This window comes from Salmo salar, chromosome 14 (assembly GCF_965601325.2).
Source record: "Salmo salar chromosome 14, fSalSal1, whole genome shotgun sequence".
In the NCBI taxonomy this organism is placed as follows: Eukaryota; Metazoa; Chordata; class Actinopteri; order Salmoniformes; family Salmonidae; genus Salmo; species Salmo salar.
This window is the reverse complement of record NC_138304.1, coordinates 32395469-32661406: the sequence shown is the minus strand read 5'-3', so window position 1 is coordinate 32661406 and position 265938 is coordinate 32395469. Positions and strand designations below refer to the sequence as shown.

Here is a 265938-nt window from a genome sequence, read left to right as displayed (position 1 = left end):
TTGTACAAAAAAAAAACGTATCAGCGATTGGATCATCTCTAACCAATTAGAGTATCAAAGCCAATGACAAATTTTCAAACCGCCGCTTTACCCACGTGTGTTCTGGCTCTGGCCAACCCATCAGGTTCTGGACCAATCAGAACGGTTTGAATGTGTTTGCGTTCTAGAAATCCTCGGAGAGGGACTCAAATCCAGACTCATTTCGGAGAAGAAACGTTTGTGGGTGCGGCGTTTGGCCAGAGCAATGAATTTGGGTAGAAAGGCAGATATCTCACATCTTCACATCTCACATTTACTGGAAGGAGATTCTTATTCTCCACACATGACTAGGCAAATTGGACAGTGAGTACAGTCTCAGTGGCAGCAGGCACACTGTGTCCTTGAGTTATTTCTGTGTACAGGAGTTTGGTGGCACCTTAATTGGGGAGGATGGACTTGTGGCAATGGCTGGAGTGGAGTTAGCGGAATGGGATCAAGTACATCAAACCCATGGTTTCCATGTGTTTGATGCCATTCCATGCCATTCCATTTATTATGACCCGTCCTCCCCCTTAGCCATTACTATGAACCGTCCTCCCTTCAGTAGCCTCCACTGTTTCTGTGGTATTATTATGTTGCTCCTTTTTACCAGCGACACTCTGGGAGCAGTTACGTCAACTGTGTTGCAATAAAGGCTGTCTACTCTAAAATGACAGTCTATGGGAGAATCTCAATTGGTTTTGCTCGCCTCCTCTCCTTCGTCTTCTCCTCGCCACTTTGAAAAAAGGTTAAAGGTAATCGAGTAGTGGAGGCGAGGAGAGGAAACGTATGTATGAAATGAGACTCTCCTTATCCACTAATCAGGTAAATTACGTTTACAAGGGTGGAATCCCAAAATGTGTTTAGTGATGAAAACCAATCAAGCTAGTTGTGCAAGACATTTTCTAGATAAAAGGATAAGTAGTGTTTGGTTTTCAACTGTGTGCATGCTTTTCTCCTTCCAGAAAACAACAGCTGATTCAAATGGGCTGTGGCGGATATTAAAACACTTCCGCGGTAGTTATCGAAAGGATACTCTTGTGCATCCTCTGCAGAAGTAGGTAAATGAGGAGGGGAGCATACTCCTTGGTTCGCCTACTAACGAGGAGAGGATGGGACTTCTGCCCAATGGAGAATTTCCCTGGCTTTAGACTTCTACCATAGAGCCTTAGAAGGCTCAGTGTCCACTATGACTAATGCTCTACACTCCACTCACCATGAAACTAGACGTAATAGCTACCCCAAGGTGTTGCAGCAACATTGTCAGTTCATATTGAAAATCCCTCTTGGGATCAGAACAGGCTTTTGAAACAAATTCACAACGCTGCAACAAACTGCCACCCTGCTATTTCAGCTCAGTGCCACCAGCGTTGCCTGCCTCTCATGTAGCTGGGTGGTAGGGAATCAAAGGTGACAATGTGATATGTTTTCACAGTGTGACACTCCAGCTTATCCCATGATTAGCGCCACATTGCCGCTAGGAGTGCTGCTTGGATCTCAGATAGTATATTAGGGAGATCAACACTTTAGGTATGATAATGGGAGACTTAAACACCCAGCTCCTTATGATGCTGTTTCAAGGTAGCAGCTGGTATGTATGCTTAGCCATTATCACCCCTAATGGTTTAGATGGGAAGGTGAAACAGGAGGGCCCATTGCTCTGTCCTTGGGGGCCCCGGAGTCTAAGATTCAGTGTTGTTCCATTATGGCACCTATGTATGTTTCACTCCTACATATTCTGTGATTCTGTAGAGCAACAGGAGACTGCATAATCATTTAGGAAGTTGCTTATTTTTTATGCATTACTGATAATTGTTTAATTATGGCAAGCTGAATCCTATTGTTCTGTCCAGGGCCTGTGGGTCCTAGTGTGCAGAGGGCCAGGGAGTGCTTTTTTAAGAGAGGGAAATGGAATGGTCTGGTTCACTGCCCACACTGATCCCAGGGGCTTCCGCTCGTTTTCTTTCCATCATGACCAGTGTATCAGGGGCATTCCCCTTTCCAGGTACTCTACCCGAAAAACTAAAAGAGGTCATACTCCCAGAAACTCTGGCAATGAAGTAGTGGAGACGGTGTTGAGTCCTACTCTTCTCCCTCTACAATACTGCATACTAGAATATGGGATTCTGAGAGTGTTCCAAATTCTGCTGTCAGTTGATTGGTTTTTGTATTCCTTCCAGGGAAAGGGGATTAACCAAGATGTCATTTATATTCAGATATATTTTGCACGAATGAGCTGTAAATTATAGTTGACTGAATCATGGCCAAGTATTTGAATATTAACCATTGCAAGATACACACTGCAGCGGTTATTTGAGAAGCCACATGCTGTTCTCCTCTCTGTCAGGGGACGAGGCTCTCGATGACTGGATTTGAATCCATTTGTAAGCACATGTTAAAGGCCCAATGCAACTGTTTTTATATCATTATCAAATAATTTATGGGTAACAATTAAGTACCTTACTGTAATAGATTTCCATTAAAATGGGCAAAAATAGCTTTTTACCAAGAGTGCCGAGGGGAAACTGAAAACTAGCTGCTATTGACAGAGAGGTTTGGAACTCTCTTTGTTATTGTTCTATTAACCAATTTACCATGGAAAGCCAAAACTCGCACCCATGCAAACCTGTTTATTAAAAGATCCTGTGTAGATTGTATTTTAAACTAGCAACTATCAGAAAAAAATACTAATAAAACATGTTCACACTTTTGTGTTAGTTTCATCAGCTGTTGTACAATATGATACAAATAATAGGAAAACTGAATTTTCACTGTGCTGGGCCTTTAGAAGCTTTATATAGGAAACAGGGCTGTGGAGTGTGGAGATTGGGAGACATGCTCGAGGGCAGAGGCTAGGAGCTCTGTGGCTATGTGGGGCACTGCTGTGTGTCTTTGAGGAAGAGTCTGAATCTGATTTGCCTCAGTACACCTCCAGCTGGGGACTAGGCCTATGTTAAATCAATGAGCTACCTTTATATGTGCAAGGCTGAAGTTTATAGTGCCTCTCTAACTGCTTCTACTGGTTCTGCTACTGGTAATGCTGCTACCAACATCCTCCACTTATACCCAGGACAATCATCATGAATGAGGATGGTTATGATTGGATAGTCCTCTGTTCATATAGGTAAGCCCATAGCCAGTAGATCCAGCGACATATTCTATTTCTGGTTAGTGCTCATGGTATTGTCTTGAAATAGTATTTTCTTTCTGAATGAATTAACTCAGCAAGAAATACTTTTCCAGTTCCAAAGACAAACAGGATGCCTATTCCTTTTTCCATTCATCCGCAGTTACTCCAAATAAAGAAAAACCCAATGCTTTCACAGCAAGGCTCAGAATATCTTCAGGTTTGAATCCCAATTTAAAATGCTGCCGGTTGCTGCGGGGTTCATGGAAGCCTGTATGCTGCGGCCTTAGACCCTGGGTAGGGAGCCTCTGACGGAGAAAATGAAACAACTATCCTCACTGATGGTTGGTGGCTGTTGCCTTGAACTGCAAAAACATGTTAGTGAACCAAAACAAGTGCCTCCGAGTTGGAGGAGAAAGAAAAATCGATAATTTATCATTCAAATGAAATGAGGTCCGGCAGATGGTGAGAGAGGGGCCGTGGTCTTGTGGCAGAAACCTCCTGCTCTCTACCTCTGTGATATGCTCCGCCCGCGACTAAATAAAAAAGTTCAAAGGGAATCAACGATTGTGACGGATCCTATTAGCATATTCACAATGAGGGACTTTTAAAGAAGTGAAAAGAAATATGCCACACTGGAACAAATCAATGTATGCTGTGTACACACAATGCAGCTGGCTGCTTCACCAACGGGATGTTTCATTTCCACTTCACAGGAAGTAAAGGAAGAAGGCCCGGTGAGGAACATTCTAGACTGTCTCATGTATGAATATATTTGTAATTCAAGATATACAGACATACAGAGAGCTATTCCTTCCAGTTCATTTTTCATTTGGTCTCCAATAATGTTCAGTTGCAGAGCATTGACTTGGAATTAAGGCCCCAGAGAACAAAAATACATGTCATATTACACAACATACATTTTACAAACGGAATGGGTTCTGTGTGACACAATGACCCCATTCATCCATTGTATGGACACAAGTGCATAATGAAGCTGAGAGTTTGAGACACATCTCATATACCACGTGCCAGAGCACTGTTAAATACAGACATGGGTGAATCTAACATAAAATCCAGGCTGGCCTTGTAAAAGTGCAGAGAGCTCTTAAGCTTCCCTCCAGACTCGTAAGACCTCTGCACCTGTCCAGGGGTCATTCATGTGTGGTGCTGTAGCTATGGGCACCAAGCAACACGTAGTCTATTCAACTGATCTCATACTGTCTGTCTACCTTTGTTTGGTTTCCCCTTACTTCTCTAATGATTTTTTCATTCTTTCTACAGGTAGATCTCTTCCTTTTCCTTTTGGTCTTCTCCAGTGGAGCCTATATACAGCTCTACTCCATCTCTGATTTGAAATATTGGATAGAGAAAGGGTCTGTTCCCCCAGGCAGGGACTGTATTTAAGAAACTGAAATCTGAGTGAAGTTCCCTGTGGTGCTGTTCTTTGGACCACAACTGGTCACAAATCTGGCATCGGTTGCTGCCTCTGAACACAACTACAGAGGAGCACTCTACCCGTTAAAATACAAGAGCAATCTGGTTAAGGATGGAATGCAATAAAGTATAAAAAACTCCAATTTGAATTTACGCAAAGAGCCTCAGAACGTCTAAGAACCTAAAAACAGATATATAGGAACAACTGGGTAAGAGGAAGTGTTTATTTATGGAATATGAGGAAACAATAGCTGACAGATCTATCCTGTTAGAAGGTTGTGCATGATCCCATAATCATAGAAACATTTTCTTTATAATAGAATCCTTAAAATGAATTATTGCAGTTGTAAAAAATATAAACAATTTATTGTGATTATCATACACATAATTCAATTGCAACCAAACAATGACTTTCTCGCCAACCATTGGATTGTTCTAGAAAAATTGAAGAGATTTCTGAAATAACATTTCATTCTTGTTCATTAATTAATCGTGCATTGAGTACTAACTCCCTTAAATTAATTGCCATTTATTTACAAATAATTACTAATTATTAATCTGCTTATTACCAACTAACAGAACATAATGGAATGCATCCCCCTCTCCATACTCCATTTTCCCATTAACAAAAAGACAACAGTTGAATAGACAATCATGTATTTATGCCTGTTAAACAGGAACACTTGAATCTGACTTGGCACCACATTCTGTCTTTGTTCTACGCAGTATGAGAAATAGCCCTTCAAATAGTGAAGAGAAGACCACTACAGAAGAAAAATACCGTAGCTGGGAAAACACCCAACCCAAACTCTCTTGGCAACAATCCCTTTTTTTTTTATATTATTGAAGTCTTTTTTTAGGATTAATGACAACTCTGTTCTAAAACAAAGAAAGAGAGAGAAGGAAAGAGAAAGAAAGAGAGATACTTTATTATTTTTCCATGGATCAGAGAGAGGGAATAAGGGAGGGCTAATGGACATTGAGGTAAAGAATCCAGCAATGACAATAGTGGAAGTATTCACTCTCTTGGCTGGAGAGCAGATAAGCTGCTTAAGAAGTCAAAACTGGCCTTAGTTTGAGTTTCATCCAACTGCCTCATGATCATGATCCAGGAGGGAACAACTGTGATATTGAGCCACCTACCGAACCTAGCACAGACCGCGGTCCACCGCGGCGGGCCCACCCGGGCTAAATTTAAGAGGTGCTTTCCAGTGTTGCCTTGTAAATTCTTCCCTCCTACTTTACATACTCCACAGTGTTCTGGTGGTGTAAAATGGGACAGGAAGCAGGGACCACCATGTGCTTAAGACAAGACATACAGCACATACCTTTACTTAAAGCAGGTTATTTTCCTATCCCCATTTGTTTTGACTTGTGGACTAAAATAGAATAGAAGTGCCAAAGTGACATTGATGAGGCCACTGGGCCTGTGGTGGGGAGGGAGAGGGCTCAGGCTCCAAGCCCAGGCAGGCCCACCCTGGCTGGGATGGGTGAGGAAGACCACCCTGGGTGACTGGCCCAATTTACGGTTACAGCAACAGTCTCACCCCCACCAGCTGATTGCAGGGCAGCAGGAGGTGGCGGGGGTGAGGGTGACAGACACAGGGAGGGTGTGATCCAATGTCACCCTGCTCACCTGCTCTCTGCAGGTGTCTGGCAATGCAATGTACAAAGCTTTGTGCTGTACGGCTGGGGTATGTTCAACAATACCCACCCTGCTGGTATCAAGGGGATCACAGCGGGATGGCAAATTATAAAATATTAACAACAATGACAACAATGACAACAGTAACAATAGTGATAATTAGGGCCGGTAGACTTTGACATGACTAGGAAAAACTCAGGACGCTAGATAAAGTATAATAATAATAATAATCATCATAATAATAATAATAATAATCATAATTGTTATAATAATAATAATAATAATAATAATAATAATAATAATAATAATAATAATAATAATAATAATAATAATAATAATAATAATAACAATAGTTATTATTATTATGACTTCTTATGACCTCTTATGACTGCTTAAGCAGCTTATCTGACCTGGAGCATGTTGTTATATAATCATAATAATAATAATTATCATTATCATAACATGCTCCAGGTCATGTTTCTGAATTATATGACATTGCGTTGGGCCATCAAAAATGGGAGAAGAACAACAAGAACTAACAAGAAGCACCCCTCAGTCTGAATAAAAGAAATGAAATTGAGACCAGACGAGGCCAAAGATGAGACATAATCCACAGCAGATTCTCCCTCTCACTGAATAAGGTATTGTGGAGCGGCTCTTCAGTATCCCAGCAGCCCCTCCACCTGTACTGTTAACAAGCTCCTTCTGTGACTGGGGGGAAAATAATTCATCAGCTCAAACAAGGTGGGGGTAACCTCCCTCCCTTATTCCCTCCCTCCCACTCCGGGAGAGGCACTGGCATGCTGAGCTTCACTGGAGGACCAGGGTCAAAAAACACTGGGAAGCAAAATGGCCCCTTCTCCTATAGTTCATTTTTTAACCAGGCAGGCCTCTGCAGCACAACTCAGTGTGCACGCATGGCAAGCCAAAATAGATAATGAGGAAGTCAGTCTAGAAAAAAACCCATCACCTTTACCAAGACCAAGCTGTTCTGGAGCACTGGTCCAGCATTCACATTCCGCAGCAACCCGGAGTGATTTACTGCAACAACAAAAAAGACAGGTCTTCCAGAAAAGACATTTAGCTACCACAGCTGGTTAACACCAACTGCTTGTGACTGTTGATGAGTAATGACATCTCTTTGTATTAGAGACTTTGCTCAAGCGTGTCCAAATGATGGAACACTCCTTTGAATTATTTTTCAAGATGCACTATATAATCCATTTCATAATTTCTTCCTGCAAGATAAAAAAAGAAAACAATGTGATGTATTTTCTTTCTTCCAGTGGGGTCGAGCATTTGGTGTTATCACATTTCCTGGTTGGTCGGCAGAAACAGAGCAAGTCTCAGTCCATTCCTCCTCAGCACAGCTCTGTGTGCTGCTCCCTAACAGTAGACCGAGGGTCCATACAAACCCAATTAAGAATCAATTTCAGCCAGTGTTAGACAGTCTGGCGCCTGGAGAGGGGTAAATGCTTTTGATATGAACATTTTATCGTTGTCTCACAGTCTTCCATTGTCTAAGAGTCTGGCATGTGTAAAGTATCTGTCATGAGGCCTTACGTCTGAGAACTACCGCACTAACACCAAGTCAAATAGCCCAGCCTGCCTCCCTGCCTCCCTGCCTCCCTGCCTCCCTGCCTCCCTGCCTCCCTGCCTCCAGTCCACACATGGTATGCATAGGAAAGGGAAGCCAGAAATACAACAGTGGAGAAATATTGATATGCTAAGCGATATATATGTATATCCGTTTGAAGGCACAAGACACACAATAGTCAAGCACAATGAGGTTTTGACAGAAGGGATATAGTGAGTGGCATATTTATTCAACTCATTTTCTAACTGTCAATGCTGCCCTGAGAGAGAGATGTCATGACATGTCTTTTGTTGTTGACACAAGCCATATTTGTTCCGTTTTTATTTCTTCACAAATAAAGTCAAATGAAATGGAGAAAACAGCCAGCACTAAACAAATAGGGAAATAACTGGGCTGACCAGTGAAACCCCATGGACACCTTGGTAAATACTATTGCAGCTTTCATAAATGACAATAAAAATGCACTCAGGTTGATTTGAAACGATCACATTTGCCATCTGGCATTTTTGAACGCCATATATCTGGATTGGATTTATACAGGCTTTTCCAATGAGCTAAAAGTGCTTCACGTCGTCAAGGGAGAATCACCTCATCTGCTACCGGTATACAATATGCAATCATATAGACCTACATGCAATACATGCCTACAGTGAGCTGTTTATATCCACTCATGTTATTAATTTGTCTGTCACTTGATATGGAGCTCCACACATAGGAAAAGAAAGGAAATTACATTACACCAAATGACGGTTCTGCAGTTCCAACAAAAATATGGTCTTATTCCACAAAAAAAAGACAAATAATTACTAAATTACCATGTAATAATATGTTAATACAATAGTGTTACTATAGTACTGAGTGTTATTATGCAGGTATAAGGGAAATTGAAAGTGTTCCCTAAACATTAGCCAAGTTCTTCTCAACTCCACAATGTACACCAATGGAGTTAAGCGGAGACGACTGAGGTCGGACTGTACTTCCGACTGCATCGAGTCACTGTCAGTCGAAACTTGTAAAAAATGTCATTATTAAACCCTTGCCGTGTGCCTATGTTTGTCCACTGTAGCTACGTACATTTTTTTGCATGCTGAAATCTCTACTTTTGAATAAAACTTTTGTCAAATACAACCACTAACTGTTTACTAGTACCGACTGACAGTGACTCGATGTAGTCGGAGGAAAACTGTGCCCACAGTCATCGCAAACCAACTCCACCAAGATGTACATATCGTGGAGTTGAGAAAACCAGCTACCTAAACATTGGCATTTGCTGAAGAAGAGAGCATCACATTACAACAGACTAGTCTACCGGTACCAATGAGGCATTTGTTAAAATAAATTCAAAGACAGAATCTAAAGCGGGGGTCACTCCACCAATTGGTTGCCTTTTGAGTAGTGTAACTTGGTGAAAAAAATGTTTTGTTTCTGTCATATGACATTCTGTCATAAAGAGCAGATGTTTGACTTGTTTTCCCATCTCAAGAGGTTAAATAAAAAATGACTATAGTAACTGGCTATTAAGTGAGAAGTAAAGTAACAGGGTTGATGATTCCATTTTAAATCAGCCATGAATCCCCTTTTGACAGGAGGAATGGAAACTTGTTGTGTGCAACAAGTTGAATGCAAGCTTCACCATTTTTGTTTTTACATTGTTAATACATTTCTAGCCTGTCTATCTACGGGTAACAGGGTTGACGTGTTATACTCGACAAACTCAGCTTTCCACCACATAACACCAGAAAATGGCCAAAAAGAGTAGAACCAGCTCACCTGCACAAGATTGATGTTCAAAGTTTCTCTTGAAAAAAATATTTAAAAAGGAATAGTTTCAGCATATTAAAATGAGAGTTCAGTTCAAGTAACAGGGTTGACCTTAAAATGAAGGACAGTTTTTTTATTTTCTTAAAATGAATCACTAATCATTTTATATAAATAATAATCACCAGAAATGACTTTGTCAAAACAACACAGAAGAAACATTTTTGTTTCTAGTTTTGGATTATTATTTGTGTACTTGTTTAACATTATTGCTGCACTGTAAGGAGCTAGTGAGACAAGTATTTAGCTGCACCTGCTATAACATCTGCCAAACTGTGTAAATTACCAATAAACTTTGATTTGATTTGATAATAACTAAAACTTCACAATGATGGTGAAAACTTGGAGAAATGTTGGAGATTAGTGGGTTAAAATCTTCCTAGAAGTCACAGAAGGTGCACAGAGGGACATGTCAAAATGCTGAATTTTTCCACTTTAGCAAGTCTTTATTCATAATAACATTTATAGCATTTTTTTATGTGGTCTATATTAAAGGGCCCTTCATTGAATATAATTGGGTTTTATATTCTACATCTGTGCACAATTTCTACTTCAAATATCGAAGGGACGCAAAAGGCACTCATTTCATGGAACAACCCAGCACACATACCCTGAAATGTGTTCAACTAAAAAACAACTATCTGGGTCTCTGCACACTTCTAACAAGTAGGGGAAAGAACATACTGATTCCTAGCAGTTGAGATGAGAGCCTGCACATACAGTAGATGACTCACTGAACCTAAACTCCGTTGACAGCCCCCATTGTACAGTTCTATTTGTGCTCCTATACTCAAGATTGAGAAATGTAATGCAGGTCTTTTACAGGAGCAGAGCAACCACACAAAAGCTAAATGTACAGCTCCTATGAAAGGCTGAGTAACAGACAGGGCTCCAAGCTGTGCCTTGTGCTCACATGAGAACGAGCGGGAGATGAGAGCCATAAGCCAGCATAAAAGGTGGTCAGTCAGTGGAGGACATTGAAGTTGTTGGCGTTGTTATTGATTAAACTATTAGAGGCCTTGTAGATAGAGTAAGTCAAGTGAAATATAGAGTAAGTCAACAAAACCAATAGAGAAACAAGGATATGAATAAAATCGGATGCCCATAAATTGTCAAATATTTGTGGCCCCTAGCATACAGATTTATATTTGAGGATGTGTAAAAAGTCTCTGCAGAATGATTGAACCAATATTTTTTTAAGAAACAATTTTGTATTCATTTCCTCATAAACATTTGCATGTGTTATAAGGGGTCTCAGGACAGTCTCCGGGAAATACAAGGGAGGTGCAGGATGGATTTGTGGGCTATTTAAGCTATTTTTGTCCATATTAAATGTTTTAGGTTTCATTACATTCTACAAGAAAAGTATAAAATGACAGAGATACATAAATCCATATTTTACCAGCCTTGTATACTTCAGTCAGCACTTTTTCTGAATTTCTCTTTAGTCATTTCTCTTATTCTATTTTCATAAAAAAAAGCTTATTAGCATTTCAAATGACTGAATCGTTTTAAGTCATGAGAAACATATTGTACGTCTCCATGTTTGGTGGTTGGTTTTATGATTTATTGTGTCTGAGCGTGTCATGGCTAAACTGTATGGTATGCTTCTGAACTCCAGGTGCTAAAATTAGAGACAGTCCCAGACACCAGAGCTCCGCCTTGAGCTGCCTTGATATTCTGCTACTTCTTTCTGATGACTAATAGCAATATTCTGACAATTAACTATGAACAGTAACACATGAAGAAAAGGGTACCTACTTTGACTTTGTGTGTGTGTGGGGGGGGGGGGGGGGGGTGCGTGCATGCGAAAAAGAAAGATAGAGAGAGCGAGACAGACAGACAGACACACACAGACAGAGAAATGCTTATTTTGTCGAAGCCCATATCAGTACAGGCTAATGCACATCTCAACAGAGTGGGGTGAACTGGGGGGTCAGTCACTGTTGAATGGAATAATTAGACACTGTAAATCAAAAAAAAATCTTCCTTTCTTTCTATTTTTCTTTCTTTCAGTGGCAGGAGGAGCATCTGTTTCCATTTGACTGTCTCTGCATTTTCTTGGGGAGAAAGAAAAAAAGAGAGATCAGACTCACAACAACAGAACCTTAACCCTCTCTGACACCATCACACTCTCCTGAACCAAGTCACATAACAGCACAGGAACAGAGTGGATTTACATTACTAAAATATGTCGAGTGAGATCTATTTCTCTTCAATATCAGATTTGCAAGTTTTCGATTTACACTAGCATAGGATGTGCAGCTATTAGCATACCGTAAATATCATAATACATAGACAAACAAAATAAGGATAGCAATTCAAACTGTACAGGAGCTTCTCATCTTAACCATGTTGCACATAGTGTGCTACACACTTGATTAATGCAGTGATTCACAAATGTGTGGATATTTTAAAAGCATTTAATTTTCAATTTGGCTAAGAGAGCAAAAATGATGTCTACAGGTAATTAAGGTAATTCTTGTAGGGACATGGTGTGGGAGAGCTGTTGTCTACACTGTACCTCTCAGAGGGGGGTATATGGTGTAGATGTCTCCCACACTACCTTCAGAAGTAGTGTGGGAGATATTTTTTAAAGAGAGATTTGAATTTAGATCCCTCTCTTTACATTACACAAGTATCTCCCCTGGACCAAGTTTGTGTTGTCAAAGTACTGTAGTGGTAAGAAACCCATAAAAAACACCTAGCAAGGACAGTAACATCGCAATGTCTGCAAGCCAAGTTTTTACCACAGAATATCATCTAAACTATTACATAGCATTGACGAGCTAACCACCTCCATCTCAGACTTCATCAGGAAATGCTTTATCAGGAAATTCATGGCCAACGTTGCTCCACAGCGAAGGTTCGCTGCTTCCCCAATCAAAAGCCCTGTATTAACACTGAGGTTGCCACTAAACTAAAGAACTGAGCTACCGCACACAGGGCTATTGCAGCCAATCCAGAGGCTACAGCTGAGGACACGTACGCATACAACAAGTCCCATTTCATATGTACAATGCATTCAGAAAGTATTCAGACCCCTTCCTTTTTCCACATTTTGTTAAAATTTGTATTTGTTTTATTTCACCTTTATTTAACCAGGTAGGCCAGTTGAGAACAAGTTCTCATTTACAACTGCGACCTGGCCAAGATAAAGCAAAGCAGTGCGACACAAACAACATAGAGATACACTTTAGATAAACAAACGTACAGTCAATAACACAATAGAAAAGTCTATATACAGTGTGTGCAAATGTGGTAAGATTAGGGAGGTAAGGCAAAAAATAGGCCATAGTGGAGAAATAATTAACATTTAGCAATTAAACACTGGAATGATAGATGTGCAGAAGATGAATGTGCAAGTAGAGATACTGGGGTGCAAAGGAGCAAAAGAATAAGTAACAATATGGGGATGAGGTAGTTGGGTGGGCTATTTGCAGATGGGCTATGTACAGGTGCAATGATCGGTAAGCTGCTCTGACAGCTGATGCTTAAAGTTAGTGAGGGAGATATAAGTCTCCAACTTCAGTGATTTTTGCAATTCGTTCCAGTCATTGGCAGCTGAGAACTGGAAGGAGAAGGCGGCCAAAGGAGTAATTGGCTTTGGGGGTGACCAGTGAAATATACCTGCTGGAGCGCGTGCTATGGGTGGGTGCTGCTATGGTGACCAGTGAGCTGAGATAAGGCGGGGCTTTACCTAGCAAAGACTTATAGATGACCTGGAGCCAATGGGTTTGGCGACGAATATGAAGCGAGGGCCAGCCAACGAGAGCGTACAGGTCACAGTGGTGGGTAGTATATGGGGCTTTGGTGACAAAACGGATGGCACTGTGATAGACTACATCCAATTTGCTGAGTAGTGTTGGAGGCTTTTTTGTAAATGACATCACCGAAGTCAAGGATCGGTAGGATAGTCAGTTTTACGAGGGTATGTTTGGCAGCATGAGTGAATGATGCTTTGTTGCTAAATAGGAAGCTGATTCTAGATTTAAATTTGGATTGGAGATGTTTGATGTGAGTCTGTAAGGAGAGTTTACAGTCTAACCAGACACCTAGGTATTTGTAGTTGTCCACATATTTTAAGTCAGAACCGTCCAGAGTAGTGATGCTAGACGGGTGGGCGGGTGGGCTCGGGCAGCGATCGGTTGAAGAGCATGCATTTAGTTTTACTTGCATTTAAGAGCAGTTGGAGGCTACGGAAGGAGTGTTGTATGGCATTGAAGCTAGTTTGGAGGTTTGTTAACACAGTGTCCAAAGAAGGGACAGAAGTATACAGAATGGTGTCGTCTGCGTAAAGGTGGATCAGAGAATCACCAGCAGCAAGAGTGACATCATTGATGTATACAGAGAAAAGAGTCGGCCGGAGAATTGAACCCTGTGGCACCCCCATAGAGACCGCCAAAGGTCCGTACAACAGGCCCTCTGATTTGACACGCTGAACTCTGAGAAGTAGTTGGTGAACCAGGCGAGGCAGTCAGTTGAGAAACCAAGGCTGTTGAGTCTGCCAATAAAAATGCGGTGATTGGCAGAGTCGAAGCCTTGGCCAGGTCAATGAATACAGCTGCACGGTATTGTCTTTTATCGATGGAGGTTATGATATCGTTTAGGACCTTGAGCGTGGCTGAGGTGCACCCATGACCAGCTCTGAAACCAGATTGCATAGCAGAGAAGGTATGGTGGGATTCGAAATGGTCGGTGATCTGTTTGTTAATTTGGCTTTCGAAGACATTAGAAAGGCAGGGTAGGATAGATATAGGTCTGTAACAGTTTGTAATGTGTTGTTAGCTCTGTAACAACACATTACATACAGCCTTATTCTAAAATGGAATAAATACATGTTTTTCCTCATCAATCTATAGTCAATACCCCGTAATGACAAAGCAAAAACAGGTTTTTAGAAATGTTATCAAATTTATATATATAAAAAAACACTTCAACTGTGAGAGACGGAATCTAAAACAAAAATCCAGAAAATCACATTGTATGATTTTTAAGTAATTAATTTGCATTTTATTGCATGACATAAGTATTTGATACATCAGAAAAGCAGAACTTAATATTTGGTACAGAAACTTTTGTTTGCAATTACAGAGATCATACGTTTCCTGTTGTTCTTGACCAGGTTTGCATACACTGCAGCAGGGATTTTGGCCCACTCCTCCATACAGACCTTCTCCAGATCCTTCAGGTTTCGGGCTGTCGCTGGGCAATACGGACTTTCAGCTCCCTCCAAAGATTATCTATTGGGTTCAGGTCTGGAGACTGGCTAGGTCACTCCAGGACCTTGAGATGCTTCTTACAGAGCCACTCCTTAGTTGCCCTGGCTGTGTGTTTCGGGTCGTTGTCATGCTGGAAGATCCAGCCACGACCCATCATCAATGCTCTTACTGAGGGAAGGAGGTTGTTGGCCAAGATCTCGCGATACATGGCCCCATCCATCCTCCCCTCAATACGGTGCAGTCGTCCTGTCCCCTTTGCAGAAAAGCATTCCCAAAGAATGATGTTTCCACCTCCATGCTTCATGGTTGGGATGGTGTTCTTGGGGTTGTACTCATCCTTCTTCTTCCCCCAAACACGGCGAGTGGAGTTTAGACCAAAAAGCTCTATTTTTGTCTCATCAGACCACATGACCTTCTCCCATTCCTCCTCTGGATCATCCAGATGGTTATTGGCAAACTTCAGACGGGCCTGGACATGCGCTGGCTTGAGCAGGGGGACCTTGCGTGGGCTGCAGGATTTGAATCCATGACGGCGTAGTGTGTTACTAATGGTTTTCTTTGAGACTGTGGTCCCAGCTCTCTTCAGGTCATTGACCAGGTCCTGCAGTGTAGTTCTGGGCTGATCCCTCACCTTCCTCATGATCATTGATGCCCAACGAGGTGAGATCTTGCATGGAGCCCCAGACCGAGGGTGATTGACCGTCATCTTGAACTTCTTCCATTTTCTAATAATTGCGCCAACAGTTGTTGCCTTCTCACCAAGCTGCTTGCCTATTGTCCTGTAGCCCATCCCAGCCTAGTGCAGGTCTACAATTTTATCCCTGATGTCCTTACACAGCTCTCTGGTCTTGGCCATTGTGGAGAGGTTGGAGTCTGTTTGATTGAGTGTGTGGACAGGTGTCTTTTATACAGGTAATGAGTTCAAACAGGTGCAGTTAATACAGGTAATGAGTGGAGAACAGGAGGGCTTCTTAAAGAAAAACTAACAGGTCTGTGATAGCCGGAATTCTTACTGGTTGGTAGGTGATCAAATACTTATGTCATGCAATAAAATGCAAATGAATTACTTAAAAATCATACAATGTGATTTTCTGGATTTTTGTTTTAGATTCCGTCTCTCACAGTTGAAGTGTACCTATGATAAAAATGACAGACCTCTACATGCTTTGTAAGTAGGAAAACCTGCAAAATCGGCAGTGTATCAAATACTTGTTCTCCCCACTGTATATATATTTATACTCCAGACTCTAACATTGCTTGTCCTAATATGTCTATATTTCTTAATTCCATTCTTTTACTTTTAGATTTGTGTGTATTGTTGCATATTGTTAGATGTTACTGCAATGCTGGTCCTAGGAGCACAAGCATTTTACTACACCTGCAATAAAATCTGCTGAATACTGTATGTTTATGCATTCAATAAAATGTGATTTGATTTGATGACCTCCGCAGAGCCATCAAACAGGCAAAATGACAATATGGGAACAAGGTCGAATCCTATTACACTGGCTCCGATGCTTGACGCATGTGGCAGGAGCTACAGTCCATTACGGATTACAAAGGTAGACCTAGCTGTGATGTATCTAACAATGCCTCTCTTCCAGACAAACAATGCATTTTATGCACGTTTTGACAAAAACAACACCAAGCCGTGCACGAGGGCACCAACCTCCAAGAGGACTGGGTGATCTCGCTCTCCGAGGCTGACGTGTGTAAGGATTTTAATCTGGTCAACACTTGCAAAGCAGCAGGGCCGGATGGTATTCCAGGGCGTGTGTCACGTCCTGGCCAGTAAAAGGGGTTATTTGTCATTGAAGTTGGTCAGGGCGTGGCAGGGGGTGTTTGTTTTGTGTGGTTGGGTATTGTGGGTTTAGGTTCTAGTTTTCTTATTTCTATGTTTATCTAGCTTTTCTAGTTGTATGTGAGTTTTGTCAATGACCTCCAATTAGAGGCAGCTGGTTGTTGTTGTCTCTAATTGGAGGCCATATTTAGTTTTGTTTGTTTTCACTGGGTTTTGTGGGTGGTTGTTTCTAGTATAGTCTATGCACCTTACTGGACTGTTTTCGTCATTTGTTTTTTGTATTGATTAAGTGTTTTCTTTAATAAATAAGGGGATGAGCACTATACCTGCTGCGTTTTGGTCCCCTTTCAACAACGAGTGTTACAGAACCACCCACCAAAGAAAGACCAAGCAGCGGAGGAAGGAGCAGCAAGAGAGCTATTTGGAGTCCTGGACATGGGAGGAGATCCTGGATGGTAAAGGACCATGGAGGCAGGCTGGGGAGTACCAGCGCCCGAAGGAGGAGCTGGAGGAAGCTAAGAGGGAACGACGGAGGTATGAGGCATTATATCCTCCATTTCAGGAGGTGAGGAGGCAGCCCCCCCCCCCAAAAAAATGTGGGGGCATACGGGAGTTAGGCTGAGTCAGGGGGGAGCCCTGACCTAACTTCCCGGGCGTACAGGTGAGAGCCGTGGAGCAAAGAGGAGCCAGTCAAGGAATCAAGCGCGGAGCTTGACGCGAGATTCCGGAGAAAGGTATTGGCGGAAAGGGCACAAAGGAGCACCTGTGTTTACTATGGGGAGCGACGGAGCAAGCAAGCACCATGTTTTGCAGAGATACGCACGGTATCACCAATGCGCAGCAACTGACCGGTGCACTTGGTGAAAGCTCCTCACAGGTGTCATGCTAGAGCCAGCATCGAGCCAGAACCGGTGATGCAAGTTGCAAGCATCAGACTGCCGATGAGGGTTCATGGCCCAGTGTATCCTGTTCCTGCTCCTCGTACTCTTCCTCCAGTGTGTCTGCCCAGTCCAGTACGTCTTGTTCCTGCTCTCCGCACTAGCCTTGAGGTGCGTGTTACTAGTCTGGCGCCTCCAAAGCCAGCCCCACGCATCAGGCCTTCAGTGCGCCTGCCCAGCCCAGTACGTCCTGTTCCTGCTCCTCGCACTAGCCCTGTGGTGCGTGTTACTAGTCTGGCGCTTCTAAAGCCAGCCCCACGCATCAGGCCTCCAGTGCGTCTGCCCAGTCTGGTACGTCCTGTTCCTGCTCCTCGCACTAGCCCTGTGGTGCGTGTTACTAGTCTGGTGCCTCCAAAGCCAGCCCCACGCATCAGGCCTCCAGTGCGTCTGCCCAGTCTGGTACGTCCTGTTCCTGCTCCTCGCACTAGCCCTGTGGTGCGTGTTACTAGTCTGGTGCCTCCAAAGCCAGCCCCACGCATCAGGCCTCCAGTGCGCAGTCCCAGTCCAGAGCTTCCAGCGACAGTTCCCCGTCTAGAGCTTCCGGCGACAGTTCCAAGTCTAGAGCTTCCGGCGACAGTTCCCCGTCCAGAGCTTCCGGCGACAGTCCCCCGTCCAGAGCTTCCGGCGACAGTCCCCCGTCCAGAGCTTCCGGCGACAGTCCCCCGTCCAGAGCATCCGGCGACAGTCCCCCATCCAGAGCTTCTGGCGACAGTCCCCTGTCCAGAGCTTCCGGCGACAGTTCCCCGTCTAGAGCTTCCGGCGACAGTTCCCTGTCCAGAGCTTCCGGTGACAGTTCCCCGTCCAGTGCTTCCGGCGATGTCCTACAGTCCGGAACCGACAGAGACGTCCTATAGTCCGGAACCGACAGAGATGGCCTACAGTCCGGAACCGACAGAGACGGCCTACAGTCCGGAACCGACAGAGACGGCCTACCGTCCTGAACCGACAGAGACGACCTACAGTCCGGAACCGGCAGAGACGGCCTACAGTCCGGAGCCTGCAGAGACGGCCTAGAGTCCGGAGCCTGCAGAGACGCTCCTCAGCCCTGAGCCTCCAGCGACGCTCCTCAGCTAGGAGCCTCCAGCGACGCCCCTCAGCCAGGAGCCTCCAGAGACGCTCCCCAGCCCGGAGCCTCCAGCGACGCTCCTCAGCCATGAGCCTCCAGCAACGCCCCTCAGCCAGGGGCCTCCAGCGACGCCTCTCAGCCCGGGGTCTCCAGCGATGCCTCTCAGCCAGGGGCCTCCAGCGACGCTCCCCAGTCAGGAGCCTCCAGAGACGCTCCCCAGCCCGGAGCCTCCAGCGACGCTCCTCAGCCAGGGGCCTCCAGCGACGCCCCTCAGCCAGGTGTCTCCAGCGACGCCTCTCAGCCCGGGGCCTCCAGCGACGCCTCTCAGCGGGGGCTTCCAGTGACGCCTCTCAGTCCGGGGCCTCCAGCGATGCCGCGCAGCCCAGAGTCTGCTGAACGGGGGCTATGGCCAGAACCAGAGCCACCTCTGTGGTGGGAGGATTGGGAAGGGGGGGGGGGGGGTGAAGCACAGGAACCGTCGTTGATGGTGGCCACCCTCACTTCCCTCCCTTTAGGTTTGGGGTTGATTTTATGGGTTTTGTTTTGAGGTGCATTTGGGGTCTGCAGCTTTGGGAGGGGCGTACTGTCACGTCCTGGCCAGTAAAAGGGGTTATTTGTCATTGTAGTTGGTCAGGGCGTGGCAGGGGTGTTTGTTTTGTGTGGTTGGGTATTGTGGGTTTAGGTTCTAGTTTTCTTATTTCTATGTTTATCTAGCTTTTCTAGTTCTATGTGAGTTTTGTCAATGACCTCCAATTAGAGGCAGCTGGTTGTTGTTGTCTCTAATTGGAGGCCATATTTAGTTGTGTTTGTTTTCACTGGGTTTTCTGGGTGGTTGTTTCTAGTATAGTCTATGCACCTTACTGGACTGTTTTCGTCGTTCGTTTTGTATAGATTAAGTGTTTTCTTTAATAAATAAGAGGATGAGCACTTTACCCGCTGTGTTTTGGTCCCCCTTCAACGACGAGTGTTACAGCGTGTTCTCAGAGCATGCGCAGACCAGAAGGCAGGCATCTTCACGGTCATTTTCAACCTCTCCTTGTCCCAGTCTGTAATCCCCACATTCCTGACCACCATCATTTCTGTTCCAAAGGACAGTAAGACTACTTGCCACAATGACTTCCGCCCTGTAGCATTAAGATAATAATGAAATGCTTTGAAAGGCTTGTCATGCCACATATCACCTCCATCCTCCCAGACACCTTCGAACCACTCCAATTTGCATACCATCCCAACTGATCTACAGACAATGCAATCTCATCTGCACTCCACACTGTCCTCTCTCACCTGGACAAGAGGAGTACCTATATAAGAATGCTGTTCATCGACTACAGCTCAGTGTTCAACACCATAGTGCCCTTCAAGCTTGTCACCAAGCTCAGGACCCTGCGACTGAACACCTCCCTCTGCAACTGGATCCTGGACTTCCTGACGCGCCGTGGTGAGAGTAGGCAACAACACCTCCGCCACACTGATCCTCAACACGGGGGCCCCCCAGGGGTGTGTGCTTAGCCCCCTCCTGTACTCCCAGGGTCAAGAGCTTTAAGTTCCTCTTGTGTCCACATCACTGAGGACTTAACATGGTCCTCTTACAGCAGAACAGTCATGACGAAGGCACAGCAACGCCTCTTCTCCCTCAGGAGGCTGAAACAATTTGACATGGCCCCTCAGATCCTCAGGAACATATACAGCTGCACCATTGAGAGCATCTTGACTGTTTGTATCACCATCTGGTATGGCAACTGCACCGCCCGCGACCGGAAGGCCCTACAGAGGGTGCTGCGGATGTCCCAGCACATCACTGGGGGCCCGAAAAATTGCCAGAGACTCCAGCCACTCAGTACGTGGACTGTTCTCTATGCTCTCGTCCGGCAGTCAGTACCGGTACATCAAGGCTCAGACAAACAGACTCCGAAACAGCTTCTCTATCCCCTGGCCATAAGACTGTTAATGGCTAACAACTACTGCTCTCCCTCTCCCACAGACTTTCCACACTGACTCTATGTCTATCCACAGGTCTCTACCCACTCAGACACAACCAGTGCTGCTGCTAAAATGATTATTGATTAGATGTGTTACTCCATTTCACTGCTGTCCATTGATTATTGATTGCCATTAGTATTTATCTATTTATCCTGCTACTGGTCACCATTACTCCTGTTTACATGTACAGTATATATTACCATTAGTATATTACCATACGTATTTATATATTCTTGCTACCAGTCACTTTTCATCCCTGTTTATATGCATATCCTACTACCAGTCACTTTTTATGTATAAACCCACCTCAACCACTCCAGCACATTGAATAAGGTACTGGCACTGACCTGTACTGTATAAACTTGCATTCTCGTGTTTCTAACTCACATCATAGTTCTTGGTTTTTATTTGTTATTCTATGTTCTATTATTATCTATATTATTATTATCATTATCGCTGCATTGTTGGAAAGAGTTCTCAAGGTATGGATTTCACTGTACTGTTTTACACCTGTTGTAAGCTGTGCACGCGGCGAATAAACTTTGAAACTTGAAACTATTTTATTTGTTTACTCCGTCTTAGCTTAAAAAAAATGTACATGTTGATAGACTGGATAAATAACCACTTTTTATATTCAAAGTCCAAAATTATGGCACAGGTTATTATATTAATAAAGATCAGGGACATATTCAATGATCAGGGACTATAATGTTAAATGATTGAAGTACAGCCCACAAGTTTGAAAGATAAAATGTTTTCCCCCAGTTTATTTGCATGGCATATTTATTATGTCAGTCTTCAGAACATTTCACGTAGGTCCAAAACTCTCTTGGATGATAGAGGGAAGGAAAAGTTCTGTGAGCCAAGGAAGAAGATCTTGAGAGTGGACAAGTCTGGATCCATGTTGCTTGTCAGATTTCATCCGATCTGGACTCAAGGCCTGGATTCTACTTCTATGCTTGATCTAACTTCTGTCATCTTGGGCTGCCTGGCTGGCTGCAGTCAGAGGAAGTCCTGTGGGGATAGATGTGGAGGACAAATAGAAATGGGTTTCAGAAAAGGAGAGTATGGCAGTATAGCTGTGCTCTTTTGAAACACAAAAGAGGGTGTTGTAGAGTCACTTCCTTGCAAGTACCGCAATTCAGTTGATGATTTAAATTGAGTCAGATCTACGATTGAACATTTGATTTTGAATGAGGAACTTTTTGCCCTGTATCGTGAATAAAAATGACTATCTCAAACAAGAAGGTGAATATAATCATCACACAATCTAGTGATACAATAACATCTTCCCTGACATAGCTTTCCATTAATCTTGAAAGACTTCTCGTTTTGATCCAAAATGGGATTGCCATTCAGGTGGTTTATCCTGGAGCTCTATGGCAACGTGTTTGGTGCCGCATGACAATAATTCAACTAAAAGAGAAGCACACATAATAGACTGAAAAGGAAATATGTTGTGAATCCGAGGGGCACATGGAACTGGCTTCATCTGAGTGTTTGTTGTCTGAATGGAACAAGCATTTATCGAATGCCAGGGCAAATCCCTCAAACCTACTTTTAGACTCAATTTAGGTCTTTTTCCCTCTCACTTCAGATTGCCTTACAATTGTCGGGCTTTTGATCATAATGAGTAAAACCACAGAATAATGACTCAAGACATATTTACCACAACACTCTCCAGTACTCCCTTATTAACTGTGTTACAGTTGGTTGAAACAGTCCACAATCCTGCATGAGGTTTTGTCCATAATGTGAACAACGCATTGGGGGAGGGGGACACACACATCCATGGGAAGTGAAATCAAAGAAAATATGTAGGGGTGGAGGAATGGGAGACAGTGAGACATGGGACTTTTGGGGGGTATTGTTTTCAGACAGTCACACAAAAAGTCAGAAGACTTGAGCATAGCATCTGAAGATTCATCATCAGATTATTTCTCAGATGAAATATGAAATATTGTATATGTAGTCCCCCTCTTCTTATAGGCTACATGAGTGTTGAAAGTTCAAATCAAATCATCAAATTCCTCTCAATGTGCTCTGTTTCTTATTCACTTTAGGACAAAAACAAATGATAACGGATCTCCGAGGTGATCATATTGTGCAACATAAGCAGTGGGAAGGGAAAGACTGTCTTAGTGCTTCAATATGATACAGTATTCTGTTACTGTTGGTTTCTTCCTTGCACTCATTCTGTGGCTTCATTACTGAGGAAAACAGGGAAACCTGACAATCATGAGAAAGACTCCAGGGTGAGTTGATGCATATGTATGGGTGGGAGCTGAGCTATTCTTCACAGGCTTGCACCAAATAAAGAAACAGTTATACTGAAACGTCGTGTTGAGTAAGGGCAACAACATACGGCTACAGTGTAACAGCAAGAATAAGCATTTTCTGCCAGCACCATAAGTGTTCTGAAAATACAGGGAAGTGGCTACTTGTGTGTCTTTTGGACATATACAGTATGGCATTGATCACAAGCCCCTGAATAATAAAACACACAAATATTTCAGGCACTTTGCAGGTCAGTTCAAATAAAGTATTGTGTTTATACTTTCATTAGTACTCTATACATAAACATTACTTTTCTAAATAGGAATATGTGCCAGCGGATTACCATCATTAGCCTACATCTGTTTTGTCTTACTGCGCTATTCTTTATTATGTAAAATTATGCTGTGGAAAACATGAGAGCTCCTCACTAATCCTCTCACTTTCCACCTGGTGAATTTGACCCAAATTCGCATTTCCCCTGTGCGGCCAGGAGACCGGCTTTTTATTAAAGCCACGTGTAACAGAGCCCACTGACCTGGCAATGTACTTTGGCTAGGGGGAGAAAAAGAGAGGAAATTCATCTTCATTCAGGACAATAACTTTTCTTCAAACTTTGCTGTTATGTTTTTTTTATTTTTTTTGTTAGAAAGTAGACTCCATTTTTTGAGGGGTAATAATGTATTCTGTGTCAACATGCACTAGTAACAGAGTCTGTAATTCTGTTATTTCATTTCACAATGTTTAAACAAAGATTATTTCTATAAATAGTGGAAAGTAATGGTCCAGAAACTGACACTGGTATTAATAATAGTGTGATATTATGTTCAAAGGGAAACAGCCTGGGAATTCTGGGAAACTGAAAAAAATGACCATAAACTTGCCCTCCAGTGCATCCATTGTTGTCTATAACGACGACAAGACATATACAGTTCACATTTGATGTTCCCACATAAAAAGGCTATAATAAAACAACAGGAAATTACAATTTCTTGCCTGTAATCCAATATGACATGTTGTCATCAGAGGACTTGCTTTGGGAGTTATGCACAGCAGTGACATTGTGTTCATGTTGACAGGGTATACAGACACAGCTGGGAAAACTATATAAACAGGTAGATAAACAGTTCCTATTGGCCCGGGGATTACTAGAGGGATGCTGTTTGGTTTGTGTTCAAGTTGGATGTGTTTAGATGTTATGGCTTCATGTGCTGGGTGGATTGCTTATGTTTTTCCATCAGCAGTGGCCCCATATAATCTTATTACCTTCCCCCTCTGTCCAGATTATTCATCAGGTCCAGTTGGAATTAATCTTGTAATAACATAGCTGCATTTTACCTTTTATTTTTTGTCTTTAGTAGTGACAACTTCTGTTGTGAGAATGAGTGCGAACTATTTATCCCATGTAAGCTATTAGCTGATACTGAGTGCCATAATAGCCCACTTTGCAATGAATTACATATTTAACAGAGCCCTATATGAAACACTGTGTTTAGAGGAATTTAGAAATATGTATTTGACTGTGCCTATTATTTGCACACACTGTATACAGATGTTTTATTTACATTTACATTTAAGTCATTTAGCAGACGCTCTTATCCAGAGCGACTTACAAAATGGTGCATTCACCTTATGATATCCAGTGGAACAACCACTTTACAATAGTGCATCTAAATCTTTTAAGGGGGGGGGGGGGGGGGGGGGGTTAGAAGGATTACTTTATCCTATCCTAGGTATTCCTTAAAGAGGTGGGGTTTCAGGTGTCTCCGGAAGGTGGTGATTGACTCCGCTGTCATGGCGTCGTGAGGGAGCTTGTTCCACCATTGGGGTGCCAGAGCAGCGAACAGTTTTGACTGGGCTGAGCGGGAACAGTGCTTCCTCAGAGGTAGGGGGGCCAGCAGGCCAGTGGTGGATGAACGCAGTGCCCTTGTTTGGGTGTAGGGCCTGATCAGAGCCTGAAGGTATGGAGGTGCCGTTCCCTTCACAGCTCCGTAGGCAATCACCATGGTCTTGTAGCGGATGCGAGCTTCAACTGGAAGCCAGTGGAGAGAGCGGAGGAGCGGGGTGACGTGAGAGAACTTGGGAAGGTTGAACACCAGACGGGCTGCGGCGTTCTGGATGAGTTGTAGGGGTTTAATGGCACAGGCAGGGAGCCCAGCCAACAGCGAGTTGCAGTAATCCAGACGGGAGATGACAAGTGCCTGGATTAGGACCTGCGCCGCTTCCTGTGTGAGGCAGGGTCGTACTCTGCGAATGTTGTAGAGCATGGACCTACAGGATCAGGTCACCGCCTTGATGTTAGTGGAGAACGACAGGGTGTTGTCCAGGATCACGCCAAGGTTCTTAGCACTCTGGGAGGAGGACACAAGGGAGTTGTCAACCGTGATGGCGAGATCATGGAACGGGCAGTCCTTCCCCGGGAGGAAGAGCAGCTCCGTCTTGCCGAGGTTCAGCTTGAGCTGGTGATCCGTCATCCACACTGATATGTCTGACAGACATGCAGAGATGCGATTCGCCGCCTGGTTATCAGAAGGGGGAAAGGAGAAGATTAATTGTGTGTCGTCTGCATAGCAATGATAGGAGAGACCATGTGAGGATATGACAGAGCCAAGTGACTTGGTGTATAGCGAGAATAGGAGAGGGCCTAGAACAGAGCCCTGGGGGACACCAGTGGTGAGAGCGCATGGTGCGGAGACAGATTCTCGCCACGCCACCTGGTAGGAGCGACCTGTCAGGTAGGACGCAATCCAAGCGTGGGCCGCGCCGGAGATGCCCAACTCGGAGAGGGTGGAGAGGAGGATCTGATGGTTCACAGTATCAAAGGCAGCAGATAGGTCTAGAAGGATGAGAGCAGAGGAGAGAGAGTTAGCTTTAGCAGTGCGGAGAGCCTCCGTGACACAGAGAAGAGCAGTCTCAGTTGAATGCCCAGTCTTGAAACCTGACTGATTAGGATCAAGAAGGTCATTCTGAGAGAGATAGCAGGAGAGCTGGCCAAGGACGGCACGTTCAAGAGTTTTGGAGAGAAAAGAAAGAAGGGATACTGGTCTGTAGTTGTTGACATCGGAGGGATCGAGTGTAGGTTTTTTCAGAAGGGGTGCAACTCTCGCTCTCTTGAAGACGGAAGGGACGTAGCCAGCGGTCAAGGATGAGTTGATGAGCGAGGTGAGGAAGGGGAGAAGGTCTCCGGAAATGGTCTGGAGAAGAGAGGAGGGGATAGGGTCAAGTGGGCAGGTTGTTGGGCGGCCGGCCGTCACAAGACGCGAGATTTCATCTGGAGAGAGAGGGGAGAAAGAGGTCAAAGCACAGGGTAGGGCAGTGTGAGCAGGACCAGCGGTGTCGTTTGACTTAGCAAACGAGGATCGGATATCGTCAACCTTCTTTTCAAAATGGTTGACGAAGTCATCCGCAGAGAGGGAGGAAGGGGGGGAGGGGGAGGAGGATTCAGGAGGGAGGAGAAGGTAGCAAAGAGCTTCCTAGGGTTAGAGGCAGATGCTTGGAATTTAGAGTGGTAGAAAGTGGCTTTAGCAGCAGAGACAGAAGAGGAGAATGTAGAGAGGAGTGAGTGAAAGGATGCCAGGTCCGCAGGGAGGCGAGTTTTCCTCCATTTCCGCTCGGCTGCCCGGAGCCTTGTTCTGTGAGCTCGTAGTGAGTCGTCGAGCCACGGAGCAGGAGGGGAGGACCGAGCCGGCCTGGAGGATAGGGGACAGAGAAAATCAAAGGATGCAGAAAGGGAGGAGAGGAGGGTTGAGGAGGCAGAATCAGGAGATAGGTTGGAGAAGGTTTGAGCAGAGGGAAGAGATGATAGGATGGAAGAGGAGAGAGTAGCGGGAGAGAGAGAGCGAAGGTTGGGACGGCGCAATACCATCCGAGTAGGGGCAGAGTGAGAAGTGTTGGATGAGAGCAAGAGGGAAAAGGATACAAGGTAGTGGTCGGAGATTTGGAGGGGAGTTGCAATGAGATTAGTGGAAGAACAGCATCTAGTAAAGATGAGGTCAAGCGTATTGCCTGCCTTGTGAGTAGGGGGGGAAGGTGAGAGGGTGAGGTCAAAAGAGGAGAGGAGTGGAAAGAAGGAGGCAGAGAGGAATGAGTCAAAGGTAGACGTGGGGAGGTTAAAGTCACCCAGAACTGTGAGAGGTGAGCCATCCTCAGGAAAGGAACTTATCAAGGCGTCAAGCTCATTGATGAACTCTCCAAGGGAACCTGGAGGGCGATAAATGATAAGGATGTTAAGCTTGAAAGGGCTGGTAACTGTGACAGCATGGAATTCAAATGAGGAGATAGACAGATGGGTCAGGGGAGAAAGAGAGAATGTCCACTTGGGAGAGATGAGGATTCCAGTGCCACCACCCCGCTGGCTCGATGCTCTAGGGGTATGCGAGAACACGTGGGCATTTTATATTGTGTTATTGACTGTACGTTTGTTTATCACATGTGTAACTCTGTGTTGTTGTCACGTCCTGACCAGTAAAAGGGGTTATTTGTTATTGGGCGTGGTAGGGGGTTTGTTTTGTGTGGTTCAGGTTTTTTGGTTTATATTCTACATTTTCTATTTCTATGTGTTTATCTAGTTTTTCTATTTCTGTGTTGGGGTTTTGGTAGGACCTCCAATTAGAGGAAGCTGGTTGTCGTTGCCTCTAATTGGAGGCCATATTTAGTTGGGGTTTGTTTCACTTGTGTTTTGTGGGTGGTTGTTTCCTGTATAGTCTGTGCACCTTACGGGACTGTTTTCGTTATTTGTTTTGTTTAAATGTCTTCTCTTCAATAAGAAGATGATCAATATACCCGCTGCATTTTGGTCCACTCCTTACGACGCCCGTGACAGAACCACCCACCAAAGAAGGACCAAGCAGTGGAGGAAGGAGCAGAAGGAGAGCTACTTGGAGTCATGGACATGGGAGGAGATCCTAGATGGAAAGGGACCTTGGAGGCAGGCTGGGGAGTACCGGCGACCGAAGGAAGAATTGGAGGCAGCAAAGGCAGAATGATGGAGGTATGAGGCATTATATCCTCCATTTCAGGAGGAGAGGAGACACACGGGTAGTTTGGCTGGGCCAGGGGTGAGCCCTAAGCCAACTCCCCATGCTTATTATGGGGAGCGTTTAGCGTGGAGAGCACCGTGCTATGCGGAAGTGCGCACGGTCTCGCCAATCCGCAAGCACAGTTCGGTGCGGTTGATACCAGCCCCCCGCAAGTGTCGTGCTAGAGTAGGCATCCAGCCAGGAAGGAGTATGCCTGGTGAGCACATCTGGCCACCAGTGAGTCTCCTAGGCCCAGGCTACCCTGTGCCTGCTCTACGCACGGCAGCCATCATTCCTCAGCACAGCCCAGTTCACCCTCCAAAGCCAGCCCCACGCATCAGGCCTCTAGTGCGCCTGCCCAGTCCAGTACGTCCTGTTGCTGCTCCTCGCACTAGCCCTGTGGTGCGGGTTACTAGTCTGGCGCCTCCTAAGCCAGCCCCACGCATCAGGCCTTCAGTGCGCAATCCCCGTCCAGAGCTTCCGACGACAGTTCCCCGTCCAGAGCTTCCGACGACAGTTCCCCGTCCAGAGCTTCCGGCGACAGTTCCCCGTCCAGAGCTTCCGGCGACAGTTCCCCGTCCAGAGCTTCCGACGACAGTTCCCCGTCCAGAGCTTCCGGCGACAGTTCCCCGTCCAGAGCTTCCGGCGACAGTTCCCCGTCCAGAGCTTCCGGCGACAGTTCCCCGTCCAGAGCTTCCGGCGACAGTTCCCCGTCCAGAGCTTCCGGCGACAGTTCCCCGTCCAGAGCTTCCGGCGATGTCCTACAGTCCGGAGCCCTGCAGAGACGGCCCACAGTCCGGAGCCCTGCAGCGACGGCCCACAGTCCGGAGCCCTGCAGCGACGGCCCACAGTCCGGAGCCCTGCAGCGACGCACCACAGTCCGGAGCCCTGCAGCGACGCACCACAGTCCGGAGCCCTGCAGCGACGCACCACAGTCCGGAGCCCTGCAGCGACGCACCACAGTCCGGAGCCCTGCAGCGACGCACCACAGTCCGGAGCCCTGCAGCGACGCACCACAGTCCGGAGCCCTGCAGCGACGCACCACAGTCCGGAGCCCTGCAGCGACGCACCACAGTCCGGAGCCCTGCAGCGACGCACCACAGTCCGGAGCCCTGCAGCGACGCACCTCCGCCCGAGGTCTCCAGCGACGCACCTCAGCCCAGAGCATTCAGCAGTGGTCTACAGCCCTGAGCCTTCAGCGGGGGTGGGCAGGTTAGAATGGGGACTAAGGCCGGAGCCAGAGCCACCTCCGTAGTTGGAGGATTGGGGGGGGGGTGTAGCACGGGAGCCGTCGTTGACAGTGGCCACCCTCCCTTCCCTCTAAATTGGGGTTAATTTTTGTGGGGTTTTTGTTTTCAGGTTCATTTGGGGTCTGCACCTTTTGGGGGGGGGGGTACTGTCACATCCTGACCAGTAAAAGGGGTTATTTGTTATTGTAGTTTGGTCACGGCGTGGCAGGGGGTGTTTGTTTTGGGTGGTTCGGGTTTTTTGGTTTATGTTCTAAATTTTCTATTTCTATGTGTTTATCTAGTTTTTCTATGTTGGGGTTTTGGTAGGACCTCCAATTAGAGGCAGCTGGTTGTTGTTTCCTCTAATTGGAGGCCATATTTAGTTGGGGTTTGTTTCACTTGTGTTTTATGGGTGGTTGTTTCCTGTATAGTCTGTGCACCTTACGGGACTGTTTTCGTCTTTTGTTTAAATGTCTTCTCTTCAATAAAAATAAGAAGATGATCAATATACCCGCTGCATTTTGGTCCACTCCTTACGACGCCCGTGACAGTTGTTGTTTTTGTCGCACTGCTTTGCTTTATCTTGGCCAGGTCGCAGTTGTAAATGAGAACGTGTTCTCAACTGGCCTACCTGGTTAAATAAAGGTGAAATATTTAAATATATATATTATCAATATCCAGGTACCAGGTCCATCCCATCCTTTGGGGGCCATATTCCTTCTACTGTACAGGCAGGTCCTATACAGAACTGCTAAGAGCACCAGTCCCTGCCTTCTGTAAGTCCACGCCAGGTTTTAGGCTGGCCCATTGAAAGCCAGCTGCTGCAGAGAAGAGAACCGGCTCACGGTTTCTTCTCTTGTTTGTATGGGGAGTTCGACTGGCTCTAGCTCAGCGGTGTGTAGATAGAGCAGCGAAGAGATTGACTGGAGCACAAGCCCGACGCACAGACAGACCTGAGACCCCCGAACTGAAGTCTCATTCTAGAATGTTTCAGCATTGTTTTAGGCGACTTTCAGAATACATTCACATCATCGTAGAAGACGACTGCCTGCATTTTTTTTTTAGGATATGAGCTGATTTGCTTCTCATTCGCATCGTTTACTCTAGCCTAAAATTACAGCCGTGCAGTTTTTGAATTCATTGCGTCCCCTCGAAAGGAAAATGTGGATGCGTGAGAGAGGGATATGGAAGAAACCTATTGATTAGGCCCAATAGTTCCGAACATCACCTCGCTATGGAAGAGTTCGTCAGGTCCTTGGGGTCGCATGGACTTGGAGAGCGAGAGATACCTGCCACAAGAAACAACACGATCTGTCCCTCGTAAGGGGAGCATGCATCGGAACCACGGACGTCTTTGTGTTGCCCGCTGCGTATACCGAGTTTGAGGGTGGCCTATAGCCTGCTGAAGGGGTAACCACTCTCTCTGTGTTACTTCGGTGCCGAACTGCAATATTTGTCAATCACCATTTTGGACTATCAGCCCCCAAATGTAAGTATTCCAACATTGGTCTAACACGCCGTCCTGCCGCCTGGGCGCTAGTTAGGTTACTTGCGATGAGGGTGTCGGTTGTTTTTTTTTTAGGCTGAGTTGAGAAAATACACTTCATTCCTAACGAAAATGTCACTAACGGACATTTTACCGAATTTCACTCCATTTTAAGAACACTTACAGATTGGTCTATAGTTGTGATGTCAATGCCAAGCAATCTGTTAAAATTAGGTCTATCTGCTACTGCTTGGTATTCCAGCCTAAAGATTTTACAATCTGAAATGATTGCATTTTAACAGACATCAGTGGTTCTTACATTAAGCGACTCTGGGCCTTGGGATATTGGAAAAGTTGCATGAGGTTTATCCAGATGTGGACTTCTTCGGCGGCCATCGTTGCTCTGAATTCAGTGAATTTGGTTTATTCAAACTACTGTGCTTTTAAAAATCTAGTTAGCCTATAATGAATGGATGGATGGTTTGAGGGCTAGCCCTACTACCTGAAATTTATTATTATTATTATTATTATTATTATAGGTTTAATTCTGTTGGTCTCTGAATGAGGCGTTGTTGTCCTGGCTTTGGTAATTAGTCTAGATGTCACCTGTGTAGATAAGGTTTTGTGTTAGCACTGGAAAAGAGACAAGTAGCATAGTCATCTTGGATTAGGAAGAAAATAAAAATGTATGTGCAGTAAGGTGGTTTGGCAAATTCTTTGTCTAGGTAACACGCTGTCAGGTACAGAAGTGGAGCGATAGACTGTCAAATAAATGTAACATCTCCCATTACCCCATTACACACAGCCTAATCCCGAGGACACAACGACCTAAGTAGCTGCAAGTCAGTTGCTATCTTCGTCTTCCTCTCCATTCTGCGGCTGTAAAATGAGATCATTTCACAGAACATGTATAATTCACAGATATCTAAGCCAGCCATGTGTGATGGGACACACAACAAAAGCCCCAGATAGCATATGGTAGCAAAATGTGTAGAATTGCAGAAAATTAGCATTAAAACTGCAAAATTCTATCTCACCCTCATGGCAAACTGAACAAAAGCACGAGACAAGCTATAAAACTGCACATTTTTTTTCTCTGCCCCATGGCAAAAGAGTAGAATAGCAGGAAATAAGCTTTAAAACTGCAAAATTTGTCCTAGCCTCATGACAACATGTGTAGAATTGCATTAAATCAGTCCTCACACACTTACCGTGCACTAATTCCATAGATTAGCTCATCGTTTAGAGCTGGGCAGGTGATCTAATAAGAGAAGGGAGAATATAAAGTCCTCATTATCTTTCATGGAGGATTCCGTTTATGAATCATCATAAGTCAACATAAACGAGGCCAAATGCCAAAGCAAGCACCCTAACAAGCATATTGGGCTCTATGGGACGCAATAAGCAAATAGCATAGGATTCCAAGCGGAGCATACATCTGGCAAAGAGCTTGACCAGTCATTATAAGTTCATTAGTTTATTAGTGATTAGTCTAGCTCTAGCTAGCCTATATATCACAGAGGTGAGGCAGAATACCTTACCTGTAGACAGACACACCACTCGACTCACTACAGGAGGGTACGCTTGTGTGTTGGCCCATTCCATTTTCTACGCTGGTGATGTAGTCTATTTAACTAGGTCAAATCAGAATTGGAAATGCAGTTGAGAAAATGTAAGCATTTTTAACAAGGTTATTGGAGAAAATGGGCTACTGGTAGGGCCTATAGGCTCCCGAGTGGCGCAGCGGTCTAAGACTACAGACCCTGGTTTGATTCCAGGCTGTATTACACAACCAGTCCCATAGGGCGGCGCACAATTGGCCCAGCGTAGTCTGGGTTAGGGTTTGGCCGGGGTAGGCCATCATTGTAAATAAGAATATGTTCTTAACTGACTTGCCTAGTTAAATAAAGGTGTAAACATAATATTATTATTTTTACAAGTGATGGTAAAATCTAAATCCTAACTCATTTGTTTTAAATACCTGTCTAAGAACCGGAGGAGTAACTTTCATCCATTTCATGTCAGTGTTGGGATGGGCTTGGGGAATTCATTGGGACAAATGTTCTGTTGTCCCTCCCATGCCCACCCCCCTACTCCTCCACTCCCCTGCCCCAGATGCTCTCTCTGTGGGTTGGTCCATTTGTTGAAGCCCGGAGTCTCCAGGGGAAGTGCCATCTCACATCAGCTCGGGTGCAAATGGCTTCAATGTAGGCCTGTGCTAGTGTGATTTCTAGCATTTTTTTGTTGTTGTAACTGTCGATTTACATATCAAAGTGGCTGCATTTCAATGGAGAGAACTTGAGCTACCAGCCCCCATCCCCCAACCAGTTTTGTCCTGAGAGGGGAAGGGTGCTGCTGCACTATAGAATAGGAATGCTGTTGTTCATTGCAGACCACTGCAAATGTTTTTTTGACAGTTATTTAATGCAGCATCAATATTCTGTGCGTATGTGTTTGTGTGAAAGAGTGCTTATGTTGGATTGCAAATGCAGATTTAGTTGGGATTGACAGAGTTGGTAGGCTGCCATAATTCAAACCAAAATCCCCGAAGTAATACCCTTTACAGACAGACTTTACAGTATGTTTCCTGTAAAAAAAAAAAAAAAAAAAAAATGTTTTTTTTAGAGTCCAATTCATACAGTCCAATTTTAACACATTCTTGCCGGGATAAGTCGTTTCTATCTCCAGTGCACATGCTGGCACATTTTGGAGTGGGAGCAGACGTGGGTGGATGTCTATTTGAAAAAATCCATTGAATATACACCATCACAAAGAAATCCATTATTCATTTGTTTTGGACAGGTCGTAAGAAACATTGTAAGACTAATAAAATCCATTTTCAAAAGAATAGAAGGGCATATTTTGAGTTTAATTATGTTACTGGTCTGTGCAGCCTATATGCTACATGGTAGCGCCATGTACATGAAATCAAAAGTTATTTTGTTAATTAAACAGACGACACACTTTGGCTACCCCGATCACAGTCAACACACATATTTTATAGTAGGCTAAGAATATAATGAAAAAAATAAAAATACACTTGAAAAATATTTTGCACACATGGCAACGTGTGGAACTGATGTCATATAAAAAGTAATATTTTTAAACAGAGTCCAAGGCAAGCCTATGCTTTTTGAATACAGGTTTCATCTCTTTCCTACCCTCACTCCGCTTTGTTAGGGAGCAGGAATAGGATCTTACATTGAGGGTATGGTCATCATGATACCAATAGAAAATAATAGCAATCTGTATTTTCAAAAGCATGTGAGTCTCGTGTTCATATTTCACAACCTCCGCAGGCTATTTGAGTTGTCCTGAACGCGATCCAGCAAAAAATGAAGCCTACACTTGATTTAGGCTACGTTATTGCATGCTTAATGTTTCTGATCAGTGATGGATGAACACATGAATGATGAGCTGATCTACCTCCACTTATTTGCCCAGCCAGAGAATTAACCAAATGTACAAATGGAGATTCAGTGAAACAAAATCCCATTGATTGATTAAGACCCATCACAGGCTTTTGGTAGGGACTAGGCCTGGGCTACTAAGTGACTTGCAAGTGAAGAGTGAAATAATCCACTTGTTAAGCTACATAACATGCTGGCAATAATTGTTTTTTTTAAGAAAAGAGCCAAATAGACAAGATGATCATGAGCAGCATTCACCTCAACTTGGCTAACATTTCCATAGCCTAACTAATATCTTAACGGAGATTCAGTGAAAATAAAAATCTGACATGAATTGATTTATCACGACGAGTCTCCACGCTTGTCTAAAAGCAGCGTAGAGGCTTTGTCGCCGGCAATACCTTTTTCATATTTAAAGAAAAGTTGTCAAAAGGTTGTCTGGATGCTGAAGTTCATGGAAAAACGTCTTGGTTTGAAAGGTGTCTGAGTGGAGAAATGTGAGAACTGCTTGTTGTAGTCTCCACTTGGGGGTTCTGGTGGGAGCTTATTTTAATACGTAGACTTTTTTTTTTACATGTAATTTTTTTAAATTATAGGATCTAAGATTAAAATCTTTACAGCGCACTTTTTGTTTGCTATTGTCTCTCACATTAGAAGTATACAGTAGGCCTATACTTGGGATGACCACAAAACATGATCAAAACCAGCTCTTTTATAAAGATAACTCAAGAAGAAACTACACAATAGGCCTATATGCTTCAAGTAGAATCTTGTGTAATTATAGTATTGTAAAATAAAATTATAAGCAAAAAGATCAATGGATTAAGCAATGTTCTTGAATTTCTATTTGAGTTATTGGTTATTTACAAAATCAAAATAGATTTCTGGAGGCCTCTTCGAAAGCTTTGTGTGAAGCACTGTTTTGAGCAACCAATGGCCTCTTGTTTTTCTGTCATAAAGATGATGTTTATTTTCCATGCAATGCAGCTGTTGCTCTGCTGTGAAAGAATGCCTTGCTGAGTTTATTTAGATTTATTTCCTTTAATGTCTTGTCAAACATGGCCTAATAGGGATGTCGAACACAATGAAATCGTGAGGAATCAGATGGACACACAAACCATTCCTTCCTTACAAACGGATGACAATTTATGTCAAGAAAGAGGAAAAGCCTCTTCCCTTCCTCATTCTTTTCATTTTATTTCTATTTTTTCTGAAATGTACATCGCTCACATCCATTAGTTGAAGCCCAGGTTGCTGTAACGCAGGGGTCCGGCCTAAAGGACAGGTCAATGGTGATGGTCTCTGATGGTCTGTTGGCACCCGATTCCTTATATAGTGTACTGCTTTTGACCAGGGCTCTGGTCAGATGTAGTGCACTATATAGGGAGCCATTTGGGACAAAAGCCCCAGAGGCAGTGGATGTAAATGCCAGGGGTAGCGTTCTCCCAAGGGTTAGTGGCCCTGATCATCCTGCTTCTTGGTAATAAAGTGAACGCAGCTCTCCTCGGCCCGCCACGGCCCGCCACAACCTAGACGACACATAATGAAAAGAGATGCCTGCTTCCTGTGCTCACGCACAATCACATCAGAGAAAGAGTGAGAGAGGACACAGAGGGAGAGAGAGAAGCTCACCTGCCATCCTCAATCACAAGGGGCCGGTTTGACAGCTGTCTTTTTCTGTTTTCTGACACACTCACTGTCAAAAGTTAGGAACAAACAGATGGAGAAGGAGAGAATGGGAGGAAGAGAAGGAAAGAGGGATACGTAAGGAGGAAGAGGTGGGTGATGGGTTTGTTTGATTTGGTAGTTAATTGCAAATGTTCATCGTAGCTTTTTCATCATCTGTCTTCCTCCTTTTTTATAGCAACTGAGATAAATGGATGGAGACTGGAACAAATGACATTGTGTTAGGTTGTGTTAGCTGACCTGCTCGATTAATGTATGCCTTTGGTATTTCTGAGGGGTAAAAATCTCCCTCACCACCCTCTGTGCTTTAAATGACAGTTAACTTTCCCCCACTGCTTCTCAAATGGATGTTTAATGATCAACAGAGGCCCTGGAGCTGAGCTATAGAGCAGAGCAGCTCTAGATATGTTCTCACCAAACATCTCCCTCCCTACCTACCCTCCATAGCCCCTACAACACAGAACGCTTTTCCTTCTGTTAAGAAAGCAAACCCCCTCGGTGTTGTTAAAGCCCACATGGTCTGGAAGGGAGCGGAGGGGCTGCTAGTGTTTTGAGTGATGGATGATCTCTGGGTCTTTTGGGTCCGTGTTTAACTCTTTGGAGTGTGTAAAGCTGGCCCAGTGGGAGATGTGTCGCTGGGGTGTGATGGATGGCCGGGGGTCCTTAGGCTTCATCTATCAGGAGATTAGCAATGACCTGTGAGTTGTCTGGACCGCCCCCCGAGATGCTCTGTGATGCTCTACCACCACTGGACTGGAGGGCATTAGCGTAAGAGGACACTGCTCTGGGACTGTCTCAGGGGAGGAGACAGACTATGTGCTTTATTTGGTGGTCTTCAATACCTTCAGGAAGCGTGGAGCTTATAGCGCTCAGGTGCTATGCTTTTGTCTTGGTCGGGTGGGTCACGCTGAGGCAGATCTGAGGCTTGCTATGAATTTAGTATTTTGCCATCCATGATTTCTAGAAATGGCAAGTTTGGAATCCACACTTGGAGTCATGTTTCTCTTTCCTTTTTGGAAGATTGTTCATTTGAGTGGACTGGAAATGAATGTGTCTTCTCCAAGGACTACCGTACATCCTCTCAGGCTTTAACGAGTTTCATAACTGTAGATTAGTCTGTTTCAGTCTCTTTTTTTAAAATATGAAAATGTATGTCTAAATCAATCATTTCTCCCATCACATCAAGATTTGTTATTTTAATATTTGCATTGGCGAGTAAGACAAAGAATCTACTTATCTCAGATAGCCATTCACACTCTATCAATCAAACCAATGTTGTGCCATTGAATTAATCTCTGGGGCCTGTACTTGTGATAGACTGAATTCATCTGTAAAATCATTTCAGAGAAGGACTTGAGCAAATAGCTGTCGGACGAGAATATTTTAACAGGCGCCAGGGGCTTTCTGTTCAACGACACACCACCTTAATCCAAATTCAGCTAGAATGATATTTGGGGTTAGTTTGTTGAGAATTAAGTTTTTTTAATGGTATTTTAATTGTTGTGCTTTGCTCACACATTGCATAATAGTAGAAACCACATTTGTATTCTCTGTAGGTTGAGTGGAAGCTTATTTACTTTGTGTGTGCATTGTCTAAGTCCCAAACATAAATGTCACCTCCCACGATATTGCTGGCATTTGGCGTGATTCGTTTTTTCATCAGAAGACTGTTATTGACAATTTTCAAAGAGACTGTTTTCCACCCAAAAACAATGCTTTCAGAGAGACAGCATCCACCCCCCCCCCTTCAAAAAGAGAGAGAGAGGGATTTTAATTAGAGTCATAAGCAGCCTGTCTTCTCTCTGCTAAACACAACTACTATCAAACATGTTAAAGGAAACAAATAATTACTTTGTTGATAGCTAGAGTAATGAGAAGGGGGGAAAAAAGAAGGAAATGTTTTTGGGGCAATAGGCTGAATTTAAATATTGCATTTCATGTGATTGTAAACAGGCTTTGTGGAGTAGATAATATACTTGATGTATATCATATTTGGCTCATGGACTTGCTGCATATGATGTGCCATGTCTAACCCTAGCCTATAGGGCTGGCAATTGCCAGGGACCTCACAATAGCATATTGTCATGATACTTAGGTGCTGATACTTTATGTTTTGTGATTCTTACGATTCTGTATGTGTTGAGATTTGATACTGTGATTTTATTGCGATTCGATGTTCCAAACATATTGCTCAATATATGTCTGCTGCAGAGGGACAAGACAGAGCCATGAGAATGAGTTTTGATCAGTCATGGAAATAAAAGTGCTGAAAACAAATTCTCACCATTTAAAAAGAAGACTGAAGACAGGCAATGAAGGAAAAATTATGCGTGTACAGCCAACTAGAGCAAAATAATATTGTGATATTGTCAAAAGGATACGATATATTGTCAAAAATAATATCCTGATATGTAACTGTTTGTGTACATGAAGAAACATGAAAAGATGTCTTTGAAGTTTAGCATACCATTCAATGTGCCTACAGGAAACCTGAGCTGAATATAAAACTCAAACCCTTTCCAATGCTTGTAGATAGTGCTGTAGATTGAACAGGGCTTATTTTCAGTGTGCAGGTTTGTGTCCTGCGTTCCAGGACCTTTGTTAGGACATTTTAATTACAGCCGAGCTTGGGTGTAACTGATCTAGGCTTGGAGGGATTTCTCTGTCATTGAGAAAGGCCTATTTGTTAATACAGGCCAGTGAATGCTTCCACCTGCGCTTACATAGAGCCTATACTTCCACTGTTACATAGAGCCTATACTTCCACTGTTACATAGAGCCTATACTTCCACTGTTACATAGAGCCTGTACTTCCACTGTTACATAGAGCCTGTACTTCCACTGTTACATAGAGCCTGTACTTCCACGGTTACATAGAGCCTGTACTTCCACGGTTACATAGAGCCTGTACTTCCACGGTTACATAGAGCCTGTACTTCCACGGTTACATAGAGCCTGTACTTCCACGGTTACATAGAGCCTGTACTTCCACGGTTACATAGAGCCTATACATAGAGCCTGTACTTCCACGGTTACATAGAGCCTATACTTCCACGGTTACATAGAGCCTATACATAGAGCCTGTACTTCCACGGTTACATAGAGCCTGTACTTCCACGGTTACATAGAGCCTGTACTTCCACGGTTACATAGAGCCTGTACTTCCACGGTTACATAGAGCCTGTACTTCGACTGTTACATAGGGCCTGTACTTCGACTGTTACATAGGGCCTGTACTTCGACTGTTACATAGGGCCTGTACTTCGACTGTTACATAGGGCCTGTACTTCGACTGTTACATAGGGCCTGTACTTCGACTGTTACATAGGGCCTGTACTTCGACTGTTACATAGGGCCTGTACTTCGACTGTTACATAGGGCCTGTACTTCCACGGTTACATAGATCCTGTACTTCCACTCTTATGGTGCAAAATGAAAGAGACAGCAATGCAGTGGATTGATTGTTCATTCACTTACTGTGCCGTTTATTTAGTATAATTTATTTACACCTCTGAGGGGTAGCTAGCTTAGCCTGGTTAAACCAGACGCAATTCTGTGTAGCGTTCCATCTGTTTAAACCAGGCTATAGCTAGCTGACACAGTAGAGTACCTTCACTGTCTGTGCCTATATTAAGCAAGGCAGATTCTGTACTTGATGTGTAATGGTTAAATTGGCCTCAGAGGAGTAGTCTAGCTAGCTAAGCTAACACATCAGAAAACCTTTGGAAGGGAGACTACTTCTCCCACTTCAGTTGCCGCAGCAACGTCACATCTGTTGCGAACTCCCTCCCTCTGTCGCCACCTGCAGTGTCCTTCTCTTTCGTCCTCTTATGGAGCACTTCTTCACTGTTTCTGTGTTGTCACCCACCGTTTTAAATATTTTATCAGGCTGTTAGATAATGCTTCCAGATGACGGTGAATTATTGATGGCCTTGTACCTATGAGTAGGACAGGGCAGGCTTTTAACTCTCTGAGCTGCCTTTCTGCCGCTGCTGACCTGGCCAGGTCTCTTCAGAGGTAACTAAGGGACACTACACAAACACCCAAAGGAATGATGTAGGCCTGCTGGAGAAGGAGGAGGAGGAAAACCCTGAGGAGGTGCCCTGAGAATGAAAAGAGGGCAGGGCGTCTTCTGCTTCAGTACTGGTCTAGGGCTCTGCTTCAGTCTTCTACTCTAGTACTGGGCTAGGGCTAGGGCGCTGCTTCAGTATTCTACTCTAGTACTGGGCTAGGGCTCTGCTTCAGTCTTCTGCTCCAGTACTGGTCCAGGGCTCTGCTTCAGTCTTCTACTCTAGTACTGGGCTAGGGCTCTGCTTCAGTCTTCTACTCTAGTACTGGGCTAGGGCTCTGCTTCAGTCTTCTGCTCCAGTACTGGGCTAGGGCTCTGCTTCAGTCTTCTACTCCAGTACTGGGCTAGGGCTCTGCTTCAGTCTTCTACTCTAGTACTGGGCTAGGGCTCTGCTTCAGTCTTCTACTCTAGTACTGGGCTAGGGCTCTGCTTCAGTCTTCTACTCTAGTACTGGGCTAGGGCTCTGCTTCAGTCTTCTACTCCAGTACTGGGCTAGGGCTCTGCTTCAGTCTTCTACTCCAGTACTGGGCTAGGGCTCTGCTTCAGTCTTCTACTCCAGTACTGGGCTAGGGCTCTGCTTCAGTCTTCTACTCCAGTACTGGGCTAGGGCTCTGCTTCAGTCTTCTACTCCAGTACTGGGCTAGGGCTCTGCTTCAGTCTTCTACTCTAGTACTGGGCTAGGGCTCTGCTTCAGTCTTCTACTCTAGTACTGGGCTAGGGCTCTGCTTCAGTCTTCTACTCCAGTACTGGGCTAGGGCTCTGCTGCAGAATAAGGGAAATGCCGCTGTAGCTCTCTTGCCTTGTTTAAAGCATTGAGAAGAATGGCTGTTTTGTTTGACTCTTATTTCTTGGTTTTGTCAGTGGTCTGAATGGAGGACAGAAACAACTGCTTCTGTTTCTTTTTTTACATCTGTCAGAATATTTCAATGTTCAAAAGTGTGTGTGTGTGTGTGTGTGTGTGTGTGTGTGTGTTTGAACCTCAACCTACTGTTGAAAATATCCATAAGAATCAGGGCTGGTTTAAGTATGACCTAGCCCTCTTGTAGGAATCTCGGTGAAAGCGATAAGCAAATGATTAGCCAACAGACAACAGGGTAAACGGGTCAAACCCGTTTCTTTTCCCCCTAGGAAATGAAAATGTTTTATACAGAAGGGTTCAGGGTTGGCAATGAAATGCAGTAGTTGTAACTATCCCCTCCCCCAGTGAAACTGCTTGGTATTCAATAGATGGATTTGCAGGTTTTGCAGTAACATACTCCTTTTGTTTGCTTGCCATATTGTGTTTACCATACATTGTGCGTGTGTTGAACCAATTTGTGTGTGTCTGTGTGGATGTTCTCTGTCTATCCTTGTGTGTGGATGTTCTCTGTCTAGCGACCTCCTTCCTATTTGTAACTGTGCACATTTGCGCTCCTCTCTTACGTCACATTCTGCCTCACTGAGGGTGTAGATTGAGTGGTGGAGGCTCAGGTGTTCTGCTGCAGAGCATGGATGTCCACAGCAGCATGTCATATGGTTCACATTGGTAGTTGTGAAGTTCCTACCACATTACCTGCAGGGGAATCTAGCCGTTCCTGTCCTTCAGCCAAGATTCCCACCCTGTTTTAACGTTTTAACATTCAGGGAATGATCACAAACGTTTTATGGTGCTTATTTTTGACTTAATGTAAATATGAGTGCGAGTGAGGTTGCCAAGCCAACCACAATTTCCCTTGTAAATGGTTGAGTGTTTGAGTTTGAGTGAGCCGAGGGTGGGTAGGTGAGGGTCTGTGTCTGTGTGTGCGCCCGCATGCATGCGTTTGTGCATGTTCGTTAATGCCTGTGTGTGTGTGTGTGTGTGATGAACCAGTGTGGATAAAGAGCATGTCGTGGAGTGAGAGAACCAGAACAAGGCGTAGAGGAGGAGTGTCTTTCAGTGTGAAGATATGAAGGACTGACTGATTGAAAAGAGGAGCTCTGTGTGACATGTCAGAGGATGAGATGCTGTTCTCTAACTGACCCTCACTGTTTAACTCACTGTGTAAAGGTCAGCCTATTCATCTCACTGCCAAGCTCTGCGGTGTTACTGAGCTGGGAGGAGTGGGAGAGCGACTGTAGTATTGCTTAATGAAACTGACATTTTAAAAGCTTCTCCCCATTCTGATTATTTTGATTCTGAGTCCTCTTCGGAAAGAGAGGGGTGTATTGGTTCATTTGAACCTGATTCTTTTGCTTCTGAGTCCTCTTCGGAAAGAGAGGGGTGTATTGGTTCATTTGAACCTGATTCTTTTGATTCTGAGTCCTCTTCGGAAAGAGAGGGGTGTATTGGTTCATTTGAACCTGATTCTTTTGATTCTGATTTGTAATTTTTCTTCTTGAAATTCACAGATTACTCAGAATACATTTTGGTTCATTAAGCCCAGGTAACCTTTTCTAAATTGGTCTTGTTGAGACGCTATAGGCTAAAGATGGGGAATGTTTTGAACAGGAACGTTTCACTATAACATAAGACAATGTCATGTCCAAAGCGGTTGTGAACTTTCAAATTAGGCCACTATACTTCTGATGGGTAGAATTAACATAGTAGTGATGGTTGAAAGGATGAGGATAGTGTTGACTGACTTTTTACTTAACCCTTCCCACACTTGTTTCTGCTCATTCAATACAATTCATACTTCTCTCTGCCTTTCTTGCATCAATTTCTCACTCCTATTTCTGCCTATTCATTTCCATTCTTTCGCTTTCTGCTAACCTCAATGACAGACCTAGTTGTGTTCTCTTTTGTAGTCGATCTTCTGAAGGCTACCTCACTCCGTCCTCTCAATTTCACAATACATTCTCTCTCTCTCTGTGTGTGTGTGTGTGTGTGTGTCCGTTGACACTCTATCTATAATTTCAATCTCTGTTGGCAGAGGGTCTTGATACGCACCAACCATCGTTGAGCCTATGAATACCATGCAGCTTGCTACCGGTTGTTGCTTGCCCCATTCCCTCCTTCATGCCCCATCCCAAAATATATGATCAGCTCCACGGTGATGAACCCTTCTCCCACCTGACTGCCATGCCTGACTTGCGCCTGTCTCCATCACTGGCAGCCATGGCAAGTGCTCTGTCTGCACCACTGACAGAGCCAAGGAAGTGACATCATGTCCCGTAAGAGAGGAGTTGGAGAGGAGAGCCATGACAGACGGGGGTCTATCATGACAGTGTTACTGAGGAGCATTGAGGTGTTGGGGTGCAACGGATCTGGGGGACTTGTTTTCTCAGTTCCTGTAGATTCCAACTACACCCTAACCCAGACCCCCTGCTCCCCTCTTACCATCTTCTCATGTTTGATATTCCCCCTCACGTGTTGGTCTTTTTGTTCTGAATGTAGGCCATGTGCGGGGGTAGGTGGGTGGGGTGAACCGTTCCCCAAATGAGTTAGTCAGAGAGGGCTGAAGAACTAAAGCATTATGCCTGCGAGGTTCAGACTGGAACACAGACAAAACACACAGCTAGGCCACATCTTTATTTCAACTTGGAGCGTTGAGCTTACACCAGTCCAGGACTACTTACTTGCTCTAGTTGTGTCCCAATCTCACTTGATATGTATATATGCACTCTTTATTTCTCTCCTCGTCCCTGGCACTGACAATTGAAAATAAATTAACATTCCTGGGGCTTTATTTAGTCCTTGGTTAAGCCTGTTGAAAATACTGGAGGGTGAACCCAGCAGGTCAAGCCATACTCACAAGCTGTCAATCCTTCCCAGTGACCCTCCCGCCCCTTTTCTTTCTCCTCCCTTCCCATTCTTCTCTCCCTCTCCTCTCTCTTGCTCTCCCATCCATTCAGTTCCTCCCTTCTTACAAAAGCTTGGACTCCCATTCTCTCTCTAGTCTATTCTTTCGCCGGTCGCCTCTCCAGCTTGAGAGAGGCAGCCACAAGCTTTGTCTCTTTACATTCCTTCAGCCTGCTGCTGCACCAATTAGCCTCGTATTTCATGTTAGGACATGTGGCCTGTTTCTTTCCATCCGTTTATTCTAATATTATTTTAATTGCTTTCCTTCCACTTTTAAATATTTGCTTATTTTTTCTGTCATTCCTCTGAAATATGAAACATTTGTTTGCAATGTGGTGTTTTTTTTTTCAATCCTCCGGACTGATACATTTGTCTCCTCGCTTTTCTCACTGTGTATGGGTGGAGAAAGAGAAACAGATGTTCTAAATGTTTACATGTAATTTTCCATCCCCTGTGATGGATTCTTGGTGTCTGGGATGATATACTGTTAATAGAAAGAGTGAAAGCAGGGAGAGGGAAGATTCATATCCATTGTTCCTTATAGGGGAAAAATTAGCACTTAAAGTACAGATGAGGAGTTAATCATTTGAAATGATTCTAGAAGATTTCAGGATTATTAAACCGTCAAGCCATAAGATTTAATGTAGCTGGTGACAGTAAGTCATAACTTTGTTCTGTGCACTATTATTACTATAACAGCTGCCACGGCGATGGTGGTATTGGAACCCGATGTGAATATTCCTTCCTGGTCGAGTAACCTGAATAATTTGAGAGTTTAGGACTATAAGGTTCTATCTAATAAATAAAAATGATAGAAAAATAGTTATTGACAACCTTGTTCTGTTTTCTATCTATATAATACTCTGAATAACCCAATTCATGTTGTTAAGCTCAAAAGAATACAATATAAAATTGCTGACACCATTGAAATTTTAAAGCCAATTTTCAGAATCATCTTTTTGAAGATGATTTAGTTTAGTCCCAATCTCTGGAGTTCCTTGCTGTTCTGAGGAGCTGTGCTGTAGAGAATTTCTCCACAAACACACACAGTCTCTGATGGGTTAACTATGCCTCACTTACCTCTTTTCTGCTAGAGGAGGCCTCCGCCCCACCACCCACCACAATCTCCCCTTCTCTGATGTAAAATTATGATACGTCTGTCAGCACTCGTGAAAAGCGTCTTCATGTTAATCGGCTAATCCTTTTATCTCAAGTCGGACCAAATCCAGTCCAGAAACCCCGCAAACAAAACGGCTGTTTAGGGCTGGGGGGATGAGGGGTGAGATGAGCGCAGCGGCCGGCTCCTCTGCCAGCTTAAAGGAGAAAGGGAACATGTTACTCAGCGGGGCGACGGTGCGGGTGGCTCTGGGTACTACTGAGCAGGAGGAGAAAGGGGCCCCGGGGCAGACGAGCCTCGAGGGAAGGAACCCCAGGCCCCTCACCCCCTGGTGTCTGGTGGGGATCAGCGGCTGAGCCAGCCGAGCAGGGCAGAGAGGTTAGTGGGTAGGGGGTATGGGGCAGGGCATTACAGCCTCACTCCCTCCCACCCCTGCCCCCACGACTCATATTTGGGGAAGATGAATGTGTATAATGCTAGTGTGTGTGGGGGGGGGGGGGGGGGGATTTCAATGGAAACCAGGGTGACAGGCCAGGCCTCACAGCCCTCAGACACCTGGGAATCAGGTATTATTAGCAAGGCTCACTCTGTTTTGGGCAGCTGTGAGAGGAAGTAGCGCTTTACCGCTGCTCCGCTATGCTCTTGTCTGATCTAGTGGTCTACTGCAGCTAGATAAGTCATTTCCCGACAAATACAATCAAATGATTCTGAATGCACCACCTGACTTCTAACTGATAAATGATCATAGCCTTGTGTGTGTTAGCTTGGCGCCACACAGTATAACAGTTAGTGGTAAATTTGACCTCAAAGCAGGATCAATGACCTTTGGGCCTGTAGACTGTGCACTCTGCTCCACGAGGACTCTGCTCCATTCCGTTAGCCTGTTTTAAACGGGAGTCTCCAGCCACCTATAGAGACATTTTAAAGAATGAATCCAATATGGAGATTTAACTTATGACTCTGTAAGCCAATGCAGATAGAAGCTCCCAAAACAATGTTTTGTGCGTGTGTGCTTTCACGTTGCCAGAAATATCTTAGCTGGGTATTAGTGGGGCCTAGAGAGCGATCAGAGCAGAGTGCTCCGCTGCTCAAATTTAGGTTCATTATAAAATAATCAGGGAAGTTGACGAGTGGCTCTGGAGAGGAGGAGTACACACAGAAAAGCGAATTATCCTCTTTTGGTGTCCTCCACTCTTTAAAGTGTGAAATGCAGTGTACTGTGTGGATGATGACATGGTGTTTATATGGACATGGTCACATTTTGGATGTTAAACATACACTATATGACCAAAAGTATGTGGACACCTGCTCGTCGAACATCTCATTCCAAAATCATGTGCAATAATATGGAGTTGGTCCCCCCCTTTGCTGCTATAACAGCCTCTACTCTTTTGGGAAGGCTTTCCACTAGATGTTGGAACATTGCTCTGGGGACTTGCTTCCATTCAGCCTCAAGACCATTAGTGGGGTCGAGCACTGATGTTGGGCGATTAGGCCTGGCTCGCAGTCAGCATTCCAATTCATCCCAAAGGTGTTCGTTGGGGTTGAGGTCAGGGCTCTGTGCAGGCTAGTCAAGTTCTTCCACACTGATCTCAATCAAACCAGTTTGGAAATGGGACAGATGAGGACAGATGATTTTTAGCTTGTGTGGCCTACCACTTTGCGGCTGAGCCGTTGTTGCCCCGAGACGTTCCCACTTCACAATAACAGCACTTACAGTTGACCGGGGCAGGTCTAGCAGGGCAGACATTTTACGAACTGACTTGTTGGGAAGGTGGCATCCTATGATGGTGTCACTGAGCTCTTCAGCAAAGCCATTCTACTGTCAATGTTTGTCGATGGAGATTGCATGGCTGTGTGCTCAATTTTATAAACCTGTCAGCAACGGGTGTGGCTGAAATAGCCGAATCCACTCATTTTGAAGGGGTGTCCACATACTTTTGTATATATAGTGTAGATGGGTACATCATGGCCTAGGTTAAGTCATCTGTACCCGATGGATGTCTTCTTGCTGTGTTTGGTTTGTTTATGTGCAGGTCAAGGTGTGTATGTATGTGTGCGTGCATGCGTCTGTGTGTGTACTAACGTGTATATTTGACATGTCATCGATCCGGAGTATTTGACTTGTGTTCTAACAAGTCTCTCCTTCTGGTGCATTGAGGGCATTTTAGGGAGTGGAGCCTAACCTTAGCTGAGGCGGACAAAGCCGTGTGGACTGTTTGTGGCTGCCCTCAAGATAAGGAGGAAGCAGACAAAAGTACCTCACAAAGGAGCTGTGTCTCTAATGGTTTGCTGTGTGAGTCTTTGTGAGTGTGTTGCCTGAGCAACAGGGTCCTCTCCTGTGGGGATAAGGCAGTAGAACTCTGGGGAGGGAGGGAGAGAAGGAGGGAAGGGGGTAGTAGTGAGTGGAGGGAGGAATGCGGTGTGAAGGCAGTCAGTGTAAACATGTAGCCTGTAGCCCAGGGATGAGTGTTCCGTCATGCTCTCCTCTACCCAAGAGTATTTCCTGTCAGAAGTGAAAAATAAACACATATTCAGACTTGATAGACTAAGTATACCAAACATTAGGAACACCTAGGGCTGTTGCTATGACTGTATTACCGCCACACCAGTGGTCACGAAGTCCGTTTAGTCGCGGTAATTAGTCTTCTCCAAGTTCTGATGCTGCTGATGGTCGTTTAGTAGCCTACCGACATTTTGAACTGCCTGGTACTCAGCACTCTATTGTTCCTCTAATCACTCTGACATCAATGCAAATGTATTTGAAATCTAATCCATCGCTCCATGAGAACCCATGTGCTCATGTTGCGCCACATTTCTATAGGTTCTGCAATTGCATGAGAAAACCGAGTGATGGCCACTACTAAAAAGAGGAGGATCCTATCAGCTTTCTATAGGCTAAGCCTACTATATTTATTTCTCAACTTTCCTAATATTAAGCGCATTGCTTCTCTTTACAATAGGAGTATAGCCTACCTGGCTGGCATGAAAATAAACCACTGGAAAAGCGTCCTCTATTCGCTATTTAAGCGCATAGGTTACATATTTTTTTTCCTGCTGCCCCTGTTTCGATACAGGTACATGATAATGGTCCATTCTAAATCATAACAAATGTCACACATATTTGTTATATTTAGTATACATTATTTAGTATATGTAAAGACAAGATTAAATCAAGAATAGTCTGATGGGTGACAATATTAGCCTATCACTTGTGAATTATATGGAGAGACTACTGGAGTGTGTACAGCCTGCGCAGAAAACAAAGCAGAGCTCATGCCTTTCAAGCAACTTTTTTTCATATCATCATTAGAGTCTCATCATGCAGCCTTACACTGTATTAAACATCAAAACATATAGCCCAGTGTTTGTAGAACAACTAAAGTTACATTAATACCTCTAATTGAACCATATAGGAGAACCTATTTCTTTGTTAACCGCTCAGCGCAGAATAGCGCACTCCCTCAAATCATTTGGGGGAAATATTTTTATTTTATTTTATAAAACTTTGTTCAATTGTATTCTTCATACTATAAAATATAAAAGAATGCAGTGTAATTCTAAGCAAATCAGCCATTTGGCCCACAGCCATTTGGCATCGCCAGATCAGGACCAAACATAAGGACAGTCAGAGTATGCTATTATTTTCTTCTGAAATAGACTACATGTTCTTCATATCATGCTTCTTTAGACCTGTCTAAAATAAATCATAGATTTGTTGTGAAGGTGTAGGCTATATTACATGGATTTATTATAATTATTTTAATGGCTTGTAGGCTATGTGTGGAAGCCAAGAGATACTAAATGTGTTTGTTAATTAACGGTCAATTACAGTGAGACTGACAGTTATTTGCTTGACAATCACCGGCTGATGAAATTTCGTGACCGCCACAGCCCTAGGAACACCTTCCTAATATTGAGCCCTCAGAACAGGTTCAATTTGTCGGGGCATGGACTCTACAAGGTGTCGTTCCACAGGGATGCTGGCCCATGTTGACTCCAATGCCTCCCACGGTTGTGTGTAGTTGGCTGAATGTCCTTTGGGTTGTGGACCATTCTTGATACACGTGAAACAGTTGAGCGTGAAAAAACCAGCAGCGTTGCAGTTCATGACACAAGCCGTTGTGCCTGGCACCTACTACCATACCCAGTTCAAAGGCACTTCAATATTTTCTTGTCCGTTTACCCTCTGAATGACACACATACATAATCCAGGTCTCAATTCTCTCAAGGCTTAAAAATCCTTCTTTAACCTGTCTCCTCCCCTTCATCTACACTGATTGAAGTGGATTTAACAAGTGATATCATTAAGGGATCCTAGCTTTCACCTGGATTCACCTAGTCAGTCTGTCTGTGAAAGAGCAGGTGTTCTTTATGTTTTGTACACTGATTTTGTCATACCCATCCTTTTGCCTACTGAATATCTCACTGGTTTGATGTTTGTTTTGGCAGACCCAATATATCAGACCCAATATATCAGACCCAATATATCCAAAGAGACGTACAGTTATCAGGCATTTTCAGTATACTTATGTTGCACCATGATTATTCATCATTTGCACTGTTTTAATATTTATGTTAATGTATCTCCCAATCTTATCAATCCCATCTTTAAAGATGGCAGCTGTGATGACATAGCCTTTGTGATGATGATGACGTTTTCGACTTGTAGCAGTAGTACACAGTTTCCCTCCTCCTCACCCTGCTCTTCCTCTCTGTATTTTCAGATGACAAGATGACTGGAGAGGCTTCTCCTAGAACCACGGATCGCTGACTACTCCCAGACTCCTCTTTTTCTATTCTATATCCTAAAGCCACAGTCGTTTGCTAGCAGGCATCTGGAGCGGCTTCAGTACTCAGCAACGATGGCTCCTGCAGCATGGAGGTGTCTAGTTCTCCATGGTCTACTGCTCACCCTCATTCATCTCCATTGTTCAGAAGGTAAGTCCTTACGTGTGTTTGCGCTTGTGTGGAATACTATGTATTTTTCAAATGTGGTTCATGAAAGTGTTTATTTGGCTCATTTTTCCGTCTTCTAATGGGAGCGAAGAGTTGTTGTTATATATTGAATTCACTTCAAGACTTTTTTTTATCTTTAAAAGTTCACAATAGCACTGGAACTGAGTTTTATAGCTGAATATTTGAGTGCAGTGCACCCAGGCCTTTGTGCTTCAGAAAACATTAAAAAAAAACTATATTGATTGGCTGATTCCGTTAAGTACCTGCATCTTGAAGCTTCAATTGAAGGAGCTGGCATTTTGCCAAATAGAAGACTTTTGGAAGGGACCACCAGTGTTTTATTTTCTCTACCCAAAGCCATCTCATTAGTTTTTTAGTTTCATTTCATTGTCTTACTTTAGATTAGCACGTTTGGCTGTAATTACAAGTTCTGTTACCAAACTACTCCCTCTCATCACAGGCATTGATGTCGGTTTGTTAGTATGTCGGCTTAATGACAATCATTACATGTCTGCTCTGTTTCACTCTCATTGTACTCAAGTCACATGCTAGCGTGCCAAACATTGATTACAGCCAAACGTCGAAGAATATCAACTCAGGTGGTTTCTTTTAAATTACATTTCTCTCTTTTCTCATGTTTTTATTTCACACTTGCATAGATTTCACTTGTCTTTTGGTTTTATATTTAAATCTGACTGTGTGAGGTGATTAACTGAAAAGAGATGGAACAGTCGAGCCAGGCGTAACATTCAGAAAGAGATACACTCACTTTGTAGATTTATAGCAATTGTAGACCATACGAAATAAATCGCAGGGTCTTTTTCCCAGAAAAAATGAAAAAAGTACCTCCTGAAATGTTTGAAGAATGGGCCTCTGATTTGAGCTTGGAGATGGTCTGTGCTGAACGGTCCTGGTGATTTTCTTTCGGGGGAGGATTTCCTGCTTTGGTATGCAGAAAGTCAAGGTTTGGGGTTTCACTTGACAGAGGCGTGGGCTCTCAGGCCTATGAATACATATTTGCCCATTCATCAAAGAAGGAATGTGTCTGTTTTCAGAGCGAAAGCCAATGTCAGATCCATCCACATGCCACTCACCATTACACCCCCACCCCCCCACCCTCCGTGTGTGTATGGCATTTTGAACCATGAACCTCATTTCCATGAATGTCCATCCCACAAAAAGGCCCCGCTCTTAATAATGACTTCCTAGTGTCATGATGTGATCATGTACACCCATGAACATTCCTCTTGCTTTGAAAATCCTTAATGACATACTTGAGCAGAAAATGATTTTTTTTTTCTCTCGTCTCTGGGTTATTGAATGCTCATGCTGGGTTTTTGTTACAAGAGAAATGGAGTCAGCACAAACACTCTGTCTCCTCATTCCATCGGTGTTGATTAACGTTGGCAAAAAATGCAATTTGGTGGGTCTTTTTAAAACCACCCAACATATTTTGTACCTTAATATGGCAAGTAGTTATGAATAAAAATGATGTTTTAGTGTTAAGGGAGAAAATATATTATGAATGGCAGTCCCATTCGTATTAGCATAATAGGGATATAATTGGATGCAGAGATAATCAGATCATCGAAAATTATGGTTCAGCGCATATGATATTTATATTAAAATGTATCTCTGTTTCCCTCTATTTATCCACAATATTTTATTAATGTGTTTTCTGTTCTGTATTTGCACAGCTTTTTCAAATGATCCTGTCTGGCTATATACTGACTAAGTACACTACTGTATATGCAAAAGTATATGGACACCCCTTCAAATTAGTGGATTCGGCTATTTCAGTCACACCCGCTGCTGATTGGTGTGTAAAATCAAGCACACAGGCATGCAATCTTCCATAGACAAACATTGGCAGTAGAATTGCCTTACTGAAGAGCTCAGTGACTTTCAATGTGGCACCATCAGTTCGGCAAATTTCTGCCCTGCTAGAGCTGCCCTGGTCAACTGTAAGTGCTGTTATTGTGAAGTGAAAATGTCTAGGCGCAACAACAGCTCAGCTGCAAAGTGGTACGCCACACAAGTTCACAGAACAGGACGCCGAGTGCTTAAGCGCGTAGTGCTTAAAAATGGTCTGTCCTCGGTTGCAACACTCACTACCGAGTTCCAAACTGCCTCTGGAAGCAACGTCAGCACAATAACTGTTTGGCGGGAGCTTCATGAAATGGGTTTCCATGGCCGAGCAGCTGCACACAAGCCAAAGATCACCATGCGCAATGCCAAGCGTTGGCTGGAGTGGTGTGAAGCTCGCCATCATTGGACACTGGAGTAGTGGAAACTTGTTCTCTGGAGTGATGAATCACGCTTCACGAATTGGCAGTCTGACAGACAAATCTGGGTTTGGCGGATGCCAGGAGAACGCTACATGCCCCAATGCATAGTGCCAACTGTAAAGTTTGGTGGAGGAGAAATAGGGGTCTGGGGCTGTTTTTTGTGGTTCGGGCTCGGCCTCTCAGTTCCAGTGAAGGGAAATCTTAACGCTACAGCATACAGTGACATTCTAGACGATTCTGTGCCTCCGACTTTGTGGCAACAGTTTGGGGAAGGCCCTTGCCTGTTTCAGCATGACAATGCCCCTGTGCACAAAGAGAGGTCCATACAGAAGTGGTTTGCTGAGATCAGTTTGGAAGAACTTGACTGGCCTGCACAGAGCCCTGACCTCAACCCCATCGAACACCTTTGGGATGAATTGGAAAGCTGACTGCGAGCCAGGCCTAATCACCCAACATCATCAATGCCGACCTCACAATGCTCTTGTGGCTGAATGGAAGAAAGTCTATGCAGCAATGTTCCAACATCTAGTGGAAAGCCTTCCCAGAAAAGTGGAGGCTGTTCTAGAAGCAAAGGTGGGACCAGCTCCATATTACTGCTCATGATTTAGGAATGAGATGTTCGACGAGCAGGTGTCCACATAGTTTTTGGTCATGTAGTGCATATCATTCCTGGAGCAGCAAACTGGGAGGGTATCATGTTAGTCAAGGGTGGTTTTAGACCGCCCAGGCTGTAGATATGAAGATAGAAGTTGACAACTAGATTCAGAGCAAGACAAGCAGCCAACCCTAGAAAGGTAGGGCCAGGGCGCACATGCTCCTGCATGCCAAGTTCCTCTCACAATGGTAGTTATAATGAACTTAAAAAGAAAAGAAGCCAAGATTTCGGGGGATTATATCCTGCGGTTTATTTTGTGTAGAAATTTTGTAGACCTTGTTGTGTTGTTAATTCCAGGAGTAGAATAGGTCCCTCAACCGAAACATCCAAACATGTATAAAACAGGAAGATGAATCGGATGAAGTAATTTATCTTCTTTCTGTGTCATCTCTCAGTGTAGACAAGGATCAAGTATAACTTAGGAAACACTGTTTTGCTTTGTACCCAACAAGTGTTTGGATGTTGCAGGCGATATATTTCAGATGTTGTTTCTACCCCAAGTTGTTATGTACTTGTCAAGCATATTAAAATGCTCTAGAGGAAAGGTGTCAATGTTTTGTCTATTTAAATACCAGCCTTTAAGAAAAGTTTCTGAGGACTAAAGCAGACAGTCGTCTAATTATTTTTGACATGGTTTACTCATCTGACACTTATTCATAGTTTGAATTATATACCAACTTTTTCAGTCAGTGAAAATGGCCAAAATGTAGTCACTCTTAAAGGGATACTTTGGGATTTTGGCATTGAGGCCCTTTATTTACTTCCCCAGAGTCAGAGGAACTCATGGATACCGTCTCTGCGTCCAGTATGAAGGAAGTTAGAGGTGGTTTCGGGAGCCAATGCTAACTAGTGTTCATGCAATGACTGGAAGTCTATGCTATCTGCTAGCAGATACCATCGACTTCCAGTCATTGCGCTAATTAGTAATTGTGCTAGTTAGCGACTTCTTTCAAACTTCACACAGAGACATAAAAATGGTATCCACGAGTTCATCTGACTCTGGGGAAGGACATAAAGGGCCTCATTGCCAAAATCCTGAATAATCTCTTTAATAGATATGAAGGGCTGAAATGTTTTAACTTGAACTATTTGCACATCATTTGCAATGTCCCATGCATTAGACTATTGCTTTCAATAGCAGATCTTGCCTGAAAGCGATTATATTATTCTATCAACTCCCATCTATCAAGTCCCAACTCACCAAAATGATTGGTCACAAGCCATAAGTAAGTAAGCTTGGCTGTGTATTGATGGAATGGTCTCCCATGTGTCACACTGGTATTTTCAGTCGTCAGAGCAGAATGAATGGAGAGAAAGCATCGTGTCTCGTTTCTCCACACTGGCCTCCAGCTATAAACGTCCAGTCTGTCATCTGACTGATATGCTTGGTTTGGTGTTTTTATAATTCATATCTGAACGGTAGGGGTCTATGACAGAGCTATCATGAATTATCAGTTGAGCCCTGGTAGATTCACAGATGACTGAGACTGCGTTCTCAGTGTTGTGAACATCCACACAGAATGCCCTCAGATTTATCGCTTTCTCATGGCGCATTCTGGCCCAAATGGAAGTCTTCCGTGAAACAAGACGGGTGTTATTGTTTGGACTTTCCATCTGGCCGTGATAGAGGCATTGGGGAGGCATGGGGGTGTCGCTGAGAGACACTCTTAACCATCACATTCTTAATATGTTTATTAAACTACAGTCATTATAATTCAGTCAATATTGGTAACATCATACAGTATATAACAATCCTTTACCTCACAATGCTTTCTCACCATGTTCATATTCATGAAATGTGGCTTTTTGAACGTAACCTCTTAGAATTTTTCATGAATAAGAATGTGCAATTTTAATAATAACCAAAGATTCAAACGACAGAGAAACTGGGTAAACTTAGCTACTATTTCACCAAAACATGGAATTAAAATGAGACTACATTGAATAGGATCTGTATTTCATTGAAGAATATCACCCTAGATGGGGTAACCCTAAGTTAAGAGCAGGAGTGATGTCTTGGGTCTTCCTGGGTCTTGGTAAATCAAAAGCAGCAACAAGAATGTTCCCATCTGTCCGTATGTACAACGAGGATTTAAGAGCGCAGGCCTTTGGGAGAGGAGAAGCCTAGTCTGCTTTTATTGTGTATTTAGATGTGATTGTAAACCTCCCTGTTCTATGCCCCGATGATGAACAGACACTCAATCTAATAGGGTCGGAGCTAAGGCGCCTGACAGGTTGATTTAATTTGCTTTGCATGCCCCTAAATCTTGTTTGCTGGCAGCAACACAACCCAGCTTCACAGCCTCACCGTCTCAGGTGGATATAAACACACGGGACCAGATACCCTGCCTTACTTTTTCCACTCCAGACGTGAGATCTACAGTTCGAGTCAACGGAAGTTCCTCAGACTCAAACAACCCAACTCAAATAATGGAGGTGGCCAACTAATATTGTTCTCTACAGTAGAGAGGAGTTTCAGTTGAATTGAAAACCCCTGCCTGAATGTAAACTCTTGGAGTCGGATTTCACGAGTCACTTCTTCCTAGGGCTTACAGATGTCATGACAAAGTAATGCATTTAATCCAGAGGGGAAACATAAGGCTTTTAAGTGAAATCAAACGATCAGAGTATTCCTGTAACAACACGTAGGTTGTCTTTATATATTCGCAAAACAGCGTTGAGACTTGAGAATAAGACGATTGAAGGTAATAGCAACGTCAGATTTCATTACAGTATAATTTCCAGTTCATATGGTAATATTTACATAGAGATGAATTCAAGCCAAGAGTATGTCACAGTGAATCAACAATATACACAAAATATAGGAAATACTAGACAACAAATAAGAAAAAAAGTTATTACAGGTGAGACCAAAGAATAGCAATGATCAATGCAAACAATGCAATCAAAGTCCTATTGCGCCATCACTATTTCCACCTGTGCTATTTAATATTTTAAATGGGCATTATCAGACTTTTTCTCCTTCATCATGACATAGATTTTGAGCTTTAATGTGTCCGGGGGAGTTTAGTTCAGAAAAACATCCTGTTTCTAAAAGAATATTCTCTTGTTATAGGAAGAAAGGATCTTGCTGGTATCAAAGGGAAAGTAGACTATAATTATATTGTATCCATAGAGACTGTGAAAATTGTCCAGACATTATCCCTATTTAGAGGAATTTGTTGTTGACATTGACATTTTTACACTGTAGCCGTTTTTGAAAGGAGTTGATTATTTTTTTTGGGGGGGGGGGGGGGGCAGCGTTGAATATGATTTACACCCCCAGATGGTGATTATTCCAAAAAATGATATGGGGAAAAGGGAAAAATGTAAACGGTGTGAAGTCATTAAAGTGAATTATGATCATATGTTTGTGGGCTGAATTTCTATCAGTTGTGCACTTATCTGTTCTAACCAGTGCAGGATAGGTAAGTATACATATCGATTACTATTCATTTGTCACTGGGTTGTTTCCATTCATGTTTTAGCTGCAGTAGCACATTTGTTTTGTGTGCTTCTGTCTGTCTGCTAGGTCTGTCTACTATTGATGGTGAATGAACACCACTCTGCTTGTAGCAGCATTGTATTAGTAGTCCCCCAAGGCTAGGGAGGCTGTGCCATAGAGCATGACCACACTTTTCTGTCCAGGAATGAAATGTAACCTCACTGTGGGTCACCTGCAAACAAACGGGCAGTTGGACGATTTGCAGGTATAAACAGCCCAAGATAAGAAACCCTTCTGCTGTGCAGGAAATGTATTATGTGTGGTAAGAGGGGGAAAAGTCCCCCGAATCAGGGGACCGAGAAATAGAGAGACCGAGAGCGAGGCACAAAGAGCGTTTTTGTTTGCCTGGTACGTTATCAGTATTGACCTGTTCTTGTAGCATACTCCCCCGTTGAGTGTGCAGGGCTGCCAGCTCACAATGGCTCCTCATCCAAGAGGAGGAGGAAAGCATGGAACCAGGAAGCTGTCTGTCACCGAGGTCTCCCCATCTGGTCAATCTCTTATCAGTGGCCAGGCTGCTTGTTGCTCGGATTGACCGGTGGAGGGGGCAAGGTCATCCCAGTCATCACACTAGTCAATCAAGGGTCAGTTAGTGTTCCAATGTTACTGCACTGGAATGTGTCTGGATTCTGTCATTCACTTCCTTGACCAAGCTCTATAAGGGACACCTAATATGACTGTATATGGGATCCTGATATGTCTAACATGGTTGTACTGTATGTCTGGAGGTGAATGGAACACGGTTGTACTGTATGTCTGGAGGTGAATGGAACACGGTTGTACTGTATGTCTGGAGGTGAATGGAACACGGTTGTACTGTATGTCTGGAGGTGAATGGAACACGGTTGTACTGTATGTCTGGAGGTGAATGGAACACGGTTGTACTGTATGTCTGGAGGTGAATGGAACACGGTTGTACTGTATGTCTGGAGGTGAATGGAACACGGTTGTACTGTATGTCTGGAGGTGAATGGAACACGGTTGTACTGTATGTCTGGAGGTGAATGGAACACGGTTGTACTGTATGTCTGGAGGTGAATGGAACACGGTTGTACTGTATGTCTGGAGGTGAATGGAACCTTCACTGTAATGATAAGTTAACACATGCTAGAGTATCTGTTATCATGAATATATTATGTACGACTTTCACGGCTGTGGTTTTGTTTGTGTAATAGGTGTGTGTGTGTATATTCCCCTATCATCTGTGTCTTCTAGCCCTGTAGCCTCCTGGTGCTGGTTAGTTACCAGTCAGCCCTACTGTTTCAGCCTCATTATTCAGAACCGCTTTAATCCCTGTTCCAGTCACCACTTCTCCTGACTCTGTCTGTGCCGTACTGAGGGAGCCTCCTGGGCCAGGCTCAAAACGCACATACACACACACACTGAGGGAGCCTCCTGGGCCAGGCTCAAAACACACACACACACTGAGGGAGCCTCCTGGGCCAGGCTCAAAACACGCATACACACACACACACTGAGGGAGCCTCCTGGGCCAGGCTCAAAACACGCATACACACACACACACACTGAGGGAGCCTCCTGGGCCAGGCTCAAAACACGCATACACACACACACACACTGAGGGAGCCTCCTGGGCCAGGCTCAAAACACGCATACACACACACACACACTGAGGGAGCCTCCTGGGCCAGGCTCAAAACACGCATACACACACACACACACTGAGGGAGCCTCCTGGGCCAGGCTCAAAACACGCATACACACACACACACACTGAGGAAGCCTCCTGGGCCAGGCTCAAAACACGCATACACACACACACACACTGAGGAAGCCTCCTGGGCCAGGCTCAAAACACGCATACACACACACACACTGAGGGAGCCTCCTGGGCCAGGCTCAAAACACGCATACACACACACACACACTGAGGGAGCCTCCTGGGCCAGGCTCAAAACACGCATACACACACACACACTGAGGGAGCCTCCTGGGCCAGGCTCAAAACACGCATACACACACACACACTGAGGGAGCCTCCTGGGCCAGGCTCAAAACACGCATACACACACACACTGAGGGAGGCTCCTGGGCCAGGCTCAAAACACGCATACACACACACACTGAGGAGCCTCCTGGGCCAGGCTCAAAACACACATACACACATGCAGGGCCATGTGATGAGGAGGGGACCCCCCCTTAGGGAAGCACCTGACTGGTTCCGGGACTTGAAGCAGAAAGCCCAGCTGGGGTTTAAGTGTGAGGGGTTAGGAATAGGGCTTTGAGAACATTTAAGCATACAGCACAATCATTCAGGGGAGATAAAGTGCCAAGCTTGCTACACAGGGGAGATTTTCCTTCCATATTCTCCTCTTTCTGTGTGTTTCATCAACTCCTGTGCAAAAAAAAACATGCAACAATATTCTTGGCGTCTTGCAACAGTGAACTAATTCTGTCAACGTGGTGATCTCCCGTGTGTGTGTGTGTGTGTGTGTGTAGGTTTTTCATCTGAAGTACAGCCTTGAGTGGTTTTTAACGTTTAACCCTACAGTCTATGATTTAAGCCTTGTGACACTTATCTTTGCAAAGGGAGCCATTTCTTTTTTCTTTACTAAAACTAAGGTGTTTGGTTTGCCAAGCACTAATAATCTAACAGCTGTTTGCTCTGGATGCAGATGTTTTTCTAAGACATCTTTTTAACATGGTGTCATCCCTGTCAGTATGAGCTATATTAATGGGTGACCCTGAGAGGATTATATGCATTAGCTATGTAAGGATGTTGCTCTTCGTTCTTAATGGCTTCCTTTTAACGTGTCTTAATTTAAACCCCTTGAGTCGATTTTTGTGCCTGTGTGTAAATCTAATTGCCATAAATTTTGATGGGGATTTTTTATTATCTTTAAACTAGAGATAATCTGCATCAGTGGTTGAGCTACAGCAGTGTTTGTCAGACCATCCTGAAAATCAGTCTTTTCATGAAAACGTCTGTAGCGTCCAAACCATTTGGGCTACAAATCCCTCTATGGAAAGGTCCAAACCATTTGGGCTACAAATCCCTCTGGAAAGATGACTCTCATGAACACGATGGATTTCTCCGTTTTGCTCTACGACAAGCGTCACGGTACTCGTCTGAAGTCGGTACAGCTGATCTGCCAACTTCTGTCTGTAGCGTCTGAAAGTTTGGGCTACACACTAATATGACGACACCATCGAAAGGTAAATCTCTCACCAACACGTACATGACGGATGTTTTGGATGCCCACAAGCCTCACAATTCTCATTCAAAGGTAGCCCGGCACCAGTTCAAAAAATGTGTGGATGTATATGGAAGTAGTTCAGTGTCCAAAAAGGGGTTAAATATGTGTAAAAACAAATATATATAAATAAATAAATAGGAATGACACTTCAAAACAAACTTCGTTTAGATTTTATTTTTGGACTATCTGTTTTGTATGAATATGTTATTCAATCCGTTTCTATGGCTTTTAGCAGTATGCATTCGGAAAGTATTCAGACTACTTGACTTTTTCCACATTTTGTTACATTACAGCCTTATTCTAAAATTGATGCATTTTTTTCTCTCTCATCAATCTACTCACAATACCCCGTTAATGCAAAGCAAAAACAGGTTTTTAGTCATTTTTGCAAATGTATTAAAAATAAATAAACTTCAATCAAATTTACATAAGTATTCAAACCCTTTACTCAGTACTTTGTTGAAGCACTTTTGGCATTAATTACAGCCTAGAGTCTTCTTGGGTATGATGCTACAGGCTTGGGGTGTTTCTCCCATTATTCTCTGCAGATCCTCAAGCTCTGTCAGGTTGGATGGGGAGCGTCGCTGCAAAGCTATTTTCAGGTCTCTCCAGAGATGTTTGAATCCGGGCTCTGGCTGGGGCACTCAAGGACATTCAGAGACTGTCCTGAAGCCACTCCTTCGTTGTCTTGGCTGTGTGCTTAAGGTCGTTGTCCTGTTGGAAGGTGAACCTTGTCCCCAGTCTGAGGTCCTGAGCACTCTGGAGCAGAGTTTCATCAAGGATCTCTCTGTACTTTGCTCCGCTCATCTATCCCTCGATCCTGACTAGTCTCCCAGTCCCTGCCGCTGAAAAACATCCCCACAAAATTATGCTACCCCCACCGCTTCACTGTAGGGATGGTGCCAGGTTTCCTCCAGATGTGATGCTTGGCATTCAGGCCAAAGAGTTCAATCTTGTTTTCATCAGACCAGAGAATCTTGTTTCTCATAGTCAGAGTCCTTTAGGTGCCTTTTGGCAAATTCCAAGTGGGTTGTCATGTGACTTTTACTGGGGAGTGGCTTCCGTCTGGCCACTCTACCAAAAAGGCCTGATTGGTGGAGTGCTGCAGAGATGATTGTCCTTCTGGAAAGTTCTCTCCATTCTCCACAGAGGAACTCTGTCAGAGTGACCATTGGGTTCTTGGTCACCTCCCTGACCCTCCGTTCTCCCTGACCCTCCCTTCTCCCCCAATTGCCCAGTTTGGCCTGGCAGCCAGCTCTAGGAAGAATCTTGGTGGTTCCAAACTTCTTCCATTTAAGAATGATGGAGGCCACTGTGTTCTTGGGGACCTTCAATGTTGCATAAATGTTTTGGTATCTTCCCCCAGATCTGTGCCTCGACACAATCCTGTCTCCGAGCTCTACGGACAATTCCTCCAACCTCATGGCTTGGTTTTTGCTCTGACATGTGGAAAAATTAAAGGGGTCTGAATACTTTCCGAATGCACTCTGTTTTTTAATACAAACAGGGGTCCTAAATTCTAAATGTAATAGCAAAATGTTCCATGGTATGACCATCTTAAAACTGGTCATGAACTGTCATGTTTTTTCATTGCTAACTTGAAGACAACACAGGTTACTAAATGGCGCTTGTTGTAAAAAATGAGGACAATAGGAACATCAGTCACCATTGCATCACATTTTAGGTTGGGTTTTAAAGGAGACTTCACCATGACAGAGAAAAGAGGGATGGCACCTGAGTGTCTGTCATGACAGGATCTACCTCACACTATCTCCTGCTGAATGGGCCCACCTGAGTGCCTGTCATGACAGGATCTACCTCACACAATCTCCTGCTGAATGGGCCCACCTGAGTGTCTGTCATGACAGGATCTACCTCACACTATCTCCTGCTGAATGGGCCCACCTGAGTGTCTGTCATGACAGGATCTACCTCACACTATCTCCTGCTGAATGGGCCCACCTGAGTGTCTGTCATGACAGGATCTACCTCACACTATCTCCTGCTGAATGGGCCCACCTGAGTATCACGCTTTAGTCTCGTGATATGACAAATCCTTCCCCTTTAGTTCTCCAGATGGAGACACGCATCAAAATGCTATCCATGTAATGCTCGCCTGTACTGTTTTCTGAGAAAAAAATGAACAGAAAACAGTCTAGGATAGGGGTCAGCAACAGGTGGCCTGCGGCCAAAACTGACCCGCAGGTGATTTATTTTAGCCCCGATGTCAAGACTAAAATCACCAGGAATACAGCAAAAAAATGTATTTAGTTTAAGAAAACTATTCCCACTAATAAAAATAGATGTTCTCTATGAAATTGTTAGTTTCAAACCCAATCTCTTTTTGGGCTTATTTGTGGTAAATGTGAGGTATACTAATAATTTTGTTCCGGCCCCCAAACTATCCTCTACGACAAAATGCATCCCGTGGCTGAATCTAGTCGACTACTGCTGGTCTAGGAGATGAACTGGAGAGAACGGCCAACACCATTGTATTTTATCCATATTAAAGAGAGAAAAAGCACATTACTAAGAGCATGGATCTCACCACAAATGAACTGACTGGCTTATACAGTTCTATTTTAGAATGCTTATGGTACAGTATCTCAGAACCTGGGGGTGTTTGATAGCAGTTGTCTGTCTGGGAAGTAGCCTTTGGGGTTTGCTCTGTGGTCTTGTCGGACATTGTCTTTAGAAACGATTCCCAGCAAGGTGGAACAGAGACAGGGTGGGGTGAGTGTCATGGAGATGGTGCCATATCTTTTTGTCGATTGTAATTTGGTGGTTGTAATTGTTACGCACGCCTCTCGGAAGAGGGAACGCAACACCCTGCTACAACTCAACTCTCTGTGGTGTAAAAGAGGTATGGACTGTAGGTGTGAGTAAGGATGACAAAAGGCAGAGAATACCGTTTACAGGGAATTTATTTCTTCGCATGGGGGAAAAGGGGCTGGACGGAACCAAAACAAAGAAAGTAAATATCAAAGCCCCCTCTCTTACCTTAACCTGCCTACCAACTACTTAACTAGCACCACCTGGTGCACTAACCAAAATACAGGGGATGGTCCGCCCAGGTCTTTCCTAGTGTGCGTAGACAAACTACTACGGGTTATGTATGCCCGCGGGCCTCTTGCCTAAACACTCCCTAGGTGCCTTCCCCTTCCCCCCTGGGAACAAATGAAACAGAATAACACCACTAAGTTCAATAATCAAAACACTGCATCCTATTGACACACAGACAACCAATCAGCTCCCTCAGCAACAACGAACACAATACATACCATAATTCTTAGAAACAACCAACATGCTATAGCCATTAGCCTCCTCTCTCAGCAATCCTCTCTCCTTCTGAGCAACAGAACACTGGCTTATATAGCTTTAGGTTGGCTTGGTAATTGGAGACAGCTGCGTCCTGATGAGGGGGCGGGGTCAGCTCTCCAATCAGCAATGGGGCCGACCAATCAGCTGCTTGGAGAACTTCAGGAAGCCATTACCTGAAACACACTCACAAATACACAAACTACAACACAGAAACTGGGGAACGTAACAGTAATGAAATGTGGGCCTGTCGTAAAGTGGTCAAGTCTTAACTGCCTGTTTTTCAAGCAGACTTGTTATTTTTTTGCAACTCCCCAAGTCATCTTCCTCATCTCCCACCTCACTCCCAGGTGTTTTAATGTGTGTCTTCATGTTACATAGTATTTGTGAGATTGTATCAAACAGCAGACAGTTGCAGTAGATTTCATTTATTTTGTGATGCAGAGGGTTTTAAACAGAGAGACTTGTATGATCTCTTAACAAAATAATACTTTTCGGCTTGAGTTTTAGAATGTCGTGGACATATTTACAATTAGAGACTAGTTATGTTTTGTTTAATAAATGCAATTGCCTTTTTGAAGTCACCGTTATTTTCTTCAATGTATTTTATTTAGAAATTATTCTAGTCTATTGTTTTTAAATTATTTCCTTGGCCTGCAATCAATAAGTTCCATTGAGCAATTGAACAGATTAGAAATACTGCGGAGAACAGAAAGGGAAAAAATAGGCGAAACCTTGTTACCGCTTTGTTCTCACATGTTAAGTATTCAAATATGCTTTAGATTCTCCCCGCCCCCCCTTCTTAATTCCGGATATTGGATTATGGAGGCATCCAGCTCAGTTGGGAAGGAATGCTTGGCTTTGGAAGATCCCCTCTTTTTTCCAGAGATGTGGCTACCAGTAATATTGAAGAATAAAACGACAAAAAAGACAGGCATTTTTGAAGGACTCACGCTGTGTCCGCGGTGGGGCCACTCTTATTCCTAAAGGGCTACTCCCGCCTTTATCATGTGGAGAAAGTGTCCCTGTCAAGCCTGGGCCCAGAACAATGGGGGCCAGCCTGGGGCAGGAACAGGCCATTTGCATGTAGCTGTTTGCCGTTTCCACGACAACAAAGACTAATCAAAGAGGCCTTAATGGAGGATGACAAGTGTCAACCAACTCCTAGCTGTGTTCTGTCTGTCTGTCTGTCTGTCTGTCTGTGAAAGCTCTCGCGGCCCTCGCCGTTTGTCTGTATCGCCCACCCCCAAAAAACTGGCCTATATTATTTTTTTTTATTATTATTATTTATTTTTTCCCCCAGACTGATCAAACAATCCGGTATTTTCCTCCCCGTTTTTTCTTGCGGCTCCTCTGTCTGAGAGGAGAGGAAGGGAGTTTGGGGAGTAAAACCTCAATATAGATTTCTGCCTAAAAAGACATACCCAAAGTCATTATTTGTCATGAGATGGCCGTTAACAATAACTAGTAATGCTGCATAGTTCTAGAAAGGTTTGGAACTCACCTTTTTGGTAAAAATAGTTATACATTTCTGAGGTGTACTCACTTTTAAAGACAAAAGCTCAAGTACATACAGTGCCTACATACAGTGCAGAAAGTATTCACACCCCTTGACTTTTTCCACATTTTGTGTTACAGCCTACGTTTTCAAATGGATTAAATAAAATAAAAAAGCAGACATTGAGTATCCCTTTGAGCATGGGGAAGTTATTAATTACAATTTGGATGGTGTATCAATGCACCCAGTCACGACAAAGATACAGGCGTCCTCAGTTGCTGGAGAGGAAGGCATCATCAGTTACCGGAGAGGAAGGAAACCCCTCAGGGATTTCACCATGAGGCCAATGGTGGCTTTAAAATAGTTAGAGTTTAATGGCTGTGATAGGAGAAAACTGAGGATGGATCAACAACATTGTAGTTACTCCACAATACTAACCTAATTGACAGAGTGAAAAGAAGGAAGCCTGTCCAGAATAAATATTATTCCAAAACATGCATCCTGTTTGTAATAAGGCACTAAAGTAAAACTGAAAAACATTTAATGAAATTAACTTTATGTCCTGAATACAAAGTGTTATGTTTGGGGCAAATCCAGCACAACACATCATTGAGTACCATTCTTCATATTTATAAGAATGGTGGTGGCTGCATCATGTTATGGGTATGCTTATCATCGGCAAGGACTATGGAGTTTTTTTTAGGATTAAAATAAATGGAATAGAGCTAAGCACAGGCAAAATCCTAGAGGACACTGGGAGACAAATTCACCTTTCAGCAGGACAATAACAAGGTCAAATATACACTGGAGTTGCTTACCAAGATGACATTGAATGTTCCTGAGTGGCCTAGTTAGTTTTGACTAAAATCAGTTTGAAAATGTCATGACTTGAAAATGGCTGTTTAGCAATGATCAACAACCAACTTGACAGAGCTTGAAGAATTAAAAAAAAATAATGTGCAAATACTGTACAATCCATGTGTGCAAAGCTCTTAGACGTATCGAAAAAGACTCACAGCTATAATCGCTGCCAAAGGTGCTTCTAAAACGTATTGACTCGGGTGTGAATACTTATATAAATTATATATTTCTGTATTTCATTTTCAATAAATTTGCTAATATTTCTAAAACCATGTTTTCACTGTCATTATGGGGTATTTTGTGTAGATGGGTTTAAAAAAATCGACTCAATTTTGAATTCAGGCTGTAACACAACAAAATGTGGAATAAGTCAATGCATATGAATACTTTCTGAAGTAGTACAAATATTATGAATATATATATATTATATATATAAAAATCCTATTCAACAAAAGTGCAAGAATAGGGCTTAAAATGAGTGAAAAGCTTTATAAATATAGTACCAATCAAATTATAAATGACTTACTGTAAGATTTCACCTTATAACTGTAAAATAAATATGATCATATTTAGTGACAAAACAAATTTGGCCCCATTTTATATAACAGATGACAAGCCTCCTGAGTGACACAGAGACGCCATTCAAATGTCTTTAGACTCGTTATAACTTCAGCTTTATGCACAAAGGGATTTTAGAATTTTGTGTTTTCATGTTGAGAGCACTAATTTTGGCAGAGAATATCACAGTGAGATCAGACCATGATTGCTGAAATCGCTGGACTGGCCCCTTTAATATGCCGTGTCTGGGCTCAGTTACTCAGAGGGAGAGCAATTTGATTCTTTGTCTGGATAGGCCAGAAAATGTGACGTGTCACTCTCTATGCAAATGTTGAGTATGCAACCTGACACTTCAAGTCAGCTCCGCTGACAGTGGTAGCGGGAAGCAGACAGAGGGTGCTTACTGGCACTATAAACAAAATGATTTGATGGTCAATGCGGCATCTCCATTGGCCGTACAGTATATATGACGATGCGGCCTCCCCAGAAGTCAGGGCATTCATACTTCTTGCACTTCGCAAAGCAGTTGTGAAGGTTGTTATCAAGGAAGTGAATTTGTGTTTATACAGGATGTACCGCCCCACCTACCGTCAACCAATCATGTCAATGTGGAGCTACAGTTGAAGTTGGAAATTTACATACACTTAGGTTGGAGTTATTAAAACACATTTTTCAACCAGTCCACAAATTTCTTGTTAACAAACTATAGTTTTGGCAAGTCGGTTAGGACATCTACTTTATGCATGATACCAAGTAATTTTTTCAATAATTGTTTACAGACATATTATTTCACTTATATTTCAGAAGTTTACATACACGAAGTTGACAGTGCCTTTTAAACAGCTTGGAATATTCCAGAAAATGTCATGGCTTTAGAAGCTTCTGATAGGCTAATTTACATAATTTGAGTCAATTGGAGGTGTACCTGTGGATGCATTTCAAGGCCTACCTTCAAACTCAGTGCCTCTTTGCTTGACCATGGGAAAATCAAAAGAAATCAGCCAAGACCTGATTTTGAAAGAATTGTAGACCTCCAAGTCTGGTTCATCCTTGGGAGCAATTTCCAAATGCCTGAAGGTACTACGTTCATTGGTACAAACAATAGTACGCAAGTATAAACACCATGGGACCACGCAGCCATCATACTGCTCAGGAAGGAGATGTGTTCCATCTCCAAGAGATTAACGTATTTTGGTGCGAAAAGTGCAAATCAATCCCAGAACAACAGCAAAGGACCTTTTGAAGATGCTGGAGGAAACGGGTACAAAGTATCTATATCCACAATAAAACGAGTCCTATATTGACATAACCTGAAAGGCCTCTCAGCAAGGAAGAAGCCACTGCTCCAAAACCGCCATAAAAAGCCAGACTACGGTTTGCAACTGCACATGGGGACAAAGATCGTACTTTTTGGAGAAATGTCCTCTGGTCTGACGAAACAAAAATAGTACTGTTTGGCCATAATGACCATCGTTATGTTTGGAGTAAAAAGGGGGAGGCTTGCAAGCCATAGAACACCATCCCAACCGTGAAGCACGGGGGTGGCAGCATCATGTTGTGGGGGTGCTTTGCTGCGGGAGAGACTGGTGCTCTTCACAAAATAGATGGCATCATGAGGAGGAAAATGATGTGGCTATATTGAAGCAACATCTCAAGACATCAGTCAGGAAGTTGAGGCTTGGTCGCAAATGGGTTTTCCAAATGGACAATGACCCCAAGCATACTTCCAAAGTTGTGGTAAAATGGCTTAAGGACAACAAAGTCAAGGTATTGGAGTGGCCATCACAAAGCCCTGACCTCAATCCCATAGAAAATGTGTGGGGAGAACTGAAAAAGTGTGTGCGAGCAAGGCGGCCTACAAACTTGACTCAGTTACACCAGCTCTGTCAGGAGGAATGGGCCAAAATTCACCCAACTTATTGTGGAAGGCTACCTGAAACGTTTGATCCAAGTTCAACAATTTAAAGGCAATGCTACCAAATACTCTCAATTGGTATGTAAACTTCTGACCCACTGGGAATGTGATGAAATAAATCGTTCTCTCTACCGTTATTCAGACATTTCACATTCTTAAAATAAAGTGTCGATCCTAACTGACCCAAGACAGGGAATTTTTACTAGGACTAAATGTCAGGAATTGTGCAAACCTGAGTTTAAATGTATTTGGCTAAGGTGTATGTAAACTTCTGATTTCAACTGTATATGGAGCCCTCAGCATTGTTAAAGAGTTTGGGAGGCACACGGCATTACCGTACAGAGGTTGATTTGGCCTCCGGAGGCTCTGCATTACATCACACCTTCCATACGGATCCTCCAGACTGCATTGCCGTATCAAGCATAAATCGGCATTAAGGCACTGAATCCTGCGAAGTTCACAGAGCGCTTTGTGAACTAAAATGTCAGTTGGAACAAGTCCAGAATGGCTTAAAGTCCTCTAAATAGGGGACTTAACATCAGAGGTTCTAAGGTTGTATTGGATAGGCCTTTTAAAGGACAGAACAATGCTAAGAAATTAAGGGGTTAGGATAAGGGCCTAAACATGACTGTGACTGTATACTGTGTGTCATCTCTGCTGCTCTAAACTGCTCCCCAGTTGGCCAAAACCCCAATTCTATAGAATTTTTTTCTCTCTCTCTTTTATTCTCTGGGTTTTAAAAGCATGAAGGTGATGGCAGCGCGCCACAGACTGGGCCTGTATTCTGCACCTATCTGAGCCATAGTGCCACTTACAATTTCAAGGGTATTGATAGAAAACAAAATATGTATTATGGAAGGGATTGTTGCCATTGAATTGTAGGGTGCGGACCGAAAAGAAGAGAAGAGGGACTCCACACTCTCAGAATGCAACACATTGTGAGCCAGTATTGGCCCCGCCTGGCTGCTCAGTGCTCAGCAGCTCAATAGCAGGCTTACCGTTGGCTGGTCAGGGGGAGGAATCTGAAAAGCCTACTTTTCCCCCCCAAGTCAGTCAGTCACTGACCAGAATGCTTGATAAGGCGTTGTGTCAACAGGGCCAGGAGTAAGGGATCACAGTCAATTATGGGACAGAGTAGACTTGCACAATGGTTGCCATGGCGATTCGATTGAGCATTCTATATTTAAGTGATAATGCCAGAGAAGCCGGTATTTGGAGTATTTAATGGCATGGGTGTTGTTTGTCGAAGGCCGGCAAACCGTGGCAATATGTCCTCCAAACACCGGCTTCGAGGCCATTATCACTTAAATATAGAATGCTCAATGGAATCTCCATGGCAACCGCTGTGCAAGTCTATACAATATGTAACCAACATATTCAAATAATGATTGACATATTTTCACACAAAAAATATTTTGATTAATTTATTCATACTGTTTCATCCTTCCACGAGATATAGTCCCGACACAAGTCTAAGGTTGCTACCCAAGCCGGCTGGTTGTTCGTTCTATCGGTTTGGTTACCATGGACGCGACCCAGTCGCTCAGTCTTTGTGTTCTGTATCTATATATGTGACCCAGTCGTTCGTTCTAAATGTTCCATTGCCATACTGGCTGGCAACGTTCTTATTCCTTGCTTGCTAGCTAGCCAACTACAGCTAACTTCATCAGGTCAAACATTGCAGCCAGAATAACAGCAAAGTAGCTGCATTTGATTTTAAGCTGTTTTCTAGTGACATTTATTTGGATACATCCATAGCAATGAGCTAATGATGCATGATTTCGCCTGGCATAGAAAATGTGCTCTCTCTTGTCATGAGACTGCTGTTCAGAGGAGCTAGCCAACAACACAGGTAACACAATCACTTCAAACTGAAGACAGCAAACTTGCTGCATTTCATTTAGTTTGGCCTGTTTTCTATTGACATTTCTTTGTATAAATCCAAAAACATTATGCCAGCTGATTCATGATTTCGACTGGCTGAGAAAAGCTGCCTGTCTGTATCGACACATTCATTACTATGGGCCGGCCTCCCAAGTGACGCAGTGGTCTATAGCACTGCGTCACAGCGCTAGCTGTGCCACTAGAGATTTTGGGTTCGAGTCCAGGCTCTGTCGCAGCCGGCCACGACCAGGAGACCCATGGGGCGGCGCACAATTGGCCCAGCGTCGTCCGAGTTGGGGGAGGGTTTGACTGGCAGGGATGTCCTTGTCCCATCAGTGCATGTTGACACGGTCGCCAGGTGTACGGTGTTTCCTCCGACACGTTGGTGCGGCTGGCTTCAAGGTTAAGTGGGCATTCTGTCAAGAAGCAGTGCGGCTTGGTTGGGTTGTGTTTTGGAGGACGCACGGTTCTCAACCTTTGCCTCCCCCGAGTCCATACGGGAATCGCAGCAATGAGACGAGACTAACTACCAATTGGATACCATGAAATTGGGGAGAAAATACTATTAGACAGCTGGAGATCAAATTTCAACATTGAAGCAATTTTACAAATGTCAGATACAGACAGCAAGGTTTATACAAAATTACGCTGTTAAATCAAATGCTAGTCTAAAATAAATGTGAGATTATGTCTAGATGCTTTTTATAGTGGAGATCAAGTTTATAAATTGCTTGGCTGGGCTGATGAGACAGTGGATTGCGCAGTGAGAACAGTAAATAGGCATTTTGACGTCATAGATTTAGCCGGTGGTAACTTGTGGAATAGACACTGGCTGGAATGCGGTTGTAACCAATCAGCATCCAGGATTAGACCCACCTGTTGTATAAAATATATTATTGACTGGATTTACTGGCCTGCTGGATGCAGCCGTAGGAGGATTTAATGTTAGTCTGAAGGACCAATAAAGAGGGAGGTAGACTTGCTTCGTTCTTTTTTACACACAGATAATGTGCTATCGATTTTCCCTCCCGTCTTCTGAACTGTTCTGAACTGCAGCTGGCTGCCCAACGTGCTTGTGTCCTGTGGCAGTTATTTTCCTACCACTGCAAAGTTGAAGCAGAGCAGTCAAACAAAGCTACATGGAGCCATGAGATAAAAAGCCTTTCACACTTCCTCAACACATCATGCACACAATTTTTTTTCCTCCCCCTGTGCAAACCGCTCTGCCTCATTTTTACTTTTAATAAGAGTGATGTTCCTTAAAATGGCTGTTGTGAAGTACAACTGATCCCCAACTGTTCACTTCATTGTATTGCGAACGCTTGGCTCTAATGATGATTGAAGGAACATGATGTGCAGTTCTCAAACAGAAGCAAATAATGTTTTTATTACATTATTTTCCCCTATAGGAAAACAAAATTATTTTCTCAAAATATTACGTTTTGGGAAAGATTTGTCATGATACGTGTCCAATTACCAGGAAGTAAGACGGTCATTTAATGAGATCCATGCTATCTGAAGAGAGCCAGGGGACACAACAATTTGTCCTTGTGGGCTCCCTGACAGTCAAGATACTCCCCTTAATTGATATATTGTTGCCCTATGACCAGATGTATCTATACAGTACCAGGGAGGAGGAGGAGGAGGAGGAGGAGGAGGCAAGCGAGCCCCAGGCTTAATCAATTGCTAGGCCTCAATTGATAGCAGCTGTGTGTGATCAGACCATATAGTGCCCTGATAGATAGCCTATAGCAAGCTGGTGGACAGAAGGGAAGGGAGGGGAAATACAGTGAAGGGGATAGCTAGCTACAGTCTGCTCAAAGGAGGGTTTCTCCATTGAGAAACTCTAAAACCCCATGAAATGCATTATTTATGTCTGCTTTCTGTAGCCAGTGTGATAAAGCTGTCACTCCCTCCATGAGGAATGGCCGCGGAACCTGTTCATTAGTCTTTGTGGTAAAGTTGAAGCCGCACGGTCTGTGTTTCATCATTCACGATTCTGGACAGTTTTCTCATGAAATAAAGGGTATATGTATAATTACAGTGGTTGTCGCAGTTAGTTGGACTAGATGGAATGAACATACAACCCTCAATGGCATGTACAGTACCAGTCAAAAGTTTGGACACAGCTACTTAAGGGTGGGTTCTTGGAATTATCTCAAATATAAAATATTTGATTTAACACTTTTTTGCTTAGTACATGATTCCATATGTGTTATTTCATAGTTTTGATGTCATCACTATTATTCTACAATGTAAAAAATAAAGAAAAACCCTTGAATGAGTTGGTGTGTCCAAACTTTTGACTGGTACTGTATATATTTAATTAATTTGGAATTCCGGCTGTAACACAACAAATGTTGAATAAGTCAAGGGGTATCAATACTTTTTGAAAGCACTAAAATACAGTGCATTCGTAAAGTATTCAGACCCCTTGACTTTTTCCACATTTCGTTACGTTACAGCCTGATTCTAAAATGTATTAAATTAAGTTTTCCTCATCGATCTACAAACAATACCCCATGGCTTTTTCATTGCAACTCTGCCTAGAAGGCCAGCATCCCGGGGGTCGCCTCTTCACTGTTGACGTTGAGACTGGTGTTTTGCGGGTACTATTTAATGAAGCTGCCAGTTGAGGTCTGTTTCTCAAACTAGACACTAACGTACTTTTCCTCTTGCTCAGTTGTGCACCGGGGCTTCCCACTCTTTCTATTCTGGTTAGAGCCAGTTTGCGCTGCTCTGTGAAGGGAGTAGTATACAGCGTTGTACGAGATCTTCAGTTTCTTTTCAATTTCTCACATGGAATAGCCTTCATTTCTCAGAACAAGAATAGACTGACGAGTTTCAGAAGAAAGATCTTTGTTTCTGGCCATGTAATCAAACAAATGCTGATGCTCCAGATACTCAACTAGTCTAAAGAAGGCCAGTTTTATTGCTTCTTTAATCAGCTCCACAGTTTTCAGCTGTGATCTCATGTAATTGCAAAACGGTTTTCTAATAATCAATTAGCCTTTTTAAAATGACAAACTTGGATTAGCTAACACAACGTGCCATTGGGAGTGATGGTTGCTGATAATGGGCCTCTGTGCGCCTATGTAGATATTCCATGAAAAATCAGCCCTTTCCAGCTATAATAGTCATTTACAACATTAACAATGTCTACACTTTATAAGTTACCCCAAACTTTTGAACGGATGTGTGTGTGTGTGCGCGTGTGTGTGTGTACATATATCTCTGAAGTAGTCTTGTATGAAAACCCATAGCATTATTTTCTAAAGTGGTTAATACATAAGGCATTTTCTTATTGAGAGCTGGTTGGTGCCTCCAAGGCATCTCGTAGCTTACCGGTGCTTTATATCCATGTTTGTATTCAAACCTTGCTCGACACTCGTCAGTGTTTGTCTGTGACATTTGTGGACTGACACAGAATACCATTATAATAGAACAAGGCAAGGCACCACTACAGGCTAGATTATGACAAGCAGACAGACAGATGTTTGAGCCAAGGTCGGTGTCTCAGGGTAGTAAGAATTTCCAGCCAAAATCACTTCAACTTTGAGCCATTCGTTCAAACAATTGCTAATTGTGTCAGGCCCTGGGTGTCAAAAGTGTGTGTGTGTGTGTGTGTCGGTGCAATTAGCAGGCGTGTGCAAGCGAACCTGGTGTGGTTTGTGTTATTACATGACAATGCCAAGGAGCCAATGAGAGTGCTGAGAAGGTAACATGCTGAATGGAGAGACTAATTAGGAGAGTAGTGCAGTGGCAGAAAACACAAATGGCAGCTGGCCACTTGGGGAGGCACACTGTTGCCACGGACAACAGTGAATATTGACAGTTCACGCAGTGCTACTGCCTCAAACTTAGTTCTTTAGTGGAACACCAGTTGAATTTCTGGAACTTGAGGACTTTTCTTTGTGATTGCTTCAAACTAAACTGTAACCTGTGACAGTATGTGCTTCAACGCTTGAATACATAATTCATGGATTTCATTAGGGATGCACCGATATGAGATTTTTGCCCGGTATCCGATATTGTACTTGCCAAAAAAAAAAAATACAATATCGATAACCGATATTTCAAATCTTAGAAGCCTTTTTAAGCATTCTAGTGCAGTTAAATAGTTGAAACACACACACACAGATCAAAAAATTATTTTGTTGGCATTTACATACAGTTGAAGTCGAAAGTTTACATACTCGTTAGCCAAATGCATTTGAACTCAGTTTTTCACAATTCCTGACATTTAATCCTAGTAAAAATTCCCGGTCTTAGGTCAGTTAGGATCACCACTTTATTTTAAGAATGTGAAATGTCAGAATAATAGTAGAGGGAATTATTTATTTCAGCTTTTATTTCTTTCATCACATTCCCAGTGGGTCAGAAGTTTACATGCACTCAATTAGTATTTGGTAGTATTGCCTTTAAATTGTTTAACTTGGGTCAAACGTTTTGGGTAGCCTTCCACAAGCTTCCCAAAATAAGTTACTTTGGCCGATTCCTCCTGACAGAGCTGGTGTAAATGAGTCAGGTTTGTAGGCCTCCTTGCTCGCTTTTTCAGTTCTGCCCACAAATTCTGAGGTCAGGGCTTTGTGATGCCCACACCAATACCTTGACTTTGTTGTCCTTAAGCCATTTTGCCACAACTTTGGAAATATGCTTGGGGTCATTGTCCATTTGGAAGACCCATTTACGACCAAGCTTGAACTTCCTGACTGATGTCTTGATGTTGCTTCAATATATCCACATAATTTTCCTCCTCATAATGCCATTTATTTTGTGAAGTGCACCAGTCCCTCCTGCAGCAAAGCACCCCCACAACATGATGCTGCCACCCCCGTGCTTCACGATGGTCATTATGACCAAACAGTTCTATTTTTGTTTCATCAGACCAGAGGACATTTCTCCAAAAAGTACGATATTTGTCCCCATGTGCAGTTGCAACCCATAGTCTGGCTTTTTATGGCAGTTTTGGAGCAATGGCTTCTTCCTTGCTGAGCGGCCTTTTAGGTTATGTCGATATAGGACACGCTTTACTGTGGATATAGATACTTTTGTACCTGTTTCCTCCAGCATTTTCACAAGGTCCTTTGCTGTTGTTCTGGGATTGATTTACACTTTTCGCACCAAAGTACGTTCATCTCTAGGAGATAGAACGTGTCTCCTTCCTGAGCGGTATGACGGCTGCGTGGTCCCATGGTGTTTATACTTTCGTATTATTGTTTGTACTGATGAACCTAGTACCTTCAGGCATTTGGAAATTGCTCCCAAGGATGAACCAGACTTGTGGAGGTCAGCAATATTTTTCTGAGGTCTTGGCTGATTTGTTTTGATTTTCCCATGATGTCAAGCAAAGGGGCACTGAGTTTGAAGGTAGGCCTTGAAATACATCCACAGGACTCAAATTATGTCAATTAGCCTATCAGAAGCTTCTAAAGCCATGACATCATTTTCTGGAATTTTCCAAGCTGTTTAAAGGTACAGTCAACTTAACCTCTATGGGCTAGGCGGGACGAATTCATCCCACCTACGTAACAGCCACTTGTATCCAGTGGCGCGATTTTTGAATCGTTTGAAATACTATTACTTCAATTTCTCAAACATATGACTATTTTACAGCTATTTAAAGACAAGACTCTCCTTTATCTAACCACACTGTCCGATTTCAAAAAGGCTTTACAACGAAAGCAAAACATTAGATTATGTCAGGAGAGTGCCCAGCCAGAAATAATCAGACACCCATTTTTCAAGCTAGCATATAATGTCACATAAACCCAAAGCCACAGCTAAATGCAGCACTAACCTTTTATGATCTTCATCAGATGACACACCTAGGACATTATGTTATACAATACATGCATGTCTGTTCAATCAAGTTCATATTTATATCAAAAAACAGCTTTTTACATTAGCATGTGACGTTCAGAACTAGCATACCCCCCGCAAACTTCCGGTGAATTTACTAACAATTTTACTAAATTACTCACGATAAACGTTCACAAAAAGCATAACAATTATTTTAAGAATTATAGATACATTACTCCTCTATGCACTCGATATGTCCGATTTTAAAATAGCTTTTCAGATGAAGCACATTTTGCAATATTCTAAGTACATAGCCCAGCCATCAAGGGCTAGCTATTTAGACACCCGGCAAGATTAGCCTTCACCAATATCAGATTTACTATTATAAAAGTTTGATTACCTTTTGTTGTCTTCGTCAGAATGCACTCCCAGGACTTCTACTTCAATAACAAATGTAGGTTTGGTCCCATATAATCCATCTTTATATCCAAATAGTGTCGTTTTGTTTGTGCGTTCTAGACACTATCAGAATGGTAATCCACGGTCGTGCGCATGGCGCAGAACGTGACAAAAAAAATTCTAAATATTCCATTACCGTACTTCGAAGCATGTCAACCGCTGTTTAAAATCAATTTTTATGCAATTTATCTCGTAGAAAAGCGATAATATTCCGACCGGGAATCTGCAATAAGCTAAACAGCCTAATGAATATACACCACGGGGGCTAATCGCGCACGCGCCTCATTCCATTGTCACCTAATGGGACACTTGGATAAGGTGATAATCTGTTTCAGCCAGAGGCTGCCTCGTCATCCTTCAGGATTTTCCCGGCTTCTGAGAGCCTATTGGAGCCCTGGGAATTGTCACGTTACAGCTAAGATCCTTACTCTTCAATAAACAGATGCAAGACGCACGACTCCTTGTCAGACAGGCCACTTCCTGCATGAAACCTTGTCAGGTTTTTGCCTGCCATAGGAGTTCTGTTATACTCACAGACACCATTCAAACAGTTTTAGAAACTTTAGGGTGTTTTCTATCCAAACCTGAACAATAATATGCATATTCTAGCTTCTGAGTTGGTGTAGGAGGCAGTTAAAAATGGGCACATATTTTTTCCAAAATTCTCAATACTGCCCCCTAGCCCAAACAGGTTAATGTATGTAAACTTCTGACCCACTGGAATTGTGATATAGTAAATTATAAGTGAAATAATCTGTCTGTAAACAATTGTTGGAAAAATTACTTGTGTCATGCACGAAGTAGATGTCCCATCCGACTTGTCAAAACTATAGTTTGTTAACAAGAAATTAGTGGAGTGGTTGAAAAACGAGTTTTAATCACTCCAACCTAAGTGTATGTAAACTTCCGACTTCAACTGTATGTCCCCATTACCAGTAAAACATAATCAAAACCTATTTATTTCACTTGCTGTGCTGTTTCGTTGTTCATTTGTTCAGTCTCATCCAGGATTTTATCATACATGTCAAGCAGTAACCTTTCAGCTCTGTCTATCTGTGGCCTCTCTTCCTCGGTGTGCACTGTCACTGTGTTCATTTCCAACTTGTCCAGCTGTGTCTGTAACATTTCACGTTAACCCTGTTTCTTGTCTGCGTCGAAGTAGTGGTCCTTGTACCTAGTATCGAGCATGGAGGCAACACAGTAGATGCTCAGAGAGATAGCCACCGAATCGCTTGTTTACAACCTCTAGGAGGGTACTTTTCCAAGTTAACCCGCCATTCTGTGTTGGCAATTTTGTTGAGCAGGTGTTTCAATGCCATGACAGGGTATCACGTCTGCTGCAGACACAGTTGAGCTTATTTCTACAGTCAGTTGTTTAAATGGAGCTAGGAGTGTTCATGTTTACACGTTTCAAACATGTTCTCAAATGCCATTGAAATGGCAGCAGCGGTATGAGAATAAGCACATTCTTGAGCATGCAATTCAGCTTTCCTCAGTAGGAAATCCTTGTGGACCCACTGTGCTGTCAGACTCATAATGGTCATGGGGCTGACATCGCTGGTCCAAATGTCAGTCGTGAAGCTAATAGCAGTGACGCTCATAGCAAGTAGCTCATGGATGTGAGTTTCAACAATACTGTGTAACTCTGGTAGTGTGTACCGGTGCTCGACCAGTCGGCGAAAGCCAACATCATCCACGACAGAGAACGGTTGATTGTCAAGAGCAATGAATTCTATTATCTTGGGGTTAATGGATTTCGCCTTTGAGTTGTCTCGCTGAAATGTTCTTACTCTTTCAAATGACTGCTGGACTTGATGACTGGTCGACCCACAGCAGACATTGTGGGCTAGGTTAGGAATGCTGTGTTGCAAGTGTAGCGCAATGTTTTTTTGTGGTGTCATTACGTCGTCTACCTACGTTATATAGGTGTGCACGTCAGCTTTGACATCAGTTTTTGGCGTTAAACTAGACATCATGCCGATGTTGGCATGTTTAGCTAATATCGGCCGATTTCCGATATGCTTACCGATATATCGTGCATCCCTAGATTTCATTGTTGATGACCTTTTTTGATTTTCTCTTTTCTTTTTCTAAATATATCTATTTGTACTTTCAAGGTATTTTGGCTTGAGGTTTTATTGTTTTTAGGTAAAAAAGCAAGGTTGAAAATCCTTTTCAATATAATTTGTTGATGAGGATGCAAACATTTAGATAAATAGTACATTTTCCCCAAAGCACCACTATTTGGCTGGTGTTCACATCTGCTGAGCTCCATGTATAGATTCCTTCTCCTCTGTGGACTCCAAACAGTCCCCTCTTCGATCGTTGGCACGGTAAAATTGATTAAATTACACTCCATGCTGCTGCTGGTAGATTCAGGCTATTTTCTGCCTGTTGCTCTACTGATAGAAAAACAGAACACATAAACCAAATATCTAATGAGGGAGCTTGTGCCCCATTGTCGAAACAAACCATTCAAACTCAGTTGAACTATGGTCCTGGAGGAGGACGTGAGAGAGGGATTTTATGTATTTATAGTTTTGTGTTTAGGTGTATTAGAATTTGTTCCCTGGGTTGTTACATTGACTTTTAGACGATGACTATATAACTTCAGATATCCTACGACTTTGATGTGATATCTTTGACAGAAAACGAGACCGTAGAGAAATTGGTAGTTATAGTTTTTGTACTAATGTCTTAATTTTTCTTTCTCTCTCTCCCTCCATCCCTCCCATCCTTCCTCTCTCCCAGGATTCAGTCGTGCCGCTCTGCCGTTTGGCCTGGTCAGAAGAGAGCTCTCTTGCGAGGGCTACGCCATTGATCTCCGCTGCCCCGGTGCTGATGTCATCATGATCGAGACGGCCAACTATGGCCGCACGGACGACAAGATCTGCGACGCCGACCCGTTCCAGATGGAGAACATCAACTGCTACCTCCCCGATGCCTACAAGATCATATCACAAAGGTAAGAGTCAACTGTTACCTCACCCAAGGCCTAGAATATTGTATTTCAAAGGTTTTAGAACAGAGGTCTCGTTACACAAATACAACCTGGAGTTAGTTATGGATGTGTGGTGGCACGATATTCTAGAGTCCAGTCTAGTAATTCTGGATCCACAACTTGCGAATCAAAACAAGTGGTTTTGGTTTGGGTGGTAACCCTAATAAACTAGCATTTTTGTCACCTTCTCAACTTGCGGACAAAAAAACAGACAGTTTACCCACACCTCCCTGTCTTTCAATAATCAGATGGTTTTTGGGGGGTATTGTTGTGAAACTCTAGACTTTAAAAACTGGACAGGGGGTCATTAGTAGCAACCCTAGACCATATGGTCTATGCATTCCTGCACCAGTACCACTGCAGCTGCACAATCAGCCAGCCAGCCAGCCGGTCCGTCTCAAAAGGACCCAAAGAGTCACATGAACATTGGGCTTTTTTCCCCCAACATTGACATGGCCCAGCCCCCCGCCCTTAGCAATACCCCTTCCCCCTTATAATACCATTTATATTAGTAACACTCTCCCAGGGCATTTAGCTACAGTACAGTCACTAGGCTGCATTCATCACTTTAACTCTGCTGTTGTGCCGGCCCCAGCCCGGCGGTGTGTATTTAAGGACCCCATGTCGTACGGACCGGATGTTGGAGCAGCGTTAAGGGGCAGGAGGCAGCAGGATCAGGTGCACAATAGTGTCCAGTTTATTAACAGTGAAAGGTGGTTCCAGTTGAATGACAAAATTCTATTAATATTTACATAATCTACAAAGGTATTTACAAAATGAACAGACGCTCAAAATACCGGTTGGAATCTAAATGAAATCAGGCCTACCCGGTCAAACCATCTATACTGTAGCCGGTTGGGGAATACCAGACTATGGACGGCCTCCCCACACAGCTTACATACTAGAGCTAGAACATTACACTAGCTCACAGGTTGAACAGGTACCTTTATACCTATAGCCCTTCACTATGGACCATACCATTAACCATGGAGCTCTTTACCCAAATATGGCATATTAAATCATGTAACAGACATCTTCATTGTACCATCATTTTCATATTCCGTCTAAATAAACATCTTAAACATTCCTGGCTTATCCTCAAAGCAGGTATACTTTCCATTAATGAATACACATTTTCATAACAATAGTTCTGCAGGCGGCAAAAACGATTACTTATACAGCCGTGCACAAGTGCGCTCCCATTACGCAAGGACAGGGCCGGTTCTTTCCGTTCTGCCACCCTAGGTGAGACTAAAAAATGCTGCCTCCACAAAACTAGAATAGTCCCAGTAAGCAAAATGACATTGAAAAGACGTATTTTTCTGGCATTTAAGTTATGTTCAGTTTAGGTTCTGAAGGAAAGGTGAAAATAAGCATTTTCTGTAGGTTTAAAATACATTTTTTCCAGGACGTTGAAAAGGAATTTTTCCCAGGTGTTAAAAAATACCTTTTTTCCAGACGTTGAAATCAGGTTCTTTTTCGGTTCTGAATCAAAGTTGAAAATTTGTATTTTCCAGATGTTGAAATCAGGCTTGTATTTGGTTTGAATGAAAGTTGAAAAGATGTCATTTATAAATGTCTGTTTGTCCAAAATCAAGGACGATCCAGACTGGACAAAATCTGAACCAAACATAGATGTCTATGATTGTTTCAGATTTGGTCCGGACCAAAAACCAATGTCCATGGATGTGGAAATCAAGGCCGGTCCGGACTGCACCAAAAAAATACGCCCAAAAAGCATCGGCCCGTGCTTACAGAGGTGTAGCCTACAGTGTTGCCTGAAATATTATTTTATGAATGGCCATCTACAGTGGGGGAAAAGTACTTGATCCCCTGCTGATTTTGTATGTTTGCCCACTGATAAAGAAAGGATCAGTCTATAATTTTAATGGTAGGTTTATTTGAACAGTGAGAGACAGAATAACAACAAAAATATCCAGAAAAACGCATTCCAGCATGACAATGACCCAAAACACACGGCCAAGGCAACAAAATAGTGGCTCAAGAAGAAGCACATTAAGGTCCTGGAGTGGCCTAGCCAGTCTCCAGACCTTATTCCCATAGAAAATCTGTGGAGGGAGCTGAAGGTTCGAGTTGCCAAACGTCAGCCTCGAAACCTTAATGACTTGAAGATCTGCAAAGAGGAGTGGGACAAAATCCCTCCTGAGATGTGTGCAAACCTGGTGGCCAACTACAATAAACGTCTGACCTCTGTGATTGCCAACAAGGGTTTTGCCACCAAGTACTAAGTCATGTTTTGCAGAGGGGTCAAATACTTATTTCCCTCATTAAAATGCAAATCATTTTATAACATTTTTGACATGCGTTTTTCTGGATTTCTTTGTTTTTATTCTGTCTCTCACTGTTCGAATAAACCTACCATTAAAATTATAGACTGATAATTTCTTTGTCAGTGGGCAAATGTGCAAAATCAGCAGGGGATCAAATACTTTTTTCCCCCACTGTATGTGGTATGCCTACCATTTGTAAAACACCCCAAAAAGATGTCCGGTCTGGCAGGACAAAAAAAAGACGTCCAAAAGACGTCGGCTCATGCTTACCGGGGTGTAGCCTACCATGTCGGCCCACAATGGAATTTCATGAATGCCCATCCATGTGGTAGGCCCACCATTTGTAAAGCAGGCTGTTGCATTGGCTTTATTAGTCCTGATTCCTGTGACTAATCAATTTGGCTATTTAAGCTCTGAATATTGCTCCCCAACGTTATCAGGAGTTATCGTGAGCCTATTTGAAATGTGTCTACAGAGCAGGAAATGCAGAAGTATTTTCTTTTTCGATATGATCAGCTTGTCAAAAAATGTACAGATACAAACTTTAAACCACTGATTATGACATTGGGGTGAAACTCCTGGATAACGGTTGTGATTTCCTATGTCGCATGCTGGCTGAAACAATGGAGATATGGTGAGGGAAAAAAGTATTTGATCCCCTGCTGATTTTCTACATTTGCCCACTTACAAAGAAATGATCAGTCTATAATTTTAATGGTAGGTTTATTTGAACAGTGAGAGACAGAATAACAACACAAAAATCCAGAAAAACGCATGTCAAAAATGTTATAAATTAATTTGCATTTTAATGAGGGAAATAAGCATTTGACCCCTTCTCAATCAGAAACATTTCTGGCTCCCAGGTTTCTTTTATACAGGTAACGAGCTGAGATTAGGAGCACACTCTTAAAGGGAGTGCTCCTAATCTCAGCTTGTTACCTGTATAAAAGACACCTGTCCACAGAAGCAATCAATCAATCAGATTCCAAACTCTCCACCATAGCCAAGACCAAAGAGCTCTCCAAGGATGTCAGGGACAAGATTGTAGACCTACACAAGGCTGGAATGGGCTACAAGACCATTGCCAAGCAGCTTGGTGAGAAGGTGACAACAGTTGGTGCGATTATTCGCAAATGGAAGAAACACAAAAGAACTGTCAATCTCCCTTGGCCTGGGGCTCCATGCAAGATCTCACCTCGTGGAGTTGCAATGATCATGAGAACAGTGAGGAATCAGCCCAGAACTACACGGGAGGATCTTGTCAATGATCTCAAGGCAGCTGGGACCATAGTCACCAAGAAAACAATTGGTAACACACTACGCCGTGAAGGACTGAAATCCTGCAGCGCCCGCAATGTACCCCTGCTCAAGCAAGCACATATACATGCCCAACTGAAGTTTGCCAATGAACATCTGAATGATTCAGAGGACCTCTGGGTGAAAGTGTTGTGGTCAGATGAGACCAAAATGGAGCTCTTTGGCATCAACTCAACTCGCCGTGTTTGGAGGAGGAGGAATGCTGCCTATGACCCCAAGAACACTATCCCCACCGTCAAACATGGAGGTGGAAACATTATGCTTTGGGGGTGTTTTTCTGCTAAGGGGACAGGACAACTTTACCGCATCAAAGGGACGATGGACGGGGCCATGTACCGTCAAATCTTGGGTGAGAACCTCCTTCCCTCAGCCAGGGCATTGAAAATGGGTCGTGGATGTGTATTCTAGCATGACAATGACCCAAAACACACGGCCAAGGCAACAAAGGAGTGGCTCAAGAAGAAGCACATTAAGGTCCTGGAGTGGCCTAGCCAGTCTCCAGGCCTTAATCCCATAGAAAATCTGTGGAGGGAGCTGAAGGTTCGAGTTGCCAAACGTCAGCCTCAAAACCTTAATGACTTGGAGAAGATCTGCAAAGAGGAGTGGGACAAAATCCCTCCTGAGACGTGTGCAGACCTGGTGGCCAACTACAAGAAACGTCTGACCTCTGTGATTGCCAACAAGGGTTTTGCCTCCAAGTACTAAGTCATGTTTTGCAGAGGGGTCAAATACTTATTTCCCTCATTAAAATGCAAATCATTTTATAACATTTTTGACATGCGTTTTTCTGGATTTTTTTGTTGTTGTTATTCTGTCTCTCACTGTTCAAATAAACCTACCATTAAAATTATAGACTGATCATTTATTTGTCAGTGGGCAAACGTACAAAATCAGTAGGGGATCAAATACTGTTTTCCCTCACTGTAAATACACCTCATAAGAAGAGAAAAATGATGGTGGGGATTTGTCTGTGACCATGGATGCCACTATGGGTTTAGTAAGTATTTGAAGAATTAAAAATAACCTATCAAGCAATTGGTCATAAACAAAAAACACACAAATATGATGATTAACAAAAATATGATATGTGAAAATAATCACTGTTTCAAAGGAGAGAAATTAGTGTTAACACATGAGTCATGTCTATAAATTAACTTCTTTGGTTTCATAATTTCTGGTGTCATTGGAGGAAAAAAAACATAAAACGGTAGCAAGCTAGCTTACAGATTAATTGCAAGGAAAGGTCTGTAGGGGTTTTCACACCCTTTCCCAGTCATCACTTTTTCTCCCCTCAGAGTAGGACAGGGTAATAGCCCTGGGCGGGGGATAATGACATTTTTCATAATTAATATTTTCTGACGGAGGGGAGTCTGCATCCCCAAAAACCTCCTGTAATGTCATTGTGATGGTGATGATGATGAGGATGATCTGCCTGCTGCTATTGTAGAATAGATGATTCAAGGGAGACATAATGGGAGAATTGATTAGCCTACCGACCGTACATAAGTTGGACGTAATTGTCCAATATTTCAATGCTAATCACATACTTGTATGCAGGCAGTAATAGGCAGCGAGTGGCTGGTTAATAAACTCTTAGCATTTTACGTATGTGTTTCTTATCTGTACGTAATTATAACTACACATGGATTTCCTACAAGGTTACTGGTTTGCTGCAGGGAAGTTTTATGACAGGTCTGATAACAACCTAATTTCTACTTTGGCTGTCACACTGAAAGCTCTCCTTTTCGGATTTTGAGGGACAGCTAGGCTTTCTGCTTCAGCTGTGATTCTGTGAGAGATCTGTCCAACTTGCACGACTTTGCATTTGACGGTCTCAAATATTTATCACTAAACGGTGTGCAATTCTTTCAGCTTTTTTTTGTAATGGATAACTGTTTCCATCTAGCACATAACGTTATGAGAGCCACATGCTTCTTAGAGCTTGGTGAGAGCGTGGTTGTCCTCTGGTTATTCTGCATACAACCATCCCACAACTTTCTGGGAAGGGGGCAGAATAGTTGCTTGGCTTTGGAACAGTCTCTGCACATAGCAGGACTGATCACCGACGACGATGAGGCAGCCTTTAGGTAGGAGTTCAGATACGTGGCAGTGTGGTACCAGGACAACAACCTCTCCCTCAACATTAGTAAGACAAAGGAGCTGATCGTGAACCACAGGAAACGGAGGGGCGAGCAAGTTCCTCTGTGTCCACATCACTAAGGAATTGACATGGTCCACGCACACCTAAACAGTTTAGAACGGGGCACGAAAGGGCCTCTTCCCCTCAGGAGGCTGAAAAGGTTTGGCATGGACCCTCAGAACCTCAAAGTTCTACAGCTGCACAATTTGAGAGCATCTTGACTGGCTGCATCACCGCTTGGTACGGCAACTGGCAAGGCACCCGACTGCAAGGTGCTACAGAGGGTGGTGATTATTTCCCAGTACATCACTGGGGCTGAGCTCCCTGCCATCCAGGACCTCTATACCAGGCGGTGTCAGAGGAAGTAAAAAATGGTCAGACTCCAGCCACCCAAGCCATAGACTCTTCTCTCTGCTACCGCACGGCAAGCAGTACCAGTCCACCAAGTCTGGAACCAACAGGACCCTGGAAAGCTTCTACCCCCAAGCCATACGACTGCTAAACAAGACAGCTAAATAGCTAATCAAATGGCTACCCAGACTACCTGCATTGACCCCTTTTTTAAAATGACTCTCTTGCACCGACTCTACCCACACACTCACACATACTTAGACTGACACCCCTAACACATACATACACGCGCGTGCGCACACACACACACACACACACACACATAACATGCGCACACATGCATATTGACGACACACCCACACACAAAGCCATATGACTTTGTTCCTCCTGTCACTTTTTATATTTGTTATATTTTTGCTGCATTTGACTAAGTCTACACATGGTGTTTACGAACAATCAGAACGTTATATAAGAACGTATACATTCCATTCTTAGCATCAACAATTTTTTTATTTATTTATTTTATTTCACCTTGATTTAACCAGGTAGGCCAGTTGAGAACAAGTTCTCATTTACAACTGCGACCTGGCCAAGATAAAGCAAAGCAGTGTGACACAAACAACAACACAGAGTTACACATGGAATAAACAAACGTACAGTCAATAACACAATAGAAAAGGCTATATGCAGTGTGTGCAAATGAAGTAAGATTAGGGAGGTAAGGCAATAAATAGGACGTAGTGGCGAAACAATTAGAATTTCGCAAATAAACACTGGAGTGATAGATGTGCAGAAGATGAATGTGGGTGCAAAGGAGCAAAAAATATATAAATAAAATAAATAACAATATGGGGATTATGTAGTTGGATGGGCAATTTACAGATGGGCTATGTACAGGTGCAATGATCTGTAAGCTGTTCTGCCCCTGAACAAGGCAGTTAACCCACTGTTTCTAGGCCATCATTGAAAATAAGAATTTGTTCTTAACTGACTTGCCTAGTTAAATAAAGCTAGTGAGGGAGATATGAGTCTCCAGCCTCAGTGAGTTTTGCAATTCGTTCCAGTCATTGGCAGCAGAGAACTGGAAGGAAAGGCGGCCAAAGGAGGAATTGGCTTTGGGGGTGACCAGTGAAATATACCTGCTTTAGCGCATGCTATGGGTGGGTGCTGCTATGGTGACCAGTGAGCTGAGATAAGGCGGGGCTTTACCTAGCAAAGATTTATAGATGACCTGGAGCCAGTGGCTTTGGTGACAAAACGGATGGCACTGTGATAGACTGCATCCAATTTGCTGAGTAGAGCGTTGAAGGCTATTTTGCAAATGACATCGCCAAAGTCGAGGATTGGTAGGATGGTCAGTTTTATGAGGGTATGTTTGGCAGCATGAGTGAGGGATGCTTTGTTGCAAAATTGGAAGCCGATTCTAGATGTAATTTTGAATTGGAGATGCTTAATGTGAGTCTGTAAGGAGAGTTTACAGTCTAACCAGACACCTAGGTATTTGTAGTTGTCCACATATTCTAAGTCAGAACCGTCCAGCGTAGTGATGCTAGACGGGCGGGCGGTTGGGTTCGGGCAGCGATCGGTTGAAGAGCATGCATTTAGTTTTACTTGCATTTATGAGCAGTTGGAGGCCACGGAAGGAGTGTTGTATGGCATTGAAGCTCGTCTAGAGGCTAGTTAACAGTATCCAAAGAAGGGCCAGATGTATACAGAATGTGTCGTCTGTGTAGAGGTGGATCAGAGAATCACCAGCCGCAAGAGCGACATCATTGATGTATACAGAGAAAAGAGTCGGCCCGAGAATTGAACCCTGTGGAACACCCATAGAGACTGCCTGAGGTCCGGACAACAGGACATCCGATTTGACACACTGAACTCTATCTGAGAAGTAGTTGGTGAACCAGGCGAGGCAGTTATTTGCGAAACCAAGGCTGTTGAGTCTGCCGATAAGAATGCAGTGATTGACAGTCAAAAGCCTTGGCTAGGTCGATGAATACGGCTGCACAGTATTGTCTTTTGTCGATTCCGGTTATGATATCGTTTAGGACCTTGAGCGTGGCTGAGGTGCACCCATGACCTGCTCGGAAACCAGATTGCATAGCGGAGAAGGTACGGTGGGATTCGAAATGGTCGGTGATCTGTTTGTTAACTTGGCTTTCGAAGACTTTAGAAAGGCAGGGTAGGATAGATATAGGTCTGTAACAGTTTGGGTCTAGTGTCTCCCTCTTTGAAGAGGGGGATCACCGTGGCAGCTCTCCAATCTTTGAGGAGCTCAGACGATTCGAATGAGAGGTTGAACAGGCTAGTAATAGGGGTTGCAACAATTGCGGCAGATCATTTTAGAAAGAGAGGGTCCACATTGTCTAGCCCAGCTGATTTGTAGGGGTCCAGATTTTGCAGCTCTTTCAGAACATCAGCTCTCTGGATTTGGGTGAAGGAGAAATGAGGGAGGCTTGGGCAATTTGCTGTGGGGGGTGCAGAGTTGTTGACCGGGAAAGGGGTAGCCAGGTGGAAAGCATGGCCAGCCGTAGAAAAATACTTGTTGAAATTCTCGATTATCGTAGATTTATCGGTGGTGACAGTGTTTCCTAGCCTCAGTGCAGTGGGTAGCTGGGAGGTGGTGCTCTTTTTCTCCATGGACTTTACATTGTCCCAGAACTTTTTGGAGTTTGTGCTACAGGATGAAAATTTCAGTTTGAAAAGCTAGCCTTTGCTTTTCTAACTGCCTGTATATATTGGTTCCTAACCTCCCTGAAAAGTTGCATATCGCGGGGGCTATTCGATGCTAATGCGGTACACCACAGGATGTTTTTGTGCTGGTCAAGGTCAGTCAGGTCTGGAGTGAACCAAGGGCTATAACAAAACTCTCTCTATCCTTTCTTTAAGTGTGTTCAGGTGTGTTAGCCGCCCCCAATAATTGACCACACCTGATCTTAATGAGTGCTTGATTCCTTTGAAATGGGGTCTGTTTAAATAGACCAAAATGAGCATCTTTGTATGCGTAAAAAAACATGGCATGCTAGCTCCATCCTGGTGACGCAGTGGACTAATTCCATAGATGGAGAACAAAAGACTATAGGTTAGAATCTCACTGATGCCATGTCAAAATAAATGTTTGCATGGATAATGCCTATGGAAATGTCCAATCTGTGCTTGGAGTTTAAAAAAAGTTATTAAGTCTTATTGAAACATTCAGTTAAAGTATTAAGGAAGTTATTCAAAACCTCAAAATAACCTATCATTTCTGTTCATAGAGGGTTAATAAAAATAAATGATTTTCACTTCTGTTCTTAGAACGTCAAAAAAACGTTCCGTTTTACCGGTCATGAAACGTATGGCTTCGTTTCCACAACCAATGTGAAACCAAAAACATACGTTCTCACAACAAAAGTGCTAGCTGGGATGCCGCTGTGGCTGCTGTTGATGCTATGCCTTCTCAATCCCTCAGCCTCGAGAGCTTGATTGAAGTGAGGCCAATTTCATCCTATATTTACACAAAATCAGTTATTCTATTCCCCTTTCTCCCCCTCCATCTTTCACTCACAAAACACACACAGTTGTAACAGTTTTAAGAGTAGTACATAAAACTTCATAGCCAAGGTCATTTCAAGTTATGAGTTATTTGCCTAACTCCCATAGCAAAGGCTAGGGAGTCTCCCATAACAAATACATGGGCAACACTTGATAAACAGTACGTGGTTTTCACTTGATGAGACTTATGTGTTTCCTGTGACCCACTAGAAACAGTCATTTCAGCCAATTACCCTCTGCAGCCGCCTGTTGTGCACATTTTAATTGCTCTTTGTGTGGGTGAGTGGTGCTTAGTGGCTGGAACTGATAAGGTTGATATTCTCATCTCATATACATGAACATCCCATAATATACTCCCTACCTGTCTTCAGCTCAACTCCTCATAATTCTTCCACACTATGTCTATATTCATCTTTATATCTATTTACTGTGTGTGTGAGTGTCTCCTTATATCTATTTACTGTGTGTGTGTGTGTTTCTCTTTATCTATTTACTGTGTGTGTGTGTGTGTTTCTCTTTATATCTATTTACTGTGTGTGTGTGTGTGTGTGTGTGTGTGTTTCTCTTTATCTATTTACTGTGTGTGTGTGTGTGTTTCTCTTTATATCTATTTACTGTGTGTGTGTGTGTGTGTGTGTGTGTGTGTGTGTGTGTTTCTCTTTATATCTATTTACTGTGTGTGTGTGTGTGTGTGTGTGTGTGTGTGTGTGTGTGTCTTTATCTATTCACTGTGTGTGTGTGTCTGTGTGTGTTTCTCTTTATATCTATTTACTGTGTGTGTGTGTGTGTGTTTCTCTTTATATATATTTACTGTGTGTGTGTGTGTGTGTGTGTGTGTTTCTCTTTATATCTATTTACTGTGTGTGTGTGTGTGTGTGTGTGTTTCTCTTTATATATATTTACTGTGTGTGTGTGTGTGTGTGTGTTTCTCTTGATCTATTTACTGTTTCTCTCTTTTATTTATCTCCCTCTATTTATTCTCTTCTTCCTCCCTCAACTTGTTAATAGCATCAACAGTACAGTATATTTACTGCCCTGCTCGGATTAATATGATTTTCATATCCTTCACCACAGCAATACTGCAAACTGGATTTGAATGAGTGTGTGGATAGAAGAGGGAAGTGGCTATGTATTATTCATGTGTTTCTCTCATTCTAATACCACTCTGGGGATGTTATAGTAGTTTGTGTCATTGCTGAAATGTTTGTGATCCATCTTTTCCCAGGTGCAACAACCGTACTCAGTGTGTGGTTCTGACTGGCTCTGATGTCTTCCCTGATCCTTGTCCTGGCACTTACAAGTACCTAGAGGTCCAGTATGAATGTGTCCCATATAGTAAGTATTCAGCTTTTAATGATGCAGTGCAACTATATGGTTTTTCTTAAATGTGTAGGTAGGTTTATTAGATCCTTTTACTTATTAAGTGGGGTCCTGTAGGAGGGGGGGATATGTGTTATCTGTGTGTAAAAGTATGTTTTCCATCTATTATAAAACAATGAAAAGCTGATCTTTTAAATGAAATAGTAAATGTATTTATTTAAAAAAAATCTGACTCTTGTTGCTGTTACAGTATGTAATTCACTGAAGATTTATTTTCATGAAATAATATTTTGCTTTGACCTCTTCTTCCTTTCTCATCTAACTTTCCTTCCCCTCTTGTATCTTTTCTGTATTAACCTCTATGCTCTCTCTCCTTCTAAGTTTCAGTCTTTCTTGTTCCTTAGTTGTCTCGCTAGGATCTTTCCCCTCTTCCGTTTGTTGCTTCACTGCTTTAATGAAGGAACTCAATATTGGGTTGCTCGTCATCAGCCATTGTTCACTTGCAATTGTATTTTTTGGCTCATTAGGGAAATTGTGCCTGTAACATTAGCAAGTAATGTTCTGTGTGTGGGCGAAGCAGACTACGGAATTTAGATTTGTGTCTAAAGTTTTTGAGTAAATACTGCCCTAGACAATACTGCCAAAAATAACCCTTTTGCTGTTTCTCTAAGAATGTTATCTGATTTTAAACTGAATGAATAGGGATTTCAGAAACAGTACAATGTTTCTTTATGTCAAACAATTCACTTGGACAGTAATTCGGCCTGTTTATTACTGATGCAATCAGTGACTAGGCAAAACAAATATTATTTTGATGGCTAGAAAAGCATGGAATCGTGATCGGTTGAACAATTTGTGTATTTTGTCTCCAGCCCTAACCTGTATGCTTTCATATTATAGGTCCTGATAATCTCCCTATTTTTTCCGTTTTTTCTTGTTCCCCCAAAACAGCCATCTCTTGGTCCTCTATCGATCATATCCTGTAACCTTCTCTACTCATGTAGCCTACCTGGTAGTTGACTCACGATAACCTCTCTCCCTCTTGCACTCTTTCTTGTTTGCTTTCTTTCTTTTTCAATGCCTAAAATAGAAGTGGAACAAAAAGGTAAATGAGTGGTCCAGTCCTCCCTCTGTCCCAGCCCCACCCTTCCCCAGCTCCCTGTAATGTGGTGTTCAATACAACCCTCCCTCTTGTCTCCTCCCTCCTGATTGCCTCTTGTCAAAACGCCTGCCCCAAACCCCCATAGGGTGTTGATTGCAACTCTGGGAGACAATTTGAATTTCAAAGCTGATTTGTAAAAGCAGTCTTGAGTTTTGAAAGATGGGGCCCGTTCAGATTCACTAGACCTGTTACCAGTACTGGTCTCATACGTCACCAGATATTACATCTCCCTGCACACCTCTAGTACCGTAAATCTCACAATAGACAGTTTGGAAGAATGCTATGAAGGCAGTTTCTCATCTAAACCATTATACATTTCAATAATACAACACGATACAGATACACCAATTCATAAGCATGTGAAGACATTTTAAGAGGGTTATTTTCCCATTTAAATTCAAATTACAGAACGAGTCTGACACAACAACATAACTAGGCTACCACCAAGCCTAACTATAAAAAACTATTAGCTAGAGCTCTCAAATACAGAAGTGCATAAATGTTATCATACAGTATCATATGCATTGTACAGAGCTCGGTAGCGAGCTAAACAAATAATGCTATGCATCAGGTAGCCTAGCAGTGAGAGCATTGGGCCAGTGACCGAAAGGTCACTAGTTCAAATCTCTGAGCCGACAAGGTTAAAAATCTGTCTGTGCCCTTGAGCAAGGCACTTAAACCTAATTGCGCCCGGGTCACTGTTGATAATGGCTGACCCTCGACGTGATCCCAAACCCAACAAAACCCCAACAGCAGAGGTAAAGACATCTTCTGTTGTTGTCCTGTCTTCTCTCCAAACCCTACCCTCATCTTACCCCAGCTTCGCTGCCACCTCCTCCATCCAGAATGTTGTTTTGGTTCTCTCCACAAGTCTTATCCCTTATCCTTTTGTCTTCTGTGTGCTTTTTCAGTAAGCATGTGCAGTTTTGCCATTTACACAATTGTCAGTGTCACTGTTTGATGCCAGGTAGAAGTTGCAATTAAAACAAGGGTTCCAGTATACACTTCATCCCTACCTCTTCCATCCTTTACATGTCTTGCATTTACAGGGTTTATCCTCCTTTGGTTTGACTTTTTGGATTTGTTTGGTCCCACACAGTTAACGTGTACGGCAGACAAACTCTATAAAGAAGCAAGTCCTTTACTCACTCTTGCACATCATTCTCTTGGCTTCACCTTTTGATTTTTCATTCTATTCACAAGCAATAGCACTAAACACTAGTTAAATGACTGTCACTCATCTTTGTCCCACACTACTTGGACAGCAGCGAAAACTATACAATATACACACTACATACCGTGATGAAATATCTGTTTATACTCTGCATATCTTTTACTTAAACCCATCTTTCTGTTTCTCTGTCCCTCACTAGTTTTCATTTGTCCCGGGACCCTGAAGGAGGTGGGGGAGCCCACGTTTGTGTTTGAGGTGGAGCAACAGGCGGGGGCGTGGTCTAAAGACCCCCTGCAGGCAGGAGACAAGGTCTTCTTCATGCCCTGGACGCCGTACCGCACTGACACCCTTATTGAGTATGCCTCCCTGGAGGACTTAAAAAATGGCCGCCAGACTACGACCTATAAACTCCCACATCGTGTCGACGGCACGGGCTTCGTGGCCTACGACGGGGCCATCTTCTTCAACAAGGAGCGCACGCGTAACATTGTGAAATTTGATCTCCGCACGCGCATCAAGAGTGGTGAGGCAATTGTGGCCAACGCCAACTATCACGACACCTCGCCATACCGCTGGGGCGGCAAGACGGACATAGACCTCGCCGTCGACGAGCGGGGGTTGTGGGTGATCTACGCAACGGAGCAAAACAACGGACGAATCGTGGTGTCACAGCTCAACCCTTACACGCTCCGCTTCGAGGCCACCTGGGAGACGGCGTACGACAAGAGATCCGCCTCCAATGCCTTCATGGTGTGTGGCGTGCTGCACGTGGTGCGGTCCACCTACGAGGAGAACGAGAGCGAGACGGCCAAGAGCCACATCGACTACATCTACAACACCAAGCTGAGCCAGGGAGAGTACACGGACATCCTGTTCCCCAACCAGTACCAGTACATCGCTGCTGTGGATTACAACCCCAGAGATAACCAGCTGTACGTGTGGAATAACTTTTACATCCTGCGCTACGACCTGGAGTTTGACGCTGAGAAAGACCCTGCTGACGGTAAGCCTCAGTCACAGTATGGCCTGTTTCAGATGAATCCTGATCTGAGATCTGTATGTGTACATTGAATTTTCACACAAACCTCCCATTGAGATCAAAACAGGATTACTGTAAAAAGACTGAGTTACAAGCACATATTTCAGGTTGGGATTCAGTCCTTTGTGTTGTATATTCGTCAGGTGCTGAATATATTCCTGTGTGTGTGTGTTGAGTGTGTGTTGCTGCATGGGAAGTCACAGATGACTGATTTTTAATTTTGAACACAATTCAAGTGTGATTCAGAGAATAGGAGATTGTGTTTGTCCTGGGGAAAGACCTAATTTGTAAATAGAAAATTACAGATTCACCTTGGAACGAGGTATAACTCCCTCAGGAGCCTTCGTACTCTGGCACAAGGCATCAGCTATAAAGCCTTGCTTCCTTTATTACCATAAGGCCAGCTCAAGAACTACCTCTCCACTTGAAGCTTGGACCCTATCAAATGTTCTAATCTCAGGTCTTATCCCAGTCCTTTATGAACAGTGGCCTTGTGAACTTCCCTTTTAATGCCCCGGAATGGGATTCTGAAATATTGCATACAGTATGACAGAAGGTTATCCCACTTTCCTTGCCTTGCCTTTGGAGCCGATACGGACATCTGTTGCCATGGCTACCCCATCAACCGTGCGTTGACGGCCCCTCATTTACCCTAGATTGAGACAATCTCCATAATATTATGGCCTGGCGGTCGGCGTTAAAACGCAGAGTCAAAGTGCTAGGTGGCGGTAACACCGGCGAATCATGGCCGGATTACACGGTTAGAAGAATGACTTGAGCGCTGTTGAAAAGAAAAAAAGAGAAAGATATCAATAACGGCTGATGGTCCTGTCAAACGCTGTGGGGTTTTAAATGAATCTGTGAAGTGTCTGAGGGGAGACGGACGTGCATGTCATCAGTCAGGGCCCTTACATCACAGTGTCTGATAATGGGTGTAATTACCTGCCTGTAGCCTCCTTATCCCTGAGAGCTAGGCTAAGTCCCTGCTAACGCTCTGCACAACAAGGAACTATCAACTCTATACCATGATGCTGTGACGTGTTGGGGTGTAGCCTCCTCCTTATACCTAAAAGCTAGGCTAATTCACTGCTAACTAATGTGCGTACTAACACACTTGCTGTGAGGAAAGACAAGTAACTATCAACTATAGGCTACCATGACGTGTTGGGGTGCAACCTCCTTATCGCTGAGAGCTAGGCTAAGTCCCTGCTAAGTCACTTTGGGGGAACATGGTACCACACTGCCATTGGGGTTTCAAGTTGTTCCACAGTGCTGCTCCCTGCACAAGAGTAAGTTCTGACTGAGTTCTCACATTTTCGCTGATTTAAAGAAAATTCATATTGAAAATAAAGCGATATCCAGTTAGTTGGCATTCCAGTGTATAGCTAGGTTAACATTTTACATTTACATTTTAGTCATTTAGCAGACGCTCTTATCCAGAGTGACTTACAGTATGAACGCATACATTTCATACATTTTTTATTTTTTTGGCGTACCGTTAAGGATTTCTCCCGAAGGAAATGTGATCCCTCACCTGTGTGTGCAAGAGCAATTTCGCCATGAACACCATATGTTCCTGCACTCTGATCACCTGTCAACGCGCCAGGCAGGCAGGCAGGCAGGCAGGCAGGCAGGCAGGCAGGCAGGCAGGCAGGCAGGCAGAAGCCTTGAGCTCGTGACGGTCTTAGAGGTTCAGTCTCTGTGTGCCCAACCCAACCAAAGCATTCAATTAAGACATGTAGAATAGATAGACACAGATACTAGAATTTTAAGTTGTTTCTCCATTGCCGAATTGGCATGTATTTGCATGCAAACGGCCTCTTCTGGCTGCTCAGGATAAGATGTATGTAAATGTAATTAACAAGTGAATTATCATAATTCCCCTTCATGCCTAATAACAGCCACACAGAGAGGAGAGAAGTCAGCATGGCAGTGCATTTCCAATCAAGGGGCTTTACTCTGTTCTGCTCTCAGCTAATGCTTCAGCAAACGCAAATGCCAGAGACAGACACTAGGGCTGTCCCCGACCTAATATAAATCTTTGTCAACTGAAAGTCGTCTGTTCTTTCGACCAATCGATTGGTCAAAATGTTAAAATGTGTATTTTTCCCTCTATAGACACACCCTATGTGTTTTGATAAAATCAACTGTATATGCATTGAGCTTGTCTGATGCTTTAAGCTCACTATTTGATGAAACAAGACACAAATGACTCGAGAGGGAGCCAGAGATCAAGACCAGAAGATTCAAACCTTAACCTGTCCCGACCATCCTCCTGCCGCTCCTGCTGGCTTTTGCAGATTCTGCCATTACTCTCCTGAGTTGCCAGTAATGGGCTACACTAGGAGTCGGCAAACTTTCTCATGTGGAATGCCAATTTATCTTACCATTTCTACCGATCTGCGTGCCGGTTATGGTTTTCATATGAACATTTTTGTGGAACAGTTTTATTTCATTTATAATAACGTCTTCATATCTCAATATCATTGTCAAGTGGTTAATCAAAATTCTATTCAAATCTAAATGAAAATGATAAACCTAAAAAGTAAATTCTATTGCCATTGCCAACTATGTAAAAATAGCCTACATAAAGCCAACAAATAAAAACAATGCAGCCTGCATGTAGAAAATATCCCGATTTTGAAAATAAATATCCTGTAAATCACATTGGCTACACATGGCCTGTCTGCAACCAACTTGAAACATTGTATCAACTATTAACTTGGGTCCATCCAGTCGCAACATCCAGTTGCAACATATAGTTTCCTGGGCCAGTGAGCTCGGGACAGACATCCCTGTAGGCAGTTTGCGCAAGGAATAAGTAGTATTCAGGTAGGCCTATTTTATGACGTTTCCAATGGATCAGAGCATTACATTTTTCCTTTTCACCATGAGTGGTTATGGAAAGGGAGAGAGCTGGAAAGATTTTTTAAATACATTGAGGAATTGTCATTGTCAATGGATGTAAAAAATAGACTTAATTTGCTTGCTGTTTGAGGTAAAGAAAACATTACATTGAGAAGCTCCACAGCTCATTAATGGTGCTGCATTAAGCCAATCCGGAATACTATCAGATCCCCAAATGGTAGATTAGGAATTAACGGTAAATTTACTACTAGTGATACATGTAATGGGGAATTGATAGACACTAACAATTCACACAATGAAGTTATGGAACAATGAATGTGCACAAACTGTCGGGAGAGGGCACATTCTGGAGAGAGACGTGCATTGTGCAACCACACTCCCCTTCTTCTTGGACTGTACCTCCGCAATGGATTAGTCTCTGCCTCCGCAATGGATTAGTTCACTGAGATGGGCGCGAATAAAACAGGTGTCTCCTGTGCTATGAAAAAAAATTAAAATATATATGTATATATATAAATATAAATAAATATAAATACAATAGCTTTTTTTTAAAACACCTGTTTAAAAAAAAATAATATATACTCAACAACAAAATCTCGGCCGAATAATTGGGGTCAGCCCTAACAGACACACAAACTCACTGGCTTAACTGCGAAATATGTAATGATGAAAGCCACACAGTAGCCTACATAGTTGTTGATTTTACACATTAGTTTAAGAACCCTTGCTACAGTTCTGCTACTGGAATTGAAACTTGAATGCATACAGCTACAATGTATTTGCATTCATAACTGCCCTCTGTAGATCATTAAGTTAAGTTTTATGAGAACAAAAGCCCTTAGCTGCTCATAGAGAGAGGGAAATGGAGAAGCATGGCTATGCCAGCAACAAGATTCCACTGGTCTTTTGTGAATGGCACAGGCAGGCACATGAAAGAAATTGGTTCATGTTTATTAGGTTGCTCAGATCTACACCTTTAACTGCCCTGACTATACAGCTATTAGGATTTATTGCGTCTCTCAGAGAGAGTATAGATGGGGATTAAACAACCTGTTCTACAGGGTGATCTAATGGTGCTAAAAGAACATCTCACTGATACTGAGAAGCACTTGAGGCGCAGAGAGAAAATTTATTTTGTCCATTAAGATTCATGGGGCCCCACAGTTAAAGTTCCTTGACGAACCGAATTGCTACAATTCTCTGCTTTTTGCAGAGAACAGTAATCAGTACAATACCACCAATGTGTCTTCATCTATGCCAACAGCCTACAGGGCCTTCAGAAAGTACTCATACCCCTTGACTTTTTCCACATTTTGTTGTGTTAATCAGTGGAATTCAAATGGTTTTAATTGTCATTTTTTTGTCAATGATCTACACAAAATACTCTGTCAAAGTGGAAGATAAACTTGTTTTTTTTTATTCATGGAAAATAAACCACTAATACATTTTGATAAGATAAGTATTCAACATGTTAGAATTACCTTTGGCAGTGATTACAGCTGGGAGTCTTTCTAGGTATGTCTCTAAGAGCTTTGCAAACCTGGTTTGTACAATATTTGCCCATTATTCATTTTAAATTCTTCAAGCTCTATCAAGTTAGTCGTTGCTAGACAGCCATTTTCAAGTCTTGCTATAGATTTTCAAGCTGATTTAAGTCAAAACTGTGACTAGGCCACTCAGGAACATTCAATGTTGTCTTGGTAATTAACAGTGTATATTTGGTGTTGCGTTTTAGGTTATCCTCTTACATCTAGACGTTCCGCTAGCGGAACACCTGCTCCAATATCCAATGATAGGCGTGGCACGAATGACAAATTCCTCAAAAATACAAAAACTTCAATTTTTCAAACATATGACTATTTCACAGCATTTTAAATACAAGACTCTCCTTTATCTAACCATACTGTCCGATTTCAAAAAGGCTTTACAGCGAAAGCAAAACATTAGATTATGTCAGCAGAGTACCCAGCCAGAAATAATCAGACACCCATTTTTCAAGCTAGCATATGTCACAAAAAACAAAACCACAGCTAAATGCAGCACTAACCTTTGATGATCTTCATCAGATGACACACCTAGGACATTATGTTATACAATACATGCATGTTTTGTTCAATCAAGTTCATATTTATATCAAAAACCAGCTTTTTACATTAGCATGTGACGTTCAGAACTAGCAAACCTCCGATGAATTTACTAAATTACTCACGATAAACGTTCACACAAAACATAACAATTATTTTAAGAATTATAGATACAGAACTCCTTTGTGCAATCGAGGTGTCCGATTTCAAAATAGCTTTTCGGTGAAAGCACATTTTGCAATATTCTGAGTAGATAGCCCAGCCATCACGGCTAGCTATTTAGACACCCACCAAGTTTAGCCCTGACCAAACTCCGATTTACTATTAGAAATGTTTGATTACCTTTGGTGTTCTTCGTCAGAATGCACTCCCAGGACTGCTACTTCAATAACAAATGTTGGTTTGGTTCAAAATAATCCATTGTTATATCCAAATAGCGGCGTTTTGTTCGTGCGTTCAAGACACTATCCGAAGTGTAAATAAGGGTCACGAGCATGGCGCATTTCGTGACAAAAGATTTCTAAATATTCCATTACCGTACTTCGAAGCATGTCAACCGCTGTTTAAAATCAATTTTTATGCCATTTTTCTCGTAAAAAAGCGTAATATTCCGACCGGGAATCTGCGTTTAGGTAAACAGACGAAAGAAAATAAAGCATGGGGTCGACTCGGGCACGAGCCTGAGTCTCACAGTACTGTGACCAGCCACTATCCAAACGCGCTACTTTTTTTCAGGTTTTGGCCTGCCAAATGAGTTCTGTTATACTCACAGACACCATTCAAACAGTTTTAGAAACTTTGGAGTGTTTTCTATCCAAAGCTAATAATTATATGCATATTCTAGTTTCTGGGCAGGAGTAATAATCAGATTAAATCGGGTACGTTTTTTTATCCGGCCGTGAAAATACTGCCCCCTAGCCATAACAGGTTATTGTCCTGCTGGAAGGTGGATTTGTCTCTCAGTGTCTGGTGGAAAGCAGGCTGAACCAGGTTTTTCTCTAGGACTGTGCTTAGCTCTATTCCTTTTCTTTTTATAAAACAAAACTCCCTAGTCCTTGCCGATGACAAGTATATTCATTACATGATGCAGCCACCACCATGCTGGAAAGTATGACGAGTGGTACTCTGTTGTGTTGGATTTGCCCCAAACATAACGCTTGGTATTCAGGACAAACAATGTATTTATTTGCCACTTTTTATTTTGCAGTATTACTTTAGTGCCTTATTGCAAACAGGATGTATGTTTTGGAATATTTTTTATTCCAGGGAGGAAGCCTTCTTTTCACTCTGTCATTTAGGTTAGTATAGTGGAATAACTACAATGTTTTTGATCCATCCTCAGTTTTCTCCTATCACAGCCATTAAACTCTGTAACTGTTTTAAAGTCACCATAGGCCCCATGGTGAAATCCCTGAGAGGTCTTCTTCCTCTCCGGCAACTGAGTTAGGAAGGACGCCTGTATCTTTGTAGTTACTGGGTATATTGATGCACAATCCAAAGTGTAATTAATAACTTCACCATGCTTAAAGGGATATTCAATGTCTTTATTTTTTATTTTTATGCCATCTACCAGTATGTGCCCATCTTTGCAAGGTATTGGAAAACCTCCCTGGTCTTTGTCGTTGAATCTGTGCTTGAAATTCCCTACTCTACTGAGGGACCTTAAAGAAAATTGCATGTGTGGGGTACAGAGATGAGGTAGTCATAAATAAAATCATGTTAAACACCATTATTATACACCGAGTGAGTCCATGCAACTTATTATCTGACTTGTTAGACATATTTTTTCTCCTGAAGTTATTTAAGCTTGCCTAACAAAGGGGTTGAACAAAGAGGTTGAATACTTATTGACTCAAGACATTTTGGCTTTACATTTTTTATTTATTAGTAAACATTTCTGAAAACATAATTCCACTTTGACATTATGGGGTATTCTGTGTAGAGCAGTGATGCAAAATCTACATTTCATCCATTTTCAATTCAGGCTGTAACACAACAAAATGTGGAAAAAGTCTAAACACACTTTCTGAAGGCACTGTTTATATATACACTACCGTTCAAAAGTTTGGGGTCACATGGAAATGTCCTTATTTTTTGTACATTAAAATAACATAACATTTATCAGAAATGCGGTGTAGACATTGTTAATGTTGTAAATGACTATTGTAGCTGGAAACAGCTGATTTTTTAAATTGGAATATCTACATAGGTGTACAGACGCCCATTATCAGCAACCATCACTCCTGTGTTCCAATGGCACGTTGTGTTAGCTAATCCAAGTTTATAATTTTAAAAGGCTAATTGATCATTAGAAAACCCTTTTGCAATTATGTTAGCACAGCTGAAAACTGTCGTGCTGGTATAGAAGCAATAAAACTGGCCTTCTTTATAATATTTGAGTATCTGGAGCATCAGCATCAGCAGTTCGATTACAGACTCAAAATGACCAGAAACAAAGAACTTTCTTCTGAAACTCGTCAGTCTATTCTTGTTCTGAGAAATGAAGGCTATTCCATGAGAGAAATTGCCAAGAAATTGAAGATCTGGTACAACGCTGTGTACTACACCCTTTACAGAACAGCGCAAACTGGCTCTAACCAGAATAGAACGAGGAGTGGGAGGCCCCGGTGTACAACTGAGTAAGAGGACAAGTACATTAGAGTGTCTTGTTTGAGAAACAGATGCCTCACAAGTCCTCAACTGGCAACTTCATTAAATAGTACCCGCTAAAACACCAGTCTCAACGTCAACAGTGAAGAGGCAACTCCGGGATGCTGGCCTTCTAGGCAGAGTTCCTCTGTCCAGTGTCTGTGTTCTTTTGTCCATCTTAATCTTTTCTTTTTATTGTCCAGTTTGAGATATGGCTTTTTCTTTGCAACTCTGCCTAGAAGGCCAGCATCCCGCAGTCGTCTCTTCACTGTTGACGTTGAGACTGGTGTTTTGCGGATACTATTTACTGAAGCTGCCACAAAAAAGTTAGCTTTTCTTTCAAAAACAAGGACATTTCTAAGTGACCCCAAACTTTAGTGTGTGTGTGGCAGTGCAGTGCAGTGAGAAAAAAGTATATATACAATACCAGTCAAAAGTTTGGACACACCTACTCATTCAAGGGTTTTTCTTTATTTTTACTATTTTCTACATTGTAGAATAATAATGAAGACATCACAACTATGAAATAACATATATGGAATCATATAGTAACCAAAAAAGTGTTAAACAAATCTTCAAAGTAGCCACCCTTTGCCTTGATGACAGCTTTGCACTCTTGGCATTCTTTCAACCAGCTTCACCTGGAATGCTTTTCCAACAGCCTTGAAGGAGTTCACACATATTCTGAGCACTTGTTGGCTGCTTTTCCTTCACTCTGCAGTCCAACTCATCTCAAACCATCTCAATTGGGTTGAGGTCAGGTGATTGTGGAGGCCAGGTCTTCTGATGCAGCACTCCATCATTCTCCTTTTTGGTTAACTGCTCTTACACAGCCTGGAGGTGTGTTGTGTCATTGTCCTGTAAAATAACAAATTATAGGACTATAAGCGCAAACCAGATGGGATGGCATATTGCTGCAGAACGCTGTGGTAGCCATGATGGCTTATTTGGACTCATTGGACCAAACGACAGATTTCCACCGGTCTAATGTCCATTGCTCGTGTTTCTTGGCCTAAACAAAGCTCTTCTTTTTATTGGTGTCCTTTAGTAGTGGTTTCTTTGCAGCAATTTGACCATGAAGGCCTGAATCACAAAGTCCCCTCTGAACAGTTGATGTTGAGATGTGTCTGTTGCTTGAATTCTGTGAAGCATTTATTTGGACAGCAATTTCTGAGGGCGGTAACTCTAATGAACTTATCCTTTGCAGTAGAGGTAACACTGGGTCTTCGTTTCCTGTGGAGGTCCTCATGAGAGCCAGTTTCATCATAGCGCTTGACTTGAAGAAACGTTCAAAGTTCTTGAAATTTTCCCGAGTGACTGACCTTCATGTCTTAAAGTAATGATGGACTATCATTTCTCTTTGCTTATTTGAGCTGTTATTGCCATAATATGGAATTAGCCTTATTGGTAAAAGACCATCTTCCACCCCTACAATGTCACAACACAACTAATTGGCTCAAACGCATTAAGAAGGAAAGAAATTCCACAAATTAGCTTTTAACAAGGCACACCTGTTAATTGAAATGCATTCCAGGTGACTACCTCATTAAGCTGGTTGAGAGAATGCCAAGAGTGTGCGAAGCTGTCATCAAGGCAAAGGGTGGCTTCTTGGAATTATCTCAAATATAAAATATATTTGATTTGTTTAACACTTTTTTTTTTGCTTAGTACAAGATTCCATGTGTTATTTCATAGTGTTGATGTCTTCACTTCGCTAAGGTAACTGAGCTAAATGACTATCGCCCCGTAGCACTCACTTCCGTCATCATGATGTGCTTTGAGAGACTAGTCAAGGACCATATCACCTCCACCCTACCTGACACCCTAGACCCACTCCAATTTGCTTACCGCCCCAATAGGTCCACAGACGAAGCAATCGCAATCACACTGCACACTGCCCTACCCCATCTGGACAAGAGGAATACCTATGTAAGAATGCTGTTCGTCGACTGCATTTAACACCATAGTACCCTCCAAACTCGTCATTAAGCTCGAGACCCTGGGTCTCAACCCCGCCCTGTGCAACTGGGTCCTAGACTTCCTGACGGGCCGCCCCCAGGTGGTCAAGGTAGGAAACAACATCTCCACCCCGCTGATCCTCAACACTGGGGCCCCACAAGGGTGCGTTTTCAGCCCTCTCCTGTACTCCCTGTTCACCCATGATTGCGTGGCCATGCACGCGTCCAACTCAATCATCAAGTTTGCAGACGACACTACAGTGGTAGGCTTGATTACCAACTACAACGAGACGGCCTACAGGGAGGAGGTGAGGGCCCTCGGAGTGTGGTGTCAGGAAAATAACCTCACACTCAACGTCAACAAAACAAAGGAGATGATTGTGGACTTCAGGAAACAGCAGAGGGAGCACCCCCCTATCCACATCGAAGGGACACTAGTGGAGAGGGTGGAAAGTTTTAAGTTCCTGGGCGTACACATCACAGACAAACTGAAATGGTCCACCCACACAGACAGTGTGGTGAAGAAGGCGCAACAGCGCCTCTTCAACCTCAGGAGGCTGAAAAAATTTGGCTTGTCACCAAAAACACTCACAAACTTTTACAGATGCACAATCGAGAGCATCCTGTCAGGCTGTATCACTGCCTGGTACGGCAACTGCTCCGCCCACAACCGTAAGGCTCTCCAGAGGGTAGTGAGGTCTGCACAACGCATCACCGGGTGCAAACTACATGCCCTCCAGGACACCTACAGCATCCGATGTCACAGGAAGGCCAAAAAGATCAAGGACAACAACCACCCGAGCCACTGCCTGTTCACCCTGCTATCATCTGGAAGGCGAGGTCAGTACAGGTGCTTCAAAGCGGGGACCGAGAGACTGAAAAACAGCTTCTATCTCAAGGCCATCAGACTGTTAAACAGCCATCACTAACATTGAGTGGCTGCTGCCAACATACTGACTCAAATCTATAGTCACTTTAATATTTAAAAATTGGATGTAATAAATGTATCACTAGTCACTTTAAACAATGCCACTTTATATAATGTTTACATACCCTACATTACTCATCTCATATGTATACACTGTACTCGATACCATCTACTGCATCTTGCCTATGCCGTTCGGCCATTGCGCATCCATGTTTTTATGTACACATTCTTATTCATTCCTTTACACTTGTGTGTATAAAGTAGTTGTTGTGAAATTGTTAGATTACTTGTTAGATATTACTGCATGGTCGGAACTAGAAGCACAAGCATTTCGCTACACTCGCATTAACATCTGCTAACCATGTGTATGTGACAAATAAAATTTGATTTGATTTCGATTTTCACTATTATTCTACAATGTCGAAAAATAAAGAAAAGCCCTTGATTGAGTAGGTGTGTCAACTTTTGACTGGTACTGTGTGTGTGTGTGTGTGTGTGTGTGTGTGTGTGTGTGTGTGTGTGTGTGTGTGTGTGTGTGTGTGTGTGTGTGTGTGTGTGTGTGTGTGTGTGTGTGTGTGTGTGTGTGTGTGTGTGTGTATTAGTTGAAGTCGGAAGTTTACACACACTTAGGTTGGGGTCATTAAATCTCATTTTTCAACCACTCCACAAATGACTTGTTAACAAACTATAGTTTTGGCAGGTCGGTTAGGACATCTACTTTGTGCATGACACAAGTAATTTTTCCAACAATTGTTTACAGACAGATTATTTCACTTATAATTCATTCACTGTATCACAATTCCAGTGGGTCAGAACTTTACATACACTAAGTTGACAGTGTCTTTAAACAGCTTGGAAAATTCCAGAAAAACATGTTATGGCTTTAGAAGCTTCTGATAGGCTAATTGACATAATTTGAGTCAATTGGAGGTGTGCCTGTGGATACATTTCAAGGCCTACCTTCAAACTCAGTGCCTCTTTGCTTGACATCATGGGAAAATCAAAAGAAATCAGCCAAGACCTCAGAAAAAAAATTGTATCTCCACAAGTCTGATTCATCCTTGGGAGCAATTTCCAAATAACTGAAGGTACCACGTTCGTCTGTACAAACAATAGTGCGCAAGTATAAACACCATGGGACCACGCAGTCGTCATACCGCTGAGGAAGGCGACACATTCTGTCTCCTAGAGATGAACGTACTTTGGTGCAAAAAGTGCAAGTCAATCCCAGAACAACAGCAAAGGACCTTGTGAAGATGCTGGAGGAAACGGGTGCAGAAGTATCTATATCCACAGTAAAACGAGTCCTATATTGACATAACCTGAAATGCTGCTCAGCAAGGAAGAAGCCACTGCTCCAAAACCGCCATAAAAAAGCCAGACTACGGTTTGCAACTGCACATGGGGACAAATATCGTACTTTTTGGAGAAATTTCTCTGGTCTGATGAAACAAAAATATAACTATTTGGCCATAATGACCATCGTTATGTTTGAAGGAAAAGGGGGAAGGCTTGCAAGCCAAAGAACACCATTCCAACTGTGAAGCACGGGGGTGGCAGCATCATGTTGTGGGGTGCTTTGCTGCAGGAGGGACTGGTGCACTTCACAAAATAGATGGCATCACGAGGAGGAAAATGATGTGGATGTATTGAAGCAACTTCTCAAGACATCAGTCAGGAAGTTAAAGCATGGTCGCAAATGGGTCTTCCAAATGGACAATGACCCCAAGCATACTTCCAAAGTTGTGGCAAAATGGCTTAAGGACAACAAAGTCAAGATATTGGAGTGGCCATCACAAAGCCCTAACCTCAATCCCATAGAAAATTTGTGGGCAGAACTGAAAAAGCGTGTGTGAGCAAGGAGGCCTATGAACCTGACTCAGTTACACCAGCTCTGTCAGGGGGAATGGGCCAAAATTCACCCAACTTATTGTGGGAAGCTTGTGGAAGGCTACCCAAAACGTTTGACCGAAGTTAAACAATTTAAAGGAAATGCTACCAAATACTAATTGAGTGTATGTAAACTTCTGACCCATTGGGAATGTGATGAAAGAAATAAAAGCTGAAATAAATCATTATCTCTACTATTATTCTGACATTTCACATTCTTAAAATAAAGTGGTGGTCATAACTGACCTAAGACAGGGAATTTTTACTAGGATTAAATGTCAGGAATTGTGAAATACTGAGTTTTAAATGTATTTGGCTAAGGTTTATGTAAACTTCTGACTTCGTGTGTGTGTGGGTGTGTGTGTGTGTGTGTGTGTGTGTGTGTGTGTGTGTGTGTGTGTGTGTGTGTGTGTGTGTGTGTTTCAAAATGTTTATGTAGGATTTTTATATATAGTTTTATTTTGATACTTCTTTTGTATTACTATGTAAAAAAAAAAAACATGTTTTGTATTTGATACCTGTCTAATTCCTCAAAGATATATTGAAAACTCTCCAAGGATTCATTTGAATTCACTACAGGGATATGAGTGTTAAAACGCAAAGGTTCTCAACACACAGACACCACACCAGTGATCAATATTTTGAAGGTTCCACCTCCTAAGAAGAAGACTCACTATTTAAGAGATTGTCTTGCTCCGACGTGCCAATAAAATGCATCCTGTTGTGTCGCCCATTACAACATTTGTATTGATTCTTAGAAGGTATTGTCTGAGATGCCTCAAAGACATCGACTTGGGTCTCGGTCCAGTGAATTCAAAAGACTAATCAGGGGAGACTATAATTGCCAGGAGCATTTCAAAGTAACGAAGGGAGAACATTAATTTGCTTTTGAGGTAGCATTGATCTGAGAAGCATTAAATTTGAGCGTTAAATTCATGGCTTCAATGAGAGGAGCAGTGCCGCTGGAGAAATGTAGGGTTAAGCCACATGGAGAGATCCGACAACACAGGCAGAAGAAAGGCCATGCCGCTGCATACAGATGCAGGATCTTAATTTGAGCCAGTTTGCTTCAGCTGGAAAATAATCCTGCAGCAACAGGAAATGTTTATTATTATGTGGATTATAATTAATTACAATTTTTGTAGGGGGTTCAGAAGCCTATTTAAACCTCGAGTACACTAGTTTTTACATTTCCTGCATTGCAGGAAAGTTCTCCTGCAACAGGGTAATCAAATGAAGATCCTACATTTGTACATGGACTTGGAAAAGGCTCGTAAGGGAGATTCTAATGGCTTAAATCTTATTCTGCCTTACAAAGCTTGCTAATATCATATCGACATTCGGCTCATTCGAGATGGCTGCTTATAAAACTCAGTTATGCATATTGATTTGGATGTTTTTTAAACATTGAAGTGTGGCATGATGAAGAAGCACTTGCTGGGCTCATTAATACATTGTATCGTGACAGACACACAGTGAGGCTTTGGGGATTGAGCTTTATACTCTTAGAAGTGCAGAAACAAAGGGAATATTTACCCAGATCTCATGGTTTGGTCCATGCCACTTGGTGAATCAGGAGGAATTAACACATCAGCAAGGAGATTCATGCTGACCAGGGTCAAGGTGTTTGTGTCCTGGATCAATGTGCCAGGCGTATGGTTGGAACAACTCCATTTGTTCCACTTGTTGGCATGGCACAAATCTTCATGAGTCTGACTTCATGATTAGTGGATTGTAATATTTTGACTTGTTCAAGTGGACATAGCTACCAGCTACACAGGACTGATGTTCACATACGCGCCTCACATAGGTTCAAGCAGAGCAGGGTGAGAGTGCATAAAAACAAATTAATGCAATATTCATGTCTTCTGGGTGTTGTTGTTTCTGTATCATTAGCTACTGGCGTAGGGATCTTCAAAAAAGCAACACCAAAACTGTGGCTCACAAGTACTGCTGTTTACTTCCTTTAAGTTTAAGATATTCAGACACACTCACCCTCACACCATTCCTTATTCATGGGGTTGCAGTGTAGGATGGTGGTGCGTTGGCGTGACGTCCAACAGTTTGGTACAGGCTGTATTTTCTTCTTATTGCAGTCCACGTAGGTGGCCAGATTCACACTTAGACAAACACTGTGTGAATTAAGATAATGTCATAACGCCCTCAAGTTGGAAGTTAGGAGGAGTCTGAGTTGTGGAAGTTCACTGAGACTTAGTTTAATTATTTGGTTATATTGTTACGCTGATATAGTGGCACTCAGTATTTTACATTTTCGTTCAGTTGGTCGACTATTTAATCAACCATTTCATTTCAACAATCATTGATTTCAAAACAAACCTTAAATTGTGGTAAAGACTGAAATAACTTGTTTCTGCAGAAGTCAGAAGATGTCTGATTCTTCCAGACCACAGACACACTGATGGTGATAGCCCATTATTATGTTGTTTCCCTGTCAAACTTTCTTAGATAACCTTCACGTCGTTTTCCCAATTCTTCAGAGATAATGGCAAACATGTCTACACTCCAGAGCCATGGGAAATGTGGCTTTTATGAGGGGGGAACTAGGCCTTTAACAGAAATAGCTATCTTAGACAAACAGCATAGCTATGCCTCTGATCATCTTATCATGGTTTATTTCATTATTATTTCATTTTTGGAAAGATGTTCAAATATGGAACTTTATCTTCATTTATCATCTTAAATTTTGGTGAAGAGTATTGCTTATGCTTAATTAACCCTTTCCTCCATCCTCAAAGATCCCTTCTATTTGCGATGGATTCTGTCTAGTTCATTCTATTTAGTTGTATCTAGTTCGGACACGTTTTTCAGTGGACAGTATTCCCTTTGCTTTCCCAGTGTCCTGCACTCGATTCCATTCTATCTAGTTACTTCTATTCAGTTTTCAGAACTTCCTAATAAAAATAAATTCTAGTGCTGCTCAGCCTCTGAGCACCTCATGTTATTTATAACAGATTAAACATATGCCACCCAGAGTGTCCTAGGCTTCTGCCTCCCACCAAGAGAGACTTTAAAGGCCCAGTGCAGTCAAAAACGTGATTTCCTGTGTTTTATATTTTTCACACTATATCCCTATTCGCACGGGACTAGTATTAGTCATAGAGAATGATCGAGGCCTCTAGTGGCCAAAAGGCCATATTAGCAAGGGGGCTCCATTGAGGGCTTCCACCATTTTAATGTAGTCAACTGGGTGGGACTTCCAAATTCATTGGTTGATCCCTCCTGGTGACCCTGTTTGGAGTCATGTCCAAGCGTGTCATCAGGAGGGATAAGCCAATCGTGAAGAACAAATTGTACTACTTCAAAATGGAGATTGCAACGATTAGTCCTCTATCTATCTCTATGGTATTACTAGAGAACTTTTATGTAATTATTACCCCAGAATGTCTGCTATTTCAGAGGATGATTTGGATGGGATAAATTCTTTACAAACTGACAGTTTTTTAAATAAATTGACAGTTACTACAGAAGCCTGGAGGTTTTTATTCTAGGCCTGGAGATATTTCAACATGTCCAGGTGATAACAGGATACACTGTTAACTCCAGCTTGGCTCCCAAGTTTCTAAACCACACCAAACCATCTTTGGTATACTGTCGCCATAATATTTGAATTGAAGAAGTGTGATCATATTTTTGCGATCCGCAGTAGAAGACGTCCTTAATTTCCCCGGCCTGCAGATGTGAACTAAACAGTGCACTTGTACTTGAGATGTGTTTTTAGGCTATGGATGAGAAAGTGAACTTGTAATTTCCCCAAATGAAGCTCAGTTGTAAATGCTGCTTAGCGATCTATTAACCGCAAGGGTTGCATTAAATAGGCGCAATATGTTTTACTGCCGCATTTGCCGATGTTCAATTCATTGGCACAAAACTTAGAAACGAAAGCATTCACTGTGAAAGTTAAAACATGTATGCCCTTCATACACTATATATAAACTTTTGTGGACACACCTTCAAATTAGTACATTCGGCTAGTTCAGCCACACCCGTTGTTGACGGGTGTATAAAATCGATGACAGAGCCATGCAGTCTCCATAGACAAACATTGGCAGTAGAATGGCCTTACTGAAGCGCTCAGTGACTTTCAACGTGTCACTGTCATAGGATGCCATCTTTCCAACTAGTCAGTTTGTCAAATTTCTGCCCTGCTAGAGCGGCCCCATAAATGCTGTTATTGTGAACTGGAAATGTATCGGAGTAACAATGGCTCAGCCGCAAAGTGGAAGGCCAAACAAGCTCAGACCACTGAGTGCTGAAGCGCGTATATCGTAAAAATCGTCTGTCCTTGGTTGCAACACTCACTACCGAGTTCCAAACTGCCTCTGGAAACAACGTCAGCACAAGAACTGTTATGGCAACAGTTTGGGGAAGGCCCTTTCCTGTTTCAGCATAACAATGCCCCCGTGCACAAAGCAAGCTCCATACAAAAATGGTTTGTCGAGATCGTGTGGAAGAACTTGACTTAAAAAATACAGATCTGGTGATTTGTGCACATAATTACATAACTCTATCTCCCCCAGTAAAATGAATCCTATATGAATTGGGCTTATGCGGTTGGAATTATACTGTGAAATGTGAAAATTATGATAATGCCCTTTTAGTGTAAGAGCTGTTTGGGAGGGAGTTTTGGCCTGCCTGTTGACATCAGCAGGCGGTAAATTAGTTAATATAAGAATGAGTTCCAAACCTCTCTGCCAGTAACAGCTAGTTTTCAGTTTTCCCCTCCCCACTCAGACCACAGGAAGGTACTTAATTGTTACCCAGAAATGATTTGATATGGAGAGAAAAAGAGCTGCATTGAACCTTTAGGCTTTTGAGTGAAATGACAGCTAATTGAGATGGCCCCTCTTTGGGCTGAGTGCTAGCAGAGGACACACGGCTTTCAACCGCCATTGGTGAAATGGCTCATCATAATCAAAGGAAAATTGTAGTGTGTGGCCAGGCGGTGGATGGAGACATCAAGAGAAATGTAACAGGAAAATGGGCCTCTTTGACAAGTGGTTTAGAATCTATTTCTTTAGTTGTTGTTTTTTTCTCCATTTTTTTCCCCTTCATCTGTCTATCGCTATAGAAAGGAGGTAGTCAGGGGTTCACACTCAGGCACTTCCAAATTACAACTAAACCAGAATTCCAGTGCACATCAATAGCTCTAATAGTCTCTAGAGCGTACATTAGACTGGTGCACAGAGAATAGTGACACTGCGGTATGAGTGTTTTTCTCAGTATGCTGGTATTTTGCAGTTTCCGTAAGCATTTAGTTTCTCACAGCCACTTGGGATAGGGACAGAAAGAGTGGTAGAGAGAGTTAGAGACACCGACAGAGAGACCGGAAGTTACACTGAACAAAATTATAAACGCAACATGTAAAGTGTTGGTCCCATGTGTCATGAGCGGGGGGAAAAAATCCCCAAAATGTTCCATACACACAAATTTTGTGCACAAATTAGTTTACATCCGTGTTAGTGAGCATTTCTCCTTTGCTAAAATAATCCCTCCACCTGACAGGTATAACATATCAAGAAGCTGATTAAACAGCATGATCATTACACAGGTGCAGCTTGTGCTGTGGACAATAAAAGGCCACTTAAAAATGTGCAGTTTTGTCTCACAACACAATGTCACAGTTTTGAGGGAGCATGCATTTGGCATGCATATTGCAGGAATGTCCACCAGAGCTGTTGCCAGAGAATTGAATGTTCATTTCTCTACCATAAGCTGCCTTCAACGTAGTTTTAGAGAATTTGACAGTACGACCAACCGGCCTCACAACCACAGACCAGGTATAACCACACCAGCCCAGTATTTCTGTCTGTAATAAAGCCCTTTCTGGGGGGAAAACTAATTCTGATTGGCTTAGCCTGGCTCCCCAGTGGGTGTGCCTAGATGTCAAGTGGATGGGCCTATGCCTTCCGAGGCCCACCCTTAGCTGCACCCCTGCCTAGTCATGTGAAATCCATAGATTAGGGCCTAATGAATTTATTTTAAGTGACTGATATCCTTATATGAACTGTAACTCAGTAAAATCGATGAAATTGTTGCATGTTGCCTTTATATTTTTGTTCACTATATAAGCTCCTCAACATCTGTTCTCACAACAATAAACTGGACATATGTCAGTACCATTTGCATAGTTACTTAGTGCTCAGAAATGTGTGAACGAGCAATTGAGTGCGTGGCTGACAGACAGACGGACGCACAATGAAGGAATGACTACGGCCCAATTAAACACTGCTTCTGCCATGGGAGAAAAGGTCATTGAGTGAAATGTCATAACACAACAACACTGCAACACGGCTGACTGATCCTGCCTGACATTTCTAAATAGAAATGTGTCGCTGCCTGGGACCCTTTTTTACCCTCCGTCATGCTAGATTTAATGTATTGTTGGTAATGCACTTTCAGCTCTTTCTTTCCCTTCCTTAACACAGACAGACACAGATAGGACATTGTTATGAACTTCAATATTCCACTGAAACAGAAACACAAAACAAAGACAACGAGTCTCCTGGTGGCCTGATTGGCTCCGGAGCCCAGACGCTAAATGTGGGCATTGTCACCATTCAGGTGGGGAGGGAATGGAGACGTGTGTCTGATGATGAAGCGTCAGGTAGCATGGTATTGCCTGTTCCCTGGGCCTCTGAAGACGGCACTGCGGGACTCTCAGAGTAGCAGACCTCCTTGTGGGAAGCCACCTCTTATCAGTCCTAGCAATCGTGTGGCCGTGATGTATAATCAGTCAGGCAAGAGTCAGCCAGTGTAGTCATCATGCTCATACGCAGGCTGTACGCATATACTGTTTTCTTTTTATTCTTTTATATCTGTGTTCTTATTTTCTTTCATTCACTCTACTGTACATTCACAGTGCTGTGACCACACAAATGGGTAGACACTGTAGAAAAGGCCTAGAGACCACACACACACACACACACACACACACACACACACACACACACACACACACACACACACACACACACACAGATGTTCTTTATAGCTGTGCATTGAATATAGCAGCTGAGCATTATAGCTGATGTATGGTTTTTGCCCAGAGCATTCCAGTTTAGTTTTCTTACGCTGGCTTTATCAAGGGGAGAGATGAAAGGGAGGAGAAAATAGTCAAATGCAGGCAGGCTTTGTCTTCCTTGTTGACATTAATCAGCCTAAGGTACTGACTCTCCCTCAAGAAGGACATCACTGCCAAGCAGAGCCAGGCCAGGCAGATGCTGCTCCACTACCTGTCCTCCTGTTATTGTCTAGATTGGGTAAAGGTGAAAATAGCTGAGATAGTGTATTGTTTACAGGTTTCCTCCTCCTAACAGAACAGAGAGAGGAGGAGTAGTGTGGACTAATACCTGAGTGCTGCTGTCGACTCTCCAGTAGACGTGACTCAGTAGAGCATAGAGCAGCCATCCCTCCAAGCGGTGTGGAACTAAAACACTGAAACTACCTTGAACTTTCCCTGCTGACTGTTGTATCTGATGTATGTCTGAAAGGTATAAAGGGAGTTCAAGGTAAGGCTGGGTTTTATTAAAGCTATAACCTCCACTTTTCTCTCTGTGCTCTTCTTCTCCTAGTACCAACTATAGAAGACGTCTCCCTCTCCTCTGCCCTGCCTGAGACCACCACTATCATCACCACCACCATGGCCATAGTCAGGGTCCCAGTTAACACCACAGTTCCAGCAGACCCCAGGGATGGGAGAGAGAGAGAGGCGGGTAAACCAGCAGAGGACCCCCATGGTACAGCTGACCCCACCACCCCAGAGATCCCTCCCACCCCCAGGCGCTTCTGTGAGGGAGCGATGAGGAGGGGTATCTCCTGGCCCCAGACACACACTGGAGCCACAGTGGAAAGACCCTGCCCCAAAGGAACCAGAGGTACTATCAGGGACCGGGAGGGAGGGAGGGAGGGAGGGAGGGAGGGAGGGTGTGTATGTTCCTCTGTATGAAAATGTTAGTGTGTTTACACATTGTCTTTCATACAGCCTTCCATACATTAGACAAGGTGCCAAGATGTAATGTTCATTACCTACAATATGCTAATAGTGCCAAATAGTAAATAATTCCATGACGGAACTGTCAAAACAGACAATATAGGAAGACAAAGGAACAGTAGGTGGCATGAGGGGGATGACTTATCATTGTTATTTCAATAATATGGAAAGGGACTATGGCAACACTGTTCATTGTTGACAAGAATGCAGTAATATATATGATACAGAGCATTTTATTAATTGACAACCCGCAGTTAGACTATAAGGACCCAGACAGTGATTCCTACAGTATACAGCTGAAATGTATGAGAATCTCTCACTGTGTAGTGTTCACTCAGTTAGACATCACAAAGCTGGCAATCTTCCTAGTTCCTACTGGTCAGCCATGTTTCACATCATACCTTGTTGTTTACCATGGCTCTCCTCAGTCACTTGTTTGTCCTGCTTGACAGAAGCCAGCTAAGTAAGAGGACAGGAGCAGCAGCAGGACAAAGAGTTGTCCTGGCTCTGTTTCATGTATTTCTATTGAACCTTTATTTAAACAGGCTATTCTCATTGTCACACAATCTGGTTTGCAGGGGATATAACCGTGTATTCAAGATGGCCGTGTTCAGCAACATCACAAAAAGTTACACAAATAAATGCACACATACTGTTCAATACACAATAAAAACAGACAATAGAGGGTTGTGTAAGTGTTGTTTGTTGTGTGTTTCTCCAGGCATCGCCTCCTACCTCTGCACGGTAGCAGGGGGGACCTGGAACCCAAAGGGACCCGACCTCAGCAACTGTACCTCCCACTGGGTCGCTCAAGTGGCACAAAAGGTTGGTCAGCATTGTGCTCCCATGGCTCCTGGGTGGCAGGCAGGGAAGGAACAAAACACCAATTTTTCTCTACTTCTTTATCTGAAAGGGAAAAGTGTATCTGTATTTGTATTAGCATCTTGTTGGTTGCTACACTAAAGACGTGGTTTGCCCATACATTCTGTATTCCACTGAATGACTTCTAGATGTGAACAGAAATACACGTCCAATGCACTTTTCTCCGTAAAGAAATTCTCTGCCACTTTGAATTGCTCTCTGTAGCCTATAGCTTGCAGCATTAATATTGATTTGCGTTTTAATCAGTATATGATACATTACTTGTATACTGGTCTGACACTGTGATGCCTATCATCCAGAGACGTTGCACCAATGACCCTGAGCCTTTTCCTGCTGTGCTGTTTTCTTCCTTTCTTCACATTAAATCAGCAGTATCCATTGTTATCACATAGTTAACATACCACATTCCAGGTACAGATGTAGGATCTTCATTTGACCTGTATTGTCGCAGCTAAATAATCCTGCAGAAACAGGATTTTAACGTTTAGTCCAAAGTGTTGCATGATTGGTGGTTAGGCTATTATCTGGTCAAAATGAGGCTACATGGAAAGTGGAATACTGTTAATATGACTGTGTGTTAGTGCAGGTTTTCAGTGAATTTATGCAGTCAAGAAGCTCATCTGCATTTCCTCCAGGGCAGGAAAAGTTGCAGCAACAAAAGAGTGATCAAATTCAGATCTTACATCTGTATTTAGTAAGAAACAAGTAATTAAAAGCTTAAACAGTCCATTTATATTTACGTTTTTTTCTCCAACTCTAGATCCGTAGTGGGGAGAACGCGGCTAACCTAGCCAATGAGCTGGCCCACCACACACAGGGCCCGGTGTTCGCCGGTGACGTCAGCTCATCAGTGCGTCTCATGGAGCAGCTGGTTGACATCCTGGATGCTCAGCTCCAGGAGCTACGGCCTAGCGAAAAGGACTCGGCCGGGCGGAGCTTCAACAAGGTAATATAAAATAATACAGTGTCTTCGGAAAGTATTCAGACCCCTTGACTTTTTCCACATTTTGTTACGTTACAGCCTTATTCTAAAATGTATTAAATTGTTTTTTTCCTCCATCAATCTACACACAATACTCCATAAACAGTTTTTGAAATGTTATTTATACAACAACAAAAAACTTAAATATACATTTACATAAGTATTCAGGCCCTTTACTCAGTACTTTGTTGAAGCACCTTTGCCAGCAATTACAGCATCGAGTCTTCTTGGATATGCTGCTACAAGCTTGGCAGATCTGTATTTGGGGAGTTTCTCCCATTATTCTCTGCAGATCCTCTCAAGCTATGTCAGGTTGGATGGGGAGTGTCGCTGCACAGCTATTTTCAGGTCTCTCCAGAGATTCGGGTTCAAGTCCGGGCTCTGACATTCTTGTCCCGAAGCCACACCTGCGTTGTCTTGGCTGTGTGCTTAGGGTCATTGTCCTGTTGGAAGGTGAACCTTCGCCCTAATCTGAGGTCCTGAGCGCTCTGGAGCAGGTTTTCATCAAGGACACTCAAGGATATTCAGAGACTTGTCCTGAAGCCATTCCAGCATTGTCTTGACTGTGTGCTTAGGGTCATTGTCCTGTTGGAAGGTGAACCTTCGCCCCAATCTGAGGTCCTGAGCACTCTGGAGAAGGTTTTCATCAAGTATCTCTCTGTTCTTTGCTCTGTTCATCATTCCCTTGATCCTGACTAGTCTCCCTCTCCGTGCCACTGAAAACATCCCCACAGCATGATGCTGCCACCACAATGCTTCACTGTAGGGATGGTGCCAGGTTTCCTCCAGACGTGACGCTTGTCAATCAGGCCAATCTTGGTTTCATCAGTTCAATCTTGGTTTCATCAGACCAGACAATCTTGTTGTCTGGTCTGAGTGTCCTTTAGGTACGTTTTGGCCAACTCCAAGCGGGCTGTCATGTGCCTTTTACTTAGGAGTGGCTTCCGTCTGGCCACTCTACCATAAAGGCCTGATTGATGGAGTGCTGCAGAGATGGTTGTCCTTCTGGAAGGTTCTCCCATCTCCACAGAGGAACTCTGGAGCTATGTCATAGTGACCATTGGATTCTTGGTCATCTCCCTGACCCAAGCCCCCCCCCCGATTTAAAAAAAAAAAAAAAAAAAAAAAAAGAACTATTATTTCACCTTTATTTAACCAGGTAGGCTGGTTGAGAACACGTTTTCATTTGCAACTGCGACCTGGCCAAGATAAAGCAAAGCAGTTCAACACATACAACAACACAGAGTTACACGTGGAATAAACAAACATACAGTAGAAAAAGTCTATATATAGCATGTGCAAATGAGGTAGGATAAGGGAGGTAAGACAATAAATAGGCCATGGTGGCGAAGTAATTACAATATAGCAATTAAACACTGGAATGGTAGATGTGCAGAAGATGAATGTGCATGTAGAGATACTGGGGTGCAAAGGAGCAAAATAAATAAATACAGTATGGGGATGAGGTAGTTGGATGGGCTATTTACAGATGCAGTGATCTGTGAGCTGCTCTGACAGCTGGTGCTTAAAGCTAGTGAGGGAGATATGAGTCTCCAGCTTCTTATGATTTTTGCAGTTCGTTCCAGTCATTGGCAGCAGTGAACTGGAAGGAAAGGCGGCCAAAGGAAGAATTGGCTTTGGGGGTGACCAGTGAGATATACCTGCTGGAGCTTGGCTGTAGCGCGTGCTACGGGTGGGTGTTGCTATGGTGACCAGTGAGCTGAGATAAGGCGGGGCTTTACCTAGCAGAGACTTGTAGATGACCTGGAGCCAGTGGGTTTGGCGACGAGTATGAAGCGAGGGCCAGCCAACGAGACTGTACAGGTCGCAGTGGTGGGTAGTATATGGGGTTTGGTGACAAAACGGATGGCACTGTGATAGACTGCATCCAATTTGTTGAGTAGGGTGTTGGAGGCTATTTTGTAAATGACATCGCCGAAGTCGAGGATCGGTAGGATGGTCAGTTTTACGAGGGTATGTTTGGCAGCATGAGTGAAGGAGGCTTTGCTGTGAAATTGGAAGCCGATTCTAGATTTAATTTTGGATTGGAGATGCTTAATGTGAGTCTGTAAGGAGAGTTTACAGTCTAACCAGACACCTAGGTATTTGTAGTTGTCCACATATTCTAAGTCAGAACCGTCCAGAGTAGTGATGCTGGACGGGCGGGCAGGTGCGGGCAGCGATCGGTTGAAGAGCATGCATTTAGTTTTACTTGCATTTAAGAGCAGATGGAGGCTACGAAAGGAGTGTTGTATGGCATTGAAGCTCGTCTGGAGGTTAGTTAACACAGTGTCCAAAGAAGGGCCAGATGTATACAGAATGGTGTTGTCTGCGTAGAGGTGGATCAGAGAATCACCAGCAGCAAGAGCGACATCATTGATGTATACAGAGAAGAGAGTCACCCCGAGAATTGAACCCTGTGGCACCCCCATAGAGACTGCCAGAGGTCCGGACAACAGGCCCTTCGATTTGACACACTGAACTCTATCAGAGAGGTAGTTGGTGAACCAGGCGAGGCAATCACTTGAGAAACCAAGGCTGTTGAGTCGACCGATAAGAATGCGGTGATTGATAGAGTCAAAAGCCTTGGCCAGGTCGATGAAGACGGCTGCACAGTAATGTCTCTTATCGATGGTGGTTATGATATCATTTAGGACCTTGAGCGTGGCTGAGGTGCACCCATGACCAGCTCGGAAACCAGATTGCATAGCGGAGAAGGTACGGTGGGATTCAAAATGGTCGGTGATCTGTTTGTTAACTTGGCTTTCGAAGACCTTAGAAAGGCAGGATAGGATAGATATAGGTCTGTAACAGTTTGGATCTAGAGTGTCTCCCGCTTTGAAGAGGGGGATGACCGCGGCAGCTTTCCAATCTATGGGAATCTCAGACGATACGAAAGAGAGGTTGAACAGGCTAGTAATAGTGGTTGCAACAATTTCTGCATTTTTGCTCAGATTGCTTAGTTTGGCCAGGCGGCCAGCTCTAGGAAGAGTCTTGGTGGTTCCAAACTTCTTCCATTTAGGAATGATGGAGGCCACTGTGTTCTTGGGGAGCTTCAATGCTGCAGAAATGTTTTGGTACCCTTCCCCAGATCTGTGCCTCGCCACAGTCCTGTCTCTGAGCTCTACGGACAGTTCCTTCGACCTCATGGCTTGGTTTTTGCTCTGATATGCACTGTCAACTGTGGGACCTTATATAGACAGGTGTGTGCCTTTCCAAATCATGTCCAATCAATTGAATTTTCCACAGATGGACTCCAATCAAATTGTAGAAACATCTCAAGGGTGATCAGTGGAAACAGGATGCACCTGAACTCAATTTCAAGTCTCATAGCGAAGGGTCTGAATACTTTTGGCTTATAGTTTGTAGATTGATGAGATTTTTATTTGATTTAATCCATTATAGAATAAGGCTGTAACGTAACAAAATGTGGAAAAAGTGAAGGGGTCTGAATGCTTTCTGAATGCACTGTATGTGACCCCAGGTAGGCTAGTTAATACGAGTGCCATATACTGTATGAACATGCGTGTATATATCTGGGTAGGTAGTATTCCCTCCTCTCCTGCCCCTCCCGTTGCCCCCCTCAAGGTAGTCTCACTGCAGAAAGTTCATTCTAATCAAGCCTAAATATCAGATTTTGAGTGATGTCACATTTTTTTTGTTTCTTCGTACCAAGCTAAATTATCTAATGGCATCGGCAGATCATTCTGTTAATTTAACCTTAAGAAGGCTTTATACAAGTCATTTATATTTTTTAAATGTAATTTTCAAGATATTTTACCTTAAGTTACTTGTATAAAGCCAGTTTAAGGTTAAAATAAACAAATTGATCTGCCAATGACATTAGATAATTTAGCTTGGTACGAAGAAACATATAAAAAGTGAATTATAAGTCACTCATTTAACCCCAATCCCCACCCACCCCTCCACAACCAGACGTCTTTCTCCAGGTGAGGTGGAGGAGGGAGTGAGGAAAGGCAGCCCCAGCCCTAAGGGGGAGCTGTGGCCGAGGGGAGAGAGGGAGCTTATTCTTCCAGCCCTAGCCCCACCTTTTCCTAGAAATTACTGGGTTCTGAAATGCAGCTTTCTCACCTGGCAGCTCTAAGAGCTAATGGATAGCAGCCCCCCGCTAGCCAACACAAAGAATAACTCTCCTCTCTACCACCAGACAGGCAAGAACAGAGCTACCTTCCCTCCTCCAGAGCACTTACCATGTCTCTCTGAGTGAACGGCCCAAGCAGGAATATTAAGGCCTAACTGCCACAGTCATAGAAATGAATGACATTTTACAGTGCTATTCAGAACGCAAAGGTGAAAGCAAAGTGGATTTGGACCAAAAGGCACGTGCGTACTTTTTTCTTTGTTACCTTTGTAGCTAGTCATAGACTGAAACTTTCTGTCTATGTTCTGACTGTACTGTCTTACAACAGCACAATGCTACACTGCTTCAACCACGACTTAGCTAGCTGTGGGAAGAATGAATCTGTCTCTTTTGACTGAGACCGAGACAGACCAACAAAGGCTCTAAATAAAACCCAGAGCTGGCAGACTGTTATAACCTCAGTGCCATGGAATCCAAATGACCCCCTCTGGCTTTGTTTATTGTCTCAATGCTTTATAAAGCATCGTTAATGCAAAGCATAGGAATTTAATCTTAGCAATTCCCCTTCTACAACGCTATGCTGTGCAGCTTTGTCTCTGCCAGCCAAAACCTTGTAGTTACGTAAGCTAGATACATATTCAGATACAGCTTCCGAAACACATCTAGAATGTGCTACATAATATATTGTGAGCTTCTTATTTCATCTACTTAACATAAGGTTTATATATTATAATTTCCTTCCTGATTCGAGTTGGGTAAGTGGTGTATTTTAGGATATGTGTTTTCTAAAGACACAGACTAACCTCTTTCTTTCCCCTAAGCTTTTTGTTCCTAATAGTGTTTCTCTTGTTCTTGATCTTCTCTTTGTGTTAAAAAGCTTCAAAAGAGAGAGAGGACCTGCAGGGCATATATGAAGGTAGTGTATACGTGCTGGTTCCCCATAGACACCTTTACCTCTTAAAGTATCCACAATATGCTCAGTAGCATTGGTGTTGCTATGCCTGTGGCTGTCTGTCCGTCTGTGATTATCTGTTGGCTTGTCTGTATGCACAACGTGTCCACCTGTCTCTCTGGTTGTCCATCTGCCAGCCTGTCTATCTGCCTGTGTGTCTATTAGCCTGTCGGTATGCCCATCCATCTCTCTACCTCTCAACTCACCTGTCTGTTTGTCTATCTGCCTGCCTGTCTGTCAGTCAATATGTCTTGGCGTATCTTTATCTCTCCTTCTATCACTTATCTCGCTCTCCATCCCCCTCTCTCTCAATCCCTCTCTCCATCCCTCCCTCCATCTCCTGTCTGCTCCTTGTGCGTTGTATGAGTAATTGCCTTCCCACGGCCGTAATTGTACCTCCCTGTCACCCATAAGTGTGATCAAAGTGGCAGTGTACCCAGTTTTTCACTTGCTTACACTTTACCATTCTCAGCGTCTCCATGTTCTTCCTCTCGCTGACATTTTTGTGTTTGTCTGATGGATTCATGTTCAGTCCCATGAATGTGTTTGTGTTCATATCGGATGTTGAGTCTTTTAATTCCTTTCTCTCTCCATGTCGTTTTCCTTTGCTCCGAGCTTATAATCTGAGAGCAGAGTGGGCCTGTCTTGTACGGCACAAACCAGCCTTCTCAGATCTCTTGTGTCTCTCTCATCAGTCTCTGTTAGGGCTGTTTTCCTGAGGTTTCTTTTACTGTGAAAAATTGGGAATGTCTCTGTCAACTTGATTTAAGGCTGTCTTCTTTATGCATCAACATCATCAATAGACAATGTTAGTGAAGTCAGCAGCACCACCACCACCCAATAATGTCCTGTTCGCTGTGGGGCATCTTGGGTAACACCCTTGTGATTGTTGCTTTGTGCGACCTCCACCCAGGCGAGAATAAAAGAGGACTCAATCAGAACAGTTTTTATTTTTTTATTTTAACACTCACAAATTAGAGACATGAATTTGTTTCATTTTTTGTTCCTCCTTCACGCCTACAAGGGGGGTTCTCACCAGGAGGGAGGACTGTTGAGTGTTTCTCTGTTTGTCTGGGGTGTAATGGTCCTAGGCCTGTAATCACTACTGCTACTCTGACGCTACCCTCTCCTCTCTCTGACCCCCCTTTCCTCTCCTCTCTGACTCTCTTCCTCTCTCCTCTCTCCTATCCTCCCTATCCCATCTCTAACCTCTCCTCTCTGACTCTCTTCCTCTCTCCTCTCTCCTATCCTCCCTATCACCTCTCTGACTCCCCCATCACACTCCAATTATGGACACACCAATAGTGTTTGCCGGCCGAGAGTAATTATCTCCTCTGAACAGCTAGCGTCCCACCTCGACAACAGCCAGTGAAATTGCAGGGCGCCAAATTCAAACAACAGAAATCTCATAATTTAAATTCATCAAACATACAACTATTATACACCATTTTAAAGATAAACTTCTTGTTAATCCAGCCAGAGTGTCTGATTTCAAAAAGGCTTTATGGCGAAAGCATACCATACGATTATGTTAGGTCAGCGCCTAGTCACAAAAAAGCATACAGCCATTTTCCAGCCAAAGAGAGGAGTCACAAAAAGCAGAAATAGAGATAAAATGAATTACTAACCTTTGATGATCTTCATCAGATGGCACTCATAGGACTTCATGTTACACAATACATGTATGTTTTGTTCGATAAAGTTCATATTTATATAAAAAAAATCTCAGTTTACATTGGCGTGTTATGCTCAGTAATGTTTTGCCTACAAAACATCTGGTGATTTTGCAGAGAGCCACATCAATTTACAGAAATACTCATCATAAACTTTGATGAAAGATACAAGTGTTCTCCTTAATGCAACCGCTGTGTCAGATTAAAAAAAATCTTTATGGTGAAAGCACACCATGCGATAATCTGAGTACAGCGCTCAGCCACCAAAACAAGCCATACAAATACCCGCCATGTTGTGGAGTCAACAAAAGTCAGAAATAGTGTTATAAATATTCACTTACCTTTGATGATCTTCATCGGAATGCACTCCCAGGAATCCCAGTTCCACAATAAATGTTTGTTTTGTTCAATAAAGTTAATCTTTATGTCCAAATACCTCCTTTTTGTTCGCGCGTTTAGTTCACTAATCCAAATGCACAAGGCGCGGTCACTAAGTCCAGACGAAAAGTCAAAAAAGTTCCATTACAGTTCGTAGAAACATGTCAAATGATGTATATAATCAATCTTTAGGATGTTTTTATCATAAATCTTCAATAATATTCCAACCGGACAATTCCTTTGTCTTTAGAAAGGAAAGGGAACGGAGCTCACACTCACGGCTGCGCGCGATCAACAACTAAAGGCTTTCAGCTGAGGCAGTTACTGTGACTGGTCTTATTTGCTCCACTTTCACAATAGAAGTCTGAAACAACGTTCTAAAGACTGTTGACATCTAGTGAAAGCCTTAGGAAGTGCAATCTGACCAAATTTACACTGTATATTGGATAGGCAATCACTTGAAAACTACAACCTCAAATTTCCCACTTCTTGGTTGGATTTTTCTCAGGTTTTCGCCTGCCATATGAGGTATGTTATACTCACAGACATCATTCAAACAGTTTTAGAAACTTCAGTGTTTTCCATCCAAATCTACTAATAATATCCATATCCTAGCTTCTGGGCCTGAGTAGCAGGCAGTTTACTCTGGGCACGCTTTTCATCTGGACGTGACAATACTGCCCCCTATCCCAAAGAAGTTAACAGAGGCTCTATCTATCCCATCTGAAGGGTCAGCACTCGCCCATATGGAGACACAGACAGACACTTTAGGTATCCGATTCAGAGCTGGACTGTACGCTTATCATAGCTCTAGGTAATAATGGTAGCTATGCTGTGTGGTCTGTTTACATGTTGTGGTGGATGGTTAATCATCAGTCTGGTTTGATAGCGAGGGACTACCGGGTTTAATCAATGATGTATATAAACCCTGGATTGCTGATGCAATGTATTGGTACTCCCCAGTAGGAGCAGTCCTCCATAGGAATGAATGGAATTCTACGATATTTCAATTAAATGTTTCAAGGACAAAATTACATGTATTTAAGTATTTTTTGTTGTTGTACTGGGGACACCAATATTAGTAATGTAAAAAAAATCTACTTCAAAAAAACTGTTTAGCTCACTTAAAACAATTTAGAAGTATGCATTAACCTGTTGAGGACAGACGTTCCGCTAGCAGAACCCCGTTCCGCCTGCGGAACCCCTAGCCAACAGCCAATGGCATCGCACGGCGCGAAATACAAAACCAACTAAAATACCACAATTCAATTTTCTCAAAGAATCAACTATTTTACACCATTTTAAAGATACGACTCTCGTTAATCTAACCACATTGTCTGATTTCAAAAAGGCTTTACAGCGAAAGCAAAACATTAGATTATGTTAGGAGAGTACATAGACAAATAACCACACAGCCATTTTCTAAGCAAGCATATATGTCACAAAAACCCAAACCACAGCTAAATGCAGCACTAACCTTTGATGATCTTCATCAGATGACACTCCTAGGACATTATGTTATACAATACATGCATGTTTTGTTCAATCAAGTTCATATTTATATAAAAAACCAGCTTTTTACATTAGCATGTGATGTTCAGAACGAGCATACCCACCGAAAACTTCCGGTGAATTTACTAAATTACTCATGATAAACGTTGACAAAATACATAACAATTATTTTAAGAATTATAGATACAGAACTCCTTTATGCAATTGCTATGTCCGATTTTAAAATAGCTTTTTGGCGAAAGCACATTTTGCAATATTCTGAGTACATAGCTCGGCCATCACAGGCTAGCTAATTTGACACCCACCAAGTTTGGGGCTCACTAAACTCAGAATTACTATTAGAAAAATTGGATTACCTTTGCTGTTCTTCGTCAGAATGCACTCCCAGGACTTCTACTTCAACAACAAATGTTGCTTTGGTTCCAAATAATCCATAGTTATATCCAAATACCTCCGTTTTGTTTGTGCGTTCAGGTCACTATCCGAAGGGTAACGCGCGAGCGCATTTCGTGACAAAAATTTTCAAAAATATTCCATTACTGTACTTAGAAGCATGTCAAACGCTGTTTAAAATCAATTTTTATGCCATTTTCCTCGTAAAATAGCGATAATATTCCAACCAGGCAACGTTGTATTCATTCAAAGGCTGAAAGAAAAAAAATTGAGAAGTCTCGTGAACGCGCATCTCAGTCTCACTGTCCCCAGGCTGACCACTTACAAACTCTGCTGTTGTACTTTGCCCAGAGACAGCAGATACCCCATTCCACTTTCTGGCGGCTTTAGAGAGCCAATGGAAGCCTTAGAAAGTGTCACGTTACAGCACAGATGCTGTAATGTCGATAGAGATGCAACAGAAGGACAACAAATTGTCAGACAGGGCACTTCCTGTATGGAGTCTTCTCAGGTTTTGGCCTGCCATATGAGTTCTGTTATACTCACAGACACCATTCAAACAGTTTTAGAAACTTTAGAGTGTTTTCTATCCAAATCTACTAATTATATGCATATTCTAGTTTCTGGGCAGGAGTAGTAACCAGATTAAATCGGGTACGTTTTTTATCCGGCCGTGAAAATACTGCCCCCTATCCCAAAGAAGTTAAGGTGTCTGTAATAAAATAAATGTGGCAAAAACGAATATAGATATTAGTAAATGCATTTTTATAGCTTCCAATTATAATTTTTTACAATGGTGGGGGAGTGGTAAGATGGAGGCACGGGGCTTCAACACAGCGCCCGCATTAGTCATCTAGTGTATGTATAAATTATTGGGTTTAATCCCCCCAATGGTTAATCCAGGCAACAGGGTAATTGTGCCTATGGTCAATTTGTGTGTGTGTGTGTGTGTGGATGATAATCACAGCTTTACACTAATTGGTACAGTGAGTGACTTTTTTATTTCCTAATTACCACTATAGTGTAGCCTGGACCTCTGCTGTGGTTAATGGCACCTGTGGTTAAATTGTCTCTGGTTTATTGGGCCATGGGTTGATATGGATTTGTGGGGTAATTATGCCAATGGCTATGTTTATCTGTGGGGCTAGCCTAGCATTTCTGTGTGGCTATGGATATGCTAAGCTACATAAGAGTCGTCAGTGGGGCTAGCGTTAGCGATGCTGTGTGGATGTAGATATGCTAAAATACATGGGAGTCATCAGTGGGGCTAGCGTTAGCGCTGCTGTGTGGATATGCTAAGCTACATGGGAGTCATGAACTCTCCTGCACAGGGTCACAGGGACTTCCATTTTGATCAAAATATGATACTTTTTCTAGAAGGTTTGGAATGTTTTGCTTACTTACTGCTTATCAGCTAAGCAGGAAATGAAAAGATTGCCATTGAAAACAAGCAGAATTATCCCCTTCTTTACTTCGACTGCTACCCAAGAAACAAATGCATTCCGTTTTTTGATACCATTTTCCCCTGAAGGAAGGAAAAACTGCACATTTCAAGGCCATTATCACCAGATCCTGTTATGGAATATATTCATTGTTAGGGAAGAGGAAGATAATTGTTCTTTGGGAAAAGTAAGATGTTTAAGAACAGGAACTAAGAGAGCAGTATTGAGAAAGAACTGCTCCATTCATTTGAAAAACATTTGGTTTGTGTTCCAACTTCCCCTCTGGCACAGTTTTGTTATTCAAAAGAAAATAAATGGGGAGACAACTTCCTTTAGTTTATATTCTGTGACCGCCATGCCATCTTTAAGTGATGTTTTAATTTAAATGTATCTTTCATATCATCCTATAATGCCAGTGACCTTATTTATTAAATTGTTTAGTTGTTGATGTTGATTTGCTTGTCCTTGCTTGCCATCTGCATAATATGCCTTCCTTGCCCCCTTTCTGCTGCAGACAGTTGTAGAATTTATGAGGTATAAAAAGCAACAAACTCTGACATTTGTTTCCACGGATACAGGCCATTGTGGATACGGTTGACAACCTCCTGAGGCTGGAAGCCCTGAAGTCCTGGGAAGACATGAATTCCACGGAGCAAACGCACGCTGCCACCATGTTACTGGATACCCTGGAGGAAGGAGCCTTCGTCCTTGCCGACAACCTGATTGAGCCCGCTGTAGTCAAAGTGCCTGCAGACAATATCAGTATGTTTATTTTCTTCTCTCTACCCTCCCTGCCCGTCACTCATAAAAAGGAAAAACGAGACAGACACGTCTGCCAGTTACAATCCACAGTTTAATTATTATTTTAATTGAACTGTGGGCCTGTCTTGGAAGAAAATTACTTTGACCTCAGTAGTAAAATGTGCTTTTTTATAACAGTTTGTTATGTCCAAGGAAGTGGAAGTTAACATTCACAACCATTCTGTAGAAAGATACTGATGTTAGTTTCCGTGGGCTTCTCATTCTAGACACAGAAAAAGAACCTGGACAGCTATTCCTCCAGGAGAAAGGCAAAGTGGTTTTTAAAAAGACCACATTTAGTTGAAGTCACAGTAGGAGGTTTGATGTCTCGCTCAGCGCCAGGCAAGCTAATATGTTCTCACAGGCAGTTTATTAGCAATGTGATCTCATTCATTTAAGTCAGCTTTGTGCAGTGAACTGTCATTTTCCCACACAAGTCTCTTTGTTCCATGGTTATGAGTTCCCCGCTCGCCTTGCAAGATGAGCTGTCCAGTCTCCTCATGGAAAATCTAAGAAATCAATTGAATAATTTCATATTCTATATGGTAGCTATATCCTGTAACCCTGCCTTAACCATGAATACTTGCATAGTTTATGTGCTTTTAGCACACAAGGCCTCAACAACAGATTTCTTCAAGCTCCCGCCTTTGTGTGTGTGTGTGTGTGTGTGTGTGTGTGTGTGTGTGTGTGTGTGTGTGTGTGTGTGTGTGTGTGTGTGTGAGAGAGAGAGACCGAGAGAGAGACCGAGACCAAAGGGGGAAGAAAATGTTGTTGTTTTTTATCTGCAGCAGGTTGTATGGTGGTGTGATCTCTCTCTTTCTCCCTGAGGAACTCTGTAGACCGGGGTTACAGGGAGCAGCTTAGTGCATATATTTTTTTAATAGTAAATAGCGCTGGATGGGATATTGATTGGATTCTGTAGCAGGAACACTGGACATGGCTGCTCTCTTGTTTCACCCTTCCCAACCTTTTATATCAGAGCTCTATTAAACACTGTGTGTTGCTATTGAAACCAATGATGTATATAAACCCTTAATTGCTGATTCTATGTATTGGCTATTGAGATGCTTTAAAGCCACCGGTCGCCATAGGAATTAATGGAATTCTACAATATTTAAATGAAATGTTTCAAGGACAAAATTACAAATATTTAAGTATTTTTGTTGTTGTAGTGGGGACAGTAACATTAGTAATGTCAAAGAATTATACTTTAAGATTTTTTTATGTATATACAGTACCAGTCAAAAGTTTGGACACACCTACTCATTCAAGGGTTTCTCTTTATTTTTACTATTTTCTATTTTTATTTTATTTTCTAATAGTGAAGACATCAAAACTATGAAATAACACATATGGAATCATGTAGTAACCAAAAAAGTGTTAAACAAATCAAAATGTTTTATATTTAAGATTCTTCAAAGTAGCCACCATTTGCCTTGGTGACAGCTTTGCACACTCTTGGCATTCTCTCAACCAGCTTCACCTGGAATGCTTTTCCAACAGTCTTGAAGGAGTTCCCACATATGCTAAGCACTTGTTGTCTGCCTTTCCTGATGGGATGGCGTATCGCTTTTGAATGCTGTGGTAGTAATGCTGGTTAAGTGGGCCTTGAATTCTAAATAAATCACTGACATTGTCACCAGCAAAGCACCATCCCACCTCCTCCTCCATACTTCACGGTGGGAACCACATCCGTTCACCTAATCTTCGTCTCACAAAGACACAGTGGATGGAACCAAAAATCTCAAATTTGGGCTTATCAGACCAAAGGACAGATTTCCACCAGTCTAATGTCAATTGCTGATGATTCTTGGCCCAAGCAAGTCTCTTCTTATTATTGGTGTCCTTTAGTAGTGGTTTCTTTGCAGCAATTCGACCTTGAAGGCCTGATTTCACGCAGTCTCCTCTGAATAGTTTCTGTTGAGATGTCTGTTACTTGAACTCTGTGAAGCATTTATTTGGACTGCAATTTCTGAGGCTGGTAACTCTAATGAACTTATCCCCTGCAGCAGAGGTAACCCTGGGTCTTCCTTTCCTGTGGCGGTCCTCATGAGAGCCAGTTTCATCATAGCGCTTGATGGTTTTTGCGACTGCACTTGAAGAGACTTTCAAAGTTTTTGACATCTTCGGTATTGACTGACCCGCATGTCTTAAAGTAATGATGCACTGTCATTTTTTCTTTGTTTTTTTAGCTGTTCTTGCCATAATATGGACTTGGTCTTTTACCATATAGGGCTATCTTCTGTATAACACCCCTACCTTGTCACAACACAGCTGATTGGCTCAAACACATTAAGAAAGAAAGAAATTCCACAAATTAACTTTTAACAAGGCACACCTGTTAACTGAGATGCATTCCAGGGGACCTCCGCATGAAGCTGGTTAAGAGAATGCCAGGAGTGTGTAAAGCTGTCACTAAGGTGGCTACTTTGAAGAATCTCAAATATAAAATATATTTTGATTTGTATAACACTTTCTTAATGTGATTCTATATGTGTTATTTCATAGTTTTGATGTTGTCACTATTATTCTACAATGTAGAAAATAGTACAACAAATTAAGAAAAACTCTGGAATGAGTAGGTGTGTCACAACTTTTGACTGGTACTGTATATGTTTATGTTTAGCTCACATAATATAATTAAAAGTATGCATTAAGATGTCTGTAAAATAATAAGCATGGCAAAAAACTAATGTAGACATTAATGAATGCATTTCTATAGCTTCCAAAATATTTTTTACAATGGTGGGGAGTGCCAAGATGGAGGTACGGTGGCTTCAACACAGCACCCCTTATCAGTCATCTAGTTTATCTATAAATCATTGATTGAAACGTGGTCTATCAGTAATGTATACCACCAACATTCCCTAATCCTTTTTCCCTCCTCCCCCTCTACCTCCCCCTCTCCTTGTCCTTCTCCAGTGCTGGATGTGTATGTGCTCAGTACAGACGGCCAGGTGCAGGACTTCAGGTTCCCCCAGACCAGCAAGGGTGGAGCCTCCATTCAGCTGTCTGCAAACACAGTCAAAGTCAACAGTAAAAATGGTAACTAGGGGGGAATGAATGAATAAATGAATGTGATCATGCTGAAGGAGAATTGTCATTCACTGAGAAAGTGGCTGAAGGATAGAAATGAGTAGCAATTTTATACGTTCACAATACCACCGTAAATCTTATTCTGTGTTTTTTTCCCAGGTGTGGCCAAGCTGGTGTTTGTCCTCTACAAGCACCTGGGCCAGTTCCTCAGTACAGAGAACGCCACGCTCCGAGGAGGCGGACGTAACCTCTCAGACCTGACCGTCAACTCGCACATCCTGGCCGCCTCCATCACCAAGGAGTCCAGCCGTGTGTTCGTGTCTGACCCCGTCATCTTCACCCTGGAGCACCTTGACGTGAGTTCCCCTTCCCCTGAGAAAGCTCTGGAGCCCTAGTGTCATTCTGCGGTGTTGTTCAGTGCAGGGGGAAATAGTGGGAAAGGAAATGGAAGTGTGGTCTTTAGTAGTTGGAGGATCAAAGCCAATGTCATAAGATACAGCTGCACTTTGAGCACGCTGTAAAATATCAATACCTGTGTACATCTGGACCTCCCACGGTTATACGTTTGTTAGTTTACATAGAAAATGCTACCATGTTTATGCCATGGTATTCTGCAATTGTTTATAATATACTGAAATTGTTTATAATTGCACTTGGCATGACAGACAAATAAATCAAAATCATATCAAGTTTTATTGGTCTCTTACCCAGATTAGTAGATCTGCACTGTTCCTACACACACTCACTATATAAATATATAAATAAATATATAAATTACTGAGTTACAGTTCTTTAGCCTGCTGTTGATTGCCTTTTGATGGAAAATTACAGTATCTATATATCTATATATATATCTATATATATATATATATATATATATATATATATAGGTAGGAAGCATATGTACTCTAAAGTAATGTGTTAGTTTGTTTAACAATGCTTAGAATGTTGTTGTTTGTGGTATTTAAAAGGTTTCCTCGTGTTGCTTATTGAGAACTTCTACAACCCTAACTGTTAACTAGTTGTTTGAAACAATGTTCTTATTTCTTAATGTCCTGCTGTGTAGAAGGAGCACTACTACAACCCCAACTGCTCCTTCTGGAACTACTCTGAGAGGAGTATGATAGGCTACTGGTCCACTCAGGGCTGTAAGCTCCTGGACACCAACAAGAGCCACACCACCTGTTCCTGTAGTCACCTGACCAACTTCGCCATCCTAATGGCCCATAGAGGGAACGTGGTGAGTGGCCCTCAATGGGTTCTATCATGCCATGGGGGTTGGACTCCACTGGATGGATGTAATATGTATGCATGTTCCCATCTAGGGAACATGGTGAGTGGCTGGTTCAAACCAACCCCTAGCTAGCCACTATCCCCCTAGACACTTGTGTAGATCAGAGAGGATTGTATACAGTACCAGTCAAAAGTTTGGACACACCTACTCATTCAAGGGTTTTTCTTTATTTTTACTATTTTCTACATTGTAGAATAATAGTGAAGACATCAAAACTATGAAATAACACATATGGAATCATGTAGTAACCAAAAAATTGTTAAACAAATCAAAATGCATTTTAGATTTTAGATTCTTCAAAGTATCTACCCTTTGCCTTGATGACAGCTTTGCACACTCTTGGCATTCTCTCAACCACCCCTACCTTGTCACAACACGACCGATTGGCTCAAACACATAAAGGAGGAAAGAAATTACACAAATTAACAAGGCAGACCTGTTAATTGAAATGCATTCAAGGGGACCACCTCATGAAGCTGGTTGAGAGAATGCCAAGAGTGTGCAAAGCTGTCGTTATGGCAAAGGGTGGCCACTTTGAATAATCTAAATATAAAATATATTTTGATTTGTTTGAACACTTTTTTTGTTACTACATGATTCCATATGTGTTATTTCATAGTTTTGATGTCTTCACTATTATTCTACAATGTAGAAAATTGTGAAAATAAACCCTTGAATGAGTAGGTGTGTCTAAACTTTTGACTGAAACTGTATGTGTAAGAAATATGGTGGAATGTCCATAATGTAACCATATTGTGGATACCCATCCAATCCTATTAGATATACATACGTCTCTAGGGCAGGGATGGGCAACTAACGACCCTTGTAGGCCCGCCGGTCAATACAAAAAACTATTTCATTCAGTCGGGGTCTCAAATTACTGTTGAGAGTTAGAATAGTAGAATACAGGTGTGATTTTGTAATTTGGTAGCGCGTCAAAGTTTTTCTTTTTCTATATTAAGAGTTGCAAACATTTCGCTCAACCCTATGGCAAAGTGTGTAGAAATGCAGGAAATTAGCTGTAAAACTGCACATTTTTGTCTCCGCCCCATGGCAAAATGAGTAGAATTGCATGAGATTAGTTATAAAATTGCAAACCCTTTTCTCCGCCACATGACAATGTGTAGAATTGCCAGCAAAATGTTTCTTAAGGCCCCCAAAAGGCTTGGACCGCCTCTGACTGCAAGTGTGGGTATGGATGTGGGTACCCAGACCCGTGAGCCACTGTGGCCCCTCATGATGAGTTGATTTTTTTATGGCCCCCACCCCCATCAAAGTAGCCCATCCCTGCTCTAGGGGGTAGGGGCTAGGGGTTGATTTGGGATTTAAGGATATTAGTGAATCTGCCACATCCCCCTCATTCTATATACTGTACAGTATGTATGTGGGGGGGTTTGTTGGAGGGGTGGGAGTTGAGGTGAGGAATGTGGTTAGTTAATGTATGTGGAGAGAAACGGAAGGAGGCTGTCACTTACTTTGCCGTGAGCAAAAAAGCAAGAGATCGCAGGCATAAGATACTGTAGTGAGAGATAGCTGAAACATTATTGGAAATAAATTACATTTTACCTATGGTCCGTGACTAATAGCCTTCACGCACATGCACGTCTGCTGGAATCACACACAGGGAAACGTACACGGCGGCCCTGCGTCAAGCTTCTTTCATTTGCATTTCCACTCAACGACATGAAGTAGGTGAGATCCATTTGCAAGCAAAATGCAATTACAATCCAATTTATGATAAATATAATGTGCTGCAAGCATCTACCCAGTAATAAACGTGGAACATAAGTTTGTGGTTTATATAATAACATGTCCCGACTCATGAACTCTTCCCTTCGCAAACCCCGAACCTTACAACCCTTCACCACAAGGAGAAACCAGAGTCCCTGAGCTAGGTCTTCCCGTCACACCAGCCCTACACCTCAACTACAACTCCTCCTGGCCTGCCCTCAGTACAATGACTCATGTCACAGAACGGATTACCTCATGTTCAGACCACTGTCCCTGAGTGATATTCTGTATGGTGAAGGCTTCTATTTTTTGCATATGGTTGTAGCCTACGTTGAAATGTGTTCATTTTCATGGGTTGTGACACACACTTTAATCAGCCCTTCACAGAGTGATCCCACACTATATTTTATGTCATCCCTTCACAGAGCGATTCCCCCAATATATGTTATAACATGTCGCGCCTTGGTGGCACAGAGGTTTGTGACCGCTTACTAAGGACTTTACATTGGCAGGGCATGTCATCTGTTTCCTACAATAGATGTTGAGTTTTCAAACCCTCAGTGAGCCAGGCCATTCATGTTATGTCAAGGTTCATTGATGGGGACATGAAGTCATGTTTTATGTTTTCCCGGCAGGCTATTGGGTCTAAACTCTCCCTCCTGTGTTGCCTCGTGTTTCTGATTGGTTCAGCTAGATGTTGAGTTAAATCCCTTTAGAAATATCTGTATATGTCATGAAATCATATTAGCTCCATGATCTTACATGGTACATTATGTCATGGTACATTTTACCAGGTTATTGGGTTTACTTAAGATTATATAGCGTATGCTGATAAATGTTGGGAACGGCATTTGTTTAAAGTGGCCTGAGAAAGGAAGGTGGCGGTGGTACTGTACTAGATAGCGTTGTCTCTGTCTTCCTACTCATTGTATTCCTTAAACATTTGAATAAGATAAAAAGGTCTTCACAACAAAAAAAGCTTATTAGGTCTAACCACCCCCTGTGTTTTAGGTACACCCGGAAGGTTGTTGGTTCTAACCCCATTGTCATGTTAGGTCTTAGATCCAGAAAGTTATTGGTTCTAACAGTTTGTGTCTCTCTGTCCTGTCCTCCAGGCAGAGGGGAGTGTCCATGAGCTGCTGCTGACGGTGATAACCCGGATGGGAATCGCTGTGTCGCTGGTGTGTCTGGCCGTCAGCCTCTTCACCTTCTGCTTCTTCAGGGGTCTTCAGAGCGACCGCAACACCATCCACAAGAACCTCTGCCTCAACCTTTTCATTGCTGAGCTGGTCTTTCTTGTGGGCATCAATATGACTGAACCCAAGGTAAGGAGTGCGGGTGCCCCCAGAGTGTACACATGGATCAGAGTGGGCTTCAATGCACAGTTATTTTGGCTAACTATCATTGTGTTCCCAGGGAATATGTTCCAGTTATCTATGCCTACTTTAACTTCCCTTGTCTCAATGCAGCTTCAATGCCACTGTCCCTTTACCGCTGTATGTGTAACCTTTAAATGTGTCCCCATCCCAGCTGGTGTGTTCCATCATTGCGGTCGTTCTTCATTTCTTCTTCCTCGCGGCGTTTGCCTGGATGTGCCTGGAGGGCGTGCAGCTCTACCTCATGCTTGTTGAGGTGTTTGAGAGTGAGTTCTCCCGCAGGAAGTACTATTACGCCTCAGGATACCTCTTTCCCGCCGTGGTGGTGGGAATCTCGGCCGCCATCGACTACCGCAGCTACGGGACACCGAGAGCGTAAGTAACATCTTATCTCATCTGTAGAACTTTTCTTTGTGTACGTGTGTCCAGTAACCGTCAGGGGCAGGGTACGAAAAGTCATGTCAAGAAAGAAAGAAATAAAGATAGATACCCTCTTCAGATGTTGACCTTGGGGTGGAATCGTTGCACAATAGATACTGTTCAATGATCCCGCAGTTTTTTCTTCCTTTCTTGGTGCAGAGAGCATCAGGTCTCCCAGGCCAGCCAGCTGCACATCAAGACTCCCTTTCTTCGCACATAGATAGATAGATATATTGCTAATGAGAGCTACATCACAGGCCCCAGTCTCCCACTGCCTCTCCCTCTGCCTCCTGGCAAATGTACACCCTGTCATAGAGGAAAGCTGTGAGCAAAACCACTACATTAATGAGTTGTCTGGCTGGTTGGTTGCTCTGGTCTGGTGTGTTCTCTGTGTGCACATGAGCTATTTTCTCTCTCTTGACCTTAATTCTTTAAACTTTTCTTCTCCAGCGGCCTTTATCCATGAAACAAGCCATATGATTTGTCGTAGGCTTTTCTTTTTCCAGAGGGAGTTATGTAAATTGGGTATTCTTTTTACATTTGGGGCTGTAGTGCAGCGCTCCCTGCATTTGAATGAGCATATTATCTGATAATACATACAGTAGCTTCAGCACAAATGTTGTTGGAACTATTTGTGCGTACGTTTTGACTGTGTTTAGAGTCAAAAGTATAGCCAGACTGCTCTCTCAATTGTAGACATTGGCAGACTCTGAAGTCAGGAATGCAATACCAGTACTGTTGTATGGCTCACAGCCAGAATGTGTTCAAGGTCTGGTTCTCTCTGTGGTCCAGAAGGACAATCACTATTCTATTGCTGTAGTAACTATACCAGCATGTCATCTATCTAGTCTAGAAGCCAGGCTGGCTACTGATCAGTAGGATACATTGTGACAAATGCTGCTGTGTTTTTAGAGTGTAGAAAATGCAGAGATGTCACAGTGGGGGAGACAGAATAGATAATTTGCTCTTGAGGGATGTCGATCACCTGATCACATGATGTGTTCCATTGCAGCTGCTGGCTGAGGGTGGATAACCACTTCATTTGGAGCTTCATAGGACCTGTCACCTTCATTATCATGGTAAGCCACATTATACTTTATGGGATGTGTGTGTGTGTGTCTAAAATCAGGTATATGTGCATTATCCATACAGTATGGGCTTGAGTGTCTGTGTCTCTGCCTGCGTCTGTTACTATGTTGGTGTCTGTGTCTCTGTCTGCGTCTGTTACTATGTTGGTGTCTGTGTCTCTGTCTGCGTCTGTTACTATGTTGGTGTCTGTGTCTCTGTCTGTGTCTGTTACTATGTTGGTGTCTGTGTCTCTGTCTGTGTCTGTTACTATGTTGGTGTCTGTGTCTCTGTCTGCGTCTGTTACTATGTTGGTGTCTCTGCCTGCGTCTGTTACTATGTTGGTGTCTGTGTCTCTGCCTGCGTCTGTTACTATGTTGGTGTCTGTGTCTCTGTCTGCGTCTGTTACTATGTTGGTGTCTCTGCCTGCGTCTGTTACTATGTTGGTGTCTGTGTCTCTGTCTGCGTCTGTTACTATGTTGGTGTCTGTCTCTGCCTGCGTCTGTTACTATGTTGGTGTCTGTGTCTCTGTCTGCGTCTGTTACTATGTTGGTGTCTGTCTCTGCCTGCGTCTGTTACTATGTTGGTGTCTGTGTCTCTGTCTGCGTCTGTTACTATGTTGGTGTCTGTGTCTCTGCCTGCGTCTGTTACTATGTTGGTATAGTCTGTTACATTTATGTGTTTTCCACAAAGTAATGTGAATGGGGGAAAAGTTAATGGATTTCTTTGTTTTTCTGTCTCGCCTGGTCACTTAGCTATTGCTTTTGCTGATCAAGTTGCATGAAAGGAAAGTGGTCCATTATAGCTGACATGAGGACATCAGCAGTCATTCAGCTGTAAAACCCTGTGAAATTTGTCTAGTCTAGTGAGCAGCAGCATTCATCAGCTTAGCTGTTTGTTTGGTGGAAATAGTTGAGGATTGAGGAAGCAGTTCTCGCCTTCATACACTGTCAGTTGTCTGAGGAGGTGGAGAGACAATCTCAGGCATGAAGGTCATTTGCTCAGGGTTGAACATGGAAATAATGAGTGGGTGGGCCAGACAGCCATTACCCATAACCCCCTGGCCCTCCCGAGGATCATGACACGTCCCCAGCCAATCCCGTCATATGGACATCTCCATCCTTACCTCTAAATATTTCATGCAGGCCGCATGGAGTTCACACCCATGCATGCACATACAGTACCAGTCAAAAGTTTGGACACCTACTCATTCAGGGGGTTTTCTTTATTTTGACTATTTTCTACATTGTAGAATAATAGTGAAGACATCATAACTAAACCCAAGCTGTACTCATAATCATGGCAGAGGCTACTTCCTCGTTGGTGATCTCTTTTCCTTGGGAGAATAACCCAGGACTTTGGCACAGTTTGACGTAGTCTCCACCTACAACAATCTGACTAGAAGACCTGAGACACTAACTTGTCATGTTGGATGTATACTAATGTCTCTGTAATGAGATTTGTGTATTTGTGTGTCTTCCCTGTGGCTCAGTTGGTAGAGCATGGTGTTTGCAACGCCAGGCTTGTGGGTTCGATTCCCACGGGGGGCCAGTATGGGAAAAAAAAATGCATTCACTACTGTAAGTCGCTCTGGATAAGAGCGTCTGCTAAATGACTAAAATGTAAATAACACATATGGAATCATGTAGTAACCAAAAAAAGTGTTAAACAAATCAAAATGTATTTTAGATTCTTCAAAGTAGCCACCTTTTGCCATTATGACAGCTTTGCACACTCTTGGCATCCTCTCAACCAGCTTCACCTGGAATGCTTATCCAACAGTCTTAAAGGAGTTCCAACATATGCTGAGCACTTGTTGGCTGCTTTTCCTTCACTCTGCATTCCAACTCATCCCAAACATCTCAATTGGGTTGAGGTCGGGTGAATGTGGAGGCCAGGTCATCTGATACAGCACTCCATCATTCTCCTTCTTGGTCAAATATCCTATACATAGCCTGGAGGTGTGTTGGGTCGTTGTCCTGTAGAAAAACAAATTATAGTCCCACTAAGAGCAAACCAGATATGATGGTGTATTGCTGCGGAATCTGTGGTAGCCATGCTGGTTAAGTGTGCCTTGAATTCTAAATAAATCACTGACAGTGTCACCAGCAAAGCACCCCCACTCCATCACACCTCCTCCTCCATGCTTCATGGTGGGAACCACACATGCAGAGATCATCCGTTCACCTACTTTGCATCTCACAAAGACACGGCGGTTGGAACCAAAAATCTCAAATTTGGACTCATCAGACCAAACTACAGATTTCCACCAGTCTAATGTCCATTGCTGGTGTTTCTTGGCCCAAGCAAGTCTCTTCTTCTTATTGGTGTCCTTTAGTAGTGGTTTCTTTGCAGCAATTCGACCTTGAATTCCTGATTCACGCAGTCTCCTATGAACAGTTGATGTTGAGATGTGTCTGTTACTTGAACTCTGTGAAGCATTTATTTGGGCTGCAATTTCTGAGGCTGGTAACTCTAATGAACTTATCCTCTGCAGCAGAGGTAACTCTGGGTCTTCTTTTCCTGTGGCAGTCCTCATGAGAGCCAGTTTCATCATAGCGCTTGATGGTTTTTGCGACTGCACTTGAAGAAAGTTCTTGACATTTTCCAGATTGACTGACCTTCATGTCTTAAAGTAATGATGTGCTGTCGCTTCTCTTTGCATATTTAAGCTGTTCTTGCCATAATATGGACTTGGTCTTTTACTAAATAGGGCTAGCTTCTGTATACCACCCCTACCTTGTCACAACACAACTAATTGGCTCAAACACATTAAGAAGGAAATAAATTCCACTAATTAACTTTTAACAAGGCACACCTGTTAATTGAAATGCATTCCAGGTAACTACATCCTGAAGCTGTTTGAGAGAACGCCAAGAGTGTGCAAAGCTGCTTTGAAGAATCTCAAATATAAAATATATTCTGATTTGTTTAACACTTTTTTGGTTACTACATAATTCCATATGTGTTATTTCATTGTTTTGATGGCTTCACTATTATTCTACAATGTAGTAAATGGTGAAAATAAAGAAAAACCCTGGAATCAGTAGGTGTGTCCAAACTTTTGACTGGTACCGCACTATTGTATTATTCGCACAGAAAACATGTGTACATACTGTGTTTATACAACACATACACACGCACATACTGTGCATAGATACATAAGGCAAAGGGTGTTGTGGTTTTGGTGGTGTGTTTTGTGAGGAGGTAATGGGTAGTACAGAGCTAGTTGGTAGTGCAGAGCAGAGAGTCTGTAGAGGGTGGGGTGCGGGGAGAAGCAAGGACGTGCAGTTCAGTGCCTGCCTGCCTCTCTGTCTGCCTGCCTACCTCTCTGTCTGCCTGCCTACCTCTCTGTCTGCCTGCCTACCTCTCTGTCTGCCTGCCTGCCTCTCTGTCTGCCTGCCTGCCTCTCTGTCTGTTTGCCTGCCTGCCTCTGTCTGCCTGCCTGCCTGCCTGCCTCTCTGTCTGCCTGCCTGCCTACCTCTCTGTCTGCCTGCCTGCCTGCCTACCTCTCTGTCTGCCTGCCTGCCTACCTCTCTGTCTGCCTGCCTGCCTTCCTCTCTGTCTGCCTGCCTGCCTTCCTCTCTGTCTGCCTGCCTGCCTACCTCTCTGTCTGCCTGCCTGCCTACCTCTCTGTCTGCCTGCCTGCCTGCCTCTCTGTCTGTCTGCCTGCCTGCCTGCCTCTCTGTCTGCCTGCCTGCCTGCCTGCCTCTCTGTCTGCCTGCCTGCCTGCCTCTCTGTCTGCCTGCCTGCCTCTCTGTCTGCCTGCCTGCCTCTGTCTGCCTGCCTGCCTCTGTCTGCCTGCCTGCCTCTCTGTCTGCCTGCCTGCCTCTCTGTCTGCCTGCCTGCCTCTCTGTCTGCCTGCCTGCCTCTCTGTCTGCCTGCCTTAGGGCTGTGACGGTCATGGAACTTTATTTGACGGTAATTGGCCAGCCAAATGACCGTGGTGACCTCAATAACCATTTATTGAAAAAAATTACGCATATTTTCTGCTCTCTGCTCCTGATTGCATTTGCTGCCATAGAAATAGAATGAATAGAATGGGCTTCCCCTTTCAAGTCAATGATGGATTAATGAGTGGACTGGCAGCTAGTAAATGATATGCTAAAATGTGTGCTGTGATTTGTTGATTCAACTCAACTGACATTACAAAAAATGCCATGTAAAAAAAATATATTTTTTAAACGATTATGACAGTTATTATTTTCATTACGCTCTTCATCCATAAGTCGGTTACACGGTTATACGGTAGTTGTGCCAGCCCTAAGCTGCCTCTGCCTGCTTCTCTGCCTGACTGCCTGTCTCATCAGATCTGTGTCATCACTGGCGGCTGTGTTAAATGCATCTCCAACCACTAGACTCATGCAGACCTAAATCGGCCTTGGTGGCTAGGAGACAAAACATCACTTTGATCTAAAATCCCTTCTGTCTTTTCTTCTATCCCTCTCTCTGTCTCTCCCTCTATCCCTCTGTCGCTTCCTCAATCCCTCTCTCTGTCTCTCCCTCTATCCCTCTGTCGCTTCCTCTATCCCTCTCTCTGTCTCTACCTCTATCCCTCTCTCTGTCTCTCCCTCTATCCCTCTCTCTGTCGCTTCCTCTATCCCTCTCTGTCTCTACCTCTATCCCTCTCTCTGTCGCTTCCTCTATCCCTCTCTCTGTCTCTCCCTCTATCCCTCTCTCTGTCTCTCCCTCTATCCCTCTCTCTGTCTCTCCCTCTATCCCTCTCACTGTCTCTACCTCTATCCCTCTCTCTGTCGCTACCTCTATCCCTCTCTCTGTCGCTACCTCTATCCCTCTCTCTGTCGCTACCTCTATCCCTCTCTCTGTCGCTTCCTCTATCCCTCTCTCTGTCGCTTCCTCAATCCCTCTCTCTGTCTCTACCTCTATCCCTCTCTCTGTCGCTTCCTCTATCCCTCTCTCTGTCTCTCCCTCTATCCCTCTCTCTGTCGCTTCCTCTATCCCTCTCTCTGTCTCTCCCTCCATCCCTCTCTCTGTCTCTCCCTCTATCCCTCTCTCTGTCTCTCCCTCCATCCCTCTCTCTGTCGCTTCCTCTATCCCTCTCTCTGTCTCTACCTCTATCCCTCTCTCTGTCGCTTCCTCTATCCCTCTCTCTGTCTCTACCTCTATCCCTCTCTCTGTCGCTTCCTCTATCCCTCTCTCTGTCTCTACCTCTATCCCTCTCTCTGTCTCTACCTCTATCCCTCTCTCTGTCGCTTCCTCTATCCCTCTCTCTGTCTCTACCTCTATCCCTCTCTCTGTCGCTTCCTCTATCCCTCTCTCTCTCTCCCTCTATCCCTCTCTCTGTCGCTTCCTCTATCCCTCTCTGTCTCTACCTCTATCCCTCTCTCTGTCGCTTCCTCTATCCCTCTCTCTGTCTCTCCCTCTATCCCTCTCTCTGTCTCTCCCTCTATCCCTCTCTCTGTCTCTCCCTCTATCCCTCTCTCTGTCTCTCCCTCTATCCCTCTCTCTGTCTCTACCTCTATCCCTCTCTCTGTCTCTACCTCTATCCCTCTCACTGTCTCTACCTCTATCCCTCTCTCTGTCTCTACCTCTATCCCTCTCTCTGTCGCTTCCTCTATCCCTCTCTCTGTCGCTTCCTCTATCCCTCTCTCTGTCTCTACCTCTATCCCTCTCTCTGTCTCTACCTCTCCCTCTCTCTGTCTCTACCTCTATCCCTCTCTCTGTCTCTACCTCTATCCCTCTCTCTGTCTCTACCTCTATCCCTCTCTCTGTCTCTACCTCTATCCCTCTCTCTGTCTCTACCTCTATCCCTCTCACTGTCTCTACCTCTATCCCTCTCTCTGTCTCTACCTCTATCCCTCTCTCTGTCTCTACCTCTATCCCTCTCTCTGTCTCTACCTCTATCCCTCTCACTGTCTCTACCTCTATCCCTCTCTCTGTCTCTACCTCTATCCCTCTCTCTGTCTCTACCTCTATCCCTCTCTCTGTCTCTACCTCTATCCCTCTCACTGTCTCTACCTCTATCCCTCTCTCTGTCTCTACCTCTATCCCTCTCTCTGTCTCTACCTCTATCCCTCTCTCTGTCTCTACCTCTCCCTCTCTCTGTCTCTACCTCTATCCCTCTCACTGTCTCTACCTCTATCCCTCTCTCTGTCTCTACCTCTATCCCTCTCTCTGTCGCTTCCTCTATCCCTCTCTCTGTCGCTTCCTCTATCCCTCTCTCTGTCGCTTCCTCTATCCCTCTCTCTGTCTCTACCTCTATCCCTCTCTCTGTCTCTACCTCTCCCTCTCTCTGTCTCTACCTCTATCCCTCTCTCTGTCTCTACCTCTCTCTGTCTCTCCCTCTCGCTGACTCTCCCTCTCTCTGACTCTGCCCTCTCTCTGTCTCTCCCTCTCTGTCTCTCCCTCTCTGTCTCTCCCTCTCTGTCTCTCCCTCTCTGTCTCTCCCTCTCTCTGACTCTGCCCTCTCTCTGACTCTGCCCTCTCTCTGTCTCTGTCTCTCGCTGACTCTCCCTCTCTCTGACTCTGCCCTCTCTCTGTCTCTCCCTCTCTGTCTCTCCCTCTCTCTGTCTCTCCCTCTCTGTCTCTCCCTCTCTCTGTCTCTCCCTCTCTGTCTCTCCCTCTCTCTGTCTCTCCCTCTCTGACTCTGCCCTCTCTCTGTCTCTGTCTCTCTCTGACTCTGCCCTCTCTCTGACTCTGCCCTCTCTCTGTCTCTCCCTCTCTCTGTCTCTCCCTCTCTGTCTCTCCCTCTCTCTGTCTCTGCCCTCTCCCTCTTTCACCCCACGTTATTGGTTTCTATTTGAAAAGGATGTATATAGCTACGGCTCTATATTGGTCTGGTGTATTCATGTTTTAGAGTGAGATTATATACTGAACAGCTTTCATAAAATTCAGCCCACAAGTGTATTGTATTTGATCATCTTGGGACAGTATCTCTGCTAGATCAGAATTGCTTTGTGTTCCTTCCCACCCAGGCAGTTTTTGTCATTTATTTCCTTTCATAGAGAATGTTGTAATAACTGACAATGCTAAATATATAGAATATTTACTGAACAATTGTTTTCAGTGAGGTTTTAATGTCCCATATCCCCTCCCTTCCCCTGGTGGCGGTGAGCCTATCTGTGCTTACAGACAAACATCCTGAAGTCATGGAAACCTTTCTGAATGTATAGCTTAGAATATGGAGCTGTTTTTCCTGGCTCCAGACCTTTGTTTCTAAAATATGGTGTTCTGGTCTCTCTCTCGTTCTCTGTTCTGTTTAGGCTGTATTAGATGAACATTCCCATGCTGTGATGAGTAATAACACGTGTTTGGCACCAGTCTGCTTGGCCTGAGGTGTTGTGCGTTACGTCAGCCATAGGAGTGGGAAGGGGCATTCGAGGCACTTTATCATAGCCAGTGTTAGTGGAGCTGGAGACCAACGCTTAGCTACAACCTCTATATTCTCACTTTTGGGAGTCTGTTTTAAAGATTGAAAGTTTCATATCCCTCTTGGTATAACATAATAATGTTGTGTTATTATTATATGATCTCAGTGAGTCACTAAACACGTAGACAACACGCTGCTTGTTAAATGTATTTGCCTATTTGTGTACGAACCACCCTGGTCTGGTCTAAGTTACCATGAAATGTAGGCGACGTGCATTGCTGCTCATACCAGGAAATGAATTCCGTGCTCCAGTCTGGTGTGTTAACCTTGCTGTGCCTCTGTTTTGACAGCTCAATCTCATCTTCCTGGTGGTGACCATGTACAAGATGGTGAAGCACTCCACTTCTATGAAACCCGACTCGACCCGACTGGGCGGTATCAGGTGAGAGGGGGTTCTGAGGTCACTCTGGAGATGATGTGAAGGCTGATACTACTGGTTTTGTGTCAGCTCCGTTTAAAGTGAGAAACCAGTGTGATGCTGCTGTCCTGTTCCCAGCCATGGCCTTTCTTGTGTGGTATTGAATGGTTTATTTGGTGTATTTGACCTTAGAATTACATCTCAATAACCCATAACTGGAGTGGACAGATATTTTCCTTTCAGATTTGATTTTTATCCTCAGGTGTTCTTTTCTGGGGGCTAGTGTTTATGAGGGCAGTGTTTGCGCTATGCGGGTGTTACATTGCCTCTTTCATTTCTTCATAACTGCATCCCTGAACTCTTGTATCAGTTGCTCCCGTGGTCGATTACAGGTTCCCCTGGAACACTGGCTTAAACATGTAGCTCTTAGATTTACGGGTGGGGTGGAGGAACTGCGCTGGCGTTGTACCCACATCTTTATTCAAACAGCCAGTTATTCCAGGGAATTGGATAAAAGAAAAGTCTAAGCTTTTAATAGCAGAGAAATCGTTGAATTGACCTCTATCAAGCTGTCCTGGTTAAGAATGTAGTTTAAAGAGGGTCTGCTTTCAAAGATAGCAGGCTCATTCAAACAAATCATTCAAAGGATGCAAAACTCATTAAACTGTCATTAATTGGAGTCCACCTCTAATCGACCAATTATTTACTCCTACAAAGTTAGATTTTGTAACTTTCCACAAGACTTTGAAATAATAAGTCAGTTGAGTTTTGAAAAGCATAAAGAGCCAGCATACCCACGCCCAAAATACCATCAAATAATGAACAATGTACACAGTGACACAAAAGCGCAACTAATCTGTAGCATCTCTCTCTATTTCGGGTTTGTATTGTCTTTTGTCTCTCTGAAAGTCAAAGACGTGGTGTCTGGTTTTCACTAGTCTCCTTTTCTCTCTTTTTCTCTCTTCCATGGTAGCTCAGTCCTTTTCTGCTGTATATCGATGGCTCCCTTTGCCAGCCGTCTCCATTGGAACTTACCGTTGGCTATCTGATTCTCTTTGGGCTTTCCTGGAACCTCATGTGAGAAACATGCTGTGTTTGCTGTTTCTGTTTAGCCAACCAACCCTGAGAAGAAACAGGGAAACATAGTTAGAATGTGTCAGAGGATCTCGGTTCATTCCAAATCTACGTATCAACATTTATGGCTTGTACTCTAATTACACTGAAAAAAATATATAAACGCAACATGTAAAGTGTTGGTTTCATGAGCTGAAATAAAAGATCCCCGAATTGTTCCATATGCACAAAAATATTATTTCTCTAAAATGTTGTGCACAAATTTGTTTACATCCCTGTTAGTGAGCATTTCTCCTTTGCCAAGATAATCCATCCTCCTGACAGGTGTGGAATATTAAGAAGCTGATTAAACAGCATGATCATTAAACAGGTGCACCTTGTGCTGGGGACAATAAAAGCCAACTCGAAAATGTGCAGTTTTGTCACACAACACAATTCTACAGACGTCTCAACTTTTGAGGGATCGTGCAATTGGCATGCTGACTGCAGGAATGTCCACCAGAGCTGTTGCCAGAGAATCTTAATTTCTCTACCAGAAGCCGCCTCCAACATCGTTTTAGAGAATTCGGCTGTACATCCAACCGGCCTCACAACCGCCGACCACGTGTATAGCGACGTGTTGTCGAGCGGTTTGCTGATGTCAATGTTGTGAACAGAGTGCCCCATGGTGGAGTTATGGTATGGGCAGGTATAAGCTACAGACAACGAACACAATTGCATTTTATCGATGGCAATTTGAATGCACAGAGATACTGTGACAAGATCCTGAGGCCCATGGTCATGCCATTCATCCACCGCCATCACCTCATGTTTCACCATGATAATTCACGGCCCGTGTCGCAAGGATCTGTACACAATTCCTGGAAGCTGACAATTTCCCAGTTCTTCCAAGGCCTGCATACTCACCAGACATGTCAACCATTGAGCATGTTTGGGATGCTCTGGATCAACGTGTACTACAGCCTGTTCCAGTTCCCACCAATATACAGCAACTTCGCACAGCCATTGAAGAGGAGTGGGACAACATTCCACAGGCCACAATCAACAACCTGAAGAACTCTATGCGAAAGAGATGTCGAGCTGCATAAAGCAAATAGTGGTCGGTTTTCTGATCCACGCCCCTACTTTAAAAAAAAAAGTTATCTGTGACCAACAGATGCATATCTGTATTCCCAGTCATGTGAAATCCATAGGTTAGGGCCTAGTTTATTCATTTAAATTGACTGATTTCCTGATGTGAACTGTAACTCAGTAAAATGTTTGGAATTGTTGCATGCTGCGTTTCTATTTTTGCTCAGTGTATAAACATGTCCAGAAGGAGGAATACTAACATGGCCTCCTTCTCTCCCCACAGAACAAATCCTTAGGAACCAAACAGAGAGCAACTTCAAATGAATGAAAGATGAAATCAAGGCAGTTGCTTCCGTTATTATTAATGATTGTGATCAATATTGTTTGTGTGTTTCAGATCCTGGGTGCTTGGAGCTTTCGCCCTGCTCTTTCTCCTGGGTCTGACCTGGTCCTTTGGTCTGTTCTTCCTCAACGAGTCCTCCGTTGTCATGGCGTACCTCTTCACCATCTTCAACACTCTGCAAGGGATGTTCATCTTTATCTTCCACTGCCTCCTCCAGAAAAAGGTAAGGATTTAATACATATGGCCTATATAAAGATAATGCTGCAGACTCTAATAAGCACTGTATTTTGTACGTCCATGTTTGAATATAAGACAAGCTTTCCTCACCAGAAGTGGGAAATAACCTTTTTAATGACTAGTTTCCCAAAGAAATAAGATGACTGAATGTATCGATGTGTACTTAAGTCCAAGGCAAAATATATGCTTTTCATTTCAATGTCTGCCGTCTCTTGACATTTAAGAGTATCTCTGATATTAGCAACGCTTCTATGTCATATTTTCCCCCCTGAAATGTATGAGATTTGAATGTGTCATCATGGCGGACGCGATAGCCCTATCTCCAGAGACACGCCATTTGAACTGCTGCTGTTGGCTTGGTGGCATTTGATAAAGATATGAATTTTGTGGCTTTGTAGGAAAGCCTTCCTCTCTCTATCTCTCTCTGGAGTAGACTGTCACTGTTGTGGTGTCTCTGAGCTCACTGTGTCTCTGTCGCTCTGCCCTGATCTTGTGCCCGCTGCAGGTCCGTAAAGAGTACAGCAAATGCTTCCGTCAGTCCCAGTGCTGCGGAGGTCTGCCTTCTGAAGGGTCCCACAGCTCGGCCAAGACAGCCACGTCTCGATCCACCGCACGCTACTCCTCCGCCACACAGGTACAGTACATACTAGGTACGGTACAGCAGCTGGAAGTTGGATTATATCTACCTTTTTTTCTATCCTTTCTTTCTTTGGAGAGGGAAACGAGGTTTCTTTTTCTAGTCTTTCTCCTGTTGCATGCTAGCACGCCAAGGACCAGCATGAACACTTGAATATACCTTCTCTCAACCCTTTCTTTTTTTATTGAGAGCAGTACTGTTGTACACTTCAGTAACTGTATTTGCCCAGAGAGAAATGGTTTTGCGGCATAGGAGGGAAAGGCCAGTTGTGGTCTTTCTCTCCTGTTGCAAGCTAACACATAGAAGGAAGAGTCGGTATTGAGTTAAAGGTGGTCGTTCTGATCCTCTTGTGTGAAACTGCCTTCTCTCTTTCCACTGAGGGTGAAAGGGAGAGCCTACGCCTTGTTCTCCTGCTGCATGCTAGCATGTAGAGAGAACAGGGAAGGATACCGGCTTTGGAAATTGAAGTTGCGTCCGAAATGGCACCCTATTCGCTATTTTGTGTACTACTTTTGACCAGAGTCCTATGGGCCCTGGTCAAAAGTAGTGCACTATATAGGGAATAGGGTGTCATTTCGCATGCATCCATTTTGTTTTGGAGGTAGTTCTTGTAATCCATTGTGTTTGCTTGCTGCCTTCACAGAGCATTTTTCTTGTGGTCTTTTTCTGTTGCATGATAGCATGTAAAGGGAAGTGACATCAGTGTTTAAGGTTATTCTAATATGTGTGTTGTTGTTTACCTCCTCCAGAGTCGTATCAGGAGGATGTGGAACGACACAGTGAGGAAGCAGTCAGAATCCTCCTTCATCTCCGGAGACATCAACAGCACCTCCACCCTCAACCACCAGGGTAAGACTCTGGCCCCTCTATCTCTATCTACACATGTTATGTTCTCTCTGTTAGGGGCCCTTGAATAGACAACAAGTGCCTGAATAAATATGGCAGATGCTGATTTTATTTTTATGTATTTAACCTTTTATTTAACAAGTCAATGATGATGCTCTTCATTCAAGGAGGCAGCTTTTTGGTAAAATGATAAATGTTTACTCAATATTGCTAGTGTCTGTCCTTATTACAGAAAAACCCATAAACAACAAATGAAATACATGTTATTCAGCAGCAAGTAAACAAATACACGCTAAAGAAATGTTTTACGACGACTCAAAGTTCACGTCAATGTGTCTTTTGGTGGTCGATCTGCACAGCTGCTACTTGTTGGATGAGAGAAGTGTTACATAGCTACTTAGTCTGGCTTCAAGTGGTAGTGATGAGAAGCTGGTGTCGTGTGTGTGTTCAACTCTGGGCGACCCTGACTGGCTGGCTGCAGGGGCTTTGCTGGCTGTGCACTGACTCATCCTCACCCTGGCCTGGTCTCCTGATGATTTTCAGCCATGAGACGGAGAGAATGAGCGAGCGAGAGAATGAGCGAGCGAGAGAATGAGCGAGCGAGAGAATGAGCGAGCGAGAGAATGAGCGAGCGAGAGAGAGAGAGACTTGAGAGAGCAAGACAGACAGACAGAGGGGGAGATGGAGAGAGACTGACAGAGAGAATAAGAAAGAGGAGAGGTAGAGAGAGAGGGGGGAAAGAGAGACAGAGGAAGAGAGTGAGGGAGAGGTCACAGAGGTTTAACATGATACAGCTCAGACTTGCACTGTGAAATAGATTTGAACTTCTATCCCCCTTATCAGTGTCAGCATTAAGCTCTCTTACTCACCACTGATAAGAAATGAGATATTGTTTTCAATGACTGGACATTGCTATTATACATGATACTTATAGATGCATTACGTACACTTCCATTATGTGGAAGCACAGTGATGTCAGTAGATACCGGTGTGCAGTCCCCTCCTGATCAGTTTGATTGTATAGTCTATACGGTCCACTGACTCCAGACTGTAAAGTGGCTGCTTACAATGACTTGTTTTACATGGCTACTGTAATCATACCAGAAGAGATGGAGTCCCGCACACTGTTAAAAATAAACAGAAGAAGGAATAATCCAAAACTGAGGCTTGAATGCAAAATAAATATGTTTATAAAAACATAATGGTGACCAGAAAATAATCTATTCCAGTATACTTATTTTGATTCCTAGGCACCTGGAACAGACTATTCAGTAGTAAAGATCTTCCGAGTGCAGATGGCCTCGTTACTGTAATCATACTGAGTATTTTGACTCCCACTTTAGAATGTAATCCCTACAGTAGTATTTATTTATTAGTCAAATATTTGTTTAACAGAGAAAGTACTTGACAATGTGGTTAGTACATGTTTGCTTCTGGTGGTACAGAATGTGGCTTTGTTTATAGCGACTTACTTGTTGCGGACAATATTGCTTGCTGTTCTGTGAAATGAAATCTGGAGAATACGATGTTTAGACACGATTTAAACATCAACTACCCAACTACTCAGCCTGTTGTATTTACTGAAGAAGCACACTGCTGCAACCCCTATACTGATGGTACTTTTTCCTCTGGCCTCTCCTCTTCCCTTATTTACTCTCCTGCCTTGTCTTTTTAATATAATAAAATATAATCAGATACTTCTGTTTCTACTCCCTCACTCACATCCTCTCTCCTGCTCTCACTCTGCCTCCCTCTCTCACACAGTCTCCCTCTCTCACACAGTCTCCCTCTCTCACACAGTCTCCCTCTCTCACACAGTCTCCCTCTCTCACACAGTCTCCCTCTCTCACTCTCACACAGTCTCCCTCTCTCACTCTCACACAGTCTCCCTCTCTCACTCTCACACAGTCTCTCACTCTCACACAGTCTCCCTCTCTCACTCTCACACAGTCTCACTCTCTCACTCTGTCCCCCTTTCTCTCCCACCGTTCTTACAGGGTTGACTGACAACTACCTCTTAACATACCCTCTCTCCCTTTTTCTCCTCTCTTTCTCACTATCCTGCCTCGTCTTTCTTTCCTCCCTCCCTCACTCTTTCCTTCCTTCTTACAGGAATGACTGGCAACTACCTCCTAACTAACCCTCTGCTCCGAGCCCACGACCCTAACAACCCCTATAACAACCTGCTGGCTGAGACGGTGGTGTGCAACGCCCCCTCCCCTCCGGCATTTCACCCACCAGGTGCATGGTGACCTCTAACCTTTCTCCCTATGTTGATCTTTCTTTCTCTGTGTCTGAAATGGAACCATATTCCCTACCTTGATAAGTTTGACTCAATATAGGGAATAGGGTGCCTTGTGGACACACTTTGTTTTGTTTTAGTGTGTGTTTGAAACTAATTGTAATAGCAGTTGTTTGTGGGGTTGTGGCCCCTACACAGCATGTGTTGAGAAGTCTTGCTGTCGATTGTGGGGTTGCCCTTCCTCTCCTCTCATTACCGCAGATCTTTATTTCATTGTTATCTAGTATACACGCTGTGCTTTGTAACACCCAACCAGATGCGGTTGAGAAAGGTCAGTGCTCTCTTATCAAGACTACTCCAACAGTCATTTATTGGAAATCAGATGCATTTATTCAGTTTATATACTGCTCAAAAAAAATAAAGGGAACACTTAAACAACACATCCTACATTTGAATGAAAGAAATAATCTTATTAAATACTTTTTTCTTTACATAGTTGAATGTGCTGACAACAAAATCACACAAAAAGAATCAATGGAAATCCAATTTATCAACCCATGGAGGTCTGGATTTGGAGTCACACTCAAAATTAAAGTGTAAAACCACACTACAGGCTGATCCAACTTTGATGTAATGTCCTTAAAACAAGTCGAAATGAGGCTCAGTAGTGTGTGTGGCCTCCATGTGCCTGTATGACCTCCCTACAACGCCTGGGCATGCTCCTGATGAGGTGGCGGATGGTCTCCTGAGGGATCTCCTCCCAGACCTGGACTAAAGCATTCGCCAACTCCTGGACAGTCTGTGGTGCAATGTGGCGTTGGTGGATGGAGCGAGACATAATGTCCCAGATGTGCTCAATTGGATTCAGGTCTGGGGAACGGGCGGGCCAGTCCATAGCATCAATGCCTTCCTCTTGCAGGAACTGCTGACACACTCCAGCCACATGAGGTCTAGCATTGTCTTGCATTAGGAGGAACCCAGGGCCAACCGCACCAGCATATGGTCTCACAAGGGGTCTGAGGATCTCATCTCGGTACCTAATGGCAGTCAGGCTACCTCTGGCGAGCACATGGAGGGCTGTGCGGCCCCCCAAAGAAATGCCACCCCACACCATGACTGACCCACCGCCAAACCGGTCATGCTGGAGGATGTTGCAGGCAGCAGAACGTTCTCCACGGCGTCTTCAGACTCTGTCACGTCTGTCACGTGCTCAGTGTGAACCTGCTTTCATCTGTGAAGAGCACAGGGCCCCAGTGGCGAATTTGCCAATCTTGGTGTTCTCTGGCAACTGCCAAACGTCCTGCACGGTGTTGGGCTGTAAGCACAACCCCCCACCTGTGGACGTCGGGCCCTCATACCACCCTCATGGAGTCTGTTTCTGACCGTTTGAGCAGACACATGCACATTTGTGGCCTGCTGGAGGTCATTTTGCAGGGCTCTGGCAGTGCTTCTCCTGCTCCTCCTTGCACAAAGGCGGAGGTAGCGGTCCTGCTGCTGGGTTGTTGCCCTCCTACGGCCTCCTCCACATCTCCTGATGTACTGGCCTGTCTCCTGGTAGCGCCTCCATGCTCTGGACACTACGCTGACAGACACAGCAAACCTTCTTGCCATAGCTCGCATTGATGTGCCATCCTGGATGAGCTGCACTACCTGAGCCACTTGTGTGGGTTGTAGACTCCGTCTCATGCTACCACTAGAGTGAAAGCACCGCCAGCATTCAAAAGTGACCAAAACATCAGCCAGGAAGCATAGGAACTGAGAAGTGGTCTGTGGTCCCCACCTGCAGAACCACTCCTTTATTGGGGGTTTCTTGCTAATTGCCTATAATTTCCACCTGTTGTCTATTCCATTTGCACAACAGCATGTGAAATTTATTGTCAATCAGTGTTGCTTCCTAAGTGGACAGTTTGATTTCACAGAAGTGTGATTGACTTGGAGTTACATTGTGTTGTTTAAGTGTTCCCTTTATTTTTTTGAGCAGTGTATATTATATCTTATTATTTACCATTCTCCTCCTACACCTGTTGATGCTACATTTACAGCAGGTTCAATGGCATTATTAAAAAAAATGTCTTGACTACAAACCCGGATCCCAGTTTGATTTTAATTTTGTCAGTGTCTGTGTAGCGTGAACCAGATTCGCTCTCTATCAGACTAAAGGAGGAAGCAGAATAAAGGAATAAAAAACACAGGAGTACAAGACGCAATGCAGGCAGAATTATACCCCTCAGATATGCAGAGGCATTTGATGATGAAAGAGGAGAGGATGGAAGGAAAGGAAGCAGCGCCAGGATGAATGTGTGGAGGGAGGGAAGGGGGGAAGAAGGGAAGAGAAGGATACAGGAGAACATACAGAAACTGTAGTTGTTCGCTCGGATTTGGCAGGTCTCCAATTTCGCTCGCTTCACACTGAGAACACTTAAGGCAAATCATCTGCCTTTTTTTCTGGAGGTTGGAAAGAGTTCGGAACATAACATGAACAGATTGTCACAGAAATCAGACTTTTCATGATATAGTTGCTATTTCATTACCATCAATGTACCAATGACCATAATCAAAACACCACAAATGTATCTAGAATCTACAAATACCCCCACGCCACGTGCAAGCAAACAATGCTTTTGAGACATTAAAATGCACAGTCATCATAGGTAATTACAGTATAAGATAACTTATTCTAGTTGAGCGGTGGTAATAAATGAACAGTGACGGAGTCTAATTAACAGGTTATTGTACGCGTCAGTGTGATCATCCCATGACCTGCCAAAGCACATCATCAGCCAGTCCTCTCTACAGGCAGATGAATCATGGAAATACATGAAAGACACAGCCAATCATAAGGGAGATAGTCCACATACCTGCATCCTCAAACACTACAGATACTTTTATTAATGACTCACAGTTAAAGAAAATGAAAGCACTCAAACATTATTAATGACAAACATTTGAAAGACATGAAATACTTAGGAATTTACCTAAATAGATGTTGACTGGTTTGGGTGTAACTTCCTAACAGACAGATGTTAAGTAGTGTTATATGGGGGGAGGGGGGAATGTATACAGTTACATATCAGGATATTATTTTTGACGATACATTGCATCGTATCATTTTGACAATATCGCAGTATTATTTTTGTGCTACTTGGCTGTACCTGCAGCAGAACTGATCAGAACGTGTTTTCTCATGGCTCTGTCTTGTCCCTCTGCAGCAGACATATGGGGAGTAATATGTTTGGAATATCGATTCGCAATAAAATCGAAGTATCAAATCCCAATACATATAGAATCGTGAGAATCGCAATACATATCGTATCGTGATAATATCGTATCGTGAAATCCCTGGCAATTCCCAGGCTTAGGTATATAATGATGAATCACCCAGCGATCGGTAAGCTGCTCTGACCAGCTGATGCTTAGAGTTAGAGAGGGAAATATAAGTCTCCAACTTCAGTGATTTTTGCAATTCGTTCCAGTCATTGGCAGCAGAGAACTGGAAGGAAAGGCGGCTAAAGTAGGTGTTGGCTTTGAGGATGTCCAGTGAAATATACCTGCTGGAGCGCATGCTACGGGTGGGTGTTGCTATGGTGACCAGTGAGCTGAGATAAGGCGGAGCTTTACCTAGCAAAGACTTATAGATGATCTGGAGCCAGTGGGTTTGGCAACGAATATGTAGCAAGGGCCAGCCAAAGAGGGCATACATGTCGCAGTGGTGGGTAGTATATGGGGCTTTGGTGACATCGCCGAAGTCAAGGATCGGTAGGATGGTCAGTTTTACGAGGGTATGTTTGGCAGCATGAGTGAAGAAGGCTTTGTTGCGAAATTGGAAGCCGATTCTAGATGTAATTTTGGATTGGAGATGCTTAATATGAGTCTGGAAGGAGAGTTTACAGTCTAGCCAGACACCTAGGTTTTTATAGTTGTCCACATATTGTAAGTCAGAACCGTCCAGAGTAGTGATGCTAGACGGGCGGCAATCGGTTGAAGAGCATGCATTTCATTTTACTAGCATTTAAGAGCAGTTGGAGGCCACGGAAGGAGTGTTGTATGGCATTGAAGCTAGTTTGGAGGTTAGTTAACACGTTAGTGTCCAAAGAAGGGCCAGATGTATACAGAATGGTGTTGTCTGTATAGAGGTGGATCAGAGAATCACCAGCAGCAAGAGTGACATCATTGATATATACAGAGAAAAGAGTCGGCCCGAGAATTGAACCCTGTGGCACCCCCATAGACTGCCAGAGGTCCGGACAACGATTTGACACACTGAACTCTAGTTAGTGAGACGTAGTTAGTGAACCAGGCAAGGCAGTTATTTGAGAAACCAAGGCTGTTGAGTCTGCCGATAAGAATGCGGTGATTGACCGAGTCGAAAGCCTTGGCCAGGTCGATGAAGACGGCTGCACAGTACTGTCTTTTATTGATGGCTGTTATGATATCGTTTAGGACCTTGAGCATGGCTGAGGTGCACCTGTGACCAGCTCGGAATCCAGATTGCATAGCGTAGAAGGTACGGTGGGATTCGAAATGGTTGGTGATCTGTTTGTTCACTTGGCTTTCGAAGACTTTAGAAAGGCAGGGCAGGATGGATATAGGTCTGTAACAGTTTGGGTCTAGAGTGTCTCCCCCTTTGAAGAGGGGGATGACCGCAGCCGTTTTCCAATCTTTAAGAATCTCAGACGATACGAAAGAGAGGTTGAAAAGACTAGTAATAGGGGTTGCAACAATGGCGGCAGATCATTTTAGGAAGAGAGGGTCCAGATTGTCTAGACCAGCTGATCTGTAGAGGTCCAGATTTTGCAGCTCTATCAGAACATCAGCTGTCTGGATTTGGGTGAAAGTTTTTCTGCTCTTTTGCACACCAGCATTTCCACCAGCATTTCTACTTGCACATCCTCATCTGCACATCTATCGCGCCAGTGTTAATTGCTACATTGTAATTACTTCGCCACTATGGCCTATGTATTGCCTTACCTCCTTACTTCATTTGCACACACTGTCTACAGATTTTTCTATTGTGTTATTGACTGTACGTTTGTTTATCCCATGTGTAACTCTGTGTTGTTTTTTTTTGTCGCACTGCTTTGCTTTATCTTGGCCAGGTTGCAGTTGTAAATGAGAACTTGTTCTCAACTGGCCTACCTGGTTAAATAAAGGTGAAATAAAAAATAAAAAGTGTAAAGTATTGAAGAGGCTCAAGTTGAAAATGTTAGCTTATTTCTAATGTCTTCTGCTGTAGTCGTTATAGATGATCCTCCCCATCCTGAAGGATCAACATGGCTTCTATGAAGTGTATTAATACAAAGGTAATACAGTGCAGATGTTAATTTGATGCAGTAACGGTAAAGAGAACGTCTTGGGCGAATCTCCGTTGGAATCTTTCCCAGAATGCAGATGTCTGGCTCCGGCGGTGTCCAGTTAAATTCTGTTCACATCACTTACCCCCCTCCCTGTAGACAATATCTGTCTGTGTTAAAATGACTGACCATGCATAAACAAATGCAAATCCTGCAGTGGGGCTGTTTTCACGCTATTTCTGTCTTTTTTTCTAACCCCCTTTCTTTGCCCTCATACTCCTCCCCCATCCCTCCCTCCCTGTTCCCTCCTTTCACTCTTTAAAAAAAATCTTTGATGTCTGTTTTTACACTCTTTTCTCCCTACCAAAGAGAGAAAGAGACGGTCCTTATCTCCACGGCAGTGTGTGTCACAGCCCAGCTCCAATTTTATTCCTCCATCTCACAGTCAGGTCTATTCAGAATCATTTAACTGAAATCTAAAACTTCAATCTCCCCCCTTTCGCGGAGCTTGAAGCGAGGCAGTCAGTAACTGCCAAAATACGGCTCTTTTTTTCATCCTCTTCCCTTACTCATTTAGACTGATCCTCCTATTCCCCATCTTCTTCATCTTCTGCCGACATTCTTCTAGCCAATCTTTGAGCTTCACAAGAGGTTATCAATGTGATCTATTGTGTACAAAGTATTTCCTTCCCATCTGGGAGAAGTAGATAGATAGAAACCTGTTAAATCAAATCATCCCTCAATCACATTCTAAGCAGAGAGAGAGAGAGTAATGATATGATAGTGTACTTGCCATTTTAGACTGTAAAGAGGCTGTGATTGCTTGCTGCTGAAACCCTTCCACCTGCCAAGTCCTGGATTCAGTTGTTCTCAGGATTATTTCTCTAGAGCTTTCTCAAATGTTTCAATTTCTTTTCAGATGAATCTGTAAATTCGAGTTAAATGGTTAACTTTTTAGGGGGACCCAAATCTGAGCGGGACCGACTGAATCCAGGCCTCCTTCCTCTTTTGTCTTATTTCAGTGATTTTCTTGTTTTTTATGCCGCAATAAAAAGCATATGTTTTACTTTTTTTGTTGCATATCAGCAGTTCTTAGGCCAGATAGCCTGAGCAGACACACTTGATGTGAGTGGTGGCAAAGTGAGTCATTGCACCGTGCCTGTGTCGTGGTTGGGGGGGGGGGGGAGCTGTGCTTGTGTGGCCCCAGTGGGTGAACAAGGTGGCCCTGCGTCTGTGTTCCACATTACTCCTTCTTTCTTTTTTTAAAGGCTGGAATGAATGTTTTATTCATTGTCTCTTTTCTACCTCCACCTCCCCCACAGTATTTTTTTCTCTCATAACCTGTGCTATGATATGTTGATCTTGCTATGTTGTTGCTACCTGGCTAGCTACATTATCAGTGTGTTGTTGCTGGATGTGTAATGTTTCCTTCTTTTTCCTTTGTCATTTGTCAAATATTGTTCAGGATAACTTCAGAATTGGCTATGATAATGTCAGACATGATGATGCCAAATGGGAACAGACATGATAGAAAATGATTTCAAATTTGAACCTCTTGAACTGTATATTATGTATAAATATGAAAATTTAAACATAAAAATCGAGTTAGCAACTATTGCAAACACTTAACAGTGAAGTGTCCTGAGCAGTATCAAACTGTATTGTATTGATTTGTAATTTAATATTGATTTATAAATAGTGATCAGTGATATCTAATCCAGGTGTCGTACCTCTCGTTGCAGGGCAGCACTCTCTGACCCACAGCAGGGACATCAGTGCCATGGACACCCTCCCCCTCAACGGAAACTTTAACAACTGCTACTCCCTGCGTGACCATGACGATGACTATGAGGATGTTGTGGGTGGGGGTGTGGTCGGGGGTGTGGTCTGCGGCCCAGGGGACCTGGGGGGCCTCAGCCTGGACGACGCTGCCTTCGAGAAGATGATAATCTCTGAGCTGGTTCACAACAACCTGAGGCCCCGCGGGCCCCCTAAGGGCCACAACCCCCACCGGGATAGCAGGGAGAGGGACAGGGACCGGGCCCCTGCCCAGACCAGGGTGACTGGGGACAGGGATAGGGATTGTGGGGGTGGAAGCGGCAGCGAGGATGATGCCATAGTGGCGGACCATGCTGAGGCTTCGTCCCCCCAGAGAGGTAGTATAGTCGGGGTAATTGGAGGAGGTCACCCTACCCTGGAGTTGCTGCTGCACCCCCACCACAAGGAGGCGTTAGAGGCCCCCCTCCTGCCCCAGAGGACTCACTCCCTGCTCTACAGTGCCCACAAGGCCCCCAGGAGGGCTGTGGAGGGGCCTGGGGGCCACGGCTCAAAGACAGTGGGGGCGATGGAGGACAGGGACTCCCAGTCACCCAACAATAACAGGGACTCCCTGTACACCAGCATGCCCAACCTGAGAGACTCCCCCTCGGCCTCACCCTACCCCCCCGATGAAGCCGACGACCTGTCCCCTTCCCCCAGGAGTGAGGGGGAGGACCTGTACCATAAGAGCATGCCTGAGCTGGTCGATGGGCCCCAGCCCCTGTCTTACTATCACATACACCGGGGCACCAGCGATGGGTGCATTGTGCCCCCCAGCGCTGAGGACTGTGAACCTGAGGGAGAGGGCCCCCAGGATGGACAGATGCAGCTCATTACCAGCCTCTGAGCAGGTGGATGGAGGAAGGAGAGGAAGCACCTCTCTGGTGTTTTTGCACAGGTTTGAACATATGATAGTGTGTGGGCTTTGGTTGATGTCAAGACTATTGCCAGCCCTCACCGGTCCTCCTCCTGGTCCTCCTCTGCACTCCCAATGACCCGTCAGAGCAGGAAGTGAAATGTTTGTGGGTGGTAGGCAGGAGATGGATGACTTATTCACACATACACTCAGTCACATACAAATGTCCTTTGGACTTGAACTGCTCCGCTCTGCTGTGGGACTACAGAGAAGGAAATGCACAGACCACTCCAAGTGTCAGAGAGTAGTCTGTCTGGCGCCATCCCTGTCCAGCTTGCATTTGTATTATATTGAAAAAGAAAAAAAATATGGTTTCAAACTCCAGGTTTAGAACTTTAGGAACACTGGTGAAGTTTTCCTGGAGGGGTTTCCAGAATGAGGATCTGTTGAGTCATTCCACTCCAGAACCTAGAGTCATTTCACTCCACATTGAGGAATGTCAAATGAAGAACCACTAATTCAGACTCAGGCATTATATTTTCTCTATTGCACATTTAACTGTTGTCAGAGTAACAGCTAAATAAAATATATTTTGCTGTACCACAGTGTAAAAAAAGAAAAAGAATACAAATGTTGTGGCAACCAATAATACAACCTTTCAATGTTGAGGAGATTGTCCTCAAAACAGGTTGCTCAAACGGTGCAAATGTCTTTTTTCCTCTCACTTGACTCATTGTAGTATGTTTGAACATAAAATATATATACTTTTTTGAAAATCTCATAAGAAACAATACTCACATCTCTGCTTGTGAAGTGCTTTTTGCTTTCATGAATTAAGCGTTTTGGCAGTAATATTTGTTGTTAACACCATGCCATGCACAGATTTGGAGGGAATTGGATCATTGTGTAATTTATTTTACTTGAAAGAAAATAAAAACATTTGTGTCAATGCGATATTTCAAGCATATTACGAACATATTTCAGCCTTTGACATTAATTTATTAACAGAATTATTGAAAATTTGAAAAATAAAAATGGTTGGGTAGTGCGACTTTCAGCACGCTTTAGATTAAGTTCATTTATTTTGTAAGAGCCCATTGTCAGCTGATATAAAAATTCAACTCTTGTTTGATATCAAATAAATGTGAGATTTTTTCTTGTTTGCAATGGCTGACTGTTCCTTTACTTTCATGTCCAGACATGGAGCAAGATGAGAGCTAAGCTTCTGTTTAGACCTGTAGTCATGGAAAGAAATGGCAAAGGGAGAGTTATCTGATTGATCCTGCTCAATAACTTTCATTCAAATATTATTTCCTAGTAAGGTCTTCCAGCCCGTAGGTCCTGCTTCAATCTGACCACCCAGCTGTTCTTAGTAGACAATGTACGTCTGCTCAGTTCTGCATTTAACTGTGACATACACTTCATTAGACCATGTGAGATGCCAATTCTCTGTCAGACGTTGGAGTGAGAGAGGGGGAGGAGCGGGGGCCGTGGCCAAGGCAGGGCAGAGAGGAGCAGAGCTGCTAAGTCCACCATGGCTCCCTGCCGCGGTGTTTGAATGTCAGCCTCTCCGTTTACACAGAGCTATCCAGATCCAACAGGCCCCGGCCGGGAGACACTGAACCGGTCTGTTATATTATTTGGAAACTTGGCTTCGCATTCACTTCAAATGTAATGAAAATCAGATGAAATGCAAAGCTGATGACCAGGGACCAGGACCATGCATACAGTACAAGCAGGCTCTCTCAGACTCGCAGTTAATTTGGAAAGGAGTGGACCTTGTCTTGTCTTAAAAGGATACTTCAGGATTTCGCAAAAAAACAACCCCTAAAGTCTTGGGAGAGAAGGGAGGCCCGTATTTTTCATTCATCATTATTTTTGCCTGAGCTACGAACACATTGATAGAGGATTCTGACACAAAATTGACACCGTCACATCTTGTACCCTGTCATGTTGTTACTGGTGTTAGAAAGGGGGATTTGATTGTGTGCCACTGATTTAATTGTTTACGATAAAGCTACCTCTTAAAGGGATACTTCAGGATTTTGGCAATGAGGCCCTTTATCTACTTCCCCAGAGTCAGATGAACTCATGGATACCATTTTTATTTCTCTGCGTGCTGTTTGAAGTTGCTTACTAGCGCAATTGCTAACTACCGTTAGAGCAATGACTGAATGTCTATGGGTATCTGCTAACATGCTAGCAGATACCCATAGACGTTCAGTCATTGTACTAATGCTAACTAGTTGGCTTGCGAAACTGCTTCTAACTTCCTTCATACTATGTACAGTGACATAGAAATTGTATCCATAAGTTCATCTGACTCTGGGGAAGTAGATAAAGGGCTTCATTGCCAAAATCCTGAAGTATCCCTTTAAGAGGTAGCTTTATCGTAAACAATTAAATCAGTGGCACACAATCAAATCCCCCTTTCTAACACCAGTAACAACATGACAGGGTACAAGATGTGACGGTGTCAATTTGTGTTCGTAGCTCAGGCAAAAATAATGATGAATGAAAAATACGGGCCTCCCTTCTCTCCCAAGACTTTTTTTTTTTTTTTTTGCATGATGCATATATATTGGTTCATTATCGCTAAGTAATCTGTCTGTTATATTAGCTTTCTTGCCTTGTCATCTTCAGAAGAAGTGCATTGTAATACCGTCCAATATACTGGTGATTGTTCTTTCCCCATGGTGAGTGGGAGGCGGGATAATACTGTAATATACTCTGAGGAGGGGGAGGGGTTAGGAGCAGCTCCATTCCCTATTGGAACACAGTCACATGCCATTGATAAAAGAACACGCACCCTCAATGTCACCATTCACCTTCCTAGCCATCAAGCTTTCCAACTGGGCATTACTTTGGGTTAGACTATGATACAGCATATCAATGATGACACTATTCGTGTAGCAAATGAGAAGTTGTCGAAGTTTGGGAGAGATGAAAGAACTTGACTAATCAATCCATCTTTAATCTATAATCAGACAATCCTGTAGCTGTGTCCACAGGGCCCCGTCGCAAATGAAGGTACAATAAGCCAGAGTCCAAGCGGACATTACAGTGTTTTCATTTGTTTCTGTTTGATGTTGTCCAAATCACCAGCGGGTACATTATTTCATGTCCATCTTCCAAATACATCAAACAAGATGTTTCTTTGAAACTCAGATCACAGACTCTGTATTCAAAAATGTGGTGTGTGTGTATGCATCTGCATGTGCATCCTAAATGTGTTAAAAAAAGATCTGATTTTACCATTTCACCCTGGTTTTACTGGGGGGGGGGGGGGGGGACACACAGATAAAACGGTCATATTAGAATGAAAAGGTGTTCTTGCAGACAAATGTTTATGTTAGTGGGGGATAGCAATCTTTAGCCAAAGCGGGAACTATGCATAATTACATTAGTACATGCACAAAGCAGGAGTATTATATTTCCTCAGGGCCCCTGTAAATGCACAGCTTTCATTCCTCTACATTTCACTCTGCAGCAGAAAGATAAAGAGCATCTGAATGTGGCTGTGCATCATTCCCACCCTGCCACCACGCTGCCACTATGCCACGGCATTTTGCATTTATACAACTTGCATATGTACTGGGGGTATTGGATTGTATTGGGGGTATTTATTGGGGGTATTGGATTGTATTGGGGGTATTGGATTGGGGGCATTGGATTGTATTGGTGGTATTGTATTGGGGCTATTGGATTGGATTGGATTGGGGCTATTGGATTGGATTGGGGGTATTGGATTGGATTGGGGCTATTGGATTGGAGGTATTGTATTGGGGGTATTGGATTGGATTGGGGCTATTGGATTGGAGGTATTGTATTGGGGGTATTGGATTGTATTGGGGCTATTGGATTGGAGGTATTGTATTGGGGGTATTGGATTGTATTGGGGCTATTGGATTGGAGGTATTGTATTGGGGGTATTGGATTGGATTGGGGCTATTGGATTGTATTGGAGGTATTGGATTGTATTAGGAGTATTGGATTGTATTAGGAGTATTGGATTGTATTGGGGCTATTGTATTGGCATTATTATTTTTTATCTGATTGAACAAAAACAAATGCATGGTCTGGACAAAATCCAGCTCCCACGCTCTGTCCTACTGATTAAAGTAACCGTCATTAAGTAATAATAACCTTATGGAATCATACCCAGCCTGTTCCTATGCGCGGTAACCTAAGGATACTGTTGAGTTATGTAAATGTATGTGTCTTGGTGTTACTTCATCTTCCGCTCATGCACAGCTTTTATGAAGTAGCTTTTGTTCATTTGAATTGTATATTGCTGCTTCAACAATACTGTGACCAAGGCTAGAGACACTCTAAAAGAGAGAAACGTGAGACGGGGAGAAAGAGCGAGAGAAACAGAGACAGACAGAGAGAGACAGGGAGATGGAGAAAGATTCAGAGAGAGAGAGGGAGAGAAACATGAGAGCGCGAGAAAGAGGGGTACAGAGAGAGTGAGAGAGGAGAGGGAGAGAGAAACTTGAGAGCGAGAGAAAGAGGGGTACAGAGAGAGTGAGCGAGAAGGAGAGGGAGAGGGTAGACAGAACAGGATCTTGGACTTCAACACTGAAGCCTATTATAGGAGATTATGGCTGTTATGGTTTAGGACAAAGTACACAAGAGGCCTCATCAAATCCACATCTGAAAAGCCGTGATATCATTTTGAGTGAGCGTGTAACTGCCAAAATAATGGAAACACTTGAGTAAATGAGGGATGCAAAGTATATTGAAAGCAGGTGCTTCCACACAGGTGTGGTTCTTCAGTTAATTAAGCAATTAACATCCCATCATGCTTAGGGTCATGTATAGAAATGCTGAGCAGGCCATTATTTTGAGTAACATGGCTATGTCTCCATAGGATGACAATTCCCCCATCCACAGGGCATGAGTGGTCACTGAACGCTTTGATGAGCATGAAAATGATGTAAATAATATGCCACGGCAGTCTCAGTCACCAGATCTCAACCCAATTGAACATTTATGGGAGATTCTGGAGCGATTCCTGAGACAGCGTTTTCCATCACCATCAACAAAACACCAAATTATGGAATTTCTGGTGGAAGAATGGAGTCACATCCCTCCCATAGAGTTCCAGACACTTGTAGAATCTATGCCAAGGAGCATTGAAGCTGTTATTGTGTGTGTGTGTGTGTGTGTGTGTGTGTGTGTGTGTGTGTGTGTGTGTGTGTGTGTGTGTGTGTGTGTGTGTGTGTGTGTGTGCGTACATGTGCATAGGCCTATGTGTATGCGTGAGCCTGTTTGTCCATTGTGTCATCTGTCAAAAACCATCCCAGTTTGAGCACAATACAATTGGAAAACTGTCAGTTCTCATATGAAACACTTCCACTGACTTAGAAACAGGTCTACAGTTACCTGTCACACGCATTACTCTGTAAACCATTGCACTGGGGGTTTTGTTGGGCTCTCCCCTTGCTGTGTGTGTGTGTGTGTGTGTGTGTGTGTGTGTGTGTGTGTGTGTGTGTGTGTGTGTGTGTGTGTTGGGCTTTTTCCATGCTGTGTGATAAAGGAAATGCATTCCCCCTGAGCCAAAGACGTGACAGCACATTACACCTATTAAACCAAAGCTAATACAGCAACACCAGCAGCCCTGCTACAGACAAGGTCAACTGTGAGATATTTGGTTTCTGAAATGTGAGAAATTGGCCTCCAAAATACAGGTATTTTATGCAATTGTGAAAATTGAGAAAATTGTTTTTACTCTATTTTTGTTTGAAATGGAGAACAAAATATTTACAACATTTTTGTATTACTACTATCATATTATCAAGTGTTGTAAAAAAATATATAGTGAACTCCATTTTTGCAAACACTGGCAAAAATATGCTTCTGCTTTCACTTCTGAAAAATTGCAGAACATTTTTTTATTTGAGGACGTGGAGTGACATACTGTATACAAAAAATACATTTGAAGATAAAATATGACACATTTTATTCTCACTTCAAAACACTGGTTTTTAGTAAATGACATCTCTGAAGATGTGATTGTAAAACATATCACAGAGGAGTAAAATGTTATTTAATATACAAAGGATGCATTTTTCAATTTCAGCTTATAGTACCTGCTATGTCCACCAAGTTTCATAGGTTTTAAATTTGAGTCAATTAAAATGGGTTAGTTCATATTTATGATGCAGTAATTTTTTAAGGTTACGATTGATTTTGAGGCAACTTGTGATTCTGTTGTACAGTATATTCTCTCTTTTTGTATCAAATAGTCTTAGATTTTATGGCCTGTATAGCTCCATTTCTGAATATAAGCTGACATGAATTTTACCAACCTGACAGAATTTTTCAGGGTTTGCATTCTTAGGGAAATGAGTGGATCAGAAGAGGAATCTCACAATAATGTCTGGCTTTGTAGCTGTAAAAGTTTATCAAAACAAACATGATCCCTCATGTTACAGAGCTCAGAAATAAAGTGTTTTGTGTGTGTGTGTGTGTGTGTGTGTGTGTGTGTGTGTGTGTGTGTGTGTGTGTGTGTGTGTGTGTGTGTGTGTGTGTGTGTGTGTTTTGTGTTGTTTGTTTGACCATTCCACACACCTGGTTCAGCTTGTTTCCATTCATTTAATAAGCATATCAAAAGGCGCACATTAATTCTGTTTATCTTTTGTAATCATCAATAACTTTTGGAAAATTATCCTATCTAATAAAATGTAAATAAATTGTTTAAAATGTGATATGAAATGAAATGTTTTCCAGTAGATATTTGGCAGACATCTTGTGCATTGTCATTTATTTTCGTTGACTGGGTGAAAAGAGTTCACAGCCCCATGGCAGCAGGATACCTTTGACTCATGCTCCACTTTTCAGAGGGTCTTATTCACAGCTAATTCAGATAATAGTTTCAGCAACTTACAGAGATTGTGCTCTGCAACTTTTTTTAAATTACAGTATGGTGCAGACAGAACCATGTGGAGATAAACGCCAAGCTTGGGAAATAAATGTTATTGTGAGGTACTGTTGCATTCCAAGCCTAGGTCGAATCCAAACAATGTTCCCTTATTGAATCACAGGGTTTGGAAATCACAGTGACAGGCAACAAGGGCAATCACTGTTAAGGTAGTAGGATTTGCCACTATAATTTGTTGAGCTCTGTTGCTCCATAGGGTGCTATGGTGGCATTTTAAATCCAAATGGGTGCCACTTACTGTAACAACTGGACTGTATTATACTTTGCTGTAGCACAACAACAAACATTCATGAAATGCACTTATGAGGAATAGCTTTTGTATGGTACAGTATGTTTTACATGCTGCTATATCTGTTCTATACACTAACAGATACAGTACATTGATGTACATCCATATAAGTATACAAACACATAGACATATAGACATGGAACAGTATGGGGGGAAAGATTTTTTTTGAATGAAATGTATGCATTCACTACTGTAAGTCGCTCTGGATAAGAGCGTCTGCTAAATGACTAAAATGTAATGTAAAATGTAATGTGCATGTCAGCCTACACAATACACTTTGTTTTGAATATAGCTGCTGGATAGCTAAGAGGTTTGTCTCTGACCTTGAGTGGAAACTCCCCCATGAGCCAGAGCGCAAGGGAGAGAGGAGGGAGAAACAGATTGCTCATCTCTTCATAAAGAATGGATGGTGATGGCACTGTGTTCGTTCATTCGTTGTTACGTTACCTGGCAACAGGTGATGGCAGATTAACAGTCATGGCATCGAGTCAGTCAGTGTAAGGCTGTCGTCAAGGCCAATAGTCAATTCAAGTTTTATTTACCAGACTCTGTTAGAGAGAAATACTTCTCACTGGCCTTTATGTGGTTATTGTTAAAATAATAGGCTGTGAAAATATTGCTGTAGCCCTGGTAACAATCATAGTTTAGAAGGCTCTACAGCAGTCAATGATGTAGTGTTTTTAGACTCAGTGTTAAGTGATAGAAATGTAAGCATATTTGAGATTATTTCAACTTAAATTTAGAATAGCACCAATGCAGAGAGCTTTAGTGAAAAAATAGCATAAATTACAGTGTTATGGCACTTCAAAACCTTATCAATTTAATGAAACCAACTGTTTGATTGAACATCTACATTTTTTTTCCCTTATGGGAAATATTTATGTGCAATTAACATTTAAAATGGCAGCTGTTACCATGACAATGTCCCATGTCTAATGCACAGAACAGAGAGAAAAACATCTTGAATTTTGCATCGTGAAGCATTGATGTCTCACTGCCTTTGTGCAGGGTATCGGTCAAAGTCATATTTCCGTGGAAACTACCTCCTGCCATGAAAAAAAGAAGGGAAGAAAAAACAGAGGCAGTGAACAGCAGGGTAGGTGAAAAGACGTGATCTTCTCTTTAAGAGGAGAGTCCGTGTTGCATCCCTGGGAGCAGGGTTGTTTTGCTCTTGAATAAGGAGCACAACAGTGTACAGGATAACATCTCGAAAAGACGGTTTATTTGCATGACAGAGATGACATTGATACATACATAGATCACTCCATCTGTGTCTGCTCAAAGGGTAGCAGAGATATACCATGGGCCATCATCCAATGAGGTCCTGCCAATTAAGATGGTTACAGCAACCAATAAGAAGGATGCATTATGTGATAATGTATGTTTTAACAGATTCTGCTGTCTAGTCTCATATAGTCCGTGTGAACTCGTCATCTACAAAGAAACAGTTAGCACTCTATTCTTCCCACTGTACAATCTACAATCTTTCCTCAACCTATATCTCTTTATCACCAAACAACCAGACTATGCTTTGAGAAAACGGTTTCCCACTGGGCACACACTGGTTGAATTAACGTTGTTTCCATATCATTTCAATGAAATTACGTTGAACCAACGTGGAATAGAATTGAAGTGTGTGCCCAGTGGGTTGTCACCTTTGACTGCCTCTCACTTTGCGTTATGAATGTTAAATGCATTTGAGTGAGCTTTTTCCAAAATACAGTCACCTTCACCTTACAGAATAAGTGTCCTCTTTCAATGTTACATTATTATCCCCACAATGCGTGTTTTCACATCTTGCTCTTCAGTGTTCTTGGTGTTAGTCAATGTCTTCTATAGGGCAGAAAGGTCTTGATTCAAGGCTGTGCGTGGTATTAACTTTGCATTATGTATTGAAAAACATGTCTGAATAGCCCCTTATGTTGTTCATTCTCATTTTAAAATGCAAAGCTGCAACTTTAAGTGCATCATTCCAAGCTGTAGCCTACATTCAATAAGTAGTCAGGGTTCTTCATCAATTTAATTGCAAGCTGTGATACTGTGGCCTTGATAGTGCAAAAGTAGACTAGCTGGGTTCATGTGCTCTCAGAGCAATAGGCTTTATCCGTCCAGTACCTGTCATTATAGGCTACCAAACACAGTGTGACCAGATGTAACATTTAGCACTAAAACCATTGCTGGATTATCCTTATCCATCCAGTCCACAGTGGGTAATCTTTCTGGGCCAGGGAAAATTACAGTACATATGTTTAGAAAAATACATTCATTATGTACTGTAATTCAGCATTCGTATGACTCATTGTTACAGCCTGACTCACATCCACTAATAGCAAAAAACAAACATGTTTGAAACATGTTGAATTTAACATTGTGCAATATGCTATTAGTGATATGTAAAATTGTAAAATGGGGCTTAATGGCCAACATTTTTTTAATTATAGAGCCAGTTTGTTCTATCCTATAACTATTTTGCGTAAGTAAATTAAAGGTAGACCAGAGAAGCCACATCCCTGATTGGCAGATGAGTGACAACCCTGATTAGAAGCACCTGCTGCTCATCGGTCACTCACCTGTGTCCCTACAAATGCTGTTTTGAATTAAAAAATATTTGTACCTACAGTACACACTGAAGAGGGCTGCAAAGCCAAAAAGTCTGCGTACGCTATCCCTGATGCAGTGAAAATAATCAAAAAAATACAAAAATTAAGTAAGCTTTATGCAACATCTTTTTGAGTGCGAACCCGTCACACCCTTTGTTTAAAAAGCTATTTAAAAATGCTTTTTAAGTGATATATGGCTATTAGTGATCTATAAAAGTCTATTATCTTTGTATCCCTAAAAATTACACACACGAAAGAAGAGAATAGAACAAGAGGATTGTCCTTGAACCCACTTGATGCTCAGAGCATTTCATGTTTTCCCAGGTGACTTTTGGGGTTTACCAGAGTTTAATGCACCATTTAGGAGGCGCAGCTGGAAAAGTGAACAGGAACATGTTTAACAACCTCACAAAAGCCCCTAAAGCTAGGTCTGTCTCTGAGTCTCTGGCCACCACACGCACTCACACAGGCACGCATGCACGCAGGCACGCACACACGCACACACACACACACACACACACACAAACATGACGCACACATCCTTATTCTTAACCCCCTGAAGATCCCCAGGTCAGTACAGTATGTCTATCACACATAGTGCTTCTCCTCAACCCCCTGAATATTCCTATTACTGTACATCTATCCTATTCTCACAGGCAGCGCTTACCAGAAGGCTAGTCGTTTATTCTTCATTTATCGTGTCTGATTAATTATTGATCGAGGGAACATCTAAAAACTAAAATTAGAACATAACAGAAGGGCTTGAGTCAGGGGACTACTCAGTGAAAAGTAGCACCAGCCAGAAGTGTCCAGTAGTTATGGATAGAAATGGGTAGGCTACAGTATTTCCAATGATGACGAGGCAGGTCACCAGGGGCAACAGTGAGCTAGGGCATTTAACCTTCATTTAACTAGGAGAGTCAGTTAAGAACAAATTCTTATTTAGAATGACGGCCTACCCCGGCTAAACCTGGACAACGCTGGGCCAATTGTGGGCCACCCTATGGGACTCCCAATCATAGCGGATGTGCTACAGCCTGGATTTGAACCAGGGACTGTAGTGACACCTTTTGCACTGAGATGCAGTGCCTTAGACCACTGCGCCACTCGGGAGCCCATAAGCATCTGCATCTGCTACTGACTGCAAAGGTTGCACGTTCGATTCCAGCGATAGGAAGATTTTTCTGATATATTTTGTTGTAAGCGTATCCCAAACCATAATCCTTACCGTAACCATTCGGAGTTAATGCCTACCCTTGAGAAATTCTGAGTTAATGTCTAAACTTAACCCTAACCTTCAAAATGTCGAGCTAATGCCTAAACTTAAAATTAAACACTTCAACATTTGACGTTTTAAACATGGATGAACGTCTAATTCTGGCGTGAGACTGTGAGAGCTGGCAGATGAAGACACAGTGCAGAATAAAAAAAAAATGTAACTTCACAAATTGTCCTACACATTTTGGGCATAGGCCTAAATATTTTCCACAGGATGAGCAAATTTTAAAGGAGTAGTCATATGTAGTCTGAGAAGATTAATTTTGTCATAAAGAGGACATACAGCTAGCTATCCTTTCCCAGTCTGCTCTCCACAGATGTGCCTGTCTGTAAAATATGTGTCTGGTGAGGAGGTTGTCCTAGTTGTTGTTGAGATACACACACACACACACACACACACACACACACACACACTCTGTAAATACTACATACTAGACACATGTACATCCTTCTCATCCTTCCTCTCCCCCACACACGCTCAGTAAACAACACAAATGCATGGACACACACAACTAACACTGTGTGTGTGTGTGTGTGTGTGTGTGTGTGTGTGTGTGTGTGTGTGTGTGTGTGTGTGTGTGTGTGTGTGTGTGTGTGTGTGTGTGTGTGTGTGTGTGTGTGTGCGTGCGAGTCATCAAAGCTGACAGCTTGGTAAGTGGCACAACCCAGGGCCTAACGTCCAGATTAGAGTGTGGTCCCAGGGGCAGCATAGTGTCTAATAAGTTTAACAATAATTGCTGCGCTTGGCGACATTTGTTCTTGAATTAATGAGTTAGCAGAGAACCTGAACACTTCATAAGCTGGGAGGAGCAGAGGAACATCTTCTGTGACACATAACTCCTGCTCTTAGCATGATAGGACTTGTTCCTGACTGTTTAAACTTAAACTTTAAATGTCAACGTGTAAACTTAAAATGTCAGTGTCATCATGTTAAGGATGCTTTGTCACCAAATCATCATAGTATCATTAGGCTAATGGAATCTTCTATGTCTTGTATGGACACTTGTAACAGGGTACAAATTCAACAAAATCAATAATTCAAGTGTTTCTCCTCTCCACATGTTTTGCTCTGCTTGACCGTTTGGCATTACACACACACACAAGACAAAACGCCCCACTGACATTGAAGCCTTGTGACCGTCTTGTCCATCCTTTAAAAAAAAAAAAACTGTCCAGAGCGGCGAAAAAGCCTGGCCATCAGCTCTCCTCTCAGAACCTGTCCATCACTGTCACTGTGGATCAGTGGTGCAGAACTCAGCCTGTCTCTCCCACAGCGCTGGTCCCTGCCTCCCCGACCGGACTCATATCACTGTCAGGAGGAAATGCCTGACTCCCTGCTGCCGCAGCTGAGTCCAGTTTGTAGGCCTACCCATGGATCGATGCCAATGATCTGGCATTGTCTGTGGCAGTGTGGCAGTGAGCAGGGAGTGCACTGCAGTAGTAGGAAAAAGAAGTGGAAGTGAGTGGAGAATGGAGGAAAGTGGACCTCAAACTGATGCGGCACTCGAGGTATATGTCATAATGTGTATGTGACTGCAAGCTTTCAGAACCATGATATCATATGCAGCCTATCACAGCTTTGTATAACAGATGATGACAGATGATGTGACGGTGTACACAAATCCCATTCTTCTCAGAGAGAGACGGGAGTCACAAACATGAGTCACAAACAATAAGCAGTGAGAATCTTGACTTGGCCCACTAGAATAAGCAGGACAGGCTACACCAGACATGATTCTATTCTATGAATCTATGATTCTGCCTGTACCGACTAAGCACAGAGGGGCCCACTGCTGCTGCACCATGAATTCCAACGTTATGGCAGAGAACTCTCGAGCTTTCAAACAAACCACAACAGGCGGCAATCCCAACTTCTCAACCTCCCACCGAGAGAGCCGGGGACGGCCAGTGGAGAACTGAGAGCTGGGATTGAAATTTAATTATAGCCTGAAAGCCCTCTCTCTCCTTCGCTCCGAGCCCAATATGGGAGAGGGGGATGAAGGATAGACTAGACCTGGGGCCTGCCTCTGTTTGCGTGACGGATACAACGGCTGGGGGAAACCACTCAAAACAGATCTCTGAGACCCTCAGCCTGCTGAATGGTGTTTGAAAACCTTGACAGACTGACAACCTGCTGGACAGACAGACAGACAGACGGACTGACTCATTCAATTCGGTTCAGATTTTCTTTAATTAACTTGTTCATTCATATTCCCAACGAGGAGCACAACATGGACTATCTCACTTCCTTAGTTATAACAGCCTGTTCAGTAGCTTGAGAAGTAACATGAGTTTGATTGTGGAAAATGTTTGGCATTACTATACAACAAAACATGGTGTGGCATCATTCTATCAAGTTCGCATGGAATCTCTTGATTCCCTATGGGTCTAACTGTCTGGGAAGTAGTGAGAGAAGTAGAATGAGTTTGATGGTGAATTCTGGAAGATACAGTGTATACTTGGCTCTATCTTACAGCAATAGATATTCAATCACCACGTTAGATTTAGTGCTTTTTAACTGATAAGACAATGCACAAAATGGACCCTCTTCTTTCCTATGACTGGCAGTATTACAAGTAGCATGAGCTTGAGTGTATACTTGGCAGGAATTGTGCCAGAATAGCTGATAATGGTATTATTCCATCACCAAATTAGATTCTGTGCTTTCACCTGATAAGAAAAATTCACAGAGATTTTGATAAATGACCATTAGCCATAGTGTTCAATTAAAAGGAGTAAATTGTTATCTCCCCAGATTAACTATGGTATATATTTACTGGACTATTTATCTATTTTGCTGAAATACATCACTGAAGGATCTGACATTTGTGGCAAAGAAATCTATGTATTTTTCCACATTGCTGACCATAAGCACAATTCCCTGGTGTCCCCTCTCCAGGAACATGGATGGACTATTACGGGGGAACCTATGACCTTATGATTGGATTCAAAGCTGCTTTGGCTGACACATCAAGGGAGGTTCTGCGTAGCATATTGGGCCAGACTGGCGGCAGAGCCTGGAATCTGCAGACAGAGTTAAAAGTCAAAGTCACAGGCCTGCTCCCAATCCATTGTGTATAGGGCCAGGGTGGGGCAGCTGACTGACTTCCCTGAAGATGAAAACCAGACTGAGCTCTCTGTGGTCCCATATGGCTTCTGGAGAGAGAACCCAATCTGTTGGACGGCCGGCTCTTCGCCGTTGCACACTCTTCTAATATGGGATACAGGAAGCGTCTGCAGAGTACTCCTCCAAAGATAGACCTGATAGCAAAAGGGGATACATTTAGAATGTTGTGGGTTGGGGGTGTTTGTGTTACTGACTGAGCAAGAGTGCTGCTTCTGAAAGAGTTTCAGGCTTAGGTTCTGTATGGGTCTCCTTTCACAAGGGGGTGGGGGGTGGGGCACCCGCTAGCACAGCACACAAATCCAGATGGAGGTCACTGCCAAAAAAATCCTGAATCCTGATGTGCTGGCCGACAGGGAGGCTGCAAAACTTTCCCCATGTAAATAACGTCAGCGAATCACCCCCTGTACACCCCCCCCCCCCCTTTTTTTTGTAAAATCTGGATGCGTTTAAGCCGAGACAGCCATGAGAATACGAACCGCATGTCTTTTTTTGTTAGGGTTCCTTAAATCACCTCAGCACAGTTAAAACAAATGATCAGAGTCTGTTCTGACGGGTACAAGGCAGACAATGGGCTTGGAGGATGACGTCCACAGGAGGGTGGGGACTAACCAGTCAAGCTTTGATTGGCTTTGGCATCGAGTGTCATGTTAATATAACTTTCCAAACTGTCTGAGTTTTTCCTAACAAATTGTTAACAAAATATCGTAGTCGTTTTGTTTGTCTTTTAGCAAAATCCTCAGACTTCCATTTATGGGTTTGGACAGTGCTGTGGTGTTGAACTTTCCACCTCGATCCTTCACTGTCACACATACTGGACCCTAGCCAGTAGACTTGATAAATAGGGTTTAATGCTTCGCAGCATGGGTTCTATGGTCGTGCCTGCATGGACCACTGCCACAGCCCACAACTAGCTGGGAACCCAGTGTAGAAGGTTGTTGGCTGAGAAGGTGAATGTAAATTCCAGCTAAGACGGATTCTTTTCTTTGCCAATCCCAAAATGAAACTTTATTTGCTGTACTGTAAGATGGCTATGAAAATGCCCGTAAGGAATTAATGTTGCTGACATGTATCGTCTCCCAGTGGCAAGATGACTCCACCTGTTTTCTATTTATTTGTGTAATCACACCCCTCCAAGTGTCATCATTCCACCCTGTTTTCAGTTTGGGCTCAACTCCACCATTCCTTAAATCCAATTTTCTGACACATGCAATCTCTTTCTTTCGAACGTGATTACTTCTTTCCCCAGGAGGTGCTATGAGGTGTTATCCACCAGATGTTTCGTTTTCACTCCTTTCACATCGCCGTTTTGGTTATGAGATTTTGAGATGTAACTTCTAATGATCTTGTCAGAGTGTAACAATGTAAAATGATGTTGGGGGAAATGTGGAAGTGTTCAGAGCCAGGAAAACGTTCCACATAAATGTTAAAGTGGCGCTAGGGAGGCTGACTACCAGAGTTGTCACTGCCTTACTGCCTTTCAGTCTTGCTACAATATGGCTGCTTCTACATCTGTAACTATAGCTAGAACTGCAACTGTTTTGTAATGTAACCAGATTACAAGCCACTGTAATACACCAACATGGGTGGCATTTTCTTCCACCTCCTGGGTCTTGATTTAGTGTTCAAAAGAAAACATTAGTAATAGTATGTGCTCTACAAGTCTCCATGCCAACATAACTGAACTGATTATCCCTATGAAGAATTTACAGTACAAAAGACAACACTAGTTAATTGAAAAGAATGAGATGAGTGTTTAAGAGTGAATACATGGCATTACATTGTAGCGCTTTCAAATAGATTAAATCATGTAATATGTCACAAACACATTTATGGCATACCATCAACATCCTGCTCGAATATTGTTGAGCAAACTTATGCCATACAATACAGCAATTTTTTTACCTAGCTAATTATACAAATGGCTTTTGGTATGTTTGCGTAACATTATGGCAACGCACCAATTTCACCTACATAGTACTAGTTTTTTATCTTGCTGAAAATACCCTGTGAGTTCACCTCTAAACAAAGTGCAAACTAACGGGGCCAGTACACAGATGACATGTATGGGCTGTGACATGTCAACATGAATGGTAGTATTTATCCCGCTGCTCATTGCGACTGACTGGGCCGACCTGGACTGCTGTGCCAGTCACTAAGGTTAATTAACTATCTGGAAACTATTTCAGCCCTGCCAAGTTTATGTCACTTCAGGTATGTCTCCATTTAACTCTGTCTTCCGTTCCAAGTATAGTGGGCTGGCATGGAGTCAGAATGCTTTCCCGCTGTGAGTAATCATAAAGACAGACAGCACCAGGGATGTAATAATAAGGAAAGGTGAAAAAAAGAGATTTCCCTTAGCTAGTTTTCAGAAACATTGTGTGTTTTTGGCACAAACTGTGCCATGACAAACACTGTCAACAAGGGTGTCCATGTGCTGGAGGCTATAACTGGGTGGGTCATGCCTTCTTATACTGTAGCCTGTGAGGATATACAATTATCCCAATTGTTCAACCTATACAAGTTCAAGTTAAAATGTTGTCAGTATTAGTCAGACCTAGGTTCAAATATTATTATTTTTCCATACACTTTGGGCATTTGATTGAGCCTGCCTGGAGTGCCAGATGGGAGGGTTTGAACTTTTGGGAAAATGTAATTGGTCCCATTGCACCAGACAAGCTCAATCAAGCACACCTTAAGTATTTGAAAAGAAAACAAATACTATTTGAACCCAGGTCTGATATTTGTTGACATTATCACAAGGCCCTGTAAACCCAGCTTTGCAATTTCATCACCTTGTTCAAGAGTAGAATATATATTTCTGTTCCCATGTTTTCATGGTTACCAATCTTTTGTCTCCAGAAGAACTGTGCCACCACAAAGACATGGACTATGCTTTATTGTTGCTTCCTGGCTTCCTCTACGGGCCTCCTTCTTTGTTTGTCTTATTAGCATTATCAAACATTTATGTTTGAAATACAAACGTCATATTGCCGTTATGTATTCTTGCCATGTGTAATGTTATCACCTCTGTTGGGGCACTGTTATTGTGCTGCATAATTAATTGGGGGACATCAAAAGCTTTTTGTTCTCTATGTAAAACTGCAATGTCCCTCTCTTCGCAGCACCTACATATCCAACTGTCAATTGGCACTTTAGGATAGATACAGGTAATATGCCCCTAGCCTACACTGCATGGAGACATCATGTTGTCAATGCATCAACAAATATACAGTGCATTCTCTATGAGGTTGTTCATACATTCATTTTAACACATGGCTATTATGAAGGTCTCTACGCCAAGGGAACGTGTGTAAATATTTATTTTTTATTGCCTCAATACATCTTGATAAAGTGCAATGTAAAAATGTGTTTCATAGTGTGATGAAATTGAAATTGTGATATTATGTTGATTTCATTATATTTACATAGTGTGTTTCAATTAAGTATACATTATTATTCCATCTTTACTGTGTGGTAAACTTGTTTTTCAAAAAATGCTAATAGTGGTAATATAGAAACATCTATTTTTAAGAATATTGTCTTCTCCCAGTAACATAGCTTAGATATGTAATGACAAGGGAGGGGAGTTGAAGATTTTTCTTTGTTACAGATGTAAGATCTTAATTTGACCTATATTGTCACATGAAAATAATCCTGCAACAGCAGGATATGAACATTTAGTCCATAAGGTTGCGTGATTGTTGGTTAGGCTATTAGCTGGCCAAAAGTAGGCTACATGAAAAGTGTAATACTGTTAATATAACTCTGTGTGTTTTCAGTGAATTTATGTAAATCACAAAGCTCATCTGCATTTCCTGCAGCACATGAAAATTCTCAGCAACAAAAGACTGATCAAATTAAGATCCTACATCTGTACATGGCATGTTTACATTTCCTGTCATTTCATACTATTTTGTCAAATTAGATTCCTCAGAGTCAACCATGCTGCATTACAGGTGTAGTGTCTGAGAATTTTCCTGCGCCACAGGAAATTCAAATGAGCTCCATGATTTACATATATTCACTGAAAACCCACAGTTCTCTTTCTCCCTCAAACGCTAAAGCACCAGACAGAATAAATGTCCTACTACTCTAGGTCCTACAACTGCAACATTCAAGTGTACAAAATGTATCTAAAATGCAGCCATACATATCAACAACCACAGTTTTAATATAGCTAAATAACACAAGATAGATATTGGTCTCCACTACCATATAGAGTACAAGTGTATCCGAAATGCAGCCAAAAACTATAGCCTAATGTAGCCTATAAAAACTCATTTCCCTTTAGAAATTATAACTTTTTTATTTTTTATAATCAAATCCTTCTGCTGCATGATTATTTTACTCCTGTGACGAAACTGGTCAAATTAAAATCCTACACGTGTAAGCAATCACAGTATTTGTGTTGAGTGCACTTGATATTGTATTTGCACTTACTCTTATGAATACATCTGTGAATAGATATCAGAGCATTCTCCTTTTTTCAAAATTGTATTAAGCACATTTGTGACATTTTCCACATCTGCTTCCAACATTTACAAATAGAAAAGCCTGTTAGTTTACACTGGAAAAATGTTAGGCCTAAACATTATTTTTTGAATCTGTTAAACTAATTCTGAAGGTGGCATGTTACATAAAACTGTGTTGAGCAGCAAGTCTTGGCATGGGTTTTTATTAGACAACATATTGATTCGCCTACATTAGACTACATCTAGACATTTAAATAATTATCACAATGCATACTTTAGCACACTTCAGTGGCCTCCCACATACAAGACATGAGTTCAACAAGATGGGGCCTTCTGCTATAAATCTGTACATGCGAAGCACTAGATTCGGGCTGGTGGTGGAGGGTTCGATTGGTGGAATTAATTACTGACATCAAATTCCAAAATAAAATATATTTTTTGCATTGTTCATGGGACCGAGTGCAGTACTGCGCGTGAAGCATTAGTCATGCTGACTGCGGAATCATAAATAATATTTTATAGCTCTGAGGGGATGTGTGTCCGTTAGCATGACATCTGGGTTTTAATTCTAGGGGAAAAAGCCCCATATCTGCCTGATCCTACTAACACAAACCATCCGAGGAGAATACATAGGAGTGTCGCTAAGCCTCCTCGAACAACATAGCAAGGCAACGCTCTGTAACCCATCTATTTCAATAGTCTAATAATAATAATAATAATAATACATGGGACTTATATAGCGCTTTTCAGTGACTAAAAGTCGCTTTACAATTGTAGAAAAAAAGGAGTAAAACAAAACACCAGACAAAACAAAAACATTAATAAAGAGAGCGGTGGGCTCAAATATGGGAAGGAGTGTGACGTATCAGTGTATGGGGAGGGTAGAGTTCTATGATCTAACCTTCGTTGATTAAACAGGATTTTCTTATTGTCTGCCGTGTGTGGTGTACAGTGTGTATCTCTTGAGCACATACAGTAAGGGTGCTGGACTGTAAAAAAAAAAAAAAAAAGGTTTTTAAATGACTAAGCAATTTATCATTATTTGAAAGCCGTAATAAATTAATCAAATTCACATACCTATGAATAAAATAAAATGGAAATAGGCCAACGATATGGTGGTTCACACGAGAGGTATAAAAAAGAACAGTAAAATACGGCTTAGAAAATATTGGTATGTCAGTTCTGATGAGTGTGTGTGTATATGTTTGCCCATGTGACTGTGTGCGTGGGCACATGCGAATACGTAACTACATCGAGTGCAGTCGTTTCAGAGGAGAGATAAGGCCTATGCGGATTGATATGATGTATATGCAGCGCTGATGCATGTGCATCTGTAACTCGATACGACTTCATTGCACGATCATGGGCTCTTTGGGACTTATCATCACTCATTTTAATGAGGTAACAAGTGATAGGGTAACTAGATCGCAAAGGGTAATGTGTCATTGCGAGAGTGTAACGAGCGCCACCACATGGTTTGTTCTAGAATTACACCTACTTCTAACAAACTGCTAAAACAGAGATTAAAAAAGGCCAACACAACCTGAGTGAGAGAGTAGAAAGTTCCAACACAGGGTTTCGTACTAGTGTCATTGCCTGGATTACCAATTCAACTCCAGGGCACTGGGGAATATGAAGGAAGGACAAATATCAACTGCTCAACATACTGTAGATACAGTATTCCCATTAAAATGAGCTTCCATCACTATCAATCCCTACAGTAGGTCTTTACAACTTCACACAACCTGTACACTATTATTTAATGCAGCACAGTATAATATCGGTTCTTCTGTTCTTTTATGGCCACAGGTGGTTCTGTGGAGAGCAGTGGGATGCTATTTTGTTCTGTCTTTCATAACCCAAGGCACTACTGAAACCAAGCATTACTTATTCAAGGCACAATCAGAACAGAAGGAGATATGATATAACCTCTATAGAATGACACCTGTTTCATTTCACATAAAAACCTTGGTTGGGGTCTTTGAAGTTAGCTCTGTATAACCAGTTGGTAATAATCATTTCTGATACCTATTCGGTTGTCATTAGGCCCATCATTCCTCAAGGCTACTTAAAACCCCTCAGTGTGCCTGAAAGGGAACAAAAGGAATTTGAATTAAGGGTGTAACTGAGCTCTGCCTCGGCTGGTCTCAGCGGTGCCGTCGTTCTGGCTCTTTCATCTGATTCCTGTCTCTGAATACTTTCTCTTAATTACAATGGGTAAAGGCAGAACCATGTGGACAAAAAAAAGATAAATTGGGACACAGGAGGCAGAGGTTCAATAAAACAAAAAGCCTGAGACAGTCAGCACTCACTGTCATGGTCTCTGGTGTCCATTGGAGACGGATCTGAAGACTTTTCAGAGAGAAAGAGAGGGATTGAAAACACTCCTGGAATGTGCTGAGACTAAAATAATGAATGTACAAGGGAGACAGCCAGTCAGCCATTATGCAAACTTTTGCATACACTATCATGTCACCAGTTTTCTCTGTCAAACACAGCTACACAAATAAAGTTTTGGCCTCTCACCTCAAAAGTACAGAAGTCCAAAGAGCACATATCAATAAAAAAAAAAGATTCTCATTATGTCAAGATCATAACTTATTTATCTATTGATCACATCATAACAAAAGTTGCTTTTTTGAGATCGCAAGATCATTTTCAAGAGATCCCAACAACAAAAGTTTTGTTGAGATCAACTCTATAAATAGGAGTGGACATATTGATGATAAATTGACAGCAGTGTCATAGTGGACCAAAGGCAGTAAGACTCTACAAAGATCTAAGACAGCGTTTCCCAAACTCGTTTTGGTTTTTACCCTAACACTACACAGCTGATTCAAACAATGAACTCATCATCAAGCTTTGTTTATTTGAATCAGCTGTGTAGTGCTAGGACAACAATCAAAATGTTCACCCCTTGGGGTTCCCAGAACCGATATTGGGAAACACTGATCTAAGACCTTTGATTATACTGAGCACATCTGTTGTAAGTAGCCATGTGCTAGTCTACTACAGGACTCTCCAACCCTGTTCCTGCAGAGCTATCATCCTGTAGGTTTTCTCTCCAACCCTAATCTAGCGCACTGATTCTAATAATTAGCTGGTTGAGCAGCTGAAACAGATTAATTACATCTGGGGTTGGAGCAAAAACCTACAGGATGATAGCTCTCCAGGAACAGGGTTGGAGAGCCCTGGTAGTGTATTTGTCACTTGTGCCTATGGCTCTATTTAGTCCAGCATTTCCCAAACTCAGATCAAGGGGTGCACATTTTGGTTGTTGCCCTAGCACTACACAGATGATTAAAATAGTGAACTCATCATCAAGCTTTGATGATTTGAATCAGCTGTGTAGTGCTAGGGCACAACCAAAACGTGCATCCCTTTGGGAAACACTGATAGTAATTTCTCTTTATTCCCTCATGTGTGCTTTATTTTAAATGTATTAATCTAGAAGTGCTTTAAATATTTATCATATCATGTGCTGTGTTTTGGTTTATTTCTTATTTACTTACTTACTTTACTTTAACTTGGTTAACCTCCTTTTGAGTGTTTGGGCACATTCGAGTGGATCCCTTTTATCAAGTCAGTGACTGTTGTTGGTCCTTTCAAAGTGTGAATAAGAAATTATGGGGATAAAACATTTCTGACTTGCGCCTACATCTCGACTGCATGAACTTTACAAAAGTCATGTGATTGAAGGTAATGAATTTTGACTGCAGTCCAGGTGCAAGTTTCTGCTTCATCCTGCAGCCATCGTCTGCAATGTGGGATGCTCATTTTCAACCAATCATTAGGGTATTTTTGTTTGACCCACGCAAACGGGACCAAAGACATGACTGAAACATGATTCATGTAGCATATACAGTGGATATAAACAAACTAATATGATATTTGATGCTCTTTCGCAAATTGATTGACAATGAACATATAGGATTTCAGTTTGTGAGTGTGTGATATGTTTATTTCGATATTATAAAGAAAAACTTTTATAAAAAAATGGCAACACTGCCAACCACATAAGTGTCTGTCTTTCGGCTGTCGCAGATTTGCTTGACGCACTGCTTTTTTTGCTTAACCCCCCAACTTCACTCCTTGACTTTCTTCTACAGTCGGTTGCTTGAGCCTTACAACTCATTGTCTCGTTGTGGGAATGAGTGTATTAATCAGGGACCGGTAACTCAGAGGTAACTCTGGGTCTTCCTTTCCTGTGGTGGTCCTCATGAGAGCCAGTTTCATCACAGCGCTTGATGGTTTTTGCGACTGCACTTGAAGAAACTTTCAAAGTTCTTGACATCTTTTTGCGGATTGACTGAACTTCATGTCTTGAAGTAATGATGGACTGTCGTTTCTCTTTGCTTATTTGAGCTGTTCTTGCCATAATATGGACTTGGTCTTTTACCAAATAGGGCTATCTTTTGTATACCATCCCTACCTTGTCATAACACAACTGATTGGCTCAAACTCATTGAGAAGGAAAGAAATGGGTGGCTACTTTGAAGAATCTCATATCAAATATATTTTGATTTGTTTAACACTTCTTTGGTTACTACATGATTCCATATGTGTTATTTCATAGTTTTGATGTCTTCACTATTATTATACAATGTAGAAAATAAGAAAAACCCTTGAATGAGTAGGTGTGTCCAAACTTTTGACTGCTACTGTATATATATAAAAAAAAATACTGGAAAGTTGTTTGATTTACTTTATGAAAACAAAACAAAACAAAACTTTGGTCGTTTTTTGGTAGTTCAGTTTTTTGGGGGGAATCCTGTTTCCATCCTGCATAGTAGGTGGCGGGATGCACATTAAACTGTGTGACCGCCAATATACTATAGAAGAAGAAGAACAATAAGACAGCTCTCAGACATTATTCAAGACATTCAAGTCAGCAATGGGAGAGGACAAGTGCCACAGGCTGTCCTCGGCCACGCACACACCACAGCACAGCGTCTGGGGATAGATCGGATGAGTTTGACCCTGCTTGCGCTGAAGAGCCGAATGACGTGTGAGTGCGTACCAATGATGATGTTACTGATGCCGCTTTCTCCTCCCTCTCCAGATGTGGCCTGCTATGACGAGACAGCCGAGGCCACGTCTACCGCATTGGAACCCCATGATGCCAACGCCTAAGCGACGAATGCGCCATGCTATGGACTCTAGAGTGTGAGAGTGTGCCCGGGCCTGTACTTGTGTTTTGTTCTGTGTTGCTTTTATCCTGTAAACCCTTTTATTTTTATTACTTTTTTTTTACTAAGAAAAGAGAGCTGTAAAGAACTGTGGAGACTGTCTGCCTCCTGCCTGTGTTATTGGGATTGAAAGAACTGTAGTTTTTGACATACAGGCCTGGGCCTTCTTACCAAAGCCCCATCAATACAAGGCAAACAAGGGCAAACTGAGGAATTCCAAACAAACTGCACATGTTACAGTAGGTCTAGTCAGTGAGACGATTTTTATCACTGGATGAATGGCTGCTTGGTCCTTCACCGCCTAAACATTTTGCCCACCATCTGTGGCTGAAATGACAAATAGACTGTAGCCTTCATGAACTGTTGGAGTATTTAGAAACCCACAAGATGTGATTCACTTCACCTGTTTTACTAGTTTTATTTTTCTGTACTACTTAATTGTTTGACTGTGTTTTTGCTGCTATTAACAGGCCAAACTCTGTTAACTATTAAAGAGATTTAAAATAAACTTTTATTGGTAGTCTGCAACCACAGACCTCAATGTTAACTTTTCTTGCACGGAATGTTCCACATTCAATTCACTTAAAATAGTGCAACCACACTTTTACATGTCTTTAAAATTGGACTGGAGCCAAAACTGGAAGCCATCTATAACTGACAGACAATTATAAGAGCACAGGGCGAGACCCAGATGCAGACACAGGAGGCAGATTGTTCGAGTCACTGATATATTTTAGTATCCAAGGGGCAGACAAGAGAATGGTCGTGGACAGGCAAAAATATCAAAACAAGGTCAGAGCCCAGGAGGTACCGAATGGCAGGCAGGCTCGAGGTCAGGGCAGGCAGTATGGTCAGGCAGGCGGGCTCAGAGTCAAGGCAGGCAAGGGTCAAAACCGGGAGGACTAGCAAAAACAGAGAAAAGGAAAAGCAGGTGCACGGCGTAACACGCTGGTTGACTTGACTTAATAAGACAAACTGGCACAGACAGACAGAAAACACAGGTATAAATACCCAGGGGATAATGGGGAAGATGGGTGACACCTGGAGGGGGTGGAGACAAGCACAAGGACAGGTGAAACAAATCAGGGTGTGACAGACAATCCCATTTCTGCCTGGGTCAATCCCTAATCAAAATAAAAACGGATGCGCTGATCAACCATGGGTTCTGCCGCCTCAGCCATACTGTCAATCTATTATCAATACAGCCTCCTCTTCATAGAGTTGATCTCGACAACTTTTATCTTGTGATCACAATAACTATTTTGTGATCTCGACAAAACTTGGGATTTTCTAAATTAATGTACACAGTAAAACATTCTAACCGTTTAAAACTGATCATCTAAGTGGCTTGAATGTTCAGTCCACAGTCACATCTTGTTTAGTGAGACATTAGGCAGGGGAATGCGAGATGATCACAATGGACAGATATTAAGAGTAGAGCCGGAGGCAGTGCTCGTTTTGTTTGCTTCGAGTACACCACCACACTCAGCAGCACTGTAGTATGTATGCAGAGCTCTAGATATTCTGAGGAGACACAAACAGTGGAACAGCAGTACGGTCAAATGACAATTCCAGGTGTAAAAGATTATGAAGTGACTAACTGCATATGAGGTGACCATGATTGGAACAATGGCATTGACAGACTGAAGGAAACAATAACCCAGAGAGAGAGAAAGTGAAAGCAAAAGCATTCCAGTTCATGTTGACAGCTGTTAAAGGTAAGCCCACGCCGGGCCGGCTCTAGCCTTTTGGGGCCCTAAGCAAGATTTAGTTGGGGGGACCCCCAACTCACGACAAAACATTTTAGTGGCCCCCCTGTTGACGTTGTAGAGAAATTTAAAGTTAAATTCCTGCAATTCTACACATTTTGCCATGGGGAGTAGAGAACATGTTGCAGTTTTAACCGCCAGTGAAGTCAACTTGATTTTCCTGTGTTTTTTTATATTTCCACACTGAGGTTGGAATAGTACTGGGAAATTGTGAACGTGATGATTGAAAAGTTTGAAAAGACCGCCCGAAAATTCTGCCTATTTTGGCCTTCCATGGTGACATCACCATACAGTAAAGTAATTTTTTTATTTTTTATTTCACCTTTATTTAACTAGGTTTGCCAGTTGAGAACAAGTTCTCATTTACAACTGTGACCTGGCCAAGATAAAGCAAAGCAGTGCGATACAAACAACAACACAGAGTTACACATGAACAAACGTACAGTCAATAACACAATAGAAAAATCTATGTACAGTGTGTGCAAATGTATAATAGTAGAGAGGTAAGGCAATAAATAGGCCATAGAGGCGAAATAATTACAATTTAGCATTAACACTGGAGTGATAGATGTGCAGAGTAGTTAATAGACCAATAAGAAAGAGGTCCAAACCTCTAATTTTCAGTTTTAGCCTCCACACTCAGACCACTCCCAGACAGTCCTAGCTAGATTCTTGCTTTAGAAATTTATCTTTGCTAAAAAGCTATTTTGGTTTCTTTTTGACAATAACATTTAAAAAAAAAAAATCATAGTAAGGTACTTAATTGTTACCCAGAAATGATTTGATATTGAGATAAAAATGACTGCATTGGACCGTTAAAGCACGTTTTCTGCAATTCTACACATTTTGCCATAGGGCGGAGAGAAAACGTTTCAATTTTATAAAAATGTCATGCAGTTCTACTCATTTTGCCATGGGGTGGATAGACATTTTTGCCGTTTTAAAGCTAATTTCCTACAATTCTACACATCTTATAATGACTTTTGCCATGTTAAATATATCTGAGTAAGAGTGACTAACAAAATCAATGGTCGAGGCCCCTAAGCGACCACTTATGTCGCTTATGCCTGGAACCGGCGCTGAGCCCACATTGTTCAAGGACATCATATCCTAGCTGCCATTTCCTCTCGCCTTAGCACAATAATAGTAGTGGTATGACTTTGTTTAGCAATTATTTCTGAAGCATTTACTGTATGTAGTGCACAAAGACCACCATTTTCACACCAGCTTCATATATAAATGCTAAATAATAAAACCAGCAACAAACCATACATCTTCTAATCCAAAATCAATACAACGGGTGTAGACTTTACCAGGAAATGCTTGCTCACGAGCCCTTTTTAAGCGGGCGAGCAAGTAAACATAGATAGAGAGGATTGTACAGTTGCTTCATAAGAAGGCGCTGGTTTATATTCATGTGTGTAATCATCCATAGGGACTACTGAGGACCTAATATAACTGCTATGACTCATACCAAAACCGCTGCTTTAGCAAACCAAGCAAGATCCCACTCCGAAAGAGAAAGGAGGGGGGATCGAGAGAGAGAGAAAAAAGCTTCAAAAGGCTTGATGAAATGTAGAATCATCAAAGTGAGGATTCCTTCCCTGAGGAAGCTCATCTTCACTCTCTCCACAGACATAAGTGCTCAGAGAGTGGCTGTCTGTAGGGGGGAAGTGACAAGCGCTGACGGGTCACGGAGGGTTTGATCCCAATCATTAGCGTTACTGACTCCCTCGCCAAGAGAAATCACACACGTTTGTTCTGCCGCAGTATGTCCAAAGGTCCAGGCAGGGAGGCAACACTGTGACTGTGTCATGGACAGTCCTGCTTTGATGGGGTCCTCTCAGGAAGAAGGAGGAGGTTGTGACCACACCTAGGGACTAGTTATGCTACTGTACCTGCCCTTCACATTATGGTCAATGAGGTGAAAGGCCTGACACAGTGGTGTCGAACATTTGGCCTGTTAGTCATAACAGCCTCAGGCCCACAATCTGATCCAATCTCGCCCACACAACACATCTCAACACTAGCCTTAGTTTCGTAGGAAACATATGTTTGGGGGGAAATAATTCACATAACAGGCGATTGGCAGTTAATGTTGTTTAGGAAAATAAATTGCTTCACTATGAGCCTGTATCTACACAGATGTGTAAGATATTTGCCTTAATTTGGCCTCAGATGGCCCCTTCTGCTAGATTACTTTGACACCACTTGGCCTAAAATTCAAGAATAGAATTATGGATGAGTCAATGGACAACAGGAGGTGAGTGAGTCATTTGCCAGCTTCTGATGGGTCTCAGGGTAACAATTCTTCTGCTGAACTTCTTGTCAGAGCCGCCCCGTGAGCCGACTTCCTCGCTTAGTTTTTATCGCAACTCCATGCATGAGTAATGACAAGCCATTTGTCATAATATATATCCCATCATAAATGGTTATGACTGGTGTCATGTCATATATATAATAGTATTACGTAGGCTTTATGACACAGGCGTTTGGGTTTAATATTAACTACAGACCATTTACTGGGGTGTTTGCATTCCTTTGAAGGATTTACGTCCGAGCCACTCACTGTCCAATATCCAGTCTTCATACAAACGGGGCCTCCAAGAGTGTGTGAGCCTCTCTCCAAGAAGTGGAACATTTGGGTATGGAAACAGCTGAAGAGAGTGATGTAACAGTCAGTATGGTTGGGGTAGGGGAGGCAGACATTTAAAGGAACTTACTGGGGCTGGAGCTCTCATTCTGGCTTTATTTGTCTCCACTTTGATCTGGATCAGACGGCCAAGTTCTATGCAGTGTTATCCTCCCATAATCTTTGCTCTGTCTCCAAAATGCGGCACTAGCCTACTAGCCTATATAGATGAGACTGGGTCTCTCTGCATCTCTGCATTTCCACATTCAGTTCATTCAGCACTAATGTCAAGCTTGAATGTCCTCCAGTAAAAAGTAACTATACTGAACACAAATACGAACACAACATGCAACAATTTCACCAATTTTATTGAGATACAGTTAATTTAAGGAAATCTGTTCATTTAAATAAATTCATTAGGCGCTAACTAATGGATTTCACATGATTGGGCAGGGGCACAGCCATGGGTGAGCTTGGGAGGGCATAGGCCCACCTACTGGGGAGCCAGGCCCAGCCAATCAGAGTGAGTTTTCCCCACAAAAGGGCTTTATTACAGACAGAAACACTCCTCAGTTTCATCAGCTCTCCGGGTGGCTTGTCTCAGACGATCCTGCAGGTGAAGAAGCCGGATGTGGAGGTCCTGGGCTGGCGTGGTTACATGTGGTCTTCAGTTGTGAGGCCGGTTGGACGTACTGCCAAATTCTCTAAAATTATGTTGGAGGCAGCTTATGATAGAGAAATTAACATTCAATTCTCTGGCAACAGCTCTGGTGGACATTCCTGCTGTCAGCATGCCAATTGCACACTCCCTCAAAACTTGAGACATCTGTGTTATTGTGTTGTGTGACAAAACTGCAAATTGTAGAGTGGCATTTTATTGTCCCCAGCATAAGGTGCACCTGTGTAATGATCATGCTGTTTGATCAGCTTCTTGATATGCCACACCTGTCAGGTGGATGGATTATCTTAGCAAAGGAGAAATGCTCACTAACAGGGATGTAAACAAATTTGTGAACAAAATTTGAGAGAAATAAGCTTTTTATGCATATGGAAACATTTCTGGGATCTTTTATTTCAGCTCATGAAACATGGGACCAACACTTTACATGTTGCGTTTCTATTTTTGTTCAGTATATTTGGATTCGGTTGTTAAGAGGAAAATATGATTTCATTTACTCCCAACTTCAAATAATTTTCTCCTCTCTGGGTAAAACAAACAAAGTGACATATAGAAAGATTATTATTATAATCTTTCCTTTATTTTATCAATTAGGCTACCACACAACAATGCACATACCACAATAGTGAATAGTGAAGAGGCGACTCTGGGATGCTGGCCTTCTTAGCAGAGATGCAAAGAAAAATACACATCTCAGACAGGCCAATAAAAAGAAAAGATTAAGATGGGCAAAAGAACACAGACACTGGACAGAGGAAATCTGCCTAGAAGGCCAGCATCCCGGAGTTGCCTCTTCACTGTTGACGTTGAGACTGGTGTTTTGCAGGTACTATTTAATGAAGCTGCCAGTTGAGGACTTGTGAGGTGTCTGTTTCTCAAACTAGACTCTCTAATGTGCGACAAGTTGTGCACCGGGGCCTCCCACTCCTTTTTATATTCTGGTTAGTGCTAGTCTGCGCTGTTCTGTGAAAGGAGTAGTACACAGCGTTGTATGAGATCTTCAGTTTCTCAGCAATCTCTTGCATGGAATAGCCTTCATTTCTCAGAGCAAGAATAGACTGACGAGTTTCAGAAGAAAGTTCTTTGTTTCTGGCCATTTTGAGCCTGTAATGGAACCCACAAATGCTGATGCTCCAGATATTCAACTAGTCTAAAGAAGGCCAGCTTTATTGCTTTTTTAATCAGAACAACAGTTTTCAGCTGTGCTAACATGATTGCAAAGGGGTTTTCTAATGATCAATTAGCCTTTTAAAATGATCAACTTGGATTAGCTAACACAATGTGCCATTGGAACACGGGAGTGATGGTTGCTTATAATGGGCCTCTGTGCACCTATGTAGATATATCTATTAAAAATCAGCCGTTTCCAGCTACAATAGTCATTTACAACATTAACAATGTCTTCACTGTATTTCTAATCAATTTTATGTTATTTTAATGGACAAAAACAAGGACATTTCTAAGTGACCCCAAACTTTTAAACGGTAGTGTATACAACAGGTTATTTGAGCTTGTCAGGGACCAGAGTACATCTTCAGCAGAACGAAGGGGTCAGTGCTCAAGACTGCACTGTTGCTATCGGTTTGACTTCTGATGGCAGCACATGGCTTATATCACCTGCATAGCATTAGACCGTGATACTCTACCTGCCAGCGCTCGCTTTATGAGTTGCTAACAAAGCCAAGAACTATACCACATTGAAATATCAGATCAGTCCTCAACTGATGAGAACAGAGAGAGAGAGAAAAAGAGAAAGATCTTTCTTTGGCTCAGATGTTCTCTGGCTTAATTACATAAACAAATGCGTGATTGGGGCTTGCTTGCCGTTGTATTTCAGACTCGGCACCAGCTGTTTTAAACAGGCAGACACAGCTGTATACATGTGTCTTTGCACACTAAATCAAATGTCCCATTGTGCTCATCTGGAGTGAATTAGGGTGGAGGAGGGAGGGAGGAGAGGATGGGGGATGCAGGCTTTGATATACAGGAGAGGAAATGGGTAATGTCCTGGAACCACATGCAACATCCTAATAGGAACTGGTGATTGATAATAAAGAGATTGCCAGATCAACTCTCTCTCTCTCTCCTCTGTCCTCTGTCCTCTGCCCTATCTCTTCTCTCATCTCCTATACCTAACTGTCTCATAACCTTGGATTAGTGCAGGTATTTGCTAAGACTTGTCTCTTTGTGTTTTTCTTTTATGAAGTCCCACAATCTTTTTTTAGCAACAGCCTCCCAACATGGTTTCTCTTTGCAGGCTGTTGCCATTGCTCCAGCTGTTTCAGCCTCTGATGAGACTCTTTTAGGGCCTGAAAGAAAAGCAGGAGGGGGGACTGGGATTGATAACAGACTGTGAGGAGGTGACATCAGTCCCCACACGGAAAATTGTTGCCTCAGTCTCACTCTGTCTCATTATTTGTTTCATAATGTTACTTTTTGTACCCTGCACCAGAAAGTTAGGCGTATTAACTCACAGAACAGTGTTAACTTTCCCATGATAAAAAAACACGAGAGGATTTTTTTTCCAACATGAGTTGAGCACAGTCACTACACATTAGTGAAGCACAAACATATTGTAGGTGTTTGGCCATAGCCTACAGTACATGAGCTGCCTGCGTATGATCACGACAATGAAACGATAGGCAGGCAGGGAATTGATATCCCATGGAAGGGAAGTCTCTCCAACTCAATTATTTTTGGAGGTCAGTGAACATGTACAAGATAAATAATGCAAAAGTATGCGACAGGGTTACTGTACATTTGTCATAACAGCGACCGGGGAAATATGTGGCCTTTCATTCAATCATTTGAGATCATCAATCATCATTCCCTTTGAAGCAAGGGCCGATCCTGCTTTGCAAGGAACATACGAAGAAAAGAAAGAAAGAAAGAAAGAAAGAAAGAAAGAAAGAAAGAAGAAAGAAAGAAAGAAAGAAAGAAAGAAAGAAAGAAAGAAGAAAGAAAGAAAGAAAGGGGGGGGGGGGGGGGGCAATATGGAGAGCAGCTGGTTATTTGGGATGAACATGACATGCTGTTTGTTTATGAGAGGAATGGGGAAAGAAAGGAGGGACGAGTGAATGAAAGAGTGAAAACAGACTCTTTCTCATTTAATATCAATTTCTCTTCACAGTCTTTGCACACATTTTCATGAGTTTAAGACTGAGTCAGCCTGACCTTTAAATGCATTCTCTTGTTATCAGAAGGATCTAGCTGTACACGCATCTGGTGCTACAATGACCATCTACTTCTCACTAGAACAAGCTGGAGTCTCTCCCTTAAATCGTTTCCTGCATATTTGTGGCTGGTAAAAGGAGTCCTTAAAAGCTAGAGTCTCCCTCTTAAATCTTTTCCTGCATATTTGAGGCTGGTAAAAGGGGTCCTTAAGCGCAGGCTCACAAGTTAGTATACAAAAAGGCTTAATCTTCTGAAGTAGAATCAACAATTTCCTTCACAGAGTAATGCTTCCCCCTGCTGCATATTGTATGAACTGTCAAGTCAATTTGAAACCATTATGTGCTTGAAACAATCTGGGAGAAAGACCCTTTTACCAGCCTCAAATACTTTGTGCTTTTAAAAAGTGAGATATAGCCAATGTTTACATGATCACAGAATTGGAAATAAATGATTTATTCGGCTAAGTATACATCATTTCATTACATGAACTTTGACAGTTAGAATGCATCAAAACTGGTGCAAGGAATTGAATAAGAACATTACACACACTAAATATCAATGCAATTTTTGAAAGAGATTGTATTTGAAACTATGGCCATGAAATAAATATTCAGTATACCACACATTTCCACTAGATAGTGTCCTAGTCTTACATTTATCACAAAACATGACTGTCAGAGATGGGCTGATGAACGGCATCAATGTTTATGTTGAAATCAAGTTGTCAAGGGTCACAAGGATAGGAACTCGGAATATTGAAATATGAGAAGGTGATAGTTGATCACAAAAAGTGATATATGAGTGAGAAATATCAACTTCAATTCAAGGATTTCATGGTTGAAAAACATATTCCATCACACATTGTACCATGTTGCCTGCTCTAGAATTGACAAATGTAATACTTAATCCTATGTGTTCTGTCACGTTGTCATCAGATATGGATTTACAGTGGTGTCCATAATTATTAGTACCCTTGATAAAGATGAGCAAAAAATATAAATAAATACTGAGCTATATTGAATGCTCCAAAATAATTAGGAAATTGTATTATTTTATACTAATACAATTGCTCAGATTTTGTTTAACAAGTAATAAAAAAACATCTTTAAAAATAGTGTTCAAAATTAATGACAACCCTGTTTTCAATACTCTAGCGCCCTCCCCTTGCGAGGATACTGACACAGCCTTTTTCTAAAATGTTTTAATGAGATTGGAGAACATGTTGGGAGGGATCTTAGATCATTCCTGCATACAGAATCTTTCCAGATCCTTGATATCCTTCATCTGGACTGCCCTCTTCAATTCAAACCACAGGTTTTCAATGGGGTTCAAATCCAGTGACTGAGATGGCGATTTCAAAACGTTGATTTTGTGGTCAATTAACAAGTGCTTGGGGTTATTGTCTTGCTGGAAGATCCACTTGCAGCCAAGTGTCCTGGCAGATTTCTTGGTACTTGGTAAAGATCATGTTGCCGTTGACTTTAACAAAGGGCCCAGGACAGTGGAAGCAAAATAGCCCCATGACATTAAAGATCTACCACCATATTTTACCGTAGGTATGAGGTACTTTTTCTTGATGAACGGCATTGGTACTTAGATTGCAACCGGTGCTATGGTTAATGAAAAATTTAAATAAAGCTCTTTGGCTGCACACACCAGTGGTGAGTTTGGCATTGAAAAACGAAAGCATATGCAGAAAAGTACCTCATACCTACGGTAAAACATGGTGGTGCATAGGAGATGATCTGGAGACCCGCAACAAAAAACATGATTTGGAACATTTCACATATGATCACTTTTTCACATGTAGTTTCATGTTATCACATCAACTTCACATAAGATCATGTGTTTACATGTGAAATTCATGTGGTTTTTCGGCAAGGCTAGGGAATGGAAGTCCTGACCCCGAACATATTATTTTTACAAGATTATTGTAATCTAAGTGGTATTGCTCATTGTTTGTGTGGTTTTGAGTGACCTTCCTATGTCTCTAATTATCCTAAAGGCTGTTTTTGACCTCAGCTGGGAGATCCTAAATAACATCTTCCCAGAAGGAGAAGTTAAAAGGCTGCCATGGGAGAAGCCAGAGGTCAGACATCACACCTACAAGTGCAAACTCAGCTTTGAAGTTTGGCCAGATCTTCACAATCAGCCTCAAGCGGATAAAGATGGACAAGTTGGCCCGCATTCTGGTAAGCTTTTTACATGTGTGTAGTCATTGTCCATAATTGCCACACATATGCACACACACATGCAGGTACGCACACGTGTAAGCATGCACGGACGCACGCACCTTGCACACACACACAGCTGGACCGAATGTATCCTGTTGGTCTCATTCAGCATCAAGAGCTGCACGGTGAACAACTCCAGATGCAGAATTGGCAGCAGGGGGAGTTGGCCATCAAGATGAGGATGGCAGACAGCCTCTTTGATTATTTGTTAGAGGACACTGTCCTGAACCAAATTGAGAAGAAAGCCAACCCAACAACCGCTTAATAGTACCTAATGAAAGTCTTCATGTTGATCATGTTTTATGGTCATTGTTTTACAAGTCATTCCTTGAAAGTGTCTTAATTAGTCCTATGGAAATGCCAATGTCTTTCAGAGTAATATGTTGTTTTTATTTATTTATTTATTTAACCAGGCAAGTCAGTTAATAACACATTCTTATTTACAATGACAGCCTACCAGGAAACAGTGGGTTAACTGCCTTGTTCAGGGGCAGAACAACAGATGTGTACCTTGTCAGCTCTGGGATTCTTTACTGGCCCAACAGTTTTACCACTAGGCTACCTGTTGCCCCTAAAGACAGTACAGTATGGTTTAGAAGATCTGTGATAATACAGTCCTCAAAGCCCACAGGGTACTGATGGACCCCTTTGCTTGAGTGCATAAGTTTTCATACCCCTTGCTGTGGCACATTTAAAGAAGTTCAGGAGAAAAAAACCGTAATTTAATTTTTTTTAAATCACAGAATTCATTGAATGGGGTCCACCTGTTTGCAAAACTATAACTTCCCTGGTCTCTGTAAGGCTCCTAAATTGAATACAGATCGCGGTAGGTTAGAACAGATTTCCAAAACACTTAATATCCCTTTGAGTATGGTCATCTGTGGATGGTGTCACCCTGACGGTGTGGAGAGCTGGCTGTCGTTCCTAACTGAGCCGCACGGATGTGTTCCACTACTAGCCAAAAGGCACGCGCCATTCGGCGCCAAACAGCAGACCAATGACTGTGATGCAGCAGACGAACGATCCGAACAACAACACTACACTTTCTTCTGGCGGCTAGCTGGCTAGCTAGTAGCAAAAGCAGGAGGCAAGCCTCTCTCATTATGAACGGTAGGGATGTGATTATTGATTAACTAGCGAACTTTTAACATCTTGACCGAGAAATATCAAGTAGCAAGGAAACAGATATGTAACGTTAGCTATTTCTTTCAAAATGTTGCTAGGGCTAACGTTAGTGGTTAGCTTGCAAGGTTTTGTTAGCTTGCTACATGTAGCAAACGGTCATTATAGCTAAGAGTCAGCTGTGGCTATCAAACCTTACTTAAGCTACTGTAACATGGGATAGGGAGTGAAATTAAAATGTGTGTACATGGGATGTAGAAAGCCAGCTAGCTTGATTGTTTTATACAGGGGAACTTTACCTAGCTATGTTGTCCCGGCATAGACCTTGAATCCTAGCTAACTTTAGCTGATGTCCCAGGAGCATCATACCGAAGATAAATAACGTTAGCTAGCTATTTTTGACAATACTCATGTTACAATTACCATTAAGTTGGTTAGCCCGCTTGGGAGGATGCATAGGGTGTTTGCTTTTCATGCCAGCAACCCAGGTTTGCTTCCCGGCCCTGCCATTCGCTACATTGGTGTCAGAAGTGGGATGGCGACTGAAGCCACCAGAATGCAGTCCTGTAACATAGGAACTGCCTTCAAGATGTTTGCTGTTACTGTCTTGACTTCTGCGCAGAAAAAAATATAAAACACAGAAGAAATATCTTGCTGCATTTTGTAAACGCAGATCTAAAATGCTTCTTATTGTAATTTCTGCTCTGCTTAAGACACATTTTGTAATTCAGTTGCACTTCTCCACTCATATGAGTGGAGAAGTGTAGCTCAGTTGGTAGAGCATGGTAGAGCATGGTGTTTGCATGGTGTTTGCAACGCCAGGGTTGTGGGTTCGATTCCCACGGGGGGCCAGCACAGAAAAACATTTATGAAATGAAATGTATGCATTCACTACTGTAAGTCGCTCTGGATAAGAGCGTCTGCTAAAATGTAAATGTAAATGTAAAATATGAGAATTTAGGAATGGACATTCTATCAGCAGACAGCGCTCGGACTGATGTGTAGCTACGTATCTCTGGTACCTTTCTCTGTACTTTTCTCTGTAAAATGCAAGAAAGATGAACTTCAAACAAAACAGTAGGACATGTAGCTGGCTACATTCTTTCTATGATAAACATCAGAAATATGATGGCCATGCATCATTGTCCTTGCTTTTTCATTGTAAGCTCATTTACTTGTGTGGCTCTAGCCAAATAGCGTTGCACTTCTGTTGTCATCGGATGAAAATGAAGCTATTTTCTGCCGAATGTGTTGTACTAATGTAGTTTCTGTGTAGCAAGACTATAGTTGCACGCCCCTGATCACTCTATTGAAGCAAAAAAAACACTGTTGACTTTTAATATAAAACACAGGTGAAATGGTTTACAATGCAGATTTTAATATGGTGTGCGATTTGAAAATGCAGATATCTGAACTCTAACACCACCTCTGAGGCTAAGCATGATGTAACGATTTTAGTACAACAGATAGCTAGCTACAATTGTCAAACTGTTTGAGACTCTTGGTGTAATAACATGTTGGACAGACAGTTGGCAGGGACCCAGGTTTGAGGTTTGATAGGCCTACACTCCTGAATGGGTGCGTTCAGTTTGATTCAACGTTTGTTATGTTGCGTGAGGAGTTGTATTGAACGACATGTTTCCCCAAAACGGTCTGCACCGTTCTTCAACAGCATTTGAGCATTTGGCTCCTGTTCGATGGGTGTGACTAGGTGTGGCCTGATGAATATGGGTGTGACCATTTTCCTTTTTTATTCACCTTTATTTATCCAGGTAGGCTAGTTGAGAACAAGTTCTCATTTACAACTGCGACCTGGCCAAGATAAAGCATAGCAGTGCAACACAAACAACAACACAGAGTTACACATGGAATAAACAAACATACAGTCAATAATACAATAGAAAAAGTCTATATACAGTGTGTGCAAATGAGGTAGGAAAACGGTGGTACGGCAATAAATAGTGGCAAAATAATTACAATATAGAAATGAAACACTGGAGTGATAGATGTGCAGAAGATGAGTGTACAAGTAGAGATACTGGGGTGCAAAGTAGCAAAATAAATAAAATAGATAACAGTATGGGGATGAGGTAGTTGGATGGGCTAATTACAGATGTGCTATGTACAGGTGCAGTGATCTACCATATAAAATCGCAAAATTTGTGCAGCACACCATACGCACAATCGCCCTCTGTGCCACCATAATCACGCCATTCTCAACTGGGCATTCATTACAGTACCATTTAATTTTAATTAAACGTTGAACACCGTTCTGTCATACTGAGTAGGCTTGGGCGGTTTTATACCGTATACCAAGCTATTTCGAAATACAGATTGTATGATTTTCAGTAAAAAAATTAAATTCGACGGGGCACCCCCTCCACTGCTTATAACTTTTTAGGGTATAGGGGGCAGTATTTTCGATGAAAAGCGTGCCCAGAGTAAACTGCCTAATACTCGGGCCCAGAGTCAAATATTTGCATATTATATGCATATAACACTCTGAAGTTTCTAAATCTGTTTGAATGATGTCTGTGAGTATAACAGAACTCATATGGCTGGCAAAAACCTGAGAAAATCCAACCAGGAAGTGGGAAATCTGAGAATTGTAGTTCTTCTTTTGAATCCCTATCGAAACTACAGTGTCTGTGGGGTCACGTTGCACTTCCTAAGGCTTCCATTGGCTGTCAACAGCCTTTAGAACGTTTTTTTCATCCTTCTCCTGTTACTGGGCAGAGAATAGTAGCTCAGTCAATGAGTGGACTGCCTATGGACAAAGGGTTTGGTGATGCGTGATCCCACGAGCGCACCGTTCCTTCTTTTTCTCCTGGAATGAATACGCTATTGTCCGGTTGGAATATTATCGACGTTTTATGTTAAAAAATACCCTAAGGATTGATTGTAAACAACGTTTGAATTGTTTCTACGACCGGTAATGGAAATTTTTTTACTTTTCGTCTCTGGTACTGCGCTCGCGCGTTATGCCTTTGGATAGTTATCTGAACGTACGAACAAAACGGAGGTATTTGGACATAAATATGGAGTATTTCGAACAAAACAAACATTTCTTGTGGAAGTAGGAGTCCTCGGAGTGCATTCTGACGAAGATCAGCAAAGGTAAGAGAATATTTATAATACTAATTCAGAGTTTTGTTGATGCCAGAACTTGGCGGGTAGCTGTATAGCTTGCTTCGATGGCTGAGCTATGTACTCAAAATATTGAACAATGTGCTTTCTCCATAAAGTTATTTTGAAATCTGACAAAGCGGTTGCGTCAAGGAGTAGTGTATCTATAATTCTTTCAATTACTGTTGTAAATTTTATCAACGTTTATGGTGAGTATTTTTGTAAATTGATGTGCACATTCACCGGAGGTTTTGGTGGGAATATATTTTCTGAACATCACGTGCCAATGTAAAATGCTGTTTTTGGATATAAATATGAACTTTATCGAGCAAAACATACATGTATTGTATAACATGAAGTCCTATGAGTGCCATCTGATGAAGATCATCAAAGGTTAGTGAATATTTTAGCTGTACTTTTGGTTTTTGTGATGCATGTCCTTGCTTGGAAAATGGCTGTGTGGATTTTCTTGTGAAGTTTATGTCCTAACATAATCTAATTTTATGCGTTCGCCATAAAGCCTTTTTGAAATTGGACAATGTGGTTAGATTAACGAGAGTCTTATCTTTAAAATGGTGTAAAATAGTTGATTGTTTGAGAAAATGAAATTATGAGATTTTTGCTGTTTTGTATTTCGCGCCATGCTATTTCACTGGCTGTTGATAGTGTGGGACGGTCATGTCCCACCTAGCCCAGAGAAGTTAACTAAGTTAAGTATAAATATTACAAATCTAAGATGTGTCAAATAAATTATATCCAGCTCATGGCTCAAGCTATGCATTTAGTTTGCTAATTTGCTTGCTAAGTGACTAGATGTCAAGATCAAGCTTCTTGGTTACAGCAGAGACATTCAATCCCCTCCTGGATCAAGATCCCTGTTGCTTAAATTGTTTTGTGCTTTACTACTACTACTACTACTACTACTACTACTACTATAGTCTAATTAGGGTTGTCGTCGACTTAAATAAATCTTGGTCGACCGAGAGTCGTATGTTCTTTCAATTGGTCTACATTTTAAAACACCCATTTTTCCATACACCCAATGTGTTTGAATAAAATCAACTATATGCACTGAGCTTGTCTGATGCTTTAAGCGCTGACATAATTACGACACACATGACTCAAGAGGGAGTCTGATGGCCATGCTGTGTAGGAGGGAGATGTGAAAAGTGTGCAGGAGGGCATGGGAGAAACGAATGTGTAGTATCGGTGAAAGAAGCGGTATGTGTTGGGGACTATGGGTGCCCATGGTGCTGGGGATCAGAAGTGTCTGGTGCGAGAGAGGCAGGTTAAAGTTGCCAGGGTCAGAGTTGTACAGAAGGTGTCGTATGCAGAGACAATGAATAAAGTAGGGGAAGATGGATCAAGAGTGAGAATTCGTAGGCGAGTGAGTAAACCTCCACTACCATCCGTTCTATTGGCCAAAGTGCATTGGAAAATTGGAAAATAAAATGGATGATCTACGATTAACCACTATGGGCTAGGCAACAGCCAGTGGAATCCCGTGGCGCAATATTCAAATACCTTAGAAATGCTATTACTTCAATTTCTCAAACATATGACTATTTTACACCATTTTAAAGACAAGACTCTCGTTAATCTAACCACACTGTCCGTTTTCAAAAAGGCTTTACAACAAAAGCAAACATTAGATTATGTCAGCAGAGTACCCAGCCAGAAATAATCAGACACCCATTTTTCAAGCTAGCATATAATGTCACAAAAACCAAAACCACAGCTAAATGCAGCACTAACCTTTGATGATCTTCATCAGATGACACTCCTAGGACATTATGTTATACATGCATGTTTTGTTCAATCAAGTTCATATTTATATCAAAAACCAGCTTTTTACATTAGCATGTGACTAGCATGTGACTAGCATTCCCACCGAACACTTCCGGTGAATTTACTAAATTACTCACGATAAACGTTCACAAATAACATAACAATTATTTTAAGAATTATAGATACAGAACTCCTTTATGCAATCGCTATGTCCGATTTTAAAATAGCTTTTCGGTGAAAGCACATTTTGCAATATTCTGAGTAGATAGCCCGGCCATCACAGGCTAGCTATTTTGACACCCACCAAGTTTAGCCCTCACCAAACTCAGATTTACTATTAGAAAAATTGGATTACCTTTGCTGTTCTTCGTCAGAATGCACTCCCAGGACTTCTACTTCAATAACAAATGTTGGTTTGGTTCCAAATAATCCATAGTTATATCCAAATAGCGGCGTTTTGTTCATGCGTTCAAGACACTATCCGAAGGGTAAAGAAGGGTGACGCGCCCGACGCGTTTCGTGACAAAAAAATTCTAAATATTCCATTACCGTACTTCGAAGCATGTCAAACGCTGTTTAACCTGTTATGGCTAGGGGGCAGTATTTTCACGGCTGGATAAAAAACGTACCCGATTTAATCTGGTTACTACTCCTGCCCAGTAACTAGAATATGCATATAATTATTGGCTTTGGATAGAAAACACTCCAAAGTTTCTAAAACTGTTTGAATGGTGTCTGTGAGTATAACAGAACTCAAATGGCAGGTCAAAACCTGAGAGATTCCTTTACAGGAAGTGGCCTGTCTGACCATTTCTTGAACTTCTTTGCCATCTCTATCTTTTACAAAGGATCTCTGCTCTAACGTGACACTTCCTACGTCTTCCATGGGCGCTCTGAGCCCGGGAAAAACCTGAATGTCGTCATCCCAGCCCCAGGCTGAAACACATTATTGCCTTTCTCAAGTGGCCAATCAAGGGACTGTGGGCTTAGGCGTGTGCCCTGGCCGCCCCCGTCTTTGTGATTTTTCCTCTGTTTGCCGAAAAGGAGATTCCCGGTCGGAATATTATCGCTTTTTTACGAGATAAATTGCATAAAAATTGATTTTAAACAGCGGTTGACATGCTTCGAAGTACGGTAATGGAATATTTAGAATTTTTTTGTCACGAATTGCGCCATGCGCACGACCCTGATTTACCATTTCGGATAGTGTCTGGGACGCACGAACAAAACGCCGCTATTCGGATATAACGATGGATTATTTTGGACCAAACCAACATGTGTTATTGAAGTAGCAGTCCTGGGAGTGCATTCTGACAAAGACAACAAAAGGTAATCAAACTTTTATAATAGTAAATCTGATTTTGGTGAAGGCTAAACTTGCCGGGTGTCTAAATAGCTAGCCCGTGATGGCTGGGCTATGTACTTAGAATATTGCAAAATGTGCTTCCACCAAAAAGCTATTTTAAAATCGGACATATCGAGTGCATAGAGGAGTTCTGTATCTATAATTCTTAAAATAATTGTTATGTTTTTTGTGAACGTTTATCGTGAGTAATTTAGTAAATTGTTAGCAAATTCCCCGGAAGTTTGCTAGTTCTGAACGTCACATGCTAATGTAAAAAGCTGTTTTTTGATATAAATATGAACTTGATTGAACAAAACATGCATGTATTGTATAACATAATGTCCTAGGTGTGTCATCTGATGAAGATCATCAAAGGTTAGTGCTGCATTTAGCTGTCTTCTGGGTTTTTGTGACATTATATGCTAGCTTGAAAAATGGGTGTCTGATTATTTCTGGCTGGGTACTCTGCTGACATAATCTAATGTTTTGCTTTCGCTGTAAAGCCTTTTTGAAATCGGACAGTGTGGTTAGATAAAGGAGAGTCTTGTCTTTAAAATGCTGTGAAATAGTCATATGTTTGAAAAATTGAAGTTTTTGTATTTTTGAGGAATTTGTATTTCGCGCCACGCCTATCATTGGATATTGGAGCAGGTGTTCCGCTAGCGGAACGTCTAGATGTAAGAGGTTAAACCTGTTGGGGATAGGGGGCAGTATTTGCACGGCCGGATAAAAAACGTACCCGATTTAATCTGGTTACTACTCCTGCCCAGTAACTAGAATATGCATATAATTGTTTGATTTGGATAGAAAACACCCTAAAGTTTCTAAAACTGTTTGAATGGTGTCTGTGAGTATAACAGAACTCATTTGGCAGGCCAAAACCTGAGAAGATTCCAAACAGGAAGCGCTCTCTCTGACTATTTCTTGGCCTTCTTGATCATCTCTAACCAAAACAGGGGATCTCTGGCATAACGTGACATTTTCTAACGCTCCCATAGGCTCTCAGAAGGCGCCAGAACGATGAATGGTGACTTTGCAGGCCATGGCTGAAAAACAGTAGCGCATTTGGATAGTGGTCGATCTGAGAACAATGAGACTGAGGCGCGTGCACGAGCCGACACCATGTTTTTATTTTTTCGTCTTTGAACGAAAACAGGGTTTCCCGGTCGGAATATTATCGCTTTTTTACGAGAAAAATCGCATAAAAATTGATTTTAAGACTATTCTAACAACGGGACTTTAAAAACTGTAATATATTATGTTTCACCGAGTCGTGGCTGAACGACTACACAGATAATATAGAGCTGACTGGGTTTACTGTGCATCGGCAGGACAGAGAAGCTACGTCTGGTAAGACAAGCAGCGGGGGTGTGTGTCTATTCGTCAATAACAGCTGATGCGCAATGTCTAATATTAAGTCTCGAGGTATTGCTCGCCTGAGGTAGAGTACCTCATGATAAGCTGTAGACCACACTATCTACCAAGAGAGTTCTCATCTATATTATTTGTAGCTGTCTATTTACCCCCACAAACCAATGCTGGCACTAAGACCCCACTCAATGAGGTGTATAAGGCCATAAGCAAACAAGAAAATGCTAATCCAGAAGCGGCGCTCCTAGTGGCCGGGGAATTTAATGCAGGCAAACCTACTAATTTCTACCAGCATGTCACATGTGCAACCAGAAGAAAAAAAACTCTAGACCACCTTTACTCCACACACAGAGACTCATACAAAGCTCTCCCTCGCCCTCCATTTGGCAAATCTGACCATAATTATATTCTCCTGATACATGCTTATAAGCAAAAACTAAAGCAGGAAGTACCAGTGACTCGCTCAATACAGACGTGGTCAGATGACGCGGATGCTATGCTACAGGACTGTTTTGCTAGCACAGATTGGAATATGTTCCGGGATTCATCCAATGGCATTGAGTAGTATACCACCTCAGTCACCGGCTTCATCAATAAGTGCATCAACGATGCCGTCCCCACAGTGACCGTACGTACATATCCCAACCAAAAGCTATGGATTACAGGCAACATCCGCATCGAGCTAAAGGCTAAAGCTGCTGCCTTCAAGGACACGGACACCAATCCGGACTCTTATAAGAAATTTTGCTGCGCCCTCAAGACGAACCATCATACAGGAAAAGCCTCAATACAGGATTAAGATTGAATCCTACTTCACAGGCTCTGACACTCGTCAGATGTGCCAGGGCTCGAAAACTATTACTGACTACAAAGGGAAACCCAGGTGCAAGCTGCCCATATACTCGCTTTGAGGCAAGCAACACTGAAGCATGCATGAGAGCACCAGCTGTTCCGGACGACTGTGAGATCACGCTCTCCATAGCCGATGTGAGCAAGACCTTAAACAGGTCAACATTCACAAGGCCGCAGTCCAGACGGATTACCAGGACGTGTATTCAAAGCATGCGCGGACCAACTGGCAAGTGTCTGACCGAGTCTGTAATACCTACATGTTTCAAGCAGACCACCATAGTCCCTGTGCCCAAGGAAGCGAAGGTAACCTGCCTAAATTATTATTGCCCTGTAGCACTCATGTCGGTACCCAAGAAGTGCTTTGAAAGGCTGGTCATGGCTCACATCAACACCATCATCCCGGAAACCCTAGACCCACTCCAATTCGCATACCGCCCCAACAGATCCACAGACGGCGCAGTCTCAATCGCACTCCACACTGCCCTTTCCCACCTGGACAAAAGGAACACCTATGTGAGAATGCTGTTCATTGACTACAGCTCAGCGTTCAACACCATAGTGCCCACAAAGCTCATCACTAAGCTAAGGACCCTGGGACTAAACACCTCCTTCTGCAACTGGATCCTGGATTTCCCGATGGGCCGCCCCCAGGTGGTAAGGGTAGGCAACAACACATCTGCCACGCTGATCCTCAACACAGGGGCCGCTCAGGGGTGCCTGCTTAGTCCTCTCCTGTACTCCCTATTCACCCACAACTGCATGGCCAAACACGACTCCAACACCATCATTAAGTCTACTGATGACACAACAGTGGTAGGCCTGATCACTGACAACGATGAGACAGGGAGGACAGGGAGGAGGACGTCAGAGACCTGGCAATTTGGTGCTAGGACAACAACCTCTTTCTCAATGTGAACAAGACAAAGGAGCTGATCGTGGACTACTGGAAAAGGCGGGCCCAACAGGCCCCCATTAACATCGACGGGGCTGTAGTAGAGCGGGTCTAGGGTTTCAAGTTCCTTGGTGTCCACATCACCGACGAACACACCAAGACAGTCGTGAAGAGGGCACAATGCCTTTTCTACCTCAGGAGAAAAGATTTGGCATGGGTCCCCAGATCCTCAAAAAGTTCTATAGCTGCTTCATCGAGAGCATCCTGACCGGTTGCATCACCGCCTGGTATGGCAACTAGGGTTGCAAAGGGTCGGAGAAATTCCGGTAAATTTCCATGGGAAGTTAAGCCTTGGAATTCGGGGAATTTTGCTTAAATTCATCCAAAAAGTTAGCTTATAACAGTGAACCTTTTTTTGTGGGATACACATAAGGCAATTCTAGGTCTTGTGGCATATTTTGGTTAAACTATCCCCATTTAATGGAATTGTAACCCTCTGCATGCACAGTGCATTCTTCCATCATGAGATGCTACTGAGCCCACACTATTACACTGTCTGAGCCAAGTTTTTATTACAATACTGGGTGGGGTGAATATATTTTATATTACATACATAATTTTTTGTTAACTAGTAAATAGTAGCCTACAGCAAAGTGTGTTTAAATAATTTCTAACTTGTTAACAATTTCTGCTAGTTAGTGTTTTCTACCGTGCTTGAGCCTGCTAACTGAGGAGTGTTAATTCACCTGTTTCCATACATGTTTCATTTTAAACATGTATCTTACAAAGGAGTTGTTTAATCTAACTGCTTAACTATTTATCTCTACATGGAATTGTATTTGGTTTTTTTTTACTCATTTTTAAAAATCTTTACAGGAAAATACCACTGGCACTATCTGATGTGTGGAAACATTTCACTGCAGCTAATGTAGAATGAAAAGCTGTGTACATTTGCAAATGCAACAAAGATGCAGCATCATCTGGCCAGGTGCATAAAGTTCCCTCAGCGCTCACAACAAGCAACCTCTGACAAAAGTCCCTCTACTTCTATTAGAGGTGAAAATGATGAATCAGACACCTTATCGAAAGCAACCGCTCATGGTCCTCCTGGAATCAGAAGTTTTGACTCAATGGAGGAACGTAGTCAGAGAAATGTGGATGAATGTCTTGCTTGAGCTGTGTATGCAACTGGTTCACCTCTGATGCTCACAGGCAATGTGTATTGGAAGAGATTTCTGAATGTTCTTCACCCAGCATACACCCCTCCAGCCAGACATGCTTTATCTACTCATTTCCTGGATGCAGAGTTCAACAGAGTTCAAGTGAAGGTCAAGCAAATCATAAAAGAAGCAGACTGTATTGCAATCATCTCTGATAAGTGGTCGAATGTTTGTGGGAAAGGAATAATTAACTACATCATCTCCACCCCTCAACCAGTATTCTACAAGAGCACAGACACAAGGGACAACATACGCACCGGTCTCTACATTGCAGATGAGCTGAAGGCAGTCATCAATGACCTTGGACCACAGAAGGTATTTGCACTGGTGACAGACAATGCTGTGAACATGAAGGCTGCTTGGTCTAAAGTGGAGGAGTCCTATCCTCACATCACACCCATTGGCTGTGCTGCTCATGGATTGAATCTGCTCCTCAAGGACATCATGGCACTGAAAACAATGGACACACTCTGCAAGAGAGCCAAGGGAATTGTTAGGTATGTGAAGGGTCATCAAGTTATAGCAGCAATCTACCACACCAAGCAAAGTGAGAAGAATAAGAGCACCACATTGAAGCTGCCCAGCAACACCCGTTGGGGTGGTGTTGTCATGTTTGACAGTCTCATATAGGGGAAGGAGTCTCTCCAAGAAATGGCCATATCACAGTCTGCCGATATGGACAGCCCAAATCAAGAGGATCCTCCTGGATTATGTATTTTGGAAGAGAGTGGTAAGCAGCCTGAAACTCCTGAAACCTACAGTATAGCAGCAGCCATTGCACGGATTGAGGGAGACAATGCCATCCTGTCTGATGTTCAGACTCTGCTTGTAGATATAAGAGAAGAAATCCGTACAGCCCTGCCCACTTCCCTGTTGCTCCAAGCAGAGGAAACTGCAGTTATGAAGTACATCAAAAAGTGTGAAGACTTCTGCCCCAAGCCCATACATGCCGCAGCGTACATGTTGGACCCCGAGTATGCTGGCAAGAGCATCCTGTCTGGTGCAGAGATCAACAAGGCCTATGGTGTCATCACTACCGTGTCTCGCCACCTTGGCCTGGATGAGGGCAAGGTTCTTGGCAGTCTGGCGAAGTACACTTCCAAGCAAGGACTTTGGGATGGAGATGCAATATGGCAGTTGTGCCAACGACGTCGTACCTTGCAAAAGTATTCATCCCCCTTGGCGTTTTTCCTATTTTGTTGCATTACAGCCTGTAATTTAAGTTGATTTTTATTTGGATTTCAAGTAATGGACATACACAAAATAGTCCAAATTGGTGTAGTGAAATGAAAAAAATGACTTCTTTCAAAAAAATTTGGGGGAAAAAACCTGGAAATGTGGTGAGTGCATATATATTCCCCCAATTTGCTATGAAGCCCCTAAATAAGATCTGGTGCAACCAATTACCTTCAGAAGTCACATAATTAGTTAAATAAAGTCTACCTATATGCAATCTAATTGTCACATGATCTGTCACATGATCTCAGTATATAAAGACCTCAAAGACCTCAGAGTCTGCAACACCACTAAGCAAGGGGCACCACCAAGCAAGTGGCACCATGAAGACCAAGGAGCTTTCCAATCAGGTCAGGTACAAAGTTGTGGAGAAGTATAGATCAGGGTTGGGTTATAAAAAAATATCTGAAACTTTGAACATCCCACGGAGTACCATTAAATCCATTATTAAAAAATGGAAAGAATATGGCACCACAACAAACCTGCCAAGAGAGGGCCGCCCACCAAAACTCACGGACCAGGCAAGGAGGGCATTAATCAGAGAGGCAACAAAGAGACCAAGGATAACCCTGAAGGAGCTGCAAAGCTCCACAGCGGAGATTGGAGTATGTGTCCATTGGACCACTTTAAGCCGTATACTCCACAGAGCTGGGCTTTACAGAAGAGTGGCTAGAAAAAAGCCATTGCTTAAAGAAAGAAATTAAAAAAGCTTGTAGGAGACTCCCCAAACATATGGAAGAAGGTATTCTGGTCAGATGAGACTAAAATTGAGCTTTATGGCAATCAAGGAAACCTCTGTCTGGCGCAAACCCAACACTTCTCATCACCCTGAGGACACCATCCCCACAGTGAAGCATGGTGGTGGCAGCATCATGCTGTTGGGATGTTTTTCCATCAGCAGGGACTGGGAAACTGGTCAGAATTGAAGAAATTATGGATGCTAAATACAGGGAAATTCTTGAGGGAAACCTGTTTCAGTCTTCCAGAGATTTGAGACTGGGACGGAGGTTCACCTTCCAGCAGGACAATGACGCTAAGCATACTGCTATAGCAACACTCGAGTGGTTTAAGGGGAAATTTGAGGCTTTTTGAGCCTGACAGCGAGCCATCCTCAACAAGGTTGGAAAGTGACAGTGAAGATGAAGCCTCAGAGTCTGATGTTCAAGAGGTGGATATTGAGGAGGTCCAGGGAGAAGACATGGAAGCCTGAGAGGAAGACAACCAAAGCTTTAGTTCCTAGACTATCATTTTACAGATGTATGTTGATAACATTTTTGGGAGATGCGATGCATCATTGGGGATCATTCAATATTCCCTTTCTTTTGTTGTTCAGGGAAATCATCCCATGTGAAGAGTCAACTCATTTAATTAAAGTTTAATTCATAACTAAATAGTTTTTAAAAATGTATATTGGAAGGATTGAATCATTTGCAATATATCTACTTATGATAAGGTAAAAGGTTTATGTTTCTGTCTCCATTTGATATGGTAAATATATCCAATGCAAAAAAAACATTTACATTTAAATGATATTAATATAATTTGCATATATTCCCGTTAATTCCCATATATTCCCGTTAATTCCCACGGAAAGTTTCCACCTCTGAATTTTCCCCAAAATGTGCAACCCTAATGGCTCGGCATCTGACCGTAAGGCGCTACAGAGGGTAGTGCGTACGGCCCAGTACATCACTGGGGGCAAGCTTCCTGCCATCCAGGACCTTTTTACTAGTCAGTGTCAGAGGAAGACACAAAAAAATTGTCACCCAAGTCATAGACTGTTCTCTCTGCTTCCGCACGGCAAGAGGTACCGGAGTGCCAAGTCTAGGACTAAAAGGCTCCTTAAGAGCTTCTACCCCCAAGCCATAAGACTGCTGAACAATTAATCAAATGGCCACCCGGACTATTTACATTGACCCCCCCTCCATTTGTTTTTACACTGCTGCTATGCGCTGTCTATTATCTATGTATAGTCATTTTACCCATACCTACATGTACAAATGACCTCGACTAACCTGTACCCCTGCACATTGACTCATTATCGGTACCCCCTGTATATTGCTTCGTTATTGTTATTTTAATGTTACTTTTTAACAACGTGTAACGGATTTATACTCCAGTCCAGTTGGTGGCAGTAACGCACCATTAATATTGTATTCCAACCGCCGTTATACTCCACCGAAGATGAAGATTGGCTGCGATATCTCGTCACACAGAACGTCTTTGACCAAGCCATCAACAACGAATGCTTTGGGGAGAAGTGATATCAGTGACCGCTAGCTGCATGTCAGCGAGATAGAGAAGAGCTAGGAAGGGTAATATCTAAAGGGGGGTAGTGAACGGGGATTTGGGCTCTTTTCATATTTGGCTGTAACATATTTAGCTATATAGATCCAAAATAACGATTGTAGCTAGCTACGACGAATACGAGGGGAACACCACTCAACAGCAGTGTAGCTAGCTAGCGTTACCACAATCTCCCGCAGTCTAAGCGATCACTGTGTCTTCCATACGATGGGAAACACTGCTACCGCCAAGAAAGGCAACGAGCTTGAGAGCGGTGAGTTGGGATGGTCGCTGAGCATAATCTATACTGCTAACGTTAGCTAGCCAGTTAGCATGCTAACATTTGCTAATGTAATGTTGACATTTGAAGCATTTTATGGACAACATGACAATCGGGAGTGCTCAAGCTCACTTATCCCTGATGTTGTGCACATTTACATTAATGACACCATAAACATGTTGCGAGGCAGGATATAGTAAATGGTTTGTGAATTAATCCTAGGTAGCTAGTTAGCGACAAATGAATATGTAGCAAAATCAAAGATGGTTTAGTAACTATGTGGCTAAATTGTTACAACCTGATCCAGATGCCTATCTAGCTGCTAATGTTATAGCTAACGTTAGTTAGCACCTGCATTGCTTGCTGTTTGGGGTTTTAGGCTGGGTTTCTGTACAGCACTTTGTGATATCAGCTGATGTAAGAAGGACTATATAAATACATTTGATTAGAATTGTTTTTGAGTTAGTAAGTTAGCTAGTGTGGGACGTTTTTAGCCCGTTCTCTGTCATTGGCAACCTTATTTCGGGGCAGGGACTCACTTGGATGGCTACTGTTAGTTAGCAACCAACTAGTTCGCTAACGTTAGCTAGAGATTTGTAATGTGAACTATGTAACAACAATGTTTCTATATAGTTATTATCGGGCAACCAAAACGCAATTCTCAAGCAAGATATTCGTTAACCTAACGGTTTACGATACCGGGGGGATTAGCTGGGGAAAGGGCCTAGCCTCTATCTTGTTATCGTATCCAGACCGAATAGGATGCTAGCTAGGTCGATTGCTAGCTATCGAGTTGTATTGAATGCAATTTTACTGTCAGTAGCTACCTAGGTCAATGAGAGCTAGTTTTATGTCAGCGTTAGCTGACGTTAGCCATCACCAGGCCCGTGAGACATCACCAAGCCAGAGTAATGTGCAGTGCCAGCTACTAGCAGTAACGTTAGCTTTATAGCCATTCTGGACCATCTGACATGTGGTGGTCTCACAGTCTTATTGAGTAGTTATGAAGGCCTGTTTTGATATTGCATTTGTAGGTTCCAGAGATATGTTTTAGCTAACTTGTAGTCTTACTAGCTAAAGTAAATAGATTATTTGTTAGCAACCAGAAGTTCACTCCAATGCTGCAAATATAAACTGTAGATATATATTTTTAAATTACATGTTAGTTTAACCACACTAAGGATAAGTAGTTTGAATAGTTGTTTTCAATTATCAGACTCTGCCTCTACCTCCACATCTTGAGATGCTGCATATATACAGCTTTCCCTCTACCCCCTTGCGCACTGCTAAACAGTGACCAAATATGGTGAAGAAATGACAAATGCCCTCTTCTCATTCATAAAACCAGGCCCGAAATACAACCTCTCCAAGTGACTTATCTCACAAGTCTTTTTTGTTTAGAGTCTTTGTTTAATCTTAGTGATGTGAAGGTCCACTCAGACACAGATACACACACACACACAGCACAGTTTGTCATTGACTGGAAGGGCTTGTCATCAGACCTTCGTCAGAGGATAAGCGGTATTACAAGCTTTGACGCAACTAGCACTGGGGTTGTATTAATTGGCAATGGTACACTTTGACGTACGTATGCTGATAATCAATGCACAGCATGCTGTGATAAAACTTAAAATGTTTCCCCATGAAGGCCTATACAGCCATTGGTTTGTGTCCAGATCTACATTTGTGTGAACTGCATGCGGCAAAGTAATCTCACGTAAGTGAGTCCAGGAAATGCCACTGACTTGTGAGTTTGCATATGCTGTTCCATCCACTTCACTTTTTGTATCTTATATTTTAACATGAAACATATTTATGGTAGGTAGTACTTAAATGCATCTGGGTTGTTTAAAAGCTTTGTTACTTTATGATGCTGCTAATCTGTTTATATGAGATTTATTGAAGTGTTGGAAGAGACCAGGCAGAGGCACAGGAACCTGGCCAGCCTCTGGTATCTGCCTGTGTTTCTGGAAGCAAGCAATGTTCTTTGATCTGATCAGTGCAACCAAAAGCCTGCACTCTGTTTTTTTGCTAGTTTTGACATGAGCCCCAGTCTCCCAAGATTCTAGTGTTAAACCTGTCTAAGCTGATACAGTTCCCTGAGCTGCTGCTGCTACAGATTTGTGTGGCCTGTTGCTGTTCAGAGCCAGCAACCTGGTTCCTGATAATAGCCCATGTGTGTGTTGCGCTAGCCTGCTAACCTCCTCAGCACCTTTGACTCATTGTCTTGGCTCTTGGGAGATGTCAAAACACTCCCAGATTGGCAGGGAGGGAGTGGACACAATAACTAAATCATGCTGAATAGACTAATTCTAACACTGAATTCTGTGGCAATGTCACAGCCTTCAATGTTTATAAACATGTTAGCCTCACATTTTCAATGGAAAACCATTACATTACATTAGCCAACCATGTTCTAAAAATATTAGCGTAGTGGTGCTCATTTCTAAAACCTGATTTGTACTACTGTACTCAGGTGTACATTCTACTATACAATACTGGACACTTGGTGTCCCGGTGGCTCAGTTGGTAGAGCATGGTGTGTGCAACGCCAGGGTTGTGGGTTCGATTCCCACGGGGGGCCAGTACAAAAATGCATGAAATGTATGCATTCACTACTGTAAGTCGCTCTGGATAAGAGCGTCTGCTAAATGACTAAAATGTAAATGTAAAAAATGTGTAACAGATCTGATCGTACTTCCTAATTCTTGCATTGTGTAATAAAGAATTTCTAGACAGACCCCAGTTGATTGTTGTTTATTCCTGTGATGATAGCCAAAGGACAGCACATCAGATGTGCTTAGCTTGATGTTGATGGCTGCAGATTTTAGCATGAGTGTATTAGCAGGGAGCTAATGCTACCATTACATTTTAGGACATACTAGCTAAATCACTCGTACAGCAATAACATGCGTACAAAAGCACATCACTGGAAGCCCCCAATATCTAATGGGTTCTGTACGTGTGTGTGTGTATAAATACATCAGGAAATGTACATAGTGAACTAACTTGTACACATTGTAAATAGAATACATTATTTCACAACGTGATTTACCTCTTGCATGAATTATCAGACTGGGAAGAATTTACATTCGCGATCTATCTGCAAGCCTAGCCAATGACATTACACCTTATTGACATCTGACTTGAACCAACCAATTATAATACATAAACATTAAATACACATTTCTGCGGTTGTAATTGTAAACATAACTAACCCTGTTACATTAGCCTAGGTTCGATTCACATTCAGTACAGTAAACCATGACCAGCTCTGGTGCCTTGTCAAAAATGTAAACATTTACATTAGCTTTGGTCGTATATTGCCTTCTTGAATGTCGTACAGTAGAGCAGGGATGATACCAGTATCACGATACTCCTTAGCATCGTGGTAAGGAAACAAAACATGAAGCAGATTTACTTCTTTAGGGAAACGACCCTAATGTTGGAAACATACATCATTGTGTTGTCATCCAGAATCACATGTATTTATTTTCCAAGCTGTAACACACAATATTTTACATACAGCAGGTTTTTAAAGTACCAAAGAGTTTGGTCTGCTTTGTGTTTTTATTTTTGCCATGTAAAAAATATTGAGATACTGGTATTGTTCAGGCCCTACAATACAGTAGTCTACTTGTCAGTCCAGGGTAATGTAGGATATTTAGGGGTTCAACATACAGAGTAGCCTATATAAAAAAAGAACTGCACATTGATTGAAGCATTCGGTTTACTACAGTAGATCTTTGTATTTGTACATAATTTCATACGATCCTAGTCATGTAGTTCTGTCATGCGTGTTGTGACTTTTTCATACTCACATGAGTCCGTTTAATAACCTTTCTTATTACAGTCTTGTGTTTTTCCTGTGTCAAACTAAATCACAGGATTAGAATGACAACTCTCTCTCTTACTGTTTCTTTCCTTCGCTGTCAACTTCTGTTGTTCTTCACTGCATATGGTCCATGTTTGTTGATCTGATATACTTGTTCTTAGTACATAAATCTATCTCTCTCTGTCTCTTTCTTCCACATCATCCCATCCATGTGGGTGATTGTTCCTGCAAATCCTTGGGTGATCTATAGAGACTTTTGGTATGCCCATTCTTCCACTAGATTCCCAAAATGACAGAAGATTCTATTGTAAATGAACCCAAGCTTGGCTTGTAGTAGAGGTTCACTATATGCTTCGATCTATATTCTCCCAAAACCATTACCTAAACCTCTATGTTTTTGTCATCTGCATTCTGTCATTCTGGATATCTGCTGTCTGCTATGTTTTTCCATGTATGTTGGTTTGTCCTTGCTCGTCAAAAACAATGCTGTGAGTGTCAGAGCCTTTCCCTCAACAGTATTAAGCCCTAATGCACAGTCAGTGCAGAAAGAAAGTGATGCTCAAGAGCTCTTCATGCTTCATGAGGGACCAGTCTCTCCTCCTGTCTTAGTGAATTCTTACACCCCCCTCTCCATTTAAAAAAGAGAAACATGACATAGGGCTCTTGGCATCACTTCTTACTTAGACTGCCTGTCTTGGTTGGTGTGTTTTGTAACATTAGAAACAGAACTGTTTTGTTTTGTTTCCCTTTACTCCGTACATGTATTTTGTGGATGTTCAATGCAGATGGGCGTTTGGTTAGTTACACCTTACCTGTCTTTGTCTCCATTAAGTTCCACTTCATACTGATTTTGTCACTGTTGATCCCCAGCACCTTTCTAGAATTCCCAGATAAGGTTCCATTTAAGATTTCCTTTGTACTTTGTTGCCCGCTCCATGCAATCCAAAGTCATTAAATAGGAATCAATCATTATGCGTTCACTGACAGTTCCTTCCTATGGGCTAATTGTGCCTGTGTTTCTACCTTTCTTCCATACAGTGAAAGAGTTTTTAGCCAAAGCCAAAGAAGACTTCTTACGGAAATGGGAATGTCCACCACAGGTGAGATGTTTTCAATGCTCCGAGGCCTTGCCTGGAACTACAAATCCAGGGTTTGGGGATTATTTGTCATTTACTTTTTCTGCTATTCCTCACATTCTATCTCTTGGCCTTCTCAACCGTATTGGGGGAGAAGGTCCAAGGTACTTCACCAATGTGTTCTGAAAAGGAGACGAGGAGAGTGGATGTGAAGAATATCTAAGTTTAACTGAGTAAAAGACTTGGACTGCTGCTGAGGTCTATCTATTATCGCCTAATCCACTTTCTATGTTTTGTATTACCCATTCCAGAGCACAACGGGCCTAGATGACTTTGACAGGCTAAAGACCCTGGGTACAGGCTCGTTCGGAAGAGTCATGCTGGTCAAACATAAAGGAACAGAGCAGTTCTTCGCTATGAAAATACTGGACAAGCAAAAGGTGGGTGCCCAGTGGAAAATAGCTGGCCTTTTGTAACACATTGCAGGATGGGTAACTGATGTACATTTGAGTAGACTTGGCAATTTATCACCTCCACTCCCCTTTTTTATTTTTATTTTTTAAGAAGAAGAAGAAGGGAAAAAAAAGGGGGTCAGAAATGATATTAAACACTGTAGTTGTTAGATTGTAGCTTAACATAAGTACTGTATCATTGTGTAGTGTTAGGACTGGCGGCAGTAATGTCTGCCTGGCCCCTCCAATCACTAGCACAGATATGATCTGACCTGTGAGTGTCTGGATTATTATTATATCATTTTCATTACTGAAATTCAATGCAATTTAAAAACGGACCCCTCCCCCAACCTCTGTGCTGTTTTGTCATGCCATCACTAACAGTAAATAAAAATGTCATTTGTCGGTCAATACAGTTGTCTGATGATCACGTCTTTGTCTATTAGGTGGTGAAACTCAAGCAAATAGAACACACGCTAAACGAGAAGAGAATATTGCAGGCTGTGTCTTTTCCCTTCCTCGTCAGACTTGACTATGCCTTCAAGGTACAGTTCACAAAACTAAAAAAGTCATAGTGTTTTTCAATCTGGCCTCTTTATTAGGCTATTCAATTATTATCATCTCAGTATCTGTATGGATTTGTGTCCCTCCACAGGACAACTCCAATTTGTACATGGTGATGGAGTACGTTCCAGGAGGAGAGATGTTCTCACATCTAAGACGAATCGGAAGGTTCAGGTGAGTGTCTGTCTGCTGAACTTTCTGCACCACAACACAAAAGAAGGTTGATTACAGATTGTTTATAGATTTTCCATTTGTCGATAGAACATTTGTTTTGGATAATCTTGTAACTTATACTTTTATTTCAGTGCTTATGTAGTTAATTACAACTGTTTAATTTTCTGACCTTATATTGTCAGTTTAACGGATTCTTCTGTCTTTTCTTCCTTCACAGTGAACCGCACGCACGGTTTTACGCAGCCCAGATAGTACTGACGTTTGAGTACCTTCATTCACTTGACCTTATTTACAGAGATCTGAAGCCTGAGAACCTTCTAATCGATCACCACGGCTACATCCAGGTATATGTGAAGTGCTTGAAGTGGGTCATTTTCATTTTACAGCATCACCGTTCATATTTTAGAGCCAATATTTCACCAGAGATACTGGTATTCGAGCAGTAGAACATTTGAGGTGCCAGTACTGTGTACCGGTGAGCACAGACCCAACTAGAGCACTGCGGGACACATCACCCCCTATGGACTGTACTGTAGTGGTGGGTTGTGTTTTCTCTGCTATGTTGCTTTACTGACTACGTGTTCTTGGTGGTCAGGTGACCGACTTTGGATTCGCCAAGAGGGTAAAAGGCAGAACCTGGACGTTGTGTGGAACTCCAGAGTACCTGGCACCAGAGATCATCCTCAGCAAGGTGGGAGTCGTGACATACACACAGTACATGAAATCACTCCAATTGAAGAGATGCAACAGTTTGTTGCCCTGGATTAGATATGTGAATGTGAACTACATTGTCATTCTGCTGTGTGTAGGGCTACAACAAAGCAGTGGATTGGTGGGCCCTGGGGGTCCTTATATATGAGATGGCTGCTGGATACCCTCCCTTCTTCGCTGACCAGCCCATTCAGATCTATGAGAAGATTGTGTCTGGAAAGGTAAGGACAAGTCCATTTTACAACCTGGCCAACCTATTTCACCTGCAGTTTAACACATTTTGAACACCTGTCTTGTTCTCATTAAGTAAACTAAACTCAGTGGGAGTTAGCTGTCAAATGAAGGCTTGTCTGGCTTTTGGCTTATGTTTGTTGTGAAAGCCTCTTCCGTCTTAAATCAGTCACTTGCTTTAGAGGGCTAATGAGGAGCAAATGTACGTTTCTCAATACATTACCATTTAGACAAACCTCAACATGTGTCCCCCTGTAGGTCCGCTTCCCATCCCACTTCAGCTCTGACCTGAAGGACCTGCTGAGGAACCTGCTGCAGGTGGACCTGACCAAACGCTATGGCAACCTGAAGAACGGTGTAAACGACATCAAGGGACACAAGTGGTTCGCAACAACGGACTGGATCGCCATCTACGAGAGGAAGGTACGTTCAAGGCTTTGTTGGAAGATGAGGACAAACAATGCAAAGTTGAATTGCTCTTCATAGCACCTAACTTTTATGAAACATTATTGATGTCCAGTAGAACTTTCTTGAGCATTGTAGGGTTGGGCGATTTTTACCATTGCATGTTCACCTTTTCTGCACCAGAGTAGCAAACTCAGCAGGATGATGGACTTGTAAATGTTGACAGAGGTTTGTACTCTGTACATCTTTTGCCCTGATAATCTTTTTGCATATTCTGCAAGTGACTTCGGTCTGCTGGTTTGGCTTGAAACCGAACAACTAGCAAACAGGCAAAGATGTGCTTTGTCCCCCCACCAAATCAGCCATAGTTTTTTTCTGATTTATCTTAATGCAGGCTTTACTATAGTTACTAAGTGAAATCCCGTCACTTTTTTTAAACAGACAAATGGTCGGAAGGATCCTTATGGAAGAACAAATGCCGCAAATGTGCTAATATAACTGATATGAGTATTTTTATGGATAAGAGAAACAAGCCCTACAGATTTGAAACTCATTCTGCCGCCTAGACTAGATAAAGTACTAGGCCTAACACTTGTTTTGAACAATGATTTAATGATATTGTTTATGGCTTTTGTAGCAATTTGAAATAACAATAGTCTTTATATAGAGTAATAATAATGTTTTCTATTTTACTCACTAGAATAACTTCATAAAGTAGTTTGCTGAAAGGAGGCGTTACCTAGGCATCTCTAGAATATCAAGTACTGGCTTTGTTTCCTCTAAGGCAAACTCCCTCACTCTTCTCCTGGTTGTGCTGCTCTGTGTTTTTAGGTGGAAGCCCCGTTCATACCAAAGTGTCGAGGCGCTGGAGACACAAGCAACTTCGACGACTACGAGGAGGAGGAGATCCGCGTCTCCGTAACGGAAAAATGCGCAAAGGAGTTTTCCGAGTTTTAGCTCGTGTGAACGTGGATATATCAGGGCTAAAACACACGTGAAAAATAAGGGGATCTTTGCACTCTTCTAAAGACTTGGGGTTGGAGCAGAGACCATTGTTCAACTATTACTAAGTAGTTCCTTCATTCCACAAGGCTGAATGAGGTCGCCATGATCCTTGGGTGCCGATGATAACACCTTCACTGTCACACACACTTGCATATTAAAGCAGACACGTCACCTAAAAAAACAAAACTCTACCCACTCTGTTTTTGAACTTTGTAGCAGTTGTTGTTGTCATGGATGTTGTGCTCCCCTTTACAGCTGTGATATTTTTCAATTTAGGAGGAAAACCAGAAACAGAGTTACTATATGAGACAAAGGCCAATTGAATATTATAAGTCCACGCAGTGTAACTTCAAACCGATTTTGCCTGTGGCAGTATCGCACATGATTGTGTGGTTTTGTAGGGCATTGCCTCTAGTTGTCAAAAGTTTATATTCTTGGTCTGTTACAAGTCTGAGATGGTTTTCAAGAAAAACATATTCTCACCTTGGACTAGGACAATGTTTTGGCCATCTTTCAGAAATAGTATTTGTCCTTTGTGTATAATGTTTGTCACTCTAAGACATTTTAAACACCCTTGAGTGTTACGAGCATGACCAAAATACAACTAATTGGGTGACCGAGGAAGAGAGGTCCCTTCCTTTCTTTGCCTTTTGCCTTAGAGAGCCAATTCCAACACCCCACAAAGTGCCCATTCTCTGGCCCATTGGTATTCTGGCCCTGTAACAGGGAAGTCATTACAGAGAATGGCGAACCCAATTACAAACAGAAATTAACAAAACAGTGATTGTTGTTTCTGTTTGTGCCAGAGAAATTCTAGAATTTATAATCTCTCCTTTTAATTTACCTTATTTTAATCCATGGATTAAAACTGAAGGCTTTTTGGTCCCTAAAATGTAAGATCCGCTAATAAAAAAGGACCCTTTTAAAAAATTAATTTGTGGAGCTCCATATGCGTTAGTGAATATGGTGTACTCTTTAAATTGATCAGTTCAGTGTGTATAGTGTTGTAGCTTTTGCCTCAACATTGTTAGTGGAACCAGTACACACTTCATAACAATATATTGATGCTAAAACGCTTTAAAAAGCTTCTCAGAAGGGATCGCAAAACAATTTGTTTTCCATGTTTTTCCCCTATTGCTGTTCTTGACCTCTCTCCTTTCCTTGTTTGTTTCATTCTTATGACAGAATGTAGAGTTGCAACTTATAGGTATGCATATTGTTTAAAATGCTTGATTTCAAGGTACATGTTTTTTCTCACAGACATACTGGCAAAAAAAACTAAAACTAAAAAACAAGACTGCTCCTTTGTATCACATAATCCAGTCATTGTTCAGCTCATTACATTATACGTACAGTATATGCATTGTTTCATATGTTTTTATTTATACACATTAGAGATGCTAATAAATTTTATTTTTAAAAGTGTCAAAGTTTGGAATGTTTTTTGTAATCTTGTGGTGTACGTAACAGCATACTGCTCTTTACGTAACAGCATACTGCTCTTTATGTGGGTCTTATTTCTGTCAAACTATATAAATCAGGACATCCAAGAGGCTACATTACACATCATGACTGAAATGTTCATGTATTTTTTAATTACTACTACATTTACCAAATATGAAGTATTCTAGCTGTATTGGATCATTTACGCATATGCCCACTTAGTTAATAACTTCATACTGTAATTTTCCAGCAATATTAGATTTGGCATAACAACAACAATCATTTCAAAGAGTTTGGCTATAAATGAAAGTAATTCAGAGGAAATTATGTCAATCTTTTGTTTTACTGTTTACAATTCACAAATGTTTACCTTTCCTGAATAAAATGTGTGTGCTTGCTTCAGCTGTCTAAGCATTTATATGGAAGTAGGAGATGTATTACATGTAGAATTCAAGCTGATTAGAAGCTGAAGTAGTAAGAATAGTACTGTATGTATGGTGGATCTGAACTTTAGTACACTACATTCTATGAACAATGAAATATGCCTAAAACTAGGCTGGAACATGCTTTCAATGGTGCTCTCCAACTCCTGACACCAGTGTAGTTAATTAGGGGGTGCCCTGACGGACTCAAACCCTAGTCCTGGTGACTAGTTCCAACACAGATTATACCAACGGTTTATTCGTTACCTCTTGCAACGGAAACGTACGTGTACTGTTTAAGAGTCAAACTGAAGCAAACAGAGCAAAATGAACGAACCCAAATTTGTCCAATAGAAACTCTCGTTTTCGTTGCAAAACGTTTTCCGTTTGGATTAAACATTGTAAAACATTCTGCAACAGAATCGGCGCAATGAATACATCGTAAATCTCTTGATGAGGTCGCCAAATCGTCTTCGGTTTTGAATCCCTAAAACCACCATATCTACTCATGGACGTGTGGGTAATTTCGTCTATAACACACGTGCGTAGTTGTACTCCAGTTCAAACATTCAAAGATGGCAGGCCTGGAATTATTGTCTGACCACCGATATCGTGTAGATGGAAGAAAAGCTACTGAGCGGCGCAAAGTACCCGCTCGTATGGGTTTATTTGCCCAAGCTGACGGGTCTGCATACATAGAACAGGGAAATACCAAAGCGCTGGCAGTTGTGTATGGCCCTCATTAAGTACGTTTATTTCTAAGCTAGCAAGATGGATAGATAGATATCTAGCTAACGTTAGTTAGATAACAACAAACAATATCTCCATGACCGCGCAGTCATCAACTGCCAGTACAGTATGGCCACCTTCAGCACAGCTGAGAGGAAGAGGAGACCCCACGGGGAATGCAAGTCCACAGAGATGAGCCTTCACCTCAAGCAGACGTTAGATGGCAGCGGTGTTGACTAATCTGTACCCACGCTCTCAAATAGACATTTATGTCAAGGTATCAGCTATTTCAGATCTGAATTAATGATGAAATGGGTTGTGGTGGAATCTGCACTATTCTTAAAATGGGGAATGAAAGCGGTTGTATATCCAGTCTTTGGGATTTGGAACCCATTTTAAGTTTTTCTCAGTTAGTTTCATGTTCTCAGGGGAGTATTCATTAGTTGTTCATAGTTTTTCTTCTGTTGCGAAATGTTTTGCAACGGAAACTGTTTATTGTTGACGCTAGGAACCAAACAGAAGCAAACACCAAACTGAACAAAACGGGAAGGGACCAACCTAAATTTGTCCAATAGAAACACTCACTTTTGCAACGGAATCCGACTAATGAATTGTGTAGACCCCAGTTGTTGAGGTTTCTTCATCAAATTGAACACTTAGACATAGGGCTTGAAAAGTCAACCTGACTTGAATTGAAACACTTCACTCTCTTCCTTCTCAGATCTTGCAGTCAGATGGTGGGAACTACAGTGCGTGTGTGAACGCTGGCACTGATCGACGCGGGTATCCACATGCATGACTAGGTGTGCGCCTGCACTGCCGGCTTTGTGGACCAGACACCGTTGGCAGACCTGTGCCATGCTGAAGAGAGTGGAGGGGGCACATCACTGGCCTTGGCATTGCTGCCTCGTGGTGGGCACATCGCCCTGCTACAGATGGGCGCCCGACTCCACCAGGACCACCTAGAGACTCCGATGGAGGCGGCCTGTAAGTGTTGGATGAGGTGGTGAGACGGCATCTTCAGGAGGTGTCTGCACTGACCGGAGAGTGATGTAGTGTAGCTTGGACTTTGTGGTAGATTGGCTTATAGTGTAGATAGAGGATTCATGTTTTTTTTTAATTGTACACTCATGCTCTGCTTTTGTATGAAATGCCTTATAAACAATGACATTTAAACCCATTGATGTGTTTTGAGTAATCTATAAATGGGCTGAGATGATTTGTGGACAGAGGGAGCTATAGATGTAGGTCTACATCAGAATCTGGGATTGGATAAATCAATCAGTCAGCAAAAATAAAACAGTGTAGCGTCACATGGGGGTGTATTCATTAGTCGAATTCTGGTGCAAAATGTCTGCCAGCAGGATCTGACTAATAAATACACCCCTGAACGAGTTCTGTGAATTTATTTAGGTAATTCATTTTCCAAACCAACAGGGAGAGCCAGTCACAAATCCAATGAGGTAATCTCTGTTTTTATCATTTCTTGGCTAAAGCGGAAGTTGGTCCGTCGCACAATAGTCCGTTAAGAACCAAGGAAAAAATACCGGTGGAAAATCTATAGCAGTACAGGATAGCTACATCTGTCAAATCTCGGGCCTTTCCCTTGTGCCCGAAAGGTAGGCTCTGGTTGTTAACTACACATTTTGTAAAGGTATTGTATAAATACATTGTTTAGTTTAAAATAACTGATTTGCGGATATTTTCGCTTGCAACGTTGCTGGTTCTCCTGCTTAGTTAGGCAACTCGCTAGTTAGCTAACATCTGCTAATCGATAATAATGGACCATATTCTTTAGCACTGTTTATTTTTATTATAAAGGTTAGCAGTTAGCTAGCTAGATTAACACTATGGATGACTAAAAGCTACATTCATATTGACTGGGGCTTTGTTTGCAATGGTACAGCTGAGCCAGTCTGAGAGGTAACAAGGCAACAACAACATGGGACTGCTGTCTGACCCAAACCGAAGGCGAGCTCTGACCAAACTTCTCACCCGTCTCAATGCACCAATCTGGTGAGTCCTTCCTGCAGAATATCAATGGTAGAATATTGAAGAATTTGCTGGGGAAGTGGAATGGAACAGGGCGTCCTCTTGATGCACCTTATCCACGTTGTACTATTTGTATTATTTTATTTAACTACGCAAGTCAGTTAAGAACTTTCAATGACGGCCTAGGAACAGTGGGTTAACTGCCTTGTTCAGGGTCAGAACAACAGACCTTGTCAGCTTGGGGATTTGACCTAACAACCTTCCAGTTAATAGTCCAACGCTCTAACCACTAGGCTACCTGCCGCCCCATCCTACCTCCTGTGTATGATGCAAATGCTTTCAAATGATATAAAGATGTCTCCCCAGTGTTATGTGCTACCTGGCGGGTGTGGCATGGTTCATGGGCTTGGCTTTTGAGCCGTTCACCCTGCGCACCTACATGTCAGAGAACGCCATGGGCTCCACCATGGTGGAAGAACGCTTCCCAGCAGGCGAGAGGGCTCTGGCCACCGGTAGGGAGTTTGCTGCTCACAAGAAGAAAGTAGGGTGAGTAAAACTAATAAGCCTTCCTCCTATAGCCATCACTAGTGTCAGGAGCTTCTCTTGTTTATGTGACCAGGAAAAACTCTCGCCCCTAGCTATCACTAACCCCTACTTTGGGATTCAGTGCTTATCCTACCTATCACAAATTCAGCTATAATAATGATAACCACTCCCACAATATTCCTTCTGTGTTTCACTTCTTTTGTTCTCCCTTCCTCACTTCTCTCCGTAGTGGGATGCCGGTGGATTGGCTGGTGAAGACCATGCAGTCTCGAGGGCTGGAAGTGTTCACTCAGAGCTTCACCCGCAAGCTTCCCTTCCCAGATGAAAACAAAGAGAGATATGTGCGTGTGGGCTGAGACAAAGATGTCTACATATTAAACATAAGCTCCTATTTAATCTTGGTGCGCACACACTCTCACAGACACATCCTCCTCTGTATATCGACACAGGCTTTAATTTCTTCTCTTTCTCTCACTGATCCTTCTCTCGGTTTGTCTCGGTCAGATGGTGCGGGGCACTAACGTGTATGGGATCCTGCGGGCCCCCAGAGCCCCTCGTACTGAAGCCCTGGTGCTGAGTGCCCCCTGTAGTGAGGGAAACAATAACAACCAGGCAGTGGGCCTTCTGCTGGGCCTCGCCCAGTACTTCAGGAGTAAGCATACTACTATTACTAACATTCTCACACAGACCATTTCCAAAGGTTAAATTGATCTGTCAATGATTGGTCTCTTCTTAGGTCAGATCCACTGGGCTAAGGACATTATCTTCCTGGTGAATGAACATGACCTGATCGGCATGCAGGCCTGGCTGGAGGGATACCACCACACCAACACCACTGGTCAGTACTCCGTACCTGCATCTCTGTAATAATGTAACTCGTAATGCACCAGTTTTAGAGACACCATTATAGGCTCTGTATGTATTATCAATGTCTCTATACCAGGGCTCTTTAATCCTGTTCCTGGAGAGCTACCATCCTGTTGGTTTTCCCTCCATTTCTAATCTAGCACACCGGATTCTAATAATTAGCTGGTTGATAAACTGAATCAGGTTAGTTACAGCTGTCCAGGAACAGGGTTTGAGAGCCCTGTTCTATACCATCAACACTGCCACCACTGTGCCTCCTGCTGGATCCCCCAGGTGGTGACTGGTCTCCACTGCAGGGAAGAGGTGGCTCCATCCAGGCAGCTCTGTCTTTGGAGCTGAGCAGTGATGTCATCACCAGTCTGGACCTGGTTCTGGAGGGGCTCAACGGACAGCTGCCAAACCTGGACCTGGCCAACCTCTTCTACGCCTTCTGCCAGAAGATAGGGGTCCTGTGTACCATCCAGGGCAAGGTAGGAAAGAAGTCCAAATGCCAACACTTGAGTAAGTTATTTTTATTTTTTTTCTTCACCTTTATTTATCCAGGTAGGCTAGTTGAGAACAAGTTCTCATTTGCAACTGCCACCTGCCCAAGATAAAGCAAAGCAGTTCAACACATACAACAACACAGTTACACATGGCATAAACAAACATACAGTCAATAATACAGTAGAGAAAGTCTATTTACAGTATGTGCAAATGAGGTAGGATAAGGGAGGTAAGGTAATAAATAGGCCATGGTGGCAAAGTAATTACAATATAGCAATTAAACACTGGAATGGTAGATGTGCAGAAGATGAATGTGCAAGTAGAGATACTGGGGTGCAAAGGAGCAAAATAAATAAATACAGTATGGGGATGAGGTAGTTGAATGAGCTATTTACAGATGGGCTATGTACAGGTGGAGTGATCTGTGAGCTGCTCTGACAGCTGGTGCTTAAAGCTCGTGAGGGAGATATGAGTCTCCAGCTTCAGTGATTTTTGCAGTTCGTTCCAGTCATTGGCAGCAGTGAACTGGAAGGAAAGGCAGCCAAAGAGATGTTGTCTTTGGGGGTGACCAGTGAAATATACCTGCTGGAGCGCATGCTACGGGTGGGTGCTGCTATGGTGACCAGTGAGCTGAGATAAGGCGGGGTTTTACCTAGCAGACACTTGTCGATGACCTGGAGCCAGTGGGTTTGGCGACGAGTATGAAGCGAGGGCCAGCCAACGAGAGCGTACTGGTCACAGTGGTGGGTAGTATATGGGGCTTTGGTGACGAAACGGATGACACTGTGAAAGACTGCATCCAATTTGTTGAGTAGAGTGTTGGAGGCTATTTTGTAAATGACATCGCCGAAGTCGAGGATTGGTAGGATGGTCAGTTTTATGAGGGTATGTTTGGCAGCATGAGTGAAGGATGCTTTTTTTTGCGAAGTAGGAAGCCTATTCTAGATTTAATTTTGGATTGGAGATGCTTAATGTGAGTCTGGAAGGAGAGTTTACAGTCTAACCAGACACCTAGGTATTTGTAGTTGTCCACATTTTCTAAGTCAGAACCGTCCAGAGTAGTGATGCTGGAGGTGCGGGCAGCGATCGGTTGAAGAGCATGCATTTAGTTTTACTTGCATTTAAGAGCAGTTCGAGGCCACGGAAGGAGAGAAGTATGGCATTGAAGCTCGTCTGGAGGTTAGTTAAGTGTGTCCAAAGAAGGGCCAGAGGTATACAGAATGGTGTTGTCTGCGTAGAGGTGGTTCAGAGAATCACCAGCAGCAAGAGCGACATCATTGATGTATACACAGAAGAGAGTCGGCCCGAGAATTGAACCCTGTGGCACCCCCATAGAGATTTGACACACTGAACTCTATAAGAGAAGTAGTTGGTGAACCAGGCGAGGCAATCATTTGAGAAACCAAGGCTGTTGAGTCTGCCGATAAGAATGTGGTGATTGACAGAGTCGAATGCCTTTGCCAGGTCGATGAATACGGCTGCACAGTAATGTCTCTTATCGATGGCGGTTATGATATCATTTAGGACCTTGAGCGTGGCTGAGGTGCACCCATGACCAGCTCTGAAACCAGATTGCATAGCGGAGAAGGTACGGTGAGATTCAAAATGGTCGGTAATCTGTTTGTTAACTTGGCTTTCGAAGACCTTAGAAAGGCAGGGTAGGATAGATATAGGTCTGTAGCAGTTTAGGTCTAGTGTCTCCCCCTTTGAAGAGGGGGATGACCGCGGCAGCTTTCCAATATTTGGGAATCTCAGATGATACGAAAGGGAGGTTGAACAGGCTAGTAATAGGGGTTGCAACAATTTCGGCAGATCATTTTAGAAAGATAGGGTCCAGATTGTCTAACCCGGCTGATTTGTAGGGGTCCAGATTTTGCAGCTCTTTCAGAATATCATCTATTTGGGTGAAGGAGAAATGGGGGAGGCTTGGGCGAGTTGCTGTGGGGGGTGGAGGGCTGTTGATCGGGGCTTCTAATGTTAACATGCATGAAACCAAGGCTTTTACGGTTACAGAAGTCAACAAATGAGAGCACCTGGGGAGTGGGAGTGGAGCTAGGCACTGCAGGGCCTGGATGAACCTCTACAACACCAGAGGAGGAGTAGGATAAGGGTACAGCTAAAGGCTATAAGAACTGGTCATCTAGTACGTTTGGAACAGAGAGTTAAAGGAGCAGGTTTCTGGGTGCGATAGAATAGATTCAAGACATAGTGTACAGACAAAGGTAAGGTAGGATGTGAATACATTGGAGGTAAACCTAGGCATTGAGTAATGATGAAAGAGATATTGTCTCTAGAGACGTTTAAACCAGGTGATGTCACCGCATATGTGGGAGGTGGAACTAAATGGTTAGTTAAGGCATATTGAACAGGGCTAGAGGCTCTACAGTGAAATAAGACATTAATCACTAACCAGAACAGTAATGGACAAGGCATATTGATATTAGGGAGAGGCATGCGTAGCCGGGTGATCATAGGGTTCCAGTGAGTGGTTGGGCTGGCTGGAGACACAGCGATTCAGACAGCTAGCAGGCCGGGCATAGCAAGCTAGCAGAAGGGCCTTAGAGGGACGTCTCGATGGAGGAAAGTCTGTTTTAGCCTCCGCGTGCGGTGAAGTTATTTGATGTAGTTGCAGAAAGTACATACTGTAAATGTGTAATGCTTTCAGAAAGGTCTAATAATAGAACACCATAGATGTTTTGTCTTGTGCATTCCTAAATGCCAGGTAAGAAGCCAGTAATGACATGATGTAATAACATGTTTAATTGCCTGATTGTCATGCTGACTGTCCTCTCTCCATCCAGCTCCAGAGGAACGACTGGGACACTACATCGGGCTACAGCCACGCGGCCCAGACCATGATGTTGATGGTGCTGAAGCAGGCCAGTGGGCGACCCTGGGGGGACCACGGCCTGTTCCTCAGATACCACATAGAGGCCGCCTCCATCAGGGGCATCAACAGCTTCAGACAGTACAAGACAGACACCACCACCATCGGCAGGTCAGCTGCTGATGTCCAAGCTTCAATTCAGATGATCAGAAAGCCTTCAAATGCAACTCTTGTCGTTTCTGTGGAGACATTTTCACAGTGAAAATTACATGGAAATAAACCTGTGTGTGTCCCTCAGGCTCCTGGAGGGGATGTACCGGAAGCTGAACAACCTCCTGGAGCGTCTGCACCAGTCCTACTTCTTCTACCTCATGCCCTCGCTTTCTCGCTTCGTCTCCATTGGTTACTACATGCCCGCCTTCGGCCTGCTGGCTGTCATTCTGCTATTGCGCGTATCCTTCCACCTCTGGGACAATAGGGGATTGTATTTTTATTTAACCGTTATTTAACCAGGTAGTCCCATTGAGGTCAGAATACTTTTTTCCCAAGGGAGACCTGTCCAAGAGAGCTGGAGGGTTGAGATGCACTTGTGTGGGAATTACAGTTGAAGTCAGAAGTTTACATACACTTTGGTTGGAGTCATTACAACTTGTTTTTCAACCACTCCACAAATTTCTTGTTGACAAACTATAGTTTTGGCAAGTCGGTTAGGACAACTACTTTGTGCATGACACAAGTAATTTTTCCAACAATTGTTTACAGACAGATTATTTCACTTATAACTCACTGTATCACAATTCCAGTGGGTCAGAAGTTTACATACACTAAGTTGACTGTGCCTTTAAACAGCTTGGAAAATTCCAGAAAATGTCATAGGTGAATTTACATAATTTGAGTCAATTGGAGGTGTACCTGTGGATGTATTTCAAGGCCTACCTTCAAACTCAGTGCCTCTTTGCTTGACATTATGAGAAAATCAAAATAAATCAATCCCAGAACAACAACAAAGGATCTTGTGAAGATGCTGGAGGAAACGGGTACAGAAGTATCTATATCCACAGTAAAAAGAGTCCTATATCGACATAACCTGAAAGGCCACTCGGCAAAGAGAAGCCACTGCTCAAAAACCGCCATAAAAAAGCCAGACTATGGTTTGCAACTGCACATGGGGACAAAGATCATACTTTTTGGAGAAATGTCCTCTGGTCTGATGAAACAAAAGTAGAACTGTTTGGCCATAAATAAATAAAAGCTGAAATAAATAATTCTCTCTACTATTATTCTGACATTTCACATTCTTCAAATAAAGTGGTGATCCTAACTGACCTAAGACAGGGAATTTTTACTAGGATTAAATGTCAGGAATTTTCAACTGAGTTTAAATGTATTTGGCTAAGGTGTATGTAAACTTCCCACTTCAACTGGGACGGGTATTCATTTTGGTCCATTCTCCTATATTAGTAAATTAATGGGGTTAGTCAAAAGGCCTAATGGGGGTTAATGATATGTTTGCGTAGTTAAGCTGAATGTTCAACTTCATTAAAGATGGAATCCTCAGTAGGAGAAACAGTGCCACTATCCGCCTTAATGCCGTTATCGATTTAGTTTTTTTGACGAAGCGGGGGTGAGGAGTGTTGCACAATGTGGTAAAAAAAAATGTCAGTACATTCTGTGGTTCTAGCGCACGTGCAATGATGTCCATGGGGCAAACCGACGTGGCAGTTTCACCGTTAAGGATTCCTGCTTTAAGTCATGATGAGATTGCTCTGAATGAGGCTGTGTATATGTCGATGATGGTTTAATACACTGGTGCTCTGGTGCATATTAGTATTGTCCTTAATGGCAGTAACAGGCCTTAGACCTGTGGGTTCAGCTAGGTGCTTCTCCACCAGGAACAGAGGATGGGGTGGCTGGGGGAGAGCAGGTCAGTCATGGAGTAGTTAACAGGCTCTGTGTGTGTGTGTGTGTAATGTGTAACTATAGTATCTACCTTTTTATATCTCTAGAAGTCAACAACCTATTGGTCTATGTCAGTATAACTGACTCTTTCCTCCTGTCTCCCTCTGTCCTCCATCAGCCCTCCAGCCCAGGGGTCCTGTCTATCCTGACTCCAGTAGTGATCAGTCACATGACAGGGGTGGCTCTGTACACCCTCCCTATCCTCTCTCAGGAGATGGCTGTGCAACACTTCCCTGTGTCTGAGACGGAAGCTGTGGTCCTCACTGCTATAGCTATCTACACCGCAGGGCTGGCCCTGCCACACAACACACACAGGTACATACACACCCTCTCATCTTTCTCACATATACACACACACTCAAAGAAAACACAAGATGGCTGATGCAGGTTATCTCACACACTAAATATGCATATAATATGCCAGGTTTGCCCCGTGATCACACACACACCTTGACGATACTGTGGCTGGATTAAATAATTTTATTTCACCATGTCTCCCTCTGTAACTCTAGTGTCGTTTACACCTTGCGCTAACGTGTGTTTCGTGATCTGATCAATATCATTTAATCAAGGCAGGGCTCTACAGTGCTACCATTTTACATGCATATGCGCCTAAATATTTTGCTGTGTGCGACCTGGAATTGTAATTTCGGAGCACAAGTGCGCCTAGAATAATTGTTGCAATGATTACTTCACTGTACAACAGCCCCTGAGCGCAGATTCATGACTGTCATGCTTGCACCATTTCAACAAAGAAAAACGGCTTGTTACCTCAATATTTTTAATGGTGCTCCTAAGTGTCTGTGTGCTCACATGCTCCTTGTAACAAAGGTCTGTGTAAAATGTGTCTCTTATCCGTCCACATTGTGACCAGATTATCTAGTACCTCCCTGTATGCAAATGATTTTTACAGATATTCTTTCAAAATAATTTTACATTATAAGTCAAATTGTGATACCTGTCAATGATTTTAGAGGTTGATATGATTTAAATGGTTTGACCATCCAGATGTTTACACTTCATTGATATCCAGACACAATGCATGCCTGACAACCGATGGAGGTGCTCAGGAAGGTCTGATCACAATCAAATGTCTTTTAATCATTTACACCTGTCTGAAAATGTGGTCACAAAATGTGGACAAGATCAGGACAAAGGGCACATGTACGCACCAGGTATAAATGGGGCTTTTATCTCTCTTTGTCCCCCAGGCTTCTGCAAGGAGAGGGTACAGAGGAGGGCTGGAGAGTGCTGAAGCTGGTGGCTCTCCTCTACCTGGCTGTGTTACTGGGCTGCACTGCCCTTATCAACTTCTCCCTGGGCTTCATCTTGGCACTGTCCCTGGTGCCCATCGCTGCCTTCATCACACCACATACACCCAAGTAATACTCTCACCCACCCACAACTTTCTCCCGGTGTTGGGTGATTTCTTATAGAAGTAATAATTCTCAATATGTTGTTTTCTCAGTGATGTTGCACTCTGTAGTTTAATTTCTGAGTGTGCAGTGTTCCATTGTCCCTGTGTGTGAGGATAGTGTGTGTAATGGTTCCCTCCCCCTCTTGTCCACTGTCTTGAGTGCTGTATTAATGTTTCTTCTTCCAGGGCTCTGTAATAACGACTTTACCCTCTCACCCCAGGGCTCTATCTGCAGCCATCATGGTGCTCCTGAGCCCTGGCTGCACTCTGCTCTACTGCGTCTTCCTCTTCCAGGAGCTGCAGGAGACCCCCGTCTCCCTGCAAGATGGTTGGATGCTCTTCCTGTCCGTCATCTCCCAGGGCATCCTGGACCACGCCCTCTATGGCTCATTGGTCTATCCGCTCCTGGCTCTGCTGATCTACCCCTGTTGGTTGCTGCTCTGGAACATTCTCTTCTGGAAGTAAACAACAGGTAACTGGGGGAAGACTGGTCCCAGACCTGCTTTTATATGGGAACTATCTATCCTGAGAGGTGAAACTGCTCCTAAACCTGCCTTTATGGAATGAAGGTGTTTCTCCAAGGAGTAGGCTGACTGACTTGCCTAGAAGGAATAGGAAGTTGGCAGGGGAGTGGTTAAGTGTATTGGGCTGGGCTTGTGTGGCGGAATTACAACTAAAAGGTTGTATTGGGTTCAGGGCTTGTGTGCATGGGATTGGTTTATGGTACCTGAAGGAATAAATAATGCACTGTTTTTTGGTTATGTTATTGGGCCTGAGTGAATATTCTAAGGGATGAAACTGAACAAAATAAAATGTTAAGGAAGCAGTATCCTTAAGCCAACCTCTTGGCAACTGAAGCCCTCCAGAAAATGTCCATAATCTACTGTATGAACTAAGAATTGTCTTTAAATATTTTTTTTTATATATACTTTATTTGAACCATGTGTACAGACACTCATTTATAAACGCTCAAATAAAAACTTAACTCAAACTTGATCAACGGATGTTTATTCAGCTAACACCATTTTATACAGTTATGTTTGACAAAACATAACATTCCGTCACTATCACAGTTCAGACAGAGAAACTTATGACAAATAGGTGAAACACATCAACATTAATATCATCAAACATTGTTATAAAAATAAAATCACTTTGAAACCCTGTCACTCCCACAGACTTGCCTCATAGCAACTAATTCCCCTCATCCCATCAAACCAAATGGCACCAACCAATGACCAGCAAGACCTGGGCCGGTGTTCACAATGTATCTCAGAGTAGGAGTACTGATCTAGGATCAGGTCCCCCATGTCTAGATAATTATGATCTAAAATACATCTGATCCTAGACCAGCACACCTACTCTGAGATTGAATACAGGCCCTGGTTTTAAACTGCACTTTCAATACTCAAAAGTATCCCAGTTGGTCAACTTCAAAATATACCATATTCTCTCATCTGAGATATCAGTTAGAAAGATGAGGGAAGCACCACCCACCCCTCTGGAATAAATATAGGACTATTCCACCCCTCCCCAATGTAAAATAAATAAAGTCTGCCACGAGGCAAAGGTTGCTGACTGCCATTATGTCCAGAGGAGAGTCAAAAGCCAGCTCCCATTGACCATACAGGTAGTTCCTTTTGTGAGCCACTGCAAGTGGAGCTCCATGTCTGTGCTACAACGTCCATATACGTCTAGTGTTTGTCAGTAGTGGGTTTTTACCTAAGAAGCAGTCAGTTGGTGTGTCAGTTGTGTGTGTGGATCAGTCGTCCAGGCTATGGTATAGGTTGCGAGGCAGTCAACTGATCAATGCACCAATCTCCCCCTGCTCCACTCTTCTTCCTTTCTCCTTTAATACAGACAGGGAATAAAGACAATATTGTAGTTTAGACTGCAGGTGATGTGTTCTGTCTACTCTATGCCATACATACAGTACCTGTTGTATGAGGCGGTGCTCCCCTGAGTCAGGTCTGGCTGTACTGCAGATCTCACAGCCTGGTCGGGAAGGATTGTTGATAAAGGTGCAGGAGGGACAAACCCATTCTGTCTGCGTGTCAGATGTATAGAGCAGTGATGTTCAGTATACTAGCTATATGGAATGTTACTTTCTCTTTCCCTGATAGAAACCTATGTCCTCAACTATCATCTTGCGTAAAACAATGAAAGGGTGTTTGAAGCCAATAGCCGATCACATAAATATGAAAACATTGGGTTTGTACCTGTGTTTTACTGGCTTTGCAGGGTTGATCAGGTTTATTGTTGATCTGCAGAGTCTCCAAGTTGAGGGCCTCTCGGATCTCGCTCATACCCAGCCTGTCAGCCGCACGTCCGGTGCTCCCTACAGTCAATCACAAGTGGTAAATGAGTGATCAGTCCCCTTTTATAATAAAGCATCGCATGCATCTATATTTGCATACTGGCATACAGTTGAGCAGAAACGTTTTTAGGATTTCCACACATGCAGGGTCTGAAAAAAGAAATAGGCCTCTACATGATAGACATTAGCATCATCTTTTTTAATAAATACCACACAAATAGCCTAATGCTGTGCAACTCGCTATTGTGGTAGGATGCAATTTTGGAACTTTACATATACTTTCGTATTTATAATTTGTTTTATTATTATTTTATATCAGTGTTATTTATTGTAGGCCTATTTATTCATCTAAACCAGTTCTTTTAACCCTCTAGGGCAGGGCTCTCCAACCCTGTTCTTGGAGAGCTACCCTCCTGTTGGTTCTCTTTTCAACCCCAGCTGTAACTAACCTGATTCAGCTTATCAACCAGCTAATTATTAGAATCAGGTGCGCTAGATTAGGGTTGGAGAATTATTATATATTTTTTTAAATAAGCCTACAGCCCTGATCTAGAGTCTAAAGGAGGGTTCTACTAAGCCAACATATGGAATTGTTTTAAGATGGTCATACCAAGGATCATTTAGATATTTGATTTAGAATTTTAGGACCCCTTTAGGTATGAAATATATATTTTTAAATGATTTAATGAAACATTGAATTAGGCCTTACTGCTATAAGCCCATAGAAATACATTGAATAACATATTCATACATGGAAAAACAGTCCCAAAGAAAATCTAAAGGAAGTTTGTTTAGAAGTGTCTGCCCTATATCTGAGAGATCTAAGATCAGGAAACTATCATTTTTATTGGACAAGTATTTAACCTCTTTTTTTCCCCATTTTTTTCCCCCCCACCTTTATTTAACCAGGTAGGCCAGTTGAGAACAAGTTCTCATTTACAACTGCAACCTGGCCAAGATAAAGCAAAGCAGTGCGACAAAAACAACACACAGTTACACATGGGATAAACAAACGTACAATCAATAACACAATAGAAAAATCTGTATACAGTGTGTGCAAATGAAGTAAGGAGGTAAGGCAATAAATACGCCAATAAGGGCGAAGTAATTACAATTTAGAAATTTACACTGGAGTGATATGAGGATGTGCAAGTAGAAATACTGGTGTGCAAAAGAGCAGAAAAACATATGGGGATGAGGTAGGTAGTTGGTTGGATGGGCTATTTACAGATGGGCTGTGAACAGCTGCAGCGATCGGTAAGCTGCTCTGACAGCTGACGCTTAAAGTTGGTGAGGGAGACATAAGTCTCCAACTTCAGTGATTTTTGCAATTCGTTCCAGTCATTGGCAGCAGAGAACTGGAAGGAAAGGCGGCCAAGGTGGTGTTGGCTTTGGGGATGACCAGTGAATATATACCTGCTGGAGCGCGTGCTACGGGTGGGTGTTGCTATGGTGACCAGTGAGCTGAGATAAGGTGGAGCTTTACCTAGCAAAGACTTATAGATGACCTGGAGCTAGTGGGTTTGGTAACGAATATGTAGCGAGGACCAGCCAACGAGAGCATACAAGTCGCAGTGGTGGGTAGTATATGGGGCTTTGGTGACAAAACGGATGGCACTGTGATAGACTGCATCCAATTGGCTGAGTAGAATGTTGGAGGCTATTCTCTAAATGACATCGCCGAAGTCAAGGATCGGTAGGATAGTCAGTTTTACGAGGGTATGTTTGGCAGCATGAGTGAAGGAGGCTTTGTTGCGAAATAGGATGCCGATTCTAGATTTAACAATGGATTGGAGATGCACTAAACTACACTGAAGAAACATAAATGCAAGACGCAACAATTTCAAAGATTTTACTGAGTTACAGTTCATATAAGGAAATGAGTCTATTTAAATTATTTAATTAGGTCCAGATCTATGGATTTCACATGACTGGGAATACAGATATGCATCTGTTGGTCACAGATAGTTAAAAAAAAAGGTAGGGGTATGGATCAGAAAACCAATCAGTATCTGGTGTGACCACCATTTACCTCATGCAGCGTGACATCTCCTTCGCATAGAGTTGATCAGGCTCTTGATTGTGGCCTGTAGAATGTTGTCCCACTCCTCTTCAATGGCTGTGTGAAGTTGCTGGATATTGGCGGGAAGTGGAACACGCTGTCGTACACGTTGATCCGGAGAATCCCAAACATGCTCAATGGGTGACGCGTCTGGTGAGTAGGCAGGCCATGGAAGAACTGGGATATTTTCAGCTTCCAGGAAATGTGTACAGATCCTTGCGACATGGGGCTGTGCATTATCATACTGAAACATGAGGTGATGGTGGTGGATAAATGACACGACAATGGGCCTCAGGATCTCGACACGGTATCTCTGTGCATTCAAATTGCCATCGATAAAATGCAATTATGTTTGTTGTTTGTAGCTTATGCTTGCCGATACCATAACTCCACCATGGGGCACTCTGTTTACCCACACAATGCCATACACGGTGTCTGCCCTTTGCCCGGTACAGTTGAAACCGGGATTCATCTGTGAAGAGCACACTTCTTCAGCGTGCCAGTGGCCATCGAAGGGGAGCAGTCAGGTCAAGACCCTGGTGAGGCGATGAGCATGCAGATGAGCTTCCCTGAGACTGTTTCTGACAGTTTGTGCAGAAATTATTAGGTTGTGCAAACCGGGTGGCTGGTCTCAGACCATCCTGCAGCTGAAGAACCCGGACGTGGAGGTCCTGGGCTAACGTGGTTACACGTGGTCTGCGATTGTCAGGCCGGTTGGATGTACTGCTAAATTCTGAAATTATGTTGGAGGTGGCTTATGGTAGAAAAATGAACATTACATTCTCTGGAAACAGCTCGAGTGGACATTCCTGCAGTCAGCATGCCAATTGCACTCGCTCCTTCAAAACTTGAGACATCTGTGGCATTGTGATGTGATAAAACTGCACATTTTAGAGTGGCCTTTTATTGTCCCCAGCACAAGGTGCACCTGTGTAATGATCATGCTGTTTAATCAGCTTCTTGATATGCCACACCTGTCAGGTGGATGGATTATCTTGGCAAAGGAGAACTGCTCACTAACAGGGATGTTAACAAATTTGTGCACAATTTGAGAGAAAAGCTTTTTGTGCATATGGAAAATGTCTGGTTTCTTTTATTTCAGCTCATGAAACATGTTGTGTTTATATTTTTGTTAATTGTACTTCCATATACAGTGCATTCGGAAAGTATTCAGACCCCTTGACTTTTTCCACAGTTTTATGTTACCGCTTTATTCTAAAATGGATTAAATCTTTTTTCCTCATCAATCTACACACAATAACCCACAATGACAAAGCAAAAACAGGTCTTTAGAAAGTTTGGCACAGTAATAAAAAATAAACTGAAATTACATTTACATAAGTATTCAGACCCCTTACTCAGTACCTTGTTGAAGCACCTTTTACAGCGATTAAAGCCTAGAGTCTTCTTGGGTATGACGCTACAAGCTTGGCACACCAGTATTTGGGGAGTTTCTCCAATTTTTCTCTGCAGATCCTCTCAAGCTCTGTCAGGTTGGATGGGGAGCGTCGCTGCAGAGCTACAGTGCCTTGCAAAAGTATTCATCCCCTTGGCGTTTTTCCTATTTTGTTGCGTTACAACCTGTAATTTAAATGGATTTCATGTAAATCGACATACACAAAAATGTCCAAATTGGTGAAAAAAATACAAATAAAAAAATATCTAAAGAATGAAAAGTGGTGCGTGCGTATGTATTCACCCCCTTTGCTATGAAGCACCTAAATAAAATCTGGTGCAACCAATTACCTTCAGAAGTCACATAATTAGTTAGATTGCACACAGGTGGACTTTATTTAAGTGTCACAAGATCTGTCACATGATATCAGTATATGTACACCTGTTCTCAAAGGCCCCAGAGTCTGCAACACCACTAAGCAAGGGGTACCACCAAGCAAGCAGCACCATGAAGACCAAGGAGCTATCCAAACAGGTCAGGGACAAAGTTGTGGAGAAGTACAGATCAGGGTTGGGTTATAAAAACATATCTGAAACTTTGAACATCCCACGGAGCACCATTAAATCCATTATTAAAAAATGGAAAGAATATGGCACCACAACAAACCTGCCAAGAGAGGGTCGCCCACTAAAACTCACGGACCAGGCAAGGAGGGCATTAATCAGAGAGGCAACAAAGAGACCAAAGATAACCCTGAAGGAGCTGCAAAGCTCCACAGCGGAGATTGGAGTATCTGTCCATGGGACCACTTTAAGCTGTACACGCCACAGAGCTGGGCTTAACGGAAGAGTGGCCAGAAAAAAAGCCATTGCTTAAAGAAAATAATAAGCAAACACATTTGGTGTTCGCCAAAAGGCATGTGGGAGACTCCCCAAACATATAGAAGAAGGTACTCTGGTCAGATGAAACAAATTGAGCTTTTTGGCCATCAACGAAACCGCTATGTCTGGCGCAAACCCAACACCTCATCACCCCGAGAACACCATCCCCATCATGCTGTGGGGATATTTTTCATCGGCAGGGACTGGGAAACTGGTCAGAATTGAAGGAATGAGATCTTCCAGAGATTTGAGACTGGGAAGGAGGTTCAGCACTCCACCAATCAGGCCTTTATGGGGGAGTGACCAGACGGAAGCCACTCAGTAAAAGGCACCTGACAGCCCGCTTGGAGTTTGCCAAAAGGCACCTAAAGGACTCTCAGACCATGAGAAAAAAGATTGAACTCTTTGGCCTGCATGCCAAGCGTCACGTCAGGAGGAAACCTGGAACCATCTCTACGGTGAAGCAGGGTGGTGGCAGCATCATGCTGTGGGGATGTTTTTCAGCGACAGGGACTGGAAGACCAGTCAGGATTGAGGGAAAGATGAACTGAGCAAAGTACAGAGAGTTCCTTGATGAAAATCTGCTCCAGAGCGCTCAGGGCCTCAGACTGGGGCAAAGGTTCACCTTCCAACAGGACAACAACCCTAAGCACACAGCCAAGACAATGCAAGAGGGGCTTCGGGACAAGTCTCTGAATGTCCTTGAGTGGTCCACAATAAATGTGAAAGAAATTCTAAAAACCTCTTTTTTCTTTGTCATTATGGGGTATTGTGTGTAGATTGAGGAAGAAAAAAACAATTTAATCAATTTTACAGTAAGGCTGTAACGTAACAAAATGTGTAAAAAGTCAAGGGGTCTGAATACTTTCCGAATGCACTGTACTTTTGGTCATGAAGTGTATTTTTTTACATTTGTATAATCCAGTAGTCTATGCATAAAATGTCCTGATGCATTTAGTGCTCAAATCTCTGACAGCTGAAACATAAGGTACACAATTATTGTTTTAGGAATGTAAAAAAACAATTGAAAAAAAATATGCTATAAAGTTTTGCATATGCTACACATCGAAACACAAGGAATAGTGTTTTTGTCATTGGCTGCTTTTAAGGACATTAAATGAGGCTCATTTGGCCAATATCCTTCATTTATTGATGTACGCTGGCTGCATGGGTGGACGCCTTTTTTATTTTATTTCACCTTTATTTAACCAGGTAGGCTAGTTGAGAACAAGTTCTCATTTGCAACTGCGACCTGGACAAGATAAAGCAAAGCAGTTCAACACAGAGTTACACATGGAATAAACAAACATACAATCAATAATACAGTAGAAGAATCTATAAACAGCATGTGCAAATGAGGTAGGATAAGAGAGGTAAGGCAATAAATAGGCCATGGTGGCGAAGTAATTACAATATAGCAATTAAACACTGGAATGGTAGTAGCCTTAATAGGTTACTCACCCATTGCATATGGATGACTGGTACATTTCTCCAATGTCTGAAATGTAAATATTTCCTAACAGAAACCGCAACCAACCATATAAATATAATCCATAAATGCCAGTTCCCATTTAAATCAGGACTGGCAGCCATTGCTAGTGTACCCATGAGTTTAACAGTCAAAGTGTCAGGGTAAGAGGTTCCAAAATCCTTCTATGGATTATATCTATGGCCACAATGCAACAAGCTGTTCTATATTTGGTGCGTGTGCTGCCCAAATTGTGTCCTTCCCGATTAAGTACATGTAATAAAACTTAATCCACTGCTATTTTTTTAAAGACATTTATCCTCTGTAGCTAAATTATGCTCTCTGGTGTAGCATTTTATTTATGTCTGTTCAGACAAGAGTAATATAATTTTTATAGCCTAATTTTGGCAAAATGATTTCAATTTACTTCTCACAGCTATTAGTATGTGCACTGCCGTGTGCGTGGGTGCGTCTGTCTCTGTGGGTGTGTGCACAAACTTACCCTGGGAGTTGTGGCTGAGCCTGGAGGGCAGGGTGCTGTAGCCCCTCCAGTCCTGGGAAGTAGACCCGTTGCTGGTAGGCGGAGGTGGGGTGAGGAGAGCGCCCTCCTGGTCCTGCTGGAACAGCTGGCGGGTGAGGCGGGCATGGCGGGCTGAGATCAGGTAGAGGTAGGCCATGTCCCCATCCCTCTGGACCCCATACGAGGCCAGGGACCTGAGCTCTGTACACAAACACTGCCCTATCACCCAGCGCTGCACGCGAGGGTGGAAGCCATACTCCAGAAACACCTGATAGAAATGCACAGACAGAGAAGAGAGATTTGTGAACATTTACATTTGCCAATGTAGCCTAAGTACTCAAGCAAACAGAAGACCACAGAAGTTTTGATCTGACCTGCTGCTTGAGTGCTGCGACGGTCATGTGTGGGAAAACTTTCACTGTGACGCAACAGGAAGTGGAAATGTCCTCCACTGCCACAGACAAACTGCAATACAGACATGGCACCGTTAACACAAATGCTCCTTGTTCTGTTGGACAACTTATCTTAATTCGCCCTCTAAACCTAAATCTACTGCCTGTTACTTCTTCTCACTGTATCTCTCCTTCTGCGTAACTCTTCTCAGACAGTTGAATGGTGAGCGCTGCCTTCTGGTGAGCCAGAGCAGACGCCTGCTGAGCAGCAGCCTGGCTGTTGCCTGCTTCGATCGCCTGGGCAAGCTCCAGGCACAGCTCCTCTTCAGAGAGAAAACAGGTTCAATTACTAATACTATACAAAAATGCCTAAATGTATTGTATGTTGCCATGCAAGTATGGTAGAAAAAGAGAGAGTGGAGGAAGCATGAGTGCACGTACCAGTGAGTGGTAAGGAGGCTGTGCTGCGCTGTTCTAGAGCTACTGCTGCGGTGTGCTTCTGTCGGTCATCCAGAGGATGTGGGGAACTATTTGCAGCAACTACAGTGAAAGAGCGGTCAATTGTGAGAGAGCATTCTATTTTATTAGCCACAGTATGGGGTTCTAGGAGGAGACTCTTCTAAGACACAACAAGACAGGAATGCAGCTAAACAAGCAAACTAGAATAGAGAAAGTCTGCCATGCCCTCTGACCTCTGTGTGCCTCTCTTAGGGATGACATCACCACTGTGGCCCACTGCTCAGCCTCCTGATCGCAGCAGAAGTTGAAGCAGATGCAGTCGTGAGGGGGCGTTGCCAAATGAATCTCATGAAGGCGTGGAGACTTCACCTCATACTGCACAGAGCGCAAGTCAAACTCTGCAATGAACTGTGAAAAAAATAATAGTTTGGACACACCTACTCATTTAAGGGGTTTTCTTTCATTTGATTATTTTCTACATTGTAGAACAATAGTGAAAACATAAACTATGAAATAACACATATGGGATCATGTAGTAACCAAAAAAGTGTTAAACAAATCAAAATATATTTTTGATTCTTCAAAGTAGCCTGGAATGCTTTTCCAACGGTCTTGAAGGAGTTGCCACATACAGTTGAAGTCGGAAGTTTACATACGCTTAGGTTGGAGTCATTAAAACTTGTTTTTCCACCACTCCACAAATTTCTTGTTAACAAACTATAGTTTTGGCAAGTCGGTTAGGACATCTACTTTGTGCATGACACAAGTAATTTTTCCAACAAATGTTATAATTCACTGTATCATAAATCCAGTGGGTCAGAAGTTTACATACACTAAGTTGACTGTGCCTTTAAACAGCTTGGAAAATTCTTGAAAATTATGTCATGGCTTTAGAAGCTTCTGATAGTGTAATTGACATACTTTGAGTCAATTGGAGGTGTACCTGTGGACGTATTTCAAGGCCTACCTTCAAACTGAGTGCCTCTTTGCTTGACATCATGGGAAAATAAAAATAAATCAGCCAAGACCTCAGAAAAAAAATTGTAGACCTCCACAAGTCTTGTTCATCCTTGCGAGCAATTTCCAAATGCCTGAAGATACCACGTTCATCTGTACAAACAATAGTATGCAAGTATAAACACCATGGGACCATGCAGCAGTCATACCGCTCAGGAAGGAGACACGTTCTGTCTTCTAGAGATGAACGTACTTTGGTGCGAAAAGTGCAATTCAATCCCAGAACAGCAAAGGACCTTGTGAAGATGCTGGAGGAAACAGGTCCAAAAGTATCTATATCCACAGGAAAACAAGTCCTATATCGACATAACCTGAAAGGCCGCTCAGCAAGGAAGAAGCCACTGCTCCAAAACCGCCATAAAAAAAGCCAGACTACGGTTTGCAACTGCACATGGGGACAAAGATTGTACTTTTTGGAGAAATGTCCTCTGGTCTGATGAAACAAAAATAGAACTGTTTGGCCATAGTGACCATTGTTATGTTTGGATGAAAAAGGGGGAGACTTGCAAGCCGAAGAACACCATCCCAACCGTGAAGCACGGGGGTGGCAGCATCATGTTGTGGGGGTGCTTTGCTGCGGGAGGGACTGGTGGACTTCACAAAATAGATGGCATAATGAGGTAGGAATATTATGTGGATATATTGAAGCAACATCAAGACATCAGTCAGGAAGTTAAAGCTTGGTCGCAAATGGGTCTTCTAAATGGACAATGACCCCAAGCATACCTCCAAAGTTGTGGCAAAATGGCTTAAGGACAACAAAGTCAAGGTATTGGAGTGGCCATCACAAAGCCCTGACCTCAAGCCTATAGAAAATTTGTGGGCAGAAAAGAAAAAGCATGTGCGAGCAAGGTGTCCTACAAACCTGACTCCGTTACACCAGCTCTGTCAGGAGGAATGGGCCAAAATTCACCTAATTTATTGTGGGAAGCTTGTGGAAGGCTACCCGAAACGTTTGACCCAAGTTAAATCATTTAAAGGCAATGCTACAAAATACTAATTGAGTGTGTAAACTTCTGACCTACTGGAAATGTGATGAAATCAATAAAAGCTGAAATAAATAATTATCTCTACTATTATTCTGACATTTCACATTCTTCAAATAAAGTGGTGATCCTAACTGACCTAAGACAGGGAATTTTTTCTAGGATTAAATGTCAGGAATTGTGAAAAACTGAGTTTAAATGTATTTCGCTAAGGTGTATGCAAACTTCCAACTTCAACTGTATGCTGAGCACTTGTTAGCTGCTTTCCCTTCACTCTGTTGAGGTCGGGTGATTGTGGAGGCCAGATCATCTGATGCAGCACTCCATCCACTCTCCTTCTTGGTCAAATAGCCCTTACATAGCCTGGAGGTGTGTTGGGTCATTGTCCTGTTGGAAAACAAATGATAGTCCCACTAAGCGCAAACCTGATGGGATGGCGTATCGCTGCAGAATGCTGTGGTAGCCATGCTGGTTAAGTATACCTTGAATTCTAAATAAATCACTGACAATGTCATGAGCAAAGCACCCCCACTCCATCACACCACCTCCTCTATGCAATTGACTGACCTTCATGTCTTGAAGTAATGATGAACTGTCATTTCTCTTTGCTTATTTGAGCTGTTCTTGCCATAATATGGACTTGGTCTTTTACCAAATAGGGCAATCTTTTGTATGCCACCCCTATCTTGTCACAACACAACTGATTGGCTCAAACGCATTAAGAAGGAAAGAAATTCCACAAATTAACTTTTAACAAGGCACAGATGTTAATTGAAATGCATTCCAGGTGACTACCTCATAAAGCTGGTTGAGAGAATGCCAAGTGTGCAAAGGGTGGCTACTTAGAATCTCAAATATAAAATATTTTTATTTGTTTAACACTTTTTTGGTTACTACATGATTCCATTAGTGTTATTTCATAGTTTTGATGTATTCACTATTATTCTATAATGTAGAAAATAATACAAATAAACAAAAACCCATGAATGAATAGGTGTGTCCAAGCTTTTGACTATAGAGAGAGGGAGAGAACATACTGTCGCCTATTTAGTATGGTTCTTCCCTTGTTCAGATAAACACAAGGACAGATGATTGTAAAAATCACACGACATTGTTTCCCAGCAATGGAATTACTGTGTAATTTGATTACACAAGATTCCAATTCAGTTGCTATGTAAAAAATCTCTAAACTGACATTGCTCAAACCAACAGAACAATGTTGTGTGTGCAATTTATTATGTCAACGCATACAATTGTTTGCATGGCATTACATATGTCAACATACCTAGTTAGGTAGCTAGACGTTACAGTGCAGTATGTCACTTACCACACTACGGCTGCTTCCGCTACTGTCCCTCAGTGCTAGCCGAAACTCTCCAGCTTTGCTGGGGTCCATACTAAGCTGAAGACGGAGAACCTCATCGCCAGCTCTGGGGAGGCAAAGCGGTCGAATTCCAGAATGGCAAACCGACACTCGCACCGACATCAAAACCGTGTTGCAGCTAGCCAGTGCAGGCCCACCATGTACAGACTGGAATGTGGCTGGCACAGGCGTTTGAGCCCAACCGCCCGCGCTCAGTGCCATCTCACCACAACAGTTGGGAACCACAGGTGTAACGTTATATCAACCCCAAAAACACAATGCACTGTCGATAGTTATGTGAGTCTTAATTTTAACAGCCTACCTGTTAGTAAAGAGATGGCGATCCATTACAGCTAATTATATGTCTATCCATAGCTAAAAACGAATTTTTTATCAAATCAGGAAGTAGCGTGGGTCGTCCTTTATTTACCTCCGATAGAAACCGGCGTTGTTCATAAATATTATGGTCCGAGAGCGAGCCTTTGTGCAAGGTGTTAATTAATGCAACGTGAATTAATGTTCTGTTAGTATAATTATTCTACACTCTCATTGTCAATTAGTCTATTATTGATCATGAGGGGAAAAACAATTATACTTGAAGTGAGGCAAATAAAGTAATAACGCCTTCACTACAGATCCAGCAAGGAGAAAAACAAAAAATAGACCAAACTACATAAACCTGGACTTTTCCAACAGACTATGCCTTTAGGAGACGATGTCTGTCTCAAAATTCCTGATGGAACGGACCTTATAATATGTGATTATTCACAGAACTGAAATTGTCATGTGTTGGTCTGCATTATTGCCTTCTTGCAATCATTCCCATGGATTGAAAAAACCTATTTAATAGACAATATTTCACTATTAAAATGTGTGTATGTGAGAAGGAGATGGTGGGAATAAGGATGGATGATGTTTGTGATGACAGGGTGAAAGGTGGCAAGGAAAATTAACAATGGTGAAATGAGAGTGAGTGAGAATGAATAATCACCCACATAATATCACTGGGAGCTGTTTTGTTTGGTCTCTTGTCTGTCTCAAGGGCACTATTTAACAGAGTTAAATAAGAATTTGTTCTTTACTGACTTGCGTAGTTAAATAAAGATAAAAAATATCTACAAGAATGGGGGATGCAGAACAGCGCATTGGGGAAACGGACACATGGAACTTCGCAGTCGAGGAAATACTTGAACAGTCACTGAAAAGCCAACACGCACTACAGGCAAAAGTGGCAGAACTTGAAGGCTTCTCACGTCGAAACAACATTAGACTTTATAATGGGTGCAGAAAAAGACCCAAATTCGTGGAGGGTCTATTCAAGGACACAACTTACTTGAAGACGACACTGACCTGGGAATCGAGAGAGCACACCGAGCTCTGGCCACAAAACCCCCCACGGCGCCCCACCAAGATCCATAGTAGTACGGTTCCTAAAATTCTCAGTCAAAGAGAAAGTCTTACATGGAACCTGGAAAAAGCCTGTTAACTTCCAAGGCCAACGAGTGTTCTTTGATCATGACTACGCGGGAGAGAAACTGAAAAGAAGGAAAGAATACACCCCCATTAAGAAAGCACTTAAAGAGAAGGGTATTCGCTTCCAAACACCATTCCCGGCAAAAATGCGGGTATTTCTGGAAAATGGCCCAATTACATACGAGCATGCAGACGAGGTGGCTGAGGATCTGAAGTCGAGGGGCTTCCCAGTGGAGTATATCGCCAGGAGAAAGGCGACATCACCGGCAGAAAGACTCGAGCAGGCTCTCCCATGGATCGTTGTCGACAAACTGAGTCATGGAGAAAGAGGGAAACCACCTCGGCGAGAGGACGTTCACATCCGAGAGAGACTCAGGCATTTCCAACGGGAAGATGGAAGACACTGAATTGGATTTAACAGAATTAATAGTTACCGCGAGCTGTTAAGACGTTGGGGTGTTACGGTTGACATTGCAATAGGTAAAATATCTCCCCTATTTTCCCCCAATGATGAACAAGGGTGAGTAGCCAAAAGTATGTGTTCTTTATGAACACACTAAGTAGCGTCACATTAATAACATATATATTAGCTAAGGATTAATGACACATTGACAACAGGGCGACAGAAGGGCATATCAAGGGGAGGATTCATGATATGCACGCATGACTATAGTTTTCACTAGTTGTCACGTCCTGACCATAGTAAGTTGTTATTTTCTATGGTAGAGTAGGTCAGGGCGTGACAGGGTTTTCTAGTTTAGTTTTTCTATGTTGTATTGTTCTAGTTTTGTATTTCTATGTTGGGCTTTGTTTGAGATGATCTCCAATTTGAGGCAGCTGGTCATCGTTGTCTCTAATTGGAGGTCATATTTAATTTGGTGTTTGTCCCACCTGGGTTTGTGGGAGATTGTTTTTGAGTAGTGTATGTTTCACCTCTGCGTCACGGTTTGTTGTTTTGTTCATGTTTATGTATTGCATAGATTCACAGTGTAAATAAAATGTGGAACAACACACACGCTGCACTTTGGTCCGCTTCTCCTTTCGACAGCCGTGACAGAATCTCCCACCACCAAAGTACCAAGCAGTGTGATCAGCAAGACAAATGGACTTGGGAGGAGATATTGGACGGGAAAGGACCCTGGAGGCAGGCTGGGGAGCATCGCCGTCCTAAAGAGGAAATCGAGGCAGCAAGAGCGGAGCGGCGATACTACGAGGCACTATACCAGCCACGAGGCAAGTGCAAGAGGCAGCCCCCAAAATTGTTTTTGGGGGGGCACACGGGGAGATTGGCAGAGTCAGGTTGGAGACCTGAGCCAACTCCCCGTGCTTACCGTGGGGAGCGAGTGAAGAAGCAAGCACCGTGTTATGCGGTGATGCGCACTGTGTCGCCAGTGCGCATATTCACAGTCCGGTGCGATCTGTGCCCGCGCCCCGCATTTGCCGAGCTAGGTTGAGCATTCACCCAGGAAGGGTGGTGCCAGCTCAGTGCTTCTGGTCTCCAGTTCGCCTTCTCGGTCCAGGATATCCTGCGCCGGCGCTGCGCACTGTGTCGCCAGTGCGTGTTCACAGCCCAGTTTGTCCTGTGCCAGCTGTCCGCGTTTGCCGGACAAAAATAAGCATCCAGCCAGGACGGGTTGTGCCAGCTATACGCTCCAGACCTCCAGTGCGCCTCCACGGCCCAGTATATCCTGTGCCTGCCCCACGTACCCGGCCTCCAGTGAGTCTATCCAGCCTGGTACGCCCTGTGCCTGCTCCTCACACTTGCCCTGAGGTGGGTGTTACCAGTCTGGTGCCACCTGTGCCAGCCCCACGCATCAGGCCTACGGTGCGCCTGCCCAGTCCGGGGTGTCCTGTTCCTGCTCCTGGCACTCGCCCTGAGGTGCGTGTTACTAGTCTGGCGCCACCTGTGCCAGCCCCACGCATCAGGCCTCCAGTGTGCATTCCCAGTCCAGAGCTTCCGGCGACAGTTCCCAGTCTAGAGCTTCCGGCGACAGTTCCCAGTCCAGAGCTTCCGGCGACGCTTCCCAGACGGTTCCCAGTCTAGAGCTTCCGGCGACGGTTCCCAGTCCAGAGCTTCCGGCGACGTTCTACAGTCCGGAACCTCCTGAGACGTTCTACAGTCCGGAACCTCCTGAGACGGCCTGCAGTCCGGAACCTCCTGAGACGGCCTGCAGTCCGGAACCTCCTGAGACGGCCTGCAGTCCGGAACCTCCTGAGACGGCCTGCAGTCCGGAACCTCCTGAGACGGCCTGCAGCCCGGAACCTCCTGAGACGGCCTGCAGCCCGGAACCTCCTGAGACGGCCTGCAGCCCGGAGTCTTCAGCGGCGGCCTGCAGCCCGGAGTCTTCAGCGGCGGCCTGCAGCCCGGAGTCTTCAGCGGCGGCCTGCAGCCCGGAGTCTTCAGCGGCGGCCTGCAGCCCGGAGTCTTCAGCGGCGGCCTTCAGCCCGGAACCTCCAGCGGCGGCCTGCAGCCCCGGAACCTCCAGCGGCGGTCTGCAGTACAGAGCCTCCGGCAATGATCTACAGTCCGGTTCCTTCGACGACGATCCACGGTCCGGTGGTACAGAAGCAGAGGGATCAGCGGGCGGAGCGGGGTTATGCCCCCAACCGGAGCCGCCTCCTCTGCTGGAGGATCCGCTGGATAATAAAGTTCTGTGTACTGCAACAGAGCCGCCATAGACACTTGTCACCCTCCCTACCCTCCCTTTTTTTGTTTTCTTTTGTTGTTTAGTTGCATTCAGAGTCTGCACCTTTGGGAGGGGTACTGTCACGTCCTGACCATAGTAAGTTGTTATTTTCTATGGTAGAGTAGGTCAGGGCGTGACAGGGTTTTTTTTTTGTTTAGTTTTTCTGTGTTATATTGTTCTAGTTTTGTATTTCTATGTTGGGCTTTGTTTGAGATGATCTCAAATTAGAGGCAGCTGGTTATCGTTGTCTCTAATTGGAGGTCATATTTAATTTGCTGTTTGTTCCACCTGGGTTTGTGGGAGATTGTTTTTGAGTTGTGTATGTTTCACCTCTGCGTCACGGTTTGTTGTTTTGTTCATGTTTATGTATTGCATAGTTTCACAGTGTAAATAAAATGTGGAACGACGCACACGCTGCACTTTGGTCCGCTTCTCCTTACGACAAACGTGACACTAGTAATTAACCGATGTGTATAAGCGACGAAATAGGCACCCTTATTATTTTCGGTTCCACCAGGTCTTGTTTGTGACTACGTCACGCATTTTCATATCTGAGCGAGGGGCCCCTCCTACGGACAGGCTCAGCCCCTCAAACCCCAGAGGCAAGAGACAGTCCTCTGACATGGGAGTCCAAATACCAAAGTATTTTCCCACTTTGGTTTACTTTATTATCGTTCTTGATTTTTGGTTCATTTTTAGGCTCATGATAAGCAGGCAGATATGGTGCACAGTTTTTATTTATTTATATCGATGCATCATCGGGAATTTAAGGTCAAAAGTCTCAATGTAAACGGACTGGGGAGTGCCATCAAGAGAAGTAAGGTAATAGCAAAGATGAAACGGGAGAGAGTTGACATACTATTCTGTCAGGAAACTCACTTATCCACGCCTGAACACGAGAAACTCAAGAAAATGGGATATAGGAATACTTTTTTTTCTTCTTGCAAAATGGGTGGAAGGGGAGATGCAATCTTGATCCGAAATTTTATGTCAGTTTATGTCAGAAATAAAAGACAAGGAGGGTAGATTTATACTTGTTAAATGTAAACTGGATAACAAGGAAGTTACATTATTTAATGTATATGCATCCCCAGGGAGTGACATGGTCTTCTACGGGAAGGTGTTTGATTTAATTGCCACAGAAACCTCTGGCACTCTTATCTGTGGAGGGGAATTTATACACAATTCTAAACTCAAAATTGGACAGCACAAATCAAAATAGGAAAATGAGTCCAGTGGCTAAAAAGATCAATAGGATATTGCAGGATCGAGGACTGCTCGATGTATGGCGTGACACCCACAAGACCGATAAGGAATTGTCACGTCCTGACCAGCAGAGGGCGTAATTGTGTTAGTCTTGGTCAGGATGTGGCAGGTGGTTTGTGTTTGTTAAATGTTGTGTTGGTGATTGGGACTTCCAATTGAAGGCAGGTGTGTTGAGTTGCCTTTGATTGGAAGTCCTATATAGGTGTGTGTGTTTTTCTTTGGGGGTTGTGGGTGGTTGTCCTTGCACAGCATTGTATGTGCCTGCAAGACTGTTGCTGTTGTCATCGTTATTGTTTTGTCAGTGAATACTTTACTCCTTTTTTTGAAATTAAAAACATGAGTGTCCACAATCCCGCTGCGTCTTGGTCCTCTTCTCTCCAGTACGACATATTTTGTGACAGGAATATACTTTTTACTCAGCCCGCCACACTGAATACTCCAGGTTAGACAACTTTTTCATGTATGTTACCTAACTCTACATCTTGATAGCAAACCAATAATTACTATATGGAGACTTAATACAAGCATGCTGAATGATCCAGCATTGGAGAATAATGATAACGAGGAAGTATCTCCTGCTACATTGTGGGATGCAGCTAAGGCGGTTATTAGAGGAAAGATCATAGCCACATCATCTCTCAAGAAAAAGATTAAAGCACAGAAACTGCTGAAATTACAGGAAACCCTAAGAAACTCATAGAAACGATCTCATAGTCAATACAAAGACCCTCTTATATTACAAGAGATTCAAAAAGGTAAAACAGGAAATTTACCAGATTTATAGAGAAGAAGTAGAGAAAAAGCTCAGGTTCCTGAAACAACGATATTATGAAGCAGGCTCAAAGGCAACCAAATTACTAGCATGAGACTCAGGAAACAACAAGCACAGAATAACATTTTAAAAATAAAAGACCTAAAAAAAAAAGATCACTTGCAAATTAGATGAAATACAGAATACGTTTGAATCATATTACAGAAATCTGTACAAGCAATCAGAGAAGGCAGATGCACAGACAATAGAGCACTTTTTTAACTCACTTGATCTCCCCTCAATTGGGACAGAGCAAAATGATAGACTAATTTAAGAAATATCCACACAAGAAATGAATAAAGCAATATCTCAACTAAAAGTAAACAAGTCTCCAGGCACCGATGGCTTCCCTTCAGAATGGTTCAAGACCTTCAGAGAACAACTAACACCTCTACTTAAGGCCTGTTTTAACTGGACTCTGCGGAAGGGGGGGTCTCCCACCGTCATGGAGGGAGGCCATCATATCTGTAATCCCAAAAGAGGGTAAAGATAAGAAGGAATGCAGTTCATACAGACATATCGCAATTCTTAACACAGATTATAAACTATATGCATCAATAATAGCCAAAAGAATGGAGAACATAATCCCAGAATTGATTGACGGAGATCAAACTGGTTTCGTACAAAATAGAAAGACACAGGACAATATAAGGAGAACACTACATGTAATGGACCACATTACTCAGAATAAGACAAGTGCAATATTAATCAGTCTAGATGCAGAAAAGGCATTTGATTCAGTGGGATGGGATTATCTATTCCAAGTTATGGAAAGATTTGGTTTCAACAAAGAAGTGATACAGTGCATCAAAACACTGTATTCATGTCTGACTGCTAGAATAAAGATAAATGGACATTTGACACGAACGATAAAATTAGAGCGAGGAACAAGACAAGGCTGTAATCTTTCACCCACACTCTTCTCCTTTTACCTCGAACCATTAGCACAGGCAATAAGACAGGACCCAACCTTAGAGGGAATAACAATAAGACAGGACCCAACCTTAGAGGGAATAACAATAAGAGGCAGTGAACATAAGATATACATATATGCTGATGACGTTCTGTTATTCCTTAAAGACCCAGGCTCAAGTGTACCTAGATTGATGGATGTTTTACAAACATTTGGAACATATTCAGGGTATGTGCTTAACGTACACAAGACCCAAGCCCTGGTATATAATTATACCCCACAGGAAGAGCTGAAGAGTAGGTATAACTTCCACTGGACCTCTTCATCCATTAAATATATTGGAGTATATCTACCAAAAGATACAGCCAAACTTTATTACATGAATTACGATCACATCAACAAGAAAATATATGATGACCTAGACAGGTGGAATTCACTTCCCTTAGATCTTAGTAGTAGAATTGAAACAATCAAAATGTACATCCTGCTGAGGTTACTGTATTTGTTCCAATCACTGCCCATAGAAATCCCACCTAAACAGTTTAGGGAATGGGATAAACGGATATCAAGGTTTATCTGGAACAGTAAGAGACCAAGAATTAGATATACAACATTACAAATACCAAACAACTGTGGGGGTATGGCCTTACCAAACCTAAAAGATTATTATGTGTCAGCCCAATTGAGACCTCTGGTGTGTTGGTGCAATTCAGAATACGAATCCAAATGGAAAGACATTGAGACTACTTTGACAGAGATACCCATACAGTCAGTTTTGGGAAATAAGAACATGGTAATAGAAATATACAGTAGACAACATCAGTGGATTAATTTCTCTCTGACGACATGGTTTAGGGTAGTTAAGCAAAATAATTTAGACAGAGCGATCAAACTGCTGAGTTGGCCCGCATACGACCCCAGCTTCATCCCTGCAACTCAGAACAGCAGATTTAAACAATGGACGCAGAAAGGCATCACATCATTCAGTACAATTATAAGGAATGGGGACCTAGATCACTTTCAGGACCTAAGTAAAAAACATGGCTTGGATAAACAAGATTTTTACAGATACCTACAAGTTCGACACTATTTCTTAAGGGAGATAAAAGTGACTGACCCTCGAGCACCTCCAAAATTAATCCAAGTATTCACTAATGCATACAACTTGGGGAGTAGCAAAAAAACGATTTCAAATCTCTACTTGGGTATTCACCCTCAAAGAAACATTCTACAAACTATATTAAAAAGAAATGGAAGGAGAAACTTAATATTGAAATAACTGATGAAACATGGTTGAACATATTAGAGACTCCACAAAGCTCCACCAACTCAAGGACATGGAGAGAATTCTGTTGGAAGAATGTTGTACGTCTCTTCATAACACCTAAACTGAAATCAAAACAGACTGGCTCCCTACACCCTTGTGGGAGAGAATGCGGTGTATTGAGGGTGGATCACTCTCATATCTTTTGGACTTTCCCTGCAATCGAAACTTACTGGGGAGAAATAAGATCTAACATAGGAAAAATAATGGGATTTGACATAGAACAAACATTCATTTCTTTGTACTTGGGTGAAATACCTGATAACTTACACAATAGAGAAAAGTATCTCTTGAAGGTCCTACTGGCAGCCAGTAAAAAGCCTATCACTAGGAAATGGCTACAAAAAGACCCTCCCACAGTGACACAATGGATAGACATTGTAAAAGAAATACACCACATGGAGCATATGACCTTTGCTGTAAGAACTCAAGAGGAGAGAGGTCAGGAATACTGGGAAAAATAGGTTTCGTACTTGAAAAATATCTAATTCAAAGATGTCAATGTAACTAAAATGATGATATGATGATGAAGGTATGACGTGCACTGTAACTGCCAGATCTTTTATGTTATTTTATTTTACTTTATTTGTACTTTGTGTTCCTACAATAAAAACAAAGTATACATTTTTTTTTTAAGTACTGTACAGGAGGTATGAAACCAGATTGATGACGTATATTCCAGCTGAAGGTTGATTGAAGGAGCACCGCCTTCTCACAAAAATGTGGAGCTTCACTCCCACTCACTTCCTCAGCAACAGCAGGAGAAAAGAACAGCAGGGAGCCATAGAAGTGGACAAGTCAAAAGGTCAACATCTCATCAGATACTGTTCTGTCTGAGAGGACCAGAAGGTGTGGGAAGAGGATTGTCTCTCCTCTGCCTGAGATAGATCTGCCCCAAGGTGAGGAGCATCAAACAGACAGAGCTGGAGCCCTTGGTGAGACGAGCAACCCAGATCAGAACAGAAGTCACACAGGTAAGATCTAATAGTTCAGCCCCAGAGCTGACCTGATGTTAGCGACCTTAATACTGAAGTCACATGCATCATGTTATATTATTTCAGACATCGAACGGCTAGATACATGTTCACTTGTGCATGCAATGAAGTGCATTTTCATGTGAAACACAATATAGTAAACTAATGAATATCCATTGACTTACACTACAGTATGTAATCTGTTTCTGATAGGGAGTGAGGAAGCCCTATATGGATGTGATAGATGTCATTTGGGGAAACCCACACAGCGGAGGGGTCAAACCCTTGACCTTCGTCCGACAGGTAATGTCATTCTAACCTTTGTTTCTGTCTGAGTGCCGCCTGTTAATCCTGCCTGTTTGCTCTCGAGTAGCACAGCGGTATAAGGCACTGCATCTCAGTGCAAGAGGCGTCACTACAGACACCCTGGTTTGAATCCAGGCTGTATCACAACCGGCCGTGATTGGGAGTCCCATAGGGTGGCGCACAGGTTTGGCCAGTGTAGGCCGTTATTGTAAATAAGAATTTGTTCTTAACTGACTTGCTTAGTAAAATAAAGGTTAAAAAAAAAAAAATCTAAGTTGTATTTGTTAACTCTTTCTCTTTACACCTTGTGTGTGTGTGTGTGTGTGTGTGTGTGTGTGTGTGTGTGTGTGTGTGTGTGTGTGTGTGTGTGTGTGTGTGTGTGTGTGTGTGTGTGTGTGTGTGTGTGTGTGTGTGTGTGTGTGTGTGTGTGTGTGTGTGTGTGTGTGTGTGTGTGTGTGTGTGTGTGTGTGTGTGTGTGTGTGTGTGTGTGTGTGTGTGTGTGTGTGTGTGTGTGTGTGTGTGTGTGTGTGTGTGTGTGTGTGTGCGTGCGTGCGTGCGTGCCAGGTTCTTGCAGCCTGCATCTACCCTGAGCTGGTCCAAAGTGATAAACTGCCAGTGGACGTTAAACAGAGGGCCCAAAGCCTACTGAGCGCATGTGATGGGGGGAGTGTAGGTAAGGAGGACTGCAATTGGGCCTATGGAAATACATTACAGTATGTCTACAGTTTGAAAGTGTTACGTTTTTTGAATGTACTAAGGTGGCTGTCTGCCATCTGCCCGGTACAGTTGAAACCGGGAATCATCCGTGAAGAGCACACTTCTCCAGCGTTCCAGTGGCCATTGAAGGTGAGTATTTGCCCACTGAAGTCGGTTACGACGGCGAACTGCAGTCAGGTCAAACCCTGGTGAGGACGACAAGTTACGCAGATGAGCTTCCCTGAGACAGTTTCTGACAGTTTGTGCAGAAATGATTCGGTTGTGCAAACCCATATTTTTATCAGCTGTCTGGGTGGCTGGTCTCAGACGATCCCGCAGGTGAAGAAGCCAGATGTGGAGGTCCTGTGCTGGTGTGATTACACCTGGTCTGTGGTTGTGAGGCTGGTTGGACTTACTGCCAAATTATTTACAACGACATTGAAAGCGGCTTATGGTAGAGAAATTAACATTCATTTATCTGGCAACGGCTCTGGTGGGCATTCCTGTAGTCAGCATGCCAATTGAACGCTACCTCAAAGATTGAGACATCTGAGGCATTTTAGAGTGGCCTTTTATTGTCCCCAGCACAAGGTGCATCTGTGTAATGATCATGCTGTTTAATCAGCTTCTTGATAAGCCACACCTGTCAGGTGGATGGATCATCTTGGCAAAGGAGAAATGCTCACTAACAGGGATGTAAACAAATTTGTGCACAACATTTGAGAGAAATAAGCTATTTGTGCGTATGGACATTTTCTGGGATCTTTTATTTCAGCTCATGAAACATAGGACCAACACTTTACATGTTGCATTTATATTTTTGTTCAGTGTGTATGTGATGTGTGTTCACCTGTGTTTATATTTGATATGTATCTCTTTTTTCTTCTTCTCAATCTTATCAGGCTCATACACGCTCTCTGGTGGTATCTCTTATATACAGTGCAGTGTGTCCAACTTCATCTCTCGACGAGATGGTGGTGTACCATCGTCCCCTGAGAATATCTTCATGACATCTGGCTCCCAGAGGTCTTTAATGGTGAGAATCATCTTCACCATCCCCATGATCATAATAATAATCATCTTCATCATCGTGTCTGTCTCATCTTTCACTCTCTATTTTCTGTTTTTTCTCTTTAGCTGGTTCTGAAGATGCTGGTCCACAATCAGGCCTCACTCCTGACAGGTGTGCTGACCGCTGTGCCCGCCTACTCTTACTTTAAAATGATGTTGCAAAGGCTCGGTACAACCGTTGTTCCCTACTACCTAGATGAGGAGCAGGGTTGGGCAATGGAGGTGGAGGAGCTACGCAGAGCACTACAGGCCTTTAAGGGTGTCTGCAACCCTGTTGCCCTGTATGTCATCAACCCGGGGAATCCTACAGGTAATGAGTTGTTCCGGTTCCATGATGGTCGATACAGTAGTACCCCACTATTTGTCCCAATGAATAATGTAAAGTAAACCTTTTTGCAGGCCAAGTTACCCCAGCAGTATTTATGGATAGTCTCATTTGTTTTGTTGTTGCTAGGTCATGTTCAGAGCAGGAAGTGTATTGAAGAGGTGATCCGATTCGCTGCTAAGGAGAGGCTCATGAGGTAACTTCCTGTCTGTACTTTCTCCTGGCAAATCGCTTATTTTTAATCACAAATATTTCACTTCTCTCTATATTGACTATGTAGAGAATTGTTGTTCTGTCTTCCACGCACCCCTCGCTGTTTCATTCGATCCACAGGTGTATCAGGAAAGTATGTTCAGGGAGGGCAGTGAGTTTGTCTCCTATAAGAAGGTTCTGTCTGAGATGAGGCCTCCTCTCTCTCACACAGTGGAGCTGGCCTCTTTCCACTCAGCATCCAAAGGCTTCATGGGAGAGTGAGTACAGCAGCACTGACTGTCTATGGCAATTGATTAACAGATTCACACATCCTGTAGCCTACTATACTCTACAATGATCTGGATCGTACTACCCCATTAGCTACTAATTAAGTCATTAGCTACTAGCCTACTACTTCTTTAGAATGGTCAAATTCCTTCAGCATGAGCGTTAGAGCAAACATGGATTAGTGCCATCTTAGACAATGTATGAGCTGCCAACACAAACTCAATAGTGACAAAAAGTAAATAAAATATCTGGCAGTTCCCTAAGAGATCCACTTCAGGCTTCCTATGGTGTAAAAGCCTGTACTGAAACCAGCAGGCCAGTGTTTGACCACTACTCTGTATGTGTCTCTTCTCCCTGCCCAGGTGTGGGCTACGCGGGGGGTACGTGGAGCTGGTGAACCTTGACCCCGCCGTCATGAGGTACACCTACACCATCTTTTCCACTGACATCTGTGCCCCTGTGACTGGTCAGCTAGCCCTGGAGCTCATGGCTAACCCTCCCAGGCCAGGGGACCCCTCATACCCGGTCTACGCCTAGGTGAGACCCATCAAAATAGATCATAAACTACAGTATGACGTTAGGCTTAATAGATTGCATATGCCATGTAACATTTAGTCATAAGTAGTTTAATGATAGTCCTCTGCAATCATTATTGATGTCTCTAAAATAAGAAATAGTTCATCAAAATCAAACAACTTTATTCCTTTCCCTATTCACAACGGCACCTCAGTGTCCCATACAATATGCTCTCCCCCTGTCCTTTTCCATCTTCTCTCCCATCTCCACCAGGAGACCCAGTCTATCCAGGCCATGCTGGTCCATAACATGAACTGGGTCCCAGAGGTTCTGAACAATATCCCAGGGATCAGCTGTCAGCCGATGATGGGAGGAGCTTTCGTATTCCCCCGGCTGTATCTACCCCAAGCAGCCATTGAGAAGGCCACGGTTAGTCATGGGGCAAATAGTACACTGTATGGTCCGGTAGAGCACTAGAATGACTACTGTTCTGTTATATGGGCATTTCAAGAGACAGTCACTTTTTGGAGGAAAAACATGTGATTCAACATCTGATTAATTCTAAATACTCTGGAGTTAAAGATTTGATCTGTTATATATATCTGAGCTTTCTGTTTTCCATTGCAGGTGGTGGGGATGCAGCCTGACCAGTGGTACTGTAAACGGTTAATAGAGGAGGCAGGAGTGGGTATGCGACCGGGGTGTGAGTATGGACAGAAGGAAGGCACCCACCACATCAGGTACAATCCTCTCTCTGTCTCTCTGGCCACAGCTTCCGGACATAGAAATGTCACCATAAAACATCACTCCATATCCAGTACTCATCCTATGCAAATGAACAGGGCAGCATAGCATTAGCCTCATCATTCTAGTTAAATGGTTATACTTCCCCACTGATTTGTTCTTGTCTCTCTGCAGACTGTGTGTCATGACCCCAGTGGAGACCATGGAAGAGGTACTGAAACGCCTGAAGAACTTGCACTTCCTCAAGGAGTTCTCCTGAAAACTGGCTTCACCTTACAGCCCAATGATGAATAATACATTTAACTTCAGACAATCACAGTACAGAGAAGAAAATGGCAACCAGTAACATTGTTTAACATCTTTATCTTTCAACTGACCATATTTAAATAAAATAATGGTTAACAACACATTCACGTGAAAACAATTATGCAATCATTATTTTGTCATCTTGACACCGTCTCGCTGTAGTGCACAGGTCACTAGACACTCATTAACAGTCATTCATTCAACTTCTGCTTTTAAATAAGCAAATATACTTGAGTCCATAATCTAGTCAAACAAATGGATTTCTTCCCATATCATAGAGAGCAACCACAGTAGTATTTACAGTGACCCATTTACCGTACCATGAGTTCACTCCTATTTAAATGGGGCTCTTGAAATATAGTTTAAGAGTCAAACCTTCAGGGCATGATGTATTTTTCTGAACTCCATTGTAAACTCAGTGTTCCCATTCATCTATAATTTCCAAACATTTTCCCATTAGATCTCAGGTGAGGTGATAGAGGACATTTAGAATGGGTAGTGAACTATGGATAGTATTGTACAGTTAACCGATATTACATGTCTTAGATTTGTCAGCAGACCGTGCCCCGAGCATTTTGCTTTGGTACTTTTTTCCTGACCAGAAAAATCTATGGACTCTTGCTACAGCCAGAGTTTTTTCAGGTCACAAAGCAGTACTCCACAGTGCTTTGACATTCCTTTATTCCAATGCCAGTTAATCAGTCTACCTCAGAGTCACTGTGGCCACCGTTTGGCTGGGGGTCTGTATTGGACTCAGTATTGTTCAGCAGCTCCACCAATAGCGAGATGAGCTTGCCGTCCTGTGTGATGTAATTGGCTGAGCTGTGTGGGCGGAGGTTGCGGTACAGCATGGTCTGGATGGAGGAGCGTAGCTCCCACAGCATCTCCCATGTCTGGACAGACAGCTCACAGCGTACCAGCGACCGCCCCGGGAATGCCACCTCCACACGGTCACCATTCACTGAGAGAGGCAGGAGAGCGTTAAAGAGAGGAAACAAGGAAATATCCCTTTTCCACTATTTGACTGGCTTCTAGCATCCTTTATAACAATTCCACTCAATAGTCATTGGTATCGATAACGCTAGTGAGGCCCTCAATGACATATCTGTAGCGTCAGCGCAAGTCTACGTGCAATAGTTGGTGAATGGTGATATCTCTACAGTACCAACAGTTTAATGCCATTCCGGGATTCATAAAGTGGTACTGAATTATACCTCTCTCAGTGATGTCACAGTCGGTGAGCAGCAGTAGGGCGAGGGGGTGGGCTGCTGAGGAGTCTCTGATGAAAACGTTACCGTTGGACTTGATCGCACTGAAGAAGGTCAGCCAGCGACTGGGGAACTGCTCCTCTCCCCTGGAAAAAGACAATAATGGGTTGTTAATAAGCACACACACACCACACACACACACCATAAAATATAGGCGAATATATGAGAACACACACTATACATACACAAAAGTATGTGGACTGGACACTTCAAATTAGTGGATTCGGCTATTTCAGCCACACCCATTGCCGACAGGTGTATAAAAATCGAGCACACAGCCATGCAATTGGCAGTAGAATGGCATTGGCACTGTGATAGGATGGCACCTTTACAACAAGTCTGTTTGTCAAATGTCTGCCCTACTAGATCAGCCCCGTTCAACTGTAACTGCTGTTATTGTGAAGTGGAAATGTCTAGGAGCAGCCGCAATGTGGTACGCCACACAAGCTAACAGAACCGGACTGCAGAGTGCTGAAGCGCATAAAAATGGTCTGTCCTCGGTTGCAACACTCACTACCGAGTTCCAAACTGCCTCTGGAAGCAACGTCAGCACAATAACTGTTCATTGGGAGCTTCATGAAATGGGTTTCCATGGCCGAACAGCCGCACACAAAGCTAAGATCACTATGAGCAATGCCAAGCGTCGGCTGGAGTGGTGTAAAGCTCGCCACCATTAGACACGCGTTCTCTGGAGTAATGAATCACGCTTCAGCATCTGGCAGTCCGACGGACGACTCTGGGTTTGGTGGATGCCAGGAGAACGCTACCTACCTGAATGCATAGTGCCAACTGTAAAGTTTGGTGGAGGAATAATGGTCTGGCGCTGTTTTCATGGTTCGGGCTAGGCCCCTTAGTTCCAGTGAAGGGAAATCTTAACGCTACAGCATACAATGACATGCTAGGCGATTCTGTGAATCCAACTTTGTGGCAACAGTTTGGGGAAGACCCTTTCCTGTTTTAGCATGACAATGCCCCTGTGCACAAAGCGAGCCCCCATACAGAAATGATTATTCGAGATTGGTGTGGAAGAACTTGACTGGCCTGCACAGAGCCCTGACCTCAACCCCAATGAACACCTTTTGGGATGAATTGGAACACCGACTGCGAGCCAGGCCTAATCACAAAACATCAGTGCTGACCTCACTAATGGTCTTGAGACTGAATGAAAGAAAATCCCCGCAGAAATGTTCTAACATCTAGTGGAAAGGCTTCCCAGAAGAGTGGAGGCTGTTATAGCAGCAAAGGGTGGACCAACTCCATATTAATACCCATGATTTTGGAATGATACGTGCGACGAGTAGGTGTCCACATACTTTTGGCCATGTAGTGTACGTGCCCACACACAGATCAATCACATCGTAACACACACTAAGAGCCAATTTATGCTTGATCCGAAAATGTGGTAGGAGACGCCATATGGAGAGTGTGATGCAATTGCGGAGCCTCCGGAGTCATGCAGAGGCCAAATTGAGCTCCAGACTGCATCGCCGTGTGCCACTCAAATTTTGTAACAATGCGCCGCATTAACATGTTTGGTTGACGGTAGGTGAGGGCGGGAGGTCCTGTATAAACACAAACTCACTTCCTTGACAACAGCTCTGCTCCACGAAGCGCAAGAAGTATGAATGCCCTGAGTTCTGCAGAGGCCGTTACACCGTAAATGTTGCACGGCCAATGCAGACGTCAGATTAACCATGCAGCGCTTAACACACACACACACCTGTTGACGGAGGAGCGGTGTATGAGCACTGGGCCACTCTGCGTACGGAATGACAGGCTGTTGGGGCGGAAGCGACCTTTGGTCACTGCTCCCCTTTTCACCTGAGGCACAGAAACATAACAAGTGAGTCAGGATGCTGAGTGTATAGCTTAAGCTATAGGAACCTGCAGACAGGCATTCCTCTGTTTTAGATGTGTACCTGTATGAGGTTGGGGTAGAGTCCGGCCAGCAGCACAGCCTTGACCAGCTCGTCCTGGTGGCTGTGTTGGTTGTAGAGGGAGGAGGATCTCTGGCAGTCAGCTGAACGCTCCACCAGCCCAGCCTCAAGCAGGTTCTCACTGAACTGGGAGGTCAGACCTGGAACACACAAGACATCAATGATTAATATAAACGTAGGAAAATATATGGAATATGAATATCTATGGGAGACACTCAACAACCTGGGTCAGCCCGATAACTGTCTGAACCAATAACGAGGGCACTGAGTTTTACCTGGTCAGGTCACAAGGTAAGGAAAAACCCTACAGCCAGGAGTTTACCCAATGTCTCTGTCTCTCTCACCATTGATGAAGCGCAGGCTGGCTCCAGACAGTGTGTATCTGTTCAAGTAGTCCTGTCTGGTCTCTCTGTCCCCCTCTTGCTGAACACTCCTCCAGCCCAACACGGCTCGACTGAACACCAGGTAATCACTGTAGCTTGAACCTCCCAGGTCTTCCTTAGCCTGGAGGGAAGGAAGTAGAAAGAGAGAGATGGAGGGGAAGAAAAGATTTAGATAAAATGTGACAGAAATCAATCAAGTAGTGTAATTCAAACTAAAAGACTGAGTTAGATCATAAATAACAGGTAAATGTTTAAATGATCAGCAGACATTTACACTGCAATAGAAATGTGAACTTTGCAGGTTGTTATGGAAGTAAAATTAAACAATGACTGCCCAGGTGGACGTGGACTGAGTCAGTGTCTGACCTTCGAGACCAGGGCTCTGTTCTGCATGCTGTTGTGGAAAGGGTCTCTGGTGAGACAGGCTGTGACTGACAGCAGGGGCAGCACACAGCGGAACAGAGCAGCAAGCACCAGCACCTTCCCCAGGCGCGGGTCACAGGACAGACAGGCTACTCTCTCCCCCAGGGGAGTCAGGGCCTCGGTCTTGTCCAGAACACCTAGGGAGAGGGAGGGGAGAGGAGTACTAAGAACAAAAACACCAGTAAAAACACACTAATACTTCGCCTATTGAATGATTTGCTAAATCCCAACTGAAACAGTCTGGATGCAAATGTTTTTCTTCATGTGAAGATAGCTCATTAGAGAGTCTCACCAATCTCTTGCAGGTTGCGAACAGCATCGGTCACAGCCTCTCGCTCTGGGCTGTCCAACACCTGCGATAGGAAATCCACTGCCTGGAGAGACATCAATATGTGACTACATGCAGAGACCTCACAATTACACTGACTGGCCCTTACACCCCTACATCGTTCCTCTGTCAAATCCCTTCACCTTGCAGTGGGGGCTGTGGATCTTGGCCTGTACCACCAGGCTCTCCAGAGGGGTGCGTAGGATCTCAGGCACAGGGAAGGTCGTCATTGATTCCAGGCGTTGCCGTGGGAACAGGTGGTAGGCATGTCCGGGCTGGCATCGCCCCGCCCTCCCTCTACGCTGAGTGACGTTGGAGCGCGAGATCCAGACTGTGTCTAGACATGACACCTGGGGACCAGCAAGACAGAGGTTTGCAACACCACACTAGTATATTGTAGTCAATCACCAGTTGGATTTGCGAACACTAGCTTGGCGGCTCCTGACAGTACTAGGAATGTTTTCCATACAAAATTTAAAGAAATTGGGAACAGGTTTTTTAGGAGAGAGCACTATTGTCCTCTATTGAGGTGCTTTAAGATACCGTTTCAGAATTAATGGCTCTATTATCTATTCACTGTGACAGTGCCAGAAGTGACCGTCACCTACCTTGGTCCGTGTGTCGTAGTTCTGCTCCTTCTGAGAGCCCGCGTTTACTACGTGAACGATGTCGTCGATGGTGATAGAGGTCTCAGCGATGTTGGTGGCCAGGACGATCTTCCTCCGGCCCTCAGGGGGGCGCTGGAACACGGCCTGCTGGTCACCCACCGACATACTTGAGTGTACTGGACAGACAGAGGGGGTCACTGATATAAGAATATTTTGAAGATAAATACACAACGCAGAGTTTGAGAGGATGCGAGGACGAGAGTACTAAACTAAATATAGTACTAATGATTAATAGGGAATTGTAAATCGGAGTTGGGTCTCAGTTCAACAGCGGTTTAAAATCTCTGAAATGTCACTCCTGAACTCAGAGCTACGTGTACTATGTCCTCTACATTGCGTCGGGGGCAGGATACTTGTTATTTGGCCATTGGCCAAGTTGTACTGCAAGGACTTCTGATTGGTCAACCCCAGGCTAGGGTGGGGGGTTTTAAATGGCATCCTGTTCCTTCGTTCAGTAGGGAAAAGCTGAGGACATGGCAGACTGAACATCTACCTCCCAGCATTACATCTTGATCCTCTCTGAATAAACCTATTTTTCTCCCCCTGATTTGCTTTGGAGTTTGTGTTATTGAAGAATAACATAAATTGCTAACACTGACATACTTGAGTGTACTGGACAGACAGAGGAGGAGAGACATGACTTTATTATAATCCAGTCATAAGACCGTTCCTTGTGCACTGCATTTTAATTAGGTTCAGAATTCTTTCCTTACTATGTCACATTGTGATCTGACCAGGAATAATACAGGTAGCATGTTGTGAACGGGCAGCAGGACAGAAACCAAAGACAGACCCCTTATCCAGTCCTTACATGGTAGGATAATTTGAGAGCCAGACCGGAAGGTTGGTTTCTCCTCGAGTCTCTTCTGGACAGCCTTAATGTCCTGCCAACCTGGTAGGAAACACAGCACTGCACCTGTAAGAGAAATCATCAATGAATGAGTCAACCATCAGTCGGATCGGACCTTAGCTTAAGAGACATGGAGAGACAAGGGGAACAAAGAGTAAAACTAGGGGAGTGTTGAACCGTTGGTTACCTGGCTCTCCCTGTCTGTGGATGTGCTCTATCACATTAGCTACTAAGTCCAGGTCTGGCGTGGCATCATCCTTCTCCTAAAAAACATAGAAACACAGTCAGTTTATGAACACAAACATATACACTACCGTTCAAAAGTTTGGAGTCACTTAGAAATGTCCTTGTTTTTGAAAGAAAAGCACATTTTTTGTCCATTAAAATATCAAATTGATCAGAAATACAGTGTAGACATTGTTAATGTTGTAAATTACTATTGTAGCTGGAACCAGCAGATTTTTTTATGGAATATCTATATAGGCGTACAGAGACCCATTATCAGCAACCATCACTCCTGTGTTCCAATGGCACGTTATGTTAGCTAATCCAAGTTTATCATTTTAAAAGGCTAATTGATCATTAGAAAACCCTTTTGCAATCATGTTAGCACAGCTGAAAAGTGTTGTGCTAATTAAAGAAGCAATAAAACTGGCCTTCTTTAGACTAGTTTAGTATCTGGAGCGTCAGCATTTGTGGGTTCGATTCCATGCTCAAAATGGCCAGAAACAAAGAACTTCCTTCCGAAACTCCTTAGTCTATTCTATGCAAGAAATTGCCAAGATACTGAAGATCTTGTACAACGCTGTGTACTACTCTCTTCACAGAACAGCACAAACTGGCTCTAACCAGAATAGAAAGAGGAGTGAGAGGCCCCAGTGCACAACTGAGCAAGAGGACAAGTACATTAGTGTCTAGTTTGAGAAACAGACACCGCAACTCAACTGGCAGCTTCATTAAATAGTACCCGCAAACACCAGTCTCAACGTCAACAGTGAAGAGGCGACTCCGGGATGCTGGCCTTCTAGGCAGAGTTACAAAGAAAAAGCCATATCTCAGACTGGCCAATAAAAATAAAAGATTAAGATGGGCAAAAGAACACAGACACTGGACAGAGGAACTCTGCCTAGAAGGCCAGCATCCCAGAATCGCCTCTTCACTGTTGACGTTGAGACTGGTGTTTTGCGGGTACTATTTAATGAAGCTGCCAGTTGAGGACTTGTGAGCCGTCTGTTTCTCAACATAATTTTCATAATTCAACATTTCTAAGTGACCCCAAACTTTTGAACGGTAGTGTACATATGTAAGAAAACAGGCAGGAATGTACAAGTGCCGTCAATGATTGAAAAACTACTAATGTCCACCCCTCAGCAGTTAACACCTTACTCACCCGTCTCTGAAAGTCTGTCCTCGTTGGGAGTGGCGGTGGACTCCCCATCTCCGTAAGGACCTCCTCCAGGTACCGATCCCTGACAGGGTGCATGAACCCGGGAACACTGACCACGGGGCAGCCCCCGAAGTACTGGGCCAGCCTCTGGTTATCTCCTGTGGCACTCATCAGCACGACGCGGAGGTTGGGGTTGTCCCTTAGGGCGGGTCGCAGCAGGGCCAGCAGCAGGTCCGTATTGACGTCCCTCTCGTGGACCTCGTCCACCACCACGTGGCTAACCCCCCTCAGGGAGGCGTTACCCTGCAGCTTCCTCAGTAACACCCCCACCGTCAGGAAGAGAAGGGCCCCACCGCTGTGCTCTGGGGGACGGCTCTCCAGACGCACCTAGAGGGGGGGGGGGGGGGGGGGGGTCATGGTACAGTGAGTGACAGCAGGAATGTCCAATGAACGAGAGAAGTTGACCTACAGTAGAGGGAGTGACAGCTCAAATGTTAGTAGGGCCGGGACGATACCATTATCGCCAAAAAAAACAATGTCCATGGCAAAAATATAAACACGAAGCAGACCGAACTCTTTGGTCTTTTAAAATCTTCCGGTCTGTAAAATATTGTGTGCTACAGCTTGGAAAATAAATACATGTGACTGAATGACAACATAATGATATGTTTCCAACATCAGGGCCATTTTCCTAAAGAGGTTCAATCCAAATCATGTTTTGTTTCCTTGCCAGGATACTAACAAGTATTGCAATAATGGTTTGTACCGGCCCTAATGGTTAGTTAGTGTGATGGTGATGAGTGATTGTGGTGACAACAGCATTTGATCTAATTATAAACAGCATGCTCCCTGGAACTCACCTGATACCCTACAGAGCGCTTGAGGGCGGGGCCCATCTCGTGGGCAACACGGTGAGCCACTGACACAGCGCTAATCCTCCGGGGCTGGGTGACCAAGATGTTACACTCCGCCCCCTCCCCACCCCGCACACGCCCCTCCAGCAGGAAGCGCGGGATACGCGTTGTCTTGCCGCATCCAGTCTCCCCAGCAACCACGATGACCCTGGAGGACTCCACCGCTGACACAACGCGTTCCCGGTGGGCGTCGACCGGGAGCTCCACACCCAGGCCAGGCTCTGCCCTCTCCCACTCCTCCTGTAGGTCGGCGCTCAGCTGCTCGGCCTCCTGGTTAGAGAGGGGCCGGTACAGCCTGCCTGTGATGGCGTCTGTGACGAGGTCCTCTTCCTCCTCTTCGTCCTGCTGGTTCAGCCTCTGCTGGCTTCTCTCCTCCTCTTCCTCCCACAGCTTCTGCATCTCTGTCGCCACTGGATACTGGACAATTCAAGACATGAGCACAAACAGAGGCTATGAAGTAAATTCCTGGACAATGCCGTTAGCGACACAGCCTGATTTTCCAGTGGTGATGATGCAGGATAACCAACCTGTGTGAGGTATTCTCTGGCGCTATGCTCCAAGTACTCAGGTATGTCCAGATGACAGGGCTGTCTGTCTCTCTGCCCCGCCTCACGCATCTCCTCCTTGTGGTACATAGCATGGGTCAGGGGTTGGTTGTCCTCATCTAGCAGCTCCATTTCCTGGAGAGGGTTTAGACAAAGTTGAGCACCAAACGGAACATAATGGATGCAATAAAACACACATTTTTGTATTCCTTTGCAAAATATGTCTTAACATAAAATGTTCCCTTCCATGCCTTAATGAACACAACCCTGGTATGGGAATACATGTGTGAAAACAGAATCTAACAGACATATTATAAACAAATGCATGAGTAATTCTCTGTGCTCTTTCATCTGTGGTCCTCACCTTCAGTTTGAGACAGGCCAGTGCAGCAGCTCTCCTCTCTGCATCCACTCTGCGAAGGCCCGAGGCCACAAACGTAATCTCCTCTGGCCATCGCATGGTCAGCTCACATCTCTTCATCTTACCGCCCACCGTCTTGTACTGTACCAGCTCCTGTAGAGGAGAACAGGAGAGTGAATGACAGTTCAGAGATGAGTGACTGAGCTTTAGACAGGTTGTATGATAGCTTATAACAAGTGTTATGACAGGCTGTATTATGGCACATGTTGGACCTATAGGAGACAGAGACAGTTACTGACCCTGAATCTGTTGGAGGACGTGGCCACCTGGATGACCCTGGTCAGCAGAGCTTTAGGATTTACGAACATGGAAAGAGCCTGGGAGAGCTCAGAATTTTCTTCAGGTGCCCTGTAAACACTGACATGTGCAGCACAATAAACCAAGCGATCAACTAAAAAGTGAATCGGGTCCCCTGCAAAATAAGCAAAGTATAAGCCATAATACATTGGTAATGAGTAGGATACATAGTAACAGGAGGATGGTAATACCTTGATTGTATGCGAGGTTCCAAGGATCCATTCTGGAGGTCTCGTCTAGGCACATGGACATCTGTCCACCGACACTCCTCCAGGTCCTCTAAGGCTGACAGTGGTGGCCCTCGCCCTCGTCCCACACTCCTCCTAGCCACCTGATTGTCTGGACCCAGCACACCCATCTCCTGGAGAGATGAGAGGGAGAGAAAGAAGTGAGAAAAGACAGAAGGAACAGATGGGGTGGGCTACACTGACGAAAGCAATGCACAATACTCCTGGTACAAAGTGAGACAGGTCCTGCTGTAATTATTTAAGGGCAGGGCTTTTCTCTTACCCTCAGCTTGTGACAGGCAGCAGCTGCAGCGTATCGTTCAGCATCAATCTTCTTGCGAGCAAAGCCCTCCACCTCCATCTTGCTGGGCCAGAGGAGTGTGACAGTAGCTCTCTGAAAACAGACACGTATAGCAACAGTGAAACAATTTTTAGACAATGGACTTTGTTTGGGAAGAGGCATCATCTGTCAAACAAGATGTGTTGCAATCACAGGTGGCACCTTAATTGCGGAGGACGGGCTCATGGTAACAGCTGGAACAGTATCAATCACATCAACCACTTAAAAATATAGATATTTTTAAATGTAAGCTTTATTTAACTGGGCAAGTCAGTTAAGAACAAATTCTTATTTACAATGACGGCCTACCCTGGCCAAACCCGGACAACACTGGGCCAATTGTGTGCTGCCCTATGGGACTCCCAATCACAGCCGGTTGTGATATAGCCTGGATTCAAACCAGGGTGTATGTAGTGGCGCCTTTAACAATGAGACGCAATGCCTTAGACCGCTGCGCCACTCAGGATTTCCATGTTCCATTCACTCCATTCCAGCCATTATTATGAGCCATCCTCCCCTCACCAGCCTCCTGTGGTTGCAATAGTCCATCTAGTGCCTTGTCTCTCTGACCTTGAGACCCCCATCCTCTGTGCAGTGGTACTGGATGTGTTG

At 43.0% G+C, this 265938-nt stretch overlaps 7 protein-coding genes and 1 pseudogene across 19 annotated transcripts in view; 6 read left to right on the top strand and 2 right to left on the bottom strand.

The window, feature by feature from the left end:
* Positions 1 to 30012: 30012 nt before the first annotated feature.
* On the top strand, positions 30013 to 158704 carry LOC106569141 (adhesion G protein-coupled receptor L2). Of its 7 annotated transcripts, none has more exons than XM_014140159.3 (22): positions 30014 to 30659; positions 49426 to 49639; positions 78370 to 78583; positions 89478 to 89587; positions 92108 to 92911; positions 112917 to 113219; positions 114057 to 114160; positions 114978 to 115163; positions 120179 to 120217; positions 126230 to 126413; positions 129375 to 129497; positions 129648 to 129844; positions 130555 to 130728; positions 133629 to 133838; positions 134044 to 134264; positions 135322 to 135388; positions 143055 to 143146; positions 145665 to 145833; positions 146353 to 146481; positions 147234 to 147333; positions 149443 to 149571; positions 156606 to 158704. In XM_014140159.3, the coding sequence occupies exons 2-22, from the start codon at positions 49564 to 49566 to the stop codon at positions 157526 to 157528; spliced, it is 4554 nt and encodes a 1517-aa protein (XP_013995634.1). In that variant the 5' UTR covers positions 30014 to 30659; positions 49426 to 49563; the 3' UTR covers positions 157529 to 158704. The 7 variants fall into 7 exon arrangements, 6 of the variants coding, with proteins under 6 accessions (XP_045550137.1, XP_013995634.1, XP_013995640.1 ...); XR_014380337.1 differs by having other exon boundaries at positions 30015 to 30659; positions 146353 to 146497; positions 156606 to 156732; XM_045694181.2 differs by lacking the exon at positions 120179 to 120217 and having other exon boundaries at positions 30013 to 30659.
* Positions 158705 to 207083: 48379 nt separating this feature from the next.
* On the top strand, positions 207084 to 217327 carry LOC106569146 (cAMP-dependent protein kinase catalytic subunit beta). The gene is made up of 10 exons (XM_014140178.3): positions 207084 to 207438; positions 212318 to 212379; positions 212667 to 212795; positions 213254 to 213352; positions 213463 to 213545; positions 213763 to 213889; positions 214141 to 214236; positions 214355 to 214477; positions 214746 to 214910; positions 215724 to 217327. The coding sequence occupies exons 1-10, from the start codon at positions 207393 to 207395 to the stop codon at positions 215847 to 215849; spliced, it is 1056 nt and encodes a 351-aa protein (XP_013995653.1). The 5' UTR covers positions 207084 to 207392; the 3' UTR covers positions 215850 to 217327.
* Positions 217328 to 217460: 133 nt separating this feature from the next.
* LOC106569264 (exosome complex component RRP41-like) lies at positions 217461 to 219542 on the top strand (annotated as a pseudogene). Its single transcript, XR_014380336.1, has 3 exons — positions 217461 to 218524; positions 218568 to 218768; positions 219213 to 219542. The product of XR_014380336.1 is annotated as an exosome complex component RRP41-like (transcript).
* Positions 219543 to 219976: 434 nt separating this feature from the next.
* Positions 219977 to 229581, top strand: gpaa1 (glycosylphosphatidylinositol anchor attachment 1). The gene is made up of 13 exons (XM_014140166.3): positions 219977 to 220110; positions 220398 to 220507; positions 220850 to 221029; positions 221259 to 221370; positions 221534 to 221681; positions 221766 to 221867; positions 222170 to 222366; positions 225184 to 225380; positions 225508 to 225661; positions 227062 to 227133; positions 227287 to 227483; positions 228380 to 228550; positions 228807 to 229581. Exons 2-13 carry the CDS (start codon positions 220434 to 220436, stop codon positions 229048 to 229050), a joined length of 1848 nt encoding a protein of 615 aa, XP_013995641.1. The 5' UTR covers positions 219977 to 220110; positions 220398 to 220433; the 3' UTR covers positions 229051 to 229581.
* On the bottom strand, positions 229578 to 242274 carry sharpin (SHANK-associated RH domain interacting protein). Of its 6 annotated transcripts, none has more exons than XM_045694180.2 (9): positions 241769 to 242274; positions 241411 to 241513; positions 238314 to 238455; positions 238063 to 238161; positions 237803 to 237944; positions 237604 to 237694; positions 237212 to 237497; positions 230805 to 230923; positions 229578 to 230632 (listed from the first exon to the last, which is right to left on the bottom strand). In XM_045694180.2, exons 1-9 carry the CDS (start codon positions 241792 to 241794, stop codon positions 230384 to 230386), a joined length of 1257 nt encoding a protein of 418 aa, XP_045550136.1. In that variant the 5' UTR covers positions 241795 to 242274; the 3' UTR covers positions 229578 to 230383. The 6 variants fall into 6 exon arrangements, with proteins under 6 accessions (XP_045550136.1, XP_013995646.1, XP_013995644.1 ...); XM_014140171.3 differs by having other exon boundaries at positions 238314 to 238488; positions 241769 to 242271; XM_014140169.3 differs by having other exon boundaries at positions 229578 to 230434; positions 230522 to 230632; positions 238314 to 238488; positions 241411 to 242262.
* Positions 242275 to 250515: 8241 nt separating this feature from the next.
* On the top strand, positions 250516 to 253695 carry LOC106569265 (alanine aminotransferase 1). The gene is made up of 9 exons (XM_082961390.1): positions 250516 to 250894; positions 251108 to 251197; positions 251765 to 251873; positions 251987 to 252046; positions 252799 to 252932; positions 253034 to 253079; positions 253164 to 253277; positions 253422 to 253488; positions 253626 to 253695. The coding sequence occupies exons 5-9, from the start codon at positions 252903 to 252905 to the stop codon at positions 253693 to 253695; spliced, it is 327 nt and encodes a 108-aa protein (XP_082817516.1). The 5' UTR covers positions 250516 to 250894; positions 251108 to 251197; positions 251765 to 251873; positions 251987 to 252046; positions 252799 to 252902.
* LOC145860413 (alanine aminotransferase 2) lies at positions 253692 to 255439 on the top strand. Its single transcript, XM_082961389.1, has 5 exons — positions 253692 to 253762; positions 254135 to 254297; positions 254562 to 254717; positions 254916 to 255028; positions 255207 to 255439. Exons 1-5 carry the CDS (start codon positions 253692 to 253694, stop codon positions 255289 to 255291), a joined length of 588 nt encoding a protein of 195 aa, XP_082817515.1. The 3' UTR covers positions 255292 to 255439.
* dhx30 (DEAH (Asp-Glu-Ala-His) box helicase 30) overlaps positions 255376 to 265938 on the bottom strand; it is an 11112-nt gene continuing 549 nt past the window's right edge. Inside the window, exons 2-20 of the mRNA XM_014140179.3 lie at positions 265897 to 265938; positions 265270 to 265380; positions 264951 to 265120; positions 264702 to 264819; positions 264406 to 264555; positions 264024 to 264176; positions 263443 to 263913; positions 262586 to 262969; positions 261383 to 261458; positions 261157 to 261261; positions 260286 to 260461; positions 259821 to 260027; positions 259642 to 259723; positions 259293 to 259486; positions 258888 to 259047; positions 258526 to 258683; positions 258327 to 258427; positions 256553 to 256692; positions 255376 to 256299 (exon numbers count right to left, since the gene is read on the bottom strand). The exon at positions 265897 to 265938 is cut by the window's right edge and continues 86 nt beyond it. Coding sequence (XP_013995654.2) covers positions 256037 to 256299; positions 256553 to 256692; positions 258327 to 258427; positions 258526 to 258683; positions 258888 to 259047; positions 259293 to 259486; positions 259642 to 259723; positions 259821 to 260027; positions 260286 to 260461; positions 261157 to 261261; positions 261383 to 261458; positions 262586 to 262969; positions 263443 to 263913; positions 264024 to 264176; positions 264406 to 264555; positions 264702 to 264819; positions 264951 to 265120; positions 265270 to 265380; positions 265897 to 265938 — 3261 coding nt within the window. The 3' untranslated portion in view covers positions 255376 to 256036. The remainder of the gene's footprint in view (positions 256300 to 256552; positions 256693 to 258326; positions 258428 to 258525; positions 258684 to 258887; positions 259048 to 259292; positions 259487 to 259641; positions 259724 to 259820; positions 260028 to 260285; positions 260462 to 261156; positions 261262 to 261382; positions 261459 to 262585; positions 262970 to 263442; positions 263914 to 264023; positions 264177 to 264405; positions 264556 to 264701; positions 264820 to 264950; positions 265121 to 265269; positions 265381 to 265896) is intronic.

What these genes read in the sequence shown, in the direction of transcription:
- LOC106569141 (XM_014140159.3), top strand. Translation starts at nt 49,564, where the DNA reads ATGGCTCCTGCAGCATGGAGGTGTCTAGTTCTCCATGGTCTACTGCTC. An exon ending in AGTGCCTGCAGACAATATCA is followed by an intron (nt 126,414 to 129,374) that starts GTATGTTTATTT and finishes GTCCTTCTCCAG; the next exon opens with TGCTGGATGTGTATGTGCTC. An exon ending in TCAATATGACTGAACCCAAG is followed by an intron (nt 133,839 to 134,043) that starts GTAAGGAGTGCG and finishes TCCCCATCCCAG; the next exon opens with CTGGTGTGTTCCATCATTGC.
- LOC106569146 (XM_014140178.3), top strand. Translation starts at nt 207,393, where the DNA reads ATGGGAAACACTGCTACCGCCAAGAAAGGCAACGAGCTTGAGAGCG. An exon ending in AGGCAACGAGCTTGAGAGCG is followed by an intron (nt 207,439 to 212,317) that starts GTGAGTTGGGAT and finishes TCTTCCATACAG; the next exon opens with TGAAAGAGTTTTTAGCCAAA. An exon ending in AATGGGAATGTCCACCACAG is followed by an intron (nt 212,380 to 212,666) that starts GTGAGATGTTTT and finishes TACCCATTCCAG; the next exon opens with AGCACAACGGGCCTAGATGA.
- gpaa1 (XM_014140166.3), top strand. Translation starts at nt 220,434, where the DNA reads ATGGGACTGCTGTCTGACCCAAACCGAAGGCGAGCTCTGACCAAACTT. An exon ending in CTGCCACACAACACACACAG is followed by an intron (nt 227,484 to 228,379) that starts GTACATACACAC and finishes TTTGTCCCCCAG; the next exon opens with GCTTCTGCAAGGAGAGGGTA. An exon ending in ATCACACCACATACACCCAA is followed by an intron (nt 228,551 to 228,806) that starts GTAATACTCTCA and finishes CTCTCACCCCAG; the next exon opens with GGCTCTATCTGCAGCCATCA.
- sharpin (XM_014140167.3), bottom strand. Translation starts at nt 241,668, where the DNA reads ATGGCACTGAGCGCGGGCGGTTGGGCTCAAACGCCTGTGCCAGCCACA. An exon ending in AGCCTCCTTACCACTCACTG is followed by an intron (nt 237,945 to 238,062) that starts GTACGTGCACTC and finishes TTCTCTCTGAAG; the next exon opens with AGGAGCTGTGCCTGGAGCTT. An exon ending in GCAAAGCCAGTAAAACACAG is followed by an intron (nt 230,633 to 230,804) that starts GTACAAACCCAA and finishes TCTGACACGCAG; the next exon opens with ACAGAATGGGTTTGTCCCTC.
- LOC106569265 (XM_082961390.1), top strand. Translation starts at nt 252,903, where the DNA reads ATGACATCTGGCTCCCAGAGGTCTTTAATG. An exon ending in GCTCCCAGAGGTCTTTAATG is followed by an intron (nt 252,933 to 253,033) that starts GTGAGAATCATC and finishes TTTTCTCTTTAG; the next exon opens with CTGGTTCTGAAGATGCTGGT. An exon ending in CAACCCGGGGAATCCTACAG is followed by an intron (nt 253,278 to 253,421) that starts GTAATGAGTTGT and finishes TGTTGTTGCTAG; the next exon opens with GTCATGTTCAGAGCAGGAAG.
- LOC145860413 (XM_082961389.1), top strand. Translation starts at nt 253,692, where the DNA reads ATGAGGCCTCCTCTCTCTCACACAGTGGAGCTGGCCTCTTTCCACTCA. An exon ending in CAGGGGACCCCTCATACCCG is followed by an intron (nt 254,298 to 254,561) that starts GTCTACGCCTAG and finishes CATCTCCACCAG; the next exon opens with GAGACCCAGTCTATCCAGGC. An exon ending in GAAGGCACCCACCACATCAG is followed by an intron (nt 255,029 to 255,206) that starts GTACAATCCTCT and finishes GTCTCTCTGCAG; the next exon opens with ACTGTGTGTCATGACCCCAG.